The sequence below is a fragment of the Ammospiza caudacuta genome, chromosome Z, assembly GCF_027887145.1.
Source record: "Ammospiza caudacuta isolate bAmmCau1 chromosome Z, bAmmCau1.pri, whole genome shotgun sequence".
NCBI lineage: Eukaryota > Metazoa > Chordata > Aves > Passeriformes > Passerellidae > Ammospiza > Ammospiza caudacuta.
Genome location: NC_080632.1, coordinates 10,305,578 through 10,549,370, shown reverse-complemented (window position 1 = coordinate 10,549,370; position 243,793 = coordinate 10,305,578). Strand labels below are relative to the sequence as shown.

At 38.6% G+C, this 243,793-nt stretch overlaps 5 protein-coding genes across 6 annotated transcripts; 1 reads left to right on the top strand and 4 right to left on the bottom strand.

Annotated features, from left to right (window-relative positions):
* Positions 1–1,757: 1,757 nt before the first annotated feature.
* On the bottom strand, positions 1,758–103,467 carry COMMD10 (COMM domain containing 10). Its single transcript, XM_058824061.1, has 7 exons — positions 103,419–103,467; positions 103,183–103,273; positions 100,277–100,387; positions 98,387–98,542; positions 80,488–80,598; positions 3,089–3,148; positions 1,758–2,459 (listed from the first exon to the last, which is right to left on the bottom strand). The coding sequence occupies exons 1-7, from the start codon at positions 103,448–103,450 to the stop codon at positions 2,421–2,423; spliced, it is 600 nt and encodes a 199-aa protein (XP_058680044.1). The 5' UTR covers positions 103,451–103,467; the 3' UTR covers positions 1,758–2,420.
* Positions 103,468–123,057: 19,590 nt separating this feature from the next.
* Positions 123,058–125,282, bottom strand: ARL14EPL (ADP ribosylation factor like GTPase 14 effector protein like). Its single transcript, XM_058824300.1, has 3 exons — positions 125,172–125,282; positions 123,623–123,762; positions 123,058–123,280 (listed from the first exon to the last, which is right to left on the bottom strand). Exons 1-3 carry the CDS (start codon positions 125,280–125,282, stop codon positions 123,058–123,060), a joined length of 474 nt encoding a protein of 157 aa, XP_058680283.1.
* An 18,341-nt stretch (positions 125,283–143,623) lies between these two features.
* LVRN (laeverin) lies at positions 143,624–177,648 on the bottom strand. The gene is made up of 20 exons (XM_058823815.1): positions 177,053–177,648; positions 171,643–171,785; positions 170,266–170,405; positions 168,027–168,153; positions 165,729–165,883; positions 164,218–164,331; positions 161,609–161,749; positions 161,240–161,305; positions 161,041–161,106; positions 159,860–160,029; positions 158,391–158,467; positions 156,456–156,595; positions 154,262–154,317; positions 152,814–152,967; positions 151,849–151,943; positions 151,095–151,202; positions 147,189–147,359; positions 145,515–145,655; positions 144,521–144,596; positions 143,624–143,845 (listed from the first exon to the last, which is right to left on the bottom strand). The coding sequence occupies exons 1-20, from the start codon at positions 177,646–177,648 to the stop codon at positions 143,699–143,701; spliced, it is 2,883 nt and encodes a 960-aa protein (XP_058679798.1). The 3' UTR covers positions 143,624–143,698.
* A 32,086-nt stretch (positions 177,649–209,734) lies between these two features.
* AP3S1 (adaptor related protein complex 3 subunit sigma 1) lies at positions 209,735–236,769 on the bottom strand. 2 transcript variants are annotated; one of them, XM_058823604.1, is made up of 7 exons: positions 236,617–236,769; positions 234,493–234,584; positions 231,814–231,925; positions 223,607–223,678; positions 219,464–219,571; positions 216,501–216,542; positions 209,735–210,330 (listed from the first exon to the last, which is right to left on the bottom strand). In XM_058823604.1, exons 1-6 carry the CDS (start codon positions 236,683–236,685, stop codon positions 216,507–216,509), a joined length of 489 nt encoding a protein of 162 aa, XP_058679587.1. In that variant the 5' UTR covers positions 236,686–236,769; the 3' UTR covers positions 209,735–210,330; positions 216,501–216,506. The 2 variants fall into 2 exon arrangements, with proteins under 2 accessions (XP_058679587.1, XP_058679586.1); XM_058823603.1 differs by lacking the exon at positions 216,501–216,542.
* A 217-nt stretch (positions 236,770–236,986) lies between these two features.
* Positions 236,987–243,246, top strand: ATG12 (autophagy related 12). Its single transcript, XM_058823746.1, has 4 exons — positions 236,987–237,168; positions 237,312–237,448; positions 238,952–239,014; positions 239,370–243,246. Exons 1-4 carry the CDS (start codon positions 236,997–236,999, stop codon positions 239,427–239,429), a joined length of 432 nt encoding a protein of 143 aa, XP_058679729.1. The 5' UTR covers positions 236,987–236,996; the 3' UTR covers positions 239,430–243,246.
* Positions 243,247–243,793: the final 547 nt, after the last annotated feature.

Genomic DNA, 243,793 nt, shown 5'->3' with positions numbered 1-243,793 from the left:
TAGGCTTTTTCATCCCTTTCAACATAGTTTTATAATTTTTTAAAATATTTACTATTAAAGCTAGATTTAAAATCTGTATTTCACTATCCCATACTTTGATCTTGGTCAGCTTTGCACCAAGGTTTGCACTTCTGGGTTAGTTTGAAATACTAGATGCAGTTATACAACTGGCTAGTTTCCATAGCTAATTCTGGTTTACTCTGATTCCCCTACTCTCACTCTACTATAAGGTTATCTCCCCCTCTGGTTAATATTTTCTTTGTATATATACTTTTGTCCTATTTTCCAATGTTTCTGCTCTCTTCCTGGTATTTTCCAATACCCAAATTCCATCCTTGGGAATATCCATTTCTCTACCTTCTCCTTTGTTTCTCTTGTGCTCCATTTCTTCTGACCCTGACTTCTTTTTCTAAGATATGCCTGCTGATTTGTCCATGGCTCTTGCTCTCAAAACTAGTCCAGCCTTCACCTCCTCCTCCAGGATTCATCAATCACTGCCTGCATTCACAAAGATAACTTAAACCCCTAACACAACTGCTTTAGCATGTCCTGTATCTACACAGGAAGGTCTGAACTTTCTTTAGACCTGATTTCCAGAACATAAGCTCTGAACACTCAGTGAAAAGGCTCAAGAGCAGTGGTCTTGCACAAAGCATACTGTGCCACAGGACTGGTAGAGAAGACATGTCACGCAGAAGGGGATTCCCTCAGCGGCATTGACTACAAAGCACTGCTACTGTCAGCAAGCAGAGGCAATGGTGGGGATGTGTCCAGCTGCAGACATGCACCAGTCTATGCATGGGTGAGATAAGCAAGCTGCCAAGCTCTTGTTGAACAACCACACCTAGGAGGTGACATCTGTATCTCCAGACAAAATGGCACACGTGCTTATGACAAGATGTGATTTTGGCAGCCAGCCTCACAAGCTATAGTGGAAAGCTGAGGGTATTCTGCTGGGCAATGTTGACTCTCTTCTTCCAGGTGACTTTCTTCTTTTTCTACAGTAACAGTGTTACTGCACCAGAGCAGTAAAGTATCATTTGGCACTTCCTTAAAGAGCTAAGGACTACGGTAAGTACGTGTGTGCTCTCTCTCCAGTGCCCTTCACTCACACATAGGCTGTTATCATCTGAACCTAATAATTTTCAGCTCAGACAGCTTGTGCAAACCTTACAGTATTCTAAAGTTGACAGCACAATCCCTAACAACAAAGCAACAAAAAGGCACAAAAAAGCAACAAAGCAGGAAATCTGGTACAGGAGGACCTAAACTATTCAGGAGAAACCAGCTATTCAAAACATACATTTTGGTTATAATTATACCTACAGTCATGAGCAAAGAAGGAAACTGTCCGGTTGGGTATGAACCATCCCTGAAGTAAGCATCAGGAAGAAAAAAAATTAAATTTCTGAACAGGCAAATTTCCTCTTGCCTTCTAAAAGCCCAGAGCCCGGAGTCATACACAAATTGTCAAGAAACAAGAACTAAGATGACTTTCACCTTTCTCCTGCTGCTCATGAATCATCTGGAACTAATGGGTGAAAGTATGACTAAGTTGGCCTTTAATCACTATACTTCAATTTTTCCTGTTCAATGTAAAAATGCTGGCGGTAAAAAGAGCATGAGGAAGGATCAACATAGCTTTCAGAAATCTGTCAGATCATTTCAGTATTTTTTTATTTTATACTCTGAGATTTCTCCCCTCAGTTATACATCACACTTCTTACATTCGTTAGTGGGCATGCAGTGCCAAGAACCATGTTTATTTTCAGTGTCAAGAGTAAACACTGAAAACAGAGATATTGTTGATTTTTTCAAAGAAAAAAAAACCCCACCAAACTAAAATAGAATAAAGACAGAGAAATGAAATTTGACTAGCCCCAAAATAAATTTTCAAAATTCTGAATTTATTTTAACAAATCTGCAAGAAGCATTATCAATTGTGTGAGTATTATTTAAAAAGGATAGAGATTTTATTAGCTGTGTACTTTCTTATAACTTTTACATTTATGTCTACAAAAGAGGGTTTTTTTCCTGGTCACTCTCACTAACATGCAAATTTCTACCAGAATCAAGTAACACACAGAATGAAAAAAATATTCCTGAAGCAGGGTAGCATTCTTTGGGGAGGTGGGGAGGAAGGGGGCCGGGGGAGGAGGGTCTGGGCAAGGTGTTTCCCCACTGTAAGTAAAGAAGGCATTTTCCACAGCTGCTAAGCAAATAAGAGAAAGTCCATTAGAATCTTCAGACCCTTGACAAAGACTCTTGGCTTATGGTACTGGTCTGAAAAGCAGATAAGCCATATAATTTTACAAGAAGCAACCCGCTGAATCCTTCAGGAAATGCAGCTTGGCAATCTATCTTCAATTCAAAATAATGAGGTGGCAGGAGCGTGATGGAGAAATAAGTCTTCAAAAACATCACGTAAGGGAATCCAGCTGTGCTTGTATAGTTTCCAGCTATTTAAAGGAAAGAAAAAGAGAGGAAAAAACCTCCACTCATAAAGGGTTGTTTAGAAACATGCAAACAGAAATAACCAATATCTTCAACTACGCATACCAAATATATTTGCATACCAATATAAAAATCCTGTACTCATGAATACTTGTTTTTACATGAAGCTATTAGAATTCATTGCTGCAGTTTAAATATTCAAATTTTAAAGAAACAGTTGTCTAAATACTACCTCTTTAGCATGCACAGATGTTTTCCTCTGAATTTCCAATGCATAATAACAAGCAAAAAAAAAAAAATAAGAGTTAATTTTGACTGGATTACGAGCCCAGCATCTTGACTGAAGATGCAACATGAAGATGCTGTTTCCAGAGAGATCCCCACTGCCAATAATCAGCTACTGCTCCTGATCCAGCTGCCAGGTATGCTTACAGTGACCCAAGCCCTGCCTATTCCAAAGGTGAATGCACAGGCTCTTCCTGAAAATGGTTTATGTGATCAAAGGAATCCAACAGCCTTAAAGTCAGATCTCTTCTTTCCAGTTTTATTCTATTTAATTCATATAGGCAACACTTCCTGCTGAGCAGCATAAGGTGTTCACAAAGAAAATTATAATATTGTAAAATCTACAGACCTTGTTGTAGAACTCAAATAGCTCCTGATGGCTAAATTCTACAAACACCTTCTTCAGGTTCTGTAAAGAAGAAAGAAAACACAATTTTAAAAAAATTAAGGATTAAGCATACTTCTTTTCTCTTTTCTTTTCTTTTCTTTTCTTTTCTTTTCTTTTCTTTTCTTTTCTTTTCTTTTCTTTTCTTTTCTTTTCTTTTCTTTTCTTTTCTTTTCTTTTCCCTTTTCCCTTTTACCTTTTCCCTTTTCCCTTTTCCCTTTTCCCTTTTCCCTTTTCTTTTCCTTCTCTTTTCTTCATTTCTCTTTTCTCTTTTCAACATTAACTCCAGTAAATCAGAATATGAGATTAAGCTATATGAAAGATAACCTTTGGTTTCCTTCTATTCACTACAATGTTCCTCATACATGTATATTTCGTTTAAGTGAAGAATTCAAATCTATCAGTATATCTAGTCTCCCCCTGTGAAGAACAGTAACAAAATAATCTAAGTGAAGAACTTAGTTATCTTATTTTTAAGTCAGACTAAAATGAAAGATTACATTCATCTTTCTCAGCAGTCCATCTAAGATCTGGTAAATACTTTTCACAGTGACAAAGTCAGTAGTGTATTTGATTGAACTGGCACAGTTATTAATGTACTGCACAGGCACAGAGCTGATACTTCATTCATTAATCCAACAGTTCCAATCTTAGCATGCTGACACTGCTATAGGCATCCATGCAGATTCAGCCAAAGTTAACAATTAACACAATGGCTTCAAAGCAGTGCTTAAGCACTTAAAAAACCCACAAAACAACACAACTGATGAAAACTGCTGTAGATAAAACAGATGGTGGTAATAATCCTCTGCATGCATGTGCTGATGTCTGTGAAGATGGGGGTTGAATTAAAACTTCTGTCCTGCTTAACTTGCTTGGAGCCTGCTACCTTCAATCACTAACCACAGATCTAACCACACAGTTCCTAGCCTTATTCCTTCTACTTCACTTTGTGCCTTTATTTATTTAAAAGTAAATTTATATTTCTGCACATTCTCTTTGTTTTTCTTCGACTTTTCAAGGGTTAGAGGCATTCCTGAGGATAAAAGCTGCACTACCATGAACAATAATGAGGCTCTGTGAAAGCTGAATCTCTGGATTCACAAAATACTCACAAAATATTATCAGCTGAAATAATGCATACACACCACTTTTCTTTAACTGGTAGCAACTTCATGTACCACTTGGGTCAATAGAAAAACACTTGTTTATCCACTCAGCTTAAATGAGCAAGGACACTTTTGCATACAGACAAGGCTGAGGGCCAGATTCTGTGTACTCAAAGCAATGCAAGTCTCAAGTTATGCCAAATAATGTCACTGAATTTGGCGTACCAAATGCACAAGACCAGCAGAAGCCCTGGGAACACAGTATAGGTACTGCCTGGTGCCTGCTCCTCAAAAGGAGCTGTAAGAGACACAGGAAAGAGATAAAATGACTGGGGCCAGCCTGTCTGGTGCAATTCCTCCTTCTCACTCTGCAGAAAGAAAGATCCCTTCCAACAATTTCAGCCTAGAAAAGGACCAGTGATTTGTATGAGAGACCAATCTTCCCCCTCTGGGAAGGAACAATGCAATACTGTGAATCGTATGGTGAATACAAAATAAAACTACCAGGACAGCAGTTTTCTTTGCCATGACTCCAGCTGATCCTCCCTCCAAAGAGCATAATGCCATGACAGGGGAAGTAAAAGCATTTTTAAAGGCTTTCTAACAGCTAAGAAACAAAAAAAGAAAGCAAACAAGGGTTTTTTCAGAAGAGAAAGCGGGTAGAGGAAAGAAGAAAGATACATTAATAGCAAAGGCATCTACCATTTCAGCTGGGATTTTGCTTGCCGTTTGCCTTCCTAGAAGGATTTTAGTGACTGAATAGAAGAAATCAGAACTGCAAAGATGAGGTTCAGCAAAAGGAAGATACAAGATATCTTTTATCAGTCACAATTAATAGCTAGGATAATTTCTTGAATGATTTCTGGAAGTCTACTGCATTTTGATGTGATGGTTTTGCAATGCCACCAGAGAGGGGCAGAGAAAGACCTCTGACCATCTGATCTCATTTCTCCAGTCTCTGTGTCTCATTCAAGAAGGGCATCTTCTGGTACTTCTTCAAATCAGCAAGCACAATCAATTCTCCTTCTCTCTCTCCCTGCTTGTCTTTCGTATTTTCTACCTACATTAGTTACTGTTAGTTAGAAGATAAAGTATGCAAGTGAAAAAAATTGCAGACCTTTTAATTCAGATACTCTTTACACTTTATTAAAAAAACCCACTCTGCTTTATGAAAAGGATGAGATCTCTCTTCCCATAATTATTTAATAGTCATACTCTGATAACTAGGACAAAATGTATGTTGGATTGTGTCAGGCAAATGCCTGTGGAGATCTAAAAGAAAGCAAGTCATGTTTCTGTTCTGGGGTGGGAGTAGGAGGGTCAATGGGAGAGAGGTGTAACAATCTTGTATGAAATGTGTTGCTTATCTGCACTTAATCATCTGCAAAAACACATTTGTTTGTATGTCTAAAAACCTGGCACATCTACTATACCACTTCAACAGAGAGTGGTGTACAAAAAAAACCATACAGATGTATGACACCAGTTAAAAATGTTATATTACTACATTAAATTTTTCACTAGCATGAGTCCGCTAAGGATGGTGACAAATTATCATTATTATGTGGTCAGGAGTTCCTATTACAAATCACAAAAATGTTGTATCATAACTAGATCCCTAAAAAAAACCCTACTCCTCAGGTGGCTGATGGCCCCCCATTTTTAGCTGAGATTTCCATTATTTACTTATTTGCTTTATTCTGTGTGAATATAAACAAGTGCAATTAAAACTGTGCACCACAAGATGAGGTTACCACCCAGTTCTTCAATTACTCAGCAAAATTGTCTTAAAAATTACTGTTTAGATAGACTATTGCTAAACCCCCCAGAACAGGCAAATTCCTAATATACTTAATGGAATTTTACTCAGATGAGCATATAAAACTAAAAACCCTAATAATATTTCAACTGTAACTAAAACACAGGATGAAAAAAAATCACTTTCAGCTTACCTACTTAATTAAATGTCACTGTGTGCAGACAAAGCCTCAACCTATTTATGAAAAGTACAGTTAAGCAGACTTCTTTTATCTGCACATACAAGTTTTCAGATATTGCCTCTGATCTACTATGTTTTTTCCAGACGTAAATAAGAAAACAGCAATTTGCTGGACGTCTAAAGTCTTCTTTTTATCAAGTGTATAATTTTTTTCCTCTTTCCTTATAAATATCTTCCCAGCCCTCACCTTCACACTACTCTCCCCCTCATTTCTGGCATCTCATTTTCTCTTTCTTTTTATCATCTTCATGTGAAAGAAAACTATACCGAGCAACCAGAAAACCAAACTGAATTTATTCCCATTGTCACACCTTGTCAATCCAAGTTTTTCTAGTTACATCCCCAATTTTTCTGCTGTGCCAGTGTTAACTCCTAGCTCCTGCTTTTAAGAATTTTAGGCTTGAGTGTGACAGTTTCATAGCATCAGATAAACATGGCTGAACGTGATATTTTTATGAAGACAAAGAAATCTCTAAAGTACCAAACGTTCATTCTTTGGGCTGCTTTGAAAACAAGGAGACAGGCTTTTTGTCTGACACAATATCCATGAAGGGTGGCAGGGACTGCACTGGAGCAATATGCTCAGTAAGTGTAGCTAAAGAGTATGTGCAGCACATTAGCTAAATAAAGTTGCTCTTCAGTGTGTTCATCTACTGTAAAACATGACAAAGCACTGCATTTACTACTGGAAAGGTGTATGTGAATTGCAACTGTCACCAAGAAAAATCTTTACATCATTCTGAATTCACTGCAAGGAATATGGTAATAAGCTTTCTGAAATGTGTGGTTTAACATGTTTGGACATGTATCACTAGTGAATGTATTTTAAGTGTAAAAATTAGATTTTAGTGCCATTTTGCCTGCATACATCTAGATGAAATCTGATTTAATTCCACCTCTTCTGTCACCCCAGGGTTGTATCAATTTACAACTCACAGCCTCCTGAGAACCGTGAAATTCTAATAAGCTTAACTGATTAGGGTTGTTTTCTCCCCTTAAGTATCTTCTCACTTACTGTCTGCTATTATTTTAAAAAACATAACGTCTTCATCAGTCTCTAAAACCAAATTTCCTTTGGGGGTGGAAGGGGGGCAGGAAAGAGAAAAGAGAAATGAGAGGAAAATGAAGAAAAAACCTTTGTATTCCCAGTCAATATCAATATGTTATCCTAACCAAAACAGCCATTCTGAATGTCTGGCTAATTCTACAAAATAGCCACAGTCTTTTAATATATACTTAGCTTACAACCACCACCAAACAGGCAATTTTTTTAGCTGAACACTATCATCAGCATAAAATGATGAAGATACAAATATACAGGATATGTTAGTCTCCAACTTCCCATTATCTTGGCTAACTATTTCAATCATTAATACCTTCTTGCTGCAAAACGTTTCTGTGGAAAACAAGCAAAAACTGCCTCCTTAAAATACTTCAGAAAGCAGAGGCAAATTTCGGGTTATAAACAAAGGATTGGGTTTTGCTTTTAGGGATTGGTTGGTTGTTTGGTTTTACAGTGGAGATGTTTATGTGTTTGTAGTGGTTTGTTGGGTGTTTTTAATACAAAAGTTTAGATATTCATAATGTGCTACTGAGAAAAGCCTTTTTACTAATGACAGAGTTTTGCAACCTTACATACTACACAGCGATTCCACACTTTTAAGTCCCCAACCCCATGTGTAAGCATAAAGTAATGCACTAGAAGTTATAAACTAAAGCCAAACCTCTGGTTTAAAGCTGTCTTGAACACAAAAACACAGCTACTACTGTTCTCAACTGCAAAGCTATAACTACTTCAATGATGTTGAAAAATAAATGCCAAGTATTTTGAAGCAAATGGAGGGATAAGCTGAATTATATAATATATTTATAAGCTAAATGTCTGCTGATAATGATAATGTTATGTGACTGAGCACATGTAAAAAATAAGAGTATATTCAGCAAAGCTTTTTAATAATAACTAAGTGAAATAACATACATCCCAGTCCTCATATTCTAATATTACCTTTAATACTATCTTGAGCCACATCTCCATTTGGTCTGAGAGAAGAATATTTTCACATTTGCTATCCATTCTCCAATTTATTCCTATTAGGTATCCTTAAAATCTCAGATATAACAGAATTATATGGATAACTAAGCTAATCAGTGTATGGACAAATTAAGATTCATTCCTAAACAGACCCCAGTTGATTCTTAGTAGTGTGCATTTCCCTCTGGACCTATCAATTTTTGTGCTACATTAATTCAGACTTCCTTTAAACTTGCTTGGGTCCCAGAGAACTGTGCATTCACCTAGGCACTTACGACTTTTTCTACTTGTATCTCACAGAATTTATCAAAAAGTTTCTGTGGCTTGGTCAGGAAGATCAATTTTAAGAAGAGCATATGCATTAAAACAGACCAGCATTTCTTAGAAGTACACCTGTTTGTTAACTCTCTGCATATAAGAGACAGTAATTAAAACTTCTTCATATTCTTACAGCTGTAGATGAATGTAATTCAGCTCAGGGATTCAGAAAAACACTGGGAGTTAAATACAGACTAATATATTCCTAATTAAACTTCTTTCACATCATCAAAAAATGTAACCTTCAAACTTCATTCTTTTTCAAAGCTTATCTCCAGTTGCAATACCAAATTACTATTTTTGTAGAGAAAAAAAATCATGTTTTATTACCAAATTACATGCATTTCAAGTTTCGGTGTGTAACTGTTATAAAATGTAAGATACTAACCCTAACCCATGCTTCCTGACCAACATATTAACATCTAGTTCATAAACATACTGCGTTCTACCTTTCAAAGTTGCATTTCTTTTTCATATAAGCTTAAGAAACTCAAATTCCTTGTGGATTCAGGGAGATCATGATCTGCATCGTACTAAAGATATACTTCCCTCTCTTTGCAACATATATGCAAGCATCCTAACCAAATCCTGTGTTGATTCCTGAGATCTAACCAACGTGTTACTGGAATTTATGGAGATACATACAGATAAATCTTGAATCTCACTCCAGCAGATTCAGGATCATTTTGCATGGAAGATGGCAAGAATGAATTTATTGTCCAATCTGGTAGTAAAGCAACAGATTCTGCAGGCATTTGATCACCTACAGAACACCTGACATACTCCCAAACTGCAGTAAGACTTGTCAGTCACTACCATTTTCATTACTCCTGTTCCTCTCCATCCTTCCAAAAATACCCATTGCTGGCTGAATTAACTGATGCAAAACTATGGACAGGAAATGGGACATAACTCCTAAAAAGATCACACAGGCTGGGAAGATCACAGAGCATTAGAGGGAGACAGGTCCCTTTTCCACAGTAGGTAAGAAAAATGCTTTTAAAACTGAGATAATTATCTGAGAAAAAAACCCCAAAACTACAGTTTTCACCTCAGTACATTGTGTCAGAGTAAATACCATCTTGCTAGAGAAAAGAGAGATTGAAAAGCCTTTTCTTCCAATAGCTGTATCCAAGCAAAATGTTCCTAGGAATTTACATTCCTGTAAGTACCATCATTATATTGGTTGGCCTTTCAATAATACTTTTGCATGGAAAACTTTTAAAAACCAGAAATCTAGAGATGAGGGTTGACACTTCTCTGCAGATTATGTTAAATACACTTTAAGAAAAACATCACAGTAAGCAAACATGCTTTCTGGAGAAATGGGCAGTAGATGTGTATCAGTGTATGCCTATCACTTAAAAGCATGTCTTTTATGTCGATACTTCCCTGTATGTTGCAGGTATGGAAAATGGCTCATAGGAGATCTGTTGAAAGGCTGACTTGCTTTATGTCAGTTCTGTATTTGTATTTACCTTCACATGCCCTTTCCTTCTTTGAAGATAACTATGCACACTGTACAAGCTCCTGACTGGTTCCTCACTAGACTCCATAAGGATTCAGTCACTATGAGCAACAAGCCTCCATCCACATGAATGTTGTTGTATTTTCAGGATTCAATAGCAAAGCACGCATAATTTCCAAAAACCTTATATTCAACAAAACATGCATTTAAAAATTGGTTCATTCACTGAAAGGCTGCCACAATTACTAAGAATGTCACAGATTAATCTGAGGAACACATGTTCCAATAATTATTATCTTCCTGTTCCATCTCTCATCTAATTTTGCAAATTCTACTGTACTCCAAATATGGCAGAAAGCCCTCTGAAGAAGCAATCTTACTAAAAATTTAAAAAGGAAACCCAAAACCAAAAAAAACCAAAAAAACCCAAAAAAACCAAACCAAACCAAAAAAAAAAAAAAAAAAAAAAAAAAAAAAACACACAAAAAAAAAAACCAACAAAAAAAACAACAAAAAAACCCAACCCAATTCCAAAACCCACCCAAACAGGCTTTCTCCCTATTAAATTTCACTGTATAAAGTTTGGAAAAAGTTCACGAGAAATCATATACACCCTAATTGTTGCATATTGCTTATACTGTCTGTAACTATCAAAATACAACTTTCTTCTTTAATCAGAGCTATACTGTGATAAGTGGTTTTATTCCTCAGAAGAAATTAAATTCTTATCTTCCCATTTTGGTACACTTCACTTGTCACAGAACTAACAACATTTAAAAAATTAAGTTCAGGAACTCTGCAAGGAAAACCAGGCAGTTGTGATTCTGTGTTTCTTTTATTTCCACTGGGGCTAGCATGTATAAGTCTTCAAAGCCATGAAGACCAATGAGTTCATATTTCCATTCTAAAGATAGCTCACATCAAAAATGACACAACAGTCTTACATTCACCTCAACTGATAAGGAATTCACTTTTCTTTTTATTATTTTATTCACAGATAACCTCTGCTGAAGAAATGGAAAGCATCATGCTGGCACTAGAAATGCTTTCAAGCTTTTCTGACCTCACATGATCACCAGATTTGACCACAGCTGATGCCATTTTGATTTGATGCCACATTAAAAAGATGTCACATAGCTATAGTTGGGAAATATTTTCATTATTGTGATCAGAAAATGATAAAATTCTAGGAAATTAACAAAACTGAGTATAAATATTAAGTGCCTAGTATTGTCATCCAGCAAGATTATGAGGCTTAAATGGCAAACAATGCACCTTAGGTATCTTAGAACAGCAAAGCTCAACTTACAGCACCAAAGGCAGACTGAAAACTCTTTGCATCTTGATATACAATGGTCAAAACCCTCTATTAGCAAGAAGAGCAGCTCAACACCATGCACTGAGTGTTTTGAAGAGCTTTTCACACAGCTTGCTTGCAGCTGATATAATTAACCTGGAGTTACAAACACTTTATATTCTAATCAGTTACACATTTAATGCTGGGTCTGAAGCTGGATTTCGAGGAAACTCAAACTGTCATCCAAACCACCCCTTGTCAAAAAGCCAGATCAAACCTCCTCTGTCCAGAGAAGAAACCTGGGTTGCTATCATCTGTGTCCACATCTAGAGCTACAGATCTGACAGAAATATTATATGGTGATACCCTGCAGATGATTAACATTTTAAGAAGGATTTATACCTCCATTTAGGAACGGAGGAAGCTGGCATCTTTTTGAATTATGACCTTCTGAGCCTACCTGATTCAGTAAGAAACTGCAATGCTGTATTGTTTTACCACAAAGAACCTTCATTGCTGGAATACCTGAAAGTATCTATTGTTTCTACTGAGGCACAAGAAAAGCGGCTGGATAAAAGATGCCAGCAGTGAGGGGAAAGATCTAAGGAAGCTGAGACCCACATGAAATCAATGTAACTGATGTGAAAACTCCTTTCCAAAATCTGTTTAAATATTCACAAAATGTTGAGATTAGATAATCTGTAAATTAGGTTTTTTTGTTTGAAATGGGTCACTCAAAGTATCACAAATTTGGATTTTGTTAGGCAGATCAGCAAAGATAAAATGTTTGGGGCTGTTTTGTTCTGTGCTAAAGGGATGCTAGTGGCTGTCAGCAAGTATGTTTTTGATCTCCAGCAGGCAAATAATTCCAGCAGCTAGCAGCTGGGGACTTGCACACAAATCTCAGCTGCTGAAAGACAGGGAAGTCATGCAGGAATGAGGGATGTTAACTAGCAGTCTAGTCCGCAGTAGAATCAAAGGCAAAACTCCTAGGGAATAAGGTTGTTTGTAAAGTAATACATATTTTATCCTTTTAAAAATTTACTTAATTTTATGAGGACGTCTCCTACTTACCATTTCTACTGTATTCTAAGGGTTGTAATATATCTACAGCTTTTGCTACAATGCTCATAATCTACAATAAGTGCTGGTATCTCTTCCTTGCCATAAGCAACCCAGCAAAGCCTTGAACCAGAGCTACCTGTTTGTATCAATGACACATTGATGTCAGATGTCTCACTGATGTGAAAAAAACTACATTACACCACTAGCCTGACCAAGTAAACACCAACATTTCTCAGACAACAGACCACAGTGCAAAACTGGAAGAGGTTATTAAAACCAAAGTTTGTCAAATGAGACAAAATAGCTTTGCCTTTTTACAAGAATTAGTAATAGATTATGTGGTCTTCTCATTATGACTCCACAAAATTAGTAAGAATGTGGAAACAACCACTATACTAAAAAGTAATCAAGCAACAACTTTCTCATTTGTCACTGAAGGTTACACACATTCTAATGACACAAAATTAGCTATTTTGGACTTCAGACAATGGAATTTCAGCAATTTTCCTTTACTGCTTTGGCTGACAAATTATTTAAAGCTTGATGCAGTGGAGTGGTGTGAATTCTCACTGCTTACTGAAAACTGAACAAAGTGCTAAGGACTGAAAATACAAGTGCTGTGTGTTTTCACATATACCAAAGATGAAATAAGATCTCTCACCCCCCATTTTCTTCAAAGCCAGACCATGAACATAAGTGTGTAAGTAATATCCTCTCAGGAAAGAAAACAACAATTTTTGGCTAACATAAGCAACTCGACAGAGGGTATCAAAGCCCTTTTTATTTTCAAGTCTGTGTGCTATTGAATCATACAGGTTGCTTTAAAAGACAGTAAGTAATATGAAGGAATATAGTACTAGATTCAGATTATTTTACAGATAGCAGGAGCACAATCCAGTACTTAGGTTGGCTGCAATGGTTTCAGTAAGTATCAAAACCAAGACACTTTTTATCCTTCTCTCTCAAAATGAACCCATTTAGCTCCCAATTAATTACATTTTTCTCTTCCAAGACAGCACTGCATGATGCAAAACTAAAATGGTAGAGCAAGCAATAAAAAGTAAATGTGGTGTAATCTTTTCACAAAGATAGATATGAAATTAATATTTAAACTAAATGTCCTTTTTTTGTCTTTTTAACATTGGAGTGTCACAGACATCTTTTCATAAAAATCCTTTCTTTAGGATTTTTCCTTCTGGGAAGCTGAGGCCCCAGAAAAAGAATGTCAACAATGGTTGTCTGCTGCTGTGGAATGCAACAGGTGCACCTGTGATTGGCCCATGTTGATGTATATAATTAATGGCCAATCAAGGACCGAGCTCTCTCTGGGACAGAATCAGAGAGAGCTCCTTTGTTATTTCATTCCTTTTCTATTCTTAGCTTGGTAGCATTCTGAGATCTTTCTTTCTATTTCTTTTAGTATAGTAATAATGTATATATATAATAAAATACTAAATCAAGCCTTCTGAACATGAGATCAACATTCTTGTCTCCCTCTTCACCCTGAAAAACCCTTGCAAGCCCTGTAACAATAGGAGTTCTTCAAAAGGAAAAATGGAATAGCAAGATGTTACAGGTCAGTTTGCAAATACTAATTTCTCAGAATCACACATCATTAAGGTTGGCAAAAACCTCCCCCCGGGCCAGAGGGGACAGGGAACACCAAGTGACCCAGGCCAGAGGGGAGAGGGAACACCGAGTGACCCAGGACAGCAGGGACAGGGAACACCGAGTGACCCAGGACAGAGGGGACAGGGAACACCGAGTGCCCCCCGCCCTGCTGGGCCTCTGGGCGAGGGTGCCGGCCCTGGGGAGCCGCCAGATCTCCATGTGCTGCTGCATCTGCCCCGAGAGCTCTGCCTTCTGGCACGGATCTGTTGCTGTCTCGTCCCTCGGTCCTACAAGCCTGAGGCCATCCCTGCTGGGCACAGTATCAGGAAGGGCATTTCCAGCTGATGGTGAGTTTGCAGCAGTTGGCTATCTAGCCGTTATTTACTGTTACCTTTTTTATTCTTGCCTGTTGCCACTTTGTTCGTTACTAAACTGTTATTTCTTCACTTACATCCATTGGTTATCTCATTCATTATTGGTGGGAAGGGATTAGTTGGAATCAAGGAGGAAGTTACTCATTTCAGACTGCCCATCTCTTTAAACTGTCTCAAATCTATACACCTATTTGTAACAATTGCAGCATTAAAATGTATCTCTGTGACAGGAGATTTTAGTTTATTCTGTTAAATATTAAAGATCTTACCTGCTTAGGGAGTTCACCTCATAACAAAGAACCATGTTTGGCAACAAATAATAACCATCCCTTACCTGAAGAACGGACAAGGAATACAATTTCAACCCATTCATGACCATTCAATTTCTCCAAATAATTCTCAGAAGGAGCTGATCCAAACAAAATCCCTAAAAGCTGGCAACTACATCTTTTAGATGGGCCTCTTTTAGATGTAGATCTGGATGCACAAGTAATTTCAATAGATACTGACTGATAAGCAGTGAGAGTAGCCAGAAAGATGATCTAGATAACTTGGTAGGAGGCCAATGAAGTTCACAAGAGACAAGGCTGTTGAATAGTAAAGATCTGAAGACTTACTGACCTCCTGTTTGTTTATCACTAGCAGTTTGAAAGTGCTGCAACTGGAGTCTGGTTAAAGAATTCCAGCACAAAGTTCAATAACTCTGAAACTTTAAAGAGAGAGTAAAATATCCATAAAGAGCATGTATAAGAGTGAATACTCAAAGGGTCCAGAGCTCTTGAATAAAAAATTGCTGCTATTAGTCAGCTACACCTCTCTAGACACTACCATTCAGAGTACCACTGGGCCACAGGACTCTTAGTGTAGAGGTAAAATGTTATGGTCAGATAATACAAGGAGCTAGATTACCTCCAACCGCTAAAATGTGCTTAATAGAAAGTCAATACATTAATTTTGCATTAGTGGTTGCACAGCCCATTCTCTCAGAATCTAAGACAGCATAAAAACACAAGGCTGGCATAAACTCTGTATTAGCTGCATATATTCCAGTTAATGTGACAGAATGGCTATCTTGTACCCGACATTACAATTCTACTGTGAGCAATCCAGCCATGCAGAGATATAGTATTAATGATTGTGAAATCATGCTATGACTCCATGGCGCTAACCTAATTGTGAAATTAGACTTTGTTTATTTCACAGCTGGGTACTGACTGGCTATGAATTGAACTGAAAATGCTATTTACAGGCCAGTATGTGGCAATACTTCCAAGCAAACAAGAGACTGAAGAGGTGAAGATAGATATCAAAATGGGGCTGTAAATTAACTTGCTGAATGTTCTTACTCAAAAGTCGTCTGGAATATTTCACTACTCTGAAGCCATACCAGAACGAATCTCACAGGCCATTATTCAAATGATAATAATAACAATGGCTACTAGAAAATGCTGTATTTTCTACACCACTCTCTAATGCAGCATGGCATCATCTCCCTAGTGTTGCAGTTTCGAGTATGTTTTTCTAACACTGTTTTATGGAAACCAAGAAATACTGACAGAGACTCACAATTAAAACCTACACAAATTAGTGAAAAGTTAAGGTAATTTACTTCAGTTACTTCAAGTAATCCCAGCAGCCAACTGCTTCTAGTTGCTGACTACAAAAAGCTCCAAAATCTTCTCTAGTTGAACAGCTACAGTTGAAAGCACAAAATAATGCAAGAATTTTACAACTAAATATAACTTTGTCACAAATAATGTTTTCCACCCAGACCATGGGTGGAAGCTATTTTAATAGCTTCACAATCAAGAAAATGTGTGAAATCAGTTGTGACTGGGGATTACAAAGAAAGTAATTAGTTCATGGAGATCAATCTACAGATCAACACAGACCTTGGACAAGACAGACCTCAGGATCAAGACTCTGCAAGAGTGGCTTCTGTCGTCACTCTGTGTTCTAGGCGGGAGGGGGGAAAGACTCCTTCTTTTGCCATCCCTGTAACACCCAGCTAGAAGATACCTGGGCTTCAGTAACAGTCTGTCCCTGTATTTCCATGGCAAACAGCAATTTTGGGGGACCACAGTTACAGACCAACACAAAGTCCACCTATTTAAAAAATGTACCTACAATCAACTTGCTCCTATTGAATAAGGATTTGACTAGAGTGCTTCACTAGGAACAGAGAAAATTTTTTGTAAATATATTTTTTTAAAAGTCAAGTAAAATTCTTAAGTTTTGCAGTGATAAAAACTTTCTACTCTATCAGTACAATAATTTTTAACACCTTTAATTAAACAAATTTTAAGAATCTTTAATTCACTTGATGTTAAAGTCTCAAAGTATGCCCACTATTTTTGCCAGTACAGATACTTCTCAGTGAACTGCAGTAAATGCTTTATTATTTAATCTGTTCGGGTGGGGTTTTTTTGTTTTCTTACAGCTGCTTTCCAGTGAACTGTAGTGAACACGTTATTTGGGCTGTTTAATTTTTTTTGGGGCGCCCTATCACAAAGCCAATCCATGCTAGATCAGAAACAGTTCCTTCTGCACTACTCTTATTCTAGTATAAAAATCTTGCCCAAAAATCTGTGGGAAAATATTAGATGCATATATGCTGCATTCATTACTTAAAATCTTGTATTCTGTTCTTTAAAACATTTTTTTCACTTCAAGCTTTTTTGAATAACAGAGAGAAAAAATGCACCTGAAATAAATAAACTCATTTTACAGATAATTTCTAACAAAAATGAAATATCCTCAAGGGCATTCACATTTTACATAAATGCTTAGCATGAAACCATTTTATTGTAGTTAAGATAAATATCAGTGGACAAAAGGGGCAAATGGAACAGGGTAAAAGTATCAGTTTTATTGTGTTCAGTGAATTAATACTACACCAGTGTAGAATAAAAGAACTTGTACACAAGTGTATAAAAAATGTACACAAGTGAGCTCTCCAGCATCCCCCAGAACTTACCAAAGATATACTACATTTGTACACAGGTTTGTGTGTGATCTGCAGCACAGCATGAGATTATACTGACTGTACAGTCTAATGCTTTCTTGCTAAGTTTACCTAGCCATAGCTTTGATGTTCAGTTCTCGCTTTTGCAGAAAGATGAAATGACTTGCAAACACTTCTGCTGACTTCATTTTCTTCTTGATCCTCAACACTAACAGCTGAAGTTTTAAAAGTGGCACTTCTGAAAAAGCTTAGGAGACTCTAATAGTGGTAACGTGTTTCATACATCATTTTCTACTAGCAGTTTATATCTTTTACTGTGTAAAGTGCAGATCTGTATAAATCAGTAAATTCAGTTTCATCATGTTGTAATGAAGAGCTGTAACACCTTGACTCTTGAGTTATTTTTATTTATTTTCAATCCAGGTTTGGACATCTGAACTCCTATCCTACCTAGATTCTACTTTCACAATCCAATAGAAGATGTTCCATCACACAATGTACTTCTTGAAAATATCCTCATGCCTACAAAAGGAAAAAGTCACTATAAAAAAAAATGAGACTCAAACCTAATTTGAAAACTACTTATTTTTCAAAAAATCCAATTAATTAACAAGCAGGTTTTAGGCAAAACCATCTGTCCATTTCAAAAGACAATTAATATCTTTGCCCAGAACATTAAGTCTTACATGGCCAGAGAAATAACAATATTTAATTTAATACTGTACCATCTTGCTAGAGGGAAAATGTAGAATAGCTCTTTTATAAACTGTTAAAAATGTATGAGTTATTTTTTGTTTTGGAGAATTTAATTTTTTTAATCCATAACCCTTAAATGTCACACACACTGAAAACCCTCATGCATTCTAAGCAGAGCAGATCAGAAGCAGGCAGCATATATTAATAACAATGGGCCTATTAGCATGGAATCAGAATGCCAGTCTTAACATGAGCAGGTCACGTGTCTGTACAGCAAGAGACTGACAATACAAATTTTCTCAATCAGCAAACCTTTTGTCTCAAACTCCTTTTTTGAAAGTTGTGACACATGCATTTTATACAGTGAGGATAAACCAAGTGTCATTATTTTTAGAACGCATAGCTGTATTTGTTTTTGCTCTAGTAGAACTAGCAGAGGACAGAAAAAATAAATGAGGAAAAATTACCATTAAACAAAACTAAGATAGAAAATGCATTTTTTCCTGTGTTGTAAATTATTTCAACAAGAGACTTTGAAGCCTGTTACAGGAATATCTAATAATACCATGGAAGCCAGAGACTCAATCTTAGAGAAGCAAGCAATTTTCATTGTAGAATCACAGACTGGCTTGTGTGGGAAGGGGCCTTCACTAGATCAGGTTGCTCAGGCATCCATCCAACTTGGCCTTGAACACTTCCAGGCATGGAAAGTGAAACAGATTTTATTTTGCAATAATATCAGAAAATCAAAGAATTCTGAAAATCAAAGGCATATTTGATGCTTGATACGATTCCTAATCCAAGTTGATCCTAAAGCCCTCTACAAACTTTTCAAACTTGAAATCAATTCAATGGTCCAGAAAGAAACACATTCTGTCACACTCTGCTAACCAGAACTGCAACACCATTTAAATTCCACCAATTTCAGTTGGTAAATTCTCTTCGGACTCTCTTCTCCTTTCATGCATTTGCAGGGTAAATATTTCAAACACTCTGGTATCACTGTCAAAGCTTCTTGAAACTACCTCTTGAAACAATGTGTCTGGCCTTCAAAGTCATCAAATGCTAATTTATTTTCCACAATCTACTTACACTATCAAAATAACCCTTCTGTGCATGGGTTTAATTAAAAAAATTAACTTGGAAATACTCTTGGTCATTAAAATTTTTATTTAGTGTTACAGAATCAGACCAAATAGCACTTCAATTTCATTTTACCTCAGAACACAAAACCTAACAAATTCCCCAGCAAGTCACCCCATGAACCAAAATGCCAGAAATTATGGAACAAAAATTTGGAATGAAAAAGATAAAGGAAATGTGCAGGCAGAGCTTCCCTTAAAAGATAATCAGCTTTCCAGATTAAAAAATCTGTAATATTTTCAGGTTTCTTCTGTGCACACTTTGAAACCAATGGCTTTAAAGGTAATATCTGTGCATTCCCATTAGAAACTCTTTCAGAATTCAGCTGGGTTTCTTCAGTCTCATGTGAAATTATTTGTCTAATAACCTTCAACCTCTATTCATAGACTTGTTCCATCCTTCCTGAAACTCACATAAAAAGTCTGCCACCACATTTTTGAGCACAGTTTTCCAAAGGATTATTACTTCCGTGACCGTACCAATACTTTTGCTTTAATTAAAAACACTTCCTGATGTACCAGCCCAGTTTATAAAGTTAGTATGAGTCAATGACAGTCGTATTGCTATCTCAGTAAATGCCTTCCCTTCAGCTGTTAATTGTCATGCCACTGTCAAATTGAGGAGAATATATTAAGTAGCTGCTTAAAGGTTATACTGCATTTTATCCACTCAGTTTTAGAAAGATACATTTTAAAACGCAATAAGAAGGAATTTGCTTTAACTCCCAAAGCACCTTAACTCTCAGTTCCATTTTTTCCACTTTTATTCCAGTTTCTCTTTCCTGAAAATCTTGTTTTCTCTCTATAAGAACTAACAGTTTGTGAAGTCTCCACTTCCTTTCAGGAAAAAAACCTCATGCTTAACTCCAGGAATAGGCCAAATATGACTTTGAAATATGAATGAACTTCAGAAAAACATGATGTCCTGCTTCCAGTTCTATTTTTAAAAATAAGAATCCATGTGGATTCTGAAAAATTTATTATTATCATTGGTAATGAAACAGAATTATTGCTCACCATCAACTCTCTTGCAAACATGCATTTTTTTCACTGTATATTTTTCAATACCTGGGTAATTCCTTCAATTTTGCATTCCCATTCCTAAAGACACCTTTTTAATAAAATGGTTGTTGCCCTTGAGAATTAGGAATACCAGAATATTATATTATTTTTTAAGTAAACACAAAGTACAGTAATTGATTTAATTGCTGCTTCTGCAGGTTTTGTATATACTGTTTCCTCTACACTCACACTTTTCAAATTTAAGAACCCAATGAGCCCTCTTTCTATCGAATATTGAATAAAAATATTAACTATTAGTGAACATTAAATTTACAGAAAAAATACTAAGAAACTTATACAGACTACAAAAAGTATGTAATTGATTCATTTTTTCCTGCCAAAGGATCTATTGCTTCTCTAGATGGTAAAATATTTTTCCTTCCTTGTGCAATGCCCCTATGCAAGGCCATCACTTCAATTCATCTACTCACTCCCTTTATTTCTTTAAATCGTAGTCTGCTGCTCTACTGCAGAAATTCCTAGCCTGCTGCTAAACACTAGACTGTGCCTAAACATGTCTAAATATGCTTCAAGATTTCATACAGCTTTACGTGACAGCACATTAATGTAAAAAAGGATTTCCACCCAGACAAATCTGATAATGACTTGCTATAGTTGTCAACTGTTTATCAGCTTATGTTAAAAGACAGCTGATTTCTATGCATAAGCAGCTGGTTAAAGCAGCACAGTTCAGGAGAGTTCAGCTGACATACTTGTATACATAAGGAGCAAACTGAGTAATGTGAGTCAACTTTTCAAATCCACAAGGACTTTCAGGCAGAAGAATGAGGTTACATTCCCATAATAGCTTAGCCACTTAAAGCCACTGCAAAGCTGGTATGCAGCTGCCTGGTAAGAAGCACAAGTCCCCCCAAAACTGAATGTGCAGCAGATTTCCCCCCTTCTACCAAGATTTCAGAGGGTTTCAACAGTAAAGCAACAACTTGTCTGAATTTAGTAAGTAAAAGAATTCCTATTCCTTGAAAAGTATTTAAATACTTTTCCCAAATACCCTTTTATAGCATAGGAAATACTTTTTAGAGCATTAGTACCCATTACATTTCTTTGCGTTTTTACAGCAATCAAGAACACTTTCTTACTACTGGATTGGGGGTTTTTTAGTTGTTGTTGGGGTTCCTTTTGTTTGTTTGTTTGATTCTTTGTTTTAGGACCTAAGCAGCTAAAATTTTATCTAAAGAACATATGGGTAGACCCTTCAAATTTCTTAGTCTTAGTTGGAGTTTACTGTAAGCTAAATAAGAATAAAATTGTAGCATTCACATATGTCAACATTTAAACAATTTATTTACTTTCTAAGGTTATATCTTTCTCTCCACCATAAGAGTGTGATGTCTTTCACCAAGGCTTCTGCTTAAAACTTCTAATAAGAAGAAAGAAATATTTTCATCACCTTTAACAGAATTCCATGATTTTTGTAGGCAATTGTATTAACATAACTCTAATTAACACTACGGTTTTTAATAGACACATATGCTCACTGCTTTTTTACAGAAGTAAACAATAAGCAAGCTTATTATTCTCATAATACAGGGACAAGACAAGAACACTGTAAAGCCATAATTTACTGGAATGATTTGATGAATCTTGAGTCATAAAATAACACTCAATGTTTAGTGTCCTGCAGGAAAGCAGAGAAATTAAACATAGAGAAGAAGAAAAGAAAGTCTACAAGACATGTACTCTACAAATAGGGAAATATTTAAAGATGCTGAAAGTGATTTTCTCTCTCATAGTATGTGTCACAGCATTTTCAGGAACAGTATCTACACCTAAGCAATTGTTAAGATTAGCCTAACAGTTATTTAAATTAATTTCTGATCAAGCCTGTTATGCTTATAAAATTCAGCACAACAGCAGTACAATTCTAGCTGAAGATCTTGCTGTGTCTCCTCAGCTCCCTTTGTAAGAATCTCAAATACAAGCTGCAGAGGCCATCTCTGTTCTTCATTTAGGCAGTTTTCCCAGTTAACAACATGTTTTTTTGATCTTTATCTTTACAGCAATGAAGAAAACAAAGAACTTGTTGAATGCACATTAGTGCCTCGGTCCTTCTGTACAGAAGTAGTTCAGTATTTGATAACTCTGTAAATTTACTGGCACTTGTGCAACAAAAAGCAGCTCCACATTTGGACAGCTTATGATTTCACAGTGCATCTGCAGAGGTCATACATAATAGATACTTTTCTGAGGTCCATCCAAATAAAAGGAACTGAACAAAAGCCATCTGTGCTGATGACACTGACATAATCATAACTGGAAAATAAAATGCTGCACAGAATATCACATCAAAATTATATTGCAAGAGCTAGTTTGAATATTTAGAAAGTTTAGCAAATCTAGCACCAATATATGCAGGAAATAATATACATAATATTCTACATCATCAAGCATGAAATGTACAGGTCATCTAGAAAGAGAAATGGAATACAGATCCTAAGGAGTACTGAAAACTTTGCATTTAAAACCATGTCAGTTGTACAATGCTACGCCACTAAATATAGAGAAGAGTGACCAGTAAAAAGGCAGAAAGAAACTTAGAAGTAATTAATTATTAAGATACTTGAAGAGAGTTTACCTCAGCTTCCTCAAATTCTTTCACAATATAGGATTCCTTACATTTATTACAGGGTATAAATACAACAGAGAGAAAGAAGAGGGTAAAAGAACATTGGAATGAAAACAAATGAACATAAATTAGGCAAATATTCACTTCAAATTGAAATGAAGGTTCCTAAACACTGTGACAGATAAGTATGGAAGAGTCTTGCCATTAAAGTAATGGGGAACAAATCTGAATTAATTTTATAATGAAGATGAGAAAACTTACAAAGGTGCTATATTACAGAACAATCTAATGAAAGCAGTGAAATAATGGCAGATTTTTAGCTCCAGATTCTTAAATTCTCATCTAAAGAGTGATGCACCCTACATCAGAAGATATCTATACCACTAAATTTATTACAACAAAGTAAATTCAGCGGTATAACAGACTATTAGTTTCTCAAAGCATGCTAAATATTAAGCCACATTAAAAATAAACCAAAAATCCACTGGACATTGACAGCTAAGATCAACTAGTGCCACAAGCCTCCACTGAACCTTAAAATCATGAAGCTCAAAACAAAGAAGCAGCCCACCCACATACCTTAGTCTCTGCCCATTGATTGCAATGCTGTTGCTAATATGACCCAACATGACATAAAGCTTTGAGTTCTACAAACAACACATCATCAATAGCAACATGTACCTTGACTTTGTCACACCTACAAAATCTCAGAAGCAGGCTTTCTACCACTGTGAAGTGACAGAATAGCATATCAGATTGTCAGTCCATTTGTTTATTTTGTTTGAGAATATGTGACAGCTAGTAAGATAAAAGTCTACTCTGCCCCGACCCTCAGTTTTGTGTACCATCCCTGAGATACTGGGTACTCTAACCAGCATCTCTCCCACACCTAATTTTCCATCAAACATCCTAAACCATGCTAGACTCAGTGATGTCAGAAATAGCTTCAGGGAATATTGTATATTGTCACTGTGAAACAGGCACAGCAGGTTACTTCAGAGAATAATCTCTTTCATTAAAATTTTAAGAAGCGAAATATCATCAGATGATTCATTCCCTGCAATCTGTATTGTTTTGTAAAATAACTGAAAAAGGAGTTAATTGATCCATGTTTTACTTCTTTTTCCCTTTAATTCTCTTGGGTACAGAGGAAATAAAATGTTCAAAACTCTCAGAAGCAGTTTATTTTACTCCTGCATTTGAGATAAGTCCCGAAAGGGCCAATCTGTAGCTAAATGAACACATGCAGAATATTTAATTTTGCCACTATCATATAACTGATTTCCACACAACAGAAAGAAACATTCTCAGTCAGCTCTTGTTCAAATTGAAAATCTCGAATCTTCCTATCTGTTTCCATATCATCTCATCTCCTACAGCCAATTGCTTCTGCACCAACATACCCTGAAGCTTTCTTTATTCAAATTTGTCATTAAATGCAGTCTTCTGATGCTTTTTTCAGATACACAACAGAAACTAATTTTAATTTTCTTCTTGTGCTTTCATTCAGCTAATGGGTATAAAAAGAACATTTAAACTACAAAGCTGAATTTAGGAGATTTTGTAGAAGGATCCTGTCACACTTCAATAATTGTATATAACTAAACAATCTGCACTTGAGTGAAAACAGGTTTAATGTTTTTAATGAAAGTTCCCTCAAATAGTAAGAAAAGTTTCCCATTCCTCAAAAATTGCTTTGAAAAGTGAGGATATGTTTGAGGCACATTCTGATTTCTAAAAGCAAATTTGTAAAAAAAGTAACATGTATTGGTATCTTTGGAATCATTAGCGGTTTTTTATTTAGAAGAAAGATGAGCTATAAACAAAACAAGGACAAAGCAAGCAAATTCCTTGTCAAGTGTATATCTGTATGGACAAATAGAGAGTAAATAGTAAATTTACACATCAGAGACCATGAGAACTAAGAAAAATTTAATAAAAGACTTCAAAAGACTTAGCAAATTCAAGCTAAGTGGTTCATAGAAGCCATAGTATAGGATCATGTCTGAATAACTTATTTTATGATGGTGAAAAAGAAAAGGGAGATTATGCTTTTCATTAGAAATATTTGGAAAAGAGCAGTGTTTCTCAGCACAAGTCAATAGCTACCACAATATAAAGCCACTAAAGACAATGCCTATCTTTACATGCTACATTCAAGGATCTCTCTCTTAAGAACAGGGGATAAAAAAGAGACAATATGTGTAAAATATACATTACAGATTTGATACAGAAGTAAGGAACTGTTCCAGCATATGAGAACACCACAAAGTTTAAAAAATCTGAACATGTCTTGAAATGGTCAGTCTTTACAAGCAGTTAGTGGTGAAAGACTGACAAAATTTTATTTTGTTATTGTTTTTACTTATCTGAAACTGACATTTCAACATTGTCCTTCATTCTAAATTAAAATTTACCCTACTGCTAAATGTGGATGTTTGCATAACTACCATAATCTCAGGACAATGGATAATGCAGTATTACAGTCTTAGTACCAAAATGCTGCATTTGCACAGAGACACACAAGAATGAAACACAACAGAAAAGGGCTTCTGGCAACCTGCTTTTCCTGCCTCCTCTCAGCTATCTTTCCTTCTCTAAATGATAAATCCACTCTGCCACATTAACAGCAGTAACTTTTCAAAACATCCACTTTAAGATCTAGCATTTCCAAATAGAAATATCAATTCTAGGCAGACAAGGGAAGCAAAAGAAAAGAAGATAATCTAATGAGAGCAGCCATCCACCTGGGTTTTTATTTGTTCACTCTTGATGTGCTTTGGGATATATTGTTTAATTAATACTACACAAAGATAACAATTGTGCTCAAGGTAATCTTTGTAAAAATTCAGTCAGGAACATGCACATTGATCATGCTCTGATTGCTAGTAAGTCTCATCAAGCTTTCAAATGTATCTGGAAACAGGACAAACTGTTCTCCCCTTCTCTGGTATGCTAGTAATTAAAATAAAAATATTTAATTGAGATCAAATGTTTGGTATTAAGCTCTGTAGTTTTAAAAAACTAAACCAGGAGCTTAGAAGTTGAACAAATACTCAAGAATAGGAATACAAGCACAAGAATGTTTTGAGGTTTTAAGTATTAAATATAGGGAAACTTGGGTGGCACACTCCCTTGCAAACTGTTGATTGTGATCTGTTAAAGGGTAAATCAGAATTAAAGTGCAAGAAAAATTAATAATTATTTCCAACCTCTTTCTTATGCCCAATATCTTTTTCCTCTCTCAAATTTCAAAAAAATTTCTAAATTAACTGCAGAACATTTTATATTGTTTCAAGCTCCTTCATGGAAAACATACAAATCCTTCTCTCTTCTGGATATTTTAGTTTTCTGCCCTGACTTCATAAACAATATTACTGTAGCCACACATATGCAAGATATCACCAACTTCCAATCTCCTAATTTTTTTTTTCAGGCTGAAAGAATTTAAGGTTTCAATATAGCCAGTTAAGAAAGTTTCAGTATAGTAACTTTCAGATAGAAAATGCTGAATTTGACATATCCCTGAAAAAAATTCAAATTCTAACAAAACACTAGCTAGAAACATGCCTGCTCTTCTGTCTGCTTCCCTGGGCCTGAAGACTGGGAAGGACACAAGGGTTCCCATCTTTTCTACCAATCTGTCCAGAGGGCTGCTGCAGAGCAAAGAATACTGACACTGCCAAAGGCTGGGATTTCCAGACCAGTGCCAGCCCTGGCTTGTCACTGGGGTTTCTGAGCTCCAGGTGCTGCTGAGGGCAGCAGCTCCCAGACCTGCTGGAAGCTCTGGCCAATGGTTTGTCTGGTGGACAGCTGGATCCTCAGGACTGCCAGTGCTTCTGGGTGGCGGCTGGCCAAACCCCTGATGGTCTGTCACACTGCATCGCCTACAAAGTCATCAGGGTTATCTTGGCAACTGATAAGTTCCTTTGTAAGAAACCAAGATCCCTATCTGTACAGGACTTTCCCACACCTACTGTTATGTGTGGGCAGACACTGTAGTTATTACAGCCTTGGCCTGCTCGATAAAGGACACGGCTTTTTGTTGTAAAGGACAAAAAGCAGTAAGTATCTGGTTTTCATTTGTGTTGCTGGTGGGGTTTCAAATGATACAAAAACAACATTAAAAAAATGCAAATAATTAATCTTTTCTTTCCCTTACCCCTTCACTGGGACTTAATTTTGTAGTCTCTAATGCTACTGATTTAACCACATTTGTAGTATACCCAAGAGAACCAGTCTACCCCTTAAAATTTGGATTTGGACACAGGCTGTTTTCACTCATATTTCAGCTAAAACATTTGAATAGCAAATACCATGACATCTTGGATCCAGAAATCCTGACCCATTCTGTATGAAATACCTACCAACCAAATCTGAATGGTAAAATCCAATAAACAACTGTTCATTAAATAACAGATGACTTTACACATTATCATATAAACTGGTCCAAATAAGCATTAAAAAACCTTACAGTCAAGCATTGTATCTGTTGCAATACTACTCTTAAAAAGAGTAGTAAAATCGTAAGTTTCTGAGCAAAGCCATTAAATCAGGAAAAATAGAGTGGTTTCTTGAGCAAAATAAGCTTTGAAATGAAGTAGAAGTACACTGTGCTGAAAATGGATGAGAAGCTGGTGAGGTGTCCAGTAATGATGCATTTAAATAAGCAATTTGGCTAGAATTTGCAGTCATCTGTGAATAATTTATCAAATTGAGCAAAGCAGCTCAAAAGAGTACACTGGCTAAAAACTGCTGAATATTTTTGCAGTGATAAAATTCAAAGTCTCCCTCAGTTTCAGTTCCTTTACGTCTAAATCCATAAAATCTGTGAGAACATTCCAGTACACTGCCTAGGTGACAGCAGATCAGAGACTACATTTTCTGTCAAAATATTCCCGAATAAAGACTGTAAAAATGGTAAAAGGCTTTTTTCTTTCTCTGAGAAAACACAACAAACACAAAACACAACTACTAAGGCATCACACGTGTTCACATTGAGACAGTATGCTCTCCACACATGCTGCGAAGTACAGTCAGGGCCCGAGACCAGGCACACTTGCTTATCCCACAAGTCTGTCCTCAACAGCCTATGCACAGCCTGCATCATAACACAGTCTTCATGTATTAACCACCCAGAATAAAAAAAAACAACCAAGCAGCAGTGGTCCCTTCCTTTCTTCTCCCACCCTACACTCTACAGATGCTGAAAATGGAATTCCAGGCTTCTTTTGGATGAAATTTATATACTGTAGTCAGACTGGTTGGGTTTGATTTTAAAATATTTTCAATTCTAGCCTTATTGATAAGAAGAAATCATAGAATTATGAAATGGTCTGTGCTGGGAGTCTTAAGCATCATCTAGTCCAAGCCCCTGCAAATTAGCACAGACTAATCTCCAACTAGACCAGGTTACTCAGAGGCCCATCAAGTGCTGCAGAAGAATAAATTCTAGCTAGTTATAAAAGAACTTGCTCTGTAAGGAAAGTGTGAGCAGCTTTTACACTTTACCACTGTCCTGTGATCAGGAAAAGCACATTTATAGCTACTAACTGTAGAGCCCAAAGCTCCTACTGCATCTCTAATTACAATACACTTTCATTCACACCGCAGGGGTCATTGTCCTTAGCAAGCATGCTTACCTGGAACATGATGGTGAAAAGAAAGTTATTTCAAGCATTTCAAAAGTGGGTCCCTTCTTTTTAATCTGCAGCCTAGCCCTCATAATATACTTTCACCCAAATATATAAAACATCCAACTTCTGGCACCCTTTCTTTAATACGACGCAACCTTTCACTATCCCTTAGTAATGCAGCTCACCAGAAACATCTTATTCCCCCATTCCCAACATAAGCAGTCTTGGCTCAAATTTATAAAGCTCCCATCTTTCCACTAGATTTCTCAAATACAGCTTCCAGAAAGGGAATACTACCATCCTTTTACTGTATATCCAGCTCATGTAAAAATTCATTGAAAAAACCCCCAAAATTTAACCCTTGAGATTAAAGCATTCCAAATGCTTAAATCAAAATCTTGATGCTCTACACAGCATGGAAGAGTCTGAAGAAAACTGTCTCTACTTTGTGAAGTCCATGTATGCCTTAGTTGCTGAACCTCTCAAAATACAGAACATTAAGGAGAACAAAGCACATACTCACATGTTCAAAATATTTAGTTTAACAAAGCCAAATTACTCCACACAAGAAAGTTCTAGAATACTTCACATATCAGCAGAACAAAATGGCCTTACTCAGTATTTCATGAATAAAATAGGTTGTAAGATAAAGACAAAATTAATTTTCTTTATTACAAAACCCCAATCAAAACCTTCCCTTTACAACTCTGAGGACAGAATACTGGAAAGGCCCTAAAGACTATTAATTAAAAGACTTTGATTTCTTTTGAAGAAAGCATTTAGATTTAGTTGAATCCATGTAAAACTGATAAAAGAATACTGACGCTAGTGAGACAGAACTCACATTTGCACCAAGAAATAGTTTCCTGATCCAGAAAAAATATATTATGTTTTACTTTTAATTACTTTTTCTTCCCAGACTAAATTTGAAAAAAACCTTTTACTGACTTAACTGGGTTTGACAGTAACAAACATTGCAGTTTTAAAAGGAAAGTAAAAATATATGAGTCTATATGAAAATATGCATTCTGAAACACATATATGCTACTATAGATTTTCAGACACTATTTCAAATAAAGTAAGTTCTAATAATTCAACCTATATTGCAGCATATATGCAGGATAAAAGAAGTGTGATGTAGGACCCCTCAACAACTAATTTTTAAAAGTTGCATTCAAAATACAGCAAATAGAAGAAGTGGAAATTAATACAACCTTAATGCATGATCAACAGATCATGAGTTGATTCTATTAAAATGTGACTACTATTGTGTCAAAATAAACAAACTTCCTTTATCATTCTGGTTAAGTAAATTAAACTTTTCTTGATATATTCTCACTCGAGGCTCAAGAATCCGTTACAAATGTCTAAACCAAGACTGGATAACATATGTCTTGTGGCTTTTTCATATTATCATTTTAATTTTAAAAATATCTCAAGAGGTAAAAAAGCAGTGAAGATGAAAGCATTTCTATTAAAAGAAAAAAGAAAGAAACCCTGCACAATTTAATTAGCTGGGAAACCAGAGCATTGTTAAAAGTGGTAAATATAATAAAGATTATCGCTCAGCCACAGAAAAAAACCTCCCAGCATGCCTTTGAAGAAGGATATTTAAATTCACCAAAAGATCAATTACTGTTTGCAAGGATAACTATGAAAGTTAATAGAGAGCATTGGCAAGCATTATTCTCATAATAAGCTGGCAAAGTATCACGGATAAATTAATACAAAGTGTTAAGGCTTTAGAGACTATGGCTCTCCCAAAACACAGCTCAATCACACAGAGAAAATTAAGAGAGGAAGAGCATAGCCAAGACTCTAAGAAAACACAGTCCAGAAGTTAATATGCAAACCCTTGTTACGTTTTGGTGTGAGTACTCAAAACTCAAGTTCAACAAAAGCATTTTTTCTCAGCTGGCTCCTCTTAAGATCTCCCTTTAAGGCAACTAATGTGCTAACTCCTCTTCATATGAATTACTGCCTGTGTGGACTAGCTGAGCCATGTACACAGGAATAAAGCAAGAGAACTTCAGCAATCTTAAACCTGGCCTAAAAGTTTTATTGTATTTTAAGAGGCCTAGTACTCTCATCTACATTTTCATATGAAAAGTTAAGGTGGTAAAAAATATGACAAAAAACACTCTTTTACTCTGCATGTCTTGAATTTTCACCAACTTAGTTACTGCAGTTCAAATGTGCCACTGGTGCCTCAGATGCTTTTAGACTGTGCCTTGGGCCACGAAAAATAATGTAATTATCACCTCAGCAAGGGGATCTTGGTTACAAAGTCAGGGAGCTGCCAACAGTCTCTTGGAATGGCTCAGTGACAAGTGTCCATGGATAGGAAAACCTCTGCAATTAGTAGAGGTTGTCCATCTTTTCATTTCTTTGGAGCGCGAGGATGAACTTCTGAAGAAAGCTACTGTCTGAGAAATCCATACAGAAAGGATAGCCAAGGGGCCAGACTAGATGATGGTTCTCAGGGGCCTGAAAATTGCGACAAGATACATGAATAGAAATGTGAATGAACTAGAACAATGTGTTATTGTTTATGCTGTATTCACACATTTGCATTCCAGCACATATTTGCAAACACTCCAGCTGCATTCACTATGTTAACACTCAGTGTGGCAACCAGTGGAATTGTTAGTGAGAGCAGCCCGGAGGAGCTGCATCTTGTGATTTGAAAAGAGTATATATTTATCCCAAGGAATCAAGAATGCCTCCTTTCAGGGCTGAACTGAATTGATTGTGTGGGAAAAGTTCCCTAGAGATGAACAAAAATGCCTCCGTGTCATGGAATTACTAATAGCCTACTGGCATATATGACAATGAATCCTGAAAGTATAGCAATGGGTAAATGAAAGGAGCATCTCAGAATGAAACCCCAGGCAAGTCGGGTATAATTTGTGAAGAGTAATCTCAGTGCTGGGAAAAGCCCCTACTTACCATACCTATTTAAAATCCAAATTTTGCCAGGCAAAGAGCCCAGGTGTGCTGTGCCCAGAGCTGTTAGAGCACCTGCAGAGGCTGTGTAGAGCATGTAAAGATATAGCAAGGCATGATTCCAGAAATTCAGAATTAAAATCCTGTAGGGGAAGCCGAACACATTAAATCATGCACTTTCTGGTTTCTAGAGTCTTTGTATTAGCTATTCTCTACATCCTCAAAAACTACAGAGCACCAATGAATAATCTTAACCCCATGTTAGTGAAGCTTTTATTCATTTATTTCCTTGGTCTTCAAAGCAACAGATTTCCTGGCAGACCCTTAATTCAGAGGCCTAATCCTTCTTTCCATTTATGTGAATTCTTTGAGGAGATACTTCTGAATACTGAATGCTCTAATTACCCTTTTCTTTGCCCTTACATCATCCTCCCATTTCTCTGCTGTTCAGCACAGCCTGGTTCACACTCTTGAGGTATTCTCACAGAAAGAGAGATCTTAGTAAAGGTATGGAGAAGTGAAAAGCAGAGGATGTAAGAATAGCAAAGGACCAGCTTGCAAAAAGGCTGTATTTAAAAGATTGTAAAAGAGCAGGGATCAGCAGTACAAGAGGAAGATGGATAAAGGCAAGGCTTATGCCTTATGAAATTTGGACTTGATATTCTGCTCTTTTAAGTTCATTATGCATTTTGGGGCAAAATGCTTAAGACTTACCCATGCTCAAAATTATCCTGTAATTTTTCTCTGTTTAAGCTGCTATTGTTACAGTTTACAAGCAGCTACAGAAATAACCCAGTCACCTCCTCAAGCTTTGGAGAAAGTCCAAACTACCCTGCACTCCTCAGATTTGGGAAGCCTTTATATTGACAAATGTAACATTATCACTGGTATCTTCCTTCTTTAAACCAAGAATTCCATCAGTAATAATAAAGGCTTATCTTATGTGGGACCTAAGCTTATAACAGGCAATGACTTCAGATGGTCTTCTTCAGATGCAACACATGTGTCTAGCCACATGTGACTCAGGGTATGAATTGTATGTGGAAACCAGAGGCTGAGTGCACAGTTGTTCAAATGCTGTTAGCTAAAACACCTAGCATCCCATGGGAACCCACCTTTCCCTCCTAGTATGGGGATCATGCAACAGCAAAAGGCAAGCTTTCTCTGTTCCAGGACGAAGGTGCACATTGATGGTGATGGCTTCAGGCTCTGGTATTTGTCCCTGCCCTTCAGAGAAATCACAAGCATGTATGAGGGGAAAAAATGAATCAAGTCTCTTAAGAGCACAAAAATAAATCCTACCGGATGATTTCCACCAGACTTGTTAATGTCTGTGCAGGAAATCTGGCAGACTGTTGATCACTCATAGGACATGACCGGCTATGTGGAACCATCAAATCCCAGAACTTAAAACCTCCTGAGAGGAACCAAGCAGGTGCTCTAGGGATTTTCTTTCTGCCTGAAGAAAGGGCAAGTATTTGGTACCCATAGATATTAGAAGCAGAAAACACTAACACTACACTAACACTGTTCCTACATTTCGCAGCTTACTTTAGAAGTAAAAATTGTGCAAGCATTCTCACTAAAACAAAACAAAACCCACATGTAAATGTGAACTGCCAACACTATTTCACAAATGAAATTCTATCCATTGTGTGGATAGAATTTGTGTATTTTAGAATATTCAGAGTAAGGGAAACAAAAAGTACCCTAATTACAGCAAGTTGGTGTTACACGATATTATTATAATGACATTCAAATAAATAGATCAAACAATGATAACACAGACACAAGGAAAATTATTATTTCATCAGTAATTTGGTATTGTTAGACTTCCCCACTTCTGACCTGCAAAATTGCATGTTCCTACATTTAGAAAAGACATTAAAAGAAAGTATATCCCTTACTTTTCTTCCACAGCAGATAATGCTTCCACTTGAACAATAACAAGAAACAGCTGGAATGAGTTCAAGCAGTAGCTTGGGTTGCAAACAAAGAAAATGCAGGTTCTTGTTACATTGAGCAATTCCTGTTGCAATTTTAATAAATACTTTAATTAGGGGAAAAAAAACACCAACATCTCAGTTGCCGTATGAGGCTATTACATTCTTCCTGTTTTGTACACTATAAAAGTATTTTGAAATCAATATGACTCAAGCAGCACACAAAGTACTGAAAATAGAAACACCAGTGGCTTAGTAGGATACAGCATCCTTGAACTTTCAAATGAGCATACTTAAGAAAGAATAATTCCTGTAAAATATGGCACTTTCATCCAAATGATAACTTCTTTTATACAGCTTCCAGAAAACTTTAATAATTACCATTATATGGCATTAGGGAAGGCAGTACTCCACTAGGTCAGCCTAAGGGGTGCAATTCTAGAAAAGGATTACACACAATGGCACCCACCAAACCTCACCTCTTGTGAAGATCTGTCCTTTTGTTAGTCACATAAGACACATTACACAAATGCAAAACCTTCCATCAAAATGCAATTCATTAAGGAAATGTTCATTAGTTTTCTCACTGCCTTATTCTTCCACTCAACATGGAGAAATTTTTCTGCTCCCACAAACTTTTGTTTTACTTCACAATAGCAACTGCTTAAGTAAAGTTGTCTTTTTAGGACCATCCCTATTGTCCTGGCTACATTTGTGTATTACTCTGTCTTACCCAATTCTCAGATTTGGTCACTACATTTCAGCATGTCAGTAGCAGTCTAAAATTCACCTTTATTAAAAAGCTTCCATCAAGAAGATTTGATTCATCACTTATAGCACCATAAAGCAACATATGACTTAGAGGAAGATGACAATCCCAGAGCCTGAGTTTACTCAGTGGAGGCTTGAGAGCTGCTGGGTGGCTAAGAAAGAGTAAAGAATCTCACAGAAGGGGAACTCAGGCTTGCTGGGGCAGGAACAGCACTGTATTTATTAAATACTGCTCCTACTGCTTTATCCCATGAACTTGGATGCTTTCCTTGGCAGCCAGATTGCAGCCAAAGACTCTTGCCATCAGCCATGCACCTCTCCAGCTACTTGGGGGAACCACAGTGGGGACTCCAAAGGAATTCAGAAACAGAATTTTTTTTTCATTCTTAGGCAAGGGACATTAAAAGTAGCATTTCTTGGCTCTCCATTTTCATTTTATCACATTACTTGTAGCACTTCTCATAAAACATTCTTAGAAGGGTGGTCAGTGTCCATAGAAAAATTAAATGATAACAGACAACAATCATTCATTCCACACAGGTAAGTTTCTTTGGATTTGCACCCTGTTGTATCTTTTATCTTCAAAACTAAAGAGTCATTCTTTTCAAGAACAAGTAGCAATAATACTTCATCTACTCAGTCTGCTTCAGCTTCTTTAAGATTACCCCATAAAGCTGAATTATACTTTTGCCCTCTAGCCTCTGTTCAGAATTAAATAAAACAAAAACGACATGAGAATCATGGGACCCACAGCATGTTGACGTGCACAGTGAAAGCTAATTTAAGTGCTAGAAATTAGGTGAAAAAGTGATCTTGAATTTTATGGATATTAAAGAAAGGCTTTTTTTCGGAACATAAGTTTCATAAAGGTAAATTTTTGTTTCTTAACAATCCAGCTCTTAGTATCCATAATATCACGTAAATATACAAACTGCCAAGAATAAAGAATGCAAAGAAATGCTAAGAATAAAAGAAGTAAACAATTCAGAGGACACTGGATATATTTTTAAAACTAAAATAACCGGGCTAGATTTGTTGTCCAATTTCCTCTCAGTAAGATGGCAGAACAGATCTGAAACACTGATTGTACACTTATGCTTAAGCATTCCCTAAACATTATGATATCCATGAGATACATATGTGCAAACATGTCTTTATCTTGTAAGAGGAGTTCTTGTAACACTATTGTTCACAAATGTCACTTCCATAAAATTGCCAGCCTCACATACAGCCTGTTTTCCTGAGACCAAAACCAACTTCCTTTGTCTATACTTGAAGTAATGAGTTTCAATCACATTTCAGTTAGCTTGAGTTCTTTATTTAGACTGCTTTTTCAATATATTTCAAGTGGACTTTACATACTGATCCATTTACTACAGATGAAAAAAACCCTCAACAACAACAGTCACCTATAACTGTTCACTTAATCAGTAATCTCAGAGAGAAGAACTGAGTTTCTGTATGTCTCCAACAAGTCAATATAGACTCACACACAATTAGAATTTTATCAAGAGAGATGTTACTCCAAGAGAATTTTTTCTGAAAATATAGCAAATCCATTGTTTCAGAAGAACATTTTAAAAGGTGACAAAATGTGCAAGAACTCAACAGATGCAGTTTCTGTTGCTGCAGTATTATTGTATATTGATTACACATTTCAATACTCCAACACTTGCACTTTTATCAAAGTATGTCTCTATTTAATATTGTCATTTGTTTAAACTAACCATTTAAGTGACCCTAGAGTGCTCTGAAGCATATGTATTTAGCATCCAAGACTACCTTGCTTTCAGGCTTGGAAGTAATCTCACCATCCAACATGACATACCAACAAGAGTACAAAAAAAATAACAAAAAGAACCAATCAACAAATCAAAACAAAACCACAAGCAAAACAAAACTTAACAACCCAGAAAGCATATGTCATTTTTCTCAGTACTCAACTGAAGTGATGAATGAATCAACCTTGTTTAAGAAAATACAAACATAAATCCCCCATGCAATTTTTGAGGCAGATGCAGTAATTCTTATCTTCTCACCCCAGTTGCTCCAAGGCAACAGAACATATAAATCTGATAATTTCCAACTATCTGAGTAGTCCCATGAAAGGAAAAGAAGTATCACAGGTGCAACTTTTACCACACGGAAAAGGTCTGTTGGATTAGAGCTCCCACACAATAACATATAAGAACAACAGTGAAATCTTATTGAATATTTCAGGAGTTGAAAGGCAAGACCTTGGCATTTTTTTAAAACATACCAGGAAAACAACCAAAAAAATCTGAGAACTTGTATGGCAATGAAAGGAAACAGATCTTACATATCGCCGAGTATGTAATTAAGTAAAGAAAACAAAACAAAACTTGGAAAGCTAACAAACTGATAACTGCTAAGTGTGGTCCTTAACAGGCTATGCACCTGTGTGCACACATACTTGTGTGGCCCAGGTAAGATGAGGCATTTATGACTTCTCTTTCTTGCATGGGCTCTCTCTGCCAGATGGTATGTAAAATCACTCTGTAGTTTTTCATCTAGTCAAGGATTTACAGAACACTCTACATCCTGCTCTCAAGATTAGCAGGGAAGAAATTATGTTTGATACCTCTGCCCTTTTTTCCAAAATTGGAAGGAAAAAATAAGAGGTTCAGATTGCTAGGGGATGAGAACACAAACATTGACTGCAGAGATGACACAAGGTTTACTATCTTGTAAAGTACAGGACAAGAACAGGAACCCAGCCATAAAATTGGTGGAAAACTCTGGAAACCACAGCACAGGGTACCAGTAAGACCTCATCAGAACTGAGACAGGCAAATCCGGTGATCCATTTACAAAAAATATGATTCAAGTTGGCAGAAGAACAGGAAAAGGATGCTAGGAATTTCTGAGAATGGGAAGCTTTTTTACACTAGCAACAAAAGTAGCCTGGCTTACATAGGATTGCAATACAATGGCAATTAAGGAATAAAATTGCTCTTTAAATGTCGGAGGAAGCATTACAGAAAAGTGTTAGGATGAAAGATAATTCTTACACACAAAAATAAGGAGGGAAGACTTTGAAAAGAGACCAAATAAAAAAAAAGTTCATTGTTCTCAGAGATAGATACTGGTCAAAAACTTAGCTGCAACAGCAAAAGTAAAACACCCAAGTACAATAAAACTGCATAAAAGAATCACACAGCTCCAGATATCTTTCAGTTTCATTCTACCCCTATTAATTTCTCCCCTTAGATGACACTTTCTTTTCAATATCAAATCCTAAAATGGTACGGCTTGGAAGGGACCCTGAGGATCATCTAGCTCCATGTCCCCTGCCATGGGAAGGAACTCCCCCACCAGCCCAGGATGCTCAAAGCCCCACCCAACCTGACCCGGAACATCGCCAGAGATGGGGCATCCACCTGTGCTAGTGCCTCATCACCCTCACAGTACAGAACTGTCTTGATAATATCTTACATAAATCTATTCTCATTCCATTTAATACCATTCCCCACTTGTCCCATCTCTACATGCCATGTCAAAAGTCCTTCTTTGGCCTTCTGATAGGCCCTGTTTGGGTATTGGAAGGCTACAATAAAGTCTCCCTAGAGCCTGCTCTTTTTCAGGCTGAACAACCCCAGCTTTCCCTGCCTTTCTTCATAGGAGAGCTGCTCCAACCCTATGACAATTTTTGTGACCCTCCTCTGCACTCATTCCAACAATTCCCCGTCCTTCCTAAACTGGGGACCCCAGAGTTGGATGCAGCACTGGATGCAGGTGGGGTCTCACCAGAGCACAGCAGAGCAGAGGGACAGAATCCCCTCTCTTGCCCTGCTGACCACACTGATTTTGATGCAGCTCAGGATACAGTTGGTTTTCTGGACTGCATCCAGCTTCTCATCCACCAGCACTCCCAAATCCTTCATCTCTGGGCTGCTTTCAACCCATCCTCTGCCCAGCCCATATTTGTGCTTAAGTATTTATATGACAAAGTATTTATCTGCCAAAACAGATTCATGCAATCAACATAAATATTCAAACACATAGCCATACCAGTTGCAGCAGTAAATACACTGAAGTACCATGGCCTTAATTATTAGAGTATATTATTTTACTATGAAAACAATTAAATGCTATGCTAGTATCCCCTAAGATGAAAAGATCTTATTTCACTATATGATTTAGTAACTCTTGAATCTGATTACAAAAGCAGCATAACAGTAACAAAAATTATAGAAATTGAATAACTGGGGACGGGAGGGAAAAACCTGACTTTGGTAATGAATTTTAAAATATGAGCTTTTAATATTTATACATAGAAAATGGGAAAAGGTTAGAGAGGTCTACTCAGTAACTCCTAAATATATGCCGAAGATTCCAGCAGATTCCCTTTCAGACTAGGTGTCAGTACAGGTATCCATTAGCAATGAGAAGTGCTATTTCAACATCTGAACTATTTTAGATCTAATTAATCAGCAGGAGAAATACATACAGTGTTGATATACCAGCCAACACTTTTCCTCTAGGAACGGCACCGTTCATACAAAAAGCTGAGCAACTCCTTAAATATCCACTGTTGAGTAAAACTTGCAGAACTAAAATATGAAGCATTGCTCAAAATAGCAATGCTTCACAAAATGAAATCACAAGTGCAGCAGCTGTCATAATAGAAACTCATATGAAATCTCTTTGCTGTCAGTTTCTGTGAAGAAATACAAACTTTAAGACCAAGATTTGGATAATAACCTTGTGGACTCTCCCAGCCATTCCTGTCTCTCCAATTCCTGCATATATTTTCCTGCTCTGTAATAATCATATTACTCTTTCTCTCACACTTGTGCTCACAGTAGCTGGTAATGCAAATAATTTCCAGAAACCAAAGGTCTGAGCTGCCACATGAATCATTCCATTATTGGGACTACCATATACATTCTGAATTATAAAATTCAGCAATTCTAAAAAGAAGCACATTTGAACTTGCTTCTGAAAGAGGTAAAAAATCTTTGCAACATAATTACTAATAAACAACAGAAATCTATGCAGCTTCTGCAGGGGTTTATTACCAGTGGAGTATCTAACCTACATGCTTCTAAAGGAAGAGACACAAGGGACCGTGACAGCAACCTCTGTAGATGAGAGGAAGCATTCCTGCTTGCCAGCAGCAGCCAACTCCTCCTCGTGCAGCAGCAGCATTCAGCTGGCTGGCCTTGGCACAATAAACAGCAAGGTCACGATAACCCCCGTGCCCGCAGCAACAGGCAGCAGCATCGGGTGTGACAGCCCCTCCCGAGGCACCAGGCTGGGCTTTACTGATTTACTACAGGAGCTCTGTGTTTTCAGAAACAGCAATAAAAGCTCTTGTGACAGCAGAACCACAGCTTAAGATGTGACAATGGACTCAAGCTGAAAAAGAGGAATTCAGAACAATGCTGTTCTTCAGTTATTTTGACGACAAACGCGTAGAATCCAAAGACTCATGAAAAACAGAAAAAGAAAGCTCCCTAAACAATGGAGCACTGACTACTCCAAAAGTGGAAATTATAGTTAGTGGAAATTATGTTTCAGAATTAGCCTACACTGTTGAGAAAGTTTGGTCCATAAATATTTACCATTAAATATACTTAAGTAAAGAAAGATAATACTTGTCTTCAGCTTTGTCAGGGAAGTGTTTAACTCCATCCTGATGGGATGTCCAACAGCAATGCATAATAAAAGAGAGTCAAGAATTAAAAAGACAAAGATCTGATTTTTAAAACAGATACTGCTCTGAGAGATAGACTAGTGAGACTCCATTGTGCAAATTAAACATGCAGAATAGTAGCATGTGGATGGATATGTGTATTCACCACTGTTTTCCATGTTTCATATGGTCTTTCAGGCCAGTGTTTTCATTGCTTTTAATGAAAGAATATGGAAGATTGTAGAGAATAACACCTCTTATTAACCTTCAAAAAATCACAATTACACTATTCACAGCATTCAGGGCTTATGAAAATTCACTACCTAGCAGCTGTTACAAATGATAAATTATAAGTTATAAACCAGCATACCTAGATATTTTCTGGGAAAAAAGTGAATTCAATCTCAAATTTCAGAAGTCATTTGAAACTATAAGTGGGCCAGAGGCATATGTCAGTTTGTTTGCTTGCTTTATATTTTAATTCATTTACTTACTTAAAATCTGTTTTGCATGTCAACAAAAGCTTGAGGGCTGGAGGAAGAATTTCCAGTAACTGAGTTTATTTTTGCAATAAATACCATCCTTATTGTTAATACAATTTTATTCATATAACAATGCCATTGTTTTTTAATCCTCCCCTCAATAATAGTGTCTAAAGTGATTATAGCCAGATAATGAGCTTTAAAGGATAGGAAATTCAAAGAATTTGTAAAAGGGGAAAAAAAATAAGGCTATTTGATTTTTCAGTAAAAGGATGGTATTGCGGGATTTTTTTTCCAGTAAAAAAACGAGCAATTTTATATCCTCACACAATCCTATACTCATGGCCACAGACAAGGCAACATGATAACTATCAGGCAATGTAGCATCTTATTGTAATTGTAACGAAAACTCCAAATACAATCACATTTCAGTTTTATCCAGACTAAGTTAACCTGTACTTAACAGTGTGCCTTACCCACCTACAAAGGATGCTGAAGTGATTTTTTTCAAGAGAAGTTTCTGAAGAGGACTCAGAATAATATTTACACTGACATGTCTCAGACATTTGACTGGCACAAACATGAGCGGCTAAAAATGACATGTGCCTTGTAACCACGGCTCCATGAATATCACTTCTCCATGGAAAAATATCTTGTAAAGTTAATACAGTGCCACACACAAGTGAAATCAATTGCATATTAAATTTACTGTGACTAACAAATCTCTACCACTGTTTTTGCTTTAGACTTACAGTATATTTGAAGCGCAATCCAGACAAGACAATTACACAAACAATTTCCACCCTCCCTGCTTTTTCCCTCCTTCATGCAGTAACCACATAACATGCAAACATTTCATCACTTTTATTTTTTCCTGCCATAGAGCATCATTTAGTCACAGTGGACAAGACCTGCACAGGATGCAGAAAATACTAGATGCTCTGGAATTATTATTTTTTTAAATGATGATTTAAAATGGTAGAGTTACATGTAGATATATTCATTCTTCTTCATATGTTTCTTTGGGAAATGGAATATGAAATAAAACCCAAGGAATAGATTCAAGTGTTCCTAGGGAAAAAAAAAAAAAGCTGCATTCTTCTCCATAAGCTCAGGCCCCAAGAGTAAAGAGTCATGCTTGCTCCCATCAAAATGAATGAAGAATTCTCTGATCTTCTTAAGCCAGCTTTTGTTCTTTTCAGAGACTTTCCAATGGAAAGATTTGCATTACGGTCTTCTTTCCTGAAACTTTTTCATTTTCTCCTTGGGGAAAAAAAAAACCGTCTTAGATTGTTTTCTCTATAGAAGAGTGACCTCTGCAGTCAGACTCTACAGAGTCTTTAATGCTCCTCTTTAATCTCTTTTTCAGTGTGACAGATTTTGGGAGGTAGGGGTAAGGGGGATGGAGAAGAGTGCAAACAGGAAGAAAAATGCAAAAAAAGCAATCAACCTCTCAGAACTCTAATAATCAAGTGTTTCAAATGCAGATAGCTCCCTTTCCTTTTCTTTTACTACAGAACGAAAATTGGTTCCAGATTTGGAGAAAACAGAAAACAAAGCCATTGCCAACAAAGGAACCATGCCACCATTACTGAACGAAATTTAATGCTGAAATGTTCAGAGGTGACCCCTTTCTGTAGAAAAGGATCCTGAACCTACTTCAGGCCACAAACTGAATAAACAGTGGGAGGATGCTGCCCTCTCTAGTGCTTTAAGAGAACTGCTGCATACAAGACACAGAGGTTTTTTGTTTAGGGATTTTTCTTTGTAGAAGAAAAAGCATGAGCTGTGTCCGATTTCAGTTATTTCACATAAAATGAGCACAAACTGAAATGAATTCAGGGAAAAGCACCAGCACGAAGTAACATTCAGAGAATACGATGAACTAAAACACTGAAAAATAATCTGTTTATAACAAAAGAATTTATGAAGGGCATATATTTCAGAATTTGATACATTCAGAAGACTGTTACAAGAGAGATCTGTGTTCCATGGTCTTTTTCATGGCAAAACTAATAAACAGGCCAAACTGCAGTCAGAGAGAGTTAATGTTAATATCCATAGAGCTAGAAAGAATATTTGCCCCAGTAGAATGTATAGAAGAAACCTAAGAATCTCTGCCATTGGGATAAGCAAACAAAAGTTAAGAACTATTTACAAGGAAAGGCTTGAACACAAATTCCCATTAATTAGCTTTTGTTCTCCAGCAATTACTTCCTGCCTGCCTCTTTCTCCATTTCACTAAGAGAAGTGTACAAATGTAAAGTAGCTTCTAGAACAACTTGGGCAGTTAACATTAGTACTTTTACATGCAGTCCAAAGACCACGTCTTGTTTTGCACTTCAGGCCAGACCACTAAATGTGGCACCCAAAGCATGTGCACCCAGCTACTCCTGTATCTGGAAAAACAGCTAACTTTCTGCAGTAAGGAAGAATTAATGCAAATCCAGCAATGTTGAGCAGGATCCTGTTTTGCATCTCCACCCTTACACTTTTCCATCTATGCAGGCAATTCAAGAAGCCTTTCCAGATTCAGAGAGTGGGTGAAGATGAAAGGGATTTTGGAGAACATACAGTTCAAACTTCCTGCTCAAGGTTTTACACTGTCAAAAATAGCTTGATCTGTGTGTTCAGCAAGTTTAGTCACCCCCAACCTCACTCAAAATCTGGATCTGCCATAAGGGAACAGTAAATAAAAGTTTGCTGAATAAATTAAGGATTCAGTTAATAAATTAGAAATTATTTATTAATATGCCTTATGAAGAATTGAGTCATTATGAGAAATTTATCTTCCCCAAATCAGTATACACTTTCATATGTATCATAATTTCAGGCTGCATTTGATTAAATGAATGACCAGTAGCTAAAATAAAGAAGAATAAACTATACTGTTGTAATTACATAGTGAAAGAAAACAATTGAACAATACATTTCTTTTACATTCCAACAAAACACAGTGAAAAAGCAGCACCACAAACAGTTGTCTTCACAGACTGTTTTTTAACATCAAGATCAGTCCAACACCATAATAACCATCTGAGCTTATTATGCAGCCCATCTTGCAAGCATAGGAAGGTGCAATGTATGAATTGATCATAAAATAAACATGCTAACCAGGCATTTGTTCACGATTGGGTTTCCCACACATCGTACACAGGCCACAAAAAAAACCCACTACAGAATTAAAAATTTAAAAATATTTTAAAGGCTTTTCTAGTTGTAACTGAGTGGAAGTTGAAGAGCTGTCTTGCATTTTCACTATTTCTTGAACAGCAGGTGTTGTGTCTTTCTGGTATACAGCATTTTGTCCTAAGCAAAGTAATCTCTGCTCCTAGAAAGAAAATCCTGGTTTTGCAATTACTGGTTATAACTGTATAATGAAGGAAGTCTAAAGATAATGTTTTGTAAAACTACCCAGGACCAAGATACTGTAAGCACAATGGACTGCATAAATCAGAACTTAAGAGATAAAAAAATATAACTTGGATTTCTATCAAATCACCATACAATTTGCAATCCAGCTGAGCTACTTCTTCATTCACTTAGCTTCTATTTTTTGCTCTCCTGTAATACTCCTCTACGTAGGCACATCCCCACATGTTTTGCTCTCTCTCCTACAACATGTCTTTGTCTCACTGTCTAGAGGCTGAAATTGTTAAATTTTTAGTCTACATTACCATCCAATTTACACATTCTGTTGTAAGTGATTTAAACATCTAAACATGTAAGAGCTGTCCACTCACATCAATGAGACCACAGCAGTCAGGCATGACTAGAAATTCCATCAGACATTTAAGAAAGCCTGGGTTTTTTTAATCCAACAGTATAAACTTGTATTGTGTTTAGTCAGCCAACTTATATTTTAGGTATCTCTATCAGTGCAATATAATTGCAAAATTATAATAAGTAATGTCAAGCAATTTAACTGTAAGCACTCGTCTCAAATCCTTAATAAAGACAGGGCAATGTCAGAAAACGCTAATGCACACATTATAAAGGAATCACTAATTCTGTTCTGTATAAAACGCTAGCTGTAATTTATTTGGGGTTTCAATTCTGGAGGGAGAGACTTTCACTTTTTATTAAAATTCGTATTTTTTTAAATAATGTAACAAATGGTGCAGTCAAAAAAGTATTTCAAAATGCACATTACAAGAACAAAGATTAAATTATCTTAAAATGTGCAGAGAGAGTTTTAGAGGAAGATTTGACTTCAGTGATAAACTTTTTGCAATTTATTGTCACATAAAAGCCATTAAAATGAATGATGCAATAGTTATGAAATAAAAAATGAAAGGCAACTATATTTATAGGTGCATATCTGTTAAGAAATGTCTATTAATTGCTTTAATAACAGGCAATATTTTATCACTATCAGCTTCAAATCCATTCTAGACTTGTATTTAAAATGCTTAGTCCACAATTACCATATTAAAATCCCAGATCCCATAAATCACAATGCAAACTAAAATCTCTTGTCTACTAAGTCAAGTTTACAAAACTTGTGACCCTGTTTAGTGCTTAGCACTCTTTTATTGTAGGCAAAAAAAAAATCCAATTCGATTTTTTAAAAGTCCTTCCTTTTCAAAAATAGGATAAAATAAAACATGAGCCCAGTTTCTAACTGTCTTGTGCCTTTTTAAAAAACATGTCTGGAGTAATAAAAATAGCATGTAAATATTTCTGAAACATCTTGTGAACAAATTTAGAAGTGCCTCAAATTTAGTCAATAGCTACAAGCAACCAAATCACAGCAGAATATGCTGTATTGTTCCCAACAAGTAACAGCTTCTCTCTCTAAACTGCTTATTTTGTCAAATTACAGCAAGTCTTGGAGAAGTATCCAAAAATTTCTACAAGAAAGCTTTTGTCTTGTCGTGTATTAAGATATTAACTGACACAAAAATGGTCAGAGTAACACAGAGTAAACTTAGGGGAAGTGGAGCAACATGTAAGACATTTTCCTTTTAACTAAGATTTAAGGCCTTACACATAACTTAAAATAAATTTCCAAAGTATGAGGAATTCATTAAAAATTACTACAGAAGTACTGACCTATAAAAGAAATAAGTCAACTCTCTTTAAGACTATGCATATACATTCAAGCTATCTAATGTCTTCATATACACTACACTACTTCATCCAATCTCAGTTTGCATAAGAATATACATAGGATTTTGGGGTTGTTCAAGGAGAGTTTTTGCAACATTGCCGAAACAATTCTTGGGCTAAAATTTTCTATGGAGTTGTCTGCCTCAGACTGTGCTTTTAAATTCACTTAACTAATTTTTGGCAATCACTCATTTAACTTTTCCAAGAATTCTCAAGGAATATCCCAATTTTTTTATCTCACAACTGTTATTCTTCGTCCTGATACTTTTGTCTACACATCATTATACACCTTCTAAAAAGAGAGAAATGCTATGAAAAAACAGCACATTGTCCTGCAATCAAAGAATGTTACACAGACAGTTTTCCCATCTACCCTCTAACGTCTGTGCCTGAATCTGCAGCCTTAAACTCCACAACACTGTACAAGTAATTAACTCAAGATCATTTATGAAACATGCATCAATTCTACAGACTGCTTCCCCATCAATCCACAATTAGATATTCAATGAAATGACAGCACAATCTTCCTTCTCACAAACAGCAACACTTCAAACAAGTGCACTGACTCTCAAGGCTGAGCATCTGTGGTGAAAAAACTGCAGTCAGTGTTATTTGCAGCAGTTTTTCATATATGTGTATCTTGCATGTGGCATTTTACTTTGTCATTTGTTTTGGTGACATTTATACAAGATCAAATTAACATGGTGAGAAAGGACTTTGAGTTTCATAAGTGATTTTGGCCAAGCACAATGTCTGGTTCCTACTGGTTTGCAAATAATGATGAATCTGGATTATAACAGACTAAGCTTTACTTCTTATGTATATGTGTTGTATATGTGGATGAAGGTATAGCAGCAAAGAAATCCAATACTGCAAAACTAAAAGTTGATTTTTCTAAACTGATAACTGGTAAGAGTGAGCCTAAACACCACAGATCAGGTTATTGAACATTTGCTATCATGCTATAAAAAATATACAAAGTGCTGTGACAAATGTCACAGATAAAATCACAAAATACAGGACAAATGAGTGTCTGGTAAAAATGGTAAGTCTCTTTCACCATTAGACCATTGACACCTTCTGCTGATAGTCAGTCTACTATCCTTCAACTTTGACTCCATTTTGGCAGTACATTAATTTATTTAGAGATGTACTTAAGAATAGAAGGCTGCTGGTGCTCTCTAAGAGATAGTTTGCCAATATTTTTGTAGTGAGAAGTGAAAAAAGGGGAAAGAGAAATAAATTATAACCATAAAAAATCCCCACTGTTTCTCTTATTCCAGTGTCAAACACAGGCAATGGACAAAGTTATTTACCTTATTCATGAATAACGTAGAGACAACTTAAAATTTGGAAGCAGTTTTTAAAGACTTGAAGGTTTCAAGCAAATTCTTCATATTGATTTTTAACAGGAATACTTTAAAAAGCCAGGAAGCAAGAAGTACCGGAGCAGTACTTCTGCAAATCATGGGTTGGGTGACACAAGCTTCATAAAGAAGCCACATCAGTGTGGTCAGATTCAAGTAACTAACACAGAAACTTTCCATTTAGTGCAGGAAAATAAACTGTTAGAATGTAGGTATTTTCCTGCAATCAAACCAGGAGCTCTTTTCAACTATACTGAGAAAAAAACCCCCTCAATTTAGGTAAGTAGTTGCATCCAATTCCACAACACAAAGATGAAATTACATCACTGCTAGCAGCTCCAACCTAATGGCAGGCAATAATCATGACACATACTTTACAGTACAATGCAGGATCAGCAAGTAGCACATAGCTAGATAATTATCAATAATTTAGTGAGCAACTTGGAAGCTAGTCTTTTTTTTTTTTCCCATCTACATTTACACAAAAAATGTTTATATAGGAATGTTTAACAGTGCCTACAAGTACGAAGTGTTTAAATATATAAAATACTAATGAATACTTTAACCATACGGTCAGTCCAGAATGCATACGCAAGTATACCTGTAACACTTATCTGAAAAAAAATACCTTGCCACTAGACAATTAAATCTTCTGTATAAGGACTTCTTTTATCTGCATATTAGATTTACAATGAATTACATTTAGATTTAGCCAAAAACCACATAAGCCTCCAATTATAACCTACTTTTACATCTCAACTCTAAATGCTCTATTTCCACAACTTCACTGAAACGTATTTCTAGTTACCAATATATATTGGTAACTAGAATATTTCTGAAAAGAATATCCTAAATATCAACTGCAAGGATGACTGGACACCAATACCAAGGAAAATACTGATCCTGGGACCTGCCAAAAGAGGAATAAAAATGTAAGTATGTGCTGTACCACTTTTTTAAGTGGCTTTTACGAATAGAGTTATAATGGTCAATATTTTAATTGCTGTACTCTGCTATGTGTATAGGATTACACAGAAACATAATCCTATCTTCCCTAGATACATGAAGACTGACAATACTTCAGAGTTTCCAACCAGCCTTTCATTTCACAGACAAATAAAACTGGCCTGTTCTGAGCTACAACAGTCTCACAATATTAACTCTAGTACATTAGTTGTATTCTACAATTAGAAGATTAGAAGGGGAAATTAAAATACTTTTCACATTTCTTAGAGACCCACACTAACTTCCTGAATTTTGCAGGCTACAGCCTTTAAGTTAGTTTCTTCCAAAGCACAGGGGGTTTTAGAACCAAATCTTGGAGCTCTGGCACACCTATTTCCTTCCCACTCATCAGACTTATCCTCTACACATCCACCTCTTTTATTCCTGATCTCTCTTTTTGTAATTTCCTTTTTCTTCATTATGTTTGATTCTCAACAAGTTTCATTTTATGACCTAGGTGTAATGTAGAAGGATTCAAGATGCTTCTGCATTAAAAAAGGGACATACAGTCACTTCTGATTTTAACTGCAAATAGTAGTAACTGCGAAATGGGATGAACTAAGTTCTTTTTGGTCAAGCATATCTGAATAATAACAGTGATAATTATTCATTATAAAAATAATAGTCTTCAAGCACATCACAGAAGAAAGACTCTTTGAAAGAGATCTTTGAAAGAGATCTTTGAAAAATTACATGAAATATTACTTTTTCTTTCCATCTGAAAAAAAAAAGTAAAGGGACAAGCATCAAGTTTCACATTTTAAGAAAAATCCCAACCCAAGATAAATAAACAAACAAACAGAGGTCCATATTTATCTTTGTGGATCAACTTCCTATGCCTTCTGAAATTCTTAAAAAAAAACTCCTCTAGTTTATACAAGAGAGAGGCAACTTACTGCTAATAACAGTGAGTTTCAAGAAATTCTCTTTTTTATTTTGTGTTTCTGACAACACAGGGTATTTCTGGAGGGCAGGACTGCATTATTTCTTAAATGTCTATGACAGTCTGAAACCTAGGTATACAGGGCTTAAATACATCACTTTCAGAAGGTTATTAAGCTGCAGCATCTGCAAAAATTTATCAGAATAAATATTTTCAGTCACATTATAGTTCTGCATTTTTTCTCTTAGATGAAGTTTCAGGTTGAGTAAGTTTCCAAATTAATCTATTAACATTCAATTCCAGTGCCTAAACCAAACTTGCCTGAAGAGAAAGTTGGCCACGCTCCCTCCTTGCTCCACTTGGGAGTATTTTCACAGAAACAGGGTTACTAGAGGAAATAAATTGAGCTTGAATGCTCCAGAAGTTTGTTTGGCATCACTGTGATGCCTCTTCCATTGTGCCCTGGGTCCTATCTCCCATGGGAAAATGCACTAAGTTCTCTTCTTTTATCTTCTCCCTCTTTGGCCTGCATTTCATAATTGCCAACACAGCACTGAAGGATCACAACCTGCCCCTGGGTAGGATAATTTTCAACACAGAGATGTAGCAATACACAGCTACTTAAAGGCCCTCTGTTGGCAAAAGAAAAAAGCATATTTGGTTGAAGGAGGGGATGAATATCTATAGATTGCATTTCTGCATATAGCCTTAAGTGACACATTCACATTTTATTAGTGTTTCTTTCTCATAACTGTCTCATTTTTAAACACTGTCCCCCACATTCCCTGAGCTGCACAAAATCCCCAGACTCACCCTAGTGCATTTGAACTCATCTGATGCTATCAAAGTGGAAACATGTATTTTTAAATATCTTCAGTTACCAAAAAGACAAAACCCTGAATGACATTTTTGCAATATAGAGAACTCAAAATACACTAATGAGGTTTATCAGTAAATTTATCTGTTTTTTCTCTTTGTTCATATGATACTACTCACATTAAAGAGGGCTCTTGTTGCAAAAAATTACGGAATCTTAAAAAACATTAATCACATCAAGTAATTACAATAATGTTGACTACAGCCAGATAGTAATGACAAGTGTAATTTCCAATGCTAAAATAATTTTGAGGAATCATGAAAGAACTAAGCACACATTTTGTTTTCTTTGGATAGGATCTATACAGTATAGGGAAGAAAGAGATACTTTCATGCCCCTAAGGAAGTTCTGTTCCTTTTCCCTTGAACAGTATTCAGTCCAAACACTGCCTCTTTACCTGGCACAAAACCTATCCTACCAACTTCTGTTGTATAACCACTGAAAGAGCTTTTTTGTATAGATGCATGTACAGTAATGTTTTCTTTGCTGCTGCTTAGCATCACACATTGTTGATGGTGCCAGTGTTACTAAACACTAAGATAAAAACAGGAGAAAGACCACTCACAGTCATCGATAGACAGTAACCTTTCATTCCATCACTGCCCATGATGGACAAAAATCAAATTGTACCACATATACCTGACCTCCGCCTTGAATTATTTAAATCATCATGATGAGAAAACACTGCAAGCACGTTAACAGAAATACAGTTCACACATAAATGAGTTTAGAAAGCCTACACGACAGGAAGATGAGCACTCACTGCCCTGGTGCAGCATTTGCTGTGTCCTGAGCACAGCCTTAAGTATCTCCCAGTGTTTCTTACTGCACCAGCTGCTGAAAGGCTGGTTTCCCTCTCCATTCCCTATTCCATCAGCACAACAGCCTTCATCTTCCACACCAGCACAACCGACAAACAATAGAAAGCACTGAAGTTGAAGACTTTCATGTGACTGTGACAAAAGACAAGACGGCAGCAATTGCTCCTGGAAGAACAATGCATCTTAACCACATGCAGAATGGAGCCTCAACCCTTCAATTTAGCTTTTCCCTCGAGTGTCTCACACCTTCAACTATGAACTAATCAAGCTAAAAAGGTAGGGGGAGAGAGACTGTCATTTCTATTTTTAAATACAAAGGAGACAGTCAGGTACTATCAAGATGAAGGCTAGCAAGATTGACACAGATAGGATCTAACAATCATGTCTAACAGTCATGTTAGTTAAGGCAGGCATACACTAATAACAGATCTTTTTCAGCAGATTTGCATATGTTTCCATTCAAGAAAGACAGGCTTGAATAGTGTATTAAGGTGCTCTGTAATATTGTGGCTGGCCTGCCAGTGGAATATTCACGATTTTTTTAAAATATCTTTGGTATTCTTTTTCATCATAAAAAAGAAAACTTAGTATCTTACAAAAATTTTTGTCAAATGCTCTGCCTCGTTCTCACAGCATGAAGCAAGCAGGAACTCAATGTACTTCTGAGCCTACATTAATTTTATAATCCAAAAATGAAGTGTCACCAGGGTTCCAGTTACCTAATATACTTTTGAAAAGTATGCCTAGACTGTCTTACAATTAAGGGTCTCATAAAAAGGCATAGACGAGCTTACAGATAATCACATTTTACATTCAGAAAACTTCATAAGAAATTCAGAGAGACTGCTAAGAGTCACTAATGGTTCTTCTGACACTGAAGAACCTAATTTTCTTCATTTAGCATTTTCATCAACTTCATATTGCATTTTAATGAACAGATTCTCACCCAAATAAAAATGGCTGGAAGCACAATAGCCCAGGGTAACTCATTGTGAAAATAACTAATATTTTAGACCACTGAAATCAATGTGTCTTACAAAAACAGGTACTTCACTAAATCCTAAAATACCATATTGTAGGCAAACTAGTAAGTAAGATACAGAAAACCCAACTGAATGCAAAACAGCAAGGACTTCACTAGAAAAAATGAGACTACAATGTGGAAGGAAACCATTGAACTGTAAGTGAGATTAAGAGTGGAGGTCCTTACAAACCATTGTGAAAAATTACCTTATAACAAAAATAAAGATAAAGCCCTGGATCATAAATATAATACTTGATGATGGCTAAAAAAATAATAAAATTTGAACTAGTATCAATACAGAGCAAAATCAGAACATCATAGTGCAAGAACTGAATAGCCTTCAAGGTCCAAAGTGATAGTAATGACAAAATACAATAGCACAAAGACAAGGTCAAGCATTCTGGAAACAGGAAAAATTTCTACTGTAATTCTACTAGGGAATCATCAGGTCAAAACAATAAAACAGGAGAATGACTTAGATGTATTAATCAATTGGGATGAATACAACCTGTCCAAGAGCTACAGATGTCAAAAATACATATGCAATCTTGCTATATCAAGGGACAAATTTTCAATAGAGATGGGGATGTGCTACAAGAAACTGGTAAGATCTCATCTGGAGCTCTGTGAATAGTTCTGGTCACCTGTCTTAGAAAATTCATGATTTAAGCTCCAGCATGTGTAGGGGAAAGCTACAAGAACAACCACAGAAGCAAAGAGAGGACAGTATAAAGAGGGTACCAATGGAAGCTTGTTTAATTAGTGTAGTAAAATGAAAGCTGAGAGGCAATTAGTACTCTCTGTAAACAAACCAGGGATGTAAGAAAAGGGAAGGAGAAAAACTCTTAAGCTATAGGCAACACTGGCACACAAGAAGTGGGTATTAACAAGCGGTGCTGGGAACTGGAAGCCTTCATCACCAGGTGAACAATACACTCAATAGTTTTTGCTAGCAGTAGTCAAGGTAAGGAATATCCCAGGAGCAAGATGCTTTTTTGGTTTGGTTATAAACAGTACTACTGCTGCTGAAAGCCAGAAGATCTCAGAAGTCCTTTTTTCTATAGGCCTGTGCCTTACTCATATTCCAAGCTCATATACCATGAGTATATGACTTTCTGACTGCCATTTCTTTCAAACGTTATCTCTTCATACATACAGCGTGAAAAACCATTTGCACACACTTGCCTACAAAACCTCCTTACTCTGAGGTATTCCTCAGCCTGAAGACTCTAGCTGAAAGGCCAAAATACCAACCTTTTCTGACCTAACCACTAGTGCACCTAAAGGTGCAGAGGTGGCTTTGTCAGCTTCTCCTGTAAATAAAATCTTAGGGTATTTTTGATGTCTGCAAGACATCCCAATGCTGCAGCACCAGACAACAACTTTATAGCTCATGCTGTTTTACATAATTAACCAATCTGCCAAATTCCAGCTTCTTCTCCCCATCCTTATATTGTAATCCCATAGAAAGCCGGTAATAAACTAACAGCTGCTCTGTACTGCAACGTAGAACAAACTAAATCAACAAGCCAAGCACTCTAACCACACTATTTAATATAAGCAAGCTCCTGGCATTGTGAGAACCTTAGGTAAGGATTTCAATCTTTCAAGAAATGTAACTTAGTCATGCAATGTATCATTTCATACAAAGGCTGTATCATACTGAAAATAAATTTCATTATTTAAATGCTAAAAAGATAATGCATTTTAAAAATAAGGTCCCAATTAAAAGATAAAAAATAAATGAGGGTGCATAAAAATTGTAACACATGAAAAGACTGTACTAGCTATTTAGTAGCTTTACATAATTTGGAGTAGCTACATCATGCAACCCAACAACTAAAGGGACCTGACAAAAGCTTAAAATGTGCTTTTGCCATCTGTATCATGCCTAAGTATGTTCAATTTAGTCCATATGCTAAATCTGTAATGCTTATTTGAAGCTACACATAGCAACCTAGCAGGGCACCTATTTTTTTCAAACGGGGGCCAGCACACTTTAAAAACACTGCTTGATCTACCCAAAAGTTGCACATTATCCTAATGAAGAGTATTCTGCTATGAAAAGACACATGTCCAGAAATCCAAGCAGACAGCAATGGTCTTCCTCTAATATTACCTTGATTCATCTAGAACATTAGTTATTTGCATTACTCTGGCTAGTTTATGAATGTGCATCCAGCAAGACAGATGCATAGGCAAATCCAAAATCCCTGGTGCTCAGACCCCTCACAATTCTCTACCCAGTCAGCTGTAAAAAAGCAATATATTCTAGAACTGTGCATACACAGGTGGAAGACTGCACTACTTAAATCTGTGCAGATTGCACCATCAAAGTAGCTTTTTTTTTTTTTTTGCATTTTAAAAGTAGATGGTAATAGAATTGAACATAACTAAACACACAAGTGTATGTTTAGTTACAAATGGGAACTATAAGAACCACTGATACAAACACAATCCTCTTTATGTGCTGCCCAGGGCAGGAAAGGTGACATGCTCTTTACCTAGCAATGGGGAGGTATTTTCATTTAGTATGAAAATATAGTAAATTATTTACTGTCTAATTCTGTGTTAGGCCTAAACATCACTTAAATGGTGCAACTTGTTAGCCCAATTCCCACCACTGTTATATTACTGTTGTATTACTCAGTTACTTTTCCTTCCAGTTTGCTAGAGCCTGTGCTTGCAGATAGCGTGCTAACACACTAATCTTAATTACAGCTGTTATTGAAAGCTCACGGCCAGTTTCTGTAGGCACTTGAAGACAAATGTAGCTTTGGCAACTGTGGTTTTGGCATATTATTTCCTCGCTAGCTTGGTTTACTCCCTTTCAGCAAAATTCAGTCTCTGTGTCACCCTACTCTTCCTTCTAATGAAAAAATCCTAACCAGGGTATACATAATTCATTTTTAATAAAGCATAACAGTCTCCATCTAATATGTGGTTCAGCTTGATGCATGCATACAATAAAAAGAAAACCATGTTAAGGAAGGAAGCATGGTGATCAGGGAGGGAAAATCAAATGTAAATACCAAATCAGCACAACCAAGAATGTAACTTGGAAGGGAAGGTCTTCCTTGCTGCTTCAACTGCTAGATTCCTGGGGGAAAATAGCAAGCTGCTGCTCTTTCAGGATCAGGTATACACTTAGAAGTCTCTCTGCATGGATGATATTGATTTGGAGGCATTCCTTATGTAATGGCCATCTGTAATGTTATAATTAGGCTGAGCAGCATACATGCTGTATTCCTTTTCCACTCTGCTAGCACGCAGCCCTTCACCTATAACCAGGATATTAGGTATCTTTGGCAATAACCTTTCTCTGTGAGATTTGTCCTTTCAGGCAAAACAGCATTCTCTGCTTAAACATATTTAGTCTTCTTTGGAAGTATACAATAATCTCAGTAGACACCAGCATTTCCACTGGTTCTCTAAAAATCACTCATTTGACAAGAAATATTTGATGACTGAAGTCACTTGATTCACTAACATTATGAAGGACTCCATGACAACAAACAAGATATAATAATAATACTTTAAATGAAAATGTTTTCCTTAAAAATTGTCACTTAAAAGTTACCTTTCAAAAGTAACACCATCACTAATTTTCTGTTTCATCGTCATTTTTCCTTCTGCTGCTAATCTGAGGAAGACATTCCTGGTAGTGTAAGAGCTACAAAAAGACAACGTGATTTTCCTATTTATGGTTTGTCCATCAGTTTTGAAACAGATCAGGAAGAGGGATTTTATTTTAATGGTACAGTCTTTGAAAACAGATGATGATTGAGGAAAATGGCTGAAAAAATATGCCAAACTTCTAAATCTACATTGAAAATCTAATCATCCTTTGTGTAGCTCTTACCCTATATCCCTAAAGCATATCCCACATCTGTGGGTAGAAAACATGAAAATACCAATACAAGAGAATACAACTAAAAAATTAGTATTTACACAAGATGAAGAACGACAAGGTGAAATATACAGGCTGTACGTGTGCTCTGCCCTATAGTAATCCAACTAAGCACTTACAACTATTTAAATCATAGTATGGATCTGCAGGGTATCAGGAGCTGTGATATTCACCCTCGGGTGGTTTCTTCCATGTGCTTCAATTTCTCAGTGACATAAAAACAGTGTAATACAACCACAAGACAGCTTTATCTGATCACAGCATCTGTTAAAACTGCCCATGTTATTAATATCCACTACCTACGGGTGACTATATACAGGACAATCTCAGACCAGCTGCCTAAAAATATATATCTGCACCCCAAGATGACAGCCTTACAACAGACTGCTTTTTTTGATCTGTTTTCTAAGTGCAATTTGTTCTGTCCAAAACTCATATTTGAAACACCCCAGCAAAATATTCTGAGAAACTAGGTACATCTCTACTGCAATTTTCAAGTCTCAGTGCTTTTCTCAAGTACTTGAGTATGCACTACCTTATGTATACCACTTCAATACTCAGACTAAATAAAATATATTACTTTTAGATGAAGTTATGGCACAGGCAAAATGACAATTTGTTACAAACAATAGAAACATGCAGCAAAGTGCCCTGGTCTATTGCTATTCTACCCAAAGCAATAGTTCAATAACTTAGCACAAGCCCACGATCAGAAAAAATTCATAATGTCCTTCTTCCGCAAGACCAACATCACTACCTGTGGTAGAGTTCAACTTGAAATTACTACACAGGTCATGGTTGAATATTTAGCCTGAAGTAAAACATATATTAATTCCACTCCTCCTTTGCAATACTCGTTTTCCTCAAGCTGGAATATAAAAGGACAAAATCTCATCTCAGGAAAGTTACTCCAAACAGCTCTGGCTTGAAGCACAGAAAACCACTGGGCAGAGCAGGTCCCCAGGACACCGCCTGGAAGCACAGGAAGCACCAGCACACCTCCCTCACTGGGACGAGGCCGTGGCACAGACAGCGTGATGCCTCCTGCAGTGACTGACTAGGACTATCCCCCTGAGGTAAAGACTGGTGTGATACTTTTGAGATAGCAGAGAATGGAGATGAACAGCATCTAGACCAGTAACCTTAAATCACAGTCCCTGATGGACGCTACTGCCATGTGATAACAAATGCCAAAACAAAGGTATACTGCACAATACAAAACAAGTGAATTTAATACCCTCTGCTTTCTGGATGCTACTAAGAAAGGCTTCCCTCCTAGGATTCTTTCTTTTGAAAACATAAGCATCATGATATTTTCTCCCTACGTTTCATATGAAATTTAACTTGGAAGCCATGAAATTTGACTAGGAGCACCAAACTGTTCCTTAGAGAGAAAGAAAAACTAACTAAACAAAAAAAAACTCTAAAATCAAAACCATGTGCCATGGTATTAAATTCCAACAAATATATCATTAATAAGAAGATAGGCTAGAATAAGATGCATGATAAGAACGCTATATAATTGAAATCAGTATTGTATTCAACATTGGATGTTCTTGCTCTATTTCAGAAATCTATTTAATAGTTTATTATACATTTTTAATAGCACTGTTAATAACAGAATTGTGGAAGTTAAAGCTATAATTCTAAAGTGTACACATGAAAGTAAAAAACAACAGAAAAAATCCTTTTTCCTATGATTATTAAGCTTACAAACTATTTTTAATATTTTATTCTTGTTGTAAAATTTCATGAAGTATTTCCTTTCCCACTCTTTATAGACACTGTGAAAACTTCAAAGAAATATGAAAGCTTCAATGGACATGAAATATAGCTGTGCTCTTTCAAACAGAGTTCTGAAACTAATTAAGCTGAAATACTGTAAAAGATGCTACAACAGGAAAAAGCTGATGAACCTATAATATTTCAGCATTTCAGGTGGGGTTGCTGTGGGTGAATTTTTTTTCCCACATAGCAGCCACTGCTTGCAGGCATTTAGAAATTTGTTAAAATAATTGGAAGAATTAAGTAGGCCACTGTATGCATTTGTGAAAGGCAGACACCAAGATAAGAAGCTTAGGTGTGTGTTGCTAAACCTGCCTGAAAGTAGCATTGCTTCATATACTGCTGCTTTGCTTCTGGAGTCAGTTCAGGCACTGAAACCTTACACTTTGATAAGAAACCAAATTTTAATTCTGCTTTACATATCTTAAATAGGAGCATTTTAAATGCATCATTCTCTCTCTTTCCTATATTTAGTGGTTCCAGACGATAAAAATTCACTTTCTATTGCTTTATCACCTGTGGTGTAGTGACAGCAATGGCTGAAACCAAGAAGAAAAAACATTTGTCTGAAACAGGCATTGATGAAACAGCAGACAGTTCTTCACTGCACAGAGGTGAAAGCATGAATACCAGTCTTCCAGACTAAAACTGCCTTTTTTATCTGCAAATAATTAGGTCCGCTAGAGTAAATGGGTTGTACATGTAGCTTTCTGTATGTATTGTTCAGTACTTCCCATGTGCAGTTCAAAATTACAGTATGGAAGAAATCCCTCACATCTAAACCAGTTTTATACTTCACAACATTAAACCCAATTAAATGCAAATACAAGAAAGCAGAAGAAACCACACAATAGATGCTTGTTGGGTTTATGACAGCCACATGCGCCACAAATACCCATTTTGATCTGAACATTAGCATTGTTTAAGATTTGTTTTCACTTTTTAAAAAATGATAATACTGAGTGATTTATGACTTATTTTTCAAGGAAGGTGGCTGGGGTCTATTTTCTCAATACTGTCTTGACACATTACTATAAATTTATTTATTTTAAAAAGGCTACATTATTCCACAGGAACAGATATTTACCTGTAGACTATTTGCATTTTAAATATCATAATTTCAAATAGTAAATAAAAAATAAAGAATGGTTGCATAGCTATCCAGCTATGTTTCAGTATTTTATCCAACTTCCAGACATTACAATGATCAACTGATCAAACATTTATTAACAGATGTTATAAACACATTATTTCTTTCTTGAACCAACTCAGAGACAACATGCAAACAGAATCTCTGATCTGAAAGTTTCAACCTTTTAGAAAGTGGGAATAAATCCTGATCTCAATTTTACCATTTTTTACTCACCATTGTCTTCATAAAAGAAAAGATTCTGTATTTTCCAGCAAATAATTACTCCTTATGAGTAATCCAGTGATAGCTATGTGAATGTCAACATTAAAAGAAACACTGCAAACAAGTATGCAGGTGGTCATCTTTATGTCTGGCAACCATGGTAAAAGCTCTCCTTCTGAACAAGAAAAGGCACTTAGGTTTCAGTCCAAAAAGAGCTCACCTCTTTTCAGATGAAATGTAATCTAAGATTCTCTCATGAAACCTGTGAGAATAAAGGCAAATTGAAAAATTCATGTTAAAAACACCACAGCTTATAGCACCATAAGCACTTAAAGCAAGTATTGCATGGTCTCCCAAAATCATGTCTTCTCAGTTTTTATGTCACTTGAGCTGTACCGTGCAAGCACTGTACAAATATCAAATTAGGGCAAAACATTCCAAGATTCTCATATATGGTGTTTCTCAGAAATATTTCCAACCCCAAATGTAGCAAAAGGAAGTAAAACACCAGTGATGCAAATGTTACTTTAGCCCTCAATGTCCAGTCACCTTTCATAGGGTTGGGTTTTTTTTTTTTGAAGTTGTTAAATAATGCAGTATCTCAGCAAATTGGGGGGGGGGGAGGAACCCTTTTACCTTGTGAAAGCATGTAGTACTTCAAGCTCAGCATAACAAATTCATAAGAAAGACCAGGTCTGAGCATGAAGACCCTTACTGCCTTCATTTTTAGGCTTTGCTTCACAATCATTCTGTGAGTTTATACAAAAGCAAGCTATAGCATTCAGAGAAAAACTTGGCAACTGTGAGGAACCACTTGTATACTTGCTCCCCTTACCTTACAGCTCTTCCCTACAGGCAGAGTTAATCAAAGCCGAGACACTTCTTACATGCACAATGCATACACTTGAACTTTACAGCAAAGGAAACTGATTGGCAGTGTGTTCATAGTATCCTATGAGCTACTAAGTTTGTCTTTAATAATGAAGGGGGTTCTACAACTTATCCTTGGTGCTTCCAGATTTGTCAACCACCACAGTAACACTAATAAGGTATCAGCTCATACTTTTTCTTTAAGATCTCTAGTGGTAATTAAAACAACTCCTGATTTACAGTCCAATTAAGAAGATAATGGGATATTAAAAGTTCTATTTAAAAAGCTTAACATTTTCAGTCTGATCTCTCTGTTACTTAACAGACTGCACCGCTAACCATTATTATTGGCTCTTGCATACTTGTTTCTATCGGTTCCTTTCCTGGTGCAGAAGAGCTGATTTTCTTTAACCTCCTGAAGAAAATAAAAATAAACTGGAAACTCAGTGGTAGGTCTGGTTCTGGTTTGGCATCTTTTAGTTTTCTCAAGCATGACTGAGTATTTTGCAGTGGATTAAGACATACAGTACAAACAACACCCAGTATTTTAACAGGAGAAATTCTGTACGTCATCTGTCCAAAAAACTTACTCCCTTTTGCTCTCCATTGCTTTTGTCTTCTTCCACTCTATCCACCACAGCTCTGGGATACTGCATGAGTACTCCAAGGTATCACTGTGTCAGTAGGCACATATTGTAGACTTGTATAGACCTGTATGCTTTATGGAGTATCATTCTAATGAGGAGTTGGCATCTGTAATGCCTTTATTATAGTAACAGAAATTAGTTTTTGCACTTCCATATTTTCTTAAAAATCACATTAAAAAATCTCCTGGTTTTGCATGTTGCAGCAGGGGAATACAATCAGCCTCTTTGCAGTTTCATTAGTTTAAACGCAGAAGGAGAATTTATGTCTACTCAACTAATTACATTAACCCATTACTCAACAAAGTGATCTCTGTGGACTCCTTACAGAAAATCGTGCAGGGAAAATCCTAAAACATAGCAGAAGAGAATTCCCAGTGGTTTCCTCTACAATCAATTCAATGCAGAATTAGCAAAATTGATTACTTATCAAGTCATGGCTTACCTTGCTGCATAAAGCTCAATTTCTACATTTTCAATTCAAATAATTCAGTATTTTCATTATTTCAGGTTTGTGTTGGAAAATAAGCTGAAATGGCCAGAAGATCAGGGTAAAATTTTTGAAGCCAGAAAAAGTAAAGAATCTCAGACAATGAAAAGTCATATTTTCAGAGGTAAAATTATTTTATCAAAATAGCTGAATCTCACAGACTAGACACTACTTTAGAAATCATAATCTAAATTTAAAGTGATAAGCCAGCTAAAATAACAAACACCGATAAAGAAATAGTGGAAATTTGGGACAACAATTCAAAATTGCTTTCTGTAAGAGTCAATTCTCCTGTTTTGTCTTTGTCCTGCTTTGTCTGAAGGACAGAAACAATCAGAATTGTAGAGCTCTCATTTTCAAGTGCAAGATTAATTCAGTGTGTTCTGGAATATTTTCAGATAGTATTATCAAAGTAATCTGCATGTTACTGATTTAACTCTGAAAGCAGCTGACAGGAGGTTCCATCAATATGTAAATTGAGTAGTAACACAAGTCTTCAAAGAAAAATTACAAGGGCAAAGCTCCAGAACCTACTCTCCTTACAGGACACAAGACCAAAAAAAACCCCAAAAAACCTCAGAATAATATATTTATCCTCTGCTGTAACAATCTATCTATTCTCAATGCAATGTAAAAACACTAAACAACAGCAGGCTATCTTTCAGCCTTTCCCAAGTGCTGTCCCCAATTTGTCACACTGTAAGCTCATCAAAGTGGCAATTTTTCTTCTTCAAATGCATCATCATAATGATTGCCCAGTGTCCAGTGAAATCTGAACTCACAAGCAAAGTAAGTCTCCAGCAAGACACAACCTCAGTTAACCCCACCACCACAGCCCAGCCATTAACTGTGATCTATGCCCACCCAGAAGAGAAAAAACACTTTTGAAACACATATATGTACTAACGATTTGCTATCACATTCTGCCGAGATCAAATTAGATTCTAACTGACTTGCAGGCTTCTCCCAAGGCCACAGTCATGTTTCAAATGGACACAATAGTCCACACACAGAGCACTTTTTAACTGTCCACTCTTCACCTTCTCTTCTTGAACATTTTGTCTGATCTGCTGCTTCAAGCAAAAAAGCCCTGAAGGCAGGCTAACACAAGCACTGAGTCTATTTGCCTTTTAACAAACAAAACACCATGTGCCAAAACCACTATTATAGATGAACGGGGGGCCAATTTTTTGTTGTTGGAGAGAAGACAGGGAGAAAGAAGGAAATATGTTTTCTTTTTTTTTAATTACAGCTCTTGAAAACGAAAATACACATATGAAATCACAAACTCCATAACCACAAGTAAACAATTAATATTGCAAGCCATTTTGGTACTGCAGAGGATTATCAGACTACTGCTGCCCTACCCTTAGAGCAGCACAGATGCAGGTTGGTCAGACAGCTACTAAAGAACTTTTGATACAGTTCATGTTCTTTGCAAAATAGTACACAGATTACTTTAAGTGTCACTAAGTTCAAATGTTACCACTAGGGAAAGCAGAAACACTTAGCTCCATTTTGTTCCTTCAGTGTGGTTTTGCTGAAAAAAAAAGTTTCAATTCTATATCTAATATAATATACTATGATAATCATAGTTTAACCTTTACTCATCATTTTCAACTCATGCTTTGTTCATCTGAAAAAGCTCAGTTTTCTTAACCTGGGACTCTGCACTTTTTTCACCCATTAGACCTACTTGGAGTTCTGAAGATGTTTTTTATTTTATGGAACTGCTCTATTTCTAAGACTCAAATGTTTCAGTCAACATGAGGCATTATGGTAGAAAATAATTGTTGTGATCTGTTCCTCTGTGTTGCTTAATGAAGTAAAAAGGAAAGTTGCATAGCAGCTTGGCAGCCTTGTTGGCTGTGAAATGTCATTAAGGAGGAGATGGCAAGTTTTATCCACGCACCTCTGACTACTGAATTCACAAAACAAACAGAAGGTTTACCATGGGAGGTAGAGAGAAACCAGGCAATATCCTCAAGATGCTCTTCCAGTTAAACAGCGCGTGGTTACTAAAATTGCTATGGGAACATGGGAGTTCATAAGAAACACAATTTTAGATGTAAAATGTTCCTTAACCTTTTACATTACCACTACTACAAAAAAAAAAAAAAAAAAAAAGAAAACAAAACCAAGGTGTAGAGTCTTACGCTCACACACCAGAAAAAGCTAAAATATAAGTCTGAAACAATGTAATGATAAAATCTTTTATGCGACCTTGGGTTGCATAAATTATAGTAAGCTGTAGTATCTGATTTAGGAAAGAAAGTCTCCACATGTGCCCTACAGTGATACACTTCACATGATTTTAACACACTTTCTAATTGCTGCTGAAAAAAGAGGCCACAGCAAAAAGATGAAGCGACAACTGTTTTGAGTCAGTGCTGCATCCAATTATTCTGTTCAATGGACTCCTATGATTTTGATGACAGCAGTAACATTATATTTAGGTATCTCCATAGTGCACAACAACTCTGCTCCAACTTCCATCCATGTTTTATAATTCATTGATTATCAAATTCTATTATTTGAAAAATTGTATTATTATTGTATTTAGGCAAAAACATCCACTAGACCAGAATTTATATTAGTGCCTGCCACATTATTCACAGTTCCACTAAATCACAATGTCCTGTTTACAAATACTGAACTTCTGGAAACAAGGACTTATTCCTTTTAAACGCCAATTTAAAAGTATCTTTCAGGACAAAGTCATACAGTACTCCTCAACAGACAGCTATAAAACTGCCTCCACAAATATATTTAGATTGTGTACCACGCTCATAGTAACTGTTGCACTGAGTTCTCTGATTCCTGCAAAGAGGCTGAATCGTGGTCCAGAAATGAATATAAATGTCCATTATTAAAACCAACATTTCAAATGCAGAATTCAGGTCACTTAGTTTACTTGGATTATAAAAATCCGGGCTCTCAAAATACAAATTAGGTATTCCAACCTAAATATAGAAGCAAGTGACAAAAAGGTACTTTTTTTCCATGTAGCATGTTTCTTTCTGCTTGCTGCCATCTTCCCTAATAGGATTGTCCTTTAAATGACATGGGCAAACAGGAGAGGTCATTTGAAATTTTTATGGCTTTCCCAAGGCCATGGGTATCATGAACATAATGTAATAAACTAGATCAGTTGGACTGATAAAGCATAAGGAATTAATTAATCCCTTGCTCATAAAAAAATTTAATCAAGAAAAAGTAAGTAACATGCTTTTTACTTTCAACAAGCAAGCCATCCATCAAATTGTGATGTCAAAAAAATTACCAGAATAATACATAACATATCCTGATAAAAGTGTCTGTAATCAATTATTCAAATAATAATGAATATGTCTACAAGTCAGACCTGAAAGACAGAACTATTAGGTTAAATCTACTCTAAAATTATGCCTAGTTTTCACTTTTGTCACAAGTTACCACAACTCACATGCCATAAGAAGCTGTAAATAAGCTCTTCCTCTGAGGTAGGCACAATTGGCCACTGTAAATGCAAATCTTAAGAGAAAGCAAGGCAACACACCCCAGTGATTTTAAGATTTCTTCAGATTATCCACTTCCATAAAACCTTACTTAAAACAGATAGCCCCAGTGAGATGCAAATCTAAAGTTTCATTCGCACTGTTTTAACTGTGTCATAAACATCATGACTGTCAAAATCCACTCCTCTACTCTGCCCCATGTTGCTCTGCATGTCATATTTGTACTGCTAAAAGTAAAACAAAGGAGCAAGCTGCAATAACACAGTCCAGACCTACAAAATGGTTACAGCACAGGATTAAAGACAATAAAAGCATGTGTGAATTTCTTATTTTATGTGGCTATGCCTCAGACATGCTTATTACTTCTGAGAATCTGACTGTGTAAGAATAGTTCAGAGTCCATCAACTGTTACAAAACACATCACAAATATCCTTCTTCCCTTCTGTTCACAAGAAGTAGAATTAAGACAACTTGCTTCCAAGGAGAAAGTGCTTGGGCTCTATTCCTGAGCTTACCACCAAAACGCAGCATGACCTTTTGCTAATATTTTATCTCTGTTATTCTGCTTCAGATTACAGAATTCAGATTGGTTGTTGTGGATTGGGAGTTATTTTTGTTTTTAACTTTTAGCCACTTACAAATAGGAATAATATAGAAAATTTAATTGATTAGAATCTATGACCTCATGCAAAAATACATTCTCAGAAAAAAGTGTTTCCATTACTAATTCACAAGAGCATTAAGAGAGGAAAAAAAATAATGCCTCAACTCCTTCTTCACTGCAAAGTTTGTTTCATATAATAAAGAAAAGTTTCCAAAACTTTTCAAAAGTCTAATTTTAGAATTTAATCAACAAAATAAACAAGACCCAAAGGGATGCAGGGCACATATTTTAGTGTGGGATTCTTCTTTACTTTAAATAAAAAAATAATTTTTATTAGGATAAATAAGTGAGGAAGGCAACAGCATTACTATTGCCACTATGTATTGCAACAACGAAACGTACCTTTACCACCAGCAAGCATTGCATGTTTAGGATGAGCAACTTCCACTGGCAGATCACCACGGTTAAAGAAAAAAAAAAAAAAAAGAACAAGCAAAATCCTGCTTCCAAGGTTTAGCCTAATAATAATCAATATTTTTTGTTTTATAATACACTTTCAAAAAACTTTTTTAGTTATTAACTACAGCAATGTAATATTTTACTACCATCTTTCTGTTCCTTACACTTTCCAAAAACTAAATGTGAATTCAGTCCAACAACCGGCTTGTACTTTTTTTGTTTTACAAACACCTTCAATAGGTTTATAAGGTGATCCTACATACACCGCTCAGCAATGCCACAGAAATGCAGCCACGCACTACTCCACATTCCCCAGCAAGCTGCCCTCACTCAGCACCCCCAAGCTGGTGGTGTTTGCAGCGGGCTGACAGAAGTGACGTGTTTTGGCTGCACCCCTCTAAGGGAAGCCCCAGCAGCACATCCTGACACCCGCGTTGCTTGTGGAGGCACCGTGCAGGCGCAGGGGTAATGCCAGGTGCCAGGGGATGCTCTGGGACTGCGCGCCCACCGACGGCTCCAGCAGCAGCCGTGTGTGCCGAGCAGCCCTGAGCCGGCGGCGCAGCACAGGCGCGTGGCACACGCCAGCGCGGGCACGGGCGCTAACTGGGTGCGCAGCTTGGCACACTCAAGTACAGACAAGATGCAATTTTAGCAGCCAGTGGATTAAAATAAGGAATGCTTCTGCTCGTTACTTGTGAAAAAGAGAGGCAAAGCTATGCAGAATCCAAAACTTCCACAGCATTTTCACAGTTTTTCTAGAGCGCATTAACATCGTAGTAAAATTAGCATCTAAAGAAAGCAGAGAATTCAAGGCGTAACAGTCAACAGGTTAGAACACTGATATGAGGAAATATGAAAGTGCTGGACTAAAATCAATAACTGCCTTTAGAGCAGTAGTCTAAAGAGCATTTTCCAATTGTGGCAAAAATCTGCTATTTCTAAGTACAACAAAAATGGATCAAGGAATTTACAAATGCTAATCTTATTTACACACAAAGGAAAAAGTTAAAACAAATCTACCACTAATTTCAGACCTTCAAAGGGAAATTAATCATATAAGTTACCAATTACAAAAATGTATTTTCTCCAGAGCACTGCAGAGTTTAGAAAGGAATATGCAGCAAAAATTAAGGTCAACATTCCAAATGTTGAAGATTTTCAGGGATAAACAATTTATTAATTTTAATATTTAACCTTCATGCCTCACTCACTGTAAAAGGCAGAATCAAATTACAGTCTCATAGGAGAAATAGAAAAAAGTTTCCATGAAATGCTACTCTATTTATTGGTACTAAACAAACTTAAATCCCTAGAATTACTCTAGTAAAAATAAACTAAATCCATAATCATAAAGAGTCACAAGAGATCAGAATCCAGGTCTCAAGCTGTTTGTTTTTTAAACTACAAGCCATGCTCAGAGTAACTGGAATTATAAATATATACGCAAATATTATTTTCACATTAAATATGGAATACCACAGAATTTGCACTCTAGGCACAGAACAAGCATTGCCTTTGGTCCTTTATCCTGTAAACAGCTTTAACCTCATTTTGGTGCTCATTCTTGTCTAACTGCTCCTTATTGTGCATGTTTTACATAATTACTGTAATGCCAGGCTATACTAACTATCATACTACTGATCAATGTTTGACATAGGTCCCAAGTCTGCCAGGTTATGAGCTACTTGTTATTCTCTATTATCTAGTAGAGATTGAGTGATTTTTAACGAGAATCAATTCCATTGAAGAACTCATCTGCAATGCTATAGGTTGGTTTTCTTTTTTTACATGTCCCATTAAGTAGCATTTCTAATGAAAATTCAGTTGAACACCTTAAAGTGAAACTCAAAATTAAAAATGTGACCAACTGACTAGTACAGCGTGTTTTTTATGAAGAGTAAAAACAAATCAGGCACCTTGCACAAAAGGTTCATCTTTGGAACCCATGCACTCTATCTCACTGTTCTTGTTTAAGCAAACCAGGGCAGATTAAATACAAAATTAGCATTAATTTCTTCAGCCTCTTTTTCAGGGTTCTTTAGAAGGTCCTATTTACATTTTCATAAATGAAATCTCTACATAACTGCAGAAAAATTTACCTTGAAAATAGGCCTCAGGAAGCCATCTGGCCCAACCATGCCCAGATTCCCTGCTTAAAGCAGGGATACCTTTGCAAGTCCAAGTACTTTGCTTTACAGAGAATTTTCAACATATACCCCACAAATGTCTACTTCTCACATCTTGGTTGAGGACAGCACTTTCCCAGTGTGAAAATTTCAAATTTCAAACTTTTCAAAGTTTGAAACCATTTCTTCCAAACCATATTTAGCTATTTCCAGTGATGTTCTCAGTTTTTTTCCCCTCGTTGAAAATGTTACTTAAAATACTAAAGGCATATATTGAAATCCTTTTGATAATAATCACCATAATCACAGACAAGAATCTCTTCATTTCAGTTGCAGTTGCCCTGATCACTGCAACCCTTTTTTGGCTTTTCTTGGGCACTTTCATAATTTCTTTTTATTTTTTTTTAATCACTGGATATATTACGAGAAATATCCCTCTCATCCATTATTTCCTTAGCTCCCTTAGATACACACCAATTATTAGCTGCGAAAACAAAGTAGTAGGCTAATTCCTGCAGCTCAAAGAGGAGTTTGATTCTCAGACATTCATTTCCTGCCTTGATCAATTTCATACATTTCATGTCACTCTTAATCCTTTAACTCAAAGTATTTTGGCTTCATTCTATCTTATCTATTACTAATTTGCCCAATATTTACTCTAAATGTGTTCCACACTGACATTTCCTTAATTCCCATTCTTCTTGCTCTCCTGTTTTCTCTTTCATAATGCATGCTGTTTGCAACCACATAAGCTTTTCTTTCTTATCATTGCTATTTCACACCTGTACCTTTTAGTTCTATGTACTTCACTTACATATCAAATTCTTCTTATTGCATTCTTTGGTTTATGTTTGGACACAATGGAAAATTATTTTAAAACAGGTATTATTTTAAAGCAGTACAAAATATGTTCATCTCTAAAACTTTATACAGACAGCTCTTTTAAAGTTAATTATTTGGGGTAAAAGTCATGTCATTTTTAGGTTGAGCATGTGAACAACACTACTAATAGCAGAAAAACAATCTAATCAAATAGCACTTCAGATAAACAAGGACAAAGATGATTACAAAAAAAAAAGGTGCTAAGCAATTTCCTGCTTTTTTAATCTGTGGGACTTTTCAAAATATTTTGTTTTCTCTCCTTCTAACTGATTTCATTAAAAAGAAATTCCAACGCATCAACTTTAACAAATTCCATGCAAGTAATTTATCTTTCCTGCCTCTGAAAAGAATAAGTTTTAATCATCCTATCTTTGCATTAGTAGCAATACTAAAGGGACAAACATACATATTTCAGTGCCTCACTACATCTGTAAAGCAGAATGACAGTCTTTAAATGCCTACTAAAATAAGGGAGATGACTGTTATTTTGTGAAAAAGAAGTGTTAACAGTTAAAAACAGGGCACAGCTTAAAGCTGTATTTTCTTTGCTATGTCGCACCCCTCTCCATGCTAACAACTCACAACCACCGGCAAATCAGTCTATTCCTTTCAGTGCCAATACAATTTTTCTGTAGATCCCACCAGAAACATAAGGTCTCATAATTTCTAAAAACCTTCAGGCCATCAGTTTTGTTTCATTTTCTAATTCATTTCAGGGCTCCATTTTGCAGCACAGCTTTACAAACAGACCGGCGCAACTATAAGAATGTGAACTTCATTCACTCTCTACAGGAAAAAAACCACATACTTGGGGGTTTGATATATTTAGAGAGAGAATCAACACAATTCTCAACTGCCAGAAAGAGAAAGGGGTTTAGCTTTGTTTTTGTTTCCAAGGTTTCTATCTACAATCATAGTTTGTTCTACTGCTTTTGTGCTAGCCTTGAAGGATACTTGACAATTGCAGACGAAGGTATCTACTTTCAATGCAAAAAATTCCACTTAAGTTAAGCATCATTAAGGATTAAAAACATCTCCAACATTCTAACAAGAATAGTCAAGGAAACCAAACCCCCCACAATAGGCTATTGTCCCTGATGCCTGTTCCAGAGGTAATTTTCTCCTCCTTGGTCTAGAATTTCCTGCCCCATTTTGAACTAGTTTCCAGGTGCCACGCAGGCCACAGACAGAGGAAGAGAACTGAGAGCAACACAGATTTTACTGTCACTAGCACACATACAGTCCCTTACTACTTTCACATATATATATATAATTTTTTTTGTTAAGAAATTATTCTATTACAATCAAAAATTACAGGGAGAAACCTTTTGGTCACCTCATCCATATTTCTGCTAGTATGGCTGTGTCCTATTTTATATATAGTATATTTTATATTTTATACTCCCTGGAAATGTTGGGATTTTTTTGTAGAGCATTCCCCCACATTTCCACCTGTGGGAATATCAGCCATCATCACATTATTTTATTTGCCAACTTCAGAAAGCAGAGTGAAGGCAGCTGATTCTCTGTATTAAGATTCAAGGCAGGAAGGAAGCAGCACCAAGCCTTCTTCTGCTCCAAGGCGCATTATCTCCAGCATTCAGACTCCCCACAGTGCCCAAGAATGTGGTATTTATTGACACCAAAGCCCAACCTTAACTCAGAATGCTCATAACGACTTAGTGTTTGGGTAAAAATCCAGGAGTTTTATGAGAAACCATTGGCAGAAATGGAATGGTAGTTTTTATACATTTTAGGTCAATTAAACTTTTAAGTCATTTTGTGGCACAAACTACAAGACACCTTTCTAACCCAAAGGCTTTCTTCTCAACACTTTTACATTCAGTAAAGTCACTAGTACTCTTTAACAAAAAAAACCAAACACAAAACCCAAACTCCCCCCACTAAAACAGTTCTAAAACACAAACAAACAAAACACCAAAAAAAACACTCATACAAGAAACCTCAAACCCTTAACTGAAGAGAGTATTCTATTGGATGCTTAGGAATTAGATGCAAATAAGTAAACAGTGATTCTATGTAAACAGGTACTTTTCTTAAAAAAACTTTGTCTCCACAAAGCCAAAGAATAATTTAATTTTTCAAGCTCTGAGGTAAATATGAAGATATTAACACATGTACAAATACAATGGCAGATTACTTTTGCACTTGTTCCAAACCTGTTGCTAGAACAGCACTGGATGTTGTTTCCAGTGGTAACAATGTGCAGTTTTCCTGACACTCAACTTGCCCTGCTCTTGCAACCTTTTTTGACACAATTCCACACATATGAATTTCATTGCAGAAGCCTGCAAATGGGACATGCTTATCTGTATATAAAGACGCATACTAAAATAGTAGCTCTATGGTTTTGACATGCAAAGCTATTTTTGCAGTTTTAAAGGCTGATCCATGTTTGGTCTACAATTTTTATTTCCATAGCCACTAAAAAAAAAAAAAAAAAAAGAGAGAGAGAAAAGGAAAAAGACTAATGATGAAAGCACATTACTGAACTGCTTCATAAAACAGTGGGAAGAATAGAATTCCCTTCTTTACTTATTTTTCCAGCATCTAAAGCCACATCACTGTAAAAAGCGAGCAGTCTGTCAAGTGAGATTAGAATATTTTGAAAACAAATTATTTTATTGCACAGAAGGAAAGAAGGAATTTAGAACAAGTATCCACAATCTGATGCCTCACTGCAGTGCTTAAGTTACAGCACTGCACATCACATGCTCTGCACTGGCAAATATATTTAATCTGTCTATCCATAAAGAACAGACATATTAGATGCCTTTTTTGGGTAATTTGGGGAGTTTTTTGGAGTCATATCCTTCTTCTGCCTTACTATTTCCACAATTCCTTAAAAGATCTGCTGTTGGTCTGTGGCTCACCCTTGGAATGCAGTTCCTCAGAGAAAAATGTTCTTCTCTTCTCAAAGTAGCAAAAAACAACTTACTTATACATCATTCTAGAGAAGCATCAAAGGCCTCAATGTCAAAGTCAAGGGTAGCTCCAAGTGCTTTGTGACTTCCTGAAGGCCACAAAAGCATACAATTGCAGTTTGAAATGGTAATGTGAATTCTAAAGCAATTTCACTAAGAAAGTAAAATCAAATTACAATTGAGTTGAATTTTCAAGAGCTTTTTAGAATGACTGTTCAGTGCTTGAAAAAAAAGCACTGCATCATGTTGCCATAACCCTTCTCTGAGGTTTCCCCTAATCAAAGAACTGTACACCATTAGAAGTAGTAGTAGTAGTAGTAGAGCTCCACAGTAATCTAGATATTGGCCAGTTGTTTTGCTGTCAAATTCCCAGTCTCATAACACGACTTATTTCCAAGCATAGGTATCTCCCAACTTCTTGTTTCAGTTGACATTGCAAAAGATGACATAGAAATAATCTAGTATTTTTAACCTTGTTAAAAGTCTGCTGCCTGCCTCTATACACCAGAGGTAATACAAAAAGCTGCAAATCAGGCATTACTAAAAAAGAGAGACAAGCATTTTCAGTAGCTTTGGATCTCTCTCACCTTTTGTATTATCTATTCATTACTCCAAGGCTTCCAAACATATTCTTAGTAACAGGATCTGTCTCAATATGAAAAAACTGTTTTTCCTTTCTCCCTTGAAATCTTTCTCTACTGTCTTGCCACTAAGCATGCACTTCTAGAAATATGTTTTATTTCATTAGTAGTAATTTCATACAATCATACTGAACAAGATTTTTTCAGAGGCTGTAAGCCATGGTGTGGATTGTGGTTTTCCTAGGAAAGAGATCATATTTCATGTATTTCAACCAGTGGAAAAGGTCACTTGTCGTAGCAGCTTTTAAAGTTTGTTAAACATTCATACAAAGCCAAGTGGCACAAACTGAGATGCCACACAGTTTCAGATACCAGACTCCTGCAATTGGTAAACAACAGGAAACAAGACAAGTGAAAACTGTCTCTTCTGCATATGATTGAGGTGATGACCTACCTTCTTCCACCTGAAGAGGGACTGGAGAGGGTGTCACAACATTGTTAGACACCTGTTCGATGTCAAATGCTTGGTGTTGATACTGTTTGACAGCTTGTACTGTATATTTATTGCCATGAGCAGGACAGATGTTAGCAACACAGGAGATACTAACTTTATACTCTTTCAAGAACAGATGCACTATTTCTCCAAAAAGCCAGATTTAGCAATTACATTAGTTTCAAAATGACAAAAAAATTAGCAAAAGTAACAGGAATGCAAGTCCAGCAATTTGACAAAGTGGGCAATAAAACTGCTTTTAAATTCAAAACCATGCTATTAACCCCCAAAGATGCTTGGTTTGAAACTCATTACCACAAGATTACTTTTCCTTGACAGTACCATTTTGTACCAAAACTCACAAAACAATTAATTTAAAGAACTGACAAAGAAAAAGTAAAGCACAGGAGAGAATTACAATGGTGAACAGAAATGTAAACAATGCAAATGAAGAAGTGTGGGCTCTTGCTACACTGCTCTGAGCAAACCTGGTGAGATGCCTGTCACATAAAACACCTAACTAGTTTGTAATAGTCTAAGCAAGACAGAACTGCTGGCAAGGTATGAACCAACAGAGTAACTGGAAATGGTCACCCTCACCATGATGTTTTTTAAAGGTACCCGACACAAAAACAAGGTGTGATGTGTACGGTACTGAATTGGTTTGGCAGCTGCTCCTTGTCACCCATTCAACTGTTTTCACAGCCTCTTCTGATATGAGTATTGACATTATCAAGAAGAAAAGACAAGCACGTATCTTTCCATAAGACATGTGACAGATTGTGTACGGAGGAGGAAACATGACCCGGTACAGGATGCAGAGCCCCAAAGTGATCCCAAAGTAAGCTGTGGGGCCTGACCCTGCCAAGATGCAAATGCTCTGACACGGATCAGTTCTTCTCCTTTGGGCTGCACAGTATTTTTACTTTACTTATTTTACACCAGTAATAGAATCCAAATTAAGCAGTTTCATATGCAATGTGAACTACCCTTTAAGTGAAGGTATTTTCCTAGTATCCAGTCTAAACCTCCCCTGATGCAAACTGAGATCATTTCTTCTTGTCCTATCTTGCCTGGAAGAAGAGACTGACCCCCACCTGGCTATGACCTTTCAGGCAGTTGTAGAGAGCCATCAAGTTTCCCCTTGACTTCCTTTTCTCCAGGTTGAACATCCCCAGATCCTTCAGCCCTTCTCATCAGACTCCAGACTCTTCACAGCTCTGTTGCCTTTCTTTTTGTTATACTTTGTCAACTCCTGCTTCCACCTTCAATTCTCAAAGGCAGCAGTCAAAATTAGTGTGACAGAGGAAAAGGCAGAGGAGTAATATTAGTAACATTAGATTTTCTGTTAGAGCAAGTTCAACTTTCACATTCATCTCTCCCCAGCCTCACTCATTTCTTAGACTACCTTATCTTTCTACCATAGAGCTGGTAAGAAACAGGCATGGAAGAGATGGTGGTTTTTTACATATTTGTGAAGATACCACAGAGCTTATTGTCTCAGTAAAAGCAGAGGGAAAAATAATGTCCAGAAGTTCTGCAAAAGCATAGCAAAAGTACTAAACAAATAGGGTTATCTTCCATTGCTACGTACAAATAAAAGCAACAGTTCATCTGTTAAGGCACTGCATAGCTTCTGAGACTAACAGGCAAGAAGATATATAAGTGTCTGAGAATTTGCCATGAATCCCAGGGATTTGTCTTATTCATCTAAAAAGACTGAAGTATCAAGACTACAAAACCAGTTTGGGGCTAAGAGGAAACAAGTTTTCTAAGAATAAAGATGTTATAAACAACTGCATTACATAAGAAAAGCTCACCATATCTTTCTGTTTTTTAAACTCCCTCAAGGCCCTAAAGTTTAACTCTGCCTGGCAATGAAATGGTCACCAAGTTTAAACTTCAGTATTTGAACTACTTTTCTGCTGTTTATTGAGACTGACAACAGTACAACTACATATTACAGACAGTCAAATTTACTCCTGCACAAAAGATTCATTTTTAAGTGTAGACCAAGGTTGCCCAAGGCTGCAACCAACTACAGTCAACTGGCACCATCTTCTTCTTTAGTTCCAAGACACAAAGAGACAGGGAAAAAGTCCTAAGAATATTCTGCCATGAGCAGAGCATGTGTAGAGAATGTAACCAGTTACAGGGTTTGTAAATTTATGTGATATAGTCTGTATTCACAAATTTTGCATATAGCCAGATGAAAGAAATATAAGTATACTGAAAAGAGATCCTTACTATAAGCTAGATAATTAAATAATGTAAAATCACACATGTGGTCAGATAATTAAGTACACGCTGCGGTAGAATTGCCAGACGTGAGCGCATACTCCTGGAGCCACACCCTGTGAAAAATAGTTACTAAGAAAATTGTCAAACTACTCCAAACTTACAGAACATAGGTTACACAGGCAAGCATTTCTATGCTGCTAAGGAAAAAAAAAACCTCTCAGCACTTTAAAAATTCCAGGCCACAGATTCATTTTTTTCCTCTATTTAAATGGATTTAATCAGAGGTAATAGCTATGACAGATCAAAACCAAACAGTCTAATGCAGGATTTGCTCTTCATCGTAAGTGCAGAATTTCCGTCACTCATGGTGGAGCAATTAAATTTCTGTCATCTGTCCGTAGCAATTTGACTGCTGGAATCAAGTTATAATCACGTTATAAATTTCAGGCTCATTTTTCTCTGTTTTTCCCTACACTCAAGATTATACTGTCTTTCTTGCTACCACTCCTACAAATATGAGGACCTTTCTCATATTCTGAAACCTCCTCTTAGGGAACTTTCTCCTTTCCTAACAGCAGCAATATTTATTAGGGTTTAATACTTGGAACAAAACTCATTTAATGATGTACACCTTGCCAAAAGCAGCAACACTGCCTGTTCAGAAGTACAGAAAAACCTTGAACCAGGACTGTGCTGTCTGAGGCTATCCAGGTCCCCAGTTAACTCCTCTGAATAGGAATGAAGAAACCCTTTTCTCTCAATCTAATTCTTAAATATTTTTGCATTCACCCAAGGCCTGTCTTACTTTCTTTTTCCAGTTGTTAGAGACTTACAAATACTCTTGATGTGAAAACTAAGCTCAGTTCCAGGGTGTACATACAAGGCTGCTTGCGCTCTGAGAAGGAAAGGGGTGATGCTCTCATCAGAAAAGAAAGTGGTTGAGAGGGAACTGATGAATGTTGGAAGCAATTTGCAATTGTTTCATTTTTGGACCTCATCATAGTTCTTTCAGCATTATTACTTTCATGTGTCCTCTTTTTTGAAGTCCCTACAGATAAAAATTACTCCTCTTATTTTGAAAAAAACAAAAAAAAATCACATAAATGCATCATCCCCAAAGGCAAGGACTGACATGACAAATAAAGGCAGAACATGCTCAACGCTGCCACCTCCTACGTCTCAGAAGTGGGATAATATTACTAGCATCCACCAACTCCCACTGTTGTGCCACTCCACAAACATAAATTCTTTTCAGAGAAAAACAAAGGGCTAAACTGAGGTGGAAAGGGAAGTACCACCATACTTCCTTACACATTGATCAATGTGCAGGTCCTGCCTGCATGCCATGCAGGCTGCAGAGAATGTATAGTGTGAATTAAGTAACTGATGTAGCTCTGATAGAAGATTTCTCATTTACTTTGCTTTGGGTTTTTTTTGTAACAGATGGGAAAAGTAATCACAATAGCAAACTCAGAAAGTAGAATGGTGTACTTATTGAAGTAAACAGAGCAAAAAGGTATAAATTTTGTTCACTGCCCGGAAATAGATAGAAAATCTGTAAAAAACAGGAGAAAAAAAGCCCAACAAATATGCTATTATTTTAACAATTCCAGATTTCTAGATTTCTACTTACTCAGTGGAATGATGAATATGTAGTATCACCTCAGTTTCAAATGTAATCAGGCTACTGTTTGATTTTCCTAGAATCATAGAATATCCTGAGCTGGAAGTGGCCCACAAGGGTTATCAATGTCCAACTCCAACTCCTGGCCCTTCAGAGCCCCAGGAGTCAGACCATGTCCCCGACAACATTGTCCAAAAGCTTCTTCAGCTCTGTCAGGCTTGGTGCTGTGACCACTTCCCTAAGCAGCCTGTTCCAGGGCCCAAACACCCCCTGGGTGAACAACCTTTTACTAATATCCAGCCAAAATCTCCCTTGACACAGCCTCACAATGTTCACTCAGGTTCTGTCACTGTCACCACAGAAAAGACACCAGTGTCTGCCCCTCCTCTCCCCTCACAAGGAAGCTCTGGACTGCTATGAGATGTCTCCTCACTCTCTCCTTCTCCAGGCTGAACAGAGCAAGCAACCTCATCTGAAGCTCATATCACTTCACCTCCAGACCCTTTACCATCTTTGCTGCACTCCCATGGGCATTCTCTAATAAATTAGTATCTATTTTATATGGTGGCACTCAAAACTGCCTCCAGCACTCAGGTGAGGCTGTCCCAGTGCAGAGCAGACTGGGACAGTCCCCTCCCTTGCCCGGCTGGCCGTGCTGTCCCTGATGCTCTCCAGGACACACTGGGCCCTCCTGGCTACCAGGACACTGCTGGCTCAGATTCAACTTCCATCAACCCCCACATCACTTTTCACAGAGCTGCTGTTCAGCATCTCATTCTCCAGTCTGTCCACATACCCAGAGCTGCCCCAGCCCAGGTGCAGAATCTGGCGTTTGTCCTGATTAAAATATATTTGGTTAGTGATTGCCCATCTCTCTTAATTTGTTGCAGTCTCTCATGTGTTACATTCCCCTGTTAAACCATAATGATGTTAGGGAAAATTATTTTTTAAAAGGACATAAAAGTAAATCAGGATAATATTATCTGTCTTTTACCAAAAGTATTACACTACCAGGTTCAACAAACCAGCAAAATTATCAGTTACTTTTTGTCTTGCATTAGCAGGCAAAATCCTGTAAAAATTCTTTATATACATCTATAAAGAAGGAACAAAAGAACCAAAACATTGATTTTTCACAAGGAATATCTACATAGTATTTATACTGAAAAATAGAGCTCCCCCAAGAAGTTCTTTATGGCTAAGAATAAATTCACAGATTAAATTAGGAGAAGGAAAACAAGAAAAGAGCAAAGCCTTCCATAGGACAAATTGCAATTAGATAACTGAATCTAATAAAATCTGTGGAGCGGATTTACAGAAGAAAATTGGATAACTATCGAGAGACAACACTGGGCAAGAATAATTTATTTATCCTAACGATTTTCAAGCATAAATGGTAACTACAGATAATGTGTGAAAATACACAGTAACAAATACCTTATATAGTAATGTGCCTTACTGTATCTTGTTAATGATGAGTAATAGCAACATCTCTTTAAGAACACACTCCTACTTCCCATATTCCTCTGTGAAGATATTCAGCACCAATTGTGAGACATTTCCGAAGCCCTTCAATCATTCTACACACTTCAATATTATTTATTTATGTGGCTTCTCGTACGGTTATAGAAATTTATCACAGTTGTTTAAAAAAGTCTGGACTAGACAGCCTAAGGAATTACCGCTATTAACAGTGGGAAGGAATGTGAGAGTGTGTGTCTATGTGAATAGTTACCAAATAGATTACTGGAGGAAAGAAATACTAAAAAAAACACAGCAGTTTTTGGCATTAGTCCTTGTTTTCAAATCAAAAAATCCAAATTAACAACAATCAAAATTGTCAGGATTGTTAATCTGTGCTCTTTCTACTGGTCAGTTGAACCTATAGCCATAAAAATAATGATACCCTGTACAGAATCTCCAGACTGTCATGTTGATAGCAACAGTCCAAAAATCTGAAACCAAATTTACGATTTAAAAAAACCCTTATACACAGCTGCTAAGTTACACATTAGTTCTCAAATGCCACCTAAACTCATCAAAATATCATAAGGGAAGCAAAGAGATCTTGCAAATCAAAAATATGTTTCCTATTATACCAGTTTGTTTCATGTGTCTAGTTCATTGACATTTCACTTCTCTCAGATTCTGAGATGAATTATACATTTGAAAAAATTAATCATTATAACAAAACACTGTTAATTGGATTTTTAATTGGAAGTTCCTTTTCTCTCTTTCTCATACCAAACATCAGCAGCAACCAAAGCAGTCTAGATCACAGGACAACTTGGGCTGGAAGGCTGTGTCTGGCAGCCCACAGTATCCACCCCCCTGCTCACACTGGGGCTAACACAAGCACAATTCCGTGCCTGAATATACGCAAACAGCAAATCTGTAACAAAACCCAGTAAAAACAGTTTAACAAAAATCATGAGCTCCGATCACAACTCTTGCTAGTCACAAACAGTTTATTTCCTGGGAAATGCAAATGTCACTAGCAGCTTGAACCACCTGAAAGAAATAAAGAACATCCTACTTTTGCATTACGATGGATTTATTCCTCTGGGACTCTGCATTACATCTGAAGCTGACAAAATGTACTCTATAAATATTTATACAGCATATACCAGATTTCTTTTTATTTCTCAACACACAATTAACATCCATATAGCCACAGGTTTTATGATTATCTTTCCTGAAGAGATAATTTAAATACTAATTTAAAATGTCATCTTGAATAAGAACAGTTAAAATGTTCTTCAAGTAGTGTGATTTATAGTGAACACAAATGTATTGGTATAATTAATTTAAGTTAGCAAAAGTGAAAATAATAGCCCATTTCATCTGCCTTGCTCAGTATTTTTTTTTTTATTAATAGGCTTTATTTTTTTCTATACACAAGAGAAACTTCTATTGTCATATACAGATTAGAAATGTAAACACTTAAACACTTCCCACAATGACTGATTTCAGAATTGATTCTGAGTATTATCGCAAAAAAAAAAAAAAAAAAAAAAAAAAAAAAAGGAACCAGGGCGACAAAGAGCACTACTGCCCCCTAATGAGCCAGACCATAAAAGCTCCTCTGTAACAGCATTTTGTGTCTTTCCTGAAAAAAAATCAAGTCATTACATCCATGAATTATGAAAAAAAAATTAAAAAATAATCCAATCATTAAGAATATAGATTTTAAATTTACACCACATTTCTGCACAAAAGGCACACACAATTTCATAGAGGAAAAGAAGAGGTATCCAGTAGCTACAATTTTCAGATACAATACTTAATGCACCAAGAGACCACAAAGAGGCAAGATACAGCAGAAAAATTACCAGCACTAAGCAAATATTAGTCAATCTATGTACTAGGAAGTAATCCTGCAGTGATCTTCACACCAACCCAGATTTTTAAATTTTAATGTCTGTACTGTGAGACCATCAGTTTTCTTGTTGCATTGTTTCATCTAAATGCCCACCATAGTTTATTCTAGGCTTGTAATTATATCAAAGTAATTCTGATCCTGGTATCCAAACATATCCACAAAAAGAAGTAAGAGAGGAAACAGTAGAAAAAGTCCAGTACATGAATTCTGTTTGTACAAGAAACAGAACTTTCTATCTGACATGAAAGTGACATTTTTCTGTCTGTAATTTTTAATAGTTTTGCCACAAGAACTGAATCAGTATTCAATGCTCACCAATGTAGCTTGGGTATAAAATTTTGTCCAGATCCTGTATCTGCAGCAATGAACTGCTGAAAAAAATACAACTGCTGCAAGTCTTAGTGAGAAGCACAAACTTAAGCTTTCACCATATTTCACCATAAATCAGAAACTCCATTCTCATTAGTAAAATTACTGAATTAAGTGCAATGCTAAAGCAGCACTGAGGTCTGATTTCTCCCCTCAAACTCCTTATACTGGATTTTTCATAAGTAAACGTTCTGACATAGGTAAACATTCTGACAAACACCACAGAAATAAATTTCAATTTCTGTTAGCAAGACAAGGTTAAAAGCAAATCACGTGTCTAATTTGAAACATGCCGGCTAACCAGAGACAGATTTTATGAATAAAAAATTATCTTCTTTACTGAGTTTAGATTCTGATATGCCACTAACTCACTAAAATCATTGAACTTAAGACTCTACCTTAAAATCTCCAAATACTGGTTTCTGTGGCCTCACATAGTGTCATCATTCACATATATACATCAAAAGCACAGAAAAGTTGCAAGTGATGAGCAATGTCTTACATAACTACACACATGGTAGAAGGCTGCAACCTGCTATGTATTAAAAGCATAAGAACTACAGTCACATGCTATGTGATAAAAATAAATTATCTACAAAAACTTTGGAGACCTAAAATAACCATATTCCCTATACCCAGAGGGCTGGTAACACAGCTCTCAGTCTGCTGCATATTTATGCTACTATATCAGTATTTCACAATTCCAAGAGTTTATTATAACTTATATGAAATACAAAAATGAAAACAATAACAAGAATAACAACACTTAAGAGTTCCAAAGGATGCCTTTAATAGAACTTCAACATAAGGTCACCATGACAACTCATTCCAGCTCTGCTGACTTATATTTCTTACCTTTGAATCTTCATTGCTCACTCCCAGCTCTAGCACAGCTTGAGGAGACTTCAGCTTTGCTTGCATGGATTCCGCCATTTGAAGATTAAGCTGCCATCCAACTGTTTCAAGCTACAAAACACAAGTTTAGACGACAGTCAGATGGTACAGAAGCACTGATCTCAATCCTCAGGCCTGCCAGTGGTCTGTCAGTGAACAAAGTGTCACATTCTACAAACATTAAACATTTGTATACAATGCGTAATATTTGTATACAATTTCCCTCAAATTATCTTGGACTCCAGGACAGATGTACTTTTTTCTTATCAAAATTACCATTCAAACCACTACCACTCAAATAGAGCAAATTCCTGTGTCTCAGATCTGATGGACCCAATCCATAGAACACAACTACAGATCCAAAATCCAGTAGCTTCCTCTTCTTGTGGAAGTTTATCAGCAAAGTTACAGATTCAATTTCATATTTATTTTGCTTTCAGGAAAAAGTTAAGTTGTTTACTTTCAGTAAATAGTAAACAACCTAAAAATGGTGATTTCTTAATTCACAGATCTACTCATGTGTGTAGTACCATATTCAGATCTTAACGACAAAAATAATTTTGCTTTTTGAATCATTAATGCTGAAAGGACAAAACCCAGGTAAGCATGTGAGCAATAGAATTTTTAATAGAGTTTTTTTTTTTAATACTGTTCAAATTCCTTTTTCCTATGAAGTTAAATTCAAGCATTATTAAAGTACAGCTCATGCACAAATGAAGTACACAACAACAGAACTACAAAGCTTCCACAAAATTATCTTCCTGGCCTTAGTGAATAATAAGAAGTGGAAATACAAAGCCTTACTATCTGCCAAAATAATTTACACATTCTTTATAACATGTAAATTTACAAATTTTAATGTGATCATTTACAAATTCTTTTTAATCTAGGGTCTCCCCTCTTCTAGTAAATATTGTAGCTGATTTGGAAAAGTGAAATAGTGCCACATCTTCATTAATCTCTCACCAATCTAATAGCTAAATTCAGCTAAAATCATTAACAGAATAAAGCCATGCCAAAGGCCTTGTACTGCGAACAGCAATACATGCCCTGCATCCTACAGTGTCAGTAATGTCTAGATGAAAGATAGGAAAGGATGGTAAAAGCTCCTCCCATGGACACAGCTCACGGACAGAACTTCGAAAATTTCTTGCAGCTATACGATTTACACTTACAAACTAATGTACTTTATACTGTATTTATTTATATTATTTATATCCTGTATGCAGGATGAATAGCAGAACTATGTAACAAACACTGGCCACCACATATCTACACATACCAGGAGGAAAACTGTGTATCATGATGTATCTAAACCACCAAGGCCAGTACAAGATTGTTAGGGAGGTCAGTCAAGACCACAGCTAAGGGAAAGACACCACCTCAGACTGACTCTGTGCACAGCTATAGGAACAGAGCAGCAGGAAGAATGCCAGCAGGTCAGCCTGAAGTCTGGCAGCTGCTCTGCAAGCAATGCAACCATTCAAGCTTCAATTTGTCATTAAAATAAGGAAGTTTACATTAAATAAAATCCATGAAAGCGTGCAGACCACATAAAGGGACTCAGAGAAGATGTTCCAAGTCCAGTCCACTTCATTTTGAGCATAGCTTTAATAACAGTAGGCTCGCAGCCTATGAATTAGAAGATGTTTTAAAGAAAAGTTACATAACTTATAAAAGCAGATGAATTTTTAACCATAATTCTGCTTTGATTTTGATTTTCTCTAATTTGATTACATCTTGGATAGTGAAAATAATAGTGCATGACCCATCCCACCCAAAAGTACAGAACAATCTAGAGTGGATTCTGTGTAAATGCTCAAGTCAATCACACCAATGGACAACTCTGCCAAGTCCCTGTGCTAGCCCCTATTTTCCAGGAAATTATACCAGAACGACAGAACTAGAAAACATTTTTCTCTCCACAAACTTCAATGAAATTAAGAAATTGACTCTTTCAGGAGTATAAAGATAGTACCTTAAAAATAAAAAAAAAACAAACTAAATAACTTTTCGGTTTTTATCAAGAAAAAAAAGTATAGTTCAGTTAAGAAAATTGATAATGGTCAACAGAAAAGGGACTCAGATCCTAAGTTATGGGTTACGGGGGTGGAAGGAGGCCAAAGCAGGCAACTGGTAACATAAACAACCTATTGACAGAACAGCTAATCACTAGGGACAAAACCAGAGACATCAATCTCTGGAATGTGACAGCTCTTCATACTACAGTCACTGTGGTTCAAGCCCTCTGCTCCTTATGTTACAAAGGACTTTCTATCAGCTACTTAAAGAGTTTATTACTCTAGTACAGAAACCAAGCCTTAGACAGGATAGCAGCTTACCCAGGATCATAAGACAATGCCACCAGAGACAAAAACAATATACAATATACAGAAGTCTGACTTTAAGACTTTTCTGAAGCTGTTAAATACTGTATACTCTGAGTAGACTGAAGAACAAACCACCAAAAATAAAAAAATTAAGTTTGTGTTTTCTATTTCACTTCTAATACACATCTATCCCAGAATACTCTAGAGTGCTCAGAACAAAGACAATACATGTGGCAGCAGACCGGCCTGAGTTTATAGCTGAGGAGCAGCTGTAACTCTTGTTTTATATTGCTTTACCTTAAAAATTACATTGTTTTCCTGTATGAGTCATGATTGTTTTCTGTTTTAGATATACTTCTATGAGAATAAATTTTAATGAATAAATAGCATGCTGCCTGAGGCATCAAAATGGTCCATTTTCTTGAAAGAAAAATGCAACATGTATCTGGCAATGGTTGTGTTCGTTTACTTAGAAGACATTCGACATCTTACAATGTTAATTAACCTTTTGAGAGTAGTGACACATTTCTGCATAGCATTTATATCAAGGCAAAGTATTTGTTAGTCACAAGGTGGTACATACTTTAGGGCATTTTTTTTCAAATATGAAAGGACTATAAAATTATTTTTACTTCTGGTATAAAACTTGTTACAGAAAAAAGAATGATGGAAGAACAGTGCCAGAATCTGTGATATACTAACTGAAAAGCACTTACTGGGGCAGAGGAGAAGTATTTCTCCATGCCTAGCATGAAAACAAAGCCGTGTTTTTAGCTAGTGTAGACCTCCTTCTCACAATTTCTTATCAGCAGGTTAGAAATATGCAAGCTACCTTGTCACTGCAACACTAAACACTGTTGAAAATATACTGTTTATTGCTGTAAATTCCCACTGATGTCTCTGGCACTTATTTAACTTCAAGGATATGTTTAGGAAAAAAATACAACAAAAAGTAAACAGGTTCAAGCTGGAAAAAAGAAAGGGAAATAAATGTAAGAAATAAGCCAAACCAATAGTAAGAACACATGAAAATGTTTCAGACCTGTTTTATGAACTCTCTGGCAAATAAGTCAGGGCAACAAAGATATGAGGAAGCTTTCAACAACCCCTGTAAATCCTCAGTTGTTCTGTCCATTTTGTTTCATTCAGGCTTCTGAAGAGATTACCATGGCAGTAGGGACTCACAGACACGGGAGAACTTAAGCACCTCTCCCTTCCAGCACTCACTCTGCACCGGCTGCAGAAGAGGTAAGGTGTCATTGCACGTTGAACCAGCTCTGTACTCCCCCACCCACAGTGCTTCTCAGCGGCCACCCACAGCTGTCCCAGGGCAGATCCACACCAGAAAGCAGCTAGTTCCCCTATGATAAGAAGATCTGACCCTTCAACTGAAGATGAGCAGTACCTTTAAAGGTACATAAACATCACCTGGTCTGTCCATGATGGCCACAGTAATTTTCTTCCGGTGTAAAACACTGGATTTTCCAACTCAAGCCCTATCCAGCAGACATGCTAAATAGTAGACCATAGCATTTTACACAGTAAGATAAGATCATCACCCATCTAATATAACTATGGCAAAACAATTGGGTGAAAGTCACTCTCTTGAAAAAGCCCAGTGCATTAAATGTCAAGGCAGCCTTTACAGCTGACATAAACCTCAAGCACCATCCAGTTAAATCAAGGTTCACACAGTCAAAATTAACACCCATAAAATCCACCATTTCTCTTACAACCCATTGTGTTTTGGCATACTTCATTGTCTCTTCCCAGTATATCTTCACCACAGTTCCTTACTTCCACTTTTTGCTGCCCATAAATATTATTACAAATTAAATTTAAACTGAGAAAAAATTCAAGAAGTCTGTCAAATAGGACAAGTTTCTATATTAGTTGTCAAAAATACTTCTCTCAACTACACAGATATATTTATTTTACACTCTTCAACGACAAATGAAATACATTTTCTTTGGCAAGGAACTTCAGTCTAATCATCTCAACTATACAAGAACGAGGCTGTCAGACTCAAAACGAAGGACTACAACTTTGAGAAGGAAAGCAGAACAAATGTCAATAATGAGCATGTTGCAGGACTTCAACCTGAAAGAGCAAGAACAGAGCCCAAGTGAACAAGAAACTGACACTAAAAAATGGTTGGCAAGGGCCTAATTTGAAGGAACAAAATAAGGGGAAGTACTGTGAAACAGGGACAATGAAGTAGAACAGAATTTCAGAAAATATGTATTTACCTAAAATTTCTTACCTAATACCTCCAACTTCAGCCAAACGTCTGGAGCAGGGTCCAGTATTTTTAAAGGACAACAGAAAAAAGGGCCTTAAATACTCAGTCAGTACCAGAGCAGGAAAAGAGGATATTTTTCCATTGGTCTTGGCTGATAAACTGAGATCACACCTCCTGTCTGTCTCCACACTCATAAAGACTGGAAGTTTGCTTTAATTTTAAAGAAGAAAACTTCAATTTTCATGTAAGTTACCTGTGGAAACCCAGGGCACCAGGAATATTTCTCTGTCTGCTCTGCAGTGTCCTGACCCCCAGGGGAGCACTGACTTTGACCCTCATTCATGGAAAAAGTTTCCTAGACTTTAAGATAGACTAGAATCCACAAAAGTGTGAAATAGATATAGAGAGTGGTGTAGGTGTATCACTTGGTGAGAAATTTAGGTTTGGGGATTTTTTAGTTATGTTGTGGACGGAAGCAAGATGGAGGGCACGGGTGCTGTCCAGGGTTTCTTCTTCATGCTTCTTCTTCCTTCTTCTTGGGTTTGGGTGCCTGGGCAGAAAAGTCTGCAGTGGGGCTCTCTGAGATCAGTTATTGGGTTAAAAGGGAAAATAATCTAGGTGTCAATTCTTAATTGGATAGTTTAGTCTTAAAAGACCTTGTAACAAGAGACTGTTAGCCATTTTGTGCCCTCTAATGAAAAACTGCCGAACTCATGGTTGTGAGACTGTTTTACTGATAAGAAATAATAAACACCTGAATCAGAACATTAACTACTGTCTCAAGTGCCTTCAATCCAGACCCAGAGAAACACGTAATTATCTGACTCTGGAAGGGCTGTAACATTTCATTACAGAAACTACAGAAAACCAGTATTTTATATGGCTCTCTGCCACTCAGATGTGGCAGCTTACTTCTCACCACAGTGCCAGCAGGATGCCCTAATACCATGCAAACTCCTGTTTCTCATACATGATCTGGCACCTGTCTGTCCCTTAGAAAGCGCTTTAAGCACAGACTCATGGAAAGTAAGAGCAACGATGACTTGCTCAACACAGCAATGAACCTGCAAGAACCACACTAGAGAAATACTGCTTGGACACACAAAATCAACAGCACTCAGATTTTTATAACCACCAGGCATTTAGAATGTTATGAAACAGCCAATTACTTTACAGATCAAATTTAACCTGTTATGAAGATCTAACTTTTTTGCTCAAGTTCTTGCTCACCCTTTTCTTGGCAAGATTTGCTGCTTTCAGAACACCTAACTTTCACTAAATAGAATAAAAATGTTATATTCAGAAAACATGCTTGATTCAAAATATGCGGACAATTATTCAGTGCTACAGGTTAAATGTTACTTAACAATCCACTACAGATAACCTGCCTACAGGAAAATGGTATAAAGGTCCTGTCATATCCAGTATTAACCTTTCTGGCAAGCAAATGATCAGGAGCATTTCTCCCGGCAGAGCAATAAATGCTGATTAGCAGTTAGCAAAGACCAAGAAGAATGCTCAAAACCAGTGTTTCATCTTAAAACCCAAAAAGGGAGAAAATCACAATTCCGCGCTGTACTGCTTAACAAGCCTGGTGGGGAGAGAATGCAGAAGCAACTCTAAACTGGCAGCAAGTGTCCTGTGGTTTTATGCTTATGAAGGAAAAAAGGTTATGAAAGCCCGGGATGGGAAAGGAACATATAGCATAGGCAAACTAACATATCCAATTTGTAGAAGTCTACTACTAGTACCACAACAAATGTTTTATAGCCTAAAGGTAATTGGTCAATAAAAGTGGGAACACTACCATATAATAGTAATCTTTGAAGACCAGCTGTATCATGCAGTTTTTCAACAGTATTATTTCAATTCAGTATTTCTTCCACAGTCAATGGGCTACAGTTTAGTTTGTCCGCTTGAACTTTTTTAAAGCAAAAATCTGCCCAACATGTGCCTTCTTAGGTAGCAAAATATTTTCATTACCACAAAGTTGCTAAGGAACTGCTAAAGCCTTCTAACATGACTGAGGAGAATTTTAAAGCAAACCGAGCTTATAGCCCAGTCAGAATTGTAAGCCAGTAATATGAGCACAAATGAAAATAAGTCCTACCATTCCTTCTGCAAATTCAAATCTTGGCAGAAAGCTAAGTGCTTCTAATCATAGAATGATTTGTGTTGGAAGGAATCTTAAAAATCATCTAGTTCCAACTCCCCTCTCCTCCACACACATGGACATCTTCCACTAGACCAGTTATGCAGAGCCAAATCCAGCCTGGCCTCAAACACTTCCAGTGATGGGGCTTCCACACCACCTCTGGGCCACATGTTGCTGTGCCTCACTACCCTCAGAGTAAAGAATTTCTTCCTAACATCTAAACTAAACCTGCCCTTTTCCTCAGTTTTTAGCCACTTCCCTTCATTCTATCACTACATGCCTGTGTAAAAAGTTCTTCTCCAGCTCTTCTGTGTGCTCTCCTTGAGGGGTCATCCCCTCCTGGTACTGGTGGGGCTGAAAGACTTGATTAACATGAACACCCCTGTTCTTGGTTGCCAGCAGCTTTTTATGGCACAGAATGCTTCTGCAGACTTGCATAGTCAGGAAATAATGTCCACGTCTCCTGACTTTACATCCATACTCAAATACTGACTTCAGGGTAGTTTAAGTGCATCTATAGTTACTTCCATTCTCAGGCAGTCTGATTAATTTGAGGATATGCCAAAGTAGTGAAATTGACTTCATTTCTTCTGAGATTTTTAAAAATTGCATAAAGGAAACAGAATGCCAATAACTTCTTACTGGCTCATTTTTTTTGCAGGTACCACAGAAAAGAGTCTTCCATTAGTCTCAAGCCTAATGAACTACTGCAGACAAAGTAGGTCAGTTACAGCAGTACAGAAATTAGTGTCATGCTCCACTGGTATATAGATTCACCCATTTATTTACAAATAATTTAATCCTTATTTTGAGAAACCATTTAGTTCAAGATGATTTGGTATTTGTAATAACTTCGGTGTTACTGAACATCAGATTAAGCTTTTCATAGCCTGAGAAAGAAATTGACACGCTTGAAGCTCTTTCTATTAAAAACACCATAATAATGCACAAGAGCACAGCGGTATTTTTCAAAGTTACACTCTCCTCATCTATTTCTACTAAATGTGGTGTATCTTCAGCTTACACACAGCAGCTACTCTGGAGGTAAGTTCAGCTTCACCACATCAAGGCTCCCTACTGAACAGGCTACCTTAATTCATAGTTAAAAGTAAATATTGACATATTAAGATTGCAAAGTTTAAACGCCTACTATTTTAGTGTTAAGAATAAGTAACTAACACTGTCAAAGACTGCATGAAAGCGAGATGAAAACCCAACCTTCAGCCTATTCTTGAGGAAGTAGAAGAAAAAATGAATTATCCTTTAATAGCCCCAGTGTGAGCAAAAACTATACCTTAAAAATGAAACCTGACAAACTGAAAAAGTGCACTACATAATTGTGCTGCTTGCAGTAATGGGGAAAATTAACAACTTAATGTCTTTGCCCAATGTACCTTAGCAAGGGACTATAATGTCCCAAAAACAATTACAAAAGGAGAGAAATTACATCTCATTTTAACAAATGAAATCAGAATTTCATCATTTTATCTCAGATATCAACTCATTCACTTCAGTGATTTTTCCCTCTAACTTCAGAGGAATAGTCCAACTTGAAAAATGAAACATTTCCTGGAATAATTGAAAGAGGTGTTATGAAATTTAAGCCAACAATACTATTCTAATTGGAACTATTATGAACAGTGAAGAGACAATGGGATATGAAAGACATCTTCAGAAAATCTTTTTCTCCTATTATTACAGTAGTATGTATCACACTGACAACAAAACATTTTAAAATGTTTTCCACTCAACAAAATATTTTGAGGAAATAAATACTCCACAATGAAAGAAATTTTCTAATGCAGTTCTTTCACTTATATTTTTTTTGCTTGTTCTAAGCAAATAACCTTGAAGAAAATGAGTATAAGCTACCCTTTCACTCAGTTTAATTCTTGAAAGAGTAACTGCCATGCTTAGTTCCTGCAAGGAAGACAAAATATTCCTCAATTAATTGTAAAAAACTAAAATCAAAATACTCATGTTTAAAGTTCGAGGATCTCTTCCCCTCATCTTTCAATAATCAACTGGACAAAATACACTAAGCAACAGTTAAATAAATGAATAATTTTCACTTAAAGAAAGTATTGCAACATGTATGTGTCATTTTAATATATTAAGTATCAGTTTTGTATGACTGGAGAGGACTAAATATGTATTATATATTTAAAAAAATCCATTGGTCTACAATGCATTACTCTAACTTCATACCTGTCTAATCACACCAGCCTAAAACCAGAGGAAACCATTAATTCTTCTCTCTAAAATTCGCAGCTGGAGGTGCCAATTCCACTTTTCATCAGCAAACACAGCACTCCAGAATCAAAAATCAAAATAAGACATGAAAATTTTTGCCTGCTGTGGTGATAGAAATCATTTAGGAATGATTTAAGGGTGACAAAACATGCCTGACTATTCACTCCTTCAAAAACTCTCTCCATCTCAAGAGAAGAATATTACTGCAGAGGAGATAGCAGCAGGATGTAGCCAAAAGTGTACTCAATAAAACAAATGAATATTAAAACAGAAAAAAAGGGGCAAATTTTTAAGAGAAGACAATGATTGACAGGCAAAATTTGCCAATCATCACAGGTAGGGTCTTCATCACAGAAATAATCTGTAATCAGGAAGAAAGCATTTCCTTAAAGGTAAGTCCCATATCAAACACCAGTTTGCTCCTGACGGGAAAATGGAGCATTGTGAGTGTGGGAAATGACTGCACAAACACACTGATTTCTATTCTCCATTGTTGCTGCTGACATCAGTTGAAGTCAAGTTGCATGAATATCATTGAAGAGGTTCTGGATGCTGCACCTTCTTTTCAGCAGGTCTCTCTGTAACAATTGCTCCACAGGTGCAAGCCTACAGTGAAACAGCTGGATTTTCTATGGTTGCATGAAATTTCTGACTGAAGTCCGTTACCACATTTTTAACAGCCATAGAAAAAGACTTCTATTTTTTAATAGAAAATAGAAAATAAAGTATTCAGTAGTTAAAAAACTGGCCCTCTACTGGACAAACATATTCAACTTCAATAAAATTCAGCATCCCCATTTCATAAATAGGTTACTGAGGCATTTTGTACTTTCAGTGATAAGTTTCAGAGATAAGTTTCTCTGTCATGAAAGGTTTAAAATTTATAACATTCATATTTTACCTGTATATATGGATTACAAAATGAGCGACTAGCATCTTCAGCTGACAGTATTACACTTCAAAATAAACACAAGAGCAGTCCCCATAAAAATGGTATGTATCTGTCAACAAAACCATGGGTACAACTACTCAGCCACATAACAGATTCACTACAATAGGTTGAAGATTTTTATGAACTACAAGTCTCTATTTACAGTCAGTCATAACACATATGCACAGCCAGGTTAAGCAGAAGTGGCATAGTCAACTACAGTGACTCATACTACATTTTTAAGACTGGATTTTGAAACTTTAATGACATTCTTGCAATGTTTCTCAGTCCTTTTGAAGGCAAAAGGAAGTAAGAATCACTGGATGGATCCTATCTACTTAGACACAGTACCTGAATGCAATGTTAAACCAGATTCTGTCCTAATCTTGTCAATATTGTGAGACCATCAGCAAAGCAGACAAAAATAAAAGTAGCTGTAGTATAAAGGCAAGGAAAGAGTTGGATTGGGCTAGGCCAACAGAGTGAATTTACAGAATCAAGTAAATATTGATCAAATGAAGCACAGTTCTCAGGGGGGAAGAAAAGTATCTTGGCCTCAAAGGAAGGCACTGTTATGATCAAGAGACTGAAAACAATTTAGTCAAAGACTGTCAATTGATTAAACCAAGCAAGTGAGATAGAGGCACTGAATGTGAAGAATCTTCACTAATGTGACCAAACACTTAATGTTTGCCGTACAACTCTTGAACCCCCAAAGAACATCAGTAACTTCAGAAGACAGCAAAAAAAATTAAAATGAAGAGCAGTAAGCTTTTTAGCTCTGTAAACTGTTCGTTTCAGCTTGTAATTAATGTTAGAAAAAGCAACAGGAGCAGAACAAAGAGCTAGTACCTCACCTCTCAGAGAAGATATTAAGAGCATATTAAAAATAGAAGAGACTAGGATTTAACTCTAAAAAGAAAATATGCACAAATTATGCACTAAATCCACCTTATTAGCAAATATTTAAGTTTGGCTAGATTACTTATCCGAAACTAGCTGGAGATTTCTTTCTTCTGATTTCCCATTTTTGTCTTCAAGGATAAAATTATTTTTTTCTTCAGCAAATATTACTTAGCATGTATACCAAGAAAAGTGGTATTTTCAGACCTCTTTGTTCAATATTCAACTCAATCTCCCTCACTTCTTTAACCTAGGAAATCAGAAAAAAGACACATTCCAAAAAAGAACCAGTATGCTTCAAAAGGAAGGATACAAAAGAAATAATATGACACGACATTGGTAGAGTAAAACTAGTGCTAAGCTGCAACAACTTTAAAAGAGTTTCCCCTAATTGAAGTTACTGCAAGTTTTCATCTTTCACTGATAAACAGCTAGCTTGAAACAGAAAGAGACTCTATGACAAACATTAGAAACTGCATTCCAATTTCAAAAACCGTAGCATTTAGTGCAAAAGGCAAACGTGCTGTTGTGCTCCGTCTATGGCAAATTTGTGGGCACAGCTGCAGTAAAAATGTACACCAGTCTATGACCATTTATATTAAGTCATGACTGACTGGTGTTTTTACCTAGCAGAAAATATAACAAGATCCAATGGAGGAAAGATTAAGTTGGATAGTTTTTAATTAGAGATAAGGCAAACATTTTTAGAAATCATTAAAAAATCCTCATAAGTTACCTGTCATTTCAAGCCTTGAAAACACACCCAGACTCCTGTTCCAAAACCTCTTTTATATATTGATGAAAAATTATGTTTTGTATTACACAGGAAGTTCCACAAGACAAGGACAGTACTCATTTTATAACCTCTTAAAATGCTATTTTGCATGTAGGAACAGAACAAAACATACAGATCTCCCTAAACATTCTCAGAACGTACATTCTTCCAACCTTCATAATTTACACTTTCTTGGCAGAAGAGGGCAAGGATAGGAAGCAACTCATCAAAAAAACCTTAAGAAGTAGTATCTAAAAACTGTAAACAATTAAAATTCCTACTAACAAAGCTGAGTGAGTGAAACACTAAGACTCATTTGTGCTGTAGCAGGTGATTAAAATAATCCCATTAGGTATAAAATTGTGGTTTTACTTTGTATTTCATCATTTGCAGTCTCTTTGTGAGTGCATCGGCATCACATAATGCAGGCTGATTCACAATTCACTGTGACAACACCCGTAGGTATACAACACTGTTTTTGTGACCTCAGCTTGTCACTGTAAGAACAATTAGATAATCAGATACCAACAAGAAACTGTAAAATTTTATTTCTTATCATTTGAGCTGTATTCCTTCTTATTTTGCATTCTTCTGGTATCAGAAAAAAAACGACATAATACATACAGAGCACACCAATTCTCTTCTTCTTTTTTTTTTTTTGGCATAACCACAGTATGCATGTGTTTCAGAGTATTTCTGTAGATGTGCCAGCATTTAGCAGAGGAAATTTAGCACATTAACATTACATATACACCCATTAGCAAGAAGGCCTGTTTCTGAGAAAATTACTTTCAGAGTTTTCCCCATATGGCTTCAAATAGGCACTCAAGACACAGAACTGACAGCTCTGTCAAGAATTTAAGGTACATAATTTCACTAGTTGCATTCCCACGCATCATTATATTAAGCAATGCTGTCTGAAAGCTATAAAAAACTCCTCTTGCTTGGCAACCCAGGACTTTTATCTTTTTCTTTATAGATACTTTAACGATACCCTGAATAGTTTTCCAAAACTAGAAAGTTATGAAGCACTCAGCTTGATCTGCCTTTAAAACAAAGATTTTCACAGAATACCAAAACACATACAGAGAACAGAATATTAGGGGGAGAAGAAGTGGAGAAAAGCAACAAAACTGATGTAAAACTGCCATGAGAATTCATAGTGAACCCTATCAAAAATCCAGCTCTTCTTTGCAGGGAGGAAAAAATACATTTTCATCTGATCAGTGTGCCCTCATTTCTAAACTTGTACATTACCAAGAAAAGACTTATAAAGTGGATCAGATTAATATCAAACTATTATTACCAGCCTATCATTTTAAAGGGCAGATTAAGAATGCGTTCAAAGAAAAACAATATACAAATACCATGATTTTAATAGACTAGGATTGTATTATCATCAGCAGAAATCATCTAATAAAGGCACTGCCATATGAGTAAGGACCAAAGAACCAACTAATGCAACAGCAGAATATACATAATTAATAACTTTGTGCAGTTGAAGACTGCCAATAATTCAGCAAAGAAAAATCAAAAGATGAAGTGAGAAGCAGTATTAAACAGTACAGCTTTATTTTAATTCCACGGTTTTTTTAATTCCTCAAGTCATAACATCCCTATCTGCTAAACAGTCTGCACAAAAAAATTCAAAAACCTCTGCTCAAAAAGAATGTTTTTTTCTGAAACTATTAGAAATAGTGTTTAATATGCCCCAGAAAACTTCACCTAATGAGTATTCTAGGAAATACTTGTTCTGCTGCTCTAATAAACACAATTTGACTTATCCTAATGAAGGTATCTCTTGCTCAGAACTAACAGACCTAGAACTCAGAATGCTACTTTTTAACAACTTGTAGTTTGCAGGCAAGAAAAGAATCTGATTTAAGAGAAATAGCACATCAATAAAGAAATAGCACATCAATAAAGAAAAATTATGAAATTATTTCACATAATAACTAGTGGTTAGGCCATAATAACTGGCCTACTCTCAAAAATGTCAAATTTTTTGCTCTATTATGAAACAACAAACTTGGTCACTCAGTTACCCACTAGTTTTTGACCATAAGCTAATCAATCACTCAGGTTCCAATGTTCTCTTAATATGTAAACCATATCCCTAATTAAAAAAAAAAATTAAACTGTCTGCCATTTTTTATTGTTTTGAAACAGAAATGGATTACAGCCCAGTCCTTCTTGTGTACATGACAGAAAATACTGTACTGTCAGCATTTCAATACTACTGAAACAGACAACCTCTAGGTACCATGTGTCAGGAAAGACTTAGAATTATTTTGACACACAGATTTTAGTAAAACACAATATAAAATTCCAAACAGATCTTAGTTATTTCATAAACTCTGTCTTGTGAATGTGTGCAGGGACACTGTGTATGTTGGAACAGAGCTATTGAGACCTCAGTAATGTTAACCATGATCCTGATTCTGCACTTGGATCCACACAAGCAAACCCTTTACACCCACTAAAGCTTCTAATAAAGAAAATTCAGAGTTAATAATGTGGAGGAAGCAGATGGTAAGCAAAAGTACAAAAGAATTACATGTGAACTAAATTCTGAATTCATATGTAGTGCACCACCTAAACAGGTCAGCAACAGTCCATATCAAATATGCAATGCTAACCAAAAAGCTGGTACGTGTTTTTAAAAGAACATGAAAGAGAAAAGAAAAACTAACCAACAATTAGCATTCATAAACTCATAGAATGGTTTGGATTGGAACAGATCTCTGAAAATCATCTAGACCAACTTCTCCGCCACGGGCTGGGAACATGTTGATCACTAGATCATGTTGATCAATGCCCCATCCAATCTTCTGAACACTTGCAATGACAGGGCATCCACAATCTCTCTGGGCAACCTGGTCCAGTGTCTCATCACCCTCATCATGAACTTCTCCCTTAAATCCAGTCTAAATCCATAATCCTTCCATTTAAAACCATTGCCCCTTGTTCTGCCACTACATGCCCTGGTCAAATGTCTCTCTCCATCTTTCTTGTAAACCCCCTTTAAGTACTGAATAGCTACAACAATGTTTCTCTGGAGTCTTCTCTTCTGTAGGCAGGACAACTCCTACTGTCTCAGTCTGCCTTCACAGCAAAGGTCCTCCTGCCTTTGAATCACTTCAATGGCCCTATGGACCCATTTCAACAGATCTGTGTCTGTCTCATGCTGGGGGCCCCTCAGCCAGCCCTTCATGCAATATTCCAGGTGAGGTCTGAGAAGAGCTGAGAGGAGTGGTCGGTACACCAAAGGGTTGTGTTGCTATCCAGAGGGACTTGGGCAGGCTGGAGATATGGTCTGACAGGAACCTCATGAAGTTCAACAAGAGGAAGTGAAATGTCCTGCACTGGAGGGGACAAGCACCAGTACAAGCTGGATGCTGTCCAGCCAGAAGAAAGCCTTGTGAAAAAGAACCTGAGCCTCCTGGTGGACACCAAGTCAATAGTGAGCCATCCTGGGCTGCTCCAGGAAAAGTACTGCCCACAGGCTGAGGAAAATGATCCTTCCCCTGTACTCAACAATGTGAGGCCTCACGTGGAGCAGCATAATCAGCGCTGAGCTCCACAGTATAAGAGTCATATAGATACTGTAATGAGTACAGCAAAGGCCACCAGGATGATGAAAGGATAGGAAGGGCAGGGAAAGGATAGGGAAGGGCACCTCACATATGAGAGCAAGCCACAAGAGAGCTTTTTAATTCCTTACGTGAAGAAAAGCTATGTAAATTGGGAATTCATATATGGCCATGTATATAATTACCAATATAGAGGGCAAATATATAGGATCAATTATTTAATATGTTACACCTGTATTTACGTGTTGAAGAGGATATTAATAATTGACTACACATCTCTTTCTACAAAGAAGTAAATTAATATAATCTCTAAATCAATATAAATACCTAAATTGTATATCATTGTAATCTAAAATTGTGAATTTTAGATTGTATATTATTGTAATCGAAAAAGCAATCACCCTTCTCTAAATACTTGTCAGGATCAGAACTTTTTTCTAACTTCAGTTAAAGAGATGATGACGAACATTACAGAAAATGGGCTAATACAGTAATGCACAAGTAGGAGAATATTTTGCCCACTATTTTTCAAGGTACAGAAAGGTAATATAGAAAATACATGCAGATATGCAATTACACACAATATTGAAGGAAACAATGCAGTCACCTACTGCACTTGTAAGATATTACAAAGAGATTCAGAAGATTATAAGGACATGCCAAGTTTTTCTTCCATTACAATGCAATTTCAAAAAATATTTTACTTCTTGCTAGCAGAATTAATTCTTTATTCAGCAATTAGTTCTGTGAACCTAATCTTTAAGGAAAACTCTCATAAACATCAAGTCTACAGGAGTAATACTTCAGAGATATTCAAAACAAACTGAGAAAGCAAATTCAAGTTCCAACTCAAATTACACTTGAACTGAAACTCAACCTGTTATCTGAGCAAAAAGGTAGGAGATAAAATGATGGTTTAAGCATATGTAGTGGCACACACCTCTATTTAAACCTGCTTTCAGACCAAAAAACAAGTACATGTCACTACAATATTTTTGCAGTTGCTTACCTGCAAGTTCAATTAAAAAGACAGTTTAAAACTTCTTTATATGGGATGTAATATAGTAGGAAAACACCATTGCCCTAGCAGATGGTGTTGAAGTCAGAAAGAACCTCCAAAACTGTAACATACACCACAAACATTGTATGTTGCAGGGCTGACAAAACTTGAGACAAGTAACAGAGCAAGGTCATTCTCAAACCAGGTCACAGAAGGACCTTGGGTATGAACAGTACAACCTGGAAATGGAAGAGGATGAAAGGTGTTTTTATTAGTTTCTCAAAGGCCTAGGAGCCAGCAATAAAACATGTATTAATGCATAGTCTGCCTGAAGAAAAATTTTAAAGACCTCTGATTGGTAGGCCACATTCAGAATTGCCTTCCATCCTGCACATATATTCTGTATGTTGAAAAATTTACCTTATGACCTTTCATTTTTCACTTCAATTTCAAGGAGGCAAGTTTTCAAATTACTTACCTCCTTCAATGGACAGTCATTCCTGCCTCTACACTTACCGTCCCACTGACCATTTAAACTTTGGGACTTGTACACTTGCCATTGGTAACATTATTTCAAAAAAAATCCAGAAACGCAAAATATCTTGCTGATTCCTTTTTTTAAATTTTTTGTATACTTATACTATCAGCTGTTTACTCTGTTAGATTCATGAGTTATTATAATTTTGCATATCAGAATCCTGTAAGTTTTGTGTCTAAAATTACCCAGTTTTACAAAAGATCAAGTTTAAGTACTTTGAAAAAAATCAACTGCAATGCAATTCAGTATCTTCAGTCTGTTCCACAGATACACCTCATCTTTTCAAAATTCTCAAAATGTGAATTTTACACCTAAGTGAAATTCTAGATTTATTTAGGAGCAAGCAAGCTGGTAAAAATTACATAACTACAGTTCTGTGTATCATATATACTTAATTTATAAAATTTATTTTCTGTGTTTATCTTACTCACCAAATCATTAATTAACAAAGTTATCCCAACATGATATAAAGCAATGCTAAAAATAAAGTAAGAATAACTGAGTTATGTTTCACAATTCTTTCTAAAAATTTTATCCTGGCTGACACTGGTGTCTTCTATATACAATTCCTTATGCATTTGAAAGGTTATTATGAATCAACAAAATGATGTTATTATACCTTGTCATAGATATAGATGTCTATGTCTAAAGATACAATAAGACTTTCAAAGTTTGCAGCAAGTTTTAAGCACAACAGGCACATAGGAAGCAAGATTATATGCCATAATAAAAAAATCACAAAATTATAAGTATCTTGCAAAATTCACTACGCAACCAGCTTACAAAATTAAAGATGGCAGGAGCTCAGATACAAGCACAGAGAATGACCAACTCAATGAGCTCAATCACCACAAATGCTCCTGAACACACTGTCCCCCGGGCATGTTGTAAAGTCTGCTCACAAACACTATGCAGGTTGCTAATACTGCATTTATAGCTGGGTTCCAGCAGTTACAGCAGCTCAGCTAACATGTAACATCTCTTTAAGACAACAGAATTTGACTGTCTCAATCAAATTTATCTAGTACCTGTAAGTGACCTGGCTTGTCACAAACTTTGCACCTTAGTTTAAAACTCTTTGCTTTAAACTGAACTAATACAACTTTATTCTCTCTCAGAAGAAAAGCCACACACATTTACCTTCTGAGGGGTCAAAACCCTCTGCCTGAACTTTTCAATCGTCTCTTGACCTGCAGCTGCCCATGCACTAGCAAATGCTTCGGCTTTGTCTTGATCCAGGTGAATGCTTTGCAGCTGCTGTTGCAGTGAAGCAGGCTTCAAATTGTGGTAGACTGCCTGTTAAAGGAAAAATAACTGCTGTTGCCAAGTGCTGTTCTACAGGTTGTAGCAGATATGTTCTAGCACAAATGTCCACCATGTTCACACAAGATTTTTAGTAGCAACTCCGCTAGGGGAACTATCTGCGTCCTTTTCATCTTAACCCTCTTACTTGCTAGATGGAAAACTGTAACTATCTCAAAATGCAGTGTAACAAATTACTCTTCTCAAGACAGACACACTACAAAAAAATATAGACACAAGTCAGATCTGAGTATATGTACAGATTTCCACTGTACATAATCACAAAGCAGCTATCCGTGAAAAACAGATGGGCTTTGAAGCCAATTGTGACCATCAAGAAAGGTGAACTTTTCCAAATTCACACTATTCAAGCAAAATTAAACTACAAGGCAATATTCTGAAAAACCAAGAAGTTTGCCTAAACTGAATGGGTTAGATATTACTTCCCTACTAGGGTTAATTTTTTTGTGGAATGGTTCTTCACTTTCAAAACAGGATTGTGTCATCACCAGGTCAGGTTAAAAAAAGAAGCAACATACATGGCAAAAACTGTAGGGTAGTCCTTTTATCTATAATACCTCCACAGACCAAAGTGCTGTTAAAACAGTTATTATCTGAGAGAACAAGCAGCTGCTCCAAGAAGCACAACTATCAGCAGGAAAACAAAGAATTCTCATCCAACATGTAGTCCATCTTGGACTCTTTTTTTGGGAAGATATTAATATTCTTCCCTCTTTTTTTTTTTAAATGCATAAAAATCATGAAGAGAATTAACTGCTTTTTCTGCTCATCTTCAGTAATTATAATATAAATTAAGCAGTCTGAGAAATCAGGACAAGGTAATTCTGCTATTTTGCTGAGATGAAAATTTTAAAAAATTCCAGTCTGGAGGTGACCTCAGGTTTTATTTTGATTTTTGGTGGATGGGAGCCATGAGGACGATTATTTATTTTATTTCTAATACAGTGGAATGTGTTAATTAAGTAAACTGATTATAAATTGACATGTGTAAGAAAGGACCAGATTTAAATCCACCAAAAGACCATCATTATGCGTGCCCTCTGTACAAGACTCTACTTTCTATATTTACATTAAATGGGTAGATAACAACATAGGCTTAACAATTTTTAAAACAGTTACCATATTTACTGGGTAATACAACAGCTTCCCAGCTTTAGCAGAGGTAGACCACAGAATCAGAAAGCCTTCTCTGTTTACAAGGTGACTGCACCGTGCTACACCATGCAGTCGTCCACTCCTCCAAATTCTTGAGCTACGTTAGTTGTGCCTGTCCACCTCAGTACAGTCTGCTTCTGTGCATGAAAATTTTCCATAACTGACTCCTAAAGTAAGTTAAGCTGTGCTCAGTAATGTTATCTAGGATTTTCCTCACAAGAACTTAAAAATGCATGGCTGGCTCAATGCGATGAATAAGAGAGAATACTATATCTCATCATTTTCAAGAGTTTCCTTGGAGTACTGCAGACCTCACTTATATTATTTATATAATTATTTATTAGCTGAAAAACCACTGTACAAAGGAACTTAGTCCCATCCAAATCAGAAAGGCCTGAAACAAAAAGCAGTTAAATCATAACCCCAAAACATACAAAACTACTACAGATATATTTTCACTAATTCCTTTTTAACTTCACTATCCTATCTTTGAAATCTATAGCTGGATTAAAAAAATACATTTATTAATGCCTAATAGTGAAAACAAAATACCTGCTCCAAAATGAATGATATAGTTTCAAGAACCAGATGAAGATCCTGTTTTTCCAATGAAAAAGCTATTTGAAGTTTTTCTTCCTCCTCTTCACTGAAGGTACTTTCAGCCTGAAGCACAAAAATGGTTAGTCCTGACATTTCATTTAAGGACCAATTTATCAAAGGACCAATTTATTTAAGGACCATATTTATCAGAATCAAAACTTTCGCCTCATCTTTATAAACACAGCGGCTATCCAGTTGTTTCTAAACAGAAATCACAAAGCAGTTTCAATTCCTCTCACTGAAAACAAAAACTAAAAGCCTACAGAGTACCACAGGATTATCTGACATACATCAGAAGAAAAAGCTTTCTCTTTGTACCTCATAGACACTACAGAAATATTATTCTTTCAATTATCAGATCATCTCCAACAAACTTTTATAAATAAAAATAAGGCAAATACAAACTGCATTAGTTAAATCACACCCCAGAAAACAGAAGGCAAAACTATAGTTAAGTTAGTTATGTATGTGTCTTCCATTCTGGATACCCTTCTAAAAATCACCCATGCTGTTGCAAAGGAAATAAAGGCCTAATGCATATTTATTTTGAAAGTCAAATTTGAATCTATAGCCTACTGAGTTACTGAAGACAATTGAGAATCTGCTGTACTTTTAAAATACAGCAGTTGTATTTACTATACTACAGCAAATTAAATAGTAATTTAAAATCCAGATATTGCCTTCTTTTAAAACCCAATTACTAACAAACACGACATTTAGAACACTTAGCAATCCAAAACTGCAAAGCTAGACAAGCAAAACAATTTAGCTGTCCAAATAAAAAAATGAGGCAATTACACAAAACTTTCAATGATCACAACGTTTATAACAAGAGTATCAAAATGGAAACATTATTTGAATCATTAGTTGTTAAAAAGAAACACAGAGTTCCCAGTGTCTGCTTTGCTAAGGCAATGAAGTTCATTTCAAGCTTCCAGCAATTTAACTAGTTACTTAGGTACTTTAGAAAGTAAAACTACTCATGAGATTGAGTGGGCTGAATTACAATAATCACTTCAGCTCATGTAAATGACAATTAAAACTGTGAAGAGCTACTAAAATGCTATGGAGTAGTGAAAAAGAACAAAACAAACAAACAAAAAGCTGGTGATGCATTCCTGTTACCTAGCCGTTAATATCCATGCAAAACAGAGAAAACTCTCTGCAATAACAGTGGCATCCAAGCTAGTGATGTTAACGGAAAAAAAACAAACAAACAAACCAGCAGCTGAATCAAATTAGTCCTTACAGTCCCACACTTACAATCTTTAATATATTTGCATTTTTTTCCATGCTGCTCCTGTAATATTTTACCATTCAGCCTATATGCATATGTGTATAGAAAACAAATTCTGTGTTTCTTTTTATACTTTTTCTAAACACAAAGCAATGGAATAAACAAAATCTGACACCGTAAGACAATGAAACTAACAAAATAACTTCTGGTGTAAGATTCATTTTTCAGTTTCCCCAGCAATATTTAGTACTAAGTTTAGAGTTAGCCTGCATTTGACATTTGACCACTGGGAAAAACTTTCTTCCTCTGTTTTTATTTTATTTCTTTTGATTTCACAATCAATAATCGTCTTATGCAAAGGTGACAGAAATATTCACTAAAAGCTCTGGATTTAATTTTTATCCTCAATTCCAGAGGTGTTTTTAGTTGCTGGACATCCACAAATGCACACCCATTTGGTTCTTCCTTTGTGTTGTAAAACACAGAACATGTAACATTTTCTTAAGAAAGGATGTTCTTTGATGGTTAATCTTTGCATACTTTTAAGCCTAATCAAGAAGAAAGATGAATTAACCCATGAAACACAGAGCAGCTAACAAGCTCTGAGTGATGTGCAAGATTCAGAAAGACAAAATACTTGATGGAAGAGTTGCCTTGCTAAGGTTTAGGGCCTGACATGCATCAGTGACCTCAGACCAAGGGGAAGGGTAACAAAACCTGGGAAGAAGGATGTACCACCAACAGTGAACACAAATAATGCAGAATTTATGGGCCTCAAGGACATTCGGCAGAACTCCCAAGATAAGGGAGAAACTGATAATGCCAATTCAGCAACTGTGCTGAAGTTAGCTCTGACTGGGTGAAAGGTAATTCCTGGGAGGAATCGGCAACCACTGGCTCACAGACCACAAACCCAAGAAGCCCAGTGACTCAAGAGAAAAAAAAGAAAGAGTAGGCAGACTACTTCTTGGGAAGCGAGACAATCATTAACCAGTAGAAGACAGAATATTAACTAACAAGAACTATGTAACTTATTGCCAATGAAAACTAAAGCCTTTGTTTGCTAAGATGTATAAATGGTAAAAAGTTTGGATGCTTGGGGTGCTTGCCTTAGGGAATGCCACTGAAAATCGAGCCTGCACAAATCTGAAATAAATAATCAATGTCTCGCTCGAGCGTGTAATCACTGGCTTTTTGCAAACCGGGTATCAAATCCGATTTCAGTGGACAACATTCGTGAGGGCAGAGGAGGAGTTTCTGCAAAAGGCCAAGCAACTCGGGGGTCCTCAGACAGCGCCCTCGGAGGCAGCAGCACCTGGGAGAGGCGGGCTACAACAAGTATCACTCGTTCGCATGCCATTCACCTTCTCAGGCCATTTGTTACCGGCTTTTACTTCATCCTCCCGATACAGTTCTGAAGAACTAGTGATGAATGAAATCAAGATCTAAAATCCTTCGGCAGGAGCGGAGCGGGGAGGGGCGGAGGTTGCGCTCAGGCTCCGCAGGCGCGCTTCCCAACCTGCGGCCAGGCCCAGCCCCGCGTCCTCCCACCACCGCCGAGCCCCCACTCCCGCCCCGCCCCGCCCAGCGCCGCACGACCCCCAGCCAGCTCCCCGCCAACCTTCAGGTGCAGCTTCTGGAGAAGGCGGGAGAGGAGCCGCGGAAACCGGCCCGGGTCCACGGCGTTGAGCAGCGACACAGCCCGGCGGATGCTGGAAGGAGGGAGGGAGGGGTGTCAGAGGGGCCCTGGCCCCGCTGCGCCCCGGCACCTTGGGGGTACCTGCTCTGCTCCGCCCCGCCCCGTACGGCCCAGCTCGGCTCGGCCCGGCGGGAGCCGCGCCGCCGGAGCGCCGGTACCTGTCGCTCTCCGGCACGACGGGCGCCGCCATGGTTGTGTCACGGGCCCGCCCCCTACGGCGGCCTGGCGAGGCCAAGCGCTGCCGCGCCGCTCTCAGCGAGGGCAGCGCAGACCCAGAGAATCACGGGATGAGCTTGGTGGAGAAAGACATCCGGTATCGTCCTGCTCCAGCCCATCATCGGGCACCAGCATGTCAGCTAGACTACAGCGCTGGAGTGTCACGTACAGTTTTTCCTTAAACACCCCAGGGACGGTGACTCTACCACCTCCCCGGGTAATCCATTCTGATGTTTAATCACAATTTCTGTGAAGAATTTCCTCCTCAGGTCCAGCCTTAACCTCGCCTCGTCGCCGGTAGCCTGGGTGAAGGTGCCGAGCCTCGCCGGGCGAGGGCTGCGACTGAACCCCGGCGGGGACGGCTCCGAGCCGCCCTGGTGCCCACAGCAGGCAGCGGGGACCAGTGCTCATCCTTGAGGCTCATCCTGAGCCCTCGCTGTTCAGCCCCTCGGGAACCGCAGGGACATTTGTTCCCGTGTGGGAGTGCACCGTCAGCCCTAAAATACCTGTCGTCACCATCCTTGTTTGTAGGCCTTGTTTGTAGCCTTGTCAAAGCAAGCTGCCGCCCTTGCAGCAGCAGCGAGTTGTTCTGGAGGCCATGGAATCTACAGTTCCTGCCTTCCCCAAACAACCTGTGCCCAGGTAATGCTCCCAGAGTCCCACCCCGTCCCACGCCATTGAACTCCCCTGCATAAGACACAGAGCACACCGTGCCTTGTTTCAGGCCAAGTACAAGGTTCTCAAGCTACATGAACAGAACCATTAACTTTCAAGCGTTGAATTGAGTGTTTTTACTTCACTTGAATGTGTGAAAAATGTGTATTTTATGATTGGCTTTTTGCAACTATTAAAATGAATATTATAGGTGTTGTGTTAGAAAGTAATGCTGTATTAATTCTCTTAAGTAGTGTAGTAACACTACTAGTAACTTTAGGTTATAACAAAATGTTAAAATAGAAACTATGTTATGTAGGATACTTTTTTTCTCTAAAGAAAGGACTCGCAGGGAGATAGCAGTCGCAGGACACCTAAATCTTTCAGAGAAAGGGAATTTGTTGATCCATTACCAAGAGAAACAAACTTCTTCCCACCAAGCACAGGCAGGATGACACTGTTAGGCTTATGAGGAAGAAGTTGACAGAATCCTGTGTTTGAATGGAATTTATGCATCATGTATGAAGTATGAATGTATGAATGTTGCATGTATGAATATGCAACAGGCTATTGCTTTTAAGGGTTAATCCTTTGTTAACGAGGGTCCTTTTTCGGGCTTATGCTGCCCAGAAAAAGGTACCCAGATGTCCATAATGCTTTATTTCTATCATATTTGTCTCATATCGTCCTAATTCAAATTGTCCAAATTATTATTACTCTAATTGTATTACTATTTTTATAACCATTTTATTACTATTAAACTTTTAAAATTTTAAAAACAAGTGATTGGCATTTTTCACAAATGGATCTAATGTCTGTGAGACCTCTATTTTCCATCAGGTTTCACTGAAATTGAAAAACAGGATCAAAGACAATGGGATGAGCGAACAGAGGAACAGGCAGCATAACTGCATAAGCCTTGTTTTCCTAGGAAGCCAACTAAAAGTATTAAAATTTTTTTGAAGACTTCTTCAGAATGTAGCTGCAAAGGTTTATAATATGTGTCACGAAGGTAATGAATGGTAATAAATTATGGTAACCTGAAAAGACAGGTGGGAAAAGGTTGGAAATTTTTGAGAGTACTGTGAAGAAATGTTTTATAAACATATATGCTGAAATTTTGCCTCTATTAACTGAAGGGAATTTAGTCAGTAGAGTCAACTTCAATATGGTCACCATTGCAGCCAGAACATCTGAAAAGATAATTTCTGATTAAATAGACTTGGCCTTAAGAAGCAACTTTAGCAGGAAAAAAAAACCCTGTGAGAGACATGGCCATATTCTAGCAGGAGTTTGAAAGCAGAGAATTCCTGCCTGAGACTTAAAACACATTTGTGCTATACTCTGTCCTGGGAAATCCAAAATGTTATTGGATTCCATACCTATCTGTGCCCAAAATAGTTACTGACAATTTAAGGCCCAGCGCCACAGCCAGAAGCAGAACTGCGTGGCAGGTGCGGGTGGTGCCAATCCCTTTAAAATGTTGGAGCACCCGAGCCAAGAGCTCTTTATCCTCGTGGCCTTTGCTCAAGGTAGATGTTGTTTCAGGTGGGTTTTTCTGGGCTCACAACAGTAGCAACCCAAAAAGCTGCATTTTACAATAAGAACCCGTTTCAGAGTGAATTTCACAACACCCGTCAACCGTGCAAAGCTTGAGCCAGTCGGGGTCGGGTCACCCACACGTCCGTGCTGAGACCCTGGTTGTTCCCTGCTGCTCCCTCCCCACACAGCGATGGCTCAGGAGCAGCAGCACCAATGCCAGCGGAGCCCAGCGTGGGACAGCAGCACCAGCACCCAGCGAGCCAGAGCCTGACTCTGCGGGGCCAGAGGCACACCAGCAATGCCCACGATTTCTGTCTGCCACCAGATCTGCTTTGTAAGCTCCTGCCTTCCCAGGACAGGTTTGCCACCAGCTTCCCTTCGTCTTTCAAAGCGCATTGCCAGCTGGGGAGGCCACCATCCTGGAGGGGCGGTCACTCCACCATTTTAAAGTTTCTCTTTTTTCCCGGAGGGCAAATGACATTTAGCAATTTTGTATCTAATGGTGATTCACTGTTATTTTTTGCCTGTCGCTGTTTCGCGTGTTAGGAAAACTCATATTCATTTCTCCTTATGGTGGAAATAGACTGGTTAAAACTATAAGGTGAAGCAATTCTTTTCAGATTGTCAGATTGTATGCTTTTTAAATTGTCTTAAACTGAGACAAACTTATACCAGAAGGTGGACCCACAGTCACTGTTATGAATGGCCATTACGTTTTTCAAGCTATTGTTTTGGGATGAAATACAGTAGTATTCAACTATTCATCTGGTTTTCTGCGCTCTTATAAAACACACACAAAAAAAATGCAATATTCTTGCAAGAAATTTACTTGACTAGAAAAGAAAAATTAGTGTTTTGCTCCACACTGAAAAAAACTCAACAAATCTTTTTGTTCTAGGAAATCTCCCCTGAGAGCAGAATTTTATAAAGTTTGTTCAGGCAAAATGAGCAAGAGCAGCTGGAAGTCTAAACAATTTCTTATTATTTCACAAAGTTACAGTTGATACAGATATTGGATGTGCTGCTTAGATGCGCTGCCAATTCTGTAGTATTACAACTTGGACCTATTTTAAGGTGTTTTCTTTCACACTTTGCTGCATCAAAAGAATATTTAAAATGGATAATCAGGAGAATGAACACTAAGAATTCAACTGGGCAACCTGCTCCACCTGGACTTGCTTGACACAGGAGGTTGGACTTGTGAGCCCTGGAGGCTTCTTCTACCCTGTATGATTCTGCGTTCAGACCCTCACTGAAGAAACACAGGAAAGAGAGATTAGAAACAATAAATAATGAAGCTAACTTGACAAGGTGCTGTCAAGTGCACTATTACACAACTTTTTATCCTAATACCTTTTCTGATACTAAGTAAGAATGGTAAAAATTTGTGATTTCTCAAACATCTGTTCATCTGTTATTGGTTTGCACTTGCACCCATGTCATGAATGAGTGTTTTAAAATTGTTTAAAGAATCAGTGGCAAAAGTATCAGCAAAAACAGGTTTAATATAATAGATTCTATAGGCCCCCTCTACTACTTACTAGATGGTCAAGGCGCACTGAGGATAGAAAGGGGAAGGAAAAAGGGAAATACAGCCCAAAGGCCCAACAGCACTTAATTTAATAGCATTTAGAACTTCAATTCAATTGAAACTAGTACTTCAATTCAACAGTATTTAACTTAACTTGTAACTTAAGTTAAACAATTTAAGCAGTTAAAAATCTAGGACAGCAGCATTTCTCCCACATTTGGTATAGCACATGCACACTTGTATGCACGCAGACAAAAAGTGTGTGCTCTCTAGCAGGTCAGCCCCCAGCCTGTGTGGGTTCTTGAGGTTCTTCCTCCCCAAGTGCAGAACTCTACACTTGCCTTTCTTGAACCTTGTTAGGTTTCTCTCTGCCCAGCTCTCCAGCTCATCTCCAGCTCATGCACTGAAGGTCAGCACAGCCTTCAGGTGTTTTGTATCATCACCAAACTTGCTGTGGGTGCATTCGGTCCCTTCATCCAGGTCATGGACAAACAGGCTGAGTAAGACTGTTTGTAAGACTGTGAGTAAGACTGAGTAAAACCCAGTATTGATCCCTAAGGAATGCCACTGACTACAGGCCTCTGCTTGGATTCTGCTCTGCTCGTCATGATCCTCTAAGCTCTGACATTCAGCTAGTTCTTGATCCATCTCACTGTCCAGTCATTTAACCCACATTTCCTGAGCTTAACTACAACGATGCTGTGGGACACAATGTCTACCTCAGCTGAAGATGAGGTAGACAACATCCACTGCTCTCCCCTCATCACCCCATCCTGCCATGCCAACTCAAAAGAGCTGTAGCAACTGTAATGCATTTGGTGCAAATGTGTATTTAAGGATATTTGAATATTTATTCAGAAAGGATTGGTCTATGTTTCTTTAGTCCATCTCTTTTGTTTTTTTGCCCTAAAGTGAGTCAGATCTGTATTCTACCAGAGGATGGGATGGATATAGACAAAGTTCAATTGTGCTCTTATAGAAGGTCTTTAAAAGGATAATGAAAATAGTCTTGAAAAGAATTCAAAAAATGTATCTTTCTTTTTTTCTGTTCTCTCTCTCTCTCTCTCTCTCTTTTTTTTTTTTTTTTTTTTTTTCTTTAATGATGAAGTGGGATTGAATGGCACTTTGCCATATGCAGAAGTTCATTTTAAGCCAGGAGGAACTGTTTAGTGGTCTTGTAACTGAAATATGTAGACTTTCTGGAACCACAGCTCTCACTTTTCCTAGGACTGACTGTTCCTCACTCTTTTAAAGCACTGAAGGTGCTGAATACCTTGTGGTTTACTTAAGTTATCCAATTTTAAGTTCCCATTTGGACATGAATCCCATAGCAATTTTTATATTAAAATGTGGGACCTTAGTTTGGGAAAGAAGATCTCAATTTTCTGCCTGTTGTTTTACAGTGCTATGATCTATTGTACTCCTAGTCTGTGTTTCAGAAGTGCTATGTTATACAAATTTTCACTGTGGAACTTTGCATGAAGGATTTGCAAATACCAAGCAAGGGAAAAATCAGCATTGTGTGTCCCTTCTCGTAGCAGAGAAATAGAGGTAGACAAGAGAGGCGTGGTCCTGCTACAGCTGGCTAGCTAGCCCAGCCTTGTGCTCCAGCTTTGGTCTGCCATATCCCAAACTTCTATCTCTTAACTCACCCAATAAAGCCTCAGATGTTCATGGTCTTTCGCGTACTTTCATATATTAAAAGTCATAATATTTAATGGCTCTTCCTTTGCCTCTCCTAAGCCACATGCTAATAATTCTATTAATATTTCCTTTTAATTGGCCTTTGTTGTAGAAGCAGTTGTAAGTATACAGTACAATATGAAAGGACACCTATTGTGGTTTTTTTCCTCAGTGAAATCTTCAGATGTGGAGAAATAGACACATTGTCAAATATAGAGTGTCCTTAGTGGGTGGATTCCTAGCTTGTTGTCTAACTCAGTGCAATGAAGGCAAACAACAAGATGCTGTGCATAGGTCTTATTTTATTTTCTGAATTTTCAAGTTTATAAAAGGCAGGAGGTGCACAGTGTAATCTTTTGTATTAAAACAACTCCAATAAGACAATGGACAAGCACATAGGAGCTTAGAAGGGAAAGAAGCATCCTTATGCAAAAATCATATGGGAACACAGTGTTCATTTCCCTGAGATTGGCTTCTTTGTAGTAACAACATCTAATAAAGCAGAGGGTTAATATCTCCTCCCAGATAGATAATGATTGTAAGCAAGGGAAATACAGTGGAAGACACAATAATTTCACATTAAACAAACTGAATCAATTTTTAGGCACAGAATTGAGAGATTGAGAGATGGAATCTTAGTTTAGGGTATAGTTCAATATGTATCTATCTATACTCTCCACTTTCCTTAAGCCACAATGGGATCACTTGTAGCCATGAGCAAAGCAGCCACATGGACAAGGAAAAGACAGGAAAATGATTTGCAGAGTCACTACTTGTTACAAGGGCATAATTTGGGGAGGAGGGGAGGAATGGGGAAGAGAGAGAAGGACACACAGACCTTAAGGAAGAGTTCATTGATCTGTTTTCCCTTAACCAGTTTTCTAGAGCAAACATATTGCGTAGGGAAAATCTGTTTAGACTGATTTATAAGGTGTAAAATGATCTGATGTCATCTGGAGCAAAACCAATCTCTCAAGAGACTATAAAATGTTCTCTGCCATTTCTCTCAAGGGATTTAAAACCATAATGACATGCAGTGTGGTGGTATGTAATTTCCTAACAAAACTGTCAAATATGAGCACTGTGTTGCTATTTGTATCTACCACTAACTTTCACAATCCATATAAAAATATGTGTAACATGTTTTCTTTTTCCCCATGTACATCTGCCCAATAGAATTATACTTGTTCAATCTGAACTGCTCATCAGGAATTTGGGGAAAAGTTAGCAGGATCATTGCACTAGTAGAGTTATTTTCAAACCACAGCAGAACTGCCTCCGCCCTGTTATTTCTTTATCTTGGCTCTCACCTTTCTTTTATTTTCAGGTTTTGTGCTCTATTTTCCAAGGTTGCAATAAGCGTGTTTGTGTGGAGTTCTCTTTGAATTTGTGTTTAGCTATGACTGTGACTGAGTCACAGTCCATTTTAAAAACCACAGAGTAACACAAATTAATTCAACAATTGGATTTCCACCAATCTGGTATTAATCACATGACTCAGAAAATGTAACATGCAGCCTTACCACAGGAATCCATGTGATAAACTATTTAGGTTTTTGCCTTAAAATAAAAAGAAATAGATGATAATTCAAACCTGTCCATTTTAGATCTTGAAGTTATGTCAAAGTTATGTCAGTTATGTCATCTTCCTGCCAACTTAAATTAACTTTATCTTCTTGAAGAGCTGCTTGTTCCATCAAATCTAGAATGAGTCTATGGCACATTTGGAACAAGAAACAGTTCCTGACTCCTGACTTATGAGCAGGATTTCCACCTACCTTAAAAAATTATGTGAGCTATTTGGACTCTTGGCAGAAGTCAAAGGATACTTGGGGACCAGTGAAGTATATGAGAGAACATCACTAGATCCATTTACCAAACAGAGTGTCATACCTATGATGGTTTTTTGGGTTTTTTTTTTTTTTCTTTTGGTAGTGAGTGTTTTTATAGAATCATAGAATTGTTTAGGTTGGAAAAGATTCTTTAAAATCATTGAGTCCAAGCACTAAACCATGTCTTAAAGTGCCACATCCACATGCCTTTTGAGTGCTTTCATGGATGGTGATTCCACCACTTCCCTGGCCAGCCTAATCCAATGCCTGACTACCCTTTCGGTGAAGAAGTTTTTCCTAAAATCCAATCTAAAAGTCCCCTGGTGCAAATGGAGACCATTTCCTTTCATCCTATTACTTGTTACCCAGGAGAAGAGACCAACCCTCATCTGTTTACAATCTCATTTCAGATAGTTGTAGAGAGACATAAAGTCTCCCATGAGCCTCCTTTTCACCAAGACAAACACCCCCATCTTCTTCAGCTTTTTCTAATTGAGTTTGTGCTCCAGATCCTTCAACAACTCCATTGCCCTTCTCTGGACTTACTCCAGAATGTGGACATTCTCCAGAGTCAAGGTCTGTCTTGTAGTGAGGAACCCAAAACTGGACACAGCACTCAAAACTGGACACAGCACACATGGTCCCCCTGTATCACCTTTGCCTGGTACAGGGGGACAATCTCTGCCCTGGTACTCATGGCTACACCCCCAGCCAGTGGCCTTTTTGGCCACCTGCACACACACTGGCTTATGTTCAGCTGCTGATGACCAGCATGCCCTGGTCCTTTCCTCCTTGCAGCTCTTCAGCCACTCTCCTCCAACTCCTGCATGAAGTTGTTGTGGCACAAGGACCCAGCACCTCACCTTGTTGAATCTGGCCTTGGCCTATCAATCCATCCTGTGCAGATCCCTCTGCAGAGCCTTCCTACCCTCCAGCAAGTCATCACTCCCATCCAACTTAGTGTCATCTCTGAACTGACTGAGGGAGCACTCAAACCACTTGTTTAGCAGGACTGGCCCCCACACTGAGCCATGGGGAACACCACTTCTGACCAGCCTCCAGCTGGACATAGTTCCATTCACCTTCACTCTCTGGCCATCCAGCCAGTTTTTAACCAGGGCAGAGTGCCCCTGTCCAAGCCATGAGCAGTCAGTTTCTCCAGGAGAATGCTGTGGGGAACAGTGTCAAAGGCTTTACTGAAGTCCAGATAGACATCCACAGTCTTTTCCTTATCCATTAGGCAGGGTCACCCTGCCACAAAAGAAAATCTAGTTAATCAGGACCAGCCTTTCCTAAACCCAAACTGGCTGTGCCTGTTCCCCAGTAGCCCCATACACACCAAGTGAAGGCATGTGCTTCACAACCCTCTCTGGCACTGAGGCCAAACTGACAGGTCTATGGCTCCCTGAATGTTCCTTCCAACCTTTCATATAGATTGGCATAATATTTGCCAACCTTCTGTCATCTGTCACTTCATTAGTTATCCTGGAGTGCTGGTACATGATGGAAAGTGGCTTGGTGAGCTTTGCTGACAGCTCCCTCAGTAATTTTCAGTGAATCCCATCCAGCCCCACGGACTTGGGTATGATACGACAGGTCAGTGGTCATGGCCCCTTTAATATGCAGGCTTCATTCTGATCCCCATCCCTGTCTTCCAGCTCATGAGGCTGGGGACTCAAAGAACAACCTGTCTTGTTTTAAAAACAGAGGCAAAGATGACACTAAGCACATCTGCCTTTTCTTCATCCTTTGTCATGCGGCATCTCCCCACATCTTTGAGGTAATGAGGTCCTCCTTAGCCTTCCTTTTTTTCGTGGTCACCTAATCACAGAATATGCTGAGTCAGAAGGGACTTTTAGTCTTGCACAGGACATCCCAAGAGCTATACCATGTGCTTGAGAACATTGTCCAACACTTCTCTATGTATTTATGAAAACGTTTGGTGTATTCATAAAAACATTTATGTTGTCTTTCGCAGCAGTAGACAGATTAATTTCTGGGCTTTGTCCCTTCTATTTCTTTCCCTACATAACCTCACAACATCCTTCTAGTTCTCCTAAGTTGCCTTCCCCTTCCTCCAAAGGTAATATATTCTCTTTTTTACCCTGAATTCCAGCCAAAGCTCTCTGTTCAGCTAGGATAGCCTTCTTCCACATCAGCTTGTCTTTTGGCACATGAGAGCAGCTGGCACCCTGAAGATTTTCTTCTTTAAAAACCTGGACTTCTTTGCCATTCAGGACTGCCTCCTAAGGGACTTTGACAACCAGGCCCTTTGACAGATCTTCCTAAATCTAAGATGGCAGTTATGCTGACCCCCTCCATTTTTTTCTCTGAGAATTGAAAATTCTATCATTTCATAATCACTGTACCCAAGATTGCCTCAGACCATCATATCACCCTCTAGTTCTTTTCTGTTCACAGACAACAGGTCCAACAGGTGCCTTCTCTTTGCTGACTTGCTGTGTCAGAAAATAGTCTTACACATACTCCAGGAACTTCCTGGATTGTTTTCCCTCTCTGCTGTATTGTATTGACAGTAGGCATCTGGAAAGCTGAAGATCCCCTAGAGAGGAAGGGCAAGCAATTGTGAGACTGCTTATAGAATATTTGATCTGCCCCTCCCTTCTGTTTGGTGGCCTATAACAGATTCCTACCAGGATATCTGCCTTGTTATCATTCTCTCTGATTCTTGCCCAGAAACACTCAACCCCATTGTCATAATCATTGAGCTTGAGACAACCAAAACTCTTCCTAACCTACATGGCTACCTCCGCACCTCTCCTTCCTCACTCATCCCTTTTGAAAACTTTACAGCCATCTATCACAGCACTCCAGTGTGGAGAGTATTATTAATAATTGGTTAGCTGAGAAAGGCCACGCTGAAATAATGCCGCTGGTTAAGCTGAAGGAGAAAAGTCAGCAGTCAGCAAGCTAAAAGGAAAGGTCAGCAGTGACCTTGCTGCAACATGAGAAAAGGGAGTAGAGATTAGTCCTGAATATATCCTGAGAATATGTGAAAAGTATCAAAAGTAGAACCATAGGAATGTAGAAGTAGGCGTAGGTGCTGATATGTAACTGACCAATCCTGAGCTCAACTTTTGCAATATGTATGAAGCTTATTATTAACTGTATTTAACCCGCCGTACTGATCAATAAAATTGGGCCTGTGATGATCAAACGGATGTCTGGGTCTCCTTCCGTCGACAAATGGTGGAGAATGCGGGCATAACCGAATCTCTGCCCTTTTTCTCGGATTAAAAGAAAAAGGGATTACGCCATGGTCGAGGAAGTTGGGTTTGGGTCCCGGCAGCAGGGACGGTGCCGGAATTTGAAGCACCCTTAAGGTTCACAACTGTGACTTAAGCCAATACGTGTCCGCCGGAGCCTGGAGAGCTGCAACAGCGCGCGCTGATTAATAGGTATGAATAGGCAAGCGGCATATGATTTATTCGCCCCATATTTAGAGTGGCAAGAGATAAAAGGGATAGATTTAAAAAAGGAGTTACCAGGGTTATTAGCCTATGGCCATGCTAAGGGTATCTTTTCTAATCCTTATACAGTTCATGAGCTAGCAGAGTGGAAGAAGTTTGAGGAAATATTGTGGGATACAGTGTTAGACGATGATAAGTCAGCAAAGAATTTAGGAAAGTTATGGCGGGTGGTGTATAACACGTTACTTCAGCAGGTCTCTGAGAGAAAGGCAGCAGAAAGGGCAACAGAAGCTCATAAGAGGAATATAGGGTATGGTCGTGAGGATGATCCCCTGGCACCTTCTGTAACTAAGATACTTATGCCTAAGGGTCCCCAGGAAAGTGGTGTGGAGGATTTTCCTATAGGCGCAGTGGAACCGTCTGCACCTTTCCTGTCAGAGGGGGAGGGCGAGTCGGATGGTGGGGGTAAGAGCAAACCAGCTTTGCCTCCGCCACCAGCTTCAGGCGGGTCGGACAGTGGGGGTGGGAGCAAGCCAGATTCGCCTCCGCCGCCAGCTTTGCCTCCGCCACTTCCCCTCAATGAGCCGGCTCCGGTTTCACTGTCGGCTCCAGCGGGGGGGCTGATTGCCCCCTGCAGCCCGGCTCAGCTTGAGCCGGCTCCGGTTTCACTGTCAGCTCCAGTGGGGGGGGGGGGGTGCTTCCCCCGCGCGAGCCAGCCTCTGCTTCACTGCCTTCCCCGTGCGAAAACTCGGTGTCTGCACCGAAGCGCCAGCAGCATAGCACCCTTAAAGAGCCAGATCCCATCCCAGGGGCACACCGTGATCCATGGGGGGAGATGGCTAAACAGAGGAGGGAAGCTTGGGCTGCTTTGGCGAAAGAAGTAATGCAAATGGGAGATGGTGAAGTGGTGGAAATAGCCTCTAGTCTTGCATGTCCAGTAACATACACACCACAGTATGATGCACAGGGGAACCTTACGCATAATATAGCAGAATATACTCCCTTAGATTGGAAGCTGTTAACTCAGCTGCGTTCTACGGTTAGTCAGTTTGGAGTAAAAAGTGAACCTGTTAAGCAAATGCTAGATTATCTTTTTAATACTCAGGTTTTATGTCCTAATGATTTAAGAGGAATAGTTCGGTTGATATTTACTCAGCATCAGCAGTTGTTGTTTAATGCACATGACCCATTACATGGAGTAACAGTAAAGGAGCTGATGGGCTTAGAGGCATTTTTACGTACAGAGGCACAGATGATATCGGGAGAAGATAAACTTAGGGAGTCTATGTGGTTAGTGAGTGCTGCAATTGACATGGTTAAAGAGCCAGGAGGGTTACCGGTTTATATGGGCATTAAACAAGGTAGAGAAGAATCATTTGGAAATTTTATCGATAGAGCAGCTATTGCTACAGATCGGGCTGGTGTTGCAGGGCCCTATTGAAGTAGTGTGCCTTGCAAAATAGCAATCCAGCAACCCAAAGAGTGCTAGCTACTTTAGGGGCAAATTGGGCTATTGAGGAAGCATTATAGTGAATGGCATTAATGCCAACAGCTTCACAGGCATTTATAGTAGAAGCCTTAAAGGAATTAGGATTAGGGTTGCAAAAGCATAGTCTACTCAAAATCAGGTGTTAGCTGCTCTTGCTCCTCTCCGAAGCGGCTCACTGGTGGTCACGTAAGGAGGCTCGAGACCATTCATCAAGTGTTACCGATGCGGCAATGAGGGACAGACACAAGTTGCCACCGTGACATCGGAGACACCAGCTGCTGCCGTGACATCGCTGCTACCTCCTGTCTGCAACCCGCAACAACAGGGAGCCTCGGCTTGGACTTAACAGCAGCAGTAGACGTCACACTAATGACGAATCGGCCTGAGAGGATACCCACTGGAGTAAAGGGCCCTCTTATATTAAATGGACAAACATGTGGAGCATTATTGCTGGGACGTTCCTCTACAACTATGTTGGGATTATTTGTTTTGCCTGGTGTTATCAATGCAGACTTTACAGGGGAAATACAAATCATGGTTTACACCTTTTATCCTCCGATTAAAATTACAAAAGGACAACGCATTGCACAATTGGTACCACTGTCACAAATGATATCGGGAATACAATCATTTACTGGACAAACACGGGATGAAAAAGGTTTTGGTTCTACTGGTGTTACACTTTTAACTGTGGATTTACAAAATAGACCTAAACAAAAGGTTGAAATTACTTATGGGCATCAAAGCATAACCCTTTATGGATTATTGGATACAGGAGCAGATACTAGCATCATTTCTCCAGATGCGTGGCCACAACATTGGCCTCTATTTCCTTCATCAAACATGCTCACAGGAGTGGTGTTAACTAATCAGCACCCTTTGGGGTAATTGCCATTGCTTGGACTTTCCCCATTCCACTCACCTGGAAAACGGATACACCGGTGATGGTTAAGCAATGGCCACTAAAAGGGGAGAGTCTTATGCATGCCCATGAATTGGTACAGGAACAATATACAAAAGGGACACCTACGTTTATCCACAAGCCCTTGCATATTCGCTTGTTATTGCTGCAGAGAAAATTCAGACTACAAAGCCCTGGAAATATTTGGGATGGACTCTGATGGATCAAATAGTAATACCACAAAAATTGGAATTACAATTGGACATTAAAACTCTACGTGATGCACAAAAGTTGCTGGGAGACTTACAGTGGCTGAAGCCTATTGTGGGAATACCAAATCATTTACTAGAAGCCCTACGGCCTTTGTTAAGAGGCGTGGACCCTACTACTCCTGTACACCTGACAAAGGAGCATCATCTTGCTTTGCAGCAAATTAGTAACTGTGTACAGCAAGGGTATGTGTCTCGTCGACAACTCGACCACCCCATTGACCTTACTATCTGGAATAGCCCTTGCCACTTGCTTGGTGCTCTCTCTCAGTTGCAAAAGAAAACGGGGGAGATACGGGTGTTGGAGTGGTTATCACCACCACTACAGCATAAGAAAACAATATCTTCAAAAACTGAACAATTGGCTGCATTAATCAAAAAGGGGCATCTCAGAATTCTTGAAGTGGATGGTAGAGAACCTGCTACTATTAGATTGCCTATGGAAAAAGAAACATTGGACTGGTACTTGATTAATTCAAAGAATTTACAAGAAGCATTATTGGTGTCACCTGCTAAAGTAGAGACTAGTAAATTAGTGCCTAGAGTTTTGCAATGGATGACAGAATGGAACTGGATCACTCCACCTTTGAGAGAAGAACGCCCCATAGAAGGAGCTATTACAGCTTTTACAGATGCAGGAAAGAAATCAAGGCGTGCTGCTGTTACCTGGCAAGAAAAAGGACAATGGAAGCATCAACTCCTCACAGCAGACCCTGCAGATAGCTTACAAACTTTGGAATTGTTAGCAGTAGTATGGGCGGTGTCCAACTTACAGGAGCCTTTAAATGTGGTCACAGACTCTATGTATGTTGCAGGAGTAGCCAAACGAATAGAGGAAGCAGCAATTAAGGAAGTGAATAATAAACGATTGTATGAGTTACTGATACAGTTAAGGAAGGCTTTACGAGAAAGAAATGCAGCATATTCTGTGATTCATATTAGGAGTCATAAGTGGTCTGAAGGTTTAGGAGAAGGGAATGAATGTGCAGATAAATTGGTTACCCTACTCATTGATAATTCTTGTCCTATTGACAAGCACACATTGGCCAGAGAAGCACATAGTAGATATCATCAAAATGCAAGAGGTTTAGCAAAACACTTTGAGCTGAGTTTATCAGAAGCCAAGGCCATTGTCAGAGCATGTCCAACATGTAGTTATCATAATGGTGGGATAGGTCTAGGCATCGGGGTTAATCCTCGAGGTTTAGAAATAAATGAGAAATGGCAAATGGATGTTACACACATAGCCAGATTTGGTAAAGTCAAGCATGTGCACGTCACCATAGATACATATAGTCATTACATATGGGCTACGGCTCAGGCAGGAGAGAAAGCTACACATGTTATCAGACACCTGTTAAGTTGTTTCGCTGTTATGGGAGTTCCAAAGAGTATCAAAACCGATAATGGTCCAGCTTATGTAAGTGCTAGGGTTCGGAAACTTTTGAATCAGTGGTCTGTTAAGCACGTGACAGGTATTCCACACTCTCCTACTGGACAGGCAATAGTGGAAAGAGCAAACGGTACCCTTAAGCAGTATATTGAAAAGCATCAAGATTTGAGAGATCCACAAGCATGTTTGTCTAAGGTTTTGTATGTGATTAACCATTTATGCATTTTTGGGGAAGATGATACCCCCCCTGCAATGAAACATCATCCGAGGTCAGGTCAGGAAAATACTAAGGAAACAGAGGTCTGGGTTAAGTATAAGAACCCAAGTACAGGACTATGGGAAAAACCTGCAAAAGTATTATATTGGGGTCGGGGGTATCTTTGTGTTTCCTCACCTACAGGGCCTTTGTGGGTGCCTGCTAAGTGGACTAAACTTGTTTTTGATGCAGCCTCTGGTGGATCGCCTCACGGAGGAGGACAGGGAGCGACTGGGGAAGAAACTGCTTCTAGTCCTACAACCACTACTGTTACAATTGAAGGGGTACTCGGAAGCGTTGGACAGAGCACTGACACGTCACTATCGGACAGCCCAGGAGCTGATTGGTTTTATTGACTCATTATCAACTTTTCATTTAACGAATCCAGCGAAACTACATTGCCTTGACTGTCACAATCCACATTGTGCTGCCTGGATAGCTCTACGTTGTGGGGGTTGTGAAAGAACTTTTTGGATAGAACAATCACTATTGTGGGATTTGTGGTGTCATACTTGTGAACAAGAGCACACGTGGGGTAAAAGCTGGCAAGATGAATTAAGGAGACAAACAGGGCAAAATGCATATATAGCTTTAAATCTTTATGAGTCTCCTGAACAGAAAATTCTTGCTTATTATCGATGGGAAGTACAATGTATTGTAAATAGAATTAAGGTTCAAAGTAAATCACGTATAGTTTCTATAAGGTGTAGGAAATTAGTGCCTTTAACACAGCATTCAATTGTAGGACCCTTCAAAGGGGATCCTGATAGAGCATTAGATTGCTGCATTGACAAATTGCAAAAATTGAGTTTGCAAGTGGCAGGACCAGTGAAATCAGGAGCAGCAAGATTAAAGACAGATAAGAAAAAGAAGGCAAAAGGGGAAGGGTCTCATTTGAATAAGGGTATCAGTGATTGCTAATTAATTTTCTATGATTAGAACACTTTTACAGTTGTGGGACCCTCGGGAAGATATAGTTGTTGAGGAGGATAACGAACAAGAACTACGATTACGAAATAAGATACGTCTTGTGTTAAAGAGAGACCTTGAGCTGTTAGCCTCATATAGTAAAAAGGCAGAAGAGGCTTTGCGATCACCACCATTGAATTGGTTGCTTTGGATTGAAGAACCACAATTTCATACTGGTCCTTACTTATATTCACTTCCTTGTTATGTTTGCAAAAGGGATAATGATAAATGCTATGCATGGGTAGCTTTGCATTGTGCAGATTGTAATCAGGTTTATTGGTATTCACAGAGGTCAGTAGATTATTTATGGTGTAACCCTTGTTCTGGAAGGTGGATTCAAAATTATTTCTGGGTTAGAGCTCTTGAACAAAGTACTGGCCTGCCAGGACGGACAGGATTACAGCTCTTTGAGAGTGCAGAACAAGTGATTATAGCATATCTTAGGTGGAAGTTGCAGGAAAACCTTAGAATATTTGAAATTACTAAAGCCTCACGCATCATAGCAGCTCGCTGTAAAGCTGATTTGCCTTCAAACTTACCTCATGCTATACCTGTGAGCAAGGATGCTGATTTAGAATTAGATCAGTATATTCAAAAATTGACTCAGCCTTACAATAGACAATCTAGCAAACCAGGGAAAAGACAGCGAAGAAAGGAAAAACAAAGCAAGCAGAAGGAAGAAAGGGAGAAGCAAAGCAAGCAGAAAGAAAAATGAGGTTTGTTCTTGTTATGCTGCTCAATGCTGTAGCAAGTGAAGCAGTAGGAATAACACACTTTAGTCAACCAAAGGAAAATTTATGGGTGACACTTGCTAATCAAACTAACCAATCATTACTTTGTCTTAGTCTTGGAGGAGTCACTAACCCATTTCGAACATTCCTGGTGGGACTTCCGGTGTGGTCTCCTGGAGAATTTTGCAGTTTGATAAACAATCAAACCTTATGTATGTCTAACATGTCAAACATCACATTGCCAGTGCAACAAGGGTATACTGCAGGTCAGAGTGATGGCTATCGTCAATGCTTACTAATCCAATCACTTAACACCTCTTTGCATTCTCCTCCTGAGGAACTGGATCTTTTTGGAAGTACAAATGCCAGCGTATCTAACACTACAGCTGGCAGATGGTTTAGCTTCAGACTTTTGGGTGCTCAGAATTTAAACCAACCTAAAGAAACATGGGCCACCCAAGATTCATCCCTGAATGTGAGTGAATTCTCTCCACAGCATTACAGTCAATGTAACAGCACAAATATCACAGCACCAATGAAATTACCCACAGGAATATTTTTGATTTGTGGAGACAGGGCGTGGAATGGTATACCAGCTAAACCACAGGGTGGACCCTGTTTTTTGGGAAAATTGTCACTGTTTCACCCTAATGTGTCCTTGCTAATGCAGTTGAGTCAAAATTCAAACAGGAAAAAACGTAGCATACATGACTTAGACTGCAGCAAGATAGGAGATCCACGGTTTTGGGGCACATTCAAACAGGTGGTGGTTTCAACTATCTTGCCAGGAGGATCTGCCAATAAAGCTATGAATTTAGCAAAACAATTAGGATGCTGGGCAAGGGATGAGCTGAACAAGACATCACAAATTCTAGACATGTTAACTGCAGATGTGCAAAGTGTTAACCATGCTGTTTTGCAGAATAGAGCTGCTGTAGATTTTTTGCTCTTAGCACAAGGGCATGGATGTGAAGAGTTTGAGGGAATGTGTTGCATGAATCTGTCTGATCATTCGGTGTCCATTCACACTAAGATAAAAGAATTGCAACAGGGACTTCACAAACTTAAGGAAGAAGACGGTTTAGGAATTGACGAATGGCTTAAAGGCTTAGGACTTGGACCGTGGCTGAGGAACATTGTGATCTATGCTATAGGCCTACTGGGTGTAATCTTACTGTTTTTGCTTATTTTGCCTTGTATCTTTAACTGTATTCAAAACATGGTTAGCCGTACAATAGCAAAAACATGGCAAACTAATCTCCTTGCGCAAGAAGAAAATGGCGGAAATGTGGAGAGTATTATTAATAATTGGTTAGCTGAGAAAGGCCACGCTGAAATAATGCTGCTGGTTAAGCTGAAGGAGAAAAGCCAGCAGTCAGCAAGCTAAAAGGAAAGGTCAGCAGTGACCTTGCTGCAACATGAGGAAAGGGAGTAGAGATTAGTCCTGAATATATCCTGAGAATATGTGAAAAGTATCAAAAGTAGAACCATAGGAATGCAGAAGTAGGCGTAGGTGCTGATATGTAACTGACCAATCCTGAGCTCAACTTTTGCAATATGTATGAAGCTTATTATTAACTGTATTTAACCCGCCGTACTGATCAATAAAATTGGGCCTGTGATGATCAAACGGATGTCTGGGTCTCCTTCCGTCGACACTCCAGCTGTGCAAGTTGTCCCAGCATGTTTCATTGATGGTGACTGTGTCACAGCATTCCCACTGCACAATGGCTTCCAGCTCCTCCAGCTTGCTGCCCACGCTGCCTACATTATACCAGCTTAAGGTGTCATTAGCTGAAAGGAACATAACAATTTTTCCAAGGTAGCAAGTCAGAAGGAAATTTTGATGTTAAGACATTCTTGGGATCTGTTCCCAAGTTTCATGTATTGGAAGGTATCTTTGTCTTGGAGCAGATGGTCTTTGTCACAGAGAATGGCCTGTGGTAAGGGAGAAAAGTGGTGCCATGTTCAAAGTTGGGAGAGCCTCCTCAAAAAGAAACAAGCACTAGGCCCAAGGAATGATTCCCCCACTAGCAGCATGCTCCTGGAAATCACCTGCAACCATCTGCAGCCTTCTTGCCTTCAAGATCTAGAGGGACTCTCACGCCTCAAAAGGAGTGTGAATGCCTATCATGAATGAGAATACCTACCTCATAAGAAGACTGGGTGTAAGTTATTGTATTTAAAATCTGTCATGTCTTACCTGAAGAGGAAACTTATGGAACTGAAGATATTTTTCTGTCCAGAAGGAAAAATATCCACTTTGTTTAGCCATATAATTAATGACCAGTGGACATTTAACGTGCCACATACTGTAAAAAAATAGTGCAGACTGTACATGTTGGTTTCAGTTTTTCTACCTGGACAGCAAGAAAGAATTGCTGAGAGAGAGTTGTTTCCACTCTCCTTTGCTTAATATACAGACAAACATGGAAAGTAGTGACCTAGTTTCAAAGAACAGTGTTATCTCAAATGCCTCCTGTCTCACCTATACAAGGAATGAATGCATCAGGATGAGAAGGCTCTTGGACAAGCCTACACAAAAGAAAGAGCTGTGTCAAACATCTGAGTAATTGAACAAGCAGAGAAATCGGCAAAAAACCCTCATTACAAGTAAAGCAGTTCAGCTTCCCAGGGTAAGAAAATTATCTTCCCATAACAATTCAGATACCTTCAATTTTAGAAAGTCAAGATTTAGAAAGAATTGACTAGCTGCCTCAGCAAAGCTTACAAGGATGAGGAAGAATGAAATACACACTTTTACTTGATGGGGAATCCTAAAACTTGCTAGGTAGGCAGCAATAAAAAAAGCATAAGCATCTCTGCCAGGTGGTGATTTACTTTAATAAAACATGAATTTAAAAGAAAAATATTCAGGCACAAAACCTAACAGAACGTAATCAGTCAGGGACAAAAAATGGTAGCTCACTGATCACATCCCCAGCTTCAGTCTCAATCGTATCATAAACCCATTTCCTATTGCAGCGACATTCTGGCCCACATTTGTTCGAGTTGCATTTGGGGCAAGGATAGAAACAACCCAGGCAGTCCATTTCCAGGCAGTCACATAAATCTATGTCATTGCAAAGCAGCCTGCCATGTTTGTCATACTTCCTTGTAAATCTGTGAACGAGAAGAAAAATTATTTTCAGACAATGCTTCAATGCATTCAGACACTAAATCAAACACATGTGGGAAACATCTGTACAACAAGTATTTCGTCTTTAACAAACTCACAGCAAAATGAAATACCAGCATTATACCCTAATTGCAACAGCCATTGGTACTAAAAAATGAATGCATGCCATACTATATCAAAATTCCCTTAAAGTCATACAGAAAAATCTTGTTCTCCCAAGAAATCATTTTGAAAAATACAATGCTTTTATTAATTTTGTTTAGGTTCAGTGAACAGCCTACCAGCCATTTTTTAAAGTAAATCAGGTAATAAATTAGAGGTCTTACTTGGACTCATAAAAAAAATTTTGTTTCATCTGTGACATGCATGCTTTCTTTTTCTGCTGTCTAGTTTCAGGATTGAAGTCAGCTACCTGAGGTCCTGGATTTTGAAAGGCTAAGCATTTTAATTGTTTCTCGAGTTTTTGCTATAAATGAACAACAGAAAGTTTGTAATTAGTACAATTAGAAAACATATTCAAGTGTCCTCACTGACTTCTGAATTACATTAAAATTAATATTCCTGATAACTTACAAGATCATATTGATTGTTTAAAATGTTTGTCTGACTATTAATCAAGTATTCCTTTTACCGATTGTACATCCTGACTGGGGATGGAACAATCATAACTCTGAATACATGACGTACAACTCTGTATTCATAACTCTGAATACACGACTCTGGTACAGTGGCATGGAGTTTGCAAGATGCCATGTGAGAGGCAGAATTAGGTGTTTTTTTCTCATCTTCATCTAAAATGTAAAAACAAGTACTATGATTATAAGCATCTCAAATGGATTCACTCTTATTTTCACTGTTCCCTCAGATGCCTAGAAACCATCTATGTCCAAACAATCTGAGGGCAAGAAAAATGTCTGAAGGAGCAACTAGTACAGTAAGAAAACATTTGTACAAGTGAGAAGTATGAGAAAAAAAACCTCCAACACACAGACAAAAACAAAGAAGCTCAACTGAGCACAGTTTTCTGAGAAATAGGAGGATGCACTGTTTCTGCCAATTTTATGGAATTCATGTTTACAATTAGTTAAAACTGCTGAATACTTTTGGAAACTAAAATATTATCTCTGTGTTTTACCATTCCACACAGTCCACATACATAGACAGATACTTCTAAAGTCACTGCAACATAAGCATCATGTCAAACAATTTCCCTTTGGACAACGGCTGTAAGTTTTGACACTTATCATTCATTATGTAAAGGCACAAAAATACATACAAATTTATATTTTTCTTCTGTTATGTAAATGGAGCTGCCTTGCCATCTCTTAGCTTCCCTGGAGGGTGTCATTCCCATCAGAGCTCACAGTGATTTTCCACAAACAATTGAGCACTTTCACTGTTTCTCAGGGGAAAGCAGTGGCCATTCAGCCCAATCTGCTGATACAGTGATTCAGGAATGTCCATGCACTTGAGTGCACTTTTTCCCAAGGTGGTGATGCTGTGCATCTTCAGCTGCATTCTCCTGAAAACATACAGGGCAATCTCATGTACCTTATTCAGACATGTCTGCTTTGGATTCTGGGCTAGATTTTTCAGCATCATCACCATTCGTGATCATAAATAATGCAATTTTAAGTTGCAAAAGAAAAATAAGGAATGGTGATATTCCTTCCTCTAAGACTACTCTTCTGTTTCCCTACTTACTTAGAATTGCTCTCAGGCTTTTAAATCACTGCATTACAAACTTGATGCATTTCACTGTTCTTGTTACTGATATTTCCCTCTTGACTCCAGCTCTTTGTTTTTGTAATGATGGAAAAAGCTGAAGGCAATTTTAAATATCTTGATAATAAAATAGTACTGGAGAAGTCATACCACATTTTTGTGTCTTATTGAGTAGTCCTCAGCAGGAGATACATTTTTTTCTGCAGATGTTTCCTGGGAAGAATAGCTTTTCTTGCCGTTTTCTTCCACGAGATCACTCATTTGACCACTCTTGTGAAATAAGCACATATTTGTTAAACATACACAACGGTATAAACAGACTTTTAATTTAACGCTTTAAGGTAAGCAGGTGATATCCACACAGGGCTTTTACATACTCCTAATCAGCAGCAAGTGCAAGTGCAGAGCAGGATGTATCTCAGTGATAAGCGCGATTTTCAGACTGCATTAAGCAGCACCACAAGCACGTACAGAAGCCGTGCCACCGCAGGCGCCCCAGCTCACTGCGCAGGCGCGGAGCTCCGCAGGCGGTTGAGCGGCGCGGGGCTCGAGCGCGCAGTGCCCGCACCCGCCCGCAGGTGGCGCTGCCGCCCCAGCCGTGCGCCGCGCGCCCGTCCCGGCATTCCCTGCGGACCCGCGGCGCTCTTCCCGGAGACCGCGGCCCAGGGAAGGAACGTTGGGTGCCTGGCTTTTCAGTCTCACTCCTCTGGGAAAGACTTTTTAAAAATAAAGTAGAATGTAGACGGTTTAGGTTTAATAGGAAAAAGGGCATCACTCACTCTGCTAGCAAGGTACCTACGGAGGTCTGTGGGCCCTGTGAGTCTATCCTACAAATGCCATCCATTGCCCGTCTGCCATCAGCATAGCTTCGGCATGGATATTAGCTACCTCTTCCCAACCTTGTGCGGATACTTAGTTAAATTTTTTTATGCACCACTGCTTCAGACTTTTAACCCACAACACAAACAGAAATAATTTAAGATTTCTGGAGTTCCTCCAACCCTTCCCCACATGCTACCCAATCTCCCTCATCACCACTGAAATGCAGCACAGGGGCCTTTGTCAGTTTACCCTGCACTTCAGGACTGTTGCCCCAACCCTGCCCCAGAGAAGATCTTCATTTCCCACTGCCGAAGGACCATCACTTCTCCAAGATAAGCAGGAGTCAAAGCCTTAGGTTTCCTCTCTTGCAGCCGCTTCCTGCAGGGCAACAGTCATCGTGAGAACAGGAACCACAAGGGAGTGACTTTGTATTACCTGGGGGCAATGTCTTTTAGAGAGGTGAAACAGCCTTCAGCCAGTTTCAGAGGGGGGTTCCTGTTCTCTTCAGTAACCTGAAGAATGACAGATGTGACACAGTTCACAATGGGAGGCTTGACAGCAACTGTTTTAGTTCTGGGACTTGAGTATCATTTCAGAGTTGAAAAAGGAATTCTATTAGCAGGCAATTAATATTTACTGGATGGGGGAGCCTGCTCTCCTACTGGACATTTGTTAGGGGTCCACAACTGAATAAAGAATGAAGGGCAGCACTTAAAAGAAGGCAAATATTGCTCAAGTTGGAGTCCTGGTAAGGATTTGCTTCCTACATTTCCTCTTGAGTCCAATACATCTAGCATTGTTAAAGCTCCTTATGAGTATGCATGATTGTCATCCATGCCTGTTTCTTCACAGTACACCAGGTTCAGGAGCAGAAAAGCCATCAGCAGCTACCAGTGTAAGCATGGAGAGCTTCCATACTCCGGTGGCAGTGTAAAAGTTTGACTGCTTTGACAACTAAGTCCCAACAGTTATCTAGAACCAAACACACAAAATCAGAGACCTCATTTTAAATACTAGCAGAAAAGAACACGCGTCTTGTTCCACAGATGTGTTTCAAATGCCCTTGCACCTCAGCAGAAATATCCTATGCAGAGAATGTAGCAGACTTCTGCTTCCACATACAAATATTTTAAGTACATAATGTTGAATTTAAATCTCCAGGAGAGATAACAAAAAATTAATAACAAAGTGAGCAGGACTGATTATCCTCCACAGTGTGTTCTGAGGATAGATGGAAATGAGGGAGATACACCCACTATGAAGTCTGCAGAACCTAATTATACAGAGGAAAGTATTCTTGGTCCTGAAACAGATTTTTTTCTTCTACCAATTTTAGTTTGACTGTAGTGATAATCTGGGGGCAATGCATTGAACACTGTTCTTTTCCATAAAAATTTCAACTCTGAGGATAACCACCAATTGCACTCTTCCTCCACCAAAACCTGTGTTCTCCCACGCTTTTTGAATACAGCAAGTACTTTTCTGGAGAGGATCACCCATAGCTGAACATCCCATTGTGGCTACAGTGTATGGCTAAGTACTGGCAATTTCAGCACAGAGCCTTGAAACAGTTGACCAGGCCAAAAACAGAGTAAGGGAGGAAGAAAATCAGAGGCTGTGTTATATTTAGAGTATTATCCGTGACACAGATGTTTCTGCTCAGAGAACAATTTCAGAAGTTGTCGGGATTTGGAAGGAATTACATTTGTTTATGATTGTTATAAAAGAAAGATTTTCCTATATCTATTTTTTCAAGAATTTAATATTTCTGTTTATGCTCCCTGCAGATTACACAGGTACATGTTTCAGCTGGTGTGAAATGTGGTGACCAGCATCCCAGACACTTCAGGCTGTTTGGTCTCAGCAGCCTAAAGCTAGTGTCTCTGCAGGGATTGCCAGAGTGAATTCACATTGTTTTCAAGTAGTATTTGTTTGTGCCATTAGAGAGGTTCTGGCTGAGATATGTGAGCATGTTCATCACCTTCACCAGGGCAAGAAGAGATGCTGCCCCTGTGCCTTTAATCCCCCTGTGTGCACACAGATTAGACAGACCTACAGTCCCACATTCCTCACAGCCCTAATTCTGCAGAGATGTCTGTGAGCTCAGGAACCAGCAGTCAATTTTGTGGCGCATTCAGGTACATACCTTGGAATTCTACGGGACATCTGATGCCAGCCAAATTAATAGGAATAAATTAATCTTTCTCAGATCAACTATGGACTGAACTGTAAAGCTGTGGGAAGACCACTTGGCATCTATTCTGTACCTTCTCTCACAGCTGTAAATGTGCACGTGTGTTCACAGGACAGCCTTAAAGCCAGGTAGGAAACACAGGCCAGATGAAGAAATAGAAATCATCCCTTGTAACTCAGCTGGTTTACTAGAACCCTGACAAACATGGTGACAGTACAATGGCCTATCCTTTAACAGGGGTCTGGAGGAGCAAATACATCCCTCTCCAAGCAAAATAACACAAATCCTCATGAGTTCTCCCTCCCAAACCCAGACATTTTCTGCTGCATCTGGAAGTGAGGGCTCCTGTAGGTGAAGTTAAACAGTTAATTATAATATCATGTGCAATTTCTGGTTGTCATACAATAGGCAGAAGACATCTGCCAGGTACTTACCTACCTTCTGAAAACCTGTGGTTCTGAAGGGTGTATGTTCGGTTCAGAGCAGACAGCAGGAGAGCAAGGAGGGTCTCCGTAATCTTAAAGTGTACTTCCCAAAGAAAGGAGGGGAATGGCACAGCCTGCATTTACTGCTGCACAATTCTTCTGATACTGGAAGTATGACATCAGCCCCAGAGAGACTGAAACAGAAGACAAATAATCAAAACAGTGCTCCCCAGAGAAGCAGCCTGAAGACAGTGCCAGGTAACTGTCTTAAAGGACCTCACACTTTCTGTCTCATTAATTATGGCTTTTACATAGTACTGAGCACAGAGTGGAAATAAAGAAATTGGATAAACTGGGATGAGAGTTCTAATTTCTAATCTGCTTCTGTGAACAACGGAGCAAATGTATTTACTAGAGCTTTTTTTTTTTTTAAGGTAAGTAAAGAAAAATACCTTGTAATTTTGCATTTTTTATTTTAAAAATATTTAAAAGTGATGAATTTTAGGATGGGGCTGTAGTAAAGAAATATTTTACCATTTTAGATACAATGTTCTTGATTTGATTCACTGTTTCCAGAAGTCAAAAATAAATATGCTCCCCAGTTCCTGAAGTGATGTGCAACCTCGTGACCTCGTGATTCAGCTTGCTGCCTTTCAAGTTTATTTGTTGCACTATTGCAGACAACTCAGCCTTCTCCTGATACCTTCAGATGCCAATTTTCAGCATGCTGTAATCACTAATGGCTTTCATTATTCTTCTCTACAACACTGCTAAATCCTAAGCATTTGAAACTGTTGTCTTACAAATTCTCCTTTTGTGTCTTAGACAAATAGCCCAACGTGTCTTTTTGTCTTAATCAGCTGTACCCACCCATTGTCTGAGATAGTTTATAATCCAGATGGAGGCAAGTAGATTTTTTAATTTACCATATTTTTCTTTCCCTCCAAACATTTTTATACCCAAAAGTTGATACATAATTCAAGTAGCAGACCTTAGCTAGGTGATGCAAATGCTGCTACACATGTATTCATGTGTAGCTACATGTATACATTTTGCTTCACAGAGTGGTTTTGGGGGGTTTTGTTGTGAAAAATAAACCAGAAATCACTCCAGGGAAAAAAAAGTATCACAGTATCCTGGATACTGATATAAAAACAAACAAAAACCAAAAAACCTACAACCTGTTTTATTCTCATAGTTTTTCCAAGGTTCTTCTTTCTCCATATTCTACTTGATGAAGAAAACAGAATTTAGCTCTATCAGTATAAAAATTGTAATTAAACCGTCTTATGCTTAATTACAAAGTGGATTTCCACTTTGAAAGAGATTTCCACTTTGCTAATTATACTTGTGTACCTGAACTTTTTCTGACTTGCTTGTGCATGAGTTGTATTTGTTTATTATGGCATACGTGGTAACATGTAGCTTGCAATCTGCTCAGAAAAACTTCTACTGCGTGTGTGTCAGGCTATAAGGATGTAAACATAGGAAGATTAAAATCTCAGGTGACATCTAGAGAGATTGATTTCAGAGGTGAAACTCCTGTGTGTTCCTCTAGGGACAAGTTTTCTCTGCCATGAGCACGGGACTGTAAATACACCTGGGTAGATACAATACAGATGTTCCTGCCTGGGCAGAGGGAGGTGCAGAGGAGCAGATGTCTTAAATTTCTCCTGAGCTTTCGGGTCAGACTGATTGCTCCTTGAACCTCCCAACACACTCTGCCTGCCATGAGCTCAGTAGGACCTACAGCGAGACAAATGGGGCAGCTGAAAAAGAAAAAAAACATTTTTTTCAGTGTAATCAATTGATCTGTGATGCTCTTTCCTGTTACAAATATTTCTTCAGATCTCTATTATTTAACTGTTAAAATTTTGAAAGACTGCTGTTCCTCCCATTTTATAATTAAATCCCCCCCTTCCTCTCTTTACCCTCATTTTTACCAAACAACCAGGTTTATCAGGTCTTTCTTCCTCTTCCTGCATGTTCTATTTGGCAAGTCATTGTAAGGATGGGGTGGGGTGGAAGGGGCGGAACAGACAGGGGGGAAGTACATCAATGTCCATGTGATAAATGAATATGATTCATGCTAACAATTGCAACTATATTGATATTTTAGAAAATATTTGTTAAAAAGTAGTAGAGGAAAAGGATAAGTAATTAGTGTCACAAAACAGACGTTCTCAGATGTTCATGAGAGAATAGGATACCAGACATAGTTTGAGATAAGTAAAATCCCAAAATGGAATGGGCCTCGGGATAATTAGAGAATCGGCCTTGAAATGGACAAAATTGAAATGATTCCAGGTATCTATGAAATAATAAGGCTTACTTTTGGAATATAATGCTGGCTTCTATAACACAAGACTTGGGGTGCATGTGTAACCTGTGGGGTTGTTCAGAGGACAGTGACAATGACGAGAAGCCTGGGTCAGAAGCGACCACCAAAAAGCCAAAAGACCATGTTGCAACAACTGGAGCATGGGCTGTGCAGTATAGTGATGTAGATTTTAAGAATTGAAAATAGGAGGAGATTTACAGGAAAATACTGATGAACATGTATATAAGTTGTGTTTTGACTCCTGTGCTTTTTGTACAGGAGGCAGGGTGAGAAAACCTCCGCTGTACCCTGACTGGTTTTGCATATACTTTATCCAAACCATTGCCAAATTTATTTTTATACCTGCTTGATTATATTTGATTGTATTTATTTTATATAAAATTGCTGCTCAATTAAAATTGCTGCTAAAATTCTAATTTTGTTGTTTATTAAATTAGACATATAGAACTTCATTCATAACATCTGGGAGATGATTCTAGTGGCCAAGATGCCCAGAAGAGAACATGCAAGAATTGTGCGAGGCACAAGGGGAGAGCAAACCAGCTCCCCTTTTCCAGAGGAAATGTCAGAAAGGAGTGGTTCGGGACTGGGCTGAATCCGCTTCCTTCCTTCCTTCCCACTGGGCTACTCTAGGAGCGGAGGTGAAAGAGCTGGGAATGAAGATGAGCCTGGGAAAAAAGAAAAGTAGGGGGATGGTTAATTTTTTGTTTTGTTTCTCATTATCAGAAGCTGTTTTAATGGACAACAAATATTAGGCATCTATTTTAATAGCAAAAGAATCAAATTATTTTCCCCAAGTCAAGTCCATTTTGCCCTGTCCTGGTTCCACCTAGACAGTTAATTTTTGCAATAATTGCAGGGCGAGCATGTCCAGGGTAGTGATGTTATGGGTGTTACTCTGTACCACCACATCATTGCCAGGGACAGGGGAACCGTAGCAATGAGAACAAAGAGAAACAGACCTCCTTGCTAGCTCCAAAGAAGATCATTTATTGTAAAGAATCAAGCCTTTCTATACTTGAAACTTAACCAAAACCTAACGAAAATAGGCCCTCATTTGCTGGCTGCGGCTGTGGTGGCGTCGTTCACGCATCACTTTACCCAGCGAGCTCTCCTGACGCAGTGCCCGAGTTTCTCCATTAGCTCCTGGCCGTGCACCAGGAGTGGCTCTTCCCAGAAAGCAGCACAGTCCAGGACACAGCTGTAGGACTTCAGTGTCAATAGTTCAGCGTTGAAGGCAGGGGCAAGAATGAGGGAGAGGTCTTTTTTAAAGGTTCCTAAAAGGTGTATTCTACACAGGATCCAGCACCACAAGACACAGAACACAGCTGTGCAGGGATTTTTATACAGGGAAGGTCTCAGGGGAGAGTACAAATTTTTAGCCCATAGGGAAAGTGACAGGGAGGAGCATTAGGCGGTGTTCACACCGCTCAGTGGGTTAACACAGGGGAGGGGAAGAGTTCAAACAGGCCAATGTGGTTTCGGGTATCAGGGGATTTCCAGAGCAGGGGGCAGGGCCAGCCTCAGAAGGAGGAGGGGCAGAGAACATTCTACAACAAAGGGAAAATCTTAGGGTAAGGTTGACAGCTAGGTGCGAGGGTGCAACTCAGACTAAACCAACAATGCCAGGGGGAAAGAAACAAACCCTTGGGGATAAAAACACACCACAACACTCTCTGTTCACGTGGTGTCCACATGTCTCCCAGACTGATCCCTGCCTCGCACAATAGGTCACTATCAACCCACTCATCCTGATGCCTTGATAAGTCTGACCTAGAACAGAGGCTAGACAGAGTTAAATAATAAAGTAGGCATTTACTAAAAGGCCTCAATGAATACACTTTGGGCGGTACAAGAGCCTGGCCAGGGTTACAGCCAAGATGGACCCAAAATAGTCACAAAGTAGACGACCAGTCACGAGGTCTCACAGATTTATAAGTTTTGGTCCATCTGCATAATGGAGCTAATTTTCCAGTTATAGCCCCAGGTTATGAAGTTACATCCTCCTTGTTTGTCTCTTTTCAATTAACCATTGTTTATACTTTTTGGGCTAGGAGCTTATACCCATTGTCCCTGGTCTCAAGGAATAGGATTGTTCTGTCTGCCTACTGTATGAAGAGAATCCATGCCAACACTTAACACAAAGCTCAGAGCTACACAGTAAAGCACCACAGAATCTGAAAAATACGAAAGCTAAAACTTAAGGCATCATTTCCTCCCCTTAGAGGCACGACAAGCCCTTCACCTTTACCCACAGCTGAACCCTTCCCAGAGTGCGTTCTGGTGAACAAAAGCCAACAGAACAGGATTTACCAAAGGTGAAAAAGGTGTTTATTCCATAAGGCTTTTCTTATTCCCCACAGGGAAGGGGGTCTTTTCTGAAAAGGTCCCTTTCAGGGCCAATGGAAGGACGGGTCAGGTATTGTTTCTATGTGAATCTTTGCTTCTTTCTGTTGAAGTGAGGGGGAGAACGACCATCCTATAATGCATCGAACTCCAACTTTATTGATCGATCCGTCACTTTAAATAACAGTGTTAATTAACTTCATGCATATTCCAAAATACAGCTTTATGATAGGCTAACAGAGAAAACTCTAACCACTCCTTTTGTTTTACAATACCGTTGATTGTTTACATCAAACAAAATCAGTGTTCACACTGTGATACGATCGGTTCCCAAAACTTCCATAACTGTTCCCAGGGTGCCATCTTTTCCCAGAGAGGATGTTACCTTTGTTATGGGAAGACTGCCTGAGAACTTTATTGCTTATACAAGGATGCCTGAGAGAGACTAATTGTTTATAGAAGTCAGGCTGGAAGCTGCTTTGAAACTGTTTCACAGCTACCTGTTACTTTTCTCTCAGCTGCATGGCTTCGTGGCCTTTTTCTTTAAGCCATGCTTGAACTAAACTCCCGACATTTCCCCCGTCTTTTTCTTTAAAAGAAAGGAGGTTAGTTTGCCACATTTTCTCTATCATCCTACTAACCATCTTTTGGATACAGCTACAGAAACAAGGTAATATAAGTAAAAGCAATAAGAGTACTCCTAATATCCCTATAGCATATGTTATAAGGTTTCTTAGCCAGGGTCCCAATCCGAAACTTTTAAGCCACCCATCAATACCTAATCCTTCTTCTTCCTTAAGCTTATTAAGTCCTAGCCGTAGCTCTTTTATCTTAGTATGAATAGATACAGAATGATCAGATAAATTCATGCAACACATTCCTTCAAACTCTTCACACCCATGGCCTTGAGCTAATAATAAGAAATCTATAGCAGCTCTATTTTGTAGAACAGCGTGATTAACACTTTGTACATCTGAAGTTAACATATCTAATATCTGTGAAGTTTTATTTAGTTCACCCTTAGCCCAACACCCTATTTGTTTTGCTAGAGTCAATGCTTTGCTTGCAGCACCCCAGGGTAGGAAAGCTGAAACCATCACTTGTTTAAATTTACTCCAGAACCACGGATCTCCTATTTGACTACAGTCTAAATTATGTAAGCTACGCTTTTGCCTGCTTACCTGATGACTTAATTGCATCAGCACAGATATATTAGGGTGAAATAGTGATAACTTGCCTAAATAACAAGGTCCACCCTGAGGTTGAGCAGGTATACCATTCCAGGCTCTATCTCCGCAAATTAGAAATATTCCTGTAGGTAATTTCTTAGGTGTCATGATGCTAGAGCCTTTACAATGGCTGTAGAGTTGTTTAGACACTATGTTTGGCTTTAGGGCTGAATCCAAAGTTGCCCATGTTTGTTTATATGGATTCATCTTTTGAGGATTAAAATAATCAAAGTTAAACCATCCACCATCAGAAGTGCTGGTCATGCTAGCATTTGCACTTCCAAAAGGCTCTAACTCCTCAGGTGGAGAATGCAAAGGAATATTAAGAGATTGAACTAACAGGCATTGACGGTAGCCATCACTCTGACTGGCAGTATACCCTTTCTGTGCAGGCAATTTAATATTTACCATATTGTGCATACATAAGGCACGATTATTAATAAGACTGCAGAATTCTTGAGGAGACGATACTGGCAATGCTGAGACAAGGCGACGACTGATTAATCTGTCTAGCAAGTGTTATTCATACATTATCTCTAGGTTGATTAAACTGTATTACCCTTAATTCTTCAGCTACTACTACACCTAGCAATATAACAAAAGTAAACCTCATTTTTCTGTTTTTACTTTGACCTTTTTTTTTTTTTTTCTTATCAGTTTTTAACCTTTAACCCTTTTCAAAATACACTGTACCTCCCACCGATAATAAGCCAAGATTTTCTGCTCATGCGACTCATAAAGACCTAAAGCTGAGGCAGTGTTTAGTCCTGTTTCGTTCCGTAGAGCCCACTCCCAATTATGTTCCCAGTTATGTCTATGATTACAGGTATCACACCATAAACGAAAAAGTGACAACCGATCCACCCAAAAGGTCCTGTCACAACCCCCACAACACAGTGCAACCCAAGCAGCACAATGTGGGCTGTGACATTCAAGGCAGTTCTCTTTTGCCGGTCCTTTTATATGGAAAGATGATAATGATTCAATAATGTCAATCAGTTCCCTGGTTGTCCGGCAACAGCGTTTTATCCCAAAGGGTTAAAACCACCCTCAGCTGAGCTACAATGTCTGGCCTTATCAGGCATTGCACGGTAGGTGGTAATTGGACTAAGAAAAGAAAGCTGTTAGCTGTTTTCATTCATGTGAACCTGGAGAGGAGGTGAATGACAAGTCTGAAAACGATCCTTTCTGTCCTTGAGATTTTCACATCCACCTCTTCCCTGGGTTTCTCAAAAATGTTCAAAATCAGTTTTATAGTCTGTAATCCTTTAGTCATTTGGCTGAAATGGCATCAGCTGGGCGATTCTCAGTCCTTTGTTGATTTGGAGTGGTGAGAAAGTAGTATGCACTTGAAGCACTTAAAATACTTAACTTAGCAGACTTATTTTCAAATTAATAGAACTTAACTGGCTTCAAAATTCTATGGGCTAACTGTGCTACACTCTTTGCAACATAAGAATAGGCAATTCTAATAACTAAATAGTATTTTCAGCTAGCAAGGTTTCTCTGATGTTTACAACAACACTTTGAACACAAGTCATAAAACAAACACCTATCGTAAAAGCATAAATCTATCTAACATCACTTAAACTTAATAGCACTTATACTTAAAATACTTAAAATACTTAAACTTAAAATATTTAAACTTAATAGAACTTAACATTACTTAAACTTATCTTTACTTAAACTTAATAGAATTTTAAATCAACAGAACTTACATGTAAAATCTCTTAATTCTAACAAAACTATAACAAAATCTAACTGATTTTAGACTTATTTGTAAATAATGTAAGATCAAACTTAACAGAATCTAACTTATCTTAAACCTAATATGATTTAACCTTAACAGACCTCGAACTTAACAGCAAATAAACTTAACAAACTTAACCTTAATAGTATTTAGCATTTAATTTAACTTAAACTACTTAATAACAGATAAAACTTACTATAGACATAAAATATAGCATTTACTATAACTTACTTACAGGCCTGATTCTAAAATATTAAGCTAAAATAACTTTGTTCACGTGTTTGCTATAGCATTTCTATATCAAAAAGCACACTCACAACATCTCACTCATACAATCAGTCTAACATATCTTAACATTTTTAAACTTTTCAAAATATAATTCTAGAGTCTGATGTTCCACTGACTGAGCCATCCGGGCTTCTGATGTTAAAGTCTCTGCCAATACAGGTGATTTCAAGACAGCATACCAATGCCGAGCCAAACCGGCCGAAATTTGACCCATGCATACAGTACGCTGATTCCTGTTTCACAGTCTCTGCCAGGAAAAACAAAAGTTCCTTTAACTTTCCTTGTTTACCATCACTGGTTTCTTAATTTCAACAGGGATCTTTTCCATTTGTTGACAAAAGTTACATCCATTAGGCTGTTAGGTCTTAAACTGAAGCTTTTGCCGGCTGTGGGGGGGAGGGAGAAACGCTCCCGCTGCAAAAAGCGCTCCAGTCCCGCGGTGCGTGTGACGGAGCGGGCGAAACCCCCCCCCCCTGCGCTGGATTCTTTGTTTACTCGCTGGCAGGCTGACTCTGCTGCAGGCACCGCTGCACCCGTGGCTGCTCCCCCCGCGGCGGCTTCGCTCTCTCCCCGCGGCGGCTTCGTGTGGTGTCGGGTTGGAGACAGAAGAAGGTGCCGATGCTGCAGCGATGACTTCTGTTGGTGCCTGGTCGTCCGAGCGGCATTTTTGGGCCCATATTATTTGATTTGCAAATGCAGCTGACGCTTGGTGAGGTGCAAGAGCAGCTAATACCTGACTCTGAGAGGACTTTGCCTGTTCTTGCAAGCCTATTCCTGACGTTGATTTCTGTTTGATCGCATCTACCACAAAAGCCTGCTGTCCCGTAGATATGAGGGCCATCTTCTCTAATGCCTCTTCTATAGTCCAATTAGTACCTAGGGTGTTAAGTACTCTCCTATTAGTAGAATTACAATTTCGGAGAGCACACTCCCTGAGCAATACTCCCCTAAGATATTTTGGCACCTCAGCTCTTTCAATTTCTGCAGCAACCTTGTCAACAAAAGAGCTAAATGATTCCTCTCTGCCTTGCTTGATTCCTATATATACAGGTCTCTCTTCTGGTTCCTTTACCCTTTCCATCGCGAGTCTGACTAACCTTATTGCCTCCCGGCACTTCTCTTGACCTATTAAGGCTTGTGCCTCAGGACGAAAGAAAGGTCCCAGACCCATAAGCTCACTAACAGTGACGCCATGGAGGGGGTCACCCTGCTGCCTTTGTACTGCCACGCACTCGCTAACGAGCGCTTGCCAATGAGCATTAAACAGCAATTGCTGATGTTGGGTAAAGATTAATTTAACTATGCCACGACAATCATTAATAAGAAGAATACTGGTGTCAAAAATATAGTCGAGCATTTGCTTGGCTGGTTCGCTTTTAAAGCCAAACTGGCTAACAGTAGCTCGCAACTGAGATAACATCTTCCAATCTAAAGCACTAATTGTCGCTTGCATACCTCCGCCAGCCTGGGGGGTGAAAATAACCGGACAAGCCAGTTCGCTCGCTAAGCTTATCAACTCCTGGTCTCCCTTCTCCACTGCATCTTTGGCAAGAGCTGCCCACGCATCCCGTCTTTCCCGTGCAATCATCACCGCTCGATCGTTTTCCAACCCAGGGCTCTGATTACTTTTCGGGAACGGGACACACGTTTGTGGCCCTGGCTGCTGCGATGCAAGCAATACGGGAGACTCAGAAGTGCTATGCGTAGCCTGCGGCGAAGCGGGCAATAAAGCACCCTGCGGAGCACCCTGCGGAGCTTGGCTCGTCAGGGGGGGCTGGCTCGTTAAAGGAGGCGGTAGAAGCGGCGCAGAGGGTAGTAAAGCGCCCTGTGGAGCCTGGCTCGGCGCCTGGCTTGCCGAGGGAGGAGGCGAGGTCGGTAATGAAACCGTCCTCATTGCAGGGCCAGGAGGAGTCCCCGACTCTTTATCAAACTCCCTCTCTTGATCGTATTCTTTATTACGATCGTGAGCGGCAGTAGCCTGATAGGCAGCCCTCTTTTCCGCCTGAAACTGCAACAGTTCGTTGTTAATAACCCGCCATAATTTACCCATTTTCCTAGCAGTTTTATCATCGTCTAACGTAGCCTGCCATAATATATCACCAAATTTACGCCACTCCGACAACTCGTGAACCGTGTGGGGATTCACAAAGACTCCCCTTTCCAGACCATAAGCCAAAAGACCTTGCAATTCTTTCTGTAAGTCTATACCCTTAATTTGCCTTTTTTGCAAAAATGTAATAAAAAGTTCATATGCGGCTTGTCTTTCCATACCTCTTTTTAAGTGCGCACTTTCACCTAGCAGCGTATTCCAAGACTTCTATGCCGCACGTATCAGCTGGCCCATCTAATTATGGTCGCCAGGGCACGGCGCGTATCGGCGGTTTTCTTTTTTCCTCCGCTTTAATTTCGCGCTTATTGCCGCTCCCGCTGCTTCGGAGCCTGAACCATTCCTCACTTATCCTTTGGTGTTCGCAATCCCCGTGATGGCCGCGATCGTCCTGGTGTCCGCTATCACGTCCGGGTGTCACCAATTTGTTGAAGTGAGGGGGAGAACGACCATCCTATAATGCATCGAACTCCAACTTTATTGATCGATCCGTCACTTTAAATAACAGTGTTAATTAACTTCATGCATATTCCAAAATACAGCTTTATGATAGGCTAACAGAGAAAACTCTAACCACTCCTTTTGTTTTACAATACCGTTGATTGTTTACATCAAACAAAATCAGTGTTCACACTGTGATACGATCGGTTCCCAAAACTTCCATAACTGTTCCCAGGGTGCCATCTTTTCCCAGAGAGGATGTTACCTTTGTTATGGGAAGACTGCCTGAGAACTTTATTGCTTATACAAGGATGCCTGAGAGAGACTAATTGTTTATAGAAGTCAGGCTGGAAGCTGCTTTGAAACTGTTTCACAGCTACCTGTTACTTTTCTCTCAGCTGCATGGCTTCGTGGCCTTTTTCTTTAAGCCATGCTTGAACTAAACTCCCGACATCTTTCTTGTACTGTCAGTCATTAGTATTGTTCCTGTTACTGTTTTTTTCATATCTCATTGCTGTTTGCAGTCAGTTGTTCATATCTCAACCTGTAATACTTGCCTCTTGTGCCTCCGCTCCTCTCCATCAAGCTGCAGAGGGAGGAGGAAGGAGGGAGTGAACAGGAAGCACATGGTTTGGAGTCTCAGTGGGAGCACTAAACTGGGGAGTGCTATTCCTTAACTACAACATGATTCTGATGATAGGCAGTAAGTGATCTCCCTGTCTTTCTCTCAACGTATGTGCTTTTTCCCCTCATATTCTTCCTGCATCACAATGGGTATCCCACAGCCAGCCAAGGTCAGCCTCTCCCTCTGCCTGCTCAGGTCCTTGTCTCATCCCATCACAAAGAAGGACAGAGAGTGACCCCCCAAAAACCAGAGCTCACAGCCCCTCTGACCCAGGGAAGGTTTCCACAACTTAAAAACCATAGCAGCAACAGTGGTTTTATTGAAGTAAGATACTGTGAAAGTGAAACTTATCAAATGGTTGTTTAACAATAGGTTCATTCTGTTATTTACTGGGCAGAAGATATATGATGATATAATGATTCAAAGTTACCAATTCACAGTCTTAGTGCGCTATGGTACAAGGTTATGCATGATGTTGCTCACTTACCAATTGCCTTGGATTGAAAGACTGGTGTCTGATAGGGAAGGCAGGAGCCACCTTTGGAATGGAGAATGTAAACCCCATCCCTCCAAATTATTATAATTTCGAAATTAGGGGGCCCTCGGGCGAAGATATGAGGATAGGGATAACAGTTCTTTACTAGTGTGTATAACAGGGCCAACAGAAGAGAGCAGGCAGAGAGCTGAGAGAAGGTTCACGTAGGCTGTCTTATTTATGGGATAAAGGAGTTGGCTCACAGTCAAATACAAGTGATGGAAAAGGTGAAGGTGCGATTCCTTGTGCCCCCTTTATTCCCTGACAAATGAGTCTGCTGTTCCTGTGTTAATCACATATTTCCAGTTTCCAAGTTTATGGCATCAATGTTCACCATGCCACCCTTTTCCTGCATGGGCTACCAGAGAATAAATTTGAAGCAGAGAAGTTTTAACCTGATCGTGGTCTAGACCTTTCCTTCCTTTGGTGTCTGAACCAAAGTGCCATTGGTTTGGCCAAGAGGCTGTGTCCAGACATCACAGCTGGCTGTGGAGGAGCCCCTGCACCTCTGAGCCAGGGGATGCAGAGATGACATTTCTTTTTATCTTTTGTGAGTCACTGCACAGCAGGAGTGTGGCAAGGCCACATGAACTCAGTTAATTTTTTTCGCATTTTGGCCCACATTCCCTTTCACTACCCTATACTCACTCTTCTGGGACTTCCAGCAACCCTGAAAGAAGCCGCAGGCTGCTGCACCCATCTCATCAACGTGCCATCAGTGCAGACAGATGGCGTGGGGTTTGTGCCAGGCCCCACAACCAGCTGCCTTCTCCTCGCTTGCCTGGGAGGTTCTTGAGGTGCCAGGAGGGAAAGGGGGCACAGCCACCAGTGGGGAAGCGAGATAACTGTGCCAGGAGGTGCAGAGGAGAAGTTGGCTGGTGCTCTTGAACCTTGGCTTAAGCAGCTCTGAAGTCTCCCTCTCCACTGGGCTTGGTGTGCATTCTTGCCAGCTCACGACTCTGCTGCCCTGTCACACATACATACAGTACGGGCAGCATAAGTGTAGGTTGGTGACTTCCTCACTCTCAAGACAGAGGGCAGGACTTAAAACAAAAAGCTGATCTTTTCACATCATATCTACTTTTTTCCCCCCACTCAGGGCCTACTGAATGCATCCTATCTATCAAAGACACACAGCTATTTTTACTGGAAATTGCCCCATATGTGCACACCTTCACAACTACAGGCCCCATGACACCTACACAGTCTGCATAAGTAGTATTAAAGCTCATTTTCTGATGTCCTCATATTCATTTCCAATGAAAATTTTCACCCCAGTTCTCTCCTCAATAAAGCAGCTTTCCCAGCTTTTCCTGGATTTGTCCCATGCACCTCTTCTTCCCCTGCTGTATTTCCCAGTTGTCACTGCAAACCTCTGCACTCAGCTTGTACTCAACAGCAGCAAGAGCTGCCACTGATACATGCCACCAAGTGCAAATGTGTGGATTCTGGAAGTGTTTCAGATCTGCTCCTACTCAGGCAGCTTGCCTAGCAATCACCTTCACCATTCTGCCTCTTCCATGAAAACTGTGCTGAAATTCTGAAATATATAGATTGTCACTGGGAGGCAGACTTAAGTCAGCAGCCATTATTTGAAAATATCTTCTTATTTTAAATTCTTCTAGTAATCTTTACACATTGGTGGTTCAAATTAAAAGTTTTGTTCAGTAGGATGAAGAAAAAAGTGACAAAAGCATGGAAGACTGGTTAGAAAGGCAGTGTGGTTGCTCATGGTTGGAGAGAAATGGTTTGAACCTGCTGGGCATAGGGTGAAGTTATGGGATGTTTCTTGAGCTTTGCTTAACCCACCTCATGAGACATACAGTGACAGTGATTAACTACTGGAAATCACAGAAAATGCTGAAGCAAAACAGCTTCAGTACTGACACAGGTTCCCCAGGAAGGCTGTGGACTTCCCATCCCTGCAGGTGTTCAAGGCCAGGCTGGACAGTGCTTTGAAGAACCCAGTCTGGTGGAAGGTGTCCCATGCCATGACAGGGGGATTGGACCTACATCATCTTTAAGGTCCCTTACAAAACATCCTAAAAAGTCTATGATAAAACCCCCGTAATTCACCACAGCCTTGACAGCTTCCCCTGCTCTCTCAGTCAAATTGAAGACTTGCAAGAATACATGCAATTTTCTTTGGTATTACTCGTAACTAGATCAAATGCTAAGAGGTCAGTTGTTTCCAGCACAAACTTGTATCATCCATATGGGTAATTTCCATACAGTAAAGGGCTTCTCATGCACTCTCAAAATTGTTTGAATTTTTCTTTGCAGCCATAGAAAGCAGAGGAAATTCAGTACAGTCATCATGGCAACATTTTTCCTAAATGTATTTAGAGGGCACCAGTGAAAAATCCTTTGTATTAACATGTCTGGAGTTTACTCTTGTCTTTTCATAGATCAGTATTCTGATTTATTTTGTCTCCTGCATTCCCATGTAACAGTGTTTCCTGATCCATAACATGTTAACTGATCGCCGGTACTGTAATTTTGTCACAATACTGTTACCCTACAAATAAATTGTTTGCATGGACTGAGGATCCCATGCTTTTTTTAAAGCACAAGTTGATATTGTTTGCTAATTCTAATAGGCTGAATTCAGCCTGTTACCTCCAAAATGCTGTGTAATCAAGGTGACTAACCTTGTATCTACAGCAAAGCATTTGGAGTCTGTGATTCTGATGGGTCCCTTCTAACTCAGCATATTCAGTGATTCTGTGATCAGCGAGCACCTCAGTGCAGTTAGAACAGTGATGTTCCAGAAGAGTTAGTTTAGACTAGACTTTGCATACTGGTGCCATGGACAAAATGACCCTCAAATGTCACACACATCATCTCCAAGATAAATTTTAGCCAAAGATAATGCAGTTCATACACTCCAAGACCATTCTGGGGGCTGAAGCATGCTAAATGGAGATAACTAGCAGGGTCTCTTCAGAAGCATCTCCTAATCAAACACAAATGTAGACACCTTAAGTACAGATCTGCTGAGAAAAAATGAAGTTTGAATGACAAGGCATTAATTTCTTAATTAAAATTACAATTTGAGGATTCTGTACTCCTTTCCTCCATACAGGTCTATTATGAAGTAATTATGAAGCTTATGTTTCACAGAACTATTCTAAACTATTGTCCTCTTTGCAATTCAAGAGCATAGAAGTGGAGACAGACAGGTTATAGACCACTGTACAAATGAAACAAAACAGAATATAAACTGTTTCAGTTTCCTTATGCTATTTTGCCACAAATATGCAGCATACCTTTTATTTGAATATTCAGAAGAAAACCCCCAAAGTATTCAAGACTCTATCTATATGTTAGATTATTAGCAATGCATCCTTAAGACCTCATTCAGGGGGAAATTATTTTAGATATAAGATTCAAATATGTTTATATCCTCTTTTACTAAATCCTTGATTTCTTTGTGAATCATTTTATCCAGACTTTACAGTGGAAAGACAACCACAGCACTCATAAAAATGTGCTTTATGTTTAATTGAAGCATATAATGAATACCAAATATGATAGTGAATCACATATAATATACTGGAAATTGTTTTCCAAGTCAATCATCTATGTTCTTCTCTAACCAGTTGGCAATTTTGATTAGCAGTTTTCTCCTTTCAATATTTTCAAGTTTTGCAGATTCCAGTAGCATAGTAATAGTCTCTCTCTCATCCTCTTCCAAAGTAGCATTATAAAAAACCTGCAACTGAAGAAATAAACACGGGCTTAGTTCACACACAGCTTCACTTGCAGCAAGCAACTGTGTGCCTGACAGACACTTTGGACAGAACTGCACAGAAAAGGGGCAGATGACAGAGACTGAAGAGGAGCCGGGGCAAGGTTACTGATTTACACTAACGCGGGAAAGCTCCTTACATATCAAGAATGTGCCCTTTTGCTGTTCCTCTAAAAATCCTTTCAAATGCAGCCAACTTCACTGGTACTGGTGGTACCACACTCTCTAGGACTAGTTGGGTAGAAGAATCCTCTTGTGCTGCCTGTTCTACAATCACAGAACAAGAAATCTTTCTCATCAGTCTAATAGGCAAAAGACAAGAGAGGAGTGAAGAATAGTAAGTAAATATTTGGGGTAAGCAGTGATTGAACAGTATGAGGAATTAAACAGATGTCAGTGTGACAACCTAACAGGCCAGCTGCCCAAATGCTGGTACATTTTCAGTAGGTATCATGGCAGAGGTTGTCTCTACAGACAGATTTCATAGAGGAAAATGAGACAGTTTTGATAGAATTTGTGGAGATTCTGCTTGAAACATGAAGGTTTGGAAGACATCAACATTATGGTCAATGATTGCTTTTAAGAACCAAAACTTGTATTTACAAACTGGCCAAGAAGTTGAGACTAAATGCTTCTCTGGTTTACCTCTTGGATCTGTACATCTGTTTTGACAAATCTTCCCATGGCTTTTAGTACATCATGCAATAATTCATGCCCATATCTGTAAAATTGAGATAAAGATCCTTTAAATGGCACATTAGCAAATATACTAAATTGCATCTCATTTGAAAATACTCACACTATTTAGTGATTATTTACTATGCTGCAAGTATCAACTAAGTATGCAAACTGAAGTTTGCAACTATGGACTCTTTTCCTTCTTTTGAAGAACTACCATTAATATTCAGTTTAGACATTTGAACTGCACAAAATTCAATAATTACCCTTCGTTTTCATGTCCTAGAAAGATCTGGTGTTTGTACTTTGGTAAAGTGAATTCTTTGCATGAAACAGATAATGTCTCTGAGGCCATACAGCCAAACTGAGCTAAAACAACTAACTGGTAATGTGTCTAACAAGCTGATGTTCCTGTTGCTATCTTGAGGGTAGCATACAAAAAAACACTTGCACTATTCTTTTCGTTTGAAAATAAGGGGACAATTTTCCAGCAAATTTCTCATAAATTTGGAACACAGAAAAGCTCTGTAAGGGAACAAGTTGATATGACTCAAGTCTGCTACAACTTGCCTTTTCTAGTGTTACCAATAATTTACATATGAGGATTTTACTTCAGCATTTTATACCCACAATTTACAGCATTTACACCCTCTTGTAAAATCCCAGCAGATAAACCCACTTCTAGAGTCAGGATTCCCAGGAGTACTTAAAAGTACAGAAACAGTCATTAACAGAATAATTTTTAAAGTCTTCTATGTTTGATGAGCTATTCTTTGGCATTAAACCCTGATCAGAGTTGAATCTTCTGAAAACTCTGCTCTGCATACTCAATTGAATCAATCATTACAAATAGCCATCCCTGGAAGGAAAATCTGCACCTGAATTTCATAGCTCAAACATAAAAGAGAGGAAGAAGCCAAAGAGCCACAGAAATTAAAGGAAACCAAAACTTGTTCCTTACCCTTGACTTAAAAGTGGCCAATTTTCCGTAACAAATTCCCAGGCTATATGGTGCCCAATATCCTTAGTCGCTACATGTGAGATGATGACTGAAGTACAATTGGAAGAAAATAATGTGTCACTGAGTCCATATTGCAAGTACCTGTTAGAAAAGCAGGAAAGAAGTGAACCTTTCACTTGTGTTTTAAAATGGAAATATACAGTATTGCAATCTGGAAATGAAATCCAGTTCACAAAACATCCTATCTCAAATAATATCAGCATGTGGAAGGTTATACCAAAGTTGTTGTCACTCTGAGCTCAGGTATATTCAGCTCAGGTATATCCAGCTCAGGTTCTGTCCTTAACATTTGTTCTTGCATACAGACTCTTCACTTAGTAAAGTGAGGGTGTAGAATATCAAATGGACATAGATGTGTTTCTTATCTTGGCACCAGAAAGACAAGTGCTCCTACCAGCTGGAAAGGCAGACTGCCCTTCACCTTCAGGCAATTCACCTCATTGTGACTCAGATGGAGCCTATAGAGTATGCCAGTGAGACACTTTTACACAAAAACAACCTGTTTATAGGTTCCCCTACAGCGAGACTCAATTAAAATTTTTTTATGAGGACTAAGGCAGGATTTCAGAAGTGTCTTCTAATGATGTCAGTGGCAGTGAATGCCTGAACGTCTTGAAAAGTAATTATTCTCTGTCTTGCCTCAGTGTTTTACCTTGCATGCTCCTACTTCCAAATGAACCCTTTTATAGTTATTTTCTCATAGTGTGTTGCAGGCAGCTGCTTTATGGGTAGAGCTGGGTTTCTCCCCTTTTGCAGGCCCTATGTTTAACATAATGGACATAATTGTGAGGGCCAGGGAAAGCACATCTTAACATTCTTCACCCCAAAACACTCCCTAGGTGGCATTTCAAAAAACAGATTGGTTTGTCAGCTACTGGAGTACATGGAGGAAGAAGCTCATAAAAACTTAGTGATTTATCAGGGAATGGTGCTAGCCTGTTCCAAGAAAAAGGCAATAGGATCATGGGTCAAGGGGGAAATTAGTATAGGTGGTTGGGCATCTCTTTGCAACATTTCTTATCTTATTCTCTTATTCATATTTCTTATCTTATTCTCTTACTATCTTAGTCATATTTTTCTGTCTTCCCAAATGACCACCACACTGGAAGGACTAAAGCATTACTTCTACACCTTTAGACCCACGGAGTTTATGCGAATGTTTCTTTATGATGATAATTCTTTAGACCATCACTGCCAAAATTCCACCCCTTAACAAATGCTTTAGCTACTACAAGTATGACTGATTAGAGAATTCAACATCATTTTACTGACAAAGATAAAATGCCAGTAAAAGAAAATAAACACAGCATTCCAAACTAGGTTCTGGAAACTTCTGAACAAGATTCTTTAATATATGTCCTAACTTTTTGGTTGGCCCACATGGAGTCAGGACTCAAGACCTGATGTTTGTATTTGCAGAAGGATTGTTTATTGCTGTTTGTCCCATTTTTCATACTTGCTCCCTAACAAAACTCTTTAAAATGTTACCAGTGGTTGACAAGAAAGACAGATGCCTCTGTGGCAAGCAAACCTCTACCAGCTTTGCACAGTAAAGTATTTTTGTTCTTGTTATTTACTTGTACATACACAAAGATATACTTTGATCAAGGTTACCTGTAAAGTAACCATGGCTCTTTGGCACAGCTCATGGCATGGAGCAGGATATCTTCATCTTCTTCAATGGAGTCGGTATGGTTGTACATCTCCCATGCAAAATTCCATTCTTTATCACTTCCCACTGCAATACCATAGCAGCAGACTGTTCTTCTAATTAGAAAGGGGATTCTGCAAGGTAAAATATTTAAAGGTACTCTACTGTTGTAGGGACAAATCCTGTTGTAAATGCGTAACTGAAACCAAATGTTTATTTACAGTTGAAAAATGCACAGCAATGCAAATATAAAATATCAGTGTAAATAAAGATAGGAAATCTGTTTGCTTTATTTATGATTTAAACATTTTAAAAGCATGCAGTTTAAAGGAAACAAAAAACTCCAATGTTTTTAGAGCAATTGGACCAGAGTATTTTGTGTACATACAGGGTCAATGCCACTGTTCCCCATCACAGCCTAGGAAATGGATCACACCATTAAAGAGTGCACTAATGCATATATGCATCATCCCAGACAAGCCTTTTCTAAGTTCCTTCAGTGAATGCACCCGGTAGGAAAAGCCATTTGCAGCACAGAAGGAATCAGAAGGGACATTTTTCCATGCAACAGGCAGCCTCCTATTACTCCCTCCCCAGGGAAGAGTCCTCAACAGGGCAATGAATTTCATAACAGAAACTAAATGTAAACATTACCAGTGTAATGCTCCATATGCAAAGGCTGAACAGGAAATTTTTTCTGTAGCAATGATGTGTCCCTAATATTAAGACATTGTAAACACTTTTCAGTGAAAGCAGTGTTCTACTATGCAGGCTGTCTGAAAACAGTTTCATCTAATGGTATTTTGGACTAATGCCCCTACAGAAGAATGGGTCCCATTGCTATAAGCAAAACATTTGACTTCCCTATGTAATTCAGTTAATTCTGCTTATTATTACATTAAGCCAAGATTGTAAATGAAGGTGTAAAAAATGCCCTCCCTTTGATCAGGGGATACACTTAGGAAAACAGGTAAGTTTCTGGTAAGAAAAGCCATTCTTCAAGCCCATATGGAAACAGCAAATTCAAATTTAAATAATTTGAGAAAAATTCTGAGTTTCAGCAGATTATCCTAGAGAAAATGAGGATGATTCCAACAGAGTTAGTGAGTCAGGAGGAAGGATATATGACATCAATCTTTACAGTACAAGGTAGAGAACAGGAAGTTATAAGTTTTGGAAACAAAGGACTAGTAGGAAAGAGCAAAAGACTTGGGTGTTTTACATGACAGACATCGCTTGTTAGTGAAAAGGCAAGATGGAGGGATTTTGGTAATTCTGTTGCAGATGTGGGGATTTCATTGTCATACTAACAGAGAGCATAGGCATGTTCTATATTTACTTTAAAAAATAGTTTGGCTTCATTTACCTAGCTATTTGGAACATAAGGGATTTATCACTAAGAATGACATGTAGAGTAGTTTTGTCAGTCTAAAGTATTGCCCTGTGAGGAATCCTTCTCTAACAGATCTGAGTTATAGGGTTTAGTAATTTGTTTCATAATCGTTTCATAATGTTGCAGTAAGAGGTCATAGTAAGGTGATGACAGGGTAAAGCTATTTTGGCCAAAGTACAGCTATTTATTTTGCTACTGAAGCTGCTCCAGTAGTTGCAAGAAAATGTTCATTAATAAGTGTAAAGTTGTATGTAAGTAGCCAAGTTCTGTGTATCATTTGGCTGCAACTCTGATGTACAACATTTGAAGCAGGCTGGATTGCCTGCTATGGGGAAATGGTTTCCTGGCTGGTGACATCTGTGGGGGCCCTGAAGTGGTTTATGTTGTGTTGCTCCCAGAGGATGTCCAGTATGGTCCAAAAAGGGACTTTGGAGCTTGAGATTATATTAAGTGAGGGGTGTGATTTATTAATCTTGAATAAACTGTGTGATTTGACATTGCTGAATAAACTCATCTTTCCTGGCTGTGTGATTTGACATTACTTGCCTGCCAGGATCCCTCATTTCTGGATGTTGGGGAAGATGCAAAAAGCTGCTGGAAAGCAGGGCAGGTTATTTTACATTGTGTTTTGGGAATCAATCCAGAAATAACATGGCGATTTCTTAACTTTTGAGAGTAGCAGCAGCATATGTGAACCTTTAGTAAAAAAGTAAAATGGACTGAAATACTGTCCCTCCCCAAGGCTAGTTTCCTTCTTTCAAAAGACAAGCCACTAACAGCATCTAAAAGAATACATTAATTTAGCAAGCTTCACTACACTCCTATAATGAAAAAAGAGTAAAACTGAGAAACTGGCTGGGATTTACAGCTCTAGTTATTTCCATGAAACAGATGAAAATGCACTGTATTAAGTCCAGTTACGTTCTGCTCAGAACAATTTGGAAATGTTCAGCTGAAATTTGATCACCCAATCTGAAGCAGAAATGCATTACTTCGTTCCACAGATGTGAGAATCCTTCTGGGTTCCACCTGTGACAAAACAGCTGCTGTGAATTTGCTCTCAGCATGGAGCACATAAGAGCATCTAAAGGGATTTGTCTGTGAAATATGGGTCAAAAGTGAATTGTGCCTGTTTCCTCTCCTACTCAGCATAAGTAAAGTCTCATTAACTGCAAGGGAACAGTGATCTGTCACTTGAAACCTAAGAAGTGTCCTGTCTTCTATGGGGTTTTCTCCTTAAAACATGATCATTTTTTAATGACGATGTTTAACTTAACCAAATTCAGAGTTTCATTTTTTCCACACATAAAGCCCAGTAAAATCCATTTGAACTTTTCTCAGTGTCAAGAAGGACAGCAAAATTAATATTCTTAATCAAATTCCAAACCCAATCAGCTAATGTGTTTCGCAGATTTTCAGCTATTCAGGTCAAACAAGGTATGTAGTATTCCATCACCTCAAATGTTATTAGTAGGGAAAGATGTCTATTTTGAAAATAGACTGACAATTCAGCATAGCATTGTTGCTTTTAGTGTGGAATTGCAATAATATTCTCTTTAGAATCGAACAAAATTTATGTAGGCTATTTAAACTTTTCAGTCTAACTGCAAAACTCAGTTTGGCTTTTATAAGGATGATCACTATGAAACTATTTTAGAAAACTCAAGTATAATGGTACAAGTTCAGTTTACTTAGCCAACTACATCTATCAACATATATAAAATAAAACTGAAATGTTAATCACAACTACCACAAATAAAAAGAAACTTTAAATACTCACTCACCAGTGCCAACACTATTTGACTATTGCATAGAAAAACATCAAAAGAAAGAGGGAGGAAAAGAGAATAAGAATTTCAATACATTGTAAATTTTTTTCAATGATGCAATGGTTGAATACAGAAAGTCTCTTCCTGAGAGTCCATCGTCACAGACCAGACCCCTAACCCCTGGGCTCCAGCACCAGCATAGGGACTGACAGCTATTCCCAACACCTCGTTATGTGAGCACAGAACATCCAAGGCACTTTGATGGCTCACCAGGGGCAGATGTTTGCTGTATCATGCAAACATCACTTCACTCAGGATTGTTAAGAGAAGCTTAAAAGCTGAGTTGGTGTATGTGACAATCCCAAGGCTGTACTACTGCAAAGGGACTGGGCCACATGGGATATTAACAGTCCTAGGAGGTTCACCTGTTACATGGCTAACCAGCTTTTTGTCTTCATTGCAAAATCTGCATCCTCCAGCCTGTTAAGTCTATGTAAAAAGCAGCAATTATGAAATCATCATAAAGCTGGGATTTGGGGAAGAGGGAGAGTTTGGGTAGACATAATTGTCTTAAATTCTGCCGTTCTGTCAATAAATGAGAGCACTGTACAGAGGCATTTCTCATTCTACCTCCCCCTTGTAACAGCCATTTAACTTTCCACCTCCCTTAGACAGGCACACCTCTAAGAGCAGATCACCGTTCTTACTTGTACTCAGGATTGTCCCTCCACTTAGCATACAGTTCAGATGACAGGTCCAAACAGTCTTGGAGGCCCAGCCAGCACGCTGTTCCCAAGAGTTTTTCCAAATACACTCTTGAAGGGAAGTTAAAACAGTAAGAATAAAATATATGCATACCACATTTGGCATACTTGCACTGTACCTGACCACCACAGTTTCACAACACGATGCCATTAATCCACAAGAACCTCTACTAGGAACAATTGAGTATTAATAAAATAACTAAACAAACAATAATGGTCCCCAGAATTAATATTAGTGGATATATAGTGAGGCAACCAATGTATTATATTTTTGTAAGTTTTTTGTGTGGTTTATATCCCCCTTGGAAGTGATCCAGCTCTGATGTTTAAGCCTGTGGCTGCAGTGGCCTTGCAAAATAAAATATTTTGAAGAGTTAGTAATTGACCCAAGAATCAGATATTAAGTTCATTGCAGTCAGTTTTTCTTCAACTAGCAGCAGCCTGCTGAGCCTGTTCTCTGACAAACGAGAACTACCGCTAAAATTAAATGATCCTTAAAATTAAAGATCCTTAAACTATCACCCTTTATGTTCCTGTCAAAGGTGTCACACTTACAGAACAGTAAAATAACAATTCAGTTGTGTTCACATTAGTTAGAGAATTATTCCTGTATCTTGCATTTAAATTTACTTGAGCAAACTGCAATGTATCAGATCCAATCACACCAGAAAAAACTCTTAAGAAAAGAGGAACTTACTGAGCAAAATAGTCATCTTCCAAAGCATTGGCATTTTGACGAATAAAACCTGCATAATAATGGTATATTGGCAACATTCTCTTTAAAAGGTATTTCTTTTAAAAGAAGGGAAAGAAAAATTACTTTCATTTAGATACAAGTTTTTATTTTCCTTATTTCCTCAGTTTATCCTAAAAATCTATGGCTGTTAATGTCTTGAAAACACAGAGCATTAAATTAAATATAAACTGGGTCTGAAATACAATATACCTGTACTTTAAACTGACACATTACCGTTTCACATCACTAGGACCTTTGAACTTATAATGAAAGACAACAAATTCTCAGAGAAACAGGAAAAAGCCCTTCTCAATAGAAAATACTGTGTTCTTCTCACTTATTTTAACATACCTTTACTTTTTAGAACTTAACTAACACTGTGGGACTGTACTTTAAACATAAGTGTGAATCTTGAAACAGTAGTCAAGGAAATAAATGTGACAGTAGTATCTCAGGTAAGTCAAATATGGGAGAGAGTAAGTTTAATTAGTAGCTAAACACTATTCCTTCTTTCACTCCATGAAGGTGAATGGAAAGCAGTACAAAGCACAGAGCACAAATACACTATATGCCTTTTATAAATAGCAGTGTTGTCCTTTCACTTGCTACTGACAGACAGTTCTGTTTTCCAAATTCACTGTTTCAAACAATCAAGGATGAAGCTTAATGTCAGGAATGTGAATGCATTGCTGTTTTTCATTAAGGATCAGATAAGACTCAATGAGACTTATAATTGACTAATATGTATAATTAAGTACCTCCTCCTTTTTAATAAAACCCCAAAAGTTGATAAAGTCATGGAACAACAATCACAAGCTCTCTGAATCATAGCCACCACTACATCCTAGAGAATTTAAAAAGCATTAATTTTAGACTAATGTATTTGTGTGGTCTAACATCTTTGGTAACTAACAAAATGGTCATACCTTTAAAAGTGGATATACTGCATGGTTCTTCAGCATACTTTCCAAATTCTCAGGTATAAGGTTTAACAATACCACATTCCATATGAAGAGTTCATCCTCTCTGGCAAGGTATTTCGTTAGCTCAAGTGCTGTTTCAATTGGAACATATCCAAATCTATGTAAAAAAGCCCCAAAACAAAACAAAAAAGCCCACACATTTTAGCATGCTTATTCACATTAACCACCTACCACACATATATGTTTATTTATGGAGCAGACAATAAAGCATCAGAATACTGTGTGAAAAGTAACCTAGAAAAGGCACTGGAAAAAGTAAAAGAAATAGAAATGGATGGTGATTTTAGGAGGTGAACTCTCAAACCATCTATGAAGGAGCACTGTGCTGCTATCAAAGGAACAGGCCAATCATGGCAGTAAGTATGGCAGCATGCACACTCTGTGTCTGCAGGATATGGTACAAACACATTGGCAGCAGGGCAGTCTGTCCCACTGGATCAAAATTAAGAAGTACTGTCTTAGTTATAATACAACTTTATTTTTATTATGAAACAACTTATTTTCATTATATGTTCTTTTGTGGAATACTGTAAAAGTCAAACCATTTAATTCGCAGACACACTATTTGTGGAATTAACTTCTTCAGCATGGCATTTCTGTCCCTCAGTGTGTAATAAGCATGGAATTCATTTTTTCACAAAAAAAATCCAATTCAAGCCCCCCCTCTACAGAAAAAAAATATTTTTGGTGCACTTGTATAGCAGCGCAGTTCTGTACTTCACAGTTACATTTCTTGTTAGCTCCTAGTTTTGAGCTCTCTTCTGGAAAAGGATATTCCTATGGGAGGAGAAATGGGAATTTTTACTTCATCCTGTCAGAGGAACTTCCACAGGCCCTGAAGCAGGACTGTGTGCTTTGGCCATCTCATCCCTGAGGTCCCTCATCGCAGGGACACCCTCATCATCGGTGTCTGATGCTTTTGGCACCTCTGTGAGGCACAGACACACTTAATGCTTCTCAGCTCCCTACAACATTGCTGACCTCCTTAGCACCACAGACCTGAACAACCGAGTCATGACTCAGAAAGAGAAATTAAAAAGGTTTTGAGTGACGCAGTACAGAACGGTTGAGATAGTCCAGAATAAATGAAGGAAGATTCAGTCTTCATTTGGAGTACTTTTTCTGTTAAATACAGGTTAATCTTCAAAGAACTCATAGCAGTGCAACTATTTAAAATAATTTCCTTGGAGCTGGAACAAAATAAATTTTGAAGTAAATCACTCAGCCCTGACAAAAGAAGGGATTAAGTAACTCCCAACCATTTTGTCAAAGCAGTTATTCTTAGGAGGCACACATGGATAGGAATGAAGGAAGCAGAACTAGAAACTAGAAAATATGAGTGCAGTCATATTTTTAAATCAATTTCTGTAATATATTGGAGACATACTTACTCTCTCAATGCAAAAACATCATCTATCAGCTGGAACCTGCTGACAGCGGGAATAGCCTGCAGAAAGCATTGGTGTTGTGTTAGTTGATTTCAACATGTCATTAAGAGTTTACAAAAAGCTTTACAATGTTTCAGAACATCCCTAAGAGGTTTTCTATATCAAAACAGCCTACAAAACATTGAGAAATGGATCCTGAATTTTAACCTGAAATCATTTATGTGCTTTAAGAGATATGTGCTGTACACAGAGCTACATAATATATATTACGTTGTATATAAAAATATAACTACGGGCCATTAAGCAGAGAATTTAAAGACTCCTCTTACTTGCATGCTGTAATTGAAATTAAAACATGGAAATGCCACATTTCTTCAAAATATCCCAGCTACACAATTTTGGTACATTTTTCCCTTTTGAGGTTTAAATATAGTTGTGCAGAGCAGCGTGTCTATCACTGCCATGAAATAAACGACCCAAGCACAGTCGTGGCTGTTTCTCTGCTTACACGCGTGTATCTCACGCTCTCATGGCAGGACTGCTGTCCTCCTTGTGCCCTCCCTGTTCCACGCCCCTGCAGTTTACTGCCTGGGCAAGCATTCCCTGTGACAGCTGGGAGCATAAAGCAGGGCAGAGATGCTGAAAGCAGACACAAGTCAGGTGTCCTGGGCAGGAATGTGGGGCTGGGTGGAAGCTGCGTGTTCTCGTTCCACCTCTCGATACCAAGAAACGTAAAAAACAGCATGACCGTGAGGAACAGACAGTTTCGCACAACTGCTGCCAAGAACACTTCCCACCAGGAAGCATTACCACAAAGAGCAGACAGTTTGACCGCAGTACCACCCAAGGCACTTCGCACAGTTGTGGTTAATAAGGCAGAGAATGCACCCTGATTTTGTACATGGCTGGGGTTTGTGAGAATTTGACACAAAATTTTAGGCACAGAAAGATGTGTCTGTCCTCCTCACCCTTCCCAGAAGGGATGCCTTATGGTAAGATGCGTCCTTGGCCATTGCTGAATGTTTTCACTCAAGAAATTAGGCTTGTGATTGCAGTCCTACTGTTAGTGCTATCCACAGCTGTTCTGCAGTTAATGCACTTGTCACGGTGAATCCAAAATAACTCCTTTGTGGTCTTTAATAGCCCATGCTACTTGTTAGCTACTAGTTTTGAGCTCTCTTCTGGAAAATGCTACATGTGAAACTGTCTTGCTTGAATGTGACCAAACCTATACTTAACAGACTATTCCTGCCCCTCCTGTCTGGCCCAGAGTTACATTTTTGCAACCCTGTATGGTACCAAAAAATGGCCCAAGTCAACCCACACCCAACATCTTGATGATGTAGGTCTGCCCTGAAAGAAAGAAGCCTAGAAGAAATGGAGCCGCTGTGCTGTAGGAAGGTTTCATATGCTCTGATGAGCCTTGTGTCCAGACTCTCTAGAGAAAGATTGTACCGATTACTATTAGGTCAAAAGGTTAAATTTTCTCACTTTGGTTAGCAAAACAAATGAGCTGACACCACTATTGCAGCCTCTGGCTCACTGTAGGATTAGGCAGCACCGAGACCATGCAACCCCATAAAAAGTCACATTTGTTCTGGACCACTTTCACCTTCAGCTCAGGCTATGGCAAGTCAAAGGCGGGATGCAATCTATTCTAAGTCACTGTCTACAGAGGACTGAAAGAGCTCAAATCGAATTGATTGGAACTTCTAGGAAAATTATCCACAAAAATCTAAAACCAAAAAATCCAAACAACCAAATCCACAAAACCCCAACCAACCCACAAAAAAAAAGGTTGTTTTGTTTTTTTTTTTTTTTTTATTCTACAGGCAGAAACACTATGGTTTGACAAAACATGGAAATAAACTTTCTCACAATTTTCCTTTTTCATAATTACTTTGTACTTGCTAAGGCTGAAATCCCACATTCATACTGAAAGCTCCTTGAGAGAGATTTAAAGAGAGCAGAAGAACCATAGGCTAGTAACACAAATTTGAAGACAAAATGTCATGTAAAGTTATCTGAAACTGTTCAGGCCTGTCTTTTTCCACTACAAAAAGCCAGTGACTAGTGGTGCAATGGTGGGTTTGTCATTATTCCAGATTTTCATCAACGTGATTCCAGGTAAAAACAGCATGAAAAAATATACAGAAAGAGTCTGTTCATAAGCTTGAGAAAACAAACATGATCTTACCTTTGGATCATTTTCAAGCAAGCGTGCTAATCTCTTCAAGTTTAATTGGTCATAGTTCACTCTGTAGTATCCACTTAAATTTACATTTAGCAAGATCCAGTCATAGTCTGACTCTGATACTTGCATTTCAGGAAACATTTCTGTAAAGTGACATTAGAATGTATCATTTTGTTTTCCATGCACTGCTTCTTTTGAATTTACAAACAATGGACTTGCTGCTCCTCTGAGGTATGAGAAAAGTTTGAGGCTGGACTCAAAAAGAACCCCCCAAAAGCTCAGTGCACTTGAGATCTCTGCTCTGCCCAGCAGGACGACCTCAACAAGCCAATGATTCCTCAGGTACTGAGCACCTTGGGATTCTAAGGAGGAGGCTGAAGACCCACTTGGCTCCAGCCCTTTAGCTGAAAGGCAGCTGTGAGAGTTGAGGAAGTTTACTCAACAGTAAACTCTCAGGATGAGGAGCAATATCGTCCCAGCCTGTTGCAGGGCACAGATCCACAGCACACCTGCTGCTCCCAGCTCCAAAGCACAGCGCTCAGCACCTCACAGAACAACTGACCACCCATCTCCATTTATTCAGATAAATGCAGATCAAGGGGGAAAAAAACCCCAAACCTATTAAGTTTAACCAAGAGACAAGTAATCAAAAATGCTTATTTTAAAGAAGATAGTTCCATAGTCCTTTTGAGTTACATCAGTTACTAACAGCTTCCTCCTGCATTCCATTTCACTACTCATGTGTTCTTGCCTGGTTGACTGCTCCTGAGAGCCTGCTGTGCTTTGAAGGAGCCAGTGAAGCCCTGAGGGCTCTAAGCTGCCTCATCAGAGGAGTATTCTGTTATCACAGAACCCTCATTTGAGAAGGCAAGCTCTGTTAGGACAGTAAGTCCATACTGGTGAGTAGTCTACCCCCACCAGAGCTCTACTCTGAGCACTCCAGTGTTCAGACAGAGCAAGTGCTGCAAGATTCATCCTGTGTTCAGAGGAATATACGTGCATTTGCCTGTCTGTATACAGTCAAATTAATGGTCACTCAAGCTATCTTACTGCCTAAAAAAAAGAGGAAGTCACTTTTAACCCCTGCCAACAGAGGGTGGAGAGCTGCAATGCACACAGCATATTGAATATTTGCCCTCAAGCATCCTCCTGCATCTTATTTTGACTCATCTAAAACCTGATGGATGCCTGACTTGCCAAAGCAAAATGATTACCCCATTCTAATGATTATGCTTCTTCTTTCTCAAAAAAAGGAAAAAGCTATTGGAAAGCACTGAGTTCAGAAAGAACTGAATTTTTTATTCCATGACACCCATAAAATCACTTTCTATTGTAAGAATTTAAAACTTTAAAAATCCTATTATATTGATAATTTTAAATTTAATTTGCATAAACAAATTAAATGCTGTTGAAAACATTAATTTTCCTGTTGTTACAGGTATTAATGTGCAATAATATTTGGGTCACTTCCCACAGCCAGTGTTAATTTTTTCAGTCTTCTATCTACTACTCGAGCTGATAATTTTCTGATATTTCACAGCTGAGATCCTGTCTATATTCAAAACCTGTCATTAACATCAATGAGATCTGTTGGGGGAAGAATATTACAGAAGCATGAGGACCTAAAAGTTTGGATTTGTGTAAAAAAATATAAAATCATAATTTCTGTAGAAATTTCTACTCCTAAAACAAGTTGTACCATCTTATTAAAAACTCAAGCTTGCACTGAAGTTTGAACAGAGAAAAGAACATTATATTGACCTAATGGAAAATCTACTGCTATTTTTTGGCACAAAATCATTGCTATGGATAAACAGAGACATTTCTGTATTAAAGTTTTATGTCCCTATTCAATTCAAATATATCCTTTTTTAAAAAAGACTTTCGAGTGTTCTCATCAGTTTGGTTTTCGAATGTGCAAATAAATACATTACTTACTGCTGCTTTTATCTAGCCATGTTAAGGGTTGTGATGATCCATTTCTCATCCAAGAAATAGGAATAATCCAGGTGTTACTTGACAAATAAAAGGATATTATTAAAATTCTTATATTTAAACGTCCCTCTTAGCTGATGCTAAACTACAGTGCAGATTAGTTCCATCCTACAAGAATATCCATCTACCTTCTGTCCTCTCTGTTGCATGCAACCTCGTCAGATAATGGTACTTCTGCTGGATCAGCATTTATCTTCTCCAAAAGGGAGTTTTAGCATGGCTTTTAAAAGGCACTCATATCAAGAATATTGTTCAGTGCTACGTATTTCAATACCATTTTTTTTCTGTTCTGTCTTTCCTTCTCCAGGCAGCAATTTTATTCTCCTCACTTTTTACACTTCATCCTATTTCTGGAGACCTTAAAGCTACTTTTCAGAAGCACATCTACCATAAAAAGGTTCCAGGAAAGCAATACAACTGTCTTTCCAACAACTGTCATTTCTTTTCTTAGGGAATGTAAAACTCCTTTCTGGTAAATGAGATGAAAGCTTCAAATGCCTGGAAAATTCTGTAATATGGGTCCTGGGCTTTCTTACATTCATACAGTAATTTGTGCTTGCTAACTGTACAGGACTTCCCACTTGTGACTTAGAATTCCTTATCTGAGCTAACCAAGAATATTGAATGGATTAATGCTTTACAGTTCCTGGAGATAGGGAGCAAAGGAAACCCTTTGGCTCTTGTCAAAATTCCTTTTGTCTGTTTGTATTACCAGCCATTATTTCCGAGGAAAAACTGCTTGGATTTTGCTCTTTACACTTTTTCCTCACATGACAATTCATCTCAGGGCTCCATCCATGCACCCCCAAACCCATAAGAACTGCTTCTTCATAAATGCTCAAACCCTAGCCAGCAGTTTCCAAAGTGGGTGACGAAAGGCAGCTACTTCTATCATCATTTTCAGACATCTAGTAAGTTTTCAAAAGCCCCAGACACTTAGCAATGCTCACTGACAATAACTTAAAACTGTTGTTCGGGCATCAGCACTTTCTGAGAAAGGGGTCATTTATTTAAGTATTTAAATGCAGCCCTTCTATCCTTGTCAGGCAGAAGAGACTGGGAATGTGTGCACTGGAAGGAAGCTCAGTGTGGTGCATCCAAGTCCCCAGACCTGAGGGATGAGGAGAGGAGAAAATGCCAGGCAAAAATCCTGCCTGCAACACATTCATCGCCTACGTCTGATTTGGAAAAGTCACTCTCCCAGAGGAAAGCAACTTTTTGGAAAAACAAGCAAGATCTGCAGAACTATTGCAAATTCCAGCAAAATCTCAAACAGATTTTGCTTGACTGCTCATCACAAGAAAAAAACATAAGTTAAAAAATCAGATGATCAAAACATATTGTTGTAACTGAAGCATTTCCTGTCAAAAAACAGGGTATAAACATACAATAAAACCACAAGCTAAACATACTTGTAAGAATCAGTACTCTTTCTATTGTTTTTATTAAAAAATTGTTCCTGTCTGATTGTTCCCGAAGTTAGATTTAACGTTAAAACTGGAAACCCATTCTGGCATGTCCAGGAATCCATTATTTGCTTTACAGGTGCTGGCAACTGAACTTCATCCTGTGCATCTACGACCTGAAAGGGAAAGAGAAATTAGAAATGGTTATGATGAACAGGTACTTACTGATACTGCTTCAGTGAATCTCTGGGGGTGCCCCTAACATAGTAAACAAAATAATGCTTAGCAGCTTGCTGGTCTTTGGCTCATGCAAAAAGTCAATGTAACAAATTCCAAGGAACCTTTTTGACATCCTAATAACGACATAATACAGGCATAAGCCATTTTCAGGAATTATGAAATACTGAGATGACATTTTTCATTCTACAACCTGCTGCTAACCTTTTCCTTTTTAGTGTTAATATACTTACACACCTCTATGGCTATGACAGACTTGACTAGTTAATTTAAGTGTCATAATAAAATGAACTAGTAAAGACAAATTGGGAGAGACGTTAAGCTGGAGCCCAAACCAGTGTGAATTGGCACAGTCTTCACTGACTTAAAATGTATCTGAATTGCGCATCTGAAATTCTAGCACTTCTATTCTAAAGACAGAATCTGAAACACAAGAAGCCTTCTTTAGAGGACCAGGAAGGTGGATTGTTAATAAAAGAACCTAATATTAGCATATGTTTTCTTCGTCAGATCTCTGCCAAAACCATTGAAGGGTGAAATGCTGAGCTACTGCCCTGAGTAGAGACTCTGCTGGATCTGCGACATCCCAGCATCTTTGATCATCAAGCCTAAGGCATCACACACTCTGATCTAGCAAAACCTAAGCTCCAGAGCAATTTCATGTAGGCTTATGTAATTACCATGGAACCCAAAACTTTGCCTGGTCCTGATTTCCCATCTCATCTCTCTACTCCTTGCACTCAGTCCCACTGATCTCAGGTGTAGCAGAACAGCCAAATAAACACTTGGGAAGACACCAGCAGAGGAACTGGCAAAGCAAATTTTATGCAGGAGAAAGACTGCACTACAGACAGCCACATTCCAATGCAGTCTTCTACAAACAGTTTATGCCTTAAATTTGGACTGGGCCAAACAGCAGGAAAAGAATACTAGAGACATAAAATGAGTACCATCTGTATGTGGGTCCACAGATCATCTTGATTAGCATTTGAGAAGGAAAATTCTTTCAGATAGGACTGGGAGGAAACAAAGAGAAGCATCAGAATCCATGGAGATTCAGTGAAAACCATTAACAAGGCAAGCAATTGGTACAACTGTAATTTTCAAACTTATAAATCAAGACAAAGAAAGTTGTTTTTTCAAACTTACAGTAAGTGCTCTGATGAACAACTTTTCAGTCAGGAAACCAGAAAGCATCCAGGTTATAGAAGCCCCCTAGAGTACAAAAAAAAAAGAGAAAAAATGAACTATTATTGCAATTACTTCTGCAATATTTTTTCAAATATTCCAGAGATGCTAGTTGGTCTACACCCACACTTCATATTTCACAGAGATTAAAGATGTTTTCACCTCTTCCTTCATAGCCAAGTAGATTTGCAACACCCAATAAATTTGTGTGTGCAGCAGAAACACGTTTTGAATGACAAAGTAATATTGTTCAACATTTTCTCCCAAACCTACCTTATACCATTAGCTTAGAATCTTCAAGAAATGGGAAAAAAAAATCTCTTTTTTTACCTTGCTGTATGTGATGTTGTCAAAAAGAGACATTAAAGAAAATGATCCTTTGATCTTGTCTTCACTCTCTGACAGTGATCGAGCTATTTCACTATCTTCCCTTAAGACAGGTTGTACAACATGAGCATAAAAGATTTTATCCTGCAAGAAGAAGACAATTCTTGTCATGTGAGATGAACAGAAGATACTAATTTTCTGGAGAGAATGAGGAGTATGGAATTAGCACTATTATGAATAATTTCTCTATAAGCAAACTCCCCAACTCCCTAGCTTTCTACTGAAGAACAAGGGACCATATACCTGATCCTGACATTTCCTATATCAGTGACCAGTGAAAATATTACATCTTCAAAGTACTGTGGGCTTGGGCCTGACAGTCAGTTACAGTGTAATCCTCAGGCAAAAATAAGTCAACTGTATTAAACAGCAAATTAACAAATACTGAAAACTGAAAGCCTGTATTTCATTTATTTATGCTATGAATATGGCAGCATTTTCCTCCTAATTTCCCTCTTTCTTCTGCTGCAACCCTGAGCAATAACCTAAAACCTAAGCTACTGGAGGTGCCAGGGTTTAGCTGCGTGGCATTGCTGCTGTCACCCCGTGAGAAACAGGGAAGGAAAGTGGCTCCTCAGAAAATGTCTCCTGAGTAATTGTCACCTACCATGGTCAACAGCTCAGGGAAGGGCCTGAAGCATCTCTCCTGTAAGAGCAGGCTAAGAGAGCTGGGACTGCTCACCTGGGTAGAGAGGGCTCAGAGGGATCTCTGCAGCGTTGTATGTTTGTATGTGCGTGTGTACCTGAGCGGAAGCTGAGCAGGGGACAGAGCCAGCCCAGTGACAGGACCGGGGCAGTGGACACACACTGAAACACAGCAGGTTCTCTCTGAGCACCCAGGAGCAGCTTTTCCACTGTGGAAGTGACTGAGCATTTCAACAGGTTGCCCCAAGAGGTTGTGGAACCTCCATCCCTGGACACCTGCAAAAGCTGTCTCGGCACAGAGAGCTGTCTTGGGCAGTTGGATCTTCTGTGGCCCTGCTTGTGCAGGGAGGCTGGACAAGATGACCTGCACATGTGCCTGCTAACCTCAGCCATTGTCTGGCTCTGTGAACATTTATGACCCACAAAATGGCAAGATCTATGTTCTTACACCTGTGTGATTAAGTCTGCATTCCCAAGGCACATTATCTAACTGCAATGTATCAAACAGAATTATTGCCCAGTATTAAAATTTACTTTATGGACACAAATGACAACTGCTGATTTTCAGAAAGGCAAGCTTCTAAATTAAATGTCTAAATTTAAAAAAAGTCAAGTATTTATTTCCAATTTACAATTCAGAGACCTTAACAATTTTCACTGGTATTAAGACACTGTATTGCAGAGAATAAAGTGAGCTGTTGTTGAAGTTCAAAGGAGAAGGTAGGCATATCTCATGACCTAGAAATACTCCTGACAGAAATTGTTTGGCATGTCTTTATGAGTTTCCAATCAAACATATAATTAAGAGCTTTGGTGAATGCAAAAAGGAAATTGACAAATTGTTGCCGGGCTTGCAAGGGTTGCAGGAGTGAAGAGATAAATGAGAATCTTGACTCCATGATCAGAAGGCTGGATTTATTAATTTATGATATATGTTACATTATGACTATGCTAATAGGAATAGAGAGAAAGGTTCAGAAGCTGCTAAGCTAAGAATAGAAAGGAGCTCTCCCTGATTCTGTCCCAGAGAGAGCTCAGTCTTTGATTGGCCCTTAGTTGTAAACATGCAACATGGGCCAATCACGGATGCACCTGTTGCATTCCACAGCAGCAGACAACCATTGTTTACATTCTCTTCCTGGGGCCTCAGCTTCCCAGAAGGAAAAATCCTAAAGAAAGGATTTTTCACAAAAGATGTCTGTGACAACAAATGGTGTTTCAATTTAGCCACATAAAAGCACCCTGGAGAAACTGCCCAGACTCAAGGCCCTCCCTTCCTTCAGAAGCTGATGGCACCATGTACAGACATTTAAGATTGCAGGGCAAGTGCACCTCACGCATCTCATGGCTGCAATTAGCAGACCCTATCTATCTGTATCTCAGTTTAACAATGGACAGAGTCTTCTAATATGCTATGGGATGATTTATGCTTATTCCCATTTGGGCAGAACAGGAAGGAATTCTACCCTGCTGTTGGATTAGCTATTGAATTTGTCTTATCTACAACCAGATATCCAGCGACCCAGTGGGGTAAGCAGATTCAAAATGACCCAGCCTAATCTGTGCCTCATAAAGATAGTGGAGGACTGGGATAATTAGAAAAGAGCCTGGCAGGTGAGGAGGAAAACCATCAGCTACAACAGGACCCAGGAGAGAAATCTGGGTTTGCTACATGACAGATCTAGGGCCAAACAGCCACTGCAGAATCCCAGCTGTCCACCTGTCCTTTGCACCAGCCACAGAGGGCTGGATATGATCCCAGTGCCCCCACAGGGAAAGAATCAGGACTGAGTGATCTTTCCCCCAGGAGTGACATTTATAATAGCACTGTTCGATTAGCTCCCATCTCCTGCACCTTCCTTCCCTTTGTGCACGATGGAACCTGGCTAGTGAGCGCTGGCACTTACCAGTGAAAGCTTGGGCTCAACAAAGGTGGCTCCCAGGTACTCAAAGTAAGATGCCAGGCCCTCGTTAAGCCACAGGTCATTCCACCAGTTCATGGTAACCAGATTTCCAAACCACTTAAATTGAAAGAAAAAAATATCTCAAAATCTTCTTGGAGTGCTGTTTTCACTTTTTTTGCAGGTTAAACAGCTTTTGCAGGTTAAACACACATAAACAGGCTGAAGTAACTTTATTTAACGTCTTTGTGTGAATTGAATAAAATGCTGAATGTTCTTTCAAGTAGTGAAAATTCAGTAGAAAAAGGCATGTTTTAGAAAAAAGTCAGAAGTTCAGGGCAGTAATTTTTAAATTGCTTCATCTACAATTTCATACCATAAGGGTCCACCTCAGTGCATTATGTCATTCTTATAGAAAATTTAATTTTAAAGACTTCTCAATATAAATTAAATTTCTAAAATATCATACCAGACTATGAGTAAAAGTAGGACATCAATCAAGCAATTACAAAATCATATTTCCATGCTCTTAGCAAAGAGAAATTGTCAAAGGAATGTCACACAAAACTGGGGAAGTAACCATTTCCAAAACCAGCAAATCCCTCTCATGGCAAGTACAAATCTTCCAAAACAGCTGCTGTGTTCTCATATCTGGCATTTAATATTTAACAAAAAACCTATCATTTCTGGATTTATATTTTATTTGCTAATTCTTAAAAACCAGAACTACAAGTTTATTGTAAAATAGATTGTAGTTAACCACTGACATTTATTTAATTGGCCTGCAGTAAAAACATTCTACTCATCTGAAGATCTGCAAAGTTACAGACATTGTCAGAAAGGCATAAATGTGCACTAGCCAAGTTAAGCTATTTTTGCTAATTTTACTGACTAAGTGCAAGTAGTTGTTGCTCAAGCAAATAACAGGAAATTAAACACTGTCAATAAGGAAGTGCAACTGTATTATCATTCCAAATAAAGTAAGAAAGAATTTGGAAATCTCTATGAAAGCTGGGCAAAGATCCAGCGCAAAGTATTTTCACAAAGTTAATTTTGTTCTATTGTACTATGGGCTGTGTCTTAGAGAAAAACAAAAACACTTTGCAGTATGTACATGCACTGTCCCTATAAAAGGACACTGATGAACTCAGTGTGAGTGTCCTGATAAAGTACTAAGTTTATTGTGTGGACAGCAGTATCATCCCTACATCCCCAGAATATCTTCTCTCATGGCATTTAAGTACTGTGCAAGGAAAAAACCAAGTGTCCCATTAACAGTTTCATATCAATGAGTCCTGAGCAATCAGCATGCAGTCTGAAAGATGAGAGAACCTACTTTTAACATTGCTTTATCAGCAGAACATACGATCAGATAGGCTTTCAGTCCTCTAGTGCTCACACACACCCTCTACTGTTAAGTGATTATTTTGCTTCTATTAATCAGTAACTGCATCATCAGCAACCATGAGGAAACAATGTCACATGTAAATACATGTACAGAATTTTTTACCACATGCCTGGTGTCCTAGTTCATGTGACACAACTAAGGCAATCATTGCCTTCCTGCTTGTGAATTCATCACTTGGGAGGTTCATCAATGACGCTTCTTGGAAAATCATTAGCCCCCAGTTTTCCATACCACCTGCTCCAAAATCAGGCAGTGCAACCAGATCTAAATTGATTCAAACAGAAACACACACAAAAAAAGTTATCTTAAATATTTTCATAAATAAAATGCTCACAATTTTAATGCTCACACTGGCTCAGCACCCCACTGAAGGATACTACATGGTAGTGCTTCTTTGTGGCATTACAGCAAAACTTGCAAATGATCACTGAAATTTCTTCTTGTCATGCTTTCCATCTATGATGCCATTCCTTCAGGAAGCCACATAATTAATTTCCACAAAGCCCAGATCTGTACTGTATCATCTACCTACAAATGTTCTGAATTTAAATGGAGGTTAGAAGAGAATATGTATTCACTGCTGGCTGTCATAAATCTTTCTCTGTGAGTTTCTCTTGTGTTTGGATAGGGTAATAATTACCTTTTTTCAGCCTAGCAACTGATAAAAAAGAAGTCTTGCTCTTTCAGCTGTGTGAGAAGAGGTACCTTTTCCACTCTTGTTTGAAAGGTGCCTTAGAAACATCATCTCTTTATTTACAGTACAGTAAGACTGTCACCTCTATACTGCCTCTTCTGCCTTCTGCACAGGCATCAGTTTTCCAGTTCAAATGTGAGAGCTGGACAAAACATCAGGGTCTCAAGGAAAGATATACTGTTTAAACTCAGCAGGGAAAATCAAAATTTGGAAAAGCTGTACAGAACATTTAGAAACAGCTGACCACAAGAAAGCTGCAGACCAAAGCAAGGCAATTAATGCAAGCATGGTGCTGAATCCCTTTACAGGTAGGCTGCGTCTCAACTGGGATTATTGCCTCCATCTTACAGCAAAGGTGTTTCACTTCTGGTGAGGCAGCCCTTATCCAGCCTTGGGGCAGGAGACCTCACTTACAACAGCATTAAAATCAGGTGTAGACAAACCCTGGGTTAAAGACCCTAGGTTTAAATGTGCTTTTTCTTAATTTCACATTTAAGTTTGCAATACAAATCTCTTGCATTTACATGGAGGCACTCTTGATTGGTCTAATTTTACCAATTTTTAAGTGAAACTTTAAAGAAAGACACTGGGAAATCCAGTGGATATTGCAAGGCATTACAGTGGGGATTGTAATGGTATTACAGCCCTCTCTGAAACTGAAATTCTGCCTAGCAGGAAGTCTACAACACTGTTCCTCTACTTCTGTTGTGTATTAGTTTTATGCTAATGAATTAATGTATTGACATTGCTACTAAACACAGCAATACATGCATGAAACAGAATAATCTACAGCCCTTGCCTAGCTTGTAAGTCTTAGATTACTAAGACTAGAAAATTTGAAGAGTGTAGACTGCATATATTGCATTTTGCAAAAGAAGTGTAGTGAGTAATTCTACAAGTTATTAGAAATACACTGGGAGATAATAAATTCACACATATTAAGATTTATTTATTTCAAGTGCCAAAATACAGATTTGACAAATCAACAAACTATCCTGTTAAGAAAAGGGGAAATTCCTCTCCCCCAGTCCTGCAATCCTCTAAAATCATTGGTAGGTCCAGAATTAATTTTAGATAAGAATTGTTTACTGTCTTCTCAATATTCCACCCATTTTCCCATAATATTAATGCTGAGTAGCAAACGAACTGTAGAGTGAAACAACACGGTGTCATCGTTTTTTTTGTCTGAACCAACTTACCCAAGTTTCTACCCATTTGAAGCAGAAACAATGTTTTCCTGCAGGCAATCCTCCTTGTTTTTCTGGGGAGGAATGTGCAGGAACACACACCCAAGGCAAGACAGGAATACACTGAAGAAAGTAAGGAATGCTTTGTGGGGACACAGGCTGCATAGAGGCAGCATGGATTTACCTGAAGGGCATAGGAACTGCAGCATCCTTGCATGCTGTGATCCCAGAGACAGCCCATGCCACTGAACTACACCTTTCTATCCACTTTGTTGTCCAACTCGCTCCTTTTATCAGGAGAATAGGTCTTAAAAATGGGTGGAATGCAAAGGTAAGAGTGTTGAGTTACAGGTTAGTAAAAGCCATGAGACAGAAAGGAGAATTCAATGATTTAAAGTTTAGGGGGTTTATTCCATGAATGTGGTAAGCTGTAAAAGGAGAACCCTGGGAAAAACCCCACAGCTTCTGTGAACATCACACCATCAGCAGCCATTTCTCACCCATTCCAGAAAATAAGTCATCTCACCTGTCTTTGGCAGAGGGTAGCTGACATTAAGTATGTCTTCCAGAAATGAAAATATTGGGCCTGTGATATTTAAAGCATAGTCAACATACCCATTTTTAACTGCCTCCTTCCGGGCCCAAATACGTATCTGCAATAAAACAAGGAAGAATGCTTTTAAACAACCCTCACATTTCATTTTCTTTGCTTCTCCTCTGTGAGTCATTGTTGGAAAAATGCTGTCTGTGCACACCAGACCATTCAATGAACTTTTAATTTTAAAAAATCCAACTGAAGTTTTACTGGACCTAACAAAATGCAGCACAGACCCTGATCCTGCTAAAATCTAGGGGAGTTCCAGTACTTCAAAGGACAACGATTTGAATACAACTATACATAGCAGGAACAAATGAAATAATAGCTTTTATTTTCTTAAGTGGAAAACACTGTAAAACCATTAAGAATTAAAAATATTATTTAAGAATATCTTAAAACCAATGTATTCCAGTGAGTGTGTGTGGGTGGCAGGCTTGCATTTAGCCCACCTGAAGAGAGAGAAATAGGTGTTTGCAGTCCTAACATGCACATCTCTCCTCCTGAGCTTTCTCTGAGACCACTGGCCTGCCCTTTGCTGGAGAGAGCAGGTGACATCTGAGCAGATGACATCAGTACCTCCAAGTAATGAAGACCACAGCAGCAAGAAATCTTTCCTCTCCTGTGCCCATCGACTTTGTTTCCATACTGAAAAGAGCAGCTGCTTGCCCAAAAGTGATGGAGTAGCCTGAGAAAAGGTTTTTATCTCCATCTCTGAACAAGAGACCCCTCGCCAGGTGCCCAGCAGCTCAAAACTTTCATATTTCTTGCATCTAAATGCAATGCATGATCTCACAAGGACCTGCACAGCCAAACCCTAAGAGCATGCTTGGAAAACATCAGGATTCAATTCACAATGGAAAAAAAAAATTAAGCATATTCAGTCAAGAGAAGCCCTCTTTTCAGCCAAAGCTTCAGAAGAGATTCAAATACCCAATCACTTAATTTTGCTAAACCTTAACCCAGCTAGCATCTTAAAATCCTGATCCTAGTATGAGCTTTGAGTGTTTCAGTTTACCAGAAACATCAAAACAGGCACAAGAAACATGCTCACACAAATACTGTGGCGGCATAAACTGAGAACTCTGTCCAAAACCTAGGGGTGAAATACCCTCTCCACTCAATCTCACAGAACACAGGTGGTGCCTTTTCCCTCTGAAAACAAGCTCCTTTGATGCTCTGCTCTGCTGACTCCTCAGTGCAAGAACCCAGTCCAAGAGCTAGGCCCAAGCAAAAGCCCCCACAGCCATCGCTGTAAGTATCCAACAAGTTCAACACAGGAGATGGCAGATCTGACATACCAAATCCAACTTTCCCTGCAAAAAAGACCCAATGTTGTGCTTCTTAGACAATCTCTGCACTCTCCACTTATATTGCTCCACCTTTTCCCAGCAGGATGAGAGCAAACTAACTGTGAAGTGCTCTCATTTAATAAGAAGATAAAGTAAATCTAACTTTAATGGCTCTATGCTTGAACTTACTATTTATTTTGGAAGAACTTGATATATCTTTTCCCCATTAACTTTGAATGAAGGAAAGGAAGTGAAGCAACTGCTGCCCATGCAGTACATTTTTTTTTACAGCTTCTCTCAGCAAGCCTAGGACATTTTAATCTAAGAACAAAACTGAAACTCATAGATGAAGAAACTTCAAACCCAAAACAGTCCCTTTTGGAGGCTAAAAGGTGTGCATACTGTGGAATAGAAGGTTAATGTACTGGTATACAAAATGTTTGGAGTTCAGTGTCACTCCTACTGATGTCACCATGTGGCTCCTTTGAGGAACAAGGCACTGAACATCAGTGGTTTGTCACAGCATTGGAAATGAGTATGTTTTCCAGCTAAGACACCTAAGAAAGTAAGAAGATCATGAGTTATAACAGGTATTTTCTGCAGAGTAGCTGCTCCTAGATTTTAACATACATAGGCTATACCTACTTGTGCAGTTATATGAAATGAACAGGACAAGACAACAATCCAATTGTCCCAAAGGAAAACTTTCTGCAGAAATATCTACAGGACAGATGTTAGCAGTTTTGCAACATAAGCATATAGTTTGGGAATAGTATTTAGCACAGTTAATGTCTGTGATGTCCTCAAACTACATGATGCACCAGAGGGCCAACTTGTGTTGTAAATTCCTGTAAGGCGTCAGACAGCCTCATATCTACCTCATTTCCCCGCTCAGTTCTGGTGACGTAATCGAAATCACAAATCACAAAAGCAGTCAAGTAAGTTGACATTTTCACTGAAGTGTTAAATGTGGTAACTGTCCACAGGCTTCCATTTTCATCCTTCACTTCACATACATCTAGAAAAAAAGCCAAAGAATTATTAAAACCAAAGTTCTCCCATAATAAACAAGGAATTTTGTGTTTTCTGCATGTTTATTTTTTACTCCTTTCTTCAATGTGGTGTATTCCTGCACTGACTGGTATGTTCCTGGGAGAAGGAAAGCAGCCAGACTTGTTGCTACTGACGTGTACCAGAGCCGTGACCTTCCATGCAAGCAGCAAAAATTCACTCTTGGGCTTCGTGACTGAAGTCTTGGAAGGATATCAAATTCCATCACTTTTAAGTTGTGGGAAAGCTGAGGATAATTTATCCCATGCTACCTATCTAAAACATACAACCTGTTGTGACCAAAATGTTGGTTAGGTCTGCCTAAAAATTATTAAATACTTAATCAGATACCTTCCCTTTAAGTAAGGAGGACACAGGCGAGATTCTTTGGGGTAGAAAATGCTTCCAATGATTCTCACAGCCATCCCACCTATTATAATTCCTAAGGGACTTTGCTTCCATGCAAATGTCATAAAACTTACTTTTATGGCTGTAGTGGTTTTACAAAACCATGACAATGGCTGAAAATTATTTAGTTGAAAAATAAAGATCATGGCATTGAACTGCAATAAAAAAAGAGTTTTTAAGAAGGTGGCAAGAGACCCAATGGATTTCCATAGGAATACTAATTTAGAAAATTTGTTTGGAATCTTATACTCCACAGACATCCCCCTTGAGATCCCAGCAAGGGACAGAAGGGGCATCTCCAGAGCCTTATACTCCTCTTGTTCCTATTCTGCACACACACAGGAGGCTAGAATGTCTCTGCATGGAAGAAAATATTTTAATTTGTTGTAAATATGTACTGAGAATTAAAGTACCCTCTTGATGTCACAAATACGGACTTTGCATTCCTAGGGCTGTGATTTTACTTTAAAATGATGTCAGACAGTATGACAGGCACACTAATGAAGAAGTAATTATCAGAAATCAAACTCTGTGCAGCCTTGAGCAGGCAGAGGAGAGCACACCACGACTGATAAAATTGATCAACAGAATGGTTACCATCGGGGGCATTGATTATCAATAAAAGTGCCCAAACTTTTAAGGTCATAGGCATAGATTTTCTGTGCCTTTTGAAGACACTAGCAAATGGACAACAGAACACTTTTTAAGATGACATAAACTTCTCAGATGAATTGTACCCTTTTTAAAAGTAATGTAGGGGGAGAAAAAAAGCATACATCGAGTTGTTGTTTACCTACCAATAGCAGGCATGTTGGAAAGAGCCACATAGCTTGGGTCATGGATAATTCTGATATTAAATGTGGCCTTCATGGCGGGTTCATCAAAACATGGGTAAACTCTCCTGGCATACGTTGGTTCCATTTGGGAGGCAATGAGCATACTGTATTAAAAATGCAAATAAGATTAATTCAGCATGCTACAGCTGATCAATATTATATATATACATAGAAACAACAAATCAGAAAAAGCAGCAAGTGAAGCATGTAGATATGCAGATTTGGAAAAGATTCAGCTATTATTTAAGGTCATGACTAAATCCCCATACCCAACAGCCAGTTCAGTTTGGATGTTTGTAGAGAAAAGCAGTCTTTTTAATTGCATTTGGTCTTTTTTCGTTGCAGGCCTTTTCCAGATTAAATATTTGAGCATTTCTATTTTGTTTGCTAAAACAGAGTTGATTAAAGAGATACAGGAGATCATATCTTTTTACACCTGCTCTTCTCCCTAATGCATGAACTCTTAGTAATAATTACATGTTTACACAACATTGTGATAATTGTTAACTAACTGCATATGCATGCACTTGCATAACTCTGACAAGTGCCACTGAGAAGTACCCTTGGGAACGCAGCACCAGTGCTGTTCCAGTGCACTGGCAAGCCCAGAACAATATTCAATATTCAATAATATTCAGGATCCTCTATGCCAAGGAGCTGCACCTCACTTGGGGCAGATCTCTGTGGCACACTGTGAGGGATGCACTCCTCCTGTGTGAACCAAGAGAGCTTGGCTCCACTCAGATGCTCAGCAAGTGGGTCCAGTCAAGGTTAATCCTCCTGCGTGAGGCTGTCAGTGAGAATTCAGGAGTAATTCAAAACTGGACACTGGACTGGACTGGTAAATGGCAGGAACTGCATTAATAGTAGAAAAGCTGACTACAAATCAATCACTTTACACCATACCATCTGCAGCTATCAGTCTGCTGAGCGGCAGATAGTGTGGTGCTCCAAGGTTACCCTTGAAGTTGTAAGACCCTTTACCCGGCCCTGGACATGGCTGAACTGTTGACATTTTTTTGCATGCAACATTCAAGATTTTTTATAGGAAACTTTCTCAATAATCTTTATATCCCATCATAACTATAAGTGTAGTTCATTGACTTCTAATCCGTCCATATTTACTAAACACTAAAATATCTATTTGTACTTAATACTTACTCATTGTTAAATATGAACACCTAAATTTACTGTTGGAGTTATCTCCGACTCTTCTCCTGCAACACACACTTGCTGGAAGCAAAAGATAAACCAATGTCTTGTGGCAGAGCTCTCAAGAAGCTGTACATCTGAGCTGTTCACACGAGGGCATCCATGCCAAGAATTAGAAAAAATACACATTCAGTGGTCCGCAAAGCCCCAGACCTGTCAGCCAAGCAGTACCAGCAGCTGAGCACACAAGAACAGCATAATCTCCTGCTTCTGTGACCTCACTACTACAGGGAAAATGTTCTTCTGTTGTAGTTGAGGTGTTTCCCAACAGTTTATTCCCACCAATGTGAGAAATGCTTATTCTTAGCACTGAGGCATCCCAAACAAGCAGGAGCCATCAGGGCAGTACCCATACCTACAGTGGGTAATGAGTCAGATCTGCACTACGTTCCAGTAATTGATGCAGAAGCAACTAAAAAAAATCAGTGCAAATACTGTGTTTAGTTACATTTTGGAATGCCTGTTCAGCCCTATCCAGTCAAGTGTTTCATGCATAGGACATATGCAGAGCAAAATTCCAAAAGGATTTCAAGATATTGATGTGAACAGCGACCTGCATAAAGCCTGCACTTCATAGCACAGCCTATGGGATGCTCTAACCCTGAAGCAGCACACATGAGCTCATTCCTGGCAGAGCAAGAGCTCTGTGCAGAACGATGAACAACAAAACCTCTGCACTGTGGATGTTTGAGCCAGCAGTGCTAGAGAAGAGCAAAACTGGTTTCTGTATCTTTCTGCCTACTCAGGTGCTGGTATGGACTACATGCTACATGCAGAATACTGATTCCCATTTCAAGGGGAAACCCTTCACACACCTAAAGCTAGACAAGTGTGAGTTTCTTCCCTTTTCACTTTCTTTGCTCCTGCAAGCACTGCAGACATGGGTTATCCTTGATCCATAACAAGAGATCCCATTTTTCAGCGTTTTCTTTTGTGTGTAAAACATGATCAGGTGCTTAGTAGGAATTGTCAGCAACAGTAAAAACACATACAGTCATCAATGGTCAAACTGATAACAAAAAATTTCTGTCTTGGATATTCAGTGAAGTTGGAGCTTTGGTTTATTCTGTTTTGCAGAGGTAAGGTTAAGACTTCTGAAAATAGCTGTCACTCCGAACAGCTTTCCAACCCAGTGCAACAACAGTGGGGTTAGCTGACCAAGAAATATGGCCAATAAAAAAGGAAGTTCACATGGAACAAACATTTCAGGGACCTCACTTCTCAAAGCTTGCCTTGCTCAGACTCTTCTGAAATGAGAGATCACCAGCAGAAATCACAAAACCCACTAAGGCTTCTAACACGTGGGAGAAACACAGAAGAGCATGACCATAGAGGTCACATTTTCTATCACAGCTGCTGGTTTCAGTGAGGTGCTGAGGTCAGAAAGTCTCTGCAGGAAACTGACCCAGGGTCTGCTGAAGACTGGTACCCATCACTTTAGAGAAATCACAGGACAGCCTGCTGGAGGGGGAAGTTTCCTTGCAGAACAGTAACTGGCTTTGTACTGACAGCTGAAAAGCACTGGAAGTTTTTATATAATTTCTCATCTATGTAATTCATTAGAATCCAACTTCTTCTGTCATTAATACCTTAACAGACCTTACAAATCACTCAAAATTTATCTCCTCCAAGCAAAACCCCTTCAGTGTTTTTGGAACCCATCAGGTTAAGGAAATGGTAAAGTGATGACCTAAATCTTGGTGAAGGAAAAATAAGAAGATACTATTGCATACCCTTGATTCAGAGAAAACCTTTTTTAAGCAAAAAAAATGTGCAAAATCATTCAATAATATCAGTTATGTGTGCAGGAACAAATAAAAAACCAATACATTGCACCTGCATTCAGTGGATTTTCTTTGATTTATTCCATTGTCTAAAAACCACTGTCATCTTTTTAACCAGACTGCAATCTCACATTTCATTAGTGCTTTGCGATGAGCTAAAAATGAAAAGGAGAATTTGTCATAAACCCTCTAAACAACTGGAAACTTAATTATACATGTTATTTGAATGATTTAAAAACTCTTTTTCTTATTTTCTACTGTTCCAGCGAGGCTGATGACAACCTTTTTTTTTTTTTTTCCAGATATTCTGAGTTTTATACAGCCTGAATCAAAAAAAAAAAAAATATCAGTATCTAATTCAGTGTTTCTTATGTTTTTGATAAGAGAAAGACCCTTGCAAAAAACCCTTGCAAGAGTATTAAAATGGTAAGATAAAAAAGCAATTCTTTATTGGAAGCTTCCAGGTGTCTCCACAGGGCACTGTGGGCTTGCCAGTATCAGATTTCTACATTTTTTATTAGTTTACCAAATTATCATATGATATGGACATAACACTGTCCAATTAGAAGAGCAGTTGGTAAGGTAATTTTTCCCCTGGGTACTGTCCCATTGGAGCTGGTCCAGGGCTTCTTTGCCCTACTTCTTGCTAGGACTTCATGGATTCTGACTGAAAAATAAAAATTGTTCTTCTTGTAGGTCTTCTACTTGAAAATAAGACTAAACAGCATTTCAGGAATGTATTAGAAGGTTAGCTTATTCCTCTGAAATATAAGAGAAGGAGTAAGAAAAATACCAGGATCTGTATAATCACATATAAATGGTCTAAAAAGCTACAAATATATGAAAAAATACTTAAAACCCAAAAATCTTTAGGCATAACTTAGATAGGACTTGATTGAATTAATACCACATCAGAGAGCACACTGGCACAGAATTAAGTAATTAAGTGTTGGTTCCTTTCTAATTTGGATTTTTATAAAATTATGCAAATTTAAAAATTTTAGATTTTTCTTACCTTAAATTGCACAAATAATCCTATGAACAACAATCAGTGAATGAAGAAACAGCAATTAACCAAAACAGAATGTGCTTCCTAAAATACTTATTGTTATACTGCACTTTTCTCTAAGGCTTACCAAATTATCACCTTTTTCTTCAAAAGGGAAAATAAAAATAAATAAAACCTGTATAAGTTGATAAGTTGCATTTTCCAGATGTGGCAGACAATGGCATCAGGATTTACACAAGAGCTGAAAAGGCAGCTTGTTGAGAAGAGCCACACAATCCTCCCCCACATCAGTAAAAACTATTAACTTCATTTTGTGATTTCATGTTATTGCCACTACAGAGCAGCCTCTACAGAGGCTTGAATGTATGGATCTTGCGACTGCATTTTACCTGCTCAAACAAGGAGCCTATGAGCTGCTGAGATAAAGTTTATTTTAGTGGTGTTTGCTCAGCAAATCACGACATCTTTGATTATTAAAGAAGAGATAACTTTAAAGACAGCAATTAATCTGCTTCTTCTTCAACTGTCTATTTTGAGAAACTTGTCTTCCAGTGGAAGTACTTAAATTCTAATCTTAAATTTCACTTCTCTTTAGCAGGTTTCACATCCAGAAATGAAAAAGGAAAAGAAAAAGAAAACGAAAAATATTATTTTGAGGGTGAAAATGTTTTAGATTATTGACTACCTAATAAACTCACACTGTCCCAGGACTGATTTTGCAGTTCAAAAGAGGAAGAAAGCATCCTGATAGCACCCACAGTGGAAATCATGGATTGTCGGGTGACAGCTGAACCAGTTCATGTGCATTAGCACCTACAAGGATGGCACAGCTGCCCAAAGCAGCCACCCATCCTACTCCACCATGCTTTTGAGATTGCATGTGGTCAGCGTCTCTAAGCTCATGCCCAAATACACAGCCAGAATCCCGGGTTCGTGATAAAGACACGGGTTGAGGAGAGCTGTCAGCGCTACGCGGACCCCGCTGGGGCCGGGATGAAGATTCTGGGACGGGCTCCAGCTCCCAGGCACTGGGCACAGGTACTGTCTGACCGCCTTGCTGCGCGCAAAAAAGGCGCTAAGAGACCACAAGTTGTCCAGCCGGTGCTGCAGGTGAAGTCACCTGCCGACGGAGAGCCGGGGCAGCCCGACCGATGCTCTCCGGAGCGCGGAGCGGCCGCCCCGGGCACAGCCCGGAGTGTGCGGCGCGCTCGCTCTGGAGCCGGCGCCGCAAGCCCCGGAGGTGCGGAGCGCTCAGAGCCCGTCCCTCGGCAGGGCTCGCCCGGCGCCGCTCCCGCCTCGTCCCGGCACGGCCGCCCCACCGCTGCCGCCGGGGCTCGGGGTGCCCGCCGCGGCCGCCGCCGCCTACCTGCTCTGCCCCCGGTCGGTGTAGCGAGTGAGGAAGAGCCCGTCGAGGTCCTCGTCCAGCCGGCCCTGGAAGCCCAGCTGCAGCACGTAGCGGCGCCCGGCGCGGAGCCGGCCGCGGAGCTCCAGCACGGCCACCTCGCCCGCCTCGTCGTGCCGCAGCCCCGCCACCTCCACGGCGGCGCCCGGCTCGGACAGGGGCCCGCGCACGGCGGCGGCCCCGCGGCTCCGCAGCCCGGCGCTGTGCAGCACCGCCGCGTCCGTGTCGCGCAGGCAGCGCACCGTGATGTTCACCTGCCCGGTGAAGGCGAACGGCCCCGCCTGGCCCGGCCGCACCCGCGGCCACAGCTCCAGGTCGTAGTGGAGCGGCAGGAGGTGGCGGGGCAGGCGGCGAACGGAGCCGGCAGCAGGCGCGGGCGGCGGAGCGGCGGCGGGGCCGGGGGCGCGGGGCGAGGGCGGCGGCGGCGGCGCCGCCTCCTGCCGGCAGCGCCCGTAGAGAGCGGCGAGCGCCAGCAGCGCGGCCAGCAGCGCCAGCAGCAGCGCGGCCCCCGCGGCCGCCGCCCGCCGCCCCACGTAGAGCCCCCCGGCGCGGGTCCCCATCCCCGCCGCTCTGCGCCCCGACGGCCGCGGCCGCCGCTACTTACGGGGCGGGGGAGTGAGCGCGGCCGAGGGCGGGACGAGCCCGGCCGGGGGAGTCGGGTTCCCCCCCGTGCCGGGGAAGCCGCCGCGCCAAGGGCCGCTCCGGCGGGGCGGGCGGCCCGGGGACACGGGCCCCGTGCGGGCAGCGGGGCCGCGGCAGCCCCGGGCGGGGGAAGCTGCCGGCTGCCCCCGTCCCGTCTGCCTCAGCAGCCCGCGGGGGAAACGCTACGGCGGACAGCCAGGCAGCCGCTCCTTATGTACGTGCGAGTGGCCGTGCCGGCGGCGGGGCTGGGCGGGAGATGCCGCATGCCGAGGAGCCCCCGGGAATGAGGGATGCGGCGCTGCCCGGGAATGAGGGATACGGCGCTGCCCGGGAATGAGGGATACGGCGCTGCCCGGACGGACGGAACGGCCCCCAGTGGTCCCGGCCGTGTCTCAACGCAGGGCGGAGGCTCGGGGCTGCAGAAAACTCTGGTACGGAGGCGACCGTCGGGCCGGTAGTGGGGGATCTCCATGTACCGGCCAGAAAAAAAAAAAGCCAAAAAAACCCCAAGAAACCAAAACCAAAACTGCACAAATGTTTCTACGTCTTTTACCACAGTGGCAGGAGAAAAAATGAGGAAATGGCAGGGTCATTGAGGAGCACAAGAGTTGTGGTTGGAGTGTTACCTGTTCTCGAGGGAAATCTATGTTAGATGATCGAGTCTGCAAAATCTTTGGTACATAAAGCCGCGACCAAAGTGAGTTTTTAATAAATAGTTTAGAGTCCCATTCCTTGCAGCTCAGTTGAGGCTATAAACATCACTGTGCTGTCCATACATATTTAACCTCATTACAATCAATAGGATTAATCCCCTCTTCCCAGTTAAACACATACTGAAAAGGTTTGCCCGTTTGTGTCAGATTGCTAGCAAGATTGAAAAATGAAACCTTGTAAAATTTCCTGGTGTTTTTTCTCAGTTGCTCCTTTTCTAAATCACGATGAGCCATGCATTAACAGAGGCAGAAGCCAGGAGCAGTGGTTCTTGGGTGCCATTGCCTTAGGCACTTTGTAAATAGGATTACAAGCAGTGTTTCCCCCTCCTTTTTTTCTTCTCTTATTTTTTTCCTTTTAATTTACTCTCAACCAACACACACCCACCACATTTTCTTGGACCCAAGATAATTTCCTGGGGCTTGTAGTCTGCACAAGAGCCACGTTCCACAAACATCTCTGTTTGCAAAATCAAGGCATTGGATTTGGCATTACAGTCTGTTTGGTCACCAGAGATAAAGCAAATTTCACCTCAATAACCTCATTCTAAAGGTTGTATCTCCTGCTAATTTAGTAGTTAATAAAGATAAATAACTTTTCCTGTTGTCCTATACAGAATACAGGTATTGCTTTTCTCATGCTGGGTACAGCAGGGCTGGCTGCTCCAGGTCTAGGGAACAGCTCTGAGCCACTGAACTGTGAAAATTCCATGTTCCAGAAGAAGACTGCAATCTGTTTTCCTGTCACTTGAGCGATGGGGGAATACCCTCTGACAGCCTGTTCCACTGGTTTGCATCCCACTCTTCTTGCCTCATCTGCTGCCTGTCCCAATGCCTTTGCTGCTGTTGCCCACTAGGTTCACAACGCGTTGTCTCCTGGTGCTGGCTCACCCCTCTTCCTTTTCTTTTTTCACACAGCTTGATTTGTATGTTTCTGCTTCCATGCTTCTTTTCTCATTTGGTTTTCATTCACCCCAGCCCTCACCTCCCACACCCTGGGACTTTTACTGTTTCCCTGGCTCAGGCCTTTACACTCTTTCCACTTAACCCATCATCCTTGCACATGCCTCACGTAACTTTATTCTTCATCTTGCACATCAGCAGCCTCTCCCTTTTCTCCTAGCATATTTTGCAACATCCATCATATTGCTCTCCTATTAAGACTTTACAATAACCTCCAGCCAACTCCTTGGAGGTTGCTGGACCTGCAGCCCTGAACTGCCCTCCAACAGGTACGGCCTGCTGCATGTCACTTAAATATTTCACAGAAAATGTATTCAAGTGTTTAGGAAAGTATCTTTTCCTTCTTGTTGACATTATAAGCTTGGGAAATATTGTAAGTTTGTTGTGCTAGTCCAAAGAGCTGGATCATCCCATAGAAGAAGCACTGACACACTGGGGAGAGTAGGTAAGAAGAATGTGCTCCCAGAAAGATCAGAATGGACAAGACAGCACTGCAGAGAAGGACCTAATGGGAAGAAGAGCACAGATGTTTTAGAAAATTATGGAGGATTTCCATGTCCTGTTTTCAAATTTTTTTTTTATTCATCGTCAACACTGTTCAGTAGAGCCATTCTCATCCACTCGACTCCTCAAAACAATGCACAGGTAAAGTTAAAACTGAGGCATTTCATTCCACATCTGTGAAAAGAGACAGAATTTCTCAGTTCTGAGAAGTTCTCAACCCATGGGAAGCTTGCCCTTATTAACAGAGTGGGATACGTTTCAAAGTTTACAGTTCATGTCTGTAAAACACACTTTATTTTCTCATGTTTTCAGTGGAAAATTCAAACCTGCTCCTTTCCTCCATTAACACATAATAAACCCACAATAGTTATGACATAGAATAAATGTTTTAAAAAGTGTTGTTTAACTACCTTTTCCTCTCAAATAATTTATAATGTCACAAAGTGACTGATGGGTGAAGGCCACAACTGTACATTTCCCTCCTGGTTGAAACATACATACCAGGGAATGTTAGAAGTGGGGAAATATTTGCATGCTGTACAAAACATGTGAGGAGCTTCTGGTGCAAATATTACAGTTTACCCCTTCTGCAGGACTTTGCAAATTTCAGACATCTAGATGACATACTCCTGGAGCTGAAGATGCAGGCGATCCCACACACTCTGACCACGGCAAGCAAGGCAGAGTATTTATTCAGGCCATAGCACAGATCAAATCCTGACCTTGAATAGAAACAAGAGGCTTATATTTAAGTCAGAAGAAGCTTTTAATACATATCTGAAGGTTGAAACAAATCACCTGTTATAACAGAAGTCAGTTCTGTTGCTTTGAAGAGCACCAAAGCATCTGACAAATTTTACCATCTTTTTTCAGATGATGAGGTCTGTGCCATGCTCACCAGCTGTTCAAAGTGCTGTTGATGCCCCCTAAATTTTGAGCAACAGAGAAAGGTCACATCTGGCAGCATGGGATCTACTGTCTATTAAGTGCAGTAAGGTGAACAACACTACCTCTGGCAGCTGGCCAGGAAATTTGACATATTTCAAGTAGCAAAATGTTAGTGACCCTTCCCTAAAGTTTTTCAAGATATTGAGGTTAATAGTATTGCTTTCATAAAAAATATTGTAATGTCATCGTAAATCGTATCTATTGAATGCCAAGTAAAGGGAAAATCACATGTTTAAGCAATGTGAAATAATTTTTATGCTGAAAGATGATCCCCTCAATCACATTCTTAGTGATTTGTTCATTCTAATTTGAGGATGAGTGACGGCTTATATGGTAATTCCAGCATTCAGTCAAGGGTGATCAGCACTTCTGAAACTTTGATTTTAATAGATCTGATCATGTTTCTTCTTCAGGTTTTGGGGAAGTGCCTGAATTCTTCTGTATTTGCAAGATCAGAACTTCTAGGCATGAGGAATCCATGTGTACAGTGAAATCCCCCTCTGCCCTGTTTTTAAAACTTGGTCTGCTCATTTCACAAAGTCTAATTTTTTCTGCATCATTTATTGTCCTTCTTTAACAATAATGTATCAGAGCCAAAAATGTTGTAATGTCTGAGAGCATCTGTGGCAGGAACTATTCCATGGAAGATGCTGAGGCTGCAAACTTTTACCATTGCTCTGAAGGTCCAAATAAGTGGATACTTGAGGATGTTTCACAGCCATCTGAAGTAGGAAGTGTGAGCTAAAGGTGGCCATGCACAGTTAGCTTAGCTGTGAATAAGATTTATACAGATGAACAAAGCGTGAGCAGCTTATCTTCTGTCTCTGGACATGTTTAAGAAGTTTCTAGCTTTCCTTTGGACTCAGGATGAATACTTTATGTCATTCTTTATGGAGTATGTACCTTCAATATCAAATGCAACACATGTGATACTTGCTACCAAGGAACTAGAATTAGACTTGAAAGAATGACATTTCTTTCCCTAATATGAAAAAAAAAAAACAAACAAAACCAAGAAACCTAAGCAAGTCAACAAAACCACAGAGCAAACAAAACAAGCAACACAAACAAACAAGCAGAAACCAAACTCACCACCAGACTCTGTTCCACTGTTTCTGCCCTCAAGAGATTTTGTACACTTCTGGTACAGAACTGTGAGTGGATATAATGTTTAAAAGTTGTCACAGTATCAACTGAACATAGATCTGTATTTGTATTGACAAGACTGTCTTTATTGGCCAGTACAATGCAATTCAGAACGGCAAAGTGGAGAAGATTTCAAATTTAAAAGGGTCACATTTGACCAAGCATTCAATTCCATTCTTCAAAAAGAATAAAATTGAAAATTCAGGTTAAAGGTTTTGAGTGAGATGTCGTTGTGCAGTGGTCACTATATGAGCAAATCAAGTGCTTTCACCACAAGTTATACATCAATTTAAAAAGTTGTATGCAAGGAAGCATGCTTGAAATACTGCCGTTATAGGTAATGATGAATGATCTATAACTGGATGGTTTTTTAACCCATGCTTTAATTAGAATAAGTTCCTGGGCGTTTCAGACTAACAGGGCACTGATAATCCTCTGTCTTGCAGATGATGAAACCATGCAAAAATTTGTAAATTCTGTTCTTGTTTGATGCACCAGCTGTGAGCTGTTTACCAGGGCCTTGCTGACTGCCTCTGTAGATGTGTGTACTGCTGGCATGGTTTGGATCTGAAGAGCAAATCCTGGGTAGGAGCCATGGTTCTCACCACTGGAGAAAGAACAGCCACTGAAGCAAAACAAAGCTATTTCTTCTGCTTGTGGAGGACAACAGGGTAGTCCCTAAATGGTGTGGGTAAAATAGAATAATGATGAATCCATGAGCAGAGTCATGGTGCTGAAGACTCCCTCCAACGAGCTGAGGGTGTGCAAATAAGCCAGCAAGACCTGCAGCCCTGTTTGAAGGTAGGACACATGGGAAAAGCACCTCCTCCTCAGGGAGGGTCAGGAAAGCAATTCTAGGAAACATTAAGAGATCCACAGAACAGCATGGAAAACAACACAGAAATATGCACAGCTGACATGAAAACCATTAACCAGAATATCAGCGGAAGATGACAATTAAGGAGGCTGCATTTTTGTAAGGGTTTTTGGTTTCTTTTGTTTTGAAAACTGGTGATACTATCAGTTGGCTTTGAAGTTTTGGCAGGCAGTTGATAGGACTGATAAACTAAGTCTGGCAACTGAGGCTGTATGGCAAAGAAACATCACATTTTCATCAGTCTGCTTAACAAGAAAAAAACCCACTGGAACAATGCACTCTGGAATGAAGTTTTGAAAGAAAATTGTTCCAGATTTAATAAAAAAAGGATAAGTGTATCCATGAAACTTTGTTCCAGACACCATTTAACCTCTTCTCTTGTGAAGTTTTATGTTTTCTGATTATTACTGCACTTAAAAACAACTTGTAGTGGTATCAGCATTTCTCCAAATATGCCAACACTTTCAGGCTTGCATCCTGTCAGACTGCAAGGAAGTGGTTAGTAGATTGTTATTGCTTAATATGATGAATGGTGTCATTTTTTAAATTGTTGGCTTTTTTTATTATATGTTTTAAAGCTTTTAGATGTCCATTATTTTTCTGGGAGCCTCACTGAAATTAACCAGGAATGTAGTACTTGTCCCCTGAGTGCTTGTCATACTGAGGTTTATCAGCTCTCTAGGAGGAATATCAAGTAAAACTTTGAAAAATTGATGTATTGGGATACTGTAAAATTTTTCTCATCCATGGATTTGGACCAATGGATTTGGATCAAGGACCTATGTGTCTCCTTTTATTTCATCTGCTTTTGTTGCGAGGAGGGCTCTTGGATGGTATGCAAGCCTAAGATTGCAACAGCCAAGTACAGGAAATGCTTCACAAAGCTAACTCCAGCCCTAGAGCTGCAGAGGGAGCTGAAAGGGAAATAAGCAGAACCTTAGCACATCCAGCTTGCTTTCCTGTTAGGACAGGAGGATAACAGAAGACAAAGCCATGGCTGTTCCTGCTGGAAATAACCTCTTCATCTGCACTAAGCTGGTGCCAGCCAGTCCAGCTGTGCAGAACAGTGGGCCATGCTCAGTCTTTGTCAGGAATTTTGAAGCCTCTCTCCTGGGGCACTTTGTGCATTCCAGCCACTGATGGGCATTTGGGCCAAGACACAGAAGAGAGAGGTCCAGGGCATCACAGCTGATCCAAAGTTAACTCCCTGGAAATGCACATGCTTTGGGCACTGGGTCCTCTGTACTGACTGCTTTGTTTCTTTAGGGTCATCACACCTGTAAATGACAGCTTAATCTTTCTTAGCCCATTTTCCTAAGAAAATGCTCAATTTTTCTGTACTGGGAGTTAGCTTTGAACAGAGCTCTATTATTGCAAATGTGCAGCAAGCTCCACTGGATCATCATCATCAAAAAAAAAACCCACAAAAAGTATATATAGTTCACGTTCCAAAGTATTGTTTTAAATCTGTCCTCTAAGATTATAAACTGTTTGCCACATTTTGAGATGTGTCAGATTTTCAAAAATTACTGAGAAATTAGTACAGTTATTCCCCCACACTTTTTTTCCCCAGTCAGACCTGAAGATTACCAGTGGGAATTCTCATGCTGACAGAGACCTAAATACCCAAGACTCCAACAGATATAAAGCATATGCATCATCTTTATCCCAAGATTCCAGATATCATATTTTGAAAGATAGACTTCTTGAAGAAGTTCACAAAACACTCTCTTCTTTATTGATCCAACAAACCTTTACTGCAGAATGTGGCTACATGTCAACTTGTGATCAAATTGGCCAGAGCTCTGTATATCCTTACATTCCCCAGACAGCCTGTTTTCCAGGGCCTCTTTCTGGCAGGCCTTTGGCGGAAATGTACTAAGGTTTGAGCCTGATTTATAAGTGGAATAAAGCAGGTCTCCAGTTTAACCCCTTAGTATGTCCTTCTGGCATCTCAGAGCACAGTACCTGTTTAGAATTCTTGTCCTGGTGCAGCTTTCAGTCCCATTGCAGTTCATCATTTCTACTTGCTAAGTTTGCTCTGTTAAATCCTAAATCTGATCTCATCTGATCTCCAAACGCTCTGATCCAATGAGACAATTAAAAAAAAAAAGAAATCTCTCCTAAAGCCCATGTGATTGGCAGGCAAAGAGTTCCAATATTTTTGGCAAGTCTCCACACTTGGTGACATGTGACGTGTCTCAAGAAAACATGTATCATAGAAGAAGCTCAAAATAAATAAATTACAAAATATAATTAATAAATCTTTTGCATAGATGGACCTGAGGAGGGTATGTACTTTGAGCTCTTGTACAAATCAGCTTTCTACAAAGACTGTGACATAAGATACAGAAATAGGACATTCCTCCTCACAATAGGATAGGAATACATTTTTCACTTAAAATTAATGTGTATAGAATAATAATGCTGCTAGCTACTAGACCCTGTCTTTGGTGCAGAAAAGATCATAATAGAATAAAAGGATGTGAGTGAGCCTTTGGATATCTCTTTATATTAAACAAACAAACAAACAAATAAACCAAGAAAGCAACCCAAAACAAAACCCCAAAAACCAAAGAAAGAAGAAACCCAGTACAACACTTCTGCGCATTTGTCTATTTGTCTGTGTTGGGAAAGCTAAAGCCACAAAAGCAGGATTTTCTTTCAGGACTAATGATACAGTGGATGCCTTTGAGAACAGCTCAGTAACAATAATAGAGGTGGGAAGTATTTCTGATCTTTCCTTTGATAGAGTTGTGTGGGACTGCAGGCTGACCCATGCTCCCAGCTGCTACGTGTGCTGCGGTGGTTTTTGAGATGGTGTGGGAAAAGCCTTAGGAGAGCACACTCAGGATGCACTCTGAGGAAGATGGCAGTAGGGACATGAAGATAGCGAGAAGAAAACTCCGAGCTGATGGCAAGGTGAGGAGAAACAGGAGGAAGGCACAGGGGCTAGAAGGCAGCCTGTGGCTACACCACTGGTTACTTCAGGGCATAACTTCTCAATCATTGAAGCCAAACTACGGGAATGCTAGTTTCCTTATAAAGTCATGAGGAACTTGTGCCATTATGGTCAATCTAAACAATGAAGTTATCAAATCTCTATGAAGGACAGAAGGATGTGTCAAAAAAAGGAGCATCCCACTCTTCATGTCTGGTACAGGAGTGATAAAAACACAGTCTCTGTGCCAAAAAATCCCTACACATAACTGAGAAATTACTGAAAACTAAGACAAGTTCAACCTGAGAAAGTTTGGGTGCATGCAACATGTGCTATTAGTATTAGTTTGTTCTGGAAACAGAAAGATGGACATTGATAAAGTACGGAAATGGGCTGCTAACCACATTCTTCATTCTTCAGAAACTAGTAAATCTAGTTGTGAGGTAAATGAAGAGGGGAGCCTAGCAGGCATAAATCAAAACAAATACCATGGAATAAGCAAGGACATTCTGGCAAAGTATTCAAACCTTCAGGCTATGAGAAGCTCAATGCTGACATTGCAAAAGAGCACAGTTTTGTAGTGCTAGCCACTCAAAAGAAGAGGGGCCCCAGGATTCTTCCCTTCCCATTGCCTGGCCAGCCTTTGGATGATCTGCTCTGGTGACTGGACTTCGCAAGCCAGAATCATTTGTTAAAGTCTTAGCTAGTGACTTCTGGCAAATTTATAATACACTCAGTAACTTGGAGAGAAAAAATCTTGGTGTCTTTTTGGTGAACTTTAGTCCTTAAGACTCTTACCTCACAGTGGTCCCAAATGGGTTTCATTCACATGCTGAAGGAACTCTTTGGCTTGCTGGAATTTCTTTATTGCACTGGTACCATACTGATTCAGAATCATCTTAAATATCACTGAATCTCACTTGGGGTCATGGTGCACCACCCTTGTCCTCACATCAGTCCCCCTGTTCTGGAGGGGTGACCGCACCCATGACAGATCATACGACATGTACACATTTTCAGTTCCTGTCCCTTGCATTATGAATGGATCTTAATTTTCTTCCCTGGGGTCACTTCTGACCAGAATGAAGACTGTATGATCCTAGCTGCAATTTTAACCAGAATTTAAAACTGAACTCCACAAGATCCATGCCCCATCCCCTGAATTTGACACTTCAGGAGAGATAAACCTCCAAGCCCAAGCAGATGTCCAACATAACTGTACCAGGATTATCATGGGCTTATTTATAAAAGTTCTAAATAACTTTTGTTCTGGGAACTCATGGGAAGCTATTGGAAGACTGTCAAGCAAGCTGAGCTTTTATTACCAAACCCACACCCATTTCATGCACATTTCAAGTGATGTCCAGGATGAACAGTCTATTCTTTGTAATGTTTTCTTTTCTGAATTAACCAACCCTCCTGGTTTTGATTACCCTTCTCAAGCACCTCCTCAATATGTTGATTCATTTAATATTCCCTTGGTTCCTTGTTGCATGACTTTTTCCTCACCATGTGCACAAAAAATGTATATGCCAAAAAAAAGTGAACTCTGAAGTGTTCCTTTCTGTAACAGAACAAAGTGTTCTCTTTCCCCTTCAGTTGATTATTGTTCCATGCTCTGCTTAAGCTGACAGCACCTTAAAGGTTATAAACGTATATTTCAAAGGAAAGGTTTTCCTATGTGTTTGATAGACAAAGATGAAGCTTAGCATAGAGAGCACATCAGCAACAACTACTTATCTCAAGGTAGTTTATAACTACCCTGAGCCTTGGTAGGGTATTCTTCCATAAATCAGGACATTGCAAAATGCAGAAGAGCAACAAGGAAAGTGAAAGTACTAAAACACAGAATGAATTGTGAAAGGCAAGAAAATAATTCCAGGGCTGTCAAAAAAATGACACCAGGACTGGGCTTCTACTGCAGCAAATTTTTGGAAACCACTGTGCAGAGTAATATTACACACATTTTGCTGAGTGCCCTTTTGCCTGTTCTTCACCTTGGTCCGATCAGAAATAATGTATTTCAAAGCAAAGATGACACACAACATGTAATTGGGATACTCCTACATCACATAGATTACATTAAAACATATTCAGCAAAGATTTCCCACAAATATTGTGCAGGTGAAAGCTGAGATATCTCACCTGCATGGAACAAAGAGACATTTGTAAGCAGTTTCTTAAAGCTGGATACAAACAGGAGTACATTAGAACCCAAACATTTACAACAATCTGTCCAATTTTATTTCAAAATACATAGAAATCTCAAGTGTGAAACTCAATCATCTTGCCTGTATTTAGATTTAGGAAGCACAAAGGGCAAATGCAGATCTCATCTCACCATCTTTCTGCAAGTCTCTGGACCATAATCCTTGGCCAATGCTGTCATAAAATAGAGAGTGGGTGCTGACTTGTTCAGAAATAGCAGCAATACAATTGATTTGGTGTTATATGGGTGTAGAGTATCTAACCATTACTTCTCTAGGCCAGGAAGATGTTGTCAAGTGTAAAAAGGTATGTAGAGCACAGTGGATAATACACCTTCCAAATAAAGAGCACTACCCCTTCCATTACCTCCTCAGTAGCTGCTTCTCCTGATAAATACCTTGGGTTTTCCTTGGTGATTAACTTTTCCTTAAATAATTCTGTTTGAATGGTAATGCGCACCAAGTTACAGTTACCGTAATGACTTACTCCATTCTCAATTTCCTTACTTCCCTCTGATCACATTCTGTTTATTACAAGGTTAATCCCATTGCTAGATAATCTTCTACCACAAGAAGTAGTTTTACAAAAGAATGTCAGGTGGAATATCCCAAAAAAACTTTTTGAACCAAATGCAGCTATTCAGGACTCCATCTCAAAACCAGAACTACTGCATACAGTCACTTTTTGTGGGTTTTATGTCTCAAACTGAAAATGTTTTCAAAGTTTTGTTAACACAGTTGTATTTATAAAAAGTGCAAGTGAGCCAAAGCTCTGGCAGTATGCCACTTTTGCTACACTACTTAATCATTATTCTCCTTCTCTCACATAATAGACACTTCAGTTCATAAACATATTTTATTGTATCATAAAATGGCAGTCAGGGATTGCTTCAAATATCTTAATGACTCCTTGCTGTGGGTATGTAGCAGAACTAATGGACTTTGGAGTGTATCCCAAGAATTACCTCAGTACTCTTCCCAAATTCATTGTGTCAACTCTAAAACAAAGTGATGTGATCATAGTAGGCAAGAGCTAAAGACTTTACCATGGGGAATGGTAACTTCATTTTAACATCACAACTGTCCTCATTAAACTGCAAATAGCTAACTTTTGCCTAACAGCTGTGTTTATTGATATCTCTGTTGCCATGCTGTATCCCTTGGTACCATCAGAGAGGGTCCATTCAGGAAGGCTCCCCAGTACCCCAGCAGCTCACAGCTCAATGAGACAATGAACCACTTCACAGGGAAGATAGCTAAAAGTTCTCCTAGGAGAGACATCTTCCACTTCTGCAGCCATCAGTTTTTCTTGCCTCAACTCTTTGTTAGAGTGTTGCTTATGTATGCACTACTGTAGAGGAGCCCACAGTTTTTATCATCCATGTATCTATCCAGCAGTTGTGAAAAAATGGTATTCACCAGCAGTTTGAAGAAAATGGGTTGCAGACATCAAAATGATCCTATTGCCTCATCTACCATCTAACCTGCCAGGCATGAATGCCTCGCATGCAGAAATCTGGGCACTGGTCATGGCCAGTGTCGTGGTTTGCCACACCAACACCTGTTATTGCCATGACTGTTGTGCCAAAAAAAGAAGCTTTCCTGAAATTACCAGAAGGGGAAAGAGGTCATGTGGTGGGAATTGAGGGACAGATTTGGAACTGGAAAGAAGTGTGGGATGAAGGCATGTAAAAGTATGAATGTTACAGGTAAAAGGAAGGTGTCTATGTATCTCTAATTGAGAAATGTCACATATATTGCCAATTAAAAGAGCACCAATTTCTGATAACCCCTTTTTTAAAATTTGGCATCATGTTGCTCTAAGTATATGCATATTATTACTGCTCTGCTGTCTCACACTGAAACAGATCTCAGGATACCTTCACAAAATGCCACAGCTTACGCATATGCTTGTTTTTTTCCCATGAGAAACACTGAACGTGAACATACAGAGCTGGTTAGGGCAGTTAGAGATTCTCTTATTCTATATTGTATACTCTGCCAGCAAAGTGATTTCATTTCCAATTACAAAAAAAGATGCAGACAAGCTGCACAACAACATTTCTGGAATTTTTAAGTTAAAAGCAAGAATTCCAGGAATGGTCCAAATAATCAGAGAATTGGAAAAACAGAGTTCCAGCAGGAGGGGTGAAAAAAAAGAGAGAGGAAATTCTAAATTATCAATCCCTTATTTGCATTACGTGTTTTACTGTTTGTACAAAGATGTTGCCTCAAAACCAAAACAAGAAATTATTAGAGGTCGAATGCTCCAACCTTTATGGCTTCATGTAAACATACCTCTCTCTAGTTAACATAGAAAGTTTTTGTGGTCGTTTCTAGAAGTATCTAACCTCTCCTGTGTAAAATTGATTACCACAACAAAATGACTGCAGTATCAGAAAATGGGGTAGAGCTAAGTAAGCATCTTACCATACAAAAAGAACCAGGCCCTCTAATAGCCCTGGGAAACAGATCTTGACCATACAATTCACTGGAGCAATCTGCTGAAATGAATAAAAGCAGAAGCACAGCTTGCTGAGGTCCAGAAAAACAGGTAGGAACCAATTAACCATCAACAGAGACTGTACGCAGTTAAATAACACTAGGGGTTTGCATCCAGCATTCTTTATTCTCCTTTGACTTTTGTTTTGTTCTAATGTTTCTTTACTTACTCTTCAAAAGCCTCTCAGAACTGAGGTGGTGTGCTCAAGGCGGCATCCTTAGCTTTACTCTTGCTCACTGCAGACAGAAAAGTTCATAGCTGTTAGCTAGCACATCTACCCAGGCAAATCCTGCTGCATGGCAGAGGCAGAATATGTGTGTATCTTGAGCAAAAAAAAATAGGAAACATTAATTTTGGTGAGAAATAGTAAAGTGATACTTTTGAGTTAATGTGAAGCAAAACACTTCAAACATATCAGACTGTATACCTTCCAAGCTGGTTTAATTTTGAAATATTTTTTAAATTGTTCATGTCTTCATTTTAAATTGTCGTATTATAATTTTTAATATCAATTATGAAGCAGTGAACAATTAAATAATGACTACAACTTCCTATTCTCCTTAGGAATTTCAGTAATTAATTTACTGAAAAAAGTTTAATATATTTATTACTAAAATATCTACAGTACTTCTAATAAAAAAGATTATTAACAGACATGTAATAAAATAACTTAAAATACATATACTATTTAAAAAAGGCACAAAAAATCTACAAGGCTCTAAATTCAGAGTGAAGCGTGTAGAATTCAGCAAAGACCCTTCAACTAAAGTGAAAAGAAAAATACGTAGAAATGCTGGAACTTTTCACCAGTTGGGTTTTTTGCTGCAGCCAGCTTTGTGTTTTCTGGGCACGGGATATATACACATACACAGAATGTCTCTGTGACAGTTCTGGTGCATTAGCAAATCTTCAGCTCTGTGGAAGGTGCAATTTCATCTTACACATCTCTAGTGACAGCACTGGTTTTAAAACTTCCTGTCCTCCTTCAGTCCTTTATTTATTCCTGCCTTCATGCAGCTGTTCACCCCCGCCCCTTGCTGAGCCAGTGTCACAGTCTGTGAGAGCAAGGGAAAAGAACACAAACTTCCCCCATCCCCTTGAAGAAGAAAGTGGAAAAAGAGAAGCAATGATGAAGTGATAATTGCCCCCTTTCCATTCATATTTATTGAATTATTTGCTTCTCTAAACTCCATGTAAAGACTGTCAATGCCTTTGCAGTATCATTTTCTGAATGACAATCTAGCATGATACTCTTCCCAGTTAAAATCTAGACCTTCAACATCTGGCAAGACAGACCAAACTCTGGGTTAGCATAACAAAACTGTTTCTTATCATGAATACTGGGATGAAGCCAAATTACTGCAAGTGATATGACTTTGCCTTCTAAACTTTGTGTTTAGACTGCTGAATTAATGAACTAATGACTTGCATGGAGGCTACACCCTCTTCTTGGCAGCACTGGCTGAAGAAAGCACTCGTTATAGTACAAAAACAAACACAGTGCTTTTGGAGAAGCAAATTGTGAGGGTACTAAATCATCTTTTTCTGAACCACATCAATATTACCATTTCTTCTCAACCCAGAAAAATCAAGAAAAAATACTATCCTCCACCTCTGAGGTTTAAGACTGGAAAGTGCTGATGGAATCCCATATCAATTATTGATTCTTAACTCTTAGAGAGCCTCCAATGAGTACTTCATGTCAAAGAGGTTTACAAAGTCCTAAGATTTCTAAGGCAAAGGTACTAAACTTAGAAGAGTTCTCCTCAGACTCCTTCTCAAACAAAGAAATGTGGTATAATAGTACAATGGACGGGTGCTTATTTTTCAATTGAAGTCACTGTAAGATAAAAAAAACTTTATCCAATGCAGATACAAGAGAAAATGAAAAATGTAAACCATCTGCATGTGAAAAAAAATGTAAAGGATTTATGGAATGATTGGGAAGGCTTCTGCACAATGTACAGGCCATAGCAAGATTTTTCTTTTGATCGAGAGACAGGATATACTGAAAGAGCCACAGACCCCTTGCCAGCACATGGTAAGAAAAATAGAGTAGTTGGCGGAGGCATGGTGCTGACTTTACCACGTGTTTGGAGACACTTGCTCACAGACCTATTCATTTTAGTATTTTATCACTTTAGCATTTTCATGGTAGGCTGTTTAACAGAGAAACCTTTACTCTAGTCTTTGTTTTGCTGCCTTTAAATAAACTGGCAGCATGCCCAAACTTCTCAGAAAGAGTATACAGTATATACTGTCTAGGAGCATCCAAAAAGGCTTGTCCTTTCGCTCTCTACATATTAAATTGTTGTTGCTTGGACAATGGACAGCACAGGGGAGATGAAGACTTAGAAAACAGCTGAAAACTGGACCAGTAAAATGCCTGATGAACCTCATCAGGTTCGTTCAGCTGTAATACCAGGAAAGACATGAGGTCTCATTGGGTTCAGCAATCCTATGGTTAATTTATCTGGGTTTGAACAAGTGAGGGTAAGACCATGATCTTGACATTACAGACAGGGGAATCATGGGAACAGAGAGCCTTGGGGAGAAAGCACAGACCGAGATTTATGTTCTGCTATTGTTATTCGGTAATCAATAAAGCCAAACCCATCAAAACATAGCTAAGCTATACAATTGTAGGGCACAGCCAGTTTCACAGGGCAGCAACCCTTTTCTATGCTCAGAGGTCAGGGAAAAGCAGAGATACTGTTTGAGGATGTATTGGCAGGCTCCAGGTGCTATAAAAAACTGAGAAGCAGCACAAGGTTGTTGTCTTGAATTACACTTTCACACTTCCTACACTGCATCTGTCTCCACAACTCATCTCAGGAGCCCCCTTTCACTTCTGCTTTGTCTTCAGGCTTATCTGCCTTAGCCTTGCACTTTTGAATGGACTGCTAAGGCTGAGTCCTCCCAAGACAGGAGAAGAGAGGCGGGAGACACCTTGGCACAGGCAGTCAGCACAGAATCTCAGATTGATGAGCAATCTGCAATCCATCCGGCACGAATGACAAGACCTAGTGGGAGGCTTTGTAAAGGACTCATGTCATGTCTGATAAAGTCTGTGCAGCTCTGAAGAGTTTTTTGTGACACAGGCAGAGCCCTTTTTCAGGCAGGTAAGGCAAGGTAATAATGAGCAGGAACAATAACTAAAGGCTACTAAAAATTCTGACAGTAGAAGCAACAGCTAGAGGCTACTAAAACTACAAACTACTACAAGCTACTAAAAAGGCACAAAGGGCATACACAATGGATTCATTTGTTAAAGACAAATGGACCTTTTGTATTCTGTACAAGAAGAAAGAAAATAAAACCGGGGAGTTGAGAAACAGAAAAAAAATTCACCTGACAAAGTAGTAAACTTTGCTGTGAGCATTCAGAGACATAGTCTCTCATTTGAAACAGAGAGATGCTAAATGTTCTTTACATTAAATAGGTAGATAGGTATTTAATTCTCCAGAATTTTTAATCTCTTTGAAAGCAAAAGGCTGTCTATTAAGTAACTTTGTCATCCAAAAGAAGTAAGCAACTGAATCAGAAACATATTTTATTTGTAACAGCTGTACCAGCCATCAGTAAAAGTTATTTTGTGAGCTGCAAGAAAAGCACATATAATTTTGAATCTTTTTTATGTTTCCATTACATGGCATTTACCTGTATGGAATAGCTTATACTTTCAGATCCAGTTGAAACAGCCACTTTCCAAAGCATACAGCCTTGGTTCTTGAGAATTTAATACAATTGCCACATGAAGCAAGCTATCCCAATGTGATGAACATGAAAAGACCTCTGGAGAGTAATCAAGTTACAGCACTTACAGTGAAGTGGATTATATAAAATGTAATGAGTCAAGTTTTAAATCCTAGTAAGAAATATAGGAAAAGACCTAAAATAAACCACTGCTTTATGTGAGGACCCACAGTGAAAGAAAAATTACATATAAAGGAAGGAAAAAAATTCACAAAATAATCTGGATTAGTGTAAGGGTTAAAGCACTTTTTTCTCTAGATGGGCTCATGTTAATAACATAAGCAACATGCATATGACATTGTAACTCCCATAAACACAATGTGTTAGAAGTTTTTTAAAATTACTTCATATACCTGTGTTTATTTGTTACAACACAGTTGGCATGGCTAGGTGAAGAAAACAAATAAAACTTTCCAAACCCTAAGCACATTTATCCAATTCTAAATAATACGTCTTTGGGGAAGTTAGATCTGGTTGCCCTAATAAACAGAGCAAAAACTTTAAGAAGGGAATCTGTAGAGCTCAACTTTTGTTTTTTATACAACACATAATTAATACTAAGGAAATAAGAGCAGACACTGCATCCATGTACTAATTTACAGATGAACCGTCCAGCTCTACAACATGACAGGGCTGCCAGTTGGTATTTAGGCTAAACTTCATGGCCACTGAATTACCCAACTGCAGTAGGTTACTAATTGTTTATTCATATATCTGAGTTTCCATACTACAATCATTACATGCCATCCAGATGTCTCAAATAGCTAAAGCTATGCATACCCATGCTAAGTGGCAGACACACTAACATTATCAGTGTATCTAAAGAAGAAAGCTTTTTCAGTTTTCTCCTTCTCAGCTTTGAATCTCTTGATCCATTTCAGCCTGTTTGACAAAACCAGACATCTCAAAGACATTTAATTACCCAGGTGTTCTGTATCTACAGAGAGAAAAAATGAAATCCAGTATTCTTGCTGAGGGAAGTGCTATACACCATTTCCTGTGGCATTTCATGGCAGGCCATCCATCCCACAGGCTTTGGCTCTCCCCATGGCATGTGGCACTTGTGGCGCATTAGCTTGCTCTTAACTGCAGCCAGTGTTTGTCCCCTCCCCTCAGAAACACAGGGGGTGGGAAAAGAGACAAGAATACAGAGGCAAGTGGTGAACTGGGAACACTGTGAGCACAGCAAGATCTCAAGTTACTAAGATGCACATCTCCTGGGATACTGGAAGGGAAACTGGCTTGGTGTTGGGTGACAGAGTGCATGGTTTTAGAGGAAATCAGCATTCACTAGATCTGCTGCTCATGGAATAGCTTGTCTTTCCTTCTGGTTTACTTACAAAGTGTCAGCAAGCACATGGAACATTGCTATTCTAACAGCAATTTCTGATTTTTTATGAATTGCATTCTAATACAGGTTCTCTTTTATTTGAGATTAAACTATCATGGGATATTGCAGCTTGAAGGTAATGCTTGGCCAAAGCCGTCTGAATAAGAACGGGTGATATTCCAGTTCCAGGAAACAATACACATGCACTGCTGTGTGGAAAGTAGGAGGAAAATACATTTTAAAAGTCCAATTAAGGAAGGCTTCGCTAAAAAAAGTCCCTACATTGCAACATGTAGCTGCTTTCCCACTCCTAGAAAATTCCAGATAGATTATTCTCCCTTCTGCAGATATTCACTTACTTCTATTTAACTGGAAAACTGAGAATATCATGCATCTGGTTTGCATTCCTTTTCCAACTGGAATAATTTGCTTTAGATTTACTCATATTAATTTAGGGCTAGAAATATTTACCTTTACCCTTCTCAAAATATAAGGTATTGTACCTTATATAATACCCTTCTCATATGACACTTCAACCAATTTGTTTTGTTTGGAGTCAGCTTGGACCAAGCCCCAAGTCAGGCTGCTCAGTGAACCCTAAAAAGCCCCAAGCCAGGAGGAGCTTCAGAGTAGGCAGAACCTTCAGGAATCACTTGTTTGGTGTCATAGATGTTACCACCTTTCCACTAAGTAGTTAACAGGGTTAACTGGACTTCATGATATGCTGAGGAAGACACATCCACCCAGATACTGATTGTTGTGCTTTTTTTAAACACTTAATCCTTGTTTCTCTTCTCAGCATCCCTTGTGATTATCTTCCCATGCACTGTGTTCCTTGGGGGATAGACTCTCAGAAGCATAGGTCTCCAAAACCACTGGAGAAGAAGCTTGGCCATGAAATCCAGGTGGCAGAAAGACACTCTATTCTCCTTTTATTGTTTTAAATCTTTTTTGACTGTTTTTTCTGAAGTTTGGAAGACAAACCAAATAAGCAGGTAGATGGAGAGTGGCAATTCCTTATCTTAAGGCAGAGCCTATCATTAGTTCACTCATCTACAGCTGGGCAGATTACAAGAAGGGATTTTTATCTGTGTAAAGAAATAACTTTAATTTAGATTGCTTCTCTAAGCAATCTTTTCTGTTTGCAAACAAATTGCAAGCTAGAAAAAAGAGCACCAGAAGCAGAGGTCAAAAGTTATTTCATGGACCTTGGCTTAGGACAGTAGTAGTTAGGTGTTCAAATGCCTTTTAAATATGGCCTAATGGACCTTCTTGTCTTTGCACACACAGCCATATTGTGAACCATTTAGGAATGTTAGGATTTTGTGGTTTGATATGGTATGTGGTTTCAAGATGATACTGAGTTTGTCATTGAGGTTGAACCTGGAGAGACAGACTTGTTTAGATCACCCTGCCAGTCTTTGCCCATTTTTGCACTCTTTAGAGGAGTTTGTGCAAACTGTAATATGAAAGGGGTTTCCAGAAATACAGAGGTCCCAAGAGAATACAAAAGTACAAAAATGCATGGAGCAACACTGGCAAATTTGATCACAGGGTTCAGCCCCTCATCCTACTTTCAAAACCCTTTATGAAACTTGCTTAACCCCTTAGTCCCATTTAAAATACTCAGTTAAATAAAGCTACCCTGTGTTCAAAGCAAGATCTGGCTTCAGTTTCCATTATTCCAGTCACGGTTCTATGAACAGTGGTGCAAGGGCATCAAGGAAGCTGGTTTGATCAGTACTGCTTGGTCTCAGAAATGTAAATTGTAGGTTTATTGGTTTCTTTCTCAGTGTGCAGCTATACACACTGATTGTTTCCACTAATTCTGAGTGGAGTCCCAAATGAAAAGCTCAACTCTGTTATATCTAGAGTGACCTTTTTTGAAAAACTCATTCTCTATGGTCAGAGCTCTGGATTTCCTGATCTTGTTTCCTGGTGTTTAAGACTAAAAAAAAAAAAAACAAAAAACTCCAGATGGTATAAGCCTGGCTTTAACCTCTCCCTACAGCCTTCATAATTTAAATGGGAGGGATAAGAAGAATTATACAAAGATATAATGTTTCATAGTAACAAATAATGGTAGCTGTAAACACAGGCACATTTCTCCCATGTAACATTAACTGCCACCTGAAACAATGAATTTTCTCTACCTTCTGAAAGTATTAGATTTTTGCTATTGCATAATAGAGAAAATAAAAATATCCATCTTCTATTAGTTTGAGATGTCATATACTGAGAAAAAAATAATCTTTTATAGTGGTTTTGATACAAGGTAGATGAATGCGTTGGATATTGCATGTTTTTAAACAGAAAAAAACTATGCAAAAAAGAGGTTAACTTTCTTGTGGTTGAATCCATGAAGTAAATACAGAACATATTTTGTTTGTTTGGATCTTGGGGGAACAAACTGTTTTTATGTAGTCATATTACACTAAAGAAAGCACTGTAATGTATTGCATTTCAAAATCACATATTTATATAATAGGGGATATACTCACATCCAACATAATCAGTCTCAATCACAAAACCTGGAAACAGTTTTGAAAAGTAAAAACTTGTAAAATCACACCTTTGTTTTCTAAATGCTGACATGCAAAGGAGGAAAAAAAAAAACCCCTATAGGCCTGAAGTAAACCTTCACATCGTTAGGATCTAATTGTGAAAAGCAGTTTATCCTACATAACTTTCTTACACAAGCCTGATTCAAAGTGAGTACCTTTGAAACATCCTGTCTTGCTAAACTCCACTAATCTCCTCACAATCTAGCTCTTAATGATGCTGCCTTTTACCTTAATTCCCACACTTGCATTTCACCAGGGAAATGTCTGATAAAAATAAATAACGTAATTCATCTTCAGTGAAGAGGACTTGGCAGGTATTTCTCAAGTTTAACTAGTAAAGAAGATGGTGTCTTAAGAGAACTACAGGTTAGGAGGAGTGCCTGGAAACTGTTCCAACTTTGAAAATTATTCCTGTGCCATTTAGGGAGAAACCCAAGATCTTTCAAGATTTCCTGCAAAGAAACTGGGAGTGAGAAGCTCAGAGTAGATAATAACATTTTCCTTATTTGGAACCACTGTGTGACTTCAGGGCTTTAGCTGTCCTGGCACCAGGGCTGCTCTGGTAGTTGCTTTGGTTTTAAGCAAAAATTGCATGCAGTGAAAACTGTCTTTAAAAATTCCTGTCAGCTCAGATTCACTTCTTAACAGTGTGGTCACAACCAAGCACCTTCTACAAAACTCTAATTTTAAAAAATCCATAATCTGCTAGACTGATGCTTCTCTCCCCAGCAAAAAAGTCACCCTGTACTGATTTACAAGTGATTGCAGTTGGGAATTGCTGTGTGGTAGAGAATAGGAACATTTCTAAATAAACAATGATGTAGAGCACAAAAATGCTAGCCTCTGTGATCCACTGAAACATGAGATGGATCTCAGTATTCCTAGAGGAGGAGTAAGTTTAGCTGATTAGTTTTAGGGATACAAATAAACACAGTGTGTTTCTAATTACACCAGTGAGTCACAATAGAGTGCTGGTTAATTTGGGTAGTTTTGTGCCTGAAGTTCTAAAACTGTTTCAAAAAACAGTGTGCTTGTCCTTCTTCCTTTCCCCAAGCACAGCTGACTTCTTAGCAGCATTAGTTAATCATCACAGCTGACACAGTTTAGGTCACAATCCTCAATCTCCTTTATGTCAGGACATTCATGCTGTCCCTACAAAGTTCTACATAAGTAACACAGCCTTGTTGCTCCTTGTGACTGCTTGATTGTGGTAGAGCTCAACAAGTGTTATAATACATTAACAGATCTGAAAACATCCCAGTCACACCTGCTCAGACCACCTCAAACTCAAAAGCATTTAAAAATCTACTTTTCAAAGTTATACTCAAAGAGGCAGACAAGAACATTTTCAAACACAACCCAAACTTCAAAACACAAAATCCAGGGATTTAAGTATATTGGTCTTCACAACCTCTCATGGTTTGTTTTTTTTTTTTTTTGTATACTATTACTTCTTAACTAGGGGCATGTGATTTTTCAGACTGGAAGTGTACCTTAGACAGCTACAACTCCAATTTCTTGACTGCTTTACTTTTGTACAATTCTGTTCAATAAAAAACAGAGGAAGGAGAAGAGTGGCTACCTAAAACAGAATTTTTGTGTCAGTATATATATATATATATATATATATATATATACACATTTTTGTGGGACAAGGTTTGTTGTTTTAAACTGCAGAGAAACCATGATGTATTAAGTTAATTATGATTAACTTAATACATCATGGTTATGTATTAAGTTTAATTATGAGAGTTGTGCTTATTCCTTGGTCACTGTGTACAGTGCAGAGTCATCTTGACAAAACTGCCATGTAAGTAAGGCTATGATTTATTCATTTTGGACAAAGTACCTTTCACAGTTATAAAAGGAGTTCTGAAAAGTAGTAGAAAAATTACTTTTTATTACAATTACTTTTATCTGTGTATTTTCTATCTACCTACCTATCTCATCTCCCCCTTAAGCCCTGTCCTGCACACTTAGAAATAACTCCGACACAACTTTGATCCCAATTTCCTGCACAAGCATCAACAATAACTCCTAGAGCCCTACCTTGATTCACATTCCTCTCTCTTCTAGTCCCTCCACCCAAACAATTCCATAACCAGAAAGTGATTGCAGTACTACTTAACTCTTAGTTTATACTAAAACAATGCACTAATAAAACAACACAACTTTTATGCGTTCACTCCAAGGCTAAGCAGCTGTACAGCTCTCATTTGGACCTGTGTACTTCAGCAAATATAGTTACATAAGTCATGCAAATTCTCTATCATGAATAAAACTGACTTTGTGTGTGTGTGCATACACACACATATATATGTATGTATGCATGTATGTATGTATGTATGTGTGTATTTTATATTACTGTGTTCACAAAATAGAATCAATGTGAGTTTGGTATTAAGATTTCATTTACGATGGAAAAGTCTGTCCACCTGGAGAAGACATTTCAGAGTCATCCAAAGAGAGAACTTCACCAATATTTCTCCCCAGGGGCTTGATGGGATCCATACTGTTCATTCAGTCAAATGGCTCTGCAGCAAAGCCACAGCCCCTTCTGATTTTCTCATCTGGCAATCCTCTAACAAACTTCACCTTTTGCAGTCTTCCGGTAGTATCTTGATTCCTACCCTCCCATCCTACATTTGTGAGTCATCTTTCTGGGATTTTTTTCCAGAAATTTCTACATATGGCCTCTGTGTGCCTTTCCGCCTTCCCGTAAATTTTTCCATTATCTCTCTCTCAAATCGCTTTTCCCAAACTGTGCTTAATTTCTTTTCTCTTCTTGCCACGAAACTCCCTTTTTTTCAGCTTCCACTCACATCCCCAAGTTTTCTATTTCCTTCCATCCATTTGAATCAATTAGATTAATGGATTTTTTCAAAACCACTCTTGTCTGATGTCAAGCAAGGAAGTTCAGTGGCCTCTCACACAGAAACACCGGAGTTGCAGTTCCCTCTCCAGCTAAAGCGAGGGGTCTGCAGCTCCCCGTGTGTGCTGTAACCAAGAGAATTAGGAGGCCTTCCCACACATGAAGTTGTGAACTCAAGCTGTCCATCAGATCACCTATAAAATCAGTGGTCCACTCAAACTGCCTCCACAAACACCTCATCTGCAAAATCAATAAGAAGAGTAACAATGATAACGATGACGATGATGATTATAATCCTATCTCTACAAAAACTCCAAATGAATCTTTTTTTATACAGAAAACTCAGAAGCTAGGGAGGGGAAAAGAGAACAATTTTGCTAAGGCAAAGAAAACATATGCTGCAATAATTTACTTGGGGGCAGAAAAAAAATTTAATATATTTGCATTGGCCTTGTGTTGAAACCTTGTATGCTAAACAGGTCTTTGGCCATTAAATGTCACCAGAACTCCCAAACTTTTGGCACAGTACTTACATGTAACAAAAAGACTAAGTAAGTGAAAAGCTACTAGCATGTCTTCTGGCAATGGACTATCTCTATTTTCTTCACTGTTTTCCCTAACTTGAAAGACCCTGCATTCAGCCTCCCTGCTGCTGTCTAGACACAGCTCTGCTTTTGCCATCCACCCTGGGGTGAGTCTGTAGCCTGAAGCCACACTAACACATTCTCAGCTGTCTCATACAGCTGTGCATTGAAGGGCTCATGGGATGCTGCAGTTTCCCCATCCCTTCTAGAAGAATACAGGCTCCCTGCTAATGCACCAGATATCGCCACCAGCTAATGAAGATGTCAGCAGATGATAAATTGTCTACACCTGGTGAGCTAACACAATGCTCGTTCCCCAAAACCACTGGCCTATAAAACTGCACAATGCCTATTGTGTGAGAAGGAGAACTGGAAGCTCCCCAGCCCTAGTGCCCTGCCAACTCAGCCAGGTCACCTGGAACAGCAGGGTCTACAACCACCAGGGACCACCAGAGAAACCCCCAGAACAATGCATGGGTAAAGGCGAGGGGAAATACATTAATGATTTTGGGGAAATGATTATCATATGTATGTTTATTCTGGGACAATCAACCAATATGTGTGCATAATATGGTATAAAAACAGAAACAATCCAGTACTCAGCATGCACAGATCTTGGAGGAGCTCTGTCTCTGTGCATCCACCCAAATAAAGAATGACTACCTCTTAATACTACACTTTGTTAAGGAGTTTTTATTTCATCAGATTTTTGGTAGCAAAGATAAAACTTTGAGGATCAGCTTGGGAGGAAGTGAGTGAAGTGCCTTAATTTTGAAAACTCACTTAAACCCATTAACAGTTCCAGCCCTCCCAACATATTCAAACCTTTACTTGGAAAAACTTGTCTAAAAAATGATGAGGCAGGAGTGATGAGTGGGAAGAACAGGAGAGATAATTGAAATTCCAGAAGTGTGTCCTCCTAGAATAAGTATGACTGTCGTAGCACACACTGGGCAGTGAAGGGGTGATAGATACCATTACAGCCAAACTCTGGGAAGAATTTCAAAATACAACTCTGAAGTATGAAACAAAATGTTACTTTCACTCTTGATTTTGATCAAGAGGCTCTGTCTTCCTTACACTCTTACAAATCAAAATATCTAAAAACTTAAAAAACATGGATGCCAAGCAAACCTAATGACTCTGGAATGTTATTCATTCTTCTCGTGAACAGGAGAGAAATTTTCTAAAAGGAAACATCATTTGGGAATCCCAGTCTTGGCACTGAAACTGACATACACTCTGAAGAAATCCAGCCCTCTTCTCCTTTTAGCCTGTCATTTATTTAATAGGTAGCACAGGTAGAAGGAGGCTAGGGAAATAGGGAGATTGGAGAACTCATATGTTAACACTACATACCTTGAATATTCACCCCACCAGCAGCCCTATCACTGTTTTGCATCAGAAAGTGCACAAACATGGTGTAAGTACTTTCTTGCACTCACAAATGCTGCTAATACTATGTAGAACTTACTAAGAAACAGCAAATTTTCACTTTTCTCTCATTTAAATCCATTCATTTTCTAATCATCTTTGTTAATGCTTCCTCATCATTCATGCTGCCTTTAGATAAATGGTCATCAGAAAAGCAAAATTTGATCAAACAGCAACTGTCAGATAATAAACACATATTGCAGCAGTTTAAAGCTCACTGCTTTTGTCCTTAGCCCAAGAAGACCTGGGTTTACAATGGCTATTTTCTCTCCTTCCCTCCCTCCCTCTCTCTCTCCCTCCCACTCTCTCTGTCTCACTTAACCCAATAAATGATTTCTCAATTACATCACACTTTTGTTCCAAGAGTATAAAATGACCTGTTTAGCTCCTTCTTCTTTTACAACCTTAATTACACTCATTTTTCTTATAGCTTTTGGGCAGCATCCTTTCCAAGCTGCTCTGCAAACTACCAATTTAGTTTTGCCCAAGCCTTCTCTTTGGTATTTGCCTCCTGGGAAACCTAAGTGAGATTTAGTAGGAAGCTTGTCACCACACATACTTATGAAGGAATTAATTTAAAATAATGACTTCATGCATGATACAACATCTTATTGAGCTACTACCCTCTCACATCACCTTCCCTCATCCTACTATTTCTCTTACTATTCCCTTGGAGTTGGTTGGGACAGATTTAATTTTCTTCATAGCAGCATGTATGGTGCTATGTTTTGTATTTGTAACCAACCAGCAGAGACAGCACGCCCATTTCAGGTACTGCAGTGTCAAGCAAGGCCTTTTCTGACACCACCCCACTCCAAGCAGCAAGGGAGCACACAGGAAGCTGGGAAACGACACAGCTGGAACAGCTGTTAACTTGTGTTGTGCTAACTCAAAACATTTGGATAAGTATTTTTGGATAAGTACATTACTAAGTATTTTAGTAAACTGCGACCAAACTAAAGAGATACTATAGTGGCATTACACTACTTAAATGGGCTGTAACAGATTCCTAAGGACTGAAATTTCAAAGTCAAGGAGACCCATTTAATAGGGTAATACTTGCAAGCTTTTGCAATCTGTTGTACTGATGCCATGAGGGAAAGGATGAGCACTATTTCTTACCTTCCTTCTGATTTCTGTGTGACTCTAAATTGTAAAATACTCTCTCTGTTTCCACCTACCACTTTTTTTCCTGCAGATCATCTCTGTGATAGCAGCTCTTGCTGAAGACCTGGATTAGCCTTCTGTGTAGCCTCACAGCCCCCAGGACAACTGTAACACCTCATGAGGCTTTCTCAGGCCATCACTTCTATACTGCAGATTCCAGTTACCCTCTGGCAAGAGGCTTTCACACTAACTTTCATCCTCCCTCCTTTGCCAGCACTACGGTTCCAGCAGGCAGGTCCACAGAAGGGCATGTCTCTAACCAGCCTTCACCTGCCCTTGATTTCAAAGTAGCAAGGGAAACCTCAGCCAGGATGCAGATGTCTGTATTAACATAGTTCTATATAGAAACATATTCACAGAATCACTGAATAGTTGGGATTGAACAATAAATGTCACATAGTTCCAACTCACCCACCATGGACAGGGACAAATTTCACTAAACCAGGTTGCTCAGAGCTCTTTCCATCTTGGCATTACACACTTATAGGAGTGGGGCATCCACAACTTCTGTGGGCAACCTGTTTTACTGCCTCCCTCCCAGTCAGCAAAGAATGCTTTCCTAACATGCAACCTCAACTCAATGTCTCTCATTTGAATTTGTGTTCTACATGTTGGCAGCACAATCACATCTTGCATGACTGCTCAACATCTTGAGGAGGGACAGCAGCCAGGATTTGCCCTGCTGGACTTGGCTGTCCTGAAAACACAGAAAAGACAGACAGACAGACTTCCCTGCCTGTGGAAACACACTTTGTATGAGAGGCAGGCAAGCAATGACACGATAACATCTCAGTGTCTCAGGAAAGGAAAGGAATTATGTGTTCTGTCCTATGACCCAAACAACTCTCACATGAAGTAAAACAGCACCTCACTCAGGAATGGGATGGCTGTTTGAATTGTGAAATATTTTTGCTGTTCTGGCACATATCAGCAGAGCAAATTATTGCAAATTACTATTTTAAATGCACAGTCCATTTCAGTTTTGCTTCTCTCTTCTAGAGACTGCTTGGCCAAACTTATTCAGATGGGCCTTTAGGGGGGAAGATGTGGGTGCTACACACTGGCTACACCAGTGAAGTTTCTCAGGTACACAGACAGTGCAGATCACAGAGGTATCCTACCATGCACACAGGTCATGCAGTCACCCAGCACACATCCCAAACTGTGACATTCGACTCACATTTCACAGCAACTCTGCTGGCTGAGTCAACAATCTTATGAGAAGAAGGTGTATGGATTTATCTGTGCAAGCTAACAAAAACCGAGGGGACTACAGAGAGGTGTCTATCCAAGCAGCTCACAGGCTGCTGTCGTTACAGGCCTGTATTTACATGCAGCTCTGGTAAGATTATAGTCCTGTTCACAAAGAATCTGGAGAGGGATTTGCTCCACACCTCCAGCAGCCTTTCTGGCTGGTTTTACAGCAGAGCCAGCACAGAAAGGGACACCCAAAGTCTGTGTCTGCTGCCGAGTCTCAGAAGAGCCCAAATGGGCAGGAAAGCAGTGGAACATGTCACACAAGTGTGCCTGTCAGTCTGCCTCGTGGGACGGACACAGGAGCAACTCCAATGTCCCTAGGATTCCAGTCACAGGCATATTTGCTATGTGCAGAGAGAGGGTGCCTTGACCTGTGGTTGCTCTTGGGTCACACTGCACTCCTACTGTGCCACGAGACCAAAACCAGCACACAAGAAATCTGGCTGCCAAGATAATATTCAGAGTCACTACCCTTGTGTTCTTGCCCATAGAATGAAAGCACTGAGTATTTTGGGGTAATCACTGAACACCAAAATTTTCAAGGACAGATAACTTCCCTCAATGGAAAAAGATTTATGATTTGTTATGGTAATTGTTAGCAGCAAAAAACAAAACAGTACTTTTTGTGAAGTTAATTGTTCACCTTCAGTCAGGTTTTGGCAGTACTCGTTTGCTTTCCTTGCTCTTCCTAAAAATTATGAAAAATCTATGCAGAAGTTGAGAAATATATTTTCTGCAGGACCTAGGCTGTTTTTCTCTAACAGTTACAAGCAGACAATTCCTTTGGTTTTCCCTGCATATGCCGTAATTCTGTATCAAGGAGTTTTATGAGGTAACCTTTAGAACTTTTTCAAGTTCTCATTTCACTATCATAGGCCTAAGTAAAACTCAAGGCTAATTTTAGCATTTATTGGAACGTGCTGCTAGAATGAAAAGGTCAAATGTGCTCACAGGAAGGCCGCACCAATTTGAATTTTTGGCTTGAACCTGTTTCTCCTTGCAACAAATGACTTTCTTCCATCTACCCATGTCAAGCAGAATGAACCTCAGCAGCAACAGCTGTTAAAAAGGAGGAATTCTGTATACACTTGTAACGTAAAACTTTCCCTTTTCCCCATAATGTATTCAAAACAGTGGTGTCCAGGGAGGAGAGAGGAACACAATGACACAGCACATGTACTTTCTGTGCTGCTGATACCACAGACAGATTTCTCTGCCAACATGAGATACTTCATTTTTATTAAAAGAAGAGTCAGATTTTTTTTCAGCAGTACTTACTGCCCCTGCCCCAGCAGAAAACTAGCTGCTCTGTTCCAAGTCTAAGGAGGCAGATGATAATGCCTACTCACCCTATTGAAATATTATCCTTTTTGCCCTTTCTGTTTGGTTAGAAGAATCCACCTTGCAGTTCTAAGAGAAGCCTGGAGTTAGGAAAAATGGCTTTCAGAGATTCATTTACACTTGCTGGTACCCTTAACAACACCACTCAAAGGCAGGCCCTGTAGATTTGGAGAATGGCAAATTAGTTGTCTGTGTCCCACAGGTGATGGATGACTCAAATGACCTTTTCTCTTTTTAACAACAAGCAAAAGAATGTTGTCATATAGACATACACATATAAACACATAAATATCCACACAATCACCTTTATCTGGTAAGGGTGGGTTTTTCTGTTACAAAAGTATTAAAAACATTTAAATACATAATCAAGAGCTTAAACATTTAGATCCCACATTCTGTTTCCATTTTAAATCCTAAGCAGTGGTTGAGAGGAAACTGATGAAACAGGAGAAAGAATTCAAAAGGCACATTATTCTCATGAAGGTGAAGAACAAAAGCAGATCAATACTGTGGCAAGACTATGAATATCTGAATATCATAAAAGGCAAGCCTTAGAAGGTAAAGGGAAAGAATACCATTTCCATAATTTCTATTACGCAAGTATCCCCTCTTCCCAGCAGTGTCTAACGACATGGTAAGAGGACAGTACCTCCCCAGGCAAAGTAAAGATATTCCTCTGGCAAAGGGGTGGCAAGCAGACAGGTTCAGCTACCTAGAGGAAGCCAACATGGTCACAACATCAGTGTTTATTTTGAGGGGAAAGTGCTACCATTGAGGCTCTTCTATGGATGAGAATTTCTCTTAGAAAGGAGTGCAATTTTACTGTGAAAAATCTAATAAAGTGTTTTTTCCCATCTAAAGATCTTCTGAATAAGGACGCACTAAGCTACAGTCACGCATTAAATATTTGCTGGCTAGTCACAGAGAATCTTCATGAAAAGCCTGGTGTCAACAGAAGAGCTGTCCAGAGAAAAAGTCTTTTGGCAGAAGACACATCAGATCAGAAAAAAAAGCAGCATATACAACAGTTATAAAACCCACAAAACTAAACCAAAAGAATTTAGAATAGCCATATAATTGTTAAAAGCAAAGAACCTACTGAACCTAGTTCACTAAATGAAAGACAGGCTGGCTATTGACAGGTGAAAAGTTAATCTGAAATATGCTTCATGTCAAGATGCATCTCAGACATACTTTCTTTTGGGTGTTTCATCCAAATAAAGACAGAAAATATTTCTCTGCAAGGAATGAAAAAATTTTTAACTACATAATCTTACAAATTTGAAAAAGAACTAGGGGAAGAAACTGAGACAAAAATAGAGGACTCAGAAGAATTTCTGAAATTCTGAGTTGCTTTAACAAGCAGCACACAGAACATTCTGTGGGTCAGAGTAGCAAATGTTTCAAAACATCCTATTCCTCTGGCAGGAGACCTAACCATATCATAACAGGGGCAACAATGAGGAAAGCTTTCAACATTGTTACTTTCAATGTCACATGTGCCATGCATTAAGAAGACAAACAAAAGTAGGCAAAAGCAGATGAAATGGTGAGGTTCAGTTTTGTACTAGCTAAGATATCCAACTTGGGCATACTGAGGAATACCTCATATGGGGGATAAAAAATGGCTGCATATTCTACTCTCTCACTTTCTTTGATCAAAATGATAAAGAGGCAGTTAATTACTTAAACCCCATCTGAAATTTTCAGAAGCCTCAAATTAAGAAATTCATTGGAAAAAGAAATATTCTTTTTGAGAGATTGGGAGAGAATAACTGTTTTTGAAATAATTTTTAAAATGGTGTATGTTAGTGTTTGCTAAATGTAATACCAAGAATATACATGAAGTTGTTATTCTCTTCCCACTCCCACCTTACGAAATACATTAAAATTTGCTGGATCATGTAAGATTTTCTACCTCAGAAATAATTTCTCTTTCTCTTTTCTTTCTCAAATACTCCCTAAGATGTTAGCTATTGTTGATCAAACAGAAAATATTATGTGCTTCAAAGCTCATTCTATAGAGTATGTCTTAATATTCAACTGAAAGGAAAATAACACTTACTTTACATCTGAAGTAAGGCAGGACATCTCAGACTGAAATCTGTTGTTCTTGATAGAGAACTATTGCACTCTCATATACAGTATCAACTAAATACTTCTTTGGAGAAAAAAAAAGGCTTTGCAGGAATTCTTAAATATCCCAATGATATTTTTATTATTCATTAAAACAGACTTATACATCACACAGAGCTTAAAAGCATGATTATAAAAATCAATCACTATCCCCCTTTATGTTTTTGAAATCACAGAAGAGTTTAAGAGCTGAGCAACTTACGCAGAGGTGATAGCACTTCGATTTCTCTGAGATCTTGACAATACTATGTGTCTCATAAATCTAATTCTCAAAGCAGAGAATCACAATGTCACCAGGCACAGAGGCCCTATTAAAGTATCCCCAATTATCTTTCCAGAGTGCCTTTCTTTATCACATTATTTGATAGACTCTCATGTACAGGTTTGAGCTGCCCAAATATAAAGTCCTCAGCCCATTCTGTGCTTCTCACAAGACAGAGCAATCACAGGGCCCATTTTTTCCCCTAGACAAAGTCAGACCATCAGTGAAAGTCTATCAGATTGTGTAAGTATCAACATGTATATGTAAACAAAAATCAGATCTTCGGTAAAGGCAGTTTTTCCTTCAGTATAATAACGAACAGCTTTTGTGAGAAATGTAAAGAGCCAATATGTTCAGCATAATACCCCTGTGTAAGCCCTTCAGAGATTAAACTACAATATCAATGTCTGCTACAACAGTATTTGTCAACATATAGTCAATTGGCTCCATGAATAGGAAATAATGTGGTTTATTGCAAACAGTAGACTTCAAAAAACAGGTATTTCGAAGTCCAGTTTGTTATGATTTTATTTAACAAAACATGAGTTAAATGTTTTCATGCAACATTTGCACTTAGGTCTTAAATAATCATGACAAACAGAAGTAGTTAAAGAACACACTAATTATAGACTTTGGTGAATATACAAAAAAACTCAGCATTATAGGTTATATAAAGTAAAGAACATATTAAATACTTCCCCAAAATACTGCAGCAGCTGAGACACAGTGATATGCCTTGCAAGGGCACAGGAATGTAATTTAGAAATCACATGGGAACTACCCCTTTCCTTTAATTTCACAAACAAGACAAAAGCAATATTCAACTCCACACACTGATTTTTCAGGTTATGTCTATGCAGTACCTTGAGTTTTATCCAAACAGTAAAAGTAAGACATGTTTATTTAGTAAACAATTATGCAGTAAATCTTTATTACATTTCTTCCTTGGTATTACCTGGAGTAGCCATGTTATTTAAAAGTGGGCAGGTTTGGTACTTTTATACTGATGTCACCAATATTAATATTTCTTGGGATCTCTGGCAGATTCATATTCTTTACAGCTGAAACAGCCCGGGCTGGAGCTCCTGCTAAACCAGCCTGTATATAAAGTGAGGAAAAATGCAAGTCAGGCAAAGTCAGTCACAAGAAGGTTCACCAGCAATCTACACAGACAACTAACTTTTCAAGTATTTCCATGGTTACACAATTAGAAAAACCACATGGTAATTGTGTTTGGAATGAAATGGGTTACTTGGAAATATTAAACCAGAAAGAGAAAACAGTTCACATATTCCTCTTTATATGGTAAAACATGTAATGTCAATTGGATGGAAAAGTATGAGAGGAAGGAACAGGAGCCTTATCCAAGCACATGTAATGTGCACGTCACAGAACAGACAGTCTCAAGGTATTGGGTGTCCAGTGTGCTGCCTTTGCCTCTCACCTATTCTAAAAGTTCACGTGGTTCACACTTGACTAGCACTGGTTACAGGTTCAGAGTAAGTAACCTCAAAGTAATAAGGTGCTGAATGTCAGTCAAATCAATGAACACAGACACAGACACACACACACCTGTGTGTGTATATATACATACATACAAAAATACATATATATGTACACACAGAGGTATTTCAAGGTGGCTTTGACTAAAATGAAAAGGATAAACACCCTGCATTTGTGGTTGATGAAGAGCATGCAGACAGCCAAACTAGAATAACCTGTTTCCCACAGTAACTAATTATACACTAACATATCTGCATCCCCTTGAGCATTACACAACAACACAGTTATGCCAAATTAAACTATTACACAGCACCTATTTTTTATTAAAATTCTCTACTGCATGCAGTGTCTTTGCATACAAAACTAGAGCCTTTCTGTATAAACATGCAAGTTTTACAATAGAAAATTGCTGACTTCCATTTAGTTCTGCTTTTAGTTAAAGCAGCTGCCAAGTTTGCACACTGGGGTATATTATGAAATGCTAACAATTTACAGCTCAGAGGCCTGAAGACATACCAAAATCATCTTTCCCTCTCGCTTCTGAAAACACCTATTCAAAATCTTGTTATTTTAAGGACTATTAAAACAAGACTGTTAAGTGTTACTACTATTTTTTATGCTGTGAAAAAAACCAGACTATTAATTTTAGGTATGGAAACGTTTCTCCTGAAAGTTCAGATTCTCTACGCAGATTTAGAATTTGCAGTGTGGTTTTACTTCAGGCTTGCCACAGAAGTGTAAAAATAATTTTTATTTTTGCAAGGAAATAAAAAAGCATGGGACATTTTTATAAGAAGAGCTCTTATTAGCAGAAAAAGATATCATATTACAAATTTTCTGAATAAGTAAAAAGAATTAACTTTAAATTTAATGTTTTAAAAGTAAGATTAAAAATATTCAAAAACAATAAAAATCACAGTGTAAGATTTACTAGTTTTACAGTGTGGCATCTTACAGGTCCAGTAAAAAGGAGCAATCCACAAGAAACAAAGCCAGATGCTAGCATTTAGTTTAAAAAAAGACTAAACCAATTGGAAGATCTTTAATTTTAGGTTTTTCAAAGACTGAAGAAACCAGTCCATTTGCACACAAAGTATTTCTGAACAAGAAATACAGCAAAATGAAAGCAGAAAAAAGGTTGTGTCATATTTGATTACTAAAAAGCATTGGTACATGACTACCACTCAAAGTATAACCCTTTCAGATTCTTGGTTTTCACTGAAATTCACTGCAAGTGCAGGGTAAAACTACTGAGGAGTGCACCTGAACTTCCATGGCGTTCACCTGGTCAGCTTCACAAAAGGAGACAGACACCCCACACACTTCTCAGATAACAACTCTACTTTTTGAAGGCTATGAAAAAAAATATTTTCTCCTTTCTACTACTCACTTATAAGAAATAAAGTCAAGTTAACATAATATTTTCACTTAACATCCTACCTACTGTTCTTCCTTCTCCCCTTAAAAACAAAACCCAAGTCAAAATAAAACTGATTGAAGTTTCTGATTTTGAACTAACCCTTTACATGGAAAGGCTAAAACGTCATAAATCCCTAGACTTTAGTCATGGGATGATTCCCAGAAGAAGAAACAGAGACCAGAAAGCCATTAAGTCATCTATTAACCATATCTTCCCTGTCAAACCCTCCTATGTGAGACACGCCAAAGTTGCGAAAAGCATGTGTGGCAGAGAAGATAGCTGAGAAAACTGCATCTCTGATGTTATCAAATTTGCTCTTACTTTGAATTATCAACAGAATTACCTGTTCTCAGAAGAACAGACTTAAGTAAAACTCAAAAGGTGCAAAAAAGTATTCTGAAACACTCTTTTTCCTTCATTTTCCTTAACCAAATCTATCAGGCCATCCTTCCCAGAGGCTCTTTCAATAGCAGCATTTTCTTAGAGGGGAAAACCTGGACCTAACACCAGCAGTACTAAGAAATGGAAGTATCTAAAATCTGAATACCCCTGAATCTGCAATAATTTAAAGGAGAAGTATTAACACTGCAATTTCTTTCTATTTACTAAAAAACAGTGCAGAAGGCATGAAGATGCCCAACACCTTCCTGTTATAACTGAGAACTTGGAAATACTAATTTTAAATCAAGAGGCAACTTCCAGTGAAGTCTTATCAGATAAAACAGTAAAGGCTTTTAATCCTTTAAATTCTACTTGCAGTAATGGAAGAAAAATTCATAAAGCAAAATGGGGCAATGTAAACTGTTTTCCACTGAGAAGATGAAAATATTAATTAAAAGCAATGAATTATACAATCTACAATTGAAACAGTGGGAAACCAGAAAAGTATAATAAGTAATGACATGGTAGCACATGGCTGGCAATTCAAAGGACAGGTGCCTTCTGAGTGACTTGGATGGAGATTCTTTACCCTAATTTAATGGAAGTTATTTATTCTTAATGGACAAATAACATTTTTAGTAGAACTGGTTATTATTTTTACCTACCTGCTACTATCCTCTTTATACAGACTTACAGTCCCTGCCTCCCGCCCCAATGGCTTAGGATACAATGGAGACACAATTGAGAATTATTAAAAATACCACAATTGACACAACCACTGCCCTTCCACCCCCCTACACAGTCATAACTTCCAAATTTCATGAGGACCATTCTGGATCACGATCAGTGAAGATCCCTGACAAAACTGCTCTGATTGTCAGATTACCTCTTTTTTTGACAGCGAGATTATCTTTCACTATCAGATGCTGGAGTAGAGATTTTCAAGCTATTACATTCTCTTCTCCTGGAATTCTCTGTATTAAGTGAGTTTGAAGGATAGTGTATACATAAAATGCATGGCAGAATGCTATTTAGCACAATTAATGTCCACCCTATCAAGCACAATACATTTACACAGCATTTCTAAGAGAGAGCAAACAGCTCATAAAAAATGTCTAATGGATCAAATGACTGAAAAGCACTTGAACTCCCAAGCTGGATAACAAATACAATTCAAATACTATTATATTTTAACTCCTTAGCACTACTTTTTAGCATGTCAGGCAGTGAACTAGTAGCAGTCTTTCAATTTCTTTTACTGGAAGTGAACTGTATTTACAAACACAAAGGTACAACAAACAGTACTTTGAGCCCTGTGTGCTTTTGAGGCATTTTCTAGAGACACCTGATTAATACAGCTTCCACTGTAACACTGAACTCAACTAGTTCCACCTGCCTTTTTTATCATGTAATTCAGCAGGTAAGTTGGTGATGTGCCAAGAAAAAACTGTTCCACTTTAAAAAACAAAACATGTAGCAAGCCTTAAACATGCAGTGAGAATGATGAATCGTCTGTCACAGCAAGCAAATGACTGAAGCAAGTGAAAGTGAAGCTTCTTAAGACAATTAATGCAATTTCAGAAAGACAATATGAATTGCATACAGCTGGTATAACAATAAGCCAATACAACACAGTTTTGCCACAGCTCCTTTGTACTCTCAATTTCATTTGTTGTTGAAGGATGTGCTCTAATGTTGAAATGCTGCATATTAAAATTTTAGGTTCCATTATTGCAAAAAATGCTTGTAAACATGTTCATATACTTTTAGAGAGCAATACCATATATGCAAAAGAAGACACTATTTCATAGATTGAAATAGATGCATTTAATAACAGGATTTTTACTCTACTGGTCCTAATCTATCAAGTGAGAAACATAAGCTGTCAATAATTTACTGAGGTCATTATTAACCACTATAGGAATAAATTTTCTCTGTTCTCATCCTCATCCTTTCTTAGAATGCCCAACTGGTAACTTCATATCAAAGTGATCCCAGCAACCCTGTTTTACTCTTTAAAAAGAAATTCAGATAATCTGGGTAAAGTATTGCACATGACAAATATTGTTAATATGCATATACAAATAAAAATGTTACAACTATCATCCCAAATAATTCTACACAGAACTAGCTAGCACTAGAAAACCACAGCCTACTGGAAAACAAAATAATGAAGGCTAACACTGCAAAATAAGCCACCCTTTTCCAGATACTTCAGAGGTACTAGGACCTCTCTGCTGCTGGTGTTTCATAGCAATGCTTCTTTTCAGAACAAGTATGACTTCAAAGCAGCAGGGATATGAAATCATGAAAGGATGCAATACATAATATAAAGGAATGATCATGTCCCCTGCTCATGAGGTTAAATAAATGAACGTAATTAGAGAAAAACCAAAATGAAGTCTGCAAGTATATCAAAATGAGGCCAAACAGATAAGAAGACTTAAGACATACTCTTAGAAATTTTAAGCACTTGAATCACAAAAAGAGTAATGGATGGGAATGATTAATTATTTCTTTGTTTGTTTTTCATTGCCAGACCCAAAAATAAAAACAGAATATGTGTGAGCAGAACACAGAAAAAGAAAAGTAGCTTTGCACAAAAAGAAAAACAAAAAAGAAACCAAACCAAAAATCTGAGATCAAGCTCCCTAGTGTTACCAATAAAATACAGACTGTATATTACAAGTGTTAGTTAATATATTAGGCAGAGGAAGGTCACATCCTTGATTTTCTTCATGTGCTGTAGCATACTTCAAATTTAGGTTAAAATGTTGCATGTTACCAAGAACTATTTTTAGCTAATGCTTTTACAACTCAGTGCTACCAAATCCAATTGTGGAGTTATATTTGTTAAATCTTAATGGTATTGTAGTACACTATCCTAGGAAGATCACATAAAAAGTAAAGAGCAAGGCTATTAACGAATTAAATAAGTTTCAATTGCTTAAGATTCCACCTGTTTAAAATACCTGCAGTTTGAATACACAGAGACTTAAAACAAGTGGAAATTAATTTTCAAGTACTGCCATTAACACGGACCGACATTCAAACTGTTAAGCTAAACTAAATGTTTCAAACAACAAATGGCAGGTGACATTGACCATAAACTGATACAGTCACACATACAGTCTCTCCTTCTCCTTCTTCTGTTCTTTGCTAACATTCATGTTCAGGGACTGCAGTTGCTGGGATATCTTAGATCAAAATCTGGACATTCGGATTATAATGACAGCAAATGTACATCTCAAGTTGAGTACATGCTGACAGCCCTTCTCATTTGATGTTCAACATCCTTAAGGCTGGATCATCAACTTTGGAAATTCTACATCATCTTTACAAATTGCACTGATAATTTTATTCTCTCTATACAGAACGATTTCAGTTTGCTGGTTTTAGTGGTGGGATTTTTAAGATTTCATTCACCTGAAGCTTTTTCTGAAACTTCTCTTTGCAAGCAGGTAAAAGTTCTTTGTTTTTGTCTGGAAATAGTAACTGGTGAAGTAAGAGAGTTTGTATTGAGTTTGTATTATTTATTTTAGATTATCAGGGACAAAATTCTCCCATCAAAGGAGTTATTTGTATTATGTCATCATATCTTATTTTGTTATCTGTGTGTTCCTTTTTTATTGACATTAATTAAGCAGGATTTTTTGGCTAATATTAACACAAGTTCATATTCTTTTGTTTGTTAACAATGATACAAAGAAAAGTTAAATTCTAAAATGCAGGAAGAGAAATAAAATAAAAAATATGATGTCAATGAAAAGCTAGTAAAATACACTATAGCCAATAAAAAGATGAGGGAACTACAAGAAACTAGCACAAAAAGTAGGCTACAAGGACTAGTATGGGTATTTTTACACATAATTTTTGAGTCTGGCCTACGTAATTTATTGCCTTTGACATCATTTTGCTTTCCCTTTTTGTTAAAAGTACATTTTTTTCTAAAAGTCAGCAATACCTTTGTCTACCTGTCCTGTCTGGGAGACTGAAAGATAAAGGTCTGTAAGAGAGAAGAATGGAAAGAGCCAGAAAAGATCAGGAGGTTCAGAAAAAAATGAGGCCCAGCTTAAAAGTCTAAATTACACACAGTTGAACACTCCAAATAGAGAAGAGGTAGCCCAGGTTTACCTACAATACTTCCAGAAGCTCAGAATAAAATCCCAATGACCCCTCTCCCAAAGAATTCCCTCCCTTGATATCACAATGATTCTTTGGCTTCAGGATTGACCAGAAACCCATTCACAGATTAACACTAAACTGAAAGCCAGGGAAATGCATATAATACAACATTTCTCAGGGTACAAATAGTTTCTTTTGTAGCCCATCCAAATAGTATTAGCTCAATCACAAATCAAAGCTAGGGACTCTCTTATAGCAGTTTAATTAATCGCTGTTGAAAATATTCACAAATTACTCAAGCTGATAATTTTGGTCAAATACATGTAAATATTCAGACTTTTTCACTAAATTTTAACCGAAAGCCTGTTTAGAAACCTAGCACATAACTAAACAAATACCTGATGTTAAATAGCTAAATTTTGTATATTACTGAAAGCCCGATGGGCACAAGAAAAACTGAAGTATTTCTGAAAATGTAACCCAGATACAGCTTTATTAGTTTCATCATTTCAGCTATAACAGTAAAGGCCGCTTGACATTAAATAGCTGCTTTGTAAATGCAAGAGGCATGATGGTGGTCTAAAAGCCAAAGGGACTAAAGCAACAGTGCTGTCCTATATACTACAGACTACATTAATACTAATTTCTATATTTTATTTTTTCTAATTAAAGAAAACAAAGAAGATTCACTAGTTTTGGTTTCTTTGTGAACAGCATTCAAAATTTATTAACTTATTACTTATTTTGATTTACAAGGATTTGCCTGTGTCTTGAAAATATGTGTTCAGGAAAGACATACTCAAAGAATTACAATCTTGATCAAAAAGACAAAAAGAAAAGAAATAGCAATCAGGAATTTTCTGTGGATATACATTAAACAAATGATTAATGGTCTAAGGAAACATTTATCAAATATTGTGATGTATCTCAGCATTACAGTAACAGTTAAATTTGAAAAGAAACAGTCACTGAACTAAGGAAAAAGAATGTATTTGTGGGGAGCAGACTGTGAAATGTTCTGCTTCATCCCAGCCACCAAGTGTTTTAATTTACCACTGCTACTTCTTTACCTTCTATAATTCATTGCTGAATGTAAAGGAACAAGTTCCTTTCACTTTGTATATACTTCAAGTTCTGCGTGGGTTTTTTCAGATCATCTAGCATCTACTTTTATACTAAAAGCTCTTAAAAGAAAGAACAACTGGTTGATGAATAATGGAACACAGCAAGTATTGCAGCTGGCTGCACTGAATCAATGTGTTTCAGAAGACTTGTCAGAGATTGGTCTACAGTTGATTTGGTAACAGAATTCACATAATTAAATGCTTTCAGACAGAACCAATATGTACATAATACATGGTAGAGCACAACTGCTGAGCAAGTTCAGCTTTTGGGAAGACAACTGCATTTTTATCAAATAAGGAAAAGTGTAAGTATACAGAAGTTATTCAAATATAATAAAAATTTAGGAGAATAACTCCAAATATTCATCTCTGTGATCAGTGTTTCATTCTGAGCGCGAGAAAAACATTAAAATGAATACTTTGGACATGTTCAAAATCTACTATAGAATCCTTTCAGATGCATATAGCTATGTATTGTGTTACATCATATCTAGCTTTTTCTTGTTTTTCACATGTTGTTGACCGGATACAGTTTGGAAGTTGTGCAAAACAAGGAATTAAATGCATTAAAAAAACTTGAGGTGGCACAGCTTGAGACTGCAGAATTAGAACAGTATACATTGTACCACAAAAAAAAAATGAAAAATTCATTTTTCTCTTTACTGCACTTCAGTTAGAACTAAGAAGTCTCTGGGTCCTCTCCTAAAATGCCATTTAGTTCATATTTATGCCACCTGGAAGTCTGCTCAGCTGACTTCCAACCTCAGAAATTCAGTCTCCAATTCAAGCAAAGGCCTGCTTAGAAACTTGGATATTATTGTTTTGATGTATTCCTCTGTGGAATTACTCCCATCATTTAGAATCCAGCACAGACTTAGCAAAGACATATTAGCAGCAGCATTTTGACTTACAAGGCACATATGGTGACGTTAAAGGGACAGTAATATACTGTATCAAAGATAAAGTAATTCTAAGATCCTTTCTTAATCTAAATGTCTTTCCTAAACACAAATTAAACAATTGTTAAATTGAAAAAGGATTCCCAAAACTCTTATGTGATCCCTCACTTAGCCCATTATAGACAAATACAGAATATAATTTTCTCACTTATTGAAGACCAAAGGCTCAGATTATCAAAACTGCAGAATTCATATTTACTTTGAAGCGTCTAAAACTGGGCTTTAAAGTCTGTCTAGTCCACTTCAGTCCAATTTATTTCCTTGTGTTGCAGTATTTCTGCTGCTATTTATTTCAGGTGCTTAGAAGCATACTATCAGACAGGAATATGTAGTCTTTGAAGACACACTTAGTTTCTTCATCTGATTTCATTTAAGGGCCGAAGTCACTAGTCCAGCATAACAAGTAGGCTGGAATTAAAAGGTTTTCTGTAACAGAAACTTAGAGAACTACAGAAGTATCTTAACAGCAATGGTGCACAATGCAATTAGATACAAAAAGTAAAATCTAACCAGCAGTGACTAAGCAGTTTATTACTTCTAATGAAAAGTATACTTCTAATGAAAGGTACAGCACCCTGAGATACACTGCAAATTTCTGGTACTATAAGCAGGCAGCTTACACTATTTAGTTTACTATGAAGGACAAAGAGCATTATATAGCATGCATTTACTATAACCCCTGTTTTTAGTTTAGAAACTACACAGTGCATCACTCTTACCTCAGATTTCTCCAGTTTATTTTGAGCATCAATCTGAGTGACAATTTCATTCATATTGGTCTCCAAAACCATTCCACCCATAACCATTTCAGCCAATATATTATGGACCTAAAAGAGACCAAAAGAGAATTTAAAAATGCAAAATATCCTACATAGAATCTGAAAAAATGGTCTAGGTACCTTGATACAGTGAAACATTCTGTAAGTCATTTAATTAATGTTAGCACTTAATCTAAAGGCAGTTGGAAACAAAGCTCATAATTTCATATTCCTTTCTCTAGTATATTCTTTGTTCACACCACTTACAAACATGCTAAGAAATTTTCACAGTCCTCTTTTTTTGTTCCCATTTTCTATCCAATTACTAGAGTTTGAGTTAGCATCAACAGCAGTAACACCTCTAGGAAGGAAGTCCTACTAGACTAAACATATTGCTCACAAGGAGATGTGTAAACACTCTGGGCTACACTTGAGAAGGAAGAGACTCTGATGCTCACCCATCACAGACCCCAAGATTTGGCTCAGAAGTAGAATTGACATTCCCGAGACACCTGATAAATATGGAGTCTTCAGTATCTACAGCTAAGACTGACAGCTAGGACTCAAACTGCAGGAGCACAGAAAACAGCTGAGGACATTGCTGAAATGGGTATGTTTGAACATCTCTCCTCCCTGCAGCACTGACTTGAGGATGAAAACTCTGGTTCATAATTGCTGCCTCAGAGTCTGCACTCAAACCATAATAAGATTTGGTTTGGGTTTTTTTCTTTTTAAAAAGGCATCCTTCTGCACACTTACTAGTAAAAACCCAGGGTTATCATGTAATGTATAATATTTTAATAGTATATTAGTATTTAAATCTGAAGACAAGGAGTATTTTTCTACTTTTCAGAAATAAACATGTACAATCTGGTATCTCAAAAGCATAATTTTAGCTACTATTTTGGACATTCTCCCTGTTTCCCCATGGATTGAGGATAGAAGTAAATCTTTAAATCAAATAATCAGGAGGTAGTACATCAAAAACCAACACAGTCCTTGCTTTTGTGTCATACCTAAAAAACAAAATTGAATTTGTTTCTCTAAAACAGCCCTTCTTCAGGCCCTTTTGTGCTCTTCCAAAACCTTTCCTCCTATATAGTTATTACTCCTTTGCCTCCAGTCTCTAGAATATTTAACTTCTTCCTCAGTGCAAACCACTCCATACCTTGGGTCATGCTTATCTTTCTCTGCATTTTTTCCTACTTTCAGAATGCAGTAGTGAAGTCTAACACACAGCATTTAAAAATGTTCAAAGCACAGGTGGCTTTAAAGAAGCTGGACTATTTTGTCTTTCCCCACTTTTATTCTAAAGGGACAGCTTTCTAAATAACAGCATTTAATTAATTTTATTGGGTAATCTCCATATGAAAGGAAATCACAGCTTAACTAATAAAGTTACATAAGCATCATAATCCATTGACTCCTTCCTCTTAAATACGTTTGCTCATATGTAAGCAGCAGCAAGATAAAAATAAACAGTAACTGTTTTTTCTTTTCAAATTAAAATTCATTGCATATACATATTAAATGTACAATTACACCTTATTGTCCCTATCTTTTCTTATTTAAAAAAATCACTATTTTTGCCAAGAAACAACGAAAACAAAAAAATCATTAACAAAAATGCAATAAGTGGAAATGAAGTGCAAAAGAGACTTCAATAGTGTATTAAAAATAGTATTTAAGGGAAAGACTGAAGGCACAACAAATAGACATCTTATATTCCAAAAGGGATCTGACTGTTGAGAACATCAACTTTTTAAAATTTGAAATTGCTGTTTTGTAATAACAATTTTGGAGTGTTTTTACAAAAATCAAGAGAGTGCTTCCTATTTACATTTGATGCACTCTCTAAAAGCATGAATGCACATTCTAAAGAAAAAGGAATTTATCAAGAAAAAAACTCTCTCAGGAAAATTTGGCAAACACATTTTCTTGTCTTCAAGAAATTTGATTCTGAATGGTTCACTCATCTGGTTAGATAATAAACTCTTGCAAGAGATCATGATACTCCCAGAGATATTTCAATAGGTGCCAAAAACCAGTGAAAAAACCAAAGTATTCCCTTACATCCCTAGCTGAATATATTCTATTATTTTAGTTGGATAATAGCTTTCAATGATGCCTTTTCCATCAGAAAGTATTAGGCTCTTGGACTCAGTAGGACCGAAATAAACCTGCCCCTCCTCCTCACAAGACATGTGAAAACATCTTGCTCCAGCTATAGCAAGTTTTTTGGCTGCTTGTAATACAGATGAAGAGAAGTTAAATTCTCTTCTGTACGAACTACATTCCCCAACACCCCAAGTCCTCATCTGCTACAGCACATTAGAAACAGTCATTCCACCTATATTCCATTCTCCAAATGAATTCATCATACTCTGTCAATATTCTTGAATAAGCATCTGTCTTGGCTCTGGGTAACTCTAAGTCACTGCAGAGTCCTGTACAATTATAAACACCTGAGGAGCATAAATATTTCCTTACAGAAATACCACATAAAATACCACACAGCAACAGCTGTTGAGATTACATAGTTTAACTCTTCTACATGCCACCTCATCTTTTTACAAGAAAAAATGTTGGTTTAGGCAGCTCTCACAAGACAACTGCAAGAAAATAACCTCCCACAGCTCCATCAAGAACTGAAGACACAGAACAACTCTCATTCAAATAACTTAGCCAATCCTCACTTTTCTCAATATCAGACCACTCAAAATACATATATTTTAAAGATTTCACTCCTAACAGCACCCACACATAAGCACCCATTATAACCAAGACTGTCAAGATCAAGCAGGAGCAGCTGCTGTTCTTCCCTTTTGCACACTTGAAATATATTAACAAGAAAGAGAAAGTTAATGCATTAAGTATGAAGGCTCAGTGCATTATGCTTCTTGACAAGTTGACTGTATCAGCAGTTTAAAGAAAATTTAACATTTTAATTTAATTCTCACAGATACGTCTTCCTGTTTTGTTCTCTGACCTATAAGAATATTGATGAAGTTAAACTGGAGGGAAAAAAAAAGGAAGAATCAAGATTACATCAAATTAGTCACAGCTGCCCAACTAATGCTACTGTACAGTTGGTGGCAGCCTTGCCTTAATACAGAAGTTCATGTCTCTACATTGAATTCTTTTGTTCATTTACGCTCAAGTTAAAAATCACTGCACTGGTTAATGTCACATTCAGAGCTTTTTAACTCAAGGTTTCACTGGCTTTTATTGTGAAAATGTATTATTTTTACTGGAGTATCTAACTAGTATTTTGAGTTCTTTCAGATACCTAACTTGGTATTACTTTCAGTCTGCTTTTTCTATCTTGCTTTTCCTGTAAAAAATAGGGACAGGCGACTGCACAGAAAGCAATGGTAGGCACAAAATGCAACAGAAGGAATAAATTCTATATATTAAATTCTCAGCATTTTAGGTATTACACCAAGAAATGCCAAAGTCCTTTTAAATGAAGGGTGACTATAGTAAAAGAATTTCTCTAAACTAAATGAGTAAGTACAACACTTGTTTCTCACAGCTGGGAATATTCAAACAACATTGTTTCTAAGTGTTTGAAAAAAGACAGTCCATTTTGAGATTTTAAACAGAAAGAGCCACACAGCATTTAAATTACATAACCATTGCATATTAAATGCACCTTCCAATCCAACATTTGACCAAACCCCATCATGTTGATTAAGCCACAGCAGCAAGTGCCATGTCCAATTGCCTCTTGAACACCTCTGGTTATGGTGTCTCCATCAGTTCCCCAGGCCATCTGCCTCAATGCCTGACGACTCTTTCAGGGAAGAGGTTTCCAGCTTGAGGCCACCTCCTCTCGTCTGCCCATGGTTACCTGGGAGAAGACACCAACCCCCCAATTACAATTTCCCTTGGGGTGGTTGTAGAAGGCAGCGTGGCTCCCTCGAGCTTCCTCCTCTCCAGCCTCAACATCCCTGCTCCCTCAGCCCCACCTCACAAGACATACCATCTAGACCCCTAAGCTTTGTTAGCCTTCTTTGGAAAGTAAAGCAGAGTTTAATATCAAGTATCAGCTGAAACAAACATATTACTTGATAAAAATATTACAGGATGTCATCACAGTACCTTGTCTACATGGAAGATTAAATCCAGCTCACAGACATTTTCAAAACATTTGTCTAGTGTTTCCACAAATACCTGCAAAGAGGGGAAAAAAGCACCAAAGGTCAATCTTTAACAAAAACTCTGCAGTTCCATTAGGTGTGAGGTTTGAGAAAAGCAAATACAGAAATAAAACACCGGTCAGATCTTAAGGCATTAAAGGCATCTACTGAAATTATGTGGTTAACATTATGTCAAAAGTATGTTATCTATGTAGAGGACAAAACTGTATGCACAAGCCAATTTAGGTTAAAACTGCTTAAAGTCACACTGTTTTAAAAAACAGATACATCTTGACAAACCAGTAACATAACCTACGCTATAATTTTCTCAGCTGTGATTTAAAGTACTCCTTCCCATTTCATTACAACTCAAGTATAAAGCAAAGAAAACCAGCTTTTCCCATCATTGTTTTTAGTAATTACTGCATTGCAGGCATTTCCTAGTTAACCAGACTGTTAACTTTGCTGTTAAGTGTCAACATCACTCCTTCCAGCAGCAGGACAGTACAGACCCACTGAATCCAGGATAAAAAAGGCATCTGTCTTAATGTCATACCTCCTGATCCTGTCAGGCATATTACCATATAAATTTAGAAAAGTCTGTAATAGTTCACACATAAGCAAATAAATCCTCCCTGAATCCAGAACATAAAAGCATAAAAATCCAAGCAGCTACTGCACTCCAGCCAGTGATGTTCCCTGCCAGATATGGTCTGTACATCGCCTTCCTCTGGGTGTTTCTGGAACAGATTTCTTGGTATTTATGTTTTTGCACCTTGCTACACCAAGAGCACCTGATCCTCACTTAGTCTGGACAATGAAATGATGATTGCACTTGCAGTCCTGAAGTTCCCAAATACCAATCACCAAGTGCTTGTGGTGAGTGCTATTAGAGACTCCAGCCTTAGAGAGTTGTACACACAGCTCCCTTCGTCCAAGGGATAACTCCTACGGACACGGGTTATGTCAAGATCTCTCTAAGTTAAATATAAGATTGAGCTTAGGGTCTTCAAAGCAAATTTCTGAAAAAATTTATTGATCTTTTATTAATGGCATGAAAATAGTGGCAACTTGTTGGAAATTTTAATTAGTTTTGTATATGTCAAGGCCATTTTCTCACAACATGTATTTAATATTATTTATTAAGCTGTCACTGTATGCAATTTTTTATTCAATTCTTAACTCAAACATCCTAAAGAAGCAGTATGGAAGACAAACACCTCATTTTGACTCTCTGTTCCACATGATTTAGGAACCCCACCTTAGTATTTGAGAGGCACCAGATTTCAAACTGTCTAGGTCCAGGCACAAATGTGACACAGCTCACAGAATTGTTTAGGCTGGAAACCTGAAGATGAATGAGTCAAAGAGGTACGCTAGCATTGACAAATCCCTACCCCAATCTCTACCCCAAGTCTCTGAGTGCTACATCTAGATGTTTTTAAAGCACTAGGCAGGGTGACTCCACCACTTCCCCAGGCAGCCCACTCCAATGTCTGACAACCCTTTCAGTGAAATTTTTTTTTAATATCCAGTATAAACCTCCCTTGGTACAAATTGTTTCCTCTTATCCTATTTTTTCTTTCTTGGGAGAAGAGATTGAAGTATCTCTATAACCTCCTTTCACACAGTTGTATAGAAAGATAAGATCCCCCCAGTCCTTCTCTCCAGATTAAACACCCCTAGGTCTCTCAGCCATCACTCCTTGTAAAACTTGTGCTCCAGCCCCTTCACCACTCCACTGCCTTTCTCTGATCTTGCTCCACCCCCTCAGCATCTTTCTAGTACTGAGGAGCCCAAAACTGGACACAGGATTTGAGGCACGGCCTCACCAGTGCCCAGTACAGAAGGAGAGTTGCTGGCCTCACTACTGCAGATCTAAGCCAAGGTGCCACTGGCCTGCCTGGCTGCCTGGGCACAGCTGGCTCATGTTCAGCTGCTGCCACCCAGCATCCCCAGCTCCCTTTCCACTGGGCAGCTTTCCTGCCACTCTGCCTCAGCTTGGAGCGCTGCAGGGACTGCTGTGATCCAAGGGCAGGACCCAGCATTTGGCACTGTCAAACCTCCTACAACTGACTTTGGCCCATCCCTCCAGCAGATCAACATTCCCACTCAGCACAAAGTCATCTGCAAACTGGCTGAGAGAACACTCAAACCCCTTATCCAGTTCATAGATAAAGATATTAGAGAGGCCTGGCCCCAACACTGAGCTCTGGGGAACACCACTACTGACCAAACACCACCTGGACATAACTCCATCCACCTCCACTCTTTGTGGATGAAGTCCTGCTTCTACAGACATGTATTTATATCTACCAACCCAGGGACATAGATCTGCTTGACATCACCCATTCCCAAGTGTCTACCTTGCCTTATCAACAAAGACTACTTTCACATCTTAATTGCTGATCTTCAGATCCTGCTCAAACTGAAAAAGAAAGAACGATCACACACTGCCCTTGCTATGACTACTACTATTAAAGTCTTTAAAATGTTGACATCAAACTATAAATTAACTAATGATGCATTTAGACTATCCTTTAATACCAAAAATACAAATCTATCACTTAAACTATGAACACAGAGCATATTCAGAAGCAGGACAATAAGGTTTGGTGACAAGGTAACTAAGAAAATAGAATATGCATCTGTTAAATTATGCTGAAGCTAAGCAAAGCAGGGATTTTTCTTCAAGCAGTTGTTAATTCATTGCAGTAATAACAGTCTTCTGTAAAGAAGGGATGCAAACAAACAAAAAAAAACTTGTATGTTAAGTAGAAAAACTACACATTTGACAACATGTGGTGCAAAACAAATCACTAAAGATGTTCTCTTACTTTCCTTGCACCTTAGGAGAATGCAGTTACAAGAACAGTGCTGTTTGACATTAGCTGTAAGAAGAAGATTGGAAACAGTGTAAATGCAACCTCCGTCCAATAGTTTTACTTACAAGAGCTAAGAGTTTGACACTATTCCTCATACAATCACCAACTCTGCACATGATTCACACACACTGACATCTGTCTAGTTCCTTGGAAAACAAAGGAACCCATTAAAGACACAGGCAACATAAGAATCCTAGAAACACCACCCTCCCCACATGTGTTTAGTAGCAACGTGCCGGCTCTAAACCTTTACCTATTACACAGCAATCCCATCACACACTAAACAAACTCACAAATCTCTGCTTAAAATGCACGACCAGCAATGCACAACAAACATTTTTTAATCTAAGGGAAATACAGCTGGCACTGGCTATTCCTTCACAGAGATTTTTCACTGACCAGGGATTTCTCACAGAAGCTTTGGAAATTTCCCCCATCTTCCATTCATGATGGCAAGCTCACTCAGAATAATGCCAGAAATTACAAGGTCTACATCTATTATAAATTATCTTTTAAAACACTAGTCAGCAAGGAAAACTAGATTTTTTACAGTAACATTTCTTGGCCTGTTTTAAGATGCCTGCAACAATTGAAAAGGTAAATAAAATCAGAGTCACTTTCATCTGAATTTCAGTTGAGTCAAATGAATTGCACACTGAGGCAAGCAGTGCTAATATTTAAGTACTTCAGTAATCACTTCAAATGCTGCAGACTTGTAGATCAATAACCAGAAGAGAAAACACATCGATTGCTTTGACACACACACATATCAGTTCAGATGCACCATGTGATGTTACTGGAAGAGTAACATAAATAAAGGAGTGAAATAGCAGGAAAATAAGGATGCATGCACAATTAATTACTAGCTCCCCCTTGTGCTTCATTTTTGAAATTACAATCTTTCATGGTAAAAAGAAAAAAAACACACATCTCCATGTAAGGAAACAGAAAACATTAAAAAAAATGAAAACCCCCAAACCCCTACACCTTTCTTTTGTAAGAAATATGCTTTAATAAAGACAGATACACACTGGGAGCATAAATTATATAAAACAAAACACAATATTTTCATTGAATATATGCAAGTCTGGAGCTCTCTCTACTCAGACATGTCAAAACAAAACATCACCTTTTCAATGAAGGGCTTATTTTTAAAATAAGCAAGTAAGACAAAAATGGAGTAAATCATACATTAGTAGGAAGATAACAAGGGCAGCAGAAAACTCAGAACACCATCAATTAAATGTATTGGAGCATAGATAATGTCAAATACTAACAAAAGCAGGTACAAAAGATAAGCTCAAAACAACAGGAGTAACTCACACCAAGAATATCCCCTTCTTCTTCCTTACCTAAACAGCAATGGTAAACCTGAGGACAGAAGTAATTCAATCTGCCCCTGGAGAGTTCTCATCTCAGTCATATGCCTCTCTGTTTTTTATTTAATTAGCATAAAAGCATCTCTGATCAGGATCCTTTATCCTTAAGAACTGAGAAAAACATGTTACACAAAGTGCACTGCACTTCCCACATGCCTCTCACTGAACACCCTTACCTTGAAAGGCTCCACTGAATTTCCCATGGAAGACTGATCTCTCACAGATTCCGCTGCTTGCTGACTCATTATGTCTTCAAAGTACAGCTATGGGCCAAGACACTCACAAATTCTTGGAGCTGACAGAGGTTCTTAGGTCCATAACAGTTAAGGTACCACTGTAAAGACCCTTCATTTCTCCCTTATGCCAGTTTACAGCTAGTTGTGTTTTCAGACATATTTTTCTTCCATGCAATAAAAACCTTACACTTCACAAGCTAACACAAAGATGCTAAAATAGCATGACAGAATTTACAGAATCCAAAAGACTGCAAAACCTAAGCATAGCACAGATGCTGACCTATCTACCAATCCAAGAAAGCAAATATAATAAAAAGAAACTTGTGTTTATATTTAGGAAAAAAAGGGAAGAAAATGGTCAAAAATAAACAAAGTGAATTTGCCTTTCGAACGAAGAAATCCAAGTTGAAGATAGTATCAAATCTGAGGCAGAGTCTATGATTTGTAATGCATAAAGCATATTCATTAAGCCTGAGTCAAGAAGATTTACCTGTGAAACAGCTCTGACCTAATGGAGGGATAAGTGGCATTCACAAAAGTATCTTAAGTATCACAACAAAAACTTTCTGCTGAAAAGAACTGCAGACTACCATATGTAACCCAATCTCCTATGCATTTACCCAGTTTACATGACAGAAACCTCCAAAGTGCTAAACTGAGTTCTAGGTTTCTTTCACCAGTTTACTTTCCATCACAAACTACTATATATATCTACTTACTTAGTCATACACTATATGTATGTCATAACAAAGGCCAGATGTCTTACTCCTACCTGTGTTATCTCTGAACTACAGTAAACAAAGATGTATAAGAATGGTTCAACACTTTCAGGAAGAAACAAAGCTTATTTGCTCAATCCAACATCCGTGTGTATATCCTGTTAGTCTACACTGCATGTGTAATTGACAAGTAATAAGAAACTTTCTGAGGGCCCTCTTTCAGTAAAAGGTACATTATGATTGCTACTGCTAAGAGGATTAACAGATCCTTCTTCTGAGCCAGTCTAGAAATTAAAAATATTTAATTAATCTCAATACTCTTAATATTTAACATATCTCTAATACTCTATGCTATAATCAAATGGTTGAATGACAACGTGTAAGAGAATTCTGAATCCTCAACAGCTGCAGGTACTGTGGTGAGACTATGATTTATAAACAAAATCATACAAGTCAGAAAATCAAAATATTTCTACAAATGGAAATAGCATTTTTATTATTTCAGTTTCCTTTACGTAATTATGTTGACATGTAATTAAATACTGGGGCATTTTTGGAAACAATGTGAAATACAAAGACTAGGAGATCAAAATCTACTTAAGTATTTTTGGTACCAGAAGCAAAACATTATAGAGAAAAGTTTAAATTCTCTAATTCAAAAAGTTTGGGGGCTATATAATTACGGGTAGTAGTAAGGGCAAGCAATTTGCTTCAACATTTGAACGTATAATTCAGGTTGCACTGTCTACACATGAATATGCTTCTTTTCTCTGTTCATAAATATTTTGGCTCTTCCAAGTAAGAAGACACAATATGTGACAGGCAACTAAGCAACCCTGTACAACAAACTGCTAGGAACAGGTAGAACCATCATGTACCTTACTCGTTAACGCTGCACTGTTCGGATACTGCAGAATGTGCGATGACCCAAGATCATATAAGAATCCAGATGGGAGTTTTCCTTCCCTCCTACTCCCACAGGCACTCTTCTGGATCTACTGTCCAGAACAGCAGCACTGGAGCAGCTGTTCTGAACAGCAGGAGGTGTCTGTGAGAAGCTATGCAGCTTCAAGAAAGGTCTGCAGGGAACTGGGAGGCCTTAGAGACACTCAGTGTTTCCACAGTGAAATAACCAATTGATACAGTCCCACGTGTCAGGACAGATTTTACTTATGCAATAAATCAATTCTCTTGATGTGCAAACTTTTGAAAGGCTTAACAGTAAGTTATATTTACTCTTTTCTAGATATATATATATGTATGTGTGTATATAAAAGAGATCCATTTTATGCAATGACATAAATCCCTTAATGGTGTGAAACTGTTTTTTGCCACATCTGAGTTCACTAACAGTGAAATTATTTATTTGCAAGTTTTAAGTTGGAAAAATCACTGATTTAGTCAGAGGCCTCTTGACCTAGGAGCATTCATATTACCAAACATGGTAATTGTTACTAGGTTGATAAAAGACATATTTGGCAGTTTAAATATTGGCCACAGCACCAAGCCTGCCTGAGTTTAAGAAACATTTGAACAATGCTTTAAGGCACATGGTGTGATTCCTGGGGAGTCCTGGGCAGTGCCAGGAGTTGGACTCAATGATCCCAATGGATCCCTGAGTTGGAATGAAACTGTACATGGAAGCCTTGCAGAAGACATTCTGTTTGAGGTGTCAGTGATCTTGAACAGGTCATGTCTGCTCTACTGGGCTGAGCAGGACAGATCTTCTTAATACAATCTATAACCTGTGATGTCCTTGGCAAAAATGAACTGTAGGAAAGGAATGTACTGATTCTGACTAAGAGACTGTTGCATGTTTAGGGGTTAGTCATCCACATAACACAACCTGAATAGACACAGAGGCCCGTGCTGTGCTGCAAAAATTCCTTGGCCAAGGGATAAACTCAGCCAGCTCACTGTAACAGGAGCCTGCAGGCAGCTCCCATGTGGTACCAGCGAGCATGCCACCTCATGGCCTCGCCATGACCCCAAACTACAGCAAGAAGTTCTCCTGAAAATACCCTTTAGCAAGAGCCGTTTTCCTTTGAGGAAATTATATAATAGTTCAAAGATTCAAAAGAGGGAAAGCTTCTCTCCACAGACTGGATCTGCTCTGCCCTGCACACTGTGGGAAAACCCAGCTGGGCTCCACTGGGTGCCACATGAAGGTGGCATGTCCAGCACCTGAAGGGCTGTAAGATTTACCACCTACACTCATCTTTTCACTCTGCTCTGCTAAGCAGTTTTCTTATTAAAGCATTTGTGCTGTTAAGCCTTTCTCACTGAGAAAAAGAACATAGGCTTATGGACCATCTTCCTCCCCAACAACTCCCACCCTACCTGTCCCAATTCCCCTGGAGCAGAACACACACCTAGGGGAGCATTTGCCCTCCTTTTCTAAGGCATACCTGTCAAAAAGCTCATGAGCCACAAGGAAAGTTTAATCCAAAGAGGTTTTGGCCATATTTATGCATTATGCATTTATTGTGAGTATACATATGCATGTATCTATGTGTGTGTGAGTCTGGATATATATTAATATACATAAATATATACATATACATACAGAGCATTGCCTGTCAAAGTTCTCATGATCCACACTTGCATAGCAAATGTTTGAACTGTGCCACTTTTACCTGCAGCCAAAAAAGGCCTTGAAAAGCTAAAACAAAAACCAGTTTGTGCTCAGGAGGCTCCCAAGAGTTTCCTCACTTTCCCGTCAACTTGGACAACGACTTTTCCAAAGACAGCCCAGAAAACTGTAAACAATCTGAAAATAATACTCAGCACTTCTTGGTATGTTCACAGTATAAAAGCAACCTTCCAAAAAAAGGCAAGCAAAATGTTTAAGTTCTAAGCTACTTTACAGTTGAATTACAGTAATTAAGAATTAATAAAAAGCAAAAAAAAAAACCCACCAAAAAACCACAAAGCAGCAAAAAGAACTTACTTGTATGAGGTCTAAAATACCAAGCTCACTTTCTGAGGAATCCACACAGAAGACAAAATACAAGGTGGCATAGTGTCGGTAAATTAGTTTGTTATCAGATCCACCTATTAATCTAAAGAGGAAATAAAACAAGTAAAGCTTAGTTAGCATCTCAGGCTAAGCTGAGCAAATCCTCACAGTAATTTCAATTAACAGGAGGCCTATTATTAACAGCTAGAGCTACATTGCAACTTTTATTTTGTGATATAATTCCAACAGAAGACTAAGTAATAAGACAGCTCAATTTACATTTACCAAACAAGCAGTTATTGTTATCCATATGGATAAAAAATGACATCAACCTGTGCACCTTTTTATTAAAATCAATTCAAACAGATCACAAAAAAGCAGGTATTAAATGTACTTTCATTCCACACTAGCAGGCAGGCACTGAACAGGGATTAATCTGCTTTACAGATTAACAGTGCATGCCTATGAATCCCTCCCTGACCTTCTCAGAAGAGCATTAAGAGGGGGAAAAAAAAAGAAATCTGCAATGAAGACTGGTATTTGGATTACCAAAAAAGCCTTAAATTAGGTTTATGATCTGTTTTATAACAAAGAATATGTAACACTTGTGCTACAAAATGTCTGATATCTTGAGAAATAGGACCACACTTCAAGCAGTAATTAATGATGCAATGTTACAAGTCACAGAAGCAATTATATTTTTATGGACTCACTAATCATCATGGCACTGAATGAGAAAAGGTCTAAAGAGGTATGTTCTTCCATTCTTCTGTTACAGCCTTCCAAACAAAGGCACATAAAGCACAGGAGATCTACCTCAGACCACCGACATTTGCTTTGAGCTGTAAGAGGTCCACTCCCAGATACACAAAAGTATTTTTTGGGCTGAACCTATATGGCCATGACTGTTGTGACTTTTCCTTAACTCTGTACCAGAACTGAATCACCCATTTTGTGCAACGTAACTCATCCCTTTAATTTTTGTCATTATCACAGAGAGAGAATACACAGATTAAAAAACAAAAAAATTTAGGTCACTTGTTTAAGCAAATTGCTCTGCATTAATGCTTGGTAGGGAGCAGGGATGGCAGTAAGGAAGGGGAATCCTTTGTTTCTGTAGAGCAGGTATTACATTTGTGTATCAGACAACACTTTTACAAACAAACAGGACAGTGGAAATACCTAGCAATTGAAGTTTCTTCTTTTGTCATCTATTTACCCAAGTCTTTCAAATACTTCATACTTGCAGTACACACAGTTCTACACATAAACTGTTGAGGCCTTTGGGTAAACTGCAAACTATAAAGTAAACCCTGTCCTGAAAGAAAAAAATACTGAAAAAAATACTGAAATGGTAATCCTGTAACTGAGCAGTAGGGGGAAAGCCAGAATTCTGTTCTCTATCTCAGTTTATTCTTGTTAAGCAGCTGTCATTTTTAAAAAGCTCCAAATGTCTTCTGCCTCTCACTTACAGAATTCAAATCAGAATGCTTCCAGCTTGAGATCATCTCCAAGAACCTGATGATAGAATCACCAGTTGAGTAGTCAGAAAAGAACAATTTAGATTTAAAAACCAGTATATAAAAAATCAAGAATCATTTTGAGCAAGAAAAAAAGACATCCTAGCTGATATGGTACAGCTAAGCATTTAACTGACTCTGCACACAGTAAATCTAGGCGTTAGAAGACTGACTTCCAGTAACCAGAAATTCCTATAAATATAATATTTAACAAACTATGACAATCTCTGTCACAGACTGGAGATAGTGAGCTTATTCCACCAATTCTGACCCCTTCTTCTAGAGGGTGGCTTTTTATCTATTTACTCTTGAGGGCTAATAAATACTTCAAAATAAAACACATCTCCATTTCAGAATTTCATTAGCTAAAGCAAGATGACAAAAACAATGAAGATGATTCAAAAGAGATTTTTTTTGTGTGTCTTACAGAGACAGAAGACCTAAGTCTCACTTTCCTCCTACCTTGCTTTTCCTTTATTAATAAAATATCTGGGTTGAAACTGTACTAGTTAGCATATTTAAAACCTTTTTTTTTTTTCTTCCCAGTTCATGGAGCAAGCCCAAATCCTGATAAAAAGGCTGCAGAATCCTACTATAAAGGCTATCTGCTCAAATATTAGGAGTTCAAGCCAAAGAAGTTACAAAGTATTAAATTTTCTAGAGATTTAGCTCAGTTGGTCAGAATATGGTGCTAAAAACACCAAGGCTGAGCGGTGGATTCCTGTACAGGCTGTTCAATTCAGACACCTTGTGGGTCCCTTCAGAATATTCTGTGACTCTGAGTCAGTGGGTATGGCAAATGCCAATGCCTCTTAAAATGTGACCAGCCATCTTCAGCTTGATTATAGCAAAACAGCATCTGTTCCTTCCCCATCTTTGTATCTGAAACACTCATGGCACTAGATATAGCACTGTGGCTATTACAGCACAAGGGAAAAAATTTTATTGCCTAAGACATTTTGGCACATACAGCTATGCTTCAGTTAGTAAAGAATATGCACACTTGATGCAGAATGATATAATTCCTTGTGTATCAACAAATCTCAAGTGGCATGGCATTTACACGACAGCTGTGAAATGTTGTACCGTAATCAGGAATAAAAATACTTGAAAGCCAGTATTTGGCATTTATTTCAAACTTGATACTTACAGTCCTCCTTCTAGGAAATTACAGACATTTTCATCACGTTTTGATACTAAATGGAAAGTTTCTCTGATAATTTGTTGCTGTGTGTCTTCACTCTGTGAAAGAAAACACACTGTGCTAAACAGGATTGACAATGCACACAAGACTGTAAAAAACAAAGTATGTCAGCACTCTCAAACTATCTACTTCTGAAGCCTTAAATCTGGCAGTTAATAAGACATGTATTATTTGTGTCATAAAAAGCCATTATTTACAAGTTGCAGAAAAAGGTATTACTGAGAAATGTGAAAAAGTGATTGTTTTTAAGAAACTTCTGTAAAAAAAATCTAAAAGTAGGATTTTTAAGTAACCCAGAAGTGTTCTCAAGTACCTTGAATTTTTTTGTATTTCCAAGGTAGCCTGAACTACTTTTATCCATAAACCGAGAGTAAAACAAAGTCCCCAAAGCTTGAAGAGAGCAGGGAAGCTTCAAATCCCACAATATCTAACATTTCCAGAAATACCCTAAAATACAAAGGCACCATGAGCAACAGGTTCTCCTAAGCCATGACCTTTAATCTTAGAAGATCAGAAACATCACTTCTGAGACTGAATTCTTCTGGCTCTTTGGAAATTTAATTTTTACCTTTGAAATTATGGCCACAGGTCTACGTTCTGAAAGACGAAATGATGACATGTATTTTAATTGCCATAAATTAATTTCTTCTACCTAACTGCAAAATATTATTTACTTCACTTTATGCAGTTTCTGTTCTCATATGAATCAGCTGAAAAAGTTAGAGTTGTAAGTTTTAGTATTATGAAAGAAGTAAGTACCTCTTTCACGGATCTGACCGAATTAATCTCTCTAGAAAACTGCAGATGCATCCCCTCACAGAAAAAAGCCGAGATTTGCCTCCAGTACCAGTGCAATTGACACTAAAGAATGCATAAACTTCAAAAGATCCACAAAAAAATCCACATTATTGAAATCAAACATAAAAATACAATCTATATGATTGCACCTGTTTCTGCGCACCATAAAGTTTCTTACTTCAATTTGCCATTCACATTTTCAAAACTTCCAAGTATTCTGTTTACACAAACATATTACCCTACTTCAGGCATTGAGAAATTGTTCAAAGCCGAGTTATGAAACTAGTAGATCAGAAAGGTTTTACAAGAAAAATCTGGTATCCTCTGGCCGTCTGTTCATCTCCTTTCCCTTCTACCTCAGTCACACAAAAGAAAGACCTGAAATAGTTACACTCCTTTAATTCAAAACCTGACCGTGCAAACTGAAGGGACACAGTCATCATTTCTGCTCTGAGGTGTGCAAGTAAGATACATCCCTTCCAATGATCTATGAGTTCTCTAATAACTAGAATTGCAAGAAAGAGGTCACAAATCCACGTAACTGCATTGCTGGGAAACGAGTTATTTGTTTACATAACTTTTAAGAAATACCAACTGTTTTCTTGCACTTTAATGCCTAAGCAGACCTCAGCATATTTACTAGGAAATACGGTACAGTACGCTCAAAACATTATCTTAAAATTTCTTATCCTTCAACTAAATCACGAGTTTCCAGTGCACCTTTCCATCCAGACCGAGCGTCTGTGCTGCATTTTCATTGTGCCTGCCTTCTACCACGTCAAAGAATGCTCTTTTCTAGTTCCTTACGTGTTCACGTCATCTGCAATTTCACAGTGCACCGATTCTTTCCGAGAGGAGAGGCTCTGTTCCGGAGCTGCCTGCCCCGCTCCCCCAGCCCTGCCTGCACACAAACAGCAGCCGGACTCGGGCCGGGCAGCGGGGCTGGCAGCGGCGCTCACATGCGGGAGAGCCAAGGTGCCGCTGGACGGGACTCCCTCCCGCCCGCCCTCCCGCCCTCACCCCGGAGCTCCCAAAGGCAGCTCCAGCGAACACACGACCGCCGTTCCCCGAGCCCTCCTCACGTACGCGCTCTCAGCACCGTCCCTTCCCCCGGCGCTGCCCGGGCCCGGCGCAGCCGGCAGGGCCGGGCCGGGCTGGGGACCCTCGCGTACAACCCCGCGGACCGGCCACCGCACGGCCCCCCGGCCACGGCGCGGCCCCCGGCCACCGCACGGCCCCCGCCCGCCCCGCCGAGCCCCGGCCCGCCCGTACATAGCGCTGGTAGAACTTGGAGAGCCGCGGCTTGCCGTGGTTGTTGAAGATGAGGATGGCTTTGATCATGGTGGGGCGGCGGCGGGGGCCGGCGGCGGCCGGACGAGCTGTGCGGTGTTCCGTTCCCGTTCCGCTCCCGTTGCCCAGCCCGCTCCCGTTGCCCAGCCCGCTCCCGCTCTCGGGCCGGTGCCGGCGGGGCGCGCGCACCACGTGACCGGCGGGGCGCGGCCGCTGCCGGCGGGACGACTGGCGTCGCACGCGACTCTCCTGGCGTGTCACGTGACGGGAAAGACGGCGTCCCACGAGGGACAAAACGCCTCGCGGAGCTGAGGCCGCCCCTGGGTGGCGTCACTTCCCGCCGCCCGCGCACCAGCGGCATCATGGCGGAGCCCGAGGAGCAGCCGCCGCCCGCCGCAGCGCAGAGCGGCAGCCGGAGCGACGGCGGGGAGGAGGCCCCGGAGGGCGGGACCGCGGCGGGGCCCGGCGAACCGGGCCCACCCCCGGCCGGGTCGCCGGGCACCGAAGAGCCCGCGGGCGACGCGAAAAAGAAAAGTAAAGGGGTGGGAGGCTTTCGCGGGGTCGGGCGGGCGCGCTGACGGGCAGGTGTGGCGGCCAATGGGCGGCGCGGGCGGGCGGCGCGGGCCTATGAGCGGCGGGGGACGGGCCCGCTGTGACGCGGCGGGCGCTCCCCGCAGTTGACGTGCTGCTGAAGGCCGTGGGCGACACCCCCATCATGAGGACCAAGAAGTGGGCGGTGGAGCGGACCCGGACCATCCAGGGCCTCGTGGACTTCATCAAGAAGTTCCTCAAGCTGATGGCGTCCGAGCAGCTGGTACGGGCGGGCACTGGGCGGGGCTGAGTGCGCAGGGCCCGCGTTGTCAAACCTGCAAAGACACTGTTGGAATCTAGGCTACAGCTGCCTGCAGGAAACCTGGAGTAGCAGCGCCGAGAGAACTGTTCCAAGTAGAGTTAGGATGTAATATAGAGCGAGCTGTGGGTGTGTGCAGTACGCTGTGGGTATGTACAGCACAGTGTGGGTGTGCTCGGCCCTGGCCTTTGGGCTTTTTGCAGTGTCTGTATTTCTCGGTGTCTGTCAGGCAGAGCTGTGTGCACGCTGGACAGCCGTGTGTCCCAGGGAAACATTGCTAGGCACCGTGTACCTGGTGGAACTAGGTATAGAGACAGAGTATTGGAGAAGCAGTCCAGAGGTTTTTGGGATCAGCTTCCTGAATCTGGGTGTCTGTTTCCTTCAGAACTCACATCTAAAATAGTTCAGCTACTGTCATAGGAGTGATTTTGCTCTCAAAATGGGGAGTTGGGAAGTGTTTGTCCTTGGGCAGCAGATTGCCAGTGTTATTTATGGATTCCTTCCTGCGGAAGTGACTAGCCAAAGTGGCCTCACAATAATACTGGAAGAGCTGGAAATACAGTTGCACTGATTTTGTTTTTCTGCAGTGAACTCTCAGTACAGTCCAAAGTTTTTATTGAAGATACGCAGTTAAAGCTAGCCTCATTAAAGTAGTCAACTAAAGTGTAGCCGAATTCATTCTATTCTTTGTTTGGAAGATCTTATTTAAGTATATAGGCATAAATGCACTGGCCTTCTGATTCACTTGGAAATCATGAGGGATCTGCTTTTCCATAGTTTAATATTTCAAAGAAGAGTGATAAGTATGATGTTGACCAAGGACATTCTCAACAGTTGGAGTCCGTGACTATCATCTTATTACCTCAGCACACAAAAACCCAGGAGCACGTAGCCTTCCTGTGTGGCTGAAGCCTAAGGCTATGCTTCAAGAACAAAGCCCTAGGAATTTTATATCTTTTATTAGGAAATAGCACATGATACCCCAGTGTCCACTGTTGCCCCACACAGCAGATCACAAGGCCCTCTTTGTCATTGAGATTAGCTCCTATACATGTAAATGTATTTATTGGAGCAGGAAGTTAGAAGGATGACTTGAAAATAGAACAAGATGTTTCTTATTTCTGTGTTGGCCATTCTAATTGAGCAAATATGGAATAGTGAGTGAGTGGTTTGGGCTGAAATAAGAGCAAGAGCTGAACCCTTTGTGCAGCTGTATGGGAGAGTAATGGGTCAGCTTGCAGGAAGAGGAAGTCAGCACGTTTACTTTGGCTTGGTTGGCTGGTCAGATAGAGGGGACTCCTCATAGTCCTGTTGCTCCTCCACACTGAAGTGAAAATGATAGTAAGTGGTCGTATTCTGTTATATGCTTAAAGATTAATAGCAGAACTTTTGACTGCAGAATGATACTTCTCTGTTCCCAGTGGGATCCTGTGCTATCTCCATCTCTTCTCCCTCATTTTCTTGCAGTTCATATACGTAAACCAGTCTTTTGCTCCGTCTCCAGACCAGGAAGTGGGGACCCTCTATGAGGTAACTTTCATCCTGAATATCCTTTCCAAATGCATTTAGCAGGATTTGCCTGCACGCCTCGGGCCCTTGAAATCTCTCACTGCCCCTAGCAGTAATAGCTTGCATTTAATTGTAGTGTAATTGATGTTTACTGCTCTGTGTGAACGGGGTCCGAAGAGATGTGACTTCATGCAGTCTCTGGAAATGCATTCCTTCATGTGCAGTGTGTTTCCATGGCTCTCACTGTAATGGGGAGCTTTCTCATGACGATATTCCATGACATGTTTATCTGATGGGAAGACTTTTTGTTTTGCTTCATGTGTATGCTAGCCCATGAGTAATTGTAACAGCTATTGTTTTTTTGTTTTTCTTGCAGTGTTTTGGAAGTGATGGCAAGCTTGTACTACATTATTGCAAAACTCAGGCATGGGGATGAATGACTGGCCACACAGTTGTTCAGGTTTTCTCTTCAAAAACGGAGAAAGGACTAACTTAAACTCAAGCTGTAAACACACAGAAAGAGGGATTTTTGCATTGCTGCCTATGAACACATGGTGCAGATGAGTAAGCAAGGACCTGGTTAGGCTATACGATCACATGGCTTTTTTTCTGATGTACATGTGGGATACAGAAAAAACACCTGCACTTGCCATGTACAGTAGAGCCAGCATTCTTGTTGCTGAATACTTAATTGCTGTATCTGAAGGGAAACTTTCAGTTGTTTGCAGGACTGACTGGACACCTCTGTCCATATGTTGTACTGAAGATAAGAGAACCTTTTTATTAAAAGTAATGTCTGTTGTACATGTAGCCTGGGATTCAGTTTACTTCTTATGTGTTGTACATCTGTGGTGTGCATCCTGTTCTTTGTGAAATCTTCATCTTGAATGTGCATTATCTCATATTATTTCAAGACAGTATTTTGATTTTTTTTCTTGTAATATATAGGCGTTGTTATCTAGTTTAATTACTCCACCCTTTGCCTTCATCCTGTTGGTAAGTTGAGTACCTAATTTAGGATGGCACATTATGAGAGGCCTCACAATGCTTCCCTCCTGCACAAATTTTTTAATGATTTGTTGAAGGCTCAACACTTCAGCAGCTCTCAAGCTGTTTTTTCTTACACTGCTTAATGACTTGCATCTTTAGCTGAATGACGTAGCTGCATGTTGCACCTGGAGTTCTTGAGAAAGTAGATATGAGCTGCTAAAACCTCTATATATTCTCTTTTTAACTGTTGTTAATTTTCATGTTTTACCAGCTGTGTGGTCCACTAAACAATAGCATGCAATTTATATTCTTTGCTAAATCATAGCTGTGAGAATTGACGTGAGGTTTTTTCCATTATTGAGAGGACTTTGTACCTTGGCTAGGGTGCTGACCTTTGCTTTTATTTATTGGGGAGTTTGGGTGTGAGGGTGGAGATTTTTAGTGGGTTTATTTGAAGTGTCTGTTGTACAGTCTTATGTGTTTGTTTAAGCTGAACCAAATTAAATGTTAGTTTTTTGCTTGGAGAATGTTCTTATACTGGATAACAGTTTTTGTCCCTGATGTAATCCAGTTCTTCAGCACATACAGACAAAACAGCCATTTCTAGTTTAAATAATGTTTTTACTGTAGTCTGGAACTGCTATTTCATATAAAAGTGGCTCTTATGTAGTCTCTGCAGCCTGTGTATTGGATTTTTTTCCACCTGGAAGAGTAATACCCAGCTTAACTTACTGACGTTGCCACAGTTTGCGTGCAGCGTGCACATATGCTGCTGTTACACAGGCACATGCTCTGAATGCTTGCTGTATGTGTTGCTTGATGTATCTTGGCACTTTTTAAGTGGAAAACTTGAGTTCACTTCATTAAACTAACAAGGCAGAATTTGTTGTAAACTTTAAACTTCAAATATCCATACTTTTGCCTGCTCAGAACCCTGATCTCCTGAATCTCCATCTCTTTAAAAGAGCTGTTGCAGAGGGAAGCACTCTGATTCTGTCTGGTTGAGGACATTGCCTGCTTAGTTACTGTGACGCCAGCATAACCTCGACAGCCACTAGAGGGTACACAAGGACAAAGGTATTTGCATAGTTTTATCTAGGGCTCTTTTTCAATCTTTTTCATAGTATGTCCACATGCTGGCCTTACAAATATAAGTAGTTTGTTCTCCCGTGTGACAGTATGTTTACCTAAGATAAGCTACTAGTCTGGTTCTCTTTAAAGAGTGTTCTATTGGTGCCTTTCACCTCACTTGAACTTAACAAATGAAACTACTGATAAACTGCAAATGTGCTCTTAAGAAGTGATGCAAGAAGGTTGATGTGTGTGTGTACTGGGGGCGTTGTGTTTTGCTTTTAAAAAGTCAAAAGACATTGAGATCTTGAAGAACTATAGGGCATTGTGTCTGCCAACTAATTATAGAAGGTTGTCATTTATGCTGAATTTATAAATAATTTTTATCCTCTGAAGTTGAATAAAAAATCGTTTGCCTCAATTCCTCAAAATGTGATAATCCAATATTGTAAAACCCATAGTAATGGTCTCCATTACTATGGGTTTTCCTACTAAAGGATTTCCTCCTTTACCACATGCATTTTTGGACCTGGATAAATGAATCATGAAGCTTTGAATTACTCATTTATCTAAGATTCAACTTGTTCCCTGAACAGTACTTGCTTTTTGCTGGTTGCTTCAGCATTTTTCTGCTCTTAATTTCTTTCCAACCCCAAGTAATTTTTTCTTGGGGTCTAGTTTACCAGTATACAGCAAGTACTTACTGATCCAGCCCTTGCTTTCTGTTTTCTCAGTGCTCCTAAGCGGCTGTCTTTATTCTGTTCCTTTTATTGGCTGCCAGCTCCAGTTCTGCTAATTCCCCCATGTAACTTCCGTACCTTCTTTACAGAGAGAGTCCTCCTTTTTGACATTTTCCCTTTGGGTTTGTACCTTGCATCAGGGAGGTGGTCAGTACTTACCTCTGGTAGCTCTTTGTGGACCATGGACTCTGTCTGGAGCTGAGGTGTGATTTTAGGTGGCAGAAAACTTTCCTTGCTCGTATTCTTAAGTAACAAACCATACTGCAAACATTTCAAGTAAATTATGTGTCAAGTAAACAAGTAAGTGCTTCCCAGTACATTGCTTTTAGAACTTGCAAGAGACATGTTGAATCTCCTATTTTAAAAAGGGACAGTTATAGCTTCTAAAATCATAAATTGTCCTGATATGCTTTTCTCTTTGAAAAGAATATTTCCAGTAAATTGGAAACATAAGAAGCCCAGGTAGAGCATGAACTGTGTTCTTTGCATTTGGTGTCATTTAAGTGACTTCAGTTGCTAGAGTGGGAGAAAAAGGGCATGAAAGTAAAGACTGTCTCTTGGACAGATCAGTGAGAGTTGTACAAAGCAAAAAATTAAAGTCTAGATTTACTCAGAGTTTTGTGCTCAACCGATATGCTACTATACTAAACTGCCAATATTTGTAATGTAATTTAATTCACTTGATTTAATGTAACTGCTGAATTAACAGAAAAAAACAAATTGAAAAAAAATCAATAAATAATTTTTAAAGACTGAGAAATAAGTATTGGAAAGGGAAGTTACTACACTGTTTTTATGAAAGACCTAATACTTCACAACATCCTGATACTAAAAAGTAATTCTATGCAAAATTCATTTACCCTGTTTCAAGTTAATACTCACCAGATGCCAACCCTTCACACTGTGAGACACTATTTTTATTAATTATTATAATGGTTTAGAGACTAGCTTTAATGATAGATTTCTAATTTGTAGTTTGAACTAGTCTTAAATGCACATGGAAACCTGAAGAAGCTAAATGAAACTTAGGTTACATCAAGAGTGAAATTATAAAATACACAGTTGTGCCTCCTGTGAGCATACTGAGCAGATGTCATCATTTCCAGGACTTTAAAGTCTCAGAAAACTACTGCTTAGATCTTAACAGAAGATGTGTCTGTGTTAACTATCCCCACAACTCAAACCTGAATATACTGATACACAGTAAAGTCATGGTGAGGGGGCTGGAAATCCACACATCCATTTTTCCAACTCCTTCTAATGCCAAAGCAGCTTCTATTTACCGATTGTCACTGTTCATTCTCATTTTGCAAATCAAATTCTGCTTGTTTGTACAGCTTTTTAGCTTACGTTGCTCTTGACTACCCTGAAGTCTCGGTTATTCAGAGATATTATACAAATGTTATTCAAGACATTATCTTACTACAACATCTTGATCTTGAGGGTTAGAAAAAAAAAGGGGGAGAAAAAATTCCTTTAACTCTGGAGTTTTTCATGAGGACTGTGACTATTACAAGCTTGTATAAAATTCAATGTGCATTAAAAAAATAAAAGGTTTTCATGAGAAGAAAAACGTTTGACAAGAAAACCTGTAAAATGCATTTCTTGTTTGCAAAGACCACGTTTCAGCTTTGTTAGTACCATGTTTAATATGCTTCCAAAGCTAAACGTCACAAAACCCCACACTTTGCTCTTGCTTTAATAGCAATAACATCGTGAGATGTCAGATGCCCCTTTTAGTCAGAATTAGAGCGACAAAAGCTCATTTAGAGATTGTTTCTTCCTGAAATAGGTGGTCAAAAAAGGTTGAATCACATTTTTGACTGAGACCAAAATGAGTATGTTAAAGGCTTAATGTTAAGCCTGTCACACTACATCTATGTCACTAGACTTGTTAGTGCCAGGAAATTTTCTGGGACACTGTAGCCCAGTCATCTGTACAGTTGGTTGTTAGAACACTTGCTGGCGCAGGTTTTGGCCTGTGCTCAATTCAGGAACT

Bases quoted from the DNA above. Each gene is read 5' to 3' on its own strand.
- LVRN (XM_058823815.1), bottom strand. From the start codon at position 177,648: ATGGGGACCCGCGCCGGGGGGCTCTACGTGGGGCGGCGGGCGGCGGCC. The intron at 147,360-151,094 runs GTAAGAACGGTG...TTTACCTTGCAG, and splicing joins AGGGACAATCCTGAGTACAA to AATCCCCTTTCTAATTAGAA. The intron at 144,597-145,514 runs GTAAGGAACAAG...TCAATTTTACAG, and splicing joins TGGCCACTTTTAAGTCAAGG to ATATGGGCATGAATTATTGC.
- ARL14EPL (XM_058824300.1), bottom strand. From the start codon at position 125,282: ATGAGTGATCTCGTGGAAGAAAACGGCAAGAAAAGCTATTCTTCCCAG. The intron at 123,763-125,171 runs GTATGACTTCTC...GTTCATTTATAG, and splicing joins CAATAAGACACAAAAATGTG to CAAAAACTCGAGAAACAATT. The intron at 123,281-123,622 runs GTAAGACCTCTA...TCTCGTTCACAG, and splicing joins AATTTTTTTTATGAGTCCAA to ATTTACAAGGAAGTATGACA.
- AP3S1 (XM_058823603.1), bottom strand. From the start codon at position 236,685: ATGATCAAAGCCATCCTCATCTTCAACAACCACGGCAAGCCGCGGCTC. The intron at 231,926-234,492 runs GTAAGTATCAAG...TTTCCTCTTTAG, and splicing joins AATTTCCTAGAAGGAGGACT to ATTAATAGGTGGATCTGATA. The intron at 210,331-219,463 runs GTAAGAGTGATG...CTTTATATACAG, and splicing joins ATAAACTGGAGAAATCTGAG to GCTGGTTTAGCAGGAGCTCC.
- ATG12 (XM_058823746.1), top strand. From the start codon at position 236,997: ATGGCGGAGCCCGAGGAGCAGCCGCCGCCCGCCGCAGCGCAGAGCGGC. The intron at 237,169-237,311 runs GTAAAGGGGTGG...CGCTCCCCGCAG, and splicing joins GGGCGACGCGAAAAAGAAAA to TTGACGTGCTGCTGAAGGCC. The intron at 239,015-239,369 runs GTAACTTTCATC...TTTTTCTTGCAG, and splicing joins AAGTGGGGACCCTCTATGAG to TGTTTTGGAAGTGATGGCAA.
- COMMD10 (XM_058824061.1), bottom strand. From the start codon at position 103,450: ATGGCGGCGCCCGTCGTGCCGGAGAGCGACAG. The intron at 98,543-100,276 runs GTATTTTGTTTT...TTCCTTTAACAG, and splicing joins TATCATTCATTTTGGAGCAG to GCAGTCTACCACAATTTGAA. The intron at 2,460-3,088 runs GTCTGTAGATTT...TCCTTTAAATAG, and splicing joins TATTTGAGTTCTACAACAAG to CTGGAAACTATACAAGCACA.